We start from the raw sequence: 288,358 nt of genomic DNA, 5'->3' as shown, positions 1-288,358 counted from the left end.
TCGAATGAACTCAGTTATCGGAAAGAATTCTAAAACCTACGACTGAAGGCGTAATTTCTTAGATGAGCTTTTAACTTTCATGGCTTCCACATTTAGAGCATTAGCACTGTTATTAAAAGTTGTGACTAGCTTGCCCATTTATACGAATAGCGATTTGCATCGTTAAGTGATGATGCATCAAGAATCAACGTTGTGAGAACCCAGTTAATTTTCGTAGCGTAGTTATTTGGTGTACCGAGTATTTTTCTGGAATGCAGTATAAAAAATATTTCGAACCTCTTTTGAAGTGGTGCCTCAAAGTGTTAACATAACTGCAGGAATAATGGTCAGTTTTGTTTACTTTTATAAAGAAAATTATTATATGTTAACCAGAAGATAATAGGGAGAGGACTGGAAAATCATAAATAGCTGCGAAGTGATATTAATTTTCTATGAGTACGTATTTAGCATTCAATCCTATTTTTTATGTAGTGGGCCGAGGCTTGGGTGCTTTTAAACTATTTCTTAACTCCAGTTTTTTTGAACCGATGCGTCCACTGCTTCAAGTAATGCTTGACACATTAACATGGACTTCTTCTCGCATGGTTTTTCTCTCCGGCTCACTTTGACCGTCCTTGCTGTACAGTCCGACACGCGGTTATTATCGTTCTGATAGTGTCTGAAGAAGATTTATTGATTGTTACTTCCGGGCAGAGGCGAAATTGCCGCTGGGAGATAGAAATGTACGGCTCTACATATCGCCTTGCTCACATCTCAGCCTTGGAAAGCATTGGAGGGGTTCCTTTTAATCCTACATTTTATATTAATCCCGCTATCTATTTGTTACAACTAGCTGATTTATGACATCAAATGCACTGAGGAAGTGAGGTGGACCCTTCCAGAATTTTTTTATTTGATTTTTGAGATTATCGAATGAAATTTATTGAGATTCGTTATCTTCATGCCACCAGTCTTAATTAGTACCTTTTTTTTTAACCGATGACAATCAATTCTTTTAAATGCTTTATCATTTAGCATGCTGTTTTTTCGCTTACATCCGGTTCTCTCAGCATTTCCTTTTTGCATTTTTTAAAAGGAAGGGATTTCGTTTAATTAATGTCTGTCGAGGAAAATCCATCCTCCGGGACGCTATCCACTATCCATTCTTGATCGTGACACCCTTTTATTGCCGTTTTTATTACCGTACATTAGTTTTCTTCCCTTTCGTGAGCTCTTTTGTAAATTTTTAGTGTTCTTGGAGTGTAGTAATTGATTTTAGATATGCTCCGACGTCTGAGGTTATTCGGCACCGTTCACTTAGCTCAAGAAAAACCATTTCATCATAGCACAACTTCCTTCCCCGATTTTATCGAGATAGGATAGGAGCTAATCGAATCAACTGGTTTGGCCTTCGTGTACTTACATCCGTTGTTGCTTGGTAATCCACGTTTGGTCATGATTAATGCATTCATGGTGATATATTTTTAACAGGCTAATCATTTCTTTCCCCGTTTGGTACTTTGATTGAAAGAGACTGCTTTCTCATCGCCTTGTACTTGAATGTTAAGGGATTCCGACTCGTCGCATTCCGGAAGTTGTTGGCAGGAATCCGAAACGAGCGTTCCAAGACACGGCCGCTTAACTCGGCCGTTGCCCAAACTTTACGTTCGAAGTTTAGGCCATCAATTTACATATGAGGGTCAGCCTCGCTCTTTGTTTTCCTTTCCTTTAATATTCCTTTAGCCGTGGAAACCATATGAGTGATGATCACTCTCGCTTCATTGGAACATGAGTAAGCTCAATGAAGGAGCGGTGCTTTCGCTGACGTCATGGCTGCAAGTGGGTTTCGTTTCTTTAATGTCACGAAGACAGTCATCTCCACAGTAGATTTTTCTTGGAAACTAATATAAGGAGTGGAGTTCCTCATTTGTCCTATGGCCAATTTTAAAAAGGGCTCTCTTCCATCGCGGCGATAGTTTCACGGTGTTTGCGAGATGGTCATAGGCGAGTGGAGATCATCACCGGCCCCTCCTGCAAGATCGTTTCCCAAAGAGTGGAGCGAGACGACACGTGTGCAAATTATTTCATCCTCGAGCAATGACGTTGCGTGTCAAATCAGAAGATAAACATTTTGACGCCTGTTGAATGGCAGTTGACTCGGTTCGGCCTAAATCACCAGCTGCTGTTCCCACCGCTTCCCCAGCGGCAGATGTCGAATCGTGCCCGAATGAATTATAAACTTGCATGAATAGAAGGCATTATGACTCCGGGGAATGGAGATCGTGGCAGTCAGGTGGGGCGCATATGGAAAACTGAAACCCAGAAGAATCTAACGCTACATGTGTTCATGGTACCCTGAAAGACACCTTCAGGGTATGAGACTGGAGGTTATTCCACCCTAGGCTTGCTACATCAAAATTGTTGCTTGAATACCGCCAATAAATGCGTTAAATGGTAGGAATAACTTTTAAATGTTTAGATTTCCTGCGGTATAGAAATTTGAAATAATGTTCTGCGCGGGTCAAGCTTACTTAGCTCCTAATAATTAGAAGAAGATTAAAGACATCATAAATAAAATAATGAAAGCGTACTAGACTACTTGGATCAAATTATTTTTTTCCGCTGTGTTGTTTGGACTTGAATGTTCTGATCCCGTGCCGTTCGCCGAAAATCGCTGGCATCGTCCGGTCTCAGACTCCGGGCTATTCACTCTCCATGAAAGTGACCATGAATGAGGCCCTTAACTCAATTGTAAAGAGTGCTTTGGAGACAATTGGGAAGAACTCAAGTACAGAAGATCCTTGCACTCACCCTACTGAAAGTAAGGTCAGCAGTGATCGAACGTAGTAAAAGTTGAGAGGAAACTAAAAGAAAGGCTTAAGGATAGGATCCTCATTAGCGCTGTTAATCATTAATGAGTGAATCGAGAAAGCAACGAACAAGATCCGGGAAACGATACAAGGCGGTGTGCCGACACTCGGAGAAAAATAAGCTTGGCGCTGACTTAACGGACGGTTTAATTTTGATTGCAGGGGAGGAACACCAGACAAGGATGTTTTCCGGGATGGAGAATAGGATGATGAAGATCAAAGTCAATGTAAAAGAGTGTAAAACTTGAGTTGCATTTGAAACTTTAAAGCATTACTTTAAATTTGCAAAGGAATTTAGGGATAACAAAACTTGAAAAAGTTCAAGATAAATGCTACCCATTAAACACAACCATCCATGTTAGAAGCGAAGGGAAAATATACATATAGTATACGTATATGTATGTATCAGAGTGTCTCATGCGGAAAAGCTTTTAATCTGAAGGAATGATTACTGTTCACATCATAATAACCTGGAAATCAGGTTTAGTAAGTAAACTTGTATATTATTTAATTTTCGGATATTTGGACAATATCAGCACGTGAAAAAGATCATGAGCTGTGGCTTTTCTATTGCTGCAAGCTACAAAAGCGTTAATTTTCGGCCTTATATACTTTCTTCACGAAATATATCAATTAGATTTTTAAAACTTATACCTTCGGGATATTCAAATGACTTTTGAGGCCTAACTCGGGCCTCAAAAATCTTTTGGGTCCTAGGAAATGCCCTCTGGAAGGCCTCAACGGAGGCGACCGTCGAGGAGGGCGACGGGAGGCCGGCGATAACGATTCGAACGCCGCGATTGCCCTCGCAAGTGTTGTAATCGGTTGGTTCGGTGACTCACTCCCGGGGACGTATGCAGTCAGCGACCTTAATGCTAGTTTCCCCGGGTCTGCGTTCGTCACCCTTATCCGCCACAGTTTCGCCACGTAATCCATTGACTTTTTTTCTCCCTCCCCCGTTTCCCCGCGGTCGCGAGCACCACACAATCCTCCCTCCCCCTGGTCCGAAGCATCGCCCTCCCGGTCACTAACCATCGTCGCTCTCGGCGCTTGTCTCGCCGCGGGCTCGTTCACGATGGGAGCCGCGCGATTTTTTTCCCCGCAACTCCTCTCTCCCAAGGACACTTTCTCTTCCTTCCTCTCTCTCCTTCCCTCCCCACTCAAAGAGGCCGAACCTTTAGCCCTTCGGCCGTTCGCTCCTTCGAACACCCGCGACCTTGAGATGGCTGGTAACGTTTCTCATCCCCGGAGTCATCTCACCCACTGGTTGCCAGAGAGGGAGGGAAGATTTTTCTCGAATATTATTAAATTGGTTTGCGTGGGCGGCGGGCGATGAGGTCACCAACACAACCCGCACGCTCTCCGGGCCGGAGGGTCGTCGGGGGCTCTCGCCTTGCCCGGTTCGAAGAGGAGGGAATGTCCGAGTTGCTCTTGAGAACGGAGGGGGTGGGGTAGGGAGAAAGAGGTGACGGGGGCGGGGAGTGGGTTGGCGGGATGCTGGGCCAAGCTGACGCGTTCGTTCAGTCGCGTGACGTCACTCTCGTCCGCCGCCCTCCGCGAGTCCCCTTGAAGTCACACCAGGGCGCAAGTGGTCGGGAGAGTGTAGTGGCGTTCGATGTTTGTCCTTCACGGAGACGGCGTGGTGTTTTCCGAGGTCCTTCGGTGCGGAGCGAGAGAACGCGGGTGGGGGGTAGGGCCTTCCCTCCTCCCATTTGCGGTTCAGAGATGTTTTCGCGGAATTCCTGTGACTAATCGAACGGCTGGATTTCGAACGCTAGTTTCTTAAACACTCAGGTTCGATAACTGCAGTTTACGTCACAGCACTGCGTCAAAACATTTTAAAGGGTCAGTCTTATGCAACTTCATCTAGTGTGTAAAATGTTGTAACTTCTACAGGTATGTTCTGCTGTATGTTCGTGCTGAAATTTAAAGAGTCGAAAAGTAAAAACTGTCCAAATAGAAAAAATCGGGAATTTTCTTCGCTCCTAATTAATTAGTATATATTCGGCTTTAGATTCTCATTTTAATGTGGGAATTGAGCCCACTGTACGAATTTTTGTCAGTCTGTATATCAAGCAAAGCGACAGTCGGTCTCAAGGCAGTGCAGTTAATTGAAGTGTTTTAGTACTCTTCTTGCTGTTGTAACGGAAACGAAATTTATTAAGTTTAATGTTTAATTGATAAAGATTAAATAGTTTAATATTGCCAATACTTCGTTCATAAGGTTTTGTATCTTCAGGCTAGCATCCGCCAGTCTCCGATTTCTAATTCTTAACTTGGACCCGGTGAGCGACTCTGCCAGAATCGACCCCGGAGGACTTTGCCTCTCAAGTCAAAATTTTGGAATGGACCGTGTAAACAGGGTATTCTCTCTGAGCTCATCAGCTCATTTCCTAAAATCGTTGATATGATGATCGTCATTGGGTTGCGTTGTTTAAGTAAGCTTTAGCGTAAGCAGACACATTTTAGCACCCGATATAGCATAGGGTGTGAGGTCGGCACTATGTCAATCGTTCAATTCTGTGTAAAAGTGGTAGTACCGAGCTATCACGTGGAGAAAGTTAGTCATATTTTCACCTGTCTCCCGCCCAGTTTTCGGGAAATCCCCTAAATATGATGCTGAAATGGACTGCACGCATAATCAGCTCAATATTTCACGTTGTGCATTCGTTGTCATTATTTTTCTTAGAGTGCTCAGCGGACGATACTGTTTAGTGTTTGAATTTGTCTCAGTATACACGCTTGTCTGAGTCTGGGTCTTTATATGTTTTCTTGAATCTTAATATTTTTTCACGGTGATTTAAACAAATCATAGACGTTTGTGCTGAATGAAAAATCCAATTTTGCTATTTTTTCATCCAATCGTCACGTTTGCTTCCGCTCCAACCGTTTCGTGTCTGAAAAGAACGGGATATACATTTTTAACTTTTCTTGAAAAAAAAAAAAAAAAATATATATATATATATATATATATATATATATATATATATATATGTGGGTCGTGGTAGTCCAGTGGGTAGAGCGTTGGACTGCTGACCGGAGGGTCCCGGGTTCGATTCCCGGGACAGGCACTCTGGGCACCTGCAGCTCCACCCAAGCTATGTGATTTTTCGGGTACTAGATCTTCCTGGGAAACCATAAGCGGCACAGGGAAAGGAACTGGCCCCCCTACCCTGATGTGTGAATTTTCACACGCCGTATAGGGCTTAGTACTGGGTGATCTCTACCATCACCTACTAAACCGACCTTCGGGTTGATTACTGTGTTTATATATATATATATATATATATATATATATATATATATATATATATATATATATATGGTGAGTTCCAAAAGTAATGCAATTATTTAAAAAATTAATTAATTGAACAGATTTGCACAAACACTCAAAATTATTCAAAGTACTGTCCTGTGGGCCGTGACATATTTTTTCCAGCGACTCTGCCATGACCGGTACGCGCGCTGGAAGGCGTCTTCTGCCACCTCTCGCAAGGTCTTCGTCACGGCTGATTGGATCTCTTCTATGAACGAAAAACGGGTTCCTTTCAGGGCTGCATCAATCAGAGGTAACAAAAAGAAGTCTGCTGGGGTGACGTCAGGACTAGAGTGGGAGGGATGCAGCGTTGGCACCTGGTGTTCGGCCAGGAACTCGCGGACTCGTGGCGCGTTGTGGCTAGGTGCGTTGTCGTGATGGAGTTGCCAGGTAGTGGAGTTGACATATCTCGTTCTGATGACCCTTTTTCGGAGTTTTTCCAGCATATCCACGTAGTAGGCAGCCTTAACTGTCTGTCCTTGAGGAACAAATTCCCTTTGTACCACTCCTTTACTGTCGAAAAAGACAATGAGCATTGTTTTCACTTCTGATTTACGCATTCTTGCATTTTTGGGCTAGGGGGACTGGTCGATGTGCCACTCAGAGCTTTTGCGTTTTGTTTCTGGGTCGTATTCAAAAACCCAGGTTTCATCACCGGTGATGACGTTGTCCAACAATATCAGGTTCATTTTCAATACGTTACAAAAGTTCACTTGAAATTTCCACTTGATTGGTCTTTCGTGACACGGTCGGCGCGCAGAGATTTACAATAACTGACGTCCTGCCGCTTCCACAGCTTGGAGAGCGCTAAGACCGGTTTCGCGGCTATGCTTAGCGTCTCTTTCACCTACCTTAAGTGGCTCCATCCCGCTCCGGCCAATAAGAGCGTCGCGGGAAATTGAATTGCATTACTTTTGGAACGCACCCTGTATTCACAAAACAATTGTCAGGGATTAGGTAAATTAGGCTCAACAGAGGGCATGAGTCAATGGAAATATCAGCCGGGGTAAATGTTGGCAATTAGACATCATTCGTCGTCGGAGAGCACCAATCTTGTAATCTTTATTTTCGCAATACGCCGCTAGGCTTCTCAGGGATGTTGGTGGGGGATGTTAGGGCAGCAGCCATGTATGCAAAATTATTAGTTTATATATTTACTTCGAATATACGTTAGCTTATATACAAACACACTCGTGAGCATGTACGCATATACAAAGCATGCAATAATCGTTCGACTAATTCATTAAATTTTAATATTTTGGTTCGTCTCATTTTTCGGGCTCTTTGGGTTCGATTTTGTCTCGATTGCGTATCGTACGAGAAAATAGCGATTAATGTGTATGATTATTTCCGTCTCTTTTATTTTATCCCGGTGGTCGATTCTACTTCTATAATTTGATATTATTCCTTATGATAATCGACGGATTCGTATCACTGTCACCCCCTGCGATCATCACTGTGTTCATTTGCTCATGCGACAATGGGAGTGACGTGTTTTTCTCATTGAAAATGGAATCCGAGTAACTATTTCTTGTTTGAACTCAAAAATACGTCAGCGTTCGTGAGTAATCGTTACTTTTCGATACGTCAATTACGTCCACCGGACGAAACTTGGCGAGTTTCTTCGGCGCACAGATTTCTGGCGAGACACTTCAGGTGTCCAAAACTTTCCCCCTTGGGATTTGCCTCCGTCGAAGGTGAACGAAGGAAAGAAAGAAACTGAGATCACGCGGTGCGTCGCAGTGACGTGAGCCTGGGGTACGGGAATTCAAAGAACTGCGAGAGACGCTGCGACTGTTACTTTAGCGGATTCATCCGCTCATGTGCAGCGAAATGCAGGAATTTTACGTGTAAAATCCCCTTTCTTCTAGTGTAAAATAACCCTTTAAGTGAGAATCAACTCTCTGAAGGCGGATGATTTTTACGCTGTGAAACTTTTTCATCTCAGGGCACAAAGACTTGAAGTTGCGGCTTAGTTCTCATTCGGCCCAAATCTATCACTCTCTCGCGCGTTGCCTACGTACAAGTACTTGTATTTCCCCATCGCGGTCGAACCCCTGAAGATTTCCTCGGGGCCATGATCGCTCTGCGGGAAGGCGGAGCGACACCCGCGCGCGGAGTTGTCAGTCTTCGAGGCGCTGGCCATTGTTCACCACCTCCACAAGGATAAAGCAAGCGAGTAGGTATTATGGTGGCACACGTGTTATGTGGGACACACACTCCGAAGGGTAATGGGAAGGGGGTGGTGGGTGGGAAGGAGCGGTGACTCGCCGAGGTTTCACTCGCACCAGGCGTGTTTTCGTGGACAGGCTTTTCGAAGTGACATACATACATTTATATACAATCACTCGATCTCCGTCAACTCTCTCTCTCTTTTTCACTCACCTTAGGGTATAGACAAATGTGGAAATGGTCACACGTTCGAATCTTCGTGCTTTGGTAGGATTGGTTGTGAAGACATGGATAATGGCGCAAAAACAAGGAGCATCTGGAAAAAAACTTACGCTAATCTCCATCATACGAACGGGGTTACCAAAAAGTAGTCAGATATGATGACTCTATGTAAACTCTTCATAGTTCATTTTGATCGTGATATGATATCGATTACTCTTCATTGTTAATTCTTCTTCACCAAAAAGAAGTAAGTGGCGGAGTTGAAACACAAAAACTTGACAAAGATCATTCATCCGCCCTCGAGATTTGTTGATCCGCCCATGAAGTCGTTACCCTTAGGTGTTTCAACTTAGTCTAAATTTTTGAATTTGTCTGATTACATTAATATTTTGCCTGAGATTTTATTGCCGTAATGACATAACGATGAACTTCCTTCACATGTAATTTTACCACAAATCCGGTTCAATTAATTTTGTTCAAAATGCTTTCTTGTAAATCTGCACAATGCCTCGCAGTGGCGTATAAAGGGGGTGTTAGAGCATCAGTCATACTCTGATATACTTGGCGATTAACTTACTAAGTCGTCTTCACCAGAAACTGATTATGTAAGTAGACGCATAGGTTTAGGTATAAATAATTTGAGTGTGGAAATTGGTTTTACCTCAACACATCACCGATATTTTATCACCGGGGTTAGAATTGAAAAAATACACTTCCGTAATCGGGTCACAAAAAACAGGTGACCATGGTAGTGCTTTTCAAATAAATGGCCATCCAATTTTAAATATTATTTTATCTATACATATTTGTGGTGTTTTACATTATAATTTGACCGACTTTCGCATCGATACTTCACGTGTGTATTTTGTCGTCAAATGAGGCTACTACATTCTCAAGTCATGACTTAAATAGACACTGGAAAGGCATACTTAACATGTTATTCTGTCTAATATTGCCAAATGTCACTATCAAATAGCATTAATAATATGAATGGAACCTTGCTAAGCCTAAATTCAGTCATTGGCACTGATATTTTCTACCTATTATAGTATTTCGAAGCGCACATTCCCTCTAGGGGAAAAGGGAAAGGATGGGGTTTAGCCGTTTGGAGAAGGGGAGAAATAAAGAGTCGGAGTTGCGATCCAGAGGGGGTTATGTACCAAGCTAGGGGTACGCCACAGGGATCAGGATACGTCTTCCCTTGGCCCAGAGGGTTCGATATGCCAAATAAGGAAAATTAGGGAGGTGCATGAAACATCTTCAATCAAAATCTCCTTTGCCAAGTTTGTGAGTCTCAAATATCTCCAAACAGTTAAGCCTAAACGCCTAAGTCATGTGGGAAGACCAAGTTACAATTCTAATTAATTTCATCCTGCAGCCACGCACATTTCCACAAAGTTTCGCCGATTATAGTTTATCTTTTGCTTGTATAAAATTTGGGGTAATTCTTAGGAATAATCTGTACGAATAGAATAATAATCACACCGCATGGGTCCCCATTTCATTTCCGGCTGGAAGTGGGAAGTTTCCCCGAGCAAAAATTATGAGGGGCGCGGTAGTCGTCCGTCTAGGCCAACAGTTGAGATTTGAGCTTACCCGCCTAGGGAGTGGGGAGACAAGAGACAAGTTTTTTACTGGATGCGAAAATGTGGATTTCCGCCCCTGACTGCGGGTGTTGAGCTTATGATGGATCTTCCGCCCAGGACGCCGCAAGCTCGAGGCTGTAGATTTTGTGGCGAACAACGAGATGTCCATTAGAGTTATTATAATTGTGCCGCCAGGACGTCGCGTTGGTTTTTAGTCAAGTTGAGAAACTTCTCTTGAGCGTGCGCCTGCTGTTTTTTCATCCGACACGAGCCAATAAACACAGTAATAAGCTAATTTGTTTTCATTCATTTAGCCTGTTCTATTTTTTGTACGTATTCTGTAGTGGTTGACCTTCAGCGTATTATTTCGAGTTATTTTTATTTTACTCTTGGGAATCTTTTCTCTGGACAAGAAAAGTGCCCTCCTTTTGTTATGACTTATTTCGCTCGCCTGCGAAAACCGGACTTCCTACAAACAATCTCGCACACCGGGTGTCGAGGGTTATTCCCGTAGGTGGTGGAATTTTTCTGCGGTATTTCGGTCACGAGTAGGAATTTTAGCATCTTTCCTCAAATCGTTCTTCCTCCGTCAGATGTTCGTTCCTCTCCGTTCCCGTTCTACACTGCTCCTGCTGATACCATTCGTTGAGAGAAATTTCATTCCGACGACGGCGGATGTCGACGGCTTCCCTCACGTCATTCAAGGAAAAAACTGATCAACTGGGTATTTACGAGAACGAAATCTTGAGTTGTTTCCATGGATCGTAACCACATTCATTTGCCGGAATTCGTATGATAATAAATCCTGTTCTTATGTTCCACACTTGTGGAATTACCTCGGGATAGTGAAAATAATAGTTTTTTATTTTCATGATAAATAATGAAATTTTGATTCTCTTCTTCAAAGAGGCTTCTAATGCGCGTTGGGTGTGCTGTTTGTGGCTTCTTTTATTTTAAATCGTTTCCGTTTCCCATGGCAGAATGTATTAAGAAAGTAATTGACCCTTTCATTTGTGAGAACGAATCTTAGGTCATCATCTATGTACATGAATTCACGCAAGCCACCGGGAAGGTTGCACGTATGTCGAGGGTGCACTTGCATCAGGAATGTATAGTTGGCGAAGAGTTACCGTCAAGTATGGAATTTAAAGGCTGTTAGTTACAAAAATACACCCCAAGATGAAAATATATATGCATGTATGTCAAGATTTATTCACTGCCTGGTTTATTGAGATCAAGCGAAAGATCTCGAAAGCCGTGTGTGTCAAATAGATTCCTGTACAGCTCATCGATATCTAAACCCTGCCTGAGAGAACGGAGTATTCAAGCAGAGTATCGGCGTCAGTGATTAAGACTACTGTGCTACAATTCCACTGCCTGTCCAGTGATGGGCTTGCTGTATAATTCCCTTTCATCTTGCCACTTGCTCCTCAATGGGAGGAGGGGCATCAGCCTATTGCGTTCGACGACTGACTGTAGGGTCACGGGTATCCCGGGTGATGCTTTTGGTCAATCACATCTAAAAATTCCAAACGTTGCGATTTAATGGTTAGTAGGAATTCGTGGGAAAATGAATGGCGTCACATGGAAAGCTAATGGCCTTGAACGTGTGAATTTCACACGCCTTAAGGCTTAGTTCGGGTTGAGCCCTGCCCTCATCTATCAAAACCAACCTTCGGGTTGATTAATGTGGATGAACGGACCACTTCCTCGTAGATTGCATGACTGTCGATTTCCAAAGCTGCTAGCGAGTTTTTTTTCCAATCTTCGTTTTCACGAGTTATATTTAAAAAAAGAGACATTGGAAAGTTGCCTTTCGTGTCTTTGGCCTAAATATTTTGCTCCCGATAAATTTAATCTATCTAGTAATTAATGCAGAGTGATCAATTCATGGTTTGGTCGCCCTCCAAAATATTCGGAGTTAATTAGAGTGGTTTCTTAGAATTCAATTAGGGCCGACGCAGAATAAATTGAGGTTTTGTTTATGGTCCTGGATCATATTGTCAATGGTATCTTGATTTAACGGAAAACCTTAAAAAATCGTGGGATTTTTCAAACTTCTGTAAACAAAAAATAGCAAGATTCTTATTAAACTGGCTTTTCATTCGTTTATAGTATATTGATGCTCGCGAAGCAACTTAAAAATACATTGTTTATTAATTTGTGTTGAAATTTCGGTTTTTTTTTCTAGATATAAAAAAGTATTTGTAGCTGATTTCCATACTGCTTAGGGAGCTCCCACGTAAGAGACTGTCACGTGTTTTTTTAAATTTAGGTGAAATGAGCAGTTGTGCATTTTTCTGCGTAAATCTCACGAACTCAATTCAGCTCGTCTTGCTCAGCTTGTTTTAAGAAAACATGACAAATTTATATTTTGGCGAGGACAAATTGGCCGACACAATTCAGATTTATCCAGGAAACGGCCTGGGGTTCGGGCATAGAACATGCCTCTCTAACAAATTCATCCTTTCTTCAGTTCAAGGGTAGATATATCGCGTCCGGACTGGGGATTTCTCACATCAAGCTGCTTAAAATGGTCTGGGGGTGATCTCCACTTTATAACTTGCCCTGCACATGAGCGATTACCTGCAATAAAAGTATCATCATTATGTGACTAAAGCGCGAATAGTTAAACGCCAAAGTAACGAAATAAGTTTCGTGTTGTTTTGAGTTAGTCTGAGAGTGTTATTTGTGAGATTCCCTATTCGGATCACATTGTTCGATGTATTTTACGGAATAAAGATGCATTTTTTAACTAATATTGTAATAATTATGGAAATATTGGTCGAATAATCGTTGCGAAAACATCTATCACATGCTTCAACAGATGTATGCGGTTGCGGATGTGAACTTAAGCATCGAAGGTGCTATCTTGGTCATCCAAGACGCATATCTCTACTTATAATCCATCAAACCAACATTCCAGCCCTTCTCAACTCTGGCCATTTTCGTCGATCATGCATAATGCCGTTTTTGATAGATTTTGATAAGTTCTACTGGCATTTTCATTGTGACCTTACGAGATCCTTCTCTTACTTGTCTTAATGAGCAGACACACGTCCTGTAAACGTCGCTTTCTGTTCACTTTCTACCCTTTGGGTTGCGAGTTTATTGAGCGAATTTATGCTTCGCAAACTTTCACGCGAAGGGCTTGCGGCGCATCGCAGAAGGACTACTTATCGTTCCCCGCAGCTCTTCAGGCGGGTGTGAGGAGGTTAAACCGCAGCGTCGACATTAGCCTGATTTCGACGAATACGCGAAGGGGTCAGAATACTTACTAATGTTCCAAGATGCACTGCAGTTGGAATGTTTTCGGTGTCACGTGCTGCGTTTGGAACGAGGCTAAAAAAACAGGTTACCATGCCCTCCGCGAGCTTACCCGAACTGAATATTCAATGAATTCCTATGCGACCCGTTTCTGAGGAAATATTATATTTCCGAGAAGTTGCGCTTCGTTTGGGAAAGTGTGCGATTTCATTTTCTTCGCCGCTGTTCGTCAGTGACAATCCCTCACTTTTTCGGCCATTGCATTTTATGGCAAAACATTCGCTTTCTTCAATTGTAGTAGTTAAAATTGTGTGGGTTGACATTTTCCAGCTTGTCATTCTGTGACACGACTCACTCGTATGAAAACCGCGGTTATTCTTATTGACTGCCCTCGCAGGAGTTACGTTTGAAAGCAAACTTTTGATTTGTGGAATAATAATATGATGTAAAACCTTATCATTTACTAAGTCTGGCGTATGAGTTTTGAAATAAATGTAATGATAGCATATGAACTTTTATAGCTATTCGGAAGAATCCCCTAATAGTCTCCATATTTTTTCACCAAGCATTTCCCTTAAACACTATACTACCAAGAAAAATAAACAAATTGCGTGTAGCATTTGGCGATCACTACAGACGTATGGCTATGGAAGAATTATTTATGCGGCTGTTAGCATTTATTGTTAAGAAACAATTAGAAATGTGATTAACCCGAAAAGTTGGGTCATTTCCACGTGAGATGCAGAGATTCTGTACAGACATACCGTTAATCTCATTTGCGATTATGGAAATACTATTAGTTACTGTCCGTCAAGGAACTTGAAATATGTTGCTGGATACAACCTATTAATGATCATGAGTCCAGATGTTTCTGAGACTGATAGATGGGGAAAAAATGTTCAAGCGTATTCAATTAACGGCATTCTACTTAGCGTAACCTCTATTCTTTTTCAACGATCATACATCTCGTTCGTGGAACAATATGGTACGTACGCTTAAAATACGGCAATATATCACCTTGCGTCAATGTGACGTTTTTTGTCCACGTGAAAGATTGCAACAGTCCAATAGTCGTGATAAATGGAGAAAGGTATTTGATTGGAAAAATTATTGCACCGCTGTTTGATTGACTTGCGATTTACATAAGCACCATAATTATTATTTTTTTCTTATTACAATGCCCGTGATTTGAAAGAATGCTGATGAATTACCTAAAGGATAACTTTTTTCTATTATATCATTAGGTTGACTCGCATTTAATTAATCATTGAATGCCCGGTGTATGTTCCGATGTACATTGGTAGTTCGTGTTTGATATTATTAATTCCTTGCGGACATAAAAAGAGAAATGTCTCGTGGTGACAGTCTATACAAAGCATCGAAAATGAGATGACGACTTGAAGAGAAATCGAGGTGAGGAATGCCGTACGTGGGATGTACATACGTGTGTCGTGCGGAAAAGGTCTGAGAGGGCAAAATACTTGCTACATGTCGCAAAGGGCTGTGTGTTCAAGAGGTGTGTATTGCTACCTTTTTTAAGCTCTTGGATTCCTTCTAAAAATAATGAACGTGATTAAAATCTTGTACGAAGAATCTTGCGATGGCTTTTATATATTAATAGTGGCTATCTTATAATTCATTTTGAATTATATGTAAAATCTTCTTCCACTCGTGTTTTAATGACTTGATGCCTTGAAACTTGACCTTAATCAATTGACAAAAGCAACCGTTTCTCAGTTAAAATTTTCTGACGCATGCGTGTAATGGACAAATAGGAGTATTGTATTGTGCATAGAATTGTGGGCGTTGTTCCATTTCGTGGAATTATTTCAAATTTAAATTAAGAAAACCCGTGGTTTAAGTGGAAGAAAACCTCGCCGAGCGTATTTCGTAGACACTGGTTTCAACATATCCTGTCATTTCCATGGTATGGGTTAATTTCTTTGCCTTCTAATGATGAAAGTACTTAATACCCTATTAACGACTTCGAAACGGGTCGTATAAAGATTCATATTTTCCGTGTGTTACATTTTAGGGTTTTTTCAGAAAGAGGAATATTTAATTTGAATACGAAAATGAGAGTTCATATTCGGTTTCAGTTCAGTTCATTTCAGCTTTCCCTCCCTCACGACCCTCTTCACCTCTTCCCTGGCCCGCACTCCGCGGCCTGGGGTTGAGAGTGGTGGGCGTGCCGTTTCCTTGGCACTGGGGTGGGTTCCCAAGTGTGGGTACTCCGTGGAGCGTGACCCCCACGCCTGCAGGAAGAGTGAGTGCTGGTCGAATGGAGGTAGACCAGCGAATGGCGGTCGGTCGCCTGAAGGAAGTGATCACTCGGCTATCGAGTTAATCTTTTAGCTGGATTCCGGGGCGGATTTGGGGGGTCGAAAGAAAACCTGGCTGATCTCCATCTTTGAACTCCAAACTTATGCAATCGTGTGCATGAGTGGAAATAATGTTGCATGCACTAAAATGTTGAGACATTTAATTACGATAGATTTATCAGCAATGAATTAAATCAAAAAATTGAGTGGGCATTCGGATGATAAATTTCCTTGTCGAGAGCGAATGAGAGCCCTACCATGTTATGCTACAGTGGCCCAATCCCTTCGTCTTGACTTCACTTCTGTAAACCTAATTCTTGGACCGATTTCTCCGAGTTTCAGTTCAGGTCACTAGGCCTCTAAGGGAAACTGTAAGGGTAATGTAAAGGTTTCGAAATCGCAATTAGTAAAATGTACTTTTAAGGTAATAAATTGAGGGATTTTTTTTTTTATTCAGTATAAGTCCGAAAACAGCACATTTAGGCCTTTACATCGAACTATTAACAACGATAACAATGTCACATATACAAACACCCAAGCCCTAGATGGAGGGAAACTCACCCAGGCGGGAATCGAACCCGCGACCCTTGGAATGGCAGACGAGGACGTTACCCCGCCGCCACCGGGGCCGGCATTTAAATTTTATCGCCATTACAAGGTCACGGATGGCATAGAAAGAGGTATTGGTAAAATGACCTCAGCGAGTCTCTCGTAATTAATGTCCATTCGTGGAAGCATTAAGTGGTGTGTCGGGCTTTAGTGCTTCCAGGAAAAGTCATGACACACTGTGATTATTCCTCTTTAAGGGGAACCGAATTAATGAATTCTTTTATGCCGAAGGCTACGTAGCAGTAGAGCAACTGCCCAAAAGCCTATGGGTAGTGTTTGTTTGAAATTTCATCCGCTTTTAGTAACGGTTCTCAAGCTTCAGGAGGTATTCCCAAATCACAATTCATTATCAAGAGGCAAAGTCAACGCGGAAATTCAGCTTATCTCGCTCGTGAATTTGATTCTGTACATTAAATTAAGAATAATGGTGTTTTCGGCGTTGAAACGCGGGATCTTTTTCAGATTTTTTTCTCTCGGCAATTACTGATTTTGGGATTTGAGCCCACCTACCCTTTTGGCCTGTAAACCCTGTGACTCGAAGAAATAAAAAGTATCCGGATAAACTTAAGTAAGTGATCTGAAGCACGAGGCTAAACCTCGTCCTCCCCTGTTGTCCTGCTAACCTCTTCACTTTGGCGGCATGCAGCTGAGGATTTCGATCACTTTAAATTGTAGGAGTGTACCATGGAAAAATGGTAAGCAAAACTCCTAGCAGCTACCGTTCTGGCCGATTTCCTTGTGGAAGACATTCCTCTTTTGTGGGAAGCCTATGAAATGTACATGCACTTTTGTCCACACCCTACTTTCTATCTATACGTATCGGTAAAACAAAAGTAAAAGAGGATTTGACCGTTAAAGATGGCGAAGTTAGTGACTTTGGCACTGAGGACTCGGGTCCAAAATGTTGTATCACTTAGGGAGAATCCAACTGTTGTGCACCGTCAGTCGGATGGTACGACCAGCTGCCTAGCCATTGCATTTCTCGTTATGCGTCTTAACGCCAGGTATCTTTGCACTAATTATCCTGTTCTGTTAGTCATAACCTGTTTTAATGACACCAGCAGTCGCCTATCTCCACAATTTATATTACTCCTACTTTGTGGAATAGACTTTTTTGCCATTCTTGCTTTTTGGGCTTGTCTTTTTCTCTATGCATCCTCGTGAATTTTTGAATGGGTTGAAAAAATGGACTGATAGCTCTCAAGCATACCAGCAAATTTGGCTGAAATTAATAAGAGCGCAGTACTGCTAACTGCTACTCTCCATCGTGCGATATTTTTTCCTACTCAAGCGTGGGAATCGTAATTGAGTGGCTAGCCCCCAAAACCCAACTCGCCCTCTTGGCAAATGCGATTTGTTAACCTCCCCTTTCTGTGATTGTCCTTACTCGTGCTTTCCGAATAAGTGGAGAATCCGTGCGTATACCAGTTTTGGGGAGAAAGGAAATATAAGAGAAGTCATGGTTTTTTGTTTGTAGGTATAAATGAAACTACGGGGCCTCTAAATTCTTCGCAGTTTAATTTAAAATTTCCTGAAGACTTGAAAAGTATGGAGATAGGGTAAGGTAGCTCCAGAACTGTGTATACATGAACTAGAGCACGCTCCAGTTCATGTATGTATAGTTCTGGAATCATGCATTGTTAACTATAGACGTTTCTTGCTAGCATCGGAGAAACCTCACACACCCTGAGTGTGTGTGTGAAGGCGGTTTATGAGAGTCAATGTTATTTCTTAATACACCCTAGTGATCGAGTGGTTTTTAGTGTGTCTCCTTTCATTTATTTTTGCGTTGTTTGTGTGTGATTGTGGTAAACGACGGTCACTGTTACCCAAGCACACCCGAGTAATCCAGTGTGTGATTTTCTATTTTCCTCTAACTAGTCGCGTTGTTTTTACCTACCCCTTTAAACAAACCCAGTGCCAGTCAAGTTAGCGGCTTTGACTATTGCGTTTTTCCATTTTTTTCACGGCTGTAGGTCCGTTCGTTTTACGTTTAAACACTCTCTGTGCCAGATTGTATCGTATGTCATATGATAAATGCACGAATGAAGTATCCACTGTACTGTCGGGGTGTAATTTTCATTTGCCTGGGATATTTCGCGTGAAATAAACCTAGATTCACGGGAAGCTTTGGCATATTTTTGCGTATCAACTTTCCCCACACCAGCATCAGAAGACACGAGACCCACCCGCAGCAAATGCTTGCTCTCCGGGAGTTCTATTTGGTGGCCGTTGGAAGGTAGTTGTAAAGGAGTGACGCCAGCCAGTAGCATGAGCAGGAATGGACTCGTCATCAGGTCGCCCTAGTCATGAAGGACAAGTTTACACCTCGCCATGGTCTACATGCTCCGTGACCTCGCGTAGCTCGGGCCATAGGGCGGAGGAGGGGAAAGGGTTCGTCGGAAGGGCCGGCCCTGACCTATCTCTCAGCTACGAGCCCCACAAAGGGTGCCTGGTACACGCGAGCATCCTTTGACCTCCCCACCTGCTTTTGTTCCTCGGTTCGGTTGCAAACCCCCCATTCCCCCACCCCACTCACTCCCTTCGCGTCCTTCCAACTCGTCTCGCTCGCCCTCGCACCCTCCTCTCTGTTCCCGTAATGTGCCTCCCAATGAAGTCGTCGGGTCGTCTCACCAACGGCCTTGCCTTTCGGGTCGAAAGTAGCGAAAGCGTCAGTTTCCCTCCCCTCTTCCATCCCCCGCCTCGCTCTGTCTCACTAAACTCGCCCGGAGAGGATTCCCCTCCTGCTGCTCCCCGCCCACCTATCAGGCAGTTCCAAGTCAGCGCATTGCGGCTGTTTTTGGTGCAAGCTAGGATAAGTCCTGAACTCTCCAATGCGAAGCTGAACACTCCAACGGAAGCGGTTTTTCCCGCGTCAGATGCGCTTTTTGAAAACTTCGGCCGGTGGATGTCCCCTCCCCCACACGGTTGATCGTTGCCGATCCGCTCCCTTGAATCGGGAATCCGTCCGTTTTTTCCACTCTTGCATTATTTCGGATTCGTTCCCTTCGCTTTCTGATCGCTCTGCATTGAGGCTACTGCCGCCTCTTCCGGCTTAAAGTCAAACCCTATTCGCCTGTCACTCTGTATCTTGCTCGTTTTGAACACACTGCACCTCCTGCAATATTAAACACTTTCGCCTAATTAAGCGACAAGCTTACAGGGTAACTCTGTTATATGATATCTTAAGTGCCTTGACTTATGAGGGCTGCTGCATATGACTCTATCTGGTTATATTGCAAATTAAAAATGTTCAGGATTTCTCGCATGAAACAATAATAGAATGTCTATGCCATTGAGTGGAGGTTATTTGGTTTCTCCACATTTATTCTTTTAAAGTTTCACTTATGTACTCTGCAGTTAACCCAAAGTTTGGACAAAATTCATTTCCCAAAGCTTCAGTGGGTTCAAACCAACCAAGTCTCAAAGAGGTTAATTGTTAAAACATTTCCAAAGAAGTACATGCTGTAATACCTATCATTTTCCATCTTTCTATTGTTATTTCTTATTGCCTGATTTGTTATCAGGCCCTTAACATATTTCTACTGTTAAATATACATATTTAAAGCACATGAAAATCCAAACATTCTTTATTTTTATGTTTGGAAATTCCTTGCTGATAAAATATATATCCAATTGAATATTTTATTTCTTCAATGGTGAAGTCAGGACATTCATTCATACTCCTGTGATTTTAGATAGTCTTTTAGTTATATATTTATATTGTTAATGCAGTATAAAGTAATATTAATACTATTTAGTACTGAAATGTACTTGCACATTTCATTATTAATTAGTAAGATTTCTTTATGTAACTTCATAAAACTTTAATCTCATTTTGGGAAAAAATATAAAGCTGAAGGTAAGTTGGCAACTTCAGTTAAGATAACCATGGTTAACGTGATATATATTGTATTGAACCAGTTGTGATTAATAGTAATTAAAAAAGAACCCAGAGGTTTATATAGTATGATAAATTAGTTATGCTTATTTGCAGCATAATCTTTCTAGTTCATTAATAGGCTCAACTACCAGAAAAAGGAACTGGCTATAGTTAATATTAATGAGCATATTCATTAATTATGTTTGCCATTCATGAGTTAATTAATGAGTTCATATAAATTAATGTAATTGTCAGATGTAATGATGTGAAACTCATTATAATGTGAATCTTAAAATGGCACCAATTTTTGAAAATAATTTGCAAAAGAGTGGTTCTGACAAGGGCTGTCATAAATGGCTGACACCTCTTTGAGCCAAATTTTAAAATGAAAAGATTTTGCACCACTCAAATTCTTAAGTAGTGTAGATATTATCGCAATCATTAGTTATTTTGCCTTGAATATAAGAAAATATTGACTGGTGAAATGTCATCTGAAGTATTTCACTTTTCAGTTTGCAGTGGGGAAGTGAATGTAAGTTATTACATTCTATTGCCTTTAATCATGTTTGTATGTGTAGCTGTTACCTAGGAGGCTTGCATGACCATATATTAGACTGAGTCAACCATTTACCGAAATACATACAGCCTACCTGCACATAGCTGAATATGTTTTCTGTGGTGAGATTTCACTATGAATCAAACATGTCTGCTTTCTGAGTTGTGTTCTTGATTGTGGGTGCACATTTTTGCATGGGTGCATTTTTTTGTATTGTGAAGCAATATGCAGTTAGAAGTGTGCAGCCTTTAGGTGTTTCTCCCCATGCTCTGGCCACATTTGAAACGTGGACCATGTTCACATCCTGAAAATAAATGAATTTATTCATGTGGAAGCATTCTGTGTGCAATATAAACTGTTGCTATGTATATACTTGAATAAACTTATTTATCTGAATAAGTCTAAATCCCCCTAGCATTGGGGGGCTCTTGGTGCATGCTTCCCCTACCTAATGATGGACCCACTGTTTTGCAAACTGTGCTGGAGTTATCCATTAGTTTACTAGATATCTGTTTTGGGACTGTTGCCAGTATTAAGTATCTAATTTCTGTGATTTTTCATTGCAGACATATTCCTAAAGCAAAGGCGACCACAGTGGCTGAAACCCCAGAGTTGAAGAGGATCCAAGAGAACACTAAAATTCAATCAAATGTAAGTTAAATCAGGAGATTTTGCAATGGAAAACATTTTCCTCACTGAAGAAAATTATGATTTCATTGATAACTACAATAAACTTTTTACTGTTGTGGACAGATTTGTTGCTCATTTGAGTATACCTTACGTGTTTAAATTTTGTACCCTGGAACAATCTATTCATAAAAGATTGTTTTAGAGTAAGAGCAATAAAAATTAAAGTGTGAGTTAAAAATTGTCCTCATTTTTTCATTAACTTTCACTATAAGCATTAAATTCTCTTGATTTCGTTTTAGAACATGATTTTTCCCACCTCTGATTTTTTAAATTTAATGCATTAAAAAATTTTAAATGCAAAGCTAAGGTGAGAATTATTCATGCATGCCTTTCAATATTTTTTTTGCAAATGGCTACTCAACTACTTTCATAGAATGGGCATTTGTGATTATTACTCCTTGATCATGCATGCATGTGCAGTAATTTTGGTCAGGAAAGTTTGCATTGGCAAGGATGCTGTGGAACTTCAGATGAGTGGAATTTGAGATCACAGTGTAAATTTAATTTTTTATGTTTTATGAGCGTACTAATCAGTGGACAATTAGTTACAATAATACATTACAGCTTTTGAATCAGGATTTTCTTTTAAGTGAAAGCAATTTTATTCATAGTTGATTTAAAATCCTCTGGAACACATATGATAAACATTTAGCTTTATATTTTATAAGTATTTTTGGATATTATTATTAATTTTAGTTCAAAAATATAGTTATTTCTTTTAAAATGTGTGCCTGCAGCTGCAGAAATGATTTTTTTCATTTTTTTGGTTTATTTTTAGTTAAGACACTAAGGATAATTGCTATATCACTTCTCATTGGGTGCTTTGAAAGGATGGAAGTGGTTTGGCTGTTTCTGGACAGCTGATTGATTTTGAATACCTTGATGTCCCATAATTTTATAGCATACGTAGTAATTATTAATTAAATAACATGTTCATTTTTTTAGGTTATGTATCATGCAGAGTTTGAAAAGGCCAAAGGGAAATTCACTCAAGTTGCAGATGACCCTGAAACACTTAGAATAAAACAGAATTCTAAGATCATAAGGTATCATTTATGATTTTGCCTTTCTTATTTATTTTGTGGCAAATTAGTTTTCTCTATACCCATGAGTGTCTAATCATAATATTTCTTATGTGCTAGCAATGTGGCTTACCATGGAGATCTTGAAAAGAAAGCGGTGATGGAACAGAAGAGGGCTATGACTGGAGAAAATGGAGAGCCAATTGGTGAGCATGTGTCTTTGTTGGTTATGTATTCACTAAAACTTACTTTTGAGATGTAGGGTAAGGGGAATTAATATTTCAATATTTATTAAAGTTTAACTTTCGGTTTTTGCAGTGAACTCATGTGGTTGATATTCCTATTATGTCATGGTGCGTTTGTAATTATGGGTCTATACCATGTAGAAAAGGAAAACTTAGAGGGAATGACTTAATTCACTCTTTGTATTTAATATTTAATTTGAGCACCAGCCCAAAACAGTAAATAAACCTTTTGTTTACAGATGCAATAATAATTGAATTGGGCTAACAATAAATTGGGAACAGATAATTAGAAATTAATTACAGTGGACAGGTGAAAGCAAAGGAGAGCAAACATGCATATTGCTTATAAGAAAAATCAAAATGCAGGTAGAATAAATGAGGTGGCATAGGTGGAGAAATTGAGGAGGTACATCAAATAAAGTTACTGGAATATTAATGTTAATGTATGTTAGGTTGTGTTAGTAATACAGGAGCAGTATGAACGAGAGGGAACAAATATATCAGTGGTGGAAGTATCTAGAAAAATTTTGATATCATTGGGTTATTTAGGGATGTGAAATATCTAGAAATGATTAAAAATCATCAATCTCATCATGCCAGTTGTATGAGGTTAACCAGCCTGTCTCTGGAGGAACTCATCTGGGAAAAGGGAGGTGCAATTGTATGATCTGTAAAGATCATTGAATGCACAAGTTAGACTTTTTTTTTAAAGCAAAAACAAGAATAAGAGTTGCTGTTGTCATTGACTAGGAATTGGAAAGCTTTGATTGGTCCACTGAGGAACATGAAATTAGGTAAGACGAAAACAAAGTTGCAGAAAAAGCTCATGGATTTTAGGGAACTAAGGAAAAAAGATTTTAGTTGAGGTTTTTAGTGAATTATATTTAATGTTTAGTTGACCGTAGCTCCAAAGTGCATATATGCAGGCTAAATAGTCTAATATTTTCTGTCAATTATCCAAACTTGTGTTTGTTAGTGGGAAAAAGTAGGTATTGATACTGCCCTCCGACATACCTCTAACTTTATCTGTATTTACAGTCACTGTAAATTTTAATGCAGTCAGAAATACCATTCAATCTTTTATCTTTAGCATTCATAATTACTTTTCAAGTTGATATTGTCTTCGATATCATCACTTCAAAAGACGTATTTATGGTGTAATGAAACTTTATATATGGTGTAATGGATATATATATATATATATATATATATATATATATATATATATATATATATATATATATATATATATATATATATATATATATATATATATATATGTGTGTGTGTGTGTAATGCGTACACATTGTGACAGTTTAGTTAAGACTCCTGTATTTTTCTCTGTAGGTTAATAGGGGAAGGCCAAGGTTAATCATAGATCTGGAGATAACTTGTTTTGTACATTCATGCTGTGTGTTAATCAAATTTGGTCAAAATGATTCTTATAAGGCTCTTACCTTTAACACAAGTCCAACAGTTTTAATTGACTCTATGGATAAGAAATCTGCCATTGATGTTGAATTGAGGTGTCAATTTGTCTGTTTTGCTTTCATCATCGTTATGGTACTACTAACTGCTTATGGTGTCGTACTTTTTATGTCATACGTTGGTTCAATTTCAATAAATCAAATAAGTATTGATGTGTGTTTGTCTGATGCCATGGTGGCAATGATGTCTGCTGAAGACAAGTTCTTGGTACATGCTGACTGACTGTAATTTTAACATTGAAGTGCTGTAGCAGAAGTCATATGGCATGCAGAGAGATGTCAATGTCCATCTTAATGAGCAGATACCAGTGTTCACTGTGGCATTCAACCATTTAATGCTGGTTTTTATGGTGCTTTATCGGGTTGGTGTTGTTTTATGTTGTGTTGTCTGTCCCTAATTTTTCTGTTACATGCCAAAATTATATCAAGTGGAATTGGTAGGAAATTCAGAGAACCCAGGATAAAGATGCAAACGCATTTTTAAGAAAACACTGTATTTTAGAATTTAATTTGAATTATGAAATTTCCTCTATATTATGAATGTTTGTGATAAATGATTTTCCATAGGCAATATTGACAGAAACCAATTCTTTTTCATTGATACCAAGTCATTTTGATTTTATTGATGAGTTTTTCTCTCTTGTATTTTGATTATAAGTGTAAAGAAAGTTTAAGTAAACTTCGTGTCATCCTACTACGTATTTGCTGTACTGTGGTTGATTTTTGAGGTTTGTAGACTATAATTGCACTCAAAGATTTTATTTAGCAAAATATTATGCTAGTAAATTACATTCATGGAAGAGTAGAACTCTGCTAAGTATGGATAATATTTTATTTCCCTTTGATAATTTTCCCTTTTAAATTCATCCTGTTTTTTGCTTCCTTTGTGTTTCATATTCCTCTTGCTTTGCTATTTGTATTTTGTCTTATGGTAGAATAACTCAATTTAAACCTCCCAAAACAGCTTGAACCTTTTTGTCATAGTGTGTCCTTGTGTGCCCCTAATGGCTAGCCCTTTGACCTGTCACATCCTTGCTTTGTCCCAATGCTCAGAGGAGGAGGTGTTGTCGGGGATGGGTAGCGATGGGGGAGGAGGGGGAGGAATGGCTCCCCCTCCTCATCCTGCCCCTGCAGCCAACCATCAACCCAACCATCAGAACCACAACCATCACCATCCCACCATGCAGCATCAACCTCCACCACCACAGCCCCCCCAGCAGCAACAGCAACAACAACAGCAACAACAACACCATCACCACCACCACCATCATCCGCAGCACTACGAACCACAGAGGACAGGTAACAACAACACTCATTATCGTGGCCAACCTCCAACACACCAGCCGCAGCAGCAACCGCCTACAGTGCAGTATAGCCACCACGGTCACCACCAGCAGCCGGGGAAGATAGCCGACTATGACCCAATGGTGGAGACAAGGAGTTCCCCTTACACAGCTCGTCAAAGTGCTACTGTCATCTACACGTCTGATCATGGGCCAGGTAGCCAAAGGGATTTATTCTTGCGTGGGATTGCAAGCAGTGCATTTTAATTACTTGAGTAGTCAATCAAATGGATGTGTAGGGGGAGGGGTATGTGGAAGGAGCCTGCTCTGGTAGGATCTCTTTTGAGTTTGAAATTTGCATGTGGAATGTAGAAAAGTAAGAAAAGAGAAAAGGTTGGACTCTGGATCCTCAATTTGCTGATTTTTTTCAGAAAATTAGTTTTCATTGGTATTAGCTTGTAGTATATGTGCCATTTTTGCTGATGGATCATATTTTTGATTTATTTAATCTGTTTGTTCGTTCTTTGAATAGAGATGTATCTATTTTATTATGCAAGCCACCTGTATCGTGAAAAGTTCTTGAGACTGTAATACCTTGCATGACGTTTTGTGTAAAAGACAAACTCTTCAATCCCGCTTGATTGTGTTAATAATGTGTGCATGTGCTTTTGCTTTTATGTGTACTGTTTTTTGTTATCTAATTCAATTCAGTGTTACTGTGTATATTTTCTCAAAATTTAGTTCCATTATGTTAGAGTCGTCCCTTGTGTCCACTGGTTCTCTAAATTTTGTGTATACTTCTTTGATGTTGTTGATGACAGTCAAAGAGAGTCTGTAGATTAGCAGATAATCATCCCTTTTGTCTTAAAGTTTACCACTTTTGATATTGCATCCCAATTGCTGTAAGCCAATGCTTCATTAGCTTTACTTTCTCCAGTACTTTAAATATTTGATAGCTTCAAAGTGCTTCACATTTTCCATATTCTAGATTCATCTAGCACTTCATCTAGCTGCTAGATGATGTGCGCTCAATTACATCAACAAATGAATCCTATTTTTATTGTATAGTAGTTCTTGGTTGAGGAGCATGATGGTTGAAGGTAATGCTTTTGTTTAAATTTAATTTTCATTAATCAGGTCTTATATGGGATAGTGTTCTGAATTAATTTGATTCTTAGTCCCAGGAAAGATATAAGGTGACCGAAAGAAGTAAGCAGAAGGGTAACTAATCAGGAGAAAAGAGAAGAAATGCAGTATTTACTGCAAATGCTAACATGGCCTGGTGGAATCCACTGGGCTAATTTAAAGGAGTTGCTTGGAAGGGTTAAATATTAACTCAGGTGGTGGTCATTTTTTAGGCTGGTTTGAAAATTGACGTACTCATTTGGTTTTCTATTTAAATTATGTATTGTGTGATAATTATTAATTATGTGGGCTGCTTGGCCACTTTGCATAAAATATGGCCAAGTCTGTCATTGTTGATTTTGATGTTGGCAACTGGAAGTAGTTTTGGAAAATCATTATGAAAATTTACATTTGGATCTGAATGACTCCCTCCATCAAAGCTGCAGGAGTTGAATCTTTTAAATACAAATATAATTTAAAAAGTAATATATCATATCTTAAGGTATAGTCTCTTTTAGAATATTTTGTTATAGTGCCTATAAATTTCTGCTTTTAAGCAGATTCCAGCTAAGCATCTTCGTTCTAAGGCAAAGTAGCCATGTCACTGTAAAGAGGCATCAGAATAATTCATCCCCAGACACTGTAAATTCAATTGTATATGTGTGTGCAAGTTTCATTTCTATTACCTCACAAATTATAAACGTATTATTTTATATTTTCAAGTGAGGTTCATTGTTTACAAATACATAGATCCACTTTTTATATTCTGCTTTTCTTTCTAGCTTAAATTCTGATTAACAAGGAACTCAAAAAGATACCTCCTATGATTTGAAAAGCTTCAACAGGTCTAATCAACTTTTACATAAGTATAAGTTAGTGAGTTCAAAGCTTTAAATGAAATCACTTTTATACCAGTTTGTTATGAGCACTACCTATGTTCTGCTAAAGTTCCTATCATTCTAAATGGCAGATAATTGACCTTAGCTACCAATGAAATATTAACCATGGTTTATAAATAAATGAAGTCTTCAATGTGTGTAACAAATTCAATGGAATGATACATGGGCGAGAGTTAACAATATATTTTAGGTACATACATCCAACGTACTGGATTCAGTTTCATTCATTGTGATTTCACCTGTCTCCTGTTATATTTTAAAATGTTAGTTCCATTCATGTGTGATATGAAGCATCTCTTCATTGTCTTTGAACAGCTGTTCTTATCCCGAAAATCAGTGTCAATTCCTCTTAACCTTAATGTACATTTGGTGAGGTTTTTTATGAATATCTCAGGAAAGTACGTGTTGTCGTGTACTCTTATTATCAACAAATAGTCATTATTAGTCTTGAATACTCTGGATGAGAATTTTGCCCAAATATTTACCTTGTTTTGTGTTATCAAAACTTTTAAATTATTATTATTATAAAAAAGTTAATACCAGTTGTTTCAATGCATTCCGAGGAAAGCATTTTTGATTTAGATTTCATACTTATCCCATGATTCAATTCATAAGATTAACTCAATATGAAATCCTAAATGCCTAATTTGTGCGCATTCGTGTTAATCACAACTCCTTTTCTTACATTATCAGTCCTATTTATGAAATTATATGGACATTATTATTCTCACATGGCTGATAGTCTCTACAGAAAGCCTTGAGATTGCGAATGGTATGTAGACAAAAAGATAAAGTGACCTATTTTTTCCATGTGGCTGTACGTTTATCTACATACCAGAGGATTTTAGGTTCCTTGGCAATTATTTTGGGCAATCCCATGAAAAATTCAAGAGATATGATTTTATTGAAATCAGAACTTCATGGGAAACCACAAGTAGCTTGTGGAAAGAAATTGCCCCTATCCTGAATATTTGAATTTGACCCATCAGAACCAATAAAAAACCAACCTTTGGAGTTGACTAATTTGATTGTTATCATTTTTATGATGAAAGTTTCTTGCATAGCTTCCAATTACTTGTATGTACCTAAATAATGTTAACTGATTTTACGCCCATGTATTGTGTGCATGTCTTACATCCAACAATCAACATTTTATTTAAAATGTCCTTCAGAATATGATAACTGGAAATCAAAATCATATGCTCTTTTGCATCTTTATTTTATTTCAGTTATCAATAGTTTTTCTTGGGGTGTGTAGGAGTTCCTAATTATAACCAGATCTGTTAATGGAGATACATTAAATAACAAGATTAGGGTTGTTGTGGCATCCTGATGAAATAGGCTGATTTGTGGGTTTCTTTCATGTTATCAACTGGTTGACAAAGAGGAGGATATCCCCAAACCAGCATAATTCATTAAAAAAACAATTATATCAGTCCAGAACAACCTTTTTGGCTTTTTTGTACACTTTCTGTGATTGGGATTGTTTGTTCTTTTCAATTCCTGCTTCTTCCTGGTCTTACTGTTGTCAATTTTTCTTTTCAATTCCTAGTTACAACTCCTCCTAGCCGACGCATAGGCTCTATTGCTGATCTTGACCCAGTAAATGATTTCTATGGCTCTCTGACATCTGAATACAAACAGCCACCAGGTGATGGAAGAAACTCTTATGGGAATCAAATGCAACAGCAGCACATGCATGCACCGCATCCAAGCCAGGTGCCAGTCTCCCAACAACAACAACAACAACAACAGCAGCAGCAGCAGCAGCAGCACCACCATCATCAAGCTCCCTCTCAACCTACTGGGGTAAGTCAGGTCGTGGGTTTTATCTGTGGCATTCATATTTCGAATTAGCCTGTAGAAGTATTGATATCCCCAACACAGTTAAACTTCCAATGTTGAAATTAGGCCCAACCTTCCGATAAAAGAAAAATCACAGATAACTTTGTTAATCAGACTGATTATAATTTTTTAAATAATTTAGTAATTTTTAATTAAATAAAACTTTTAATTAGATCTGGGAAAATTCTGTTGTTTTCTGCATCCATTCTTTGGTGTTTTCTTCTCTGTAATTTTTGGCCTAATTGAATAAAATGAGTGGGTCTTGACTTTCAATAACATCATATTACATAATTATTTAAAGTAATTTTAGTCCGGCATTGTATTTTATTTTTTTAAAATGAAGTCCAGACCAGGTTAGTAAGCAATATATTAATACCTTCCGTTTTACCATACGATAACTAAGTATACCACTGGTACAAACAACCACTGGATTAAAAATTCTCTAATTTTCCACGTAGCTGTTCTCAGATTGGAAATGCTCATTATATGTGTTAATTTACATGTTTTTCCATGTCAATTTCAAATTTTGTTTGCCTTTCTTCACATTATATTGCTGACTGGTCTTGTTTTCTCCTTTTCAGAGGGTATACAGAGCCTTGTATGATTATCAAGCTCAGGACACAGATGAAGTGTCTTTTGCAGATGGAGATATTATTGTTGACTGTACTCCAATTGATGATGGCTGGATGACAGGAGTTGTAAGGCGTACGGGTCAAAGGGGAATGCTTCCTGCTAATTATGTTGAGCCAGCCAACTGAATATCGCCACTTGTGGCAGACTTTGTAATGCAAATTACATGTTTCAATTGCCCTCTCTCTCTCTCTGGGTTAGTACTTTCCCAAATGATTGCCCTGCCATATCCGACTATTTCAAATGCCATCTTCCATATTCTTTTCAATTTGAACATTTGATAATTTATGTGGGACCAAAAGGCATTAAGTCTGCCAAACATTTGATTGGCTTGACTCTTTGAAGTGGTATCATTGCTCATCAGGAATGTAATATGGAAACCAATATTGTTCTTTTCTCAAGTAATGTTTTATTTTCATTCCTGTTTTTTATTTGAAGCACCTCAAACATTCCTCATTTGCATTATAAAGTCATTAATACTACTTGAACTTTCTGGTATTTATTTTTTTATGATGAACCAACTATTTAATGGATGATGATTTTCTTTTATGCAAAAGCTGACATTCCGTTTGCTTGCAAAGTTTAGCAAATTGCAAACTATAAAATGAATTCTATCATTGTTCTTTTTCTTTAATATATAACATATAAAGAAAGCAATTGTATTAAGGCTTCATACTCCAGTAATATTTTTTTTGATGTTTCATTCCATATTACAAATTTTGTAAGAAGATTATTGCAAAAACATCCTGAAAATGTCCATTGAGCCTGTCCCTCTTCATATTCTGTGATAATTATTAGGAACACTGATCATCATAGAGACTGATATGATGATCAGAATTTATTAATTTTTGATTTTTATTTCTGCTTGCTCAGGTTTTGATTTGGTAATGAAAGTAGCATCACGTTTTGGCGTTTAAATTGTTTAAAATAGTTAATTATTTGAACCCTCAAGTTTAAAAAAAGAAATTTGTTGAATATCTGCTGCTATCCGTCCATACTTGAATGTATGCTTGCAACTGTTATTTGTTGTGAATAGGCCTCTGCTCTTGTCACATTTTGTGACTAATTCCAAAATTAAAATGGTGGCAATTTATGCTTAATACACATTATTGCCAAATTATGTAACTAATCTCGAGTATTTGAAATTGTATGTGGTTTTTGGAAAACTTTTATAGATGTCTAATGTATACATTTTCAATATGATGCTGAGGCTTCAAGTGCTTCAAATAATAAAATAATCATAAAATGAGAGCAAAGTAGGTTGCTGTCGATTATATTCGTTTTGCATTTCACAATGGCTTCTTAAAGCTTAATTGCCCATTATGTATTCAATGGCAGCTTTTTTTGGGATAAACTATAAGGGATTGATTCAAGGGATTAACCTCGACTCCTTGAAAAGAACATTTTTGATAAAAACATAGTTAAAATTATTTGCATGTAAAAATATCACATTGTGTTTGTAACTTATGTATTTTATTTTCCATTTTCTTGACTAACATGAAATGTCTTTCCCTGTATACATTCAGTTATATCTATGACCATCAAGTTACCTTGAGTGTAATTCTAAGTATATGTATTTAGCTCAACGTAACTGCATTTTTTAACAGCTGGGCTGATATAGTCAAATTTGTTTTATATTGCATATAGTCTAACAAAGATGTTAAGAAGCTGATACATTGAGTCTTTGTTCATCGAACTTATTATCTTTATGATATTGTTGTCTTGTGAGACTGAGTTTTTAACTTTGAAGAAATCCTAACAAATCAGTTATCATCCAAAAGCAAATATTGGTGTTTCTCATCAGTTTAATGGCATTGAATAAGTTGTTGTTTTCCTACAATGTCAGTTTTAATTTAAGTCGAGGAAGTAATTAATCAATGATGTTAAACTTAATAATTTCATTGGTCATTTAAAATTGTGTAACCATGTGAAATATGACATAAAAATAGTGGTTGACTATTTTCCCTAATCCTTTTTAATTTTAAACAATTATTGTAAATACTTTGAAAAGTTACTTGCATATAAAGAGAATTGTAGTTTTATACAAAGGTTTAATAAACACATTATTTTAAGGGAAATTGTGATTTTTGTAAGGTCAAGTGAGCCATTTACTCTTTATTTAAAATAGCCCTTAATGGGTAACGCAGTACTCTCTCAAAGCATGCGATGCACCTATGATAAAGTCTGGCATTAGTAACTAGTGAATAGCCATATTGCAGAGAAGTCAGAGTCAAATTAGAATATTTGAAAGAAAAAACGAAAAAATGAAAGAAATATTGTCATCTAGGTGGTGTGTCAATACTAATCAAGTACACTCTTCGTATCATTCAACCACGTAACACTATTTAATGTGCTGCTAAAATAAACATTGATACATACCTGTATTCCAGCATTTTTTAGTATTCATTAGCTGTCATGGTGGTTTTGGTGTAATTTTCTGTGTTAACAAATTTGAAAAACAAACCCCTGTGTACAGGCTATTCTTAACACCCTGGAAACTTCAAGATGATGCTGTCAGTTCTTAATGAGTAATTTTCAATTGAAGTTGCCAGAAGAGAATCCAGTCGAGTCAGAGTGAAACATACTCATAAGGGTCCTCCTGTGTGTAAGTTGGTCGGAACTCATCAGTTTTTTCATTAATATTCATTACCAAAATTAACTCAACTTTCTGATAAAAAAATAAAAAATGAAGTTGCAGTCATGCAAGGAAAATTTTTGATCATATAATTGTTTCAGAATTGTGTTGGTGATAATTAATTGAAAAAATAATACCATTACAAATGAATTGAATATTTTATTAGTTATATAAGTTTTTTCCATGATTTACATAAGTGTATGGTTCAGTGTATTCCATTTCTTGTAATTTGGCTTGGAAAAGTTCTTGTGTATCTCGTAGCAACATTGAATAATGCTTGAGGTCTTCTTCCTTTTCTTCCTTTAAACATTCAATCCGAGACTCAAGGACAATTTTTTCTTCTTCCAAGTATTCCAGTCTGAAATGGTATATTTCTTAAATGTACCATATGAAAATATATTTTTGCTCCTATTAATCATAACTTATTTGCTCAATGAAAATATTCAATTATTAGAAAATGATCTTAATTTAATGCACCAATCATAGTTTCAGTGCTCCACAGTATTCCATTTCAAATGAGCCAATTTGAGTCCCATTGGGTGGTTGGTTAATTAAGGTCACTCAGATGCTGCTTTGGAATGGCTTCATATAATTAAGTGAAAATATTCAATGAAAAATTACAATATGGAAAATTTCAGGTGTTTTTTCCAAACACGAAGTGAAGTAGTAGGTGTCATATCTATTAATTTAAAAGCTATCCTTTACTCCATGCAGAAATATTGACTGGTAATGTAATATATATTCTGCCTACTCAGTTGAAATTGGACTGTATCCAGTTTTTCAAGAATAGGGTATATACCTGGTTACTTGCTCACCCACTTTACTCATTCGATGAATTATTTTGTGACAATCTTCATCACATTTAAGAACTTTTGTTTATATATTGAGTAATAATTATTTATATTGACAACATTAATATGGTTGTACAATTTTTCAAAATAATTAAAGTATTACTATTATTGATTGAGCAGTAATATTCCTCAAGGACATTAATGATACTTTTTCAAACAATTACATTTAATATATTCATATTTGAAATTATTTTCATTAATTTAGGAAGAATAAATACTCATTGAAACAGGCCATTTTATACCAACTGTGTAATCAACTCAAAGAGGTTTGTTTGATATGTGTGAGAAGAAGTCCTCTCATACTCAGCTCATTGGCCTTTGAAGTTCATATATTCATGGTTGGGGGGACCAGTTCTGTTCCCTAAAACACCAGTGGTTTTCTGGGAAGGTGGGATAACGAGAAAATCACTAACTAAAGTGCATGCAACTTGGTACCCATCTTTCTCTCCCATCTCACTCTCCCAGTTTTTTGAGTCCCAGTCCGTAGCTAAAAGTCTCCAACTATGTATAGTTACAGGAAATACTTAATATAATCCTATTTCTTTAATATGTCCCATGACTTTACCTGTGTTTAATATCATCAGAAATGACTTGCTTATTGTTGTTACTTGAACTTTTTCTGGAAGAACTTTTGTAGTATGAATTATTTCGTCCAGGGGTAGATTCCAATTCCAAGAAAGCCACTTTGGACTCAAGAATGGCATTCTTCCGTTTTTCTATCTTCAGTTGTCTCATAGCCTGGTCTGTTTGAGATTGCTCTTCTTTAAGGCGTTTATTCAAAACTGCCACTAATTCCAGTAGCCTCTGTCTTTCAGCCTCAGTAGCTTGAGTAATGATTCTCAGCTCCTTTTTAAATTATATGTCATATGAGCCATTGATTGTAATGCATGGAAAATTGTCAATTAATTTCTGAAGTTCAGAAGAGTGGGTGCTAATGGAAGTGAGGTGGTAGGGCTTTACTGTTTGTTATTCTAGTTGAAATATCATGTGGGCTATTTGGTGACTTATACTTTTGACAGTTGCCAACTTGGACTCATTGGATGACATACTGTCAAGGAAAGCTATCTTGTTACTTGATTGAATATCAAGAAGAAAGGGTTAGAATGGCTTTTTCAAAGCTGAATGAATGAAACTAAATATTTTCTTAATTTTTTCAATCAACACATTTTTGTGTGAAATTTTGTTTCTCAATTAAATGTATTTCTTCACTTTTCAGTATGATGGTTATTTATGATAGATTTTTAATTTTTAACTATTTTGATTACTTACATGCTCTGAAGACGTTGAATAGCTTGATGCACCATTTGTCTCTAGTTTATTTTCCCTGGTTGAAACAAAAAAAGATGTTAATCAAGAAAAAAAAAGGTTAAGATCAGCATATTTTACTAAGATTAATGTAACAGTTGATTAAAAATATGAATATGGATCCTGACCAAATTAATTCCATTCTTCTATAAACTATCTTTCTCATACAACTAAAGGACATTTTATTTATAACACTATTCTTAGCTTAATCGCATAGGAGCAGGCCATGGGATCACTGAATTACCCCAACCCTTTCTCAGTTTTATTATGTATACCATAATTTACTTCACAGCATCAATAATATGAATTTAATATATATTTCTATCTCAAAAAACTATCCCTATTTTTTGAGGTTTAAGGGACTGAAACTTCCTCAGCTGAAATATTCAACACAATATTTTATTTCTATCATTCAAAAATTAATTTATCAGAAAACTTATATTAACATAAAGGTCTATATGTGGCAGACTTAAGTTTACTTTCTCTTTTTGAAAGACTATTATCAGCTTTGCATTAAATTCCAAGCATTAAGTAACTATGTCATGCCACTTTCAAATGGTATTTTAGTCACTCTTTCTCATACATAGTAGTTCTATGCATAGAATGGTACATAAAGGTCCACGTTTTGATTATCTCACCTGAAATTTACTAATTACCAAAGTCAATACTTATGATTTTGAAATTTATTCTTAGTTCAAATGTACCTGGAGTCTGCAACAACAGCTTGGTCTCCTCTGGCTTGGTGTAATTTTTCAATCATCAGATTTTTTTTGTGCAGTTCATCTTCCAAATTATTTACTTTTGCTTGTACCTGTTGTGAGCCAAAATATTTTTATCCTTGCTGTAACTAAGTATGCTTAAATGGAATTAGATATTTTATGATCATGAATAATACTTGAAGTCGAGTTAAAAATATGTCCACTTTACATTTGTTTTGGATAACAGCTTCTACGCAGGGCATGTATTATGATGGCAGTCAAAGTTACAGTTATGTTTAGATGAATAGCATATTTATACTTATTTTCGCATCATATTTTAATATGTACATGTATATTTTTCTATGGAGCCTATATACAGGCCTACATACAGCCTGTATGTACATATTTGCATCTTTGGTCAAATAATTTTATCAAATGGAGCTGGGTTGCAAGATCAGCAATCATAAATTGATTCAGGTGAAATTCTATACTTAGTTGTGTAAGCTGTTGCAAATAAGGCCTATGATGGGACTGCAGATGTTTTTTATTGGTACAAAATGATAATAAAAAGACACTTATGCCTTCCCCACATTTTTAGTCCAAGCATTGAAATCTATTTCTCATAATAACTCTATTTCTTCTACCCATGAAATTATCATAATCCGTTAGTTACAAATATGTGCTTAGATTTTTTGTTAGCAACTGCAATATTCAGTCTTAATCAGTGTAAGAAATTTATTCATAGAAAGTGCAATGGTTTCATTGGCCTTTTTAAGATATTAAGATATAATTCCACACAGTTTTCAAACATTGGATAACATAACTCATCGGCCAAGTTGGGTATGCATAATAAGAAATGTGTATGACTGCTTTTAGATAAAAATAATTAGTTCCCGTGCTTAAGAAAGCATTAAAATTTCAGGAAATTCTAAAATCAGCCTATTTCTATCTCTATTTGAGAAAGATTATTTTAGTATCAATGGTCATCAAGACTTAAAAATAATTTGAACAAAAACATTAGCGTATCCTATGTTGATTACTTTTTAAATGACTTACTTTCATCAGCTGCACATTTAAATCTTCTTTTTCTCTTTTCTGTTCTTCTTTTGTTGCCTTAATTTCTGCTTCTTTGTCCCTAATTGTGCATTCTTTGTTTCTTAAGCATTCCTAAGTACAAGAAATGGAAAATATATTCAACTTAAAATTAAGAATAATAGGAAAGAAAATGATTGAGTGAAGTGAATGTTCAGAATAGCTTTAAAGTATTTGCAACTCATTGTTGCATATTTTTTTTCAGCTTTAAATTCCAGGTATTCAATACGTATTTTCCTTAAAAGTATCTTCAGCTCAAGATAAGTGAACCTAAACATGGTGCTCTTGGTTTACGTAGACTGATAGTTGCTTCATGTAAAGAAAAATGCCAAAGTTATCCTGTTGGCTTGCTAAGCATGTATTTCATTTAGGCTTTGATGATTCTATGAAATGAGACTCACGCTAAGAGATTTTATCAGTTGCCCATCTTGCTCTGTTTTAGTCTGGATAATGGACAAACGGCTCTTTAGAGCTTCCATCTCTGCCTGCTTTGCTGCCAATCTTGCTTTGTTCACCTCTGATTTTCTCTTCCACTCATTAGCTTGTCTTCCTACCTCTTCAAGCGATGCCTCCAGCCGTGCCAGTTCAGCTGCCCTCCTCTCTTGCTCTCTCTTGCTGCTTTCCTTCTCACTCATATCTGAAGCAAAATGAAATTGTGTAAATAGACAATTTTTGTCATAACAATAACACGTCAGCTAAGCTGGCCTGTATAGGCAAAAAAATAATACATAGAAATAAAACACATGGTAAGTCATCCATGAAAAGGGGGAAGTTCCTGTGGCAGAGCTGCAAATAAAATTGGAGAACCAAAATTTGCACTGCCTTTTCCAAACAGTTTAGAATCATTGCATTCATTTCTTCGTTGCAGTACTTATTCCATATCTTTGAACAAATCCAAATAGCCTCTAATCTGAATGTTAAACTTTTGCAAAGTTAAGCAAGTAATTGTATTTGTGGCTAATTTTTGCTAAAAATAGGTTCCACACTGATCTTGACCTTATATCTATTCATAGCTGTAAATATATCTTGTGCTCGATTGGCTGAATTCCCAAAGTAATGTTCAACTACCTACAAATAAAGTAAAAAGTCAGTTTTCTGAAGCTTAAGATTATTTGAATACAATCTTAAACTTAATTTGACTGTATTACTCCATTTTTAAAATTTTAAATCATAAGAGCAACAATACTTGAACTCCTCTGTAACTTTCAACTTTTGGCTTGAATGATTGAAATTTCATTCTGAGAGTAGAGATATAGTTAGAGTATAAACTGCAAAGTAGCATGTCGAGGTCAACTGTAAATATAACACAAATAATATACTTTGGAAATTTTTTAAAAATATGTAATGAGGTACCCTCTCAAAATCAACCTCTTGAGTATCATTTTGCATGTGCCAATTAAAAATCAGTGTTAGTTCAACAGAGCAACGAGTATTTATTTGGAAATTTTCCATTCCCAATAACTTAAATGCTGGCCCCAGTGGCGGCGGGGTAATGCCCTTGCCTGCCAACTCGGAGGTCGTGGGTTAGATTTGCACCAAGGTGGGTTTTCTTTCACATAGGGCTTGTGTGTTTCTGATTGTCTGAACTGTATGTGTGTATAGGGGTTAGATGGAAGAAGAGACTATTGTCTCAATCTCACCCCAATGAAAGTCATTAAATAAATAAAATAAAAATAATTTGACATAGTTAATCCATGCAAAGCAGAAAAGGCTGACCAGCATTTCAAGTGCATGTGTGAGTTCATTCCATTTCAATGTTTCTATGCTAGTCTTGCTCACCGCCTTGGCCCTTTAAATCTCCTTGGCTCATTGCTTCTGCCTTCTTCAACTTCTCCTGCAGCTCGGTCACCTTAGCTCTCAGCAAGGCCAACTGTTGTGCCCTTCCTCGCCAGGCTGAACTCCCATTTCTTGCGGGACTCCCTGAACTTATGCTGGCCTTAATAGTCTCTAATGTAGTACCATCTCCAACTTCATTGGCAAGAATCTGTTTGTATTGAAAGGAAAATGATTTTTTTCATTGGATACAGAAGTTATTTGGCTGTTTTAATGATGTGTCAAAATAATTTCATGATATTGAAATCATGGAAGAATAAGTGATTCGTGAAATTATTATGCTTATCGTGACGTATTACTTACCTATGCTCATGAGTTCTGAGCAGTTAGAGGAAAGCCATTAGAATATAAAAGTAGGAACCACTACCTTTAATGATCATGCAATGGATTGTATTAGTCAGAAGAAAAGCATGGATAAATATGTATTTCTCTCTTATGGGACTATATGAAACAACAATACAAAGCAAACATGTATGAAAATGTCAACGTCATAACTGGGATGAGTGGGTGAGGTTCCTACCTTGTTGGAAAGTTTTAGTGGAGTTGTGACTCATATAGATGATAAATTTTAGATTTGCAATGTGTCTTGACTTCTCCTCAATCGTGATATAATCCTGTATTCATATATATGCAAATAAAATTTGTTACTTAACAAATAGGTACATTGAGTATGCAAAAGATGGTTAAAATATTTATATAGAGTGTAGTTTTGATGGTACCAAAAACTGTGAAGCAAATGTCTGGCAGGGATTGAAGGATTTTGAGATGCTGGCGTGAAGAAGAAAAGCAAAAGTAAAGTGATAGAAAAACAAACTACTAGGTAAAGGATACAGAGATGACTGTTGAGAGAAATTGAATGTTGGTTGGAAAAGTGGACCCACAGCATTTTGATTGGCAATGGAATGTTCAAGACTGATATAGAGGAGAATTTAGGTGTAGAAAGGAGTGTTAGGTATGTTAGACCGAATGATGTGAAGTAGCAATTATGCAGAATTGTAGAAGAGTTTACTTTAGTACAGGTGGTTAGATTGTCTTTTTAGGTGAGGTTTAGAAATGTAGCAGTGTTTCCATCTGAAAACTGCCTCACAAAAACATTTTCCAGAGTGAAGGAAGGTCTTGGAAAGGACCTTACAAACAAATCATAAATCATGCCATGTATCAAGCATTTTTTTGGCTCTCATGAATTAGTCTGAAGAGACAAATGAATTAATTTTACCTTATCAGCCAGTTTCAGTTCCTGTTTTAGCACCTGGCATTGGTTACGCCATTCAGACAGTTTTGTGCTTGTGGCTGACAGCTTCTCCTTTAGTGTTTTCACATCTGCATTATCAATTATTTCACTGTCATCATCTTGTTCACCTGAAGTTGGGCCTTGCTTCTTAATTGTAGCTTTCCTATGACCTGCAGAAATAAACAGTCACTTTTTTCTCATAATGTCCACCACTGGAACTCATTTTGTGGTAACAATTCAGCATAAATTTTGTCCAGCATGTGTGTAAGATTTTATTTCTATTGAGAGAAAACTGATTAAGTAGCCCCATAACTAATAGAAGTATGAAATGGCATGTTAATAAAATATTGCTGAAATGGTTATAATACCTTTGCTAAGTTGATGTTGATTGGATCCTGTCAACCTCAACCTTGCATATTGAAATGTAATGAAATAATTGACTTTGTAATTCCACACACTTTATTTTTAATGGTACCTATTTCCAACAACCCAATGGTTTAGCCATGGGCTCGCCCTTGTCCCCACTCCTGGCCGATATGTATATGGACAATTTTGAAAAAGTTTTGTTCTCCTCAGCCTACCCTCTCATTAATAATGTATTTTGTTGGTTAAGATATGTAGACGATGTCTTCTGTGTGTGGACAGGTTCTGATAGGCAACTAGATCAGTTTCTAGCACATCTAAATTCTATCAATTCTAATGTACAATTCACGTGTGAAAAAGAGGAAAAAGGTTCCCTGAATTTCCTCGACCTATCCATTTCTAAAGACAAAGATGGGTTACAGTATTCCATTTTTAGGAAAGAAATGTATACAGACCAATTAATTAATTCCTCTTCAAGGCATTGCTTCACCCAAAAGCTTTCGGCATTTCATGCAATGATCCACCGTTTGACCGCTATCCCTATGTCAAAATTCAATGTAAATAAGGAACTTAATGTAATTAAAACGTTAGCAGTAAACAATGGGTATTCAGAAGATCTAATAAATAAACTTTACCGGAATAAACTTACAAAAATAGCCTTAAGCCACATTTACAACCCCGAACATGTAAAAGATCCCACTGCCAAATGGCGGAGAATACTATATCTTGGGACTATTTCTCAAAAAGTAATTAAAAGTTTACCTAAAGAAAAAATTAAATGTGCCTTTTACAGTCGTTCATGCCTTAAGAACCTGATCTCTCACACTAAAGACAAAGTCCCCGAAAACGAGAGGAGTGGAGTGTATGAGTTAAAGTGCTCGGATTGTAGCACAAAGTATATTGGACAAACAGGACGGAAATTTAAAGAAAGGATTAAAGAACACCAAACATGTGTAAAAAATAAGAACATAACATCCCTCTTTGCAAAACACCTCATCGAAAGTGATCACAAAAGTGACTTTGTGACAAAAATTATTCATTTTGAAGAAAAAGGTCAAAGGCTCGATGCTTTGGAGCAGTTAGAAATTTTGAAATGTGTCCGTTGGAAAGATGATCTTGCCAACGAAATTTTGTATCCCTCCCACTCCCCACTCCTAGACCTACCACTCTTCTAAATCAAAAATGTAATTCTCTTTTCTTCCCAGCTACATTGTAACCTTTTTACCCCTCCGACCTCCCTCTCTGACCAACCCCCCCCTCCTATGATCAGAAGGTATATATAGCCAGCGTGCTTCTATGAGGAGCGCAAAGACACAGACGATTCTTTTTTCACCTGGAGGACTGCGAGAACCAGGAGAAATCCTCGTGGGCACCGAGGAGGCGCCATGGAAGGAAGAGGTGACCTATCTAGGCGTGATACTGGATAAAAGACTGACATTCAAAAGTCACGCCCTCGCTGCCACCAGGAAGGCAAGAGGAAGACGACTACAACTCTCGCCGCTGCTGCGTTCACCGTCCCTCTCTATCAAGACAAAGACGTATCTGTACGTGGCGGCAATTCGCCCAATCTTGATGTACGCTTCACCGGCATGGAGTGGCAGAATGACTCAGACGGCCTTCCACCACTTGGAGGTAACGGAAAGAGGGGCACTCAACAGTGTACTTGGGCTTGGCTGGAACTATGCCGCAGAAATTCTCCACGCCTTAACTGAAACTGCGCCCATTGGAGATGTCATCAAGACTCGCGCGACGGCCTTTTACGAGGAGCTTGAAGGCAAAAAAGAAGAGCACTTGCGGTCGATCGGCGGCTTAAAACCTGTCTCCTGGGAAAGGCACAAACGCCCAAGAGCAGCAACGGGACGGGACGACGACCAACCACCATTGAAAAGGAAAAGGAGTTGATTGGACCTTCCTTCATCGACGGGCTAAGAAGCCGCAAACACAGCAGCTGAATGATTAAATCATCGGGCAGCTGCAAGCCCCAAAAAAAAAAAAAAAAAAAAAAAGACCACCTGATGATGACGTTCAACGTCGAAACCTGGGTCGTGTGTTTTTAAATAAAGTGTGTGGAATTACAAAGTCAATTATTTCATTACATTTCAATATGTTATGCAAATTCCACAAAGTTACGCCTGAGACAACAAATTAACCTTGCATGTTTCAGTCTACTAGGCAGGAGATTGCAAGTGTATTAGTTCCAAATGTATAGTGTTAAATGGGATACCATAACAAAGAGTTGAATATTATTGAAATTGAACTGCCTGTTTGTATACGAGTATAACCCTGTCTATGATTCCTTTATTTTTGATACACTCATGATGGACCCTTGAGAATTATTATGATTTAATACAGATCGATGTACTTGCATTCAATGCAGATCTAATACTTGAAGGCAAAGAGTCAGGGCCAAAATGCTGAATGTTAATGAAATTGTAGCATTTGCAACCTGTTTTCAACTTGAGTAGCTTCAGGCATGATGTGGTTGAAGTCAAACAATGAATAACTGATCGAGGTACTTCCACTTATCAAGTGGAAAAGTGGTTCAATCAGTTATTTATTACTGTTTTCAACTTATTTGGTCTTCAGATTGTCACAGGGATATGTATGGAGCATCATGAGATCTTGAAAATGATAAAATTAGAGTTATTTTACCCCTATAAGAGCAAAAGAATGTAAAAAAATGAAAAAATTTTACAATAAAATACTACTGCTGAGGACCATGATTGATGCCAATATGGGGGTTTTAGACGTAGGAAACTAGTCGGCTTAATTTTTCATGATGGTAAACACCTGATTTATTTTCTGAGTTCACTAGGAAATGGTATGTTCTATTGTGGACATTATATTTATTCAAGTATCTTTTTTGTCAGCAGCATTTTGATGCCTCCACATTGTCTATATTGTTCCACTCTGATTAGGCATAAACACAGAATCAGATTAGAAATATCCATCAGTAAACATTGAATATCTTCTGGTAATATGATTAATTGATTTGGTATTCGATTGTTTTACAAAGTTTAAATGAAATAACCTTTTTTCCCTAATTACTACCATTAATAAATAGTTTCTCATGCAACCAAACCGAATTTCAAGCTCAATGATTGAAAGAAATTGGTATCATAAAAATTATATTCACGCCAAACTGTTCGTAAATGAGATTATTGATGTAAAACGGATAGAATGTGATGGGATAGCTGTGTGTGTAGAGGCGCGCATGACACCTCCGCCCTCCTCACCTTTTTTCGCACCCCCCCACTCCTCTTTCGCGCCTTCCTCCTCTTTCACGCCTCTGCTCCCCCTCCCTCGACTTTTCTCCGCCTCGAGTTCCGCCGTGAGCTCCCGCACCCGCTTGCTCAGTTCCACAATCTTACTAGCCGCCAATTCAGAGGCCAGTCCGACTCCTGAGGCGCTCCAGTGGCGTGAAAGAGGGCTGTTTGCAAGCAAATCGCCCGGGGAGGGAAGAGCCATTTTCTCCAGGGCCGACTCCTTCTCCTGTAGACTGCGCCGCAGTGCACCGTTCTCGGCGGTTAAGTTCTGTTAGCATCGCAGAAAAGATTTGCTTACTATTTTGAGCTTTACAGCAACACAAGAGTTTTGCCAAATGAAAAGGTGCATATTTAATGAAAATATGGAACATTTTTGTGTAGGCAGGAAACAACTGCACTGAGGACCGGATGCCTCCGCCTGAGAGTTTTTGTTTAATAAGATGGAAAGGCGAGAGATTTCTTTAGTAAAACAGCGGAAATGTATCCACATGCATAAGCTTATTTTTAACAAAGTACACAGATGAAGAAAGGGGAAGAAAACTCCAATGGCCGTAAGGAATTCCTTACGGCCATTGGAGTTTTCTTCCCCTTTCTTCTTTATTGAGAGGCCGTAGAGCTCATTATTTCTTGCTAAAGTACACAGATTTTTACATTCTTTTGCTCTTATAGGGGTAAAATAACAAGGGCGTTTACTACGTTATCTTTCAATTACCTGATCGAGGAAAATGTAATTGTAATTATCCTCTACCTAAATGTGTCTATTTAATGAAGAAGGCTTTGAATGTGAAATGATCTCGCTACGGCTGATATTTCCTTGTTCGTCACTTAAATTTTGGGAGTTACAGGACTCGGCAGTACCCTATTGTAGAAATGGAAGTACGTGCCTTCCTATCCATTTTCGTACTGCCACCGCACTTCTTCAGAGAGGAAGGACTCAGGAATTTACTAATATAAATCACATGCATTCAAATACTGTCATACTTACATTGAGTTGGAGGCGTAGGTGGCAGTTAAGCTCATCGGGGAACATGAAATCATCCGTGGGAATTGAGGGTGACAAAGGATTCGACTGTAAATTGAAAATAACATTTAAATCAGGTAAAACGTAGTAATAATATGTTAAGTCTCAATTGAGATTAATGAATCACATTCCAGGAAATAGCAATACCCAGTACATAACTGCGTAAGAGAATTAACCTGATTAATACATCTAAAATTAAATGGAATTCTGAAACAAATGTGCCAAGGAAGTCTCTTCAATTCTAAGAAAGTATTTTTTACCGTAATTTTTTTGGATATACTGTAGGCGTTCCCACGAATGATTTATCAGTGCTTAGCTACCTTATAAATGCAAATTAGACTATGCACTCCTACCATGAACTTTATTTCGCTTCCGTCGGAAGGCTCCGCCTTTTCTTTATTCTGTGATTCTTTGATGGACCCTTCAGTTCGTTTATGGGATACTATCATCTTTTCAATCAGCTAGGGCGTAGTTTTCAAAAGGAACTAACGTAAAATGTTAGGGTATGACAGATGACCCAGATTCCATTGGCTCATGATTGATGACACAGATATGGGATTGCTATGGTTACAGATTAAATAAATTTATATTTCGTGTCCAAGGCGACCACGTAGTTTTTGTGGAATATTTGTTCACAAAGTGACGGTATCTGATCGGTGCAAGGTCGGTAACATGATTGCCGATAGGGACGATACCGTATCATCCTTTGAAATTGTTTCGGCCGCAGAAAATTTATATTTTCTTAGACCTGCCAAGGAGTACTTTATATGATGCTCTTCACAAACGATCAATACCACGGCAGTCTTATATATAACCTTGAGAGGAGGTAGTAGCAACAGCCAGAATAAACATGATAGAACAACTTTGAGCACCAATCACTCCTTTAATATTGTTTCATGAAGAAGGTTTTGTCTTACTTTTTATACTATACTACCTCTATTTTTTCCGAAGCGGCTTTTCGAGACGGAAGCACACATCTCATTCCTGAAACTTTTGTGGATGTAAATTATTGACATGAACCAAAACAAGTGTTAGGGGATTCTGCACACAGCAATAACTTTGGAAACTCTACATTTTTTCAATTTTAAGATATTCAATTCTAGCATCCACACTTGGGCACTAGGCGCCAGGTTTTATTGGATGTACTTGCCCCACACGCGCATTTTGCCTTTCGTCGTCCGGTTTCGACCGCTGATGACGAATCGCTTCTCGGACGGAAACTAAATTCCTTCAAGTAAACGTCGCAAATGTAATTTTTTTATAAAGACCTTGAGAGTTTTGGTCAGTATACTTAATTTATCTTTGAATAGAGTTACCTCATTTACTCAAGTGCTTTTCTCACATTGTAGTTGACAGGAGGAAGGTAGGCAAAGGCGCACGAAGGTAGAATGGTACATACATTGGGGCGGTCACAAAGCTTGCCATGATGGCAAATGAGATAAAAGATATGGAAAGGAAAAAAATAAATTCAGTGCATTCGATGCCCAAATCCGTAGACCACCCCGTGCCAGGACTTCGAGGGGAATTCTATGATCGAAAATGGTCGTAAACTTGGGTTTCGAAGGAAATAAATGAACGCACTCAAAGGTATAACATATCATTGAATGAAAGTCAATATCCCTCGATTATTAAAAAAATATTAACCAAATTAACTAACTTTACAAAATAAGTCCCAACTTTTTGGCTGTTTTTTTCGATTTGATTTTTAAAAGTCAAGAATTAATTTTCCACCTACAATGAAGTGGCAATCGATCATCATGGCGTGAATCTCCTCTACGTTCCCTCTTTTTCAAGCAATAGATACCAAACTTTCAAATATCAACTGTTTCAAGGAGGTACTGAGTTTCAAATGTTGGGAAAATTTTTCGAACAGGAGGCTCTCCTGGTTAGTTGGTGGGGAATACGTATATTTTATGATCCGCTTCCAAATAACATTGCAATTCCAGATTTTGGCAAAAGTTCCAAATCACAATTCGACATTTTCCCGAGCCAAAATTGGTGTTTCTACGATTTTTCATTGCAATAGGCTGCAGTTTACATGAAATGTGTTAATATTATGAATTTATAACAAGAAATTTATATCTCTTAGAGCTAATTGCATTATTTGTTTGTTTATATAGGGAAATAACTTGAGAAAAATGTTTCTCGTACATCGACAGCTGCTGGAGTGGGACTAAAATAAATCAACTCAATTCTTTGTCCACGGAAAATGAGGTACTGCAGTGTACACTTTCCTGAAACCAAAAAAAAGAAGACAGCGAAAGTGAAATAGAAGAAACAATGAATCACAGACGAGATTGGATTGACAGTGGGGTGAGGGAAGGGGTAGCGATCAAATCACTAAAAAGAGTAATTAGACTGAGTTTTATCTTTTTCAATGAAAGTAACAGAAAATGGGAACACTTACACATAAATTGTAAAGAAGAGATCAAAGAGACTAAGTACACCATTTTTCATAGGCAGTCAAGACTGGGGTTTTGGTAGCTCCAAGGCATGCCCATGCAATTTCACATATTTTCCTTCAACAGTATATCTTATACATAATCAGCCCAAAAGTTAGCAAGCAGTGGTGTTAGCACAAAGGGTCGGTTAACTGGCCCCCAATTTTAAAAATCCAATCCCACCTTTATAGCCGGGGACAAACTTCTTTTGTGGAGGGGATTAGATACCTTGGACATTGTTTACTGGCTGACTACAAAGTTCTTTAACCTCACAGTTTTAAATAGAGTTTGAAGGTTCAAGATAAATTAGGAACCAGGAACCATCACAACAATTTTTTTCTTGACCCTCAAGGGGTTTTGTTTTCCAGTCCTTGTCTTATTTTACCCTCTGTTCTCTCCCCAATTCTTTTCCAGTCTTAAACTCCTTCCACAAACCATCTAATTCTCTCTTCCCCATCGGTGACTAAGATTTTAAGATTGGGATTTTTTATGAAATCATTCAGTATAAAAACTCAATGGTATTTGCTCTCCCAAATTTTTGTGAGAACTCAAAATTCTCAAACAGATTTCCAAAGTGCACTCCAGGGACAGAAGTATTCCTCTATCATACAATTTTTTTGTAAAATAAAGAGAAAAAATTGAAAAAGGTCTATTTAAAATGTTTTGGAAGCATTGTAATTCTTTGCACTCATACAATTTTATGCAAGGCACTGATTTATCCTTAGCAAGACAATATCTGGGAACTTTTTCAACCATGCATCCCATATTTACGTTGACTCAGGGAAGGTGATTATGTTTGAGCAAGCAAAAGGGGGAGGTTGCATAGTGTACTTAATTTTAGGAGGTGGATGGGTGCAAACGGAGCCGGGAAAAAGTAGAATTTTATAAGGGCTCTTACTTATATGAATATTCCCTATTTCCATTCACATTATGCTTGAAACCAGAGGTAAAACCACAGAGGGGGAGGAAGTGAGTTGGCAGTTTCAAGCAGGGAGAAATCCCTGCATGAAACTGCCAAATTGAGTTTGTAACTTATTTTATTCCACCCATTTACTCATCAAAGAACTGTGGGGGGGGGGGGGGCATTGAAATAGCTTCAGAATCAAAATTATGTTAAATGTTGTCACCAGTAGCTTTGATTTACCCATTTACAATATAATTTTTGGGATAAATATGCAGCTGCATATAAAGCATAATATTCAAGAAGTTCTCTCGGGTTTCCCACCGGGTCAGGTTGCAGTACACTGACATTTCGAAGGCTGACTCTACCATTGGCTTCCGGGTGAAGTCTGCCATCGTCTTCAGGGTGAAGACGATGGCAGAGTCAGCCTTCGAAACGTCAGTGTACTGCAACCTGACCCGGTGGGAAACCCGAGAGAACTTCTTGAATACCATATGCCGGGAAAACCTTAGATCCTAAAGTATAATACATTGAGATGAAGGGAAGGTAAATTAGATTCAGACATTCTCTGAATGCATGTATGTTTATTCATAATTTTACAAGTTTGCAGGCTAGACACAGTACTTATAGTGATAATGACATTAGTAGTGAAATTGAATGAAGAGGATGACCTAATATGATATAAAATTTTATTAAGCATGATTGAGCACAAATATAACACATAACAACAAAACAGTTCCATCATATGGAACAGTGAAATATCGAGATAAGCCTCTCATAAACCCAACTCCAATTTGTGCTATCACCAGAATAAACAACCTCAAGGTTAGTTTTTAAGTGCAGAGATCAATTTCAACTAATATAAATCCAATGGTATGTGAAATTAACATACTATATCCTGGGGTTGTGAATTCACATGACTTAGGACTTAGTAAATGATGGGGTGCATTCATTCCTTTGGGCCATCAGCTTTTTCACCATTATGTTCTGGCATCAAAGAATTACTCTGATCTGATCAGGTTTCTCGAATGGGATTGTTTTAAGGCATCAACTGGGATTTGAATCCAGGATCCTCTGCCCTGTAGCTTAATGCTTTCATCACTAGGCTACCATGCTGCCAACTTTCTGTCCACCTGCTATATTTATAGATAAGGGCACTTTTCTTTGTGAATTGAATGTCCAAAAATATAATTATGTTCATATTTGCATCAAATCACACAAAAAATCAATTAATATTTCTCCATAGCCAAAATAAGTAACTTTTTCAAAACTTCCAAGTCAACTTCCTCCAGTAAATTCACATTCGGCTTGCCATGTTTGGAGTCAATAACTGACTGGCCCCTAGTTTTCCAACCGCTTAATTCCACTGACATGTGGCAGAGTTTTCCCTTGCCAGCTTGAGGATGCAAAGCAACAGCAGTAAGCAGTGCATCACATGGTAGCCACTCAGAATAATCCTTCCAAATATCGTGCTCCGCTGCATTCATTAGCTCCATTTGGGGACTTTCAATAGCACCAAGAACTTTATTTCTCCACTCCTAAATGTGCGCAAAAATAAGCATGCATTAGGACATAACAACAAAGGGACAATCATTTTGTCCATATCAGAACCTCCTGCAGTATGGCGATGATACAGGTGATTTTAACTTTGTATGTTGTGAAAATTTAATAGTCATTTATTGCGAAAGGGTTCAGTTTTCTCTGAGAAAGAGTAGAAGAAGAGAATAAAAGAACTAGTCGAAATGAGAACTCCATAATTCAATTTTCTTCCATTGATGCAGCAGAAGATTTAGGAGTTGCCAAATAAGATCCAATTCCAATAATCACTCAACCACTCTTAGGCTATTCATCAGCAATAACAAATTATTGACTAATTGCCAACAGAGATTAAAATTATCCAAATTCATTTAATGTAGGTTTGATAGGTATTTTTTCAGCCAAAAACTTGACAGTTTTATCATGCATTAGTTGATTTTTGCTAGAATCAAATGCTGGATCAACCATGAAATTATTGGTTATGAAGCAGTGACTGGTTGTGAAGTGATCAGTAAAATAGCATGTAAGTGTATGATTCCTTTTAGTTCTCGGTGATCTTCCTATCATACTATTTTCACTCTCCCTCCTACCCCCATTTTCAGAATTGATGGCCATTTATTTTCCAAAACCAAAATTTGGAGGTTCAATTTCTAAATGACATATAATGACATCAGCAAAAACGACTTACAAATGATATGCCTCTATTGAGACATGCTTCCCATGGAAGGATGACCAAGGGTTTTTGTGCACATTCTAAAACAATATGTGCAGATTCTGGATCGTGAAAAAAATTGAATTCTGCTGATGGAGTCATATTTCCCAAGCCTAATAGAATTTTAAATAGAAAAAAACACTTCAGTAGATTACACAATAAAGAGCACATTATACAATGATTCACCTATAAAATATGTATCGAATTCTATATCTAATAAAATATGTAATCTATATAAAATGATCATGCTTCTTCAACCCACCAAACATACTCAAGTGGATGGCAGTCATCAGACATTTAAGCCATCCAGGGATTGCTGTATATCACAAACAAGAAAGGCAATAAGGCACTTCATTTTTCCTCTACTTATTGAAAAAAATGGTTTGTACTTACATTTTAAAAGTAAATAAGGCAATATAAATGAAGTTGGAAACTATCCAGATTACAAATTACAATTAAATTGACCATTTTATGACCAATGTAATCAAGGAAGGAATGCAGAGATATAAAGGTGAGCTATTTCACATATTCTGGGGATATTAGAAAGTAGCAACGAAAACTCATCCTGGGATGGACTGTTGGTAACCTCAGGTCACAGAATAGTGCCGAGAGTAATACCCAAACTACACTCATATAGCCATGCATGTGGCTCTAATTTAGTTTAATAATAAAGTGAAAAATCATTTCAGCTGGTGTATGATCTGATCAAGTCTAATAATATTGTCATAGAAAACTCTAAATTTAGAACATTAAGCTTTAAGTTTACCATAATTATTATATCTTAGCATCAAAACACAGCATGCCATAACCATGAATGAAGTATTTTAAACTATTAGAAAAAAGATGCAGGTACACAATAATTATTACCTGATGAGTTTCCCCCCATAATATAGACATCTCTTACTTGGGTTAAAAAATTGGGAAATGTCTTTATGGCTAAAGCAATATTTGTCAGAGGTCCCAGACACACCAGTGTCAACTGTCCTGAAACAAGATTATTCAATGCTTTATTTATAAATTTATTGGAAATCATATTCATATAGTTTGTACTATAAATGTGTGTATGCATGTGAGTAGATTTTAAAGCCACTAAGGAAGTTAAATCAATGCCATCTATGTTAGTTTTTGGATGATCATAGAGTTTTAAATTAAGATAGCCTCGAGATAATCCTGAAGGATAAACATTATAGCAACCATCAGCTAAGATAATTACTTATTCTGGAAAACAGAGTTGGTATATTTTTATGCTTATTCAAATTTGTTCACTGCACAGTAAAAGAATTATACAAGACACTGCACAGTAAAAGAACTATAAAGAACTTCCAGTATTCCTGCTTCCAATTCCTCCCTCATTATTAAAAACAATCATTCCGAAAATGAACAGCAGCAAGGAAGAGATACTGCTTCAGCTAAAAATTACTTATTCCCAGAAAGCATGAGGAAACATTAAAATAATCAGCTACCAAACGAACAAGAAACTCTTAGAATTACATTATGCAGTGTCCCTTTTTAACAAAATACCAAAATACTTATATGCCCAACTAAATACCAGTTGAAATTAACGACCTTTCAGCTACTGAAAATGGGGAAGTGTTGAATGTAGACCACATTTCAAATTATAAGAGCTTACAAACAGTTCAGTACTAGCTCACGCTAAATTTGACATCAGTAAGAACAACTGACCTGGATTCTCTGATACTATTCTATTTAGGGCACAAATGGCATTTTCAGATTTCACCAAATTTATATCTGGTGGATTGGGGAGGTTTGCATCCCCAAAGCCATCTGACCCATGGAAACTGGGAAAGGAAACGATTGGGGCAGCCGGATTCGGTAAAATAAGTGGGTCGACAGCACCACAAAAAACAGGAATCTGCAAAAAATGTAATCTGATGAGATAGCATTGATAATGAACATCATTAGAACTTTTTTTTTTGCTTTAGACTGCAGGGCAAGCATTTTATTAATAATGTTTTGATTAATGATTAAGCACATACTGAATGATCTTGCGATAGATTTTAAATAATACACATTCGCTACTGAAAAGAATTTGCTTAATGGTTCTACTGACATCATCCCTTACATCTAGCCGGTTTACACTCCTTAAAATTCGCAACACATTAAGGCACACATTTTTCATGGATGTGTTGCCATTAACGCAAGTCACTCCCATGAGTTTAATTTCTTGTCGTTTATCTGCTGCCAAGAGCATGAGCAATGCGTGAGCATCATCTGTTCCAGCATCCAAATCTACTATCATCATATTTTGTGGTGACATTTTCTTGATTCCAATACACTTCTGGCTGTTAGTGTGGCATAACAAATGTCAGAAGGAGAATCTTATCCTGCGAATGATTAAATATTTAGGTGACATTTAGAAAATATTTTTATTTGATAAGAATAGCATTACAAAAAATACAAACGGGTAACAAATATTAGGTACATAATAAAACACACTATAAATCCATCAAAAAAAACTAACAAAATAAGCCAGGCAAGGAAATATCAAGGTTTCCAATGAGAAGATTAGAACTTATAGAAATAATGTTATATGCAGTGATTGAAATTTTGATGATGAACCACCTCTGGTCATGAATCTGAAACCGGTTGAGGGTCAGTTTTGCAGAAGAGAAAAATTGAAAGGCGAGAATAATATTGTAAAAAGTAACTCAAAGCAATTTAAGACAACGGGACCTTTGGTAATATACAGTACAAATAACACAAAGAGATAAAATGAAATAAAGTATTCGGGGCTCCCACCCCTATCCATAAATCACCTATGCGTATCTAAAAATGGGGCTCTGCCCTTCAGCAAAATGATATTAATTGTTCCATGCGAATAACCCGAGTGCGATGGCAGATTCTTTGAAGACTAAATTCTAAAATAAATACACCTGGAAAATGTGAAATACTTCGTATTACAGGGAAACATTTTTTATCATAGCTTACCAAGCTCTAGATTTTTTCCTGGCGTTGATTCTTTGCAAACATGAATTTGCGAAGGTCACACGGTTCGGCGAACTATGAATTTCATGCTTAAAATAAAGGGAACTATGACGAAATTGCTCGAATAAGGTATCATTTAAAATTCTAAATGAACTGATTAAAACCCATTTTTGAGCCTCTTTCGCAGAGAATCGACAAAACCTCCTCATTCGTTTTTAAAGGCCACTTACTCGGGCTTCGCACAGCAATATAAATTAATTGAACCAATGAATTTAAGAGGCGCTCTCAGTTTTAGCGTTTACTATTTTCCAAATTTTAAAATTGAGAAGGTGTACAATTAATGTGTTTCAATATCTCGAGAATAATCCCTCAAAATACCTATATATTTCACTTTGTGGTTTAAGATATTTTCATAACGTGTAGCCACGCTTGTCGTGAGTGAATTGTTTGGTCATTTAGTAAAAAATGGCGCGATTTAAAGAGGCCATTAGCAAGGTGCATATGAACTAGAACTTTCTCCTGAAAATACTAAAATTTTCTGAATTACAGATAAAGGATTTAAGTGCATGAAGAATGGATAAAGTATATAGTATTTGTGTACATACAGCTGGCGAGGATTATTTTCAGACCAATGGTCCGTCGTATGGCGATGATGTCATTAACGTGAGTAATGCGTAAACTATAGTTTACGTACTATATGCCGTGCTTAAGAGACACTCAAGTCTAGCTACGGACGCTACTCAAGATAAGTGCCTTGAATTTATCTCGGTCTATATGATCGACTATTTCTGCATTAGCCATTCTCATTGTAAGGTTCTTATAGTCAACCAAGACTATTCCTTTAGTGTTAATCCCTTCTGATTCAATGCTGACGTAAAATTTTCTGCTCCCACATTCTAGTTCCGTAGCATGAGGTAATATCAAGTCAGGGCGAAGAACTGCAGCGGTGGCAAATCCATCAGAAATCAGCCAAAAATCTTTCGTATAGTTTTCCATATGCTCCGTTTTGTTCAGCAATGACACATTCGGATTTTCTATGTTACCTAGAATGTTCTTTCTCCAATCCTGGAAGAGAGAAGAAAACAAGAGAAAAAAGTTTTGGTCGTTATTATGAAATCATTATGGTATGCGGTAATAAATAATGCATCTTTGGCGAATATTAATGTAAAAATTACACATGAACTCATTGAGCATAACGCTGCAGATAATCCTCAGAGTGAATAATGGTGGCCAGTGCTAACGTTAACTTAGAGGATTGAGAGTTATCAAGAAGTGCCAGCACATAAAAGGCGCTTGCATTGACGTGGATAACATCAACATGGTCTCAATTTTGCTATACCGAACCTCGACAATGCACCCAATCTGGGTGCTGTTGCCAAACGTGGAGAGAAAATCTTAACAGATTGTGGTATCACTCAAATCTTAGTGGAATAGTCGATTGAAAGTATATGTAGTGAACCAAATTGTAATCACTTCTGATAGATGATAAGTGTGGGCTATCTCCTACCAAACTTGCCAAGCTGCGAACCTCATCCCGTGCCCATTTACTTTTCTTGTACGTGGTTTATAGATTCATACTGTTGGTTCATACGTCAATTGTCTCTAAACTTACTTCTTATATAATCCGGAAGACATAGCGTATTAATCAAAAAAATCTGTCAAGGTATGTCCCAAAAGTAGTGTGACTTATTTTTTCCCGGATTGACGGACGGAAGGGCGGCGGTTTCTCTGGATGTGCTCGAGGAGGGGAATTTCAGGATAGGCTGGAGGCCGTTGGTAGTTGGCTCCCAGTTTTTGCGGAGTAGGGACCGTTCATTTGCGAAACCTTTATAACATTACGTCGTAACGCTCCGTAACGAACGGGTTATTGTAACAGCGCTATGCCATCAAATTTTGCATGAAACTGGGCGAATCCAGGAAACAGACTCATGACATGCTCAAGGCAGCTTAGGCTGATAACGCCATGGGTAGATCGGGTGTTTTTAGTGACACAAGTTGTTTCGCAAGGGCAGAGAAGGTGTTGAAGATGCCGAACGTTCAGGACGCCCTCGACCTCAAAGTAACGAAAATATTGAAAGAGGCTTTGTTGGACAGGGATCACAGATTATATGTTTGCATAGTTTTTTGATGAGCTTGGCATCCTTATCAGTGATGTGCATCGACTTTTGACCCGAAACATGAGCATTAGAAAGGTGTGTGCGAAGTTGATGCCGCGAGCACTCCCGGATGAACAAAAGGAAACTCGCACGTGGATCTACCAAGAGCTTCTCAATCATGTGGATGAGGATACAAATTTTTTAGACAATACCCCTCCAGACTTCTTCCTCTTTCCCCGCCTCAAATCCGTGCTGAAAGGACGTCACCACGGCTCGGTGGAAGCGTTATATCAGGGAGTGACGAGGGAGCTTAGCAGCATTCCAGGCGTCATCTTCCAGAGGGCGCACGAGGCGTAGAAAACTCGCTGGCAGCAGCGTGTGGAAGTAAAAGGGTGCTAGTCCGAAGACGCTTGAGTGAAGTAATCAATTCCAGCAATAATTTTTTTTAATCGACACAGTTCTACTAATTTGGGACAGACCTTGTAAATTATAAGAAAAAGTCAATCGAAATGGTCCAGCGGTTAATTAGATTTTTTTATATTTACAACGGAATCAAATTATCTTGTTGACATAATGATAATTATATGTACGATAAAGCTTTCGTAGAAGTAGATTATTGGTCGTACCAAAGTAGGGAATCCCAAAATTAAAGGAAAGGATCGTTAGGTAAAAGAAATAGCTATGAGGTAGAAAACATTTATGGAATTAGGTTGCTGAGATACGAGTATATTTTAAAGTGTTCTTAATATATCATCAATTTTTATACTATAATTTTAGATTAATTTTAAATAAATTATTCAGTATTACTATTTTTTTCAAAGCCTCATTATAAATACCTATTCCTTTCACTTGCCACTGCGGTATTACTTCAAAAAATCTACCTTTAGCTTAAATAATGTGTTTAATAACATTCATTTACGAAATAGGGAATACTCTCTGGTGTGCGAAAGAAAAAATATTAATTCGGAAATTCTCCCAATATCCGCTGGAATTCCCTCAGAATTGGCTTGCCCTTCACATTCATCGATATGGTAGTTTATTGGCTAATATTTTACTCTATTCAAAATAATCATTTCAAGGTGCGTTGATTGTAGTTTTTATTGAATGAAAATTTGTCTTTTCGCTTGATTGCTAAAATGCCTCAGTTATGAGATTTTAATCGATTTGGAGTTAAAAGAAATGGAGCGTGTCCAGGCAAGGTAATAGATCCATTTTAAATTTAGTACTTACTGCTGTTAATGTAGAGTCCAGAGCTGCTTCCCATGGAAACAGACAAATGGGCTTGCTGGTAGAATTGAAGACAATTTGAGCTGCATGTGGGTCGTAGTAGAAGTTGAATTCAACTCCAGGAAAGATGTTTCCGATGCCTTCAGGAAATTAAAATAGTAAAGTCATTTGAGAATTGGTTCTAACTACAATGAATTTAAAAGAAAGATATTAAAATATATTTGGCCCATGCTTTAAGCATTGGGATTGATTTTTTTACGTTTTCCCGATAAGGATGACCTTAAGTTCAAGGGTGATATTTTTGGAGACAGATCAAACGGACGGGTTGCGTAATTGTCCCCTTTTAATCACACTTCATTCGCAAGCGCTAATAATCCAATGAGAAACGGATAAAGAGCAAATATCTATGTCGACGAAAATTCTTGATTCTGCTAGAATACCAATCGTGACTTGCAATTATTTCTTCAGTCAGTATCCTGGAATATTTTAATTGTATTCAAAAGAAATTTCTCTTTTTCTTAACTTCTCAGTAATTATACCCACTCTTGGTGCTATTAAAGTCCATTGCATTATGTGAATGTTTTCTCCACTCACAAAACTATCGCGAACAAAGATATTACCAGTGTGGGTAAATCTTCAATCTTAATTTGAATGGTAAGGATGAAAATTGTTCGTGCGCATTTTCTAAAGGAAAAACTGCACACGAGTGTGACTGGCCACTCACTTTTATACAAATTGACGTTTCAGCAAAACTTGAGGCGTGAAGTTCAGTTATCGAATAGAATTCATGCCAATCAGCGGGATATTAACGAAACTCTTTCCTCTTGTATAGAGTGCCCTGGTGTTGATGTAAAATATACGTTAAATAACAGAAACAGAAATGAACTTCGATAAATTCAGGAGAATTTTTTTCCATGGCCACGTTCTGACTACTCTGTTACTTGTCAAACAGGACGTCGTTCGTTCCACCGAGAATGTCGAGATCAATTATATACTTTGGTTAAAATTAAGAAAACAAATGATGGTCCGTGAAATATCCCACTAGGGGCAAGTGAATTTACAGTCATTACGTTCTCAAGCAATTAAGATCATTTTTTTCTGCGGTTAGAGACTTCGGATTCATTGCATCGAGCCAGTAATGAAGGGGTGTTGAAATCTCGAAAAGAGTCCAATGGTAAAATAACGAACAAATAAATCCCCCTGGCACAAATGAGTGGAGACTTAGGATAAAAATCGTATACATTTAGCAGAATTAGAATCTCGGTTCTTCAAATTTTCAGAAGGTTACGTGAGTACGTGACACCCCTGAGACATTTAAGATTTCCAAAATTCCAGAGATTTATATGTGAACTAGATACATTGGTGTTTTATGCGGTTTACACGTAGTGAGATCGCAAGCGAAAACATTTAGTTCGCATTAATGATGAAAGAATTGAAGTTTTGGCTTTATTGAGATGACTGGTGGATGTAAATGTTAAAAACACCCTTCAGGGAATTAAAATATCCAGCATTCGAATCCCGGGTACACTGTTTTCACTCTGCCTCTAGATTAATCGGAGATTGAAGGCAGCAACCAAGGGATACTTGCCTCTCACACTTCCGCCTAACACAACCAGCCGTTTAAGTTTGTTAAGGAATGTTGGATCCATTCTCACCGCCAATGCCACGTTGGTAAGCGGTCCCAATGCCACCAGGGTAATTTCACCTATGAAGAAAGAAGGGATGAGGTTATTGAAGAGTTTATTAATTAGCTACCAGAATAAATAATTGAAAGACTTCTTAATCTGCTATTCCACCGCGAAAACCCTGATATCAATGGTCACGACCTTAGTAATGACACACAAACTTTTTAATATGATATTTGTTCAAGGAAGATGAACGTTGTGGGTTTTTCCTTTTAGGGTTTCCTTTCAGCCATTCCAAAAATTTGAAGTTGCAATTTTCTGTACCTAAATTCTGTAAATTTTTTTAATAGAAATATTTAAATACTTAATAATAATTTAAGTTATCGTAGACTGATTAGGCGATTGCATGGAGTCTAAATCCAAAATCATTCCTTGATAGGTGACAGTTTATTAGTTATAATCTTGAGTGAAGACTTATCGAGTGTTTCACCAGGGTACCGTTCCTCAAAGATAAAAACAGGTTAACAAGTCCTGGTAATGTGCAAGTATATAGTCTGCTGATGATAATAAGTGATATAGCATTCAATAATCGCATATAGTGCACAATATACGATTTTGAAATTTTTATACTACGTAAATTTTAGGCTGCTTTCAGAGGACCTGCGAATCGACTAGTAGTTTTGAGAAACAGACCCATGGTTACTTAATGATTTCCGACGCGTCAACGCCTGACGACTTGACCCCAGTTTGAGGGTATGACAGAAGGTATGAAATGTTGATAGGACAGTCAAATGCCCTGAGGAAGATGGCAGGGTCTATCATCGAAACGTCGTAATCACCTGGTGCAGCGCCCGAAAAGTCTTAATTCACAGAAGACCCTTAAAAACCAAACCCCTCGAGTTGGCTCAATGTTTTAGTAGATAATAAATCTGTTTACGGTACTTTTCTTCATAATTCGTCGAGTGCAATGCGATTTGGAAAATATTCATACCCTCTTTCTCAAATAATGGCGCCTGAATTTGAATGCTGGGATGTATTTTCCACTTTTCTAGCAATCGGGTGGATAAGGGGCATGGGGTGCACCAGAGGGTGAACTCAGTCTCTCTCTCTCTCTCTCTGACTGCCTTGAGATTCACTTCGGTCTCCTCTAATCTGGGTGGCCAAATTGACTGAATTTATCGTGGCTCCCTGCCGCCCAATGCGCTTTTATTCGCTGGATCTGACAGCGTAGTTCGGCTGATGGAAAATTTCGTCGGAGCTAGCTAGTGAGTTTGAAAGGGAAATTCCTATCATCGGATCTCACATTGTGACGTCAATCGGCCAAGGATCGAAAAAATATCTAGAGTACGTTTTTGTTTTAATGAGCTACGGCGTGATCCTTGAATTTAGGCAACCCTATATGGATCCTTGTTTAGCCCTACACCTCCAGTTTCTGGTTCTGTGCAGAGGCGCAAGGATCGTCACGGCGTCGTGGGAGTCTCGTACTCAGTCGACACCAATACGCGCGGGTGGACACACACAAATCCGAAATTATTGCTCTTGGTCCGACTCGGAGATTCTGAAATCACCATTTGCCAAGATGCACTACCTGCGAAATCTATTTGCTTAATATCTTTAAAAAAATGATCACACCGTAGTTGAAACCATCCGTCAAAATTATTGATACTCAAAATCCTGCAAAACTCCAGTAAAATTGGAATCGATCAGATTTTTCCTCTGTTTTTGGTTTCAGGAAAGTGTACACTGTAGTACCTCATTTTCCGTGGACAAAGAATTGAGTTGATTTATTTTAGTCCCACTCCAGCAGCTGTCGATGTACGAGAAACATTTTTCTCAAGTTATTTCCCTATATAAACAAACAAATAATGCAATTAGCTCTAAGAGATATAAATTTCTTGTTATAAATTCATAATATTAACACATTTCATGTAAACTGCAGCCTATTGCAATGAAAAATCGTAGAAACACCAATTTTGGCTCGGGAAAATGTCGAATTGTGATTTGGAACTTTTGCCAAAATCTGGAATTGCAATGTTATTTGGAAGCGGATCATAAAATATACGTATTCCCCACCAACTAACCAGGAGAGCCTCCTGTTCGAAAAATTTTCCCAACATTTGAAACTCAGTACCTCCTTGAAACAGTTGATATTTGAAAGTTTGGTATCTATTGCTTGAAAAAGAGGGAACGTAGAGGAGATTCACGCCATGATGATCGATTGCCACTTCATTGTAGGTGGAAAATTAATTCTTGACTTTTAAAAATCAAATCGAAAAAAACAGCCAAAAAGTTGGGACTTATTTTGTAAATTTAGTTAATTTGGTTAATATTTTTTTAATAATCGAGGGATATTGTCTTTCATTCAATGATATGTTATACCTTTGAGTGCGTTCATTTATTTCCTTCGAAACCCAAGTTTACGACCATTTTCGATCATAGAATTCCCCTCGAAGTCCTGGCACGGGGTGGTCTACGGATTTGGGCATCGAATGCACTGAAAAAATGGAAATTCTACTCCGTTCCGCGAAAATATATGAGTTAAGAGTGGTTTTGTCCAGTGTAGTCTCACTGCGAAAAATATTTATTTCAATGAGCATCATATACGATAGTTGTCTCCGAAATTAATTTGTTGAAAAAATAAGTTAAATCATCCAAAGAAAATTACATTCTTGTCGCCAAACAAGGCGTGACTAAGTTTTAGGATCATTACTTTGTCACCGCAATCACCTGGATTTTCTGTTGCCATCCTGATGAGGGCGTTCACGGCGTGCTCCTTCTTCAGGTAGTCCTCCACCTTTGGCGGGTCATCGTATACCACGTCTCCGAAACCGTCCTTCCCGTAGTAATAATCATTCTCCGGCTGATGTAGCAGGGGGCGAGAGGCACCGCGGTAAACGGGTATCTACCAAATAGAAGGAAATCGGTTTATTGAAGCGACGTCGTTTATATCTCCTCGTATCTCCGTGAGAGATACGCTCCGATGCAGGCAAGGAAATAAGAATCGAATACCCAACAGCAATTCAAAATCGATCCGAAGTCATTCTCGAAGTCTTTAAGGTCGTATCGTCAAACGCCACATGAGTCCGCACTTTTACTAAATACTTTACATTTTGGGGCGAATGCGCCCTGATTGCCTCAGTAAAATCAAATTGTAATATAGCGCACGTCACCCTTGAACGATTCTTGAATTTTTAGATGCGAACAGGAAAGAGTCGCTCGGGTCTAAAAAAGAGTAACTCGGTCATGATTCATTTGTTCTGAGCTGACACGTGGACACAATTACGCTTAGTGATGCTGTCTTTAGGGTCTGATTAGAGAGGTGTGTTACTCCTCAGAACCAATGACATCCTCCCTAATACTGCGCTACGCTCCCGCATTGGAAAACCAATCGCTAATTTACGTTGAGAGAGGGAAGAGTTTTTCGCTGTTCCTGAACTAGTGGCTCGTATATAGTCCCACTATAAAATAAATGATTGAATGATGTAAATCAGGGGAAGGGCTCATATTGTGAACGGCGGAAATACCGCTGCCGCAGCCTTCGATGAGCAGATTAGATAGCTCGATTGGAGAACACACCAATCGTTACGTTCGAGTTTTGCTGCATTGTACTAATTGGCCTTTTTTCTTATGAAACGAAGTCATATTATGGAAAATTGGCTGAACCTTCGCTGAAGTCACTTTATTTTTCAAGGTCAAGTAAAACGAATATTCTGTTTATATTATTTCCTTACGATCAAATTTTAAGGCAAAATTTATTAAAGTTCTTGAATATAACAAGAGTGATGCCAAATCATTTTCAAACAATATCATCCCCGTTTACTTCATATTTAACGATCGTTAAAATGCGAAGGGCTACTTAAAAATGTATTTAAATACAAGGGAGAGACAAATTTAAAAGGCTGAGATTTTTAATACCAATGTGGATGCTAGAATTTATATTTTAAGTCATCATACTCTGCGCGTAAACGCTAGCCTGTGTAATAACAGGTAGAAACGACGACTCATTTACTTTTTGGTGTGGATGGCAATTGCAATGTATTGCATTGCAATGTATTGTAATGTATTGTGATGTAATTGCAATGTATTGTGCAATCCGAATGTATTGCATTCTACATTATAAGTGGTGGCGGGAAAAATAGAAATATTAAAAAATAAGAATTATTCGAATCATTGTGTATTGCTAATATTCCATCATAAAAGCATCCACGAAATTGACGAAACTCTCGTAGAATACTTGGGATAGTACTCCAATTTATTTATTTTTATTTATTTATTCAGTATTAGTCCGAAAACAGCACATTTTGGCCTTTACATCGAACTGTTAATAACGATAACAATGGTCACATTTACAAACACCCAAGCCCTAGATGGAGCGAAACTCAACTAGGTGGGAATCGAACCCGCGACCCTTGGAATGAGACGTTACCCCGCCGAGGCAGACGAGGACGTTACCCCGCCGCCACCGGGGTCGGCAATATCATGCATTCGATTGAAAGTAGTAAAGACTTCGATTGCCCGTATTATTTCTAATTAAATTCGTTGCCTTTTGATCAGTTGACGGCGATACATCAATAGGTATTTGTCATTAACTCTTCCGGCAAATCAAGCGGAATATCGTATGTAAATCGTATCTATAAATAGTTATTGCTATAGTTGGAAATTTGGACGGGAGAGTAAAAATGTGACAAAATAGAACAATTAACTTAGTTGACCAAGCTGCATGCAGAATTAGGGTATTTTCCATCATGTTGAATTAGTGGGTTTGATGGAGAATGAAGTGTGCCACTGAGGTCATATGAAGACCTCATAGCCTGGTTGTACGCTTAAAGGAGGAGGAAAAAATCAAAATTAAATTTTGCATGCTAATTTAAGGTGTAAAAATGAAAATTGGAGACAAATTATTCAATGTTTTTGCAAAAGTGAATTTTCTGCGATAAGAGGAATTGATGTTTTTTTGAATTTCAGGAAATGCTTATATCAAGATGGTCCGACACAAGGGTCATTGTGACTATTAGGCGATGGCGAGCCGAGTTGGCGATGTTAGAGCGTGAAAGCTGTCTCACAGATAATTACTTAATTCATAACTAGTGCTTGGAAAAACGTTGGTATGAAAACTCACTGCTCAAGTGACAGGTAATTGATTTCTCAATACTTTCCCAAACCTTTGCACAAGAGTTAATGACTCGCGTCTATACCACACTGGTGACAGAGCTATCCGCACACTAGGGTAGACAAATAATATTAATCCATCTATTTTTGCGGTACGAAGGCCATTCCACCAATCAGGGGAAAGGATTCTCTCCGGCCTGTTTATCTCTTTCCATTATCGCTGGCATTATCATTAGACCCCGGGCATTCAGGCAAAATGCCATCAATGCCTTTTCATGGCTGATGTTATATTTTTAATTTAGAATTTGAAATTAAATTAATTTTTTAGTTTTAATTCAAAAGAGTCGCTTTGTATCTATAGAGCTACTATTTTATAAGCCTAAGGCTTTATCTACATTAATACTATTTTATAAGTGACTCTAAATTAAAACTAAGAAAGTATTATTGGTATGCTGATATAATAACATTTTTCCGAAGCGGTGTAAGAAACCAGACAGGAAATATATCGCATTCCAGGTGAGAAGGACTTGGCAATAAAAATAGACGTGAGAAGGTTTAATGCAGAGATAAAGAATCTGATAATACTCAAAAGAATATCAATAATACTTGAAAGGGACAGTGGTGACTTTGATATATTGGATTTAACATTGATGATTGATTGAACACGTGTTCCTTACATGCCCTATATAGCCTCTAGGAAGGTGGTCATATTTCTATTTTGCAATGTATACTAAGTGAGAGAAGATAGGTAACATCTGAAAGTTAAAAAAAGAGCAGCTTGCTATAGTAATAAACGAACTGTTATCTTGATTTTCAAACTGCTGAATCAATATTTGTGCGGAAAGTTTATCGTATACTGCTTTCAAGTCTACGTTACTGATAACATAAATGCCTTTCTTACTCATAGTACCCATTTCCCCGTTTTATTGAGTCTATTTTCATGCATATTTTAAATATATATGGAAAGTTACCGATCTCAAATTATCACAATGGCAATAAAGGGCTTAGGCCTGGGCCTTTCGTGCGGTGTCAAAAAAGTTTTCTCCCAATACGGAGCCTATTGTTAACGTGCGACTCCTACACTGAACCGTGACTCGACGCTTGCGCATGAAGGAAGTGGGCGTTGGAAAGAGAGACCAAGAAAGGAGAGGAAGGTAGAAAGGTAAGGTCAATGTAGGCGATCGGTGATGAGTTTATTCTCTGGGGTGGGCGATGGAACGAGAATTACCCTCTCGAATTAGGTCTCATCTATTCTTCTCTCTCCAACGTGATGAAATTCGCAAAAGAAATACTACTTGAGTACTTAAACATCGACCTTAAACAATTCCAATAGGAATGTAGCATAAAAGGGTGAAGTATACTTCTTAGGTTCTTTATTTCGATTAAAAGAATCGACCGGAGAGGGGGCGCTGGGAATTCGGTTGGGGGACACTTATATGAATTAAAATGAAACACATGAAAGGTGGGGGGCTGTTCTGGTCACGCGTCCTGTCAGCTAACCCCCAAAAGAAAAAAAATATATGCCCATAAAACAAATATTGGCCTATTCTTTAACATAAACTTGAAAGACAGCACCTTCCGATGAATCATCGCCATTATTCTGTCTGGTCACATGGGTCTCACCTGTTCACCGGGTGATGACGATAATAAAATAATAGTAAAACCGGTCTTAATGTCTCAGGTGTAAATTTTGGAAATATTCCAAGGTTTTTCTCGAAAAAAACAATTTTTAGATTAATTTTCACGAAAGGGAGTTTCTTTCACACGGTAGATATTTTCCTCTGATAGTGAGTGGGGAACGTTCCTGAGCGATATTTGAATTGCATAAGTTTCTCGGGTGATCGAAATTGAGGCTAAGATTCTCCGATTTGAAGTTTGAATTAACAGACTCGGTATACTGATGAGGATGATTAGAACATGGTAATAGAAGAAAGGAACCATCGGTCTGGCAGCTTGGCTCGTTTACTTCTGCTTATGGGATGGAATACCCAAATACCGTTTTCCTCGCGGGTTCACGTTTGGGAAAATCGGCACTTCTCTCGACGTCCCATTTACAATGCCGCCCTCCCTACTCTCTCAAAGCAACGTAAGAGACTATCCGAATTCAGTAACCACAAATCATTCCCTTCAACCTTCGTGCGAGATGCGAAAAAATCCGAAATTTGTCACTTACGTCGAGCCGGCCCATTGTCTTGAGCAGCTTCAGTACGTTCACGACCACGTTGTCCACCTCCGTGTTCCCGTTGACGCAGGTCAAGGCGATCACCTCGGCCCCGAGCTCGGAGGACGCGTGCTCCGAGGCCGCCATCACGATGGCCCAGGCATCGTCGTTCCCTACGTCGACATCCATGACGAGCTTGCCGACGGGGCGCTGGTCCCAGCACTCCAGCCTTGTAGAGCAAGTGCCGGTATCATCCTGGGCGGATGTACTTACCAAAAAATGAGATCATATTTTACGAGCATCAAAACGGCAGGGCTTGGCGGAACCAACAAGTTTTAGTGAGGTGGTATTCGTAATTCAACGGCATTCATTTCATTTTAAATGAAATTCCATATTTAGACTTGGATATTTTATTTTCTAGGATGAAATTACGAAAGATTTATATTCTACCAGGTAGTGCTGCGGAGTAAAATTAATTTAAATGGTATTGTGCTTTGAACTAGATAGGGAAAAGTGAATTTCGTTAACAATGATAATACTGGAAAATACTGCATTAGTTGCGCTTATTTAAGTCCAACCGATGTGATTAAAGTCAGTGGGAAAGAAAAATGATCCCCCGTATGATGGCACTGATAGTAAATACTGAACATGGAGAAGATTTTCCGACAGCATCACACCCAAATATATATAAATGTATTTTTCAATCGATTTTAAAGGGTACAAGGACCAAGGGTTGACATGGAAGGTTCAGGAACCTTGTTTCACATAAATAGCGGTGTAGGATAAAGTGACATCAAAATAAAAGGGAAGGAATGGGAACAAGAAAATTATTTGCTCTCAAAAGGGAAAGGGAAGTTTTGTAGCGTCGCCTCATATGACGAGCTCATCCTTTTCTGAAGGAATTTCTATCCAGAAAACGAAAAATTCATCCGGAATCGACAGCCTTTTTCTTCTAAACTATCTTGCTTGTAAGCTTTGTTCAACAACCTCTAGGGTTTGATAAGTTGAGCAAGTAGGGCATATCTTGTGGTAAACAGGGCATAATACGAAATCTACCGATGTGATATAAGCATACGAAAAATTTTAGCAATGCGACCTCTATAGATTCCCAGGTAAATTGCTCCAGGTAATCAAACAACTTGGTGCCAGAATGGCTAAGTGAGTGGAAGTTTAGTACTCCCCAGATCATCTCTCAAAAATTAAAGTATTTTCAATACTTTTTTTGCATCGTCAATTTTCTGTCTCGCAGCGCTGATTCAAGAGTCCAGGCCATTAACTTAATCTCCGCGGAGAGGCCCCGCTTTAAACTCAACGTCGAATTTAGAGAGCGAAATTTCTAAACATAAAGCCGCATCTGCTAGTGAGATGAAAATTAATAAATGCCAGTATATTATTTGCTGCGTGGATTAAATGGAGCTCCGCTAAAAATAGAAATACTTATAATGCTGTAAAGGTTGATCCAACCCGACGGCAAAGACAAGTCTTATTTTTGCGTTCACAACGAAAATCTGGAGTTGGAACAATTTTAGTACTTTTAAATTTAGAATTATCGAGTGTTACACTTCAGCCATTTTCATTTATATCAACACAGTAGTCCTCTACCACCACAAGAAGTTGTTAACGGTGTTAACGGTTTCACGGGTGTTAACCCCACCCATGAAATATGGAGGGCGAAATCTGTTTCCTGACCCAGGTATCGTCCTGAGTCTCTGCTTTTGTCCCTGTTGAAGGTATAAATATAAATAAAGTATCAATTAATACTGAAAGCAAGATTGTCGCGGATGAAATTGGAGCACCCTTATTGCCGGTATATTTCTATTGTTTATGGTAGTCAAGCAGACGAATTGCCACGATTTTTTTATTTTGAAATCTGTAAATATATTCATAAAGTACATGATTTTTGTGCTTAAAAAAAGATCACTTATACACCACGCGGACCTTGCCAGAATTAATCCAAGGTCGTTGTCATGGCACCGAACGGGATTTCTCGCAGTCGAGAGCCGGAGCGCGAGACTAGCTGAGAATTCACCTTCAACCCATCCTCAACATACCCAAAAAAACTGCGATTGTATTTCACAGAAACGTTTATTCTTAGAACAAAAGTCTAAGTCTAGACTCTTCTTTCGAAAAACCGTCGTGTGAGCAATCCAAGAATTGAAAACCTATTGGAATCCTAAGCCGCTAACTTTCAGTTACGTAACACGCCGTGAAACAGTGAGAGGAATGACTTATTCACGATGCCAGAAAGCTAACAATTTTTCCCCAAGTATCTACCTTCGGAAAAAACTAATTTCAACATTTCCACGCCTTAATTACTCAGCGTAACGAGGTCTGCTGTCACAATAATGTACTTACGCAACAGGCCCTAATCAAATCCCCACGAAAGAAGGGTCTCCTCCATAAATAACATGCATTTATACAATTCGGCAAATTACAATCTCACCTGAAAATTCCGATGCACAGAAGCGAAATAAGGAGATACATTCTGGAGGGGAACACTCGCAGTCTCCCTACTAGTCCCGATAATCACGACCTATATACTGACGCCGAAGTCGAAACACGTATCTGATAGAGGGAGTGAGGAGCTTTGAATGATTTCAATCATATTTCTTTTCGCAGCACCATTGAGAGGCTATGGCATTGAGATACCGTGAGATGAGTTTGTCAAGTTATCCTCGGCCGCGGTCAGGAACTTCTTTCAAGGTAATATTCCTTGCCCGTCAAAGCCCGCCATCTCTCGTGTAAGTTGTCGGGGACTTGATATTTGGTCCCGTCTTTTAGAGGGAATTCGCGACGGGGGGAATATGCATGACGACAGATGGGGTAGTTGTCGTCGCTGGGGCAGATATGCTGACCTAGACAAGTGACCCGCTCCATCCATCGTGGGGGCGTGCCACATCTATTTACGCGGGTAACCGTCGGCATTAGATTTTGGGGAAGCCCGAGTTGTAGTTGCGGCTTTATTATTCAAGTTGATATATTTTCCAGCAACGCATACCTTCCGTTTGGGGAGAAAATTCGGCACCGCAAACATTACTGCCTTACTGAATTAACTCCCGATGGCTTTGTTGAATGCAATTAGCCAGCAGATGTACTTGTTCAATCCAGAAGTTATATATACAATCGCGGGAAAGGGAGTACTCTTGTAGTATTCTGTGTGTCTGCCGTAGTAATCTTTAGTAGTGCTGCTGCATTGCACCAAGGGTTACCAAATTCCCGATTTTTTTTAACCTCCGGGGATTGAGAACGGGAAATCGTATTTCCCGAGGATCCCCGAAATAATATTTTTTTATTTAATTCCCGTTTATCATCTGTAATAATGATTGCAACAGTGAATGCTCATAAACAGAAAATCCGCAGAGAATGTCACTGGGTTCCCGACCCTGGGCAGTCTTTCAGAGGTTTCTTGACAGTCCTATATGTAATAGGTCAACGCAAAACTTTAGTAGATATAATTCCGAGAATGCACGCCGACCGGAATTTCATGACTAGTGCATCTTTTGCCCTGAGCGCTAATAGGGGTCACTATATTATCATTTTGCCTAAGTGTCTCAAAATATAAATAATGTAATTAATATAAATTTTATTTAACCAAACCTTATAGTAAACAGTAGGTTTTTATTTATATCACACAATATATTAACATTCCCAGTCTCATATAAATATTTTATTTATTAGTCTTAGCATTACTGGAAAACAAATACTGTATAGTATCCGCCGTCACTTTGTGGAAACGATTCATAATGAATAAGAAATACTTAGTTTTTCCACACAAACTTTATTTTTACGACCGGGTTTCGACGAGGATCGTCATCATCAGGTAATTATTTCAGAAATATACACACATATATATACCCTTGCAATGCTGAACATATGAGGTGAAGGAGTAAGGGACAGAGTTATTGGTCAGTATGGCTAGGGGGGGGGAGGGATTACGGGGTGTAATTTGGTCGGAGAGTGGGTGGGGACGGTTAGTCCTTTGGGCAGGCAGGTAGAAAGAGGAAGGAGAACGGGGGGGGGGGTCCCCCTTGTTCTCGGGGCTGTTGGAGGGAAACGGTTGATGTGGGAGTGAAAGGTCGAGGAGAGGAGATCTGAAGGTGTATAATACGTCGTTAACTATTTTGCACTTGGTCCTTTCACTCTTGATGATTTCCATCTGTTCGAGCGCGTCCATCCGGGGTCCTTTTCTTTCCACATGCATAATTTCCAGCTTAAAATCACTGGAATGTCCGTTATCCAAAAGATGTTTTGAAAATTGGGACGCACCATTCTTGTTTCTGAAGGAAGCTTGGTGTTCCTTGAGCCTTTCCTTGAATTTCCTTCCCGTTTGCCCCACGTAAACGGCTGAGCACTCACAGGAGAGTTTGTATACTCCACTCTTCTCTAGATCTGGGATTTTTTCCTTCCCGTTGGTTATTAAGTTTTTTAAATTTGTTTTATTGTAAAAAGCGGGTATGAATCTATCCCTTGGTATCCTACTGGTGTCTTTCAGGGACAGCTTTCCTAAAAAAAGGAATCTTTGCCATTTGGCCGTGTTGTCTCTTTCGGGGGCGGTGCTATAGATTAATTTTGGCAAATTTTTTTGGCAAAAATTTCAAATGGCAAAGATTCCTTTTTTTAGGAAAGCTGTCCCTGAAAGTCACCAGTAGGATACCAAGGGATAGATTCATACCCGCTTTTTACAATAAAACAAATTTAAAAAACTTAATAACCAACGGGAAGGAAAAAATCCCAGATCTAGAGAAGAGTGGAGTATACAAACTCTCCTGTGAGTGCTCAGCCGTTTACGTGGGGCAAACGGGAAGGAAATTCAAGGAAAGGCTCAAGGAACACCAAGCTTCCTTCAGAAACAAGAATGGTGCGTCCCAATTTTCAAAACATCTTTCAGATCTCCTCTCCTCGACCTTTCACTCCCACATCAACCGTTTCCCTCCAACAGCCCCGAGAACAAGGGGGACCCCCCCCCCCCGTTCTCCTTCCTCTTTCTACCTGCCTGCCCAAAGGACTAACCGTCCCCACCCACTCTCCGACCAAATTACACCCCGTAATCCCTCCCCCCCCTAGCCATACTGACCAATAACTCTGTCCCTTACTCCTTCACCTCATATGTTCAGCATTGCAAGGGTATATATATGTGTGTATATTTCTGAAATAATTACCTGATGATGACGATCCTCGTCGAAACCCGGTCGTAAAAATAAAGTTTGTGTGGAAAAACTAAGTATTTCTTATTCAACATGGAAAACAAATGCAAATATTATTCGGTTGAAAATTTAAAATATACTTCAGATAGTTTTTATTTGTCATTTTAAAAATGAAACTTTAAGAAGCATAGAGCATTAATTGCCCGATCAGACAGTCGTGATCTTTGCTTTGCAATAAATATACTTGATGGGGAAAAATGTATTTCATTTTCTGTTGGCTTTGGTCGAATTGTTATCACTGCGTCTAAAAGCATCTTCAAGTCGGGATTGAGAGAATGCGTGGCTTCATACATATATAAGCTTATTTCCAAGCTTCATACAAGTATGAACTTATTTCCTTCCTTAGAGAAACAAATATTTTGTCTACGTGCTTAGGGCTAGGCTTTGATGCAGTAATTGATATTGCTTTAGTCAATTCACACTTCGGATAAGATTCTGATTTTATGTAAGAAATCTCTGTATGGACATCCTTTATTTCTTTTCTTGCAACTTCTGCTGTAAATGTTCCTGTAAAAAGTCTTTCCATTAATGACTTCTCAAATCATGCAAGTTTATTCTTATTTGAAAAGGCAAAATATTCATTACCTTCCATCTCACATAAACAACTAACGTTGCTCAAGTACTTTTTGAGAGACACAAGATCTATATTTCTGCGTTTAATCAATTCAAATTTTATTCCATTTAAAAGTAATTGGCTCATTGAAGAATTCTGTTTTTCTAAATTACTTAACAGGAACTTAAAATTTTCTTCACTTCTGAGAATATTAGCTTATCTATTGCTTAAGGCTTCAACTGCTAATCTAACAAGTTGTAAGCACATGCCTCTCAATATTTCATAATACTCCTCTTTCCATAAGTGATCGAGTTTCAACTCTTATAAAACAGTCTTAATCGGATTTATGATCTTGAAGAACCTCTCTATTATTCTCTCCAGTGTGCCTAGCGTGTTTTACAGTCCAAAACAACTTCTGGTTCCATCTTTTCACTCGTGGTTATTTCTTGCTGCAAATTTCCCCATTTCCGGAAAAACTTTTCTCGGGATTCGAAAAATAAATCCGTGAACGGTGGGAAGGAATTCCCGCCCGGAAACCATACCAATGGTCTCTTCCCATAGGAACCAAACCTCCCGAAATGGATTTCCAGTATTGGGGTAATATGGGAAAAATTGTGTCTTTAAATGGATGGCGCGTATGAATTCGTCACGTTTTTTCATTGAGTCGCTTCAGAAATATCGAATTTCATGGTATATTACGGGGTTTCCGAATCGGAGGATCTACGTTATTCCTCATTTCTGGGGAGGGGGGCGGGGGGAGGTGACTATTTTGAACCTCCGTCCCCGAATGGAATGGTAACACTGATTGTGCGGGCAATAACGACGAATATTCAAACTCTTCGTGGATTAAACTAGAACAATATACTGCCTAACTATTTCCTTTGATATCTGTTTTTTAAATCAAAATTTTAAATCGATGACACATTATTTCAGAGTTGTAGGGACCAATTCGTCTTATCAATTCGCTCATTATAGGTCAGTATCCTCGAGTTATAACAGCCTGCTGCTCAAATCATATGTACAGTGCACTGTACTGCAATGTATTCGCACTGTATTATTGGCCACTGATCTACTTACAGGGCAGGCAATTGTGCATTCACCCCCAAAGTAAATGAGAACGTCGTCGACTAAAATTTATGGATGTGAAATATAGCTTTATGAAAGATTTGACCCAAAAAGGTGCGCAGAAAGTGAAGGATGAGTCACCCTAGGAACAGAATGCAGAGGCCTTAACTAAGGAACCGAATTGGTGCCAATTGATTAAACAGAGGTCAAACTTGGGTTTGATAAAAACTATATAACTGAGCGTAGCTGGGAATAGCCTAAATTTTAAAAAAATGATTTCATTACTTTGTTTTATGTTTTAATGTGTGTTACCAATGCATTCATTCTTGAATTTATCATAGCTCATGCATCCTAAAACTTTAAATTATGTGAGTCCTGCTGTATTGAAGCAGATTAAGTAATGCATGCAAAGTATGCTCTGTTTAAAGGGGCCACAAGATACCTTTGCATTACATACTCGTTACCATTCACGCTAAACCAAGGCGGAGTGTTGAGAAGAGCTGAGTTAAGCTGTTCGGTTCAAATTGCATGGTTTCTTCCCCTGCTTACTTCGTACTTAATCGTAGAAACTTATCCATTGATTCGTTCATTATAGACCACTTTTCTACGATATGAACCGCTTTTTCTGATGATGCTAAAACATTGTATCAAACTAACACAGAAGATCAATCTATAACAAAGAGCCTTTTAAAATATGTCATTTTTATTGTTATTTATGAAAACTTACGCTACTCTTCATAGCAACTATATTGTGATAAGAGTCCACATCCGCTCCCAGGGAGCGGTGTGAATTGATCACACTGTTCCTAAACCTGTGTCTAACCAGGATATAATCTAGTTGATACCTTTCTGAGTCACCTGGCATTTTCCATGTATACCTGCGTCTTTTGTGGTGTCTAAACCAAGTGTTGATGATGACTAGCCCCTGCCTCCTGCAAAACTCAACTGCTTTCTCCTCGCGGTCATTCCTCGTGCCTAAACCGTAGTCCCCGACCTCGTCACCATCTTTTCCTTCGCCTACCGTCGCATTCCAATCCCCCATCACTATCAAATGTTTCCCTGCTGGAACACACGCGATTATGTCCTCTAACTGATTGTATATCCTATTGACTTCTTCCGTCGTATGATTTCTTGGTGGCATGTGTACCTGAACAATGACCAAGTTCGTCGGTTCTGACTTAATCTCTACTAATAATATTCTATCCGTTTTTTGTTCTATGTTGACTATGCTTCTTCCTACCTCTTTATTTAATACTATGGCAACCCCTCGTTGGCTCTCGTCCACTCCGCTTGTATATTACTCTATCACTCCAGTAATCCCCGCTATCCTTCCTTCTCACCTCGCATAGACCTTAAATATCTACATTTCATCTTCCAATCTCCCTCTTTATATTCTCTAATTTTCCTGTCCTCAACAATGCCCTAACATTCTAAGATCCTATTCTAACTAATTCAGTCTTCTTCTCCTGCGTCTTCTGCCCTGCTGCTGTCGGTTTTGCTTTGCAAGATTTTCGTGAGATGATGACCGCGGAAGCCCTGCCTCTCCCGCTGCCGGGCACGACACACGGCCGATAGGGCCGAGTGCCATAATTGCTAGGACTCATATTCTCCATACTGGCCATCATTAAGGTCTTTGGAATAATAATTGAGGTGGTTTCCCGCTGCCATCCTCAGCAGTGTTTTTAACGTGACACCATCACTCAATGGCCACCCAACTGAGGTCAGACGCTTTTGCAGCCGCCTCACTGAGGAACAGACGCTGCGTGGACTACCTTTCGTCTGGCTCCTAACCTTCGACCTTTCTGGTATGGGTGGCCCTACCAGGAGCAATTATCATTGCTCCCGTTAGCACAGCCCTAGGGGTCATCGGGACGTGCAAGCACTCCCACTACAAGGTTGTAGTCCATGGGTGGGCCACGCACGGTTAGGGATGAGAATAACGTTGTCCAACCGCGCCACGGGGGAAAGTACGCATTTTTCTTTTCCATTCTAAATAGCCTACTATGTTGTTAATATGTCATCTAGCGTTATTTATTAGTGATATTTATTGTCCTTGCTACTAACGGAACCTCTCTTATGCGCAGAGAGGTATAGCTCACTTAGGTACTGTAGTGCATGTGCTTGTAGTATTCTATCTACATTATTTGAATAATGTAGAAAATAATTTTCGAATAAAAACTGAGAAATATTTAATTTTTTATGTTCCATGTCTGGTGTCGAATCACCCCCTACCACACACCCTAGCGGTGGCTTACAGGGTACCATGTACAAATAGAAGTTGCACCTTATCTGATCGCTATTCGACCACAATCAATTATTCACTGAGATTGGATCTGGGGAAAGGATGGTTTAAAGATAGGGAAGAAAATAAAACGAAAGTCATTTTGATTCTTTGTAACAGGGGGTCACTCTTTATTGTAATTGGCCAAAAATCCGTTCGCGTGAGAGTCCTCAAAATGCGAGGACTTGCGGAAGGATTTATTTTCATGTCCGCTTCTCTCCGACAAAAAAGGTGCTTCAATGGCTGACGTCTCATCAAGTCACGCGGTAATTAACGATCGATATGAATAACAAAGTTGGGCGTGACTTGGTGTGAGTCTCTTGATGCCCGAAGAACTGTAGTTTTCCACAAATTTCTCCGGTCGCGGCAAGACTTGGCGCACGAGCATGTTGCAGTGTTAGGTAAACGCCTCGTGTCCCAACCGAATACATTTGTGCAAAACTACTAAATTCTATATCGCCTTGGTTGATCGACGGCTGATAGCGAATGATGTCCCGTGAGGAATCTCATGTTCACTCCCAGGGATCGATTCGCCAAGTTGGTGCGAATCGCAGCTTGTGCCGTACCGATACGCCTCCCATTCGGCGCCACGTCGCTAGCGGAGGCACCGGATGACCATGTCTTTGAAGGCCGGGACGTCGATTTCCTCGACGATCTCGATATTTGGTCCCATCCCCGTGTTGTTGGCGTAATCCACTAGGAGGGCGCCGGCGACGTCCCCCCAGCCGGTCACGACGGTCGCATGCATGGGGATCCCGCCGCACGTTGAGCCGTCTCTCTTCATCCAATTCACGTTCAGCGCTTTCCACGCGGCCAGACTGTCGGAGCTTATCCACTGCTCGTCATCGCTCTTGGAAGATATCTTCTCAGCGAGATTCAATAACCTTACCGCGGGCGATTCTACTTTTCCCAGCACATTCTTCCTCCACGCCTGCAATAAGAGGAAGACGATCATTTGTTGAATGTTGTGCGTTTGTGGTCTTGGTGGTGATTTTGAAACGTTGAATACATTTAAACTCCAATTCCGAGTAACAGGAAAGATATTAAAATATTATGTTAAATTTTCAATATTATCGGCGGAAATTCTTAATGCGAATTAGATTTTAACCTCTCCTATGAAATTAAAAGTACATTTTTACCCATGCATAGGTTATGCATATTGTAACTGAAATTGTAACTTTTAATGTTGCATGAATGGTGTGTAATCACTCCCTGCCACACACTCAAGCGTTGGCTTGCAAGGTCCATATAGAAAAATAGGAAACAGACAAAAAAATAACTCTGCGTCCCACGTAATAATTTTCGCAAGCTTTCTCTCTAGCGCCTGTAGAAGAAAGACCCAATTTTTCAAATGAGGAAGTCTTTGGTTTGTGAAGTGAAATACTCCGAGGGTCACGGGTGAACCCGAAACCAATCGCAGCAATTAGCATGATCGGACATCCCTCCATCTTTAACGCTATTTGATCACTTCAATTAGGAATGCGGAAAATATAGACCTCTTCAATTCTTACAATTCTCCTATTCGCTCACTTTGAAAGTTAATGTCAGGAAATAATTGATGAGGTAAGATCTATAGGTATACGAGAGAGAGAGACGATTTAAGGGTACCTACTAGCAACAGAATTTGGAAAATCAAGTGAATCGGCTAGTATCAATACCGAGAAATCAGTAGTTGTTCTAATACCAAAGCAAATACAAATTCAATTGTTCATCCACTACTGAAAAATTAGATGTATTCATAAGGGTAAGATTTAGTTATGAAAGTCTAGGGCCTTGACTTTCGAAAATCATAAATTAGGGATTTAAAGTAAATTTTAGACCATGATCCTGAAAACTTCAATGCCTGAATTGGGGGTAGAGGAGAAAGGAGTGTTCAACCCCTCTCTTTTAAAGTCAGAGGATGTCATTTGAACACCCCACCAATATAGAGTCACTTAATATGCTGCCGTCGCATTAAGCGTTTCTGACGTACAGCTATCAGCCCGATGACGAAGACGATGGGTTAGCTCTAATGAGAACATAGTCGTCTTAAAAGTATCAGAGTTCTCTGGCATGTACACGGCAGTTTTACATTAGTTTATGGTAATTTCAAGTATGCGTTTCAACAGGAAGTATAAATATGTTTATTTTACACCAATGAAGATTTATGGTCATTATACATACCAGCAGTAATTGGTACTCTATCGTTTTAGGTAGTTTTTGTATGAACACAGACCGAACGCGGATATGTTTCTCATCCTCGCCTACAAGTCACAACCTAATAACCCCATACAACAATAAACCCTTCTTCAAGTCCGAATTAATTCTACTTCCCTCATTTCCATCCTGCATGGCTGTCCTTTTCCTTTCCCTACCTCGTATACAAAGTTATTATTCAGTGGCATCTAACGTATGTCCTCGTGTGATGAGAGGGTTGGGGCAAGGATACTGTACGTGGAAGAGTCATTGGGTAAAACGAAGTTCAACTCTCAGGATTCATTTGCCGGTTGGCAGTGGAGTGAGGTCGAGGACAAGGGAATAACTAAGACATCGAAAAGTGGTGAACAAGTTGATGGAAGTTTTTTTTTAATATTGTTATTAAATTATCTAGCATGATTAAAAATCTCCTATGTTTCTGAAAAATCCAATTTGTACCATACTCACATACTTTTACATTTCTCAGTTTTAATTGCATCATAAAGCATTACCTACATCTACATCTACATCTACATAATACCCCGCAAGCCGCCGCAAGGGCGTGTGGCGGGGGGTGTTAGGTCACCAACCGTAAAAAAGAAAAATACCACATGCAAAAAAACAACACGGAAAATTACACCCACAGCAGCGCACACACTCATGCAAAAATCCCTTCATCCAATACTCATGCAAACACATATACCGCAAAACAACTAAAAAACTGCACCCCATGATGCGGCACGAAAGCCGAAACCTATCTCTACCCTCTCCTGTAACTGGTAACAAGGGTGCTTTTTACCATTATTCATGATTTCCATTGATTTATTGATGAATTACAATTTTTATATATGGATTTATTTCGGCCGCACTCCCCATGTAATGATAGGAAGTTAGACGTTAGAAAGTTAGCTTTTTACTTTTGTACAAATATGAAAATGTCGGTTTTTTATCATCATGAGTAAATTCTACCCGGTCAAGCGCCCACTATTGATTTTTAAGCTGAATTTCTTTGGAACTGATTTAATTTTAATTTTTACTGTATTATTTATTTTTTTCTCTCTTCCAGTACTTTCGGATAAAGTGGTTCTCATATCTGTTATCTTGGTTTACCATTCATTAAATATTAAGTTTAGTCTTGAAATAATAAGTAAATATTTCAGAGAAAGAACTTCGGGGAACATGATCAAAATGTATAGTATCTGGTGTGATAAATAAATATGACTCGGTTGAAAGATTGATGGTAGAGTGCCAAAACCATGGCCGGTTAAAAACACGAAGTGTGAACATTTACCGATTGATTTGAATTTAGCATAATTTAATTGATCTTTCAACTATTTCAAAGTTGTTGATTATCTTACAAAATAGACATGACGACGGGAAACATTATAAGGAAGGGAAAATCGTTTTTCATTACTTAAGCTTGCCTATTTCATGTCGTTTTAATGCGCCGTTGTTATCACTCATGTCACATGCATTGCAAGGAATTGTCCACACGAATTGCAACAATTCATATTCATTGAAAATATTCTTTATTGATTGACAAAATTATTTTCTGTTCACTTTGGTGATGAAAGGATATTCCCCTTTTTGAATTAACTATCATAAATTATAATTAGCGACTAATATCCGATGATAAACATTAAACATACATAAATCACCATATTGCCTTGCATATACGCACATAAAGTTAAATTGTTTAATTGAAGTGCTTTTAATTGAAAAATTCGAAATTTCATGAAGATAGATAAATTAGTGACACCATTTTTTCGGCAATTATGGTGAATACATACTTTCAGTTGGCAAATTTACGGAATTCTTGACTACTCTTCACTTAATTATTTAACTTCTTCACTTGAATGTCCGCTGTTACAACCAATTCCAAAATAATATTATATTTTGTTATTTTGACTTACCATGTCGATGTAGGAGTTGATCTTGACCGTTTCCCATGGAATGAGACAAATTGGCTTAACGGTCTCGTTCAAAACAATGTCCACTGCTAAGGGGTCCATGTAGAAGTTGAACTCTACGCCTGGTTTAATATTTCCGACTCCTGAAAAATAGAATATGAACGTAAGGTTTGTCATTTTCACAGTTACGAGGGTCATCCGGAAAGTAGTACCCGTTCGTGAAATAAAGACACAAAAGTAAATATTAACAAACATAAAAAATTTTATTTGAAAGAGGATACTTTAAACTACTTCTCAACATAATCTCCAAGCAAATTAAGGCATTTGTCATAACGTGTGACAAGTTTCTGTATTCCTGCTGCATAGTCCTTCGCCGCCAGCTCATTGAGATACGCGAGGGACCCATCTTGCACAAATTTTTGCATAATGCAGATGGTGTTTAACAATTTCATGAACAATTGTTCGAGAAACATTGGGAAAATGCTCACAGATGTCATCAATTGTGACGCGCCGATCGTTCCTCACGAATTCGTCAACTGAGCTCACCAGTTGGTCTGTAATGACAGACGGTCTCTCCGAACGCTCATCGTCGTGTGTGTTCCCCCTCCCCATGTTGAAGTTGCGACACCACCGCCGAACAGACGACTCGTCCATTACATTGTCTCCATACACCTCCTTTAATTGGCGATGAATATCACATGGGCGAACGTTTCTTGCATTGAGGAATTTAATCACTGCCCTCACTTCACAACTGGCGGCGTTCTCAATTTTTTTAAACATTGTAAACAATCACAGAAACAACACAGGCAATGCTAGCGTCACGCAACTTGGCTCAGAGAAGGCAGACAAGCCACTGAAGCTATCTGACCTCGTCCAGCGGCTACTCGCGTCGTCAGCACTTCATGCGGCACGAACGGGTACTACTTTCCGGATGACCCTCGTACATATCGTCATTTACAGTTACGTGTGCATTACAATAGAATGTAGTTTCAGAAATGTTGAAGGTGGCTTTTGCTTCGGTCTATCATTAGCGAATCCGCTAGTGGTATATGATTTTTGCATATATGCCGTAGTGAAAATAGATATTATATTGTTGCGATAAAATAAAAGATCATTGAAAAAATCTGCGAGTTATGTTATAACGAATGAAACAAATAACTGTTTTATGAATTCATGTATTTTTCTGGTTGAAAATTTGCAAGATTTTATCACATCATAAAGTGCCTATCTCATCTCATTCTTTCTTCTCCTATAACTGTTGGATCTGGTGCATTCTACTACTATTCGTGAATATTTTCTTTTGGGCTTTATTTCATCTAGCTCCACATGTAATTTTAAAAGCTTCAAACGTCTCTCGACCTTTTACAATTCTTACGCGTTAGTATTTGCGATCTCATAAAAAGATGGTCTCAATGGATATGTAATTTCCTTAGTTAACAATCTCTTTGGTTAATTTTTGGGTAATAAGAGGTATTCTATGCATTATTCTCCAACTGCCATGTTCAAAATTTCATTACCTCTAAAAATTCACTTTCACTAATGTAAGGAGATTCCACACATGGAGATTCACTGATATCAGATTATCAAAATGCAAACAATGAATTAATTTGCCCGCATTCGGACACATTTCGACAATTTTATACAGACACATGTATCTCCTGAATTTTCTCGCAATACCTGAAAAGTTAAGTTAGGATCAAATATTTTGAACCATCGGAGTAAAAACCAGAATCGTCCTAGATCAGGGATGGCGAACCTTTGCGAATGAGTCCCGTGGAATTGCCCGTAGCTCCCGCACAGCTTTGGGTGCCAAAATAATTGTTCTGCTTGCCACTTTAGGCACGCCTACCATCAGTTCGTCACCCCCGTTCAGGATAGAAAATTCTTCATTGTGATTTCGCACGGTTTTGATCATGCTTGCCATTTCATTTTAAGACAAGACTTTTTCCAATGGGCTGGATGAAAATACCTCACTTGCAAAATATCGGAGGAATGTGCTGTGCTAGACAGATTTGGCGCGGGGACCAAGAGTGCAACATTGCTACAGTTTGAAAGCTCTTATTCGGGGTTGCAACGAACAGCGACGTGCAAACTCTGCATATTTTGCGGGTATGTGCCGTGCTTCTACTAATAGGGCGTTCTCTGGCGGACCAAAACAAACCTGAAAACTGGCCACCGAGCTAATCCATTGCCCTCCCCCGTATTTTAAATTATTTAGCATAGCCTTGACGATTCACGGAGTGTGCCGGCACATTCACGGGTGTTTCCGGATGCTCCCAGGGTCGCGGTCGTCTCGCGCCGAAAATTCCGAGTGCATAGCGCAAGTCAGCCTGTGACACGGCACCTTTCCCGGAGCGGGGTTTGCACCCGTGTCCTCCACCTTCCCTCAGACTTCGACGGGGGACCCTTTGTCCGTGACGAATTGGCCATGAAGGTTGGTTTGATAGTTGAGGTCAGATCTCACTCGCATTAAAAGCCGTAAGTTGCGTGAAATTCACACAATTAGGGTGGGGAAGGGGCATGTCTCTTGCTAAGTTCCTTCTGCGGTTTCCCAAAAAATCTGGCTCCCGGAAAAAAACGAGACTTGGACGAAACTGCGGGTGTCTAAAGTTACCGAACAGCTGTCGAAATCTGGTCCTCCGGCCAGTAAACATGCGCTCGACCAACTAGTCGACCACGCCGAGAGAAAAACTTAAACTAAGCAAAAACTTTAAAAATTCTCAAGTGTTGACTTTTAGTGATTGATTTCACTCACGCCAATGTGCCAAATCAAAAATTCACAATTCTGTCAATAAAATTTGAAAATGGTTGATTTTGACTCTTTGCTCCTCCTGGCTAATGTGATATGCTCGTATTGTATCCTTCGGACGCATATCGGTCGTGACCTTCACTACTCATAATTCCTCATATATTTATTTCCATTCCTTTCAATGAGATCAAGTAAACTTTGGAGGCGTGTTATAGGAAGCGCGTCTGTGATATGTAAACATTTGTATCGCTATGTGTTTTCTGCGAGTATCGCAGTTGTCTTTCTTTATTTATTGACTGTTTTGTTCACCGGAGGTCTATGTTTAAAAAAAATCTTACAAATCATATCAAAATTAATTTCACTTGCGATTATTTCAGCAAAATCTAAAAATTTAGGTTTTGCGTATTGAAGTTTATAATGGAGACTTTTGCCTTCCTACCAGTCCAAAGGAAGTGCTGATCGCACACTTCCTTTGGCTTCGAATACGGCGACAATGTTCATGATATCCACTGTTTGAAATGTGGACTCAACAGTTTTACAATTGTTGGCTAAACAATGTGAAATTATAGCATCAACTAATTTCCTTCATGGGAACTATTCCGAAATGTGCTGTGTGTTTGACTTTTACAAGTGTTTGGTTGGTTTTCACGGCTCACCTCTCATGATAAATAAAGCAATGATTTATTTTGGAATGGATCAAGAGGGTGGTGGATTCCCGTTTCCCTTCGCGTGACTCAAATGGACACCTGAGAGAGCTCGATTGACATCCGGAAGGAAGATGTTGTGAGTGGGGCGTGATGTTGATCCGAGGGCATCCGCGTGAACTTCCAATACCTATGACGTAAGATTTCCAATTCGGATATCTCTTCGCTAGCCGTTAAAGTTCATTAAACACTCTCTGCCGCGAGTGGGACCGCGCCCTCCGAAAGATGTCGATGCCGACTTCTCGGCACGATTCAAGTGTACGTGCGGCACGATTCAAGTGTAAACACATATCAGTTTTGAAGGACGCTGTTCACGTTGATTTCTTATCTTCGAGGTGGATGAAAAATGTCAAAACGGAAAGAAGACTCCGACAAAAATATTTGGCGAAAATCCTCCACCTTTGACGCTTGGACAGTGGCCGATATTCCGAAGGGAAACTTGTAAGTTTTACTTTGCGTGTGCTCGCAAAGATTTTTTAATGGATTAATAACTAAGCCCTCGTGGTTTTCTAATTGGTAATTTATTTCACGTAATTATTCAAGACTTGGCATTTCACGGCCAGGCAAATACTTAATTATTTTCAGACAGGAAGGATCGAATTATTTGTGTATTTAAAAATCAAAACGGTGATTATTTATAAAGAAAAACGGTATTTTTAGAATTTCGGAAAGTCATTCAATCGCATATTTCTTGAGGATTTGCGGGTAAGGGTGTTCCACTATTCCGCTCAACCATTTGCTTTTACTCATCGATTTGGGCTGGAATCCATAAAATTCATAAATCCGCGGAACGTTATTGGACAACGAACTTAAGCTTGTAAATTTGCGAAAACTCGAACCAGGTCGTGTTTCTCATCAGGGATTCTCTCTTCTCCCAAAAAATCTCCCGCGTTACCTGAAGAATTTCGAGAATCAAAAGGGACGAAAGAATCGCGTGTTTATTTTTTCTCCACATTGGTGAATATCGACTGTAAATCTCAAGGTTACATAGGAAGAGTTTTGGAAAAAAAGCTTGCATATCGTAAAAAATCGATTAGTGAAATTCATAACAGCCATTCTTGCCTTTTCCTTGACAATCATACGCCACTCATGACACAATAATAATTTTCCTATTTTATCATGGCCTGCGTCTGTTGATTTATTTCAAATGGACTTTTTTCTTTTCTAATCACTTTGTCGGAAGCTTAAATAATGCTCATCCGATCAAATCTTTTGTTTTTTAGCTATTTAGTTTCGTTTAATTGTCTTAGTAAGACTTGCCTTGATGACAGCAGGATATAAGTTCACCATTGGGTATACCTGTATGCCGCTTTATGAATTGAATTGAGTAGTCTCGGACGTGATTTGGTGGAATCGGGAATATCAATGGATAATATAGTATATTGAATTGCAATTTTACACTAGTTAACAAATTTACTTTCCTTTTCTCCTGGATCAAAGTGAACGCAAGATTTTGAATCAGAAGATCGAACAGTGCTACTAAACCTGCTCGGAAATAAATTTATTTTATAAATATAATTTGCATAAATAAAAATTGATATATATATGGAAATATATTAGTGATAAATTTGAATTATTTGGTCATTAATATAATCTGCTGCTTTATTGTTGATACTGACCGTTCACAGCACCTCCTAAAACGTAAAGTCGTTTGATCATCTTGAGGAAATCGGGCTGGAGTCTCACAGCTAGGGCTATGTTGGTCAATGGTCCAATCGCCAGTATATTTACTTTCCCTGGAAGAAATGATTTTAAGATTTAATACAAAGAAGAATAATAAGAGCTAATACTCAACGATTGACTTATTCGGGTTAGGCACAGTAATGCTTCACTTCGTTCGATGCGAATGGATTCGGTTGCGAGCCGCCTAGTTAAGAGCACACAGTACGGGTACTATAGATATATTGTCAGCTTCAGCAGATGATGGGGTACACCACTGAATGGAGAATGCAGGATATTGTCAATGACACTCAGGGTGACAGCAGAAATGAGACAGTAAATAGCGGTCATTCACGGGTCAAGGGTGTTACGGGCCTTACCAAACATCAGATGTTTCCCTTCTTCTCTAGAGCATCCTGGAGGTGTGATTCTAATAGTTGTCCGGGCTTTTCCGAGAAATGAAAAATTTTGCGTATGCGTGCGACAGCTCGAGTGCCCTCCGCCCAGTTACGGACACATATAGACATCATTAGCCGTTCTCTTCTCCTACTTTGCAAAATACTACTAGCAAAATAATATCCAATCTCTTCAAATATCACTCCATATTTTTTCCAAACTAGCAAATATCAGAGCCCAGAGATATAATCATATCCTAATAAAGTATTTAATCCAAGTGGCCAAGCTTATTGACGTAGGCTATACAAATTTGTATGGACAGTTGAAGTTAGAAAGGGCGGGCTTCTTATGTGGGGGTTTAGAACCCAGGGCCTTCTATTTACTAGCTAGAACACCGACTCCCGCCCAGACCCTTTTCGTTCTTGGTGGGAGACCGTATTAATTCTGAAATATCTTGACTTTCGCTGTACCAAAATGAGTCCTAACTCGGAGAGCTTTGAAAGACATTATTTCTGATCAGAGTTTGGGGTGACGAAATGAGGAACTTCTGCCCTACCTGGGTTTTCGAGCACCATGCGGATGAGCGCGCTGACAGCGTGTTCCTTCTGCAGGTACTCCCTGGGGTCGGGAGCGTCCTCGAAGAAGAAATCCCCGAAGCCATCTACGCCGAAGAAGTTATCCGTAGGTGGCGTGCGCTGCAGAGATTTCGTCGAACCGCGATACACCGGAATCTGGAAGGTGAACGGCGTTAATTACTTTCTTCATGGGTAGTGTGCCGCAACAACAGTAAATTTCACTTTCGCGCTCTAGCATTAGCCAAGAGCTCCTCAGGACAGAATGAAAAGAATAGTTGAATAATCGGGGAGTCACTTTTTGAATCTAAAAGAACAAATTGCATAAAAACCAATAAATTACTTTTAGCCTTCTTACCTGAATTTATGCACGCATCTCCATCTGAACCGTGTGCTTTTGGTTGCTATCAGCGGTATAGCTGCTGATATCATAGGTTCTAGAAACCCTGTTTATATTTTAGAAAATAATTTACTTTTGAATTGTTAACAAATATGTATCCTCCGTCATTTGTATCACTAGAATTTCTGTTTAAGCAAAACGTCGATTTAAGCAAGGATAAATGATTCTTGTGCAAAAAAATCATAATTAGCTAATATATAGTGTGAGCACATCAAGATAGCCTAATTTTTACTGGAAGTTGGATACCGCTCCGCAAAGTATTACTGAAGTTCAGATGGATCATAGGGCAATACTATTAACCCAAGGGTTTCGTGATGAAAGAAGATACTTTGCTTTTTACATTGAATTTTTTTATCAGGAAAATATCGTTATGAAGAGAAAAGGTGCCCGGCTTCTGAAAAACTATCATAAGAGAATGTAAAATATCACTCGATTAATTGTAAATTTCTATAGGAGGACATGGAGTTTCCTAGACTCGACGCTGATTAAAACTTAATGTTAAGATTTTAATCGTTTTTTTTAACGCACAATATCGATGAAAGTGTCCAAGCCGCCCTCTTAATCCACAGAGTGTAAAATAACGATGAAATTTGACAGGTGCACTATCGAACCGTGAGTTTCAAGGGTTCGCTTTTTCCCTGTTGGACCATGCAGGGCTATGATACACACTGAGGAAGCACTAACAAACTAAAAAATTATCTCCTCACATACAACTTACTCAATTGGCATCCGATCACCTCTCCACATGATGGAGAAATGACAAAAATGGCAGAACACAGGATAACTTGTGCAACTGGTACATACCAATCTCTGGACTGATAGCCCAACATTAATAACCCTAACACCCTCTCCCAAACGCCCCAACGGTGACTCACAAGGGACATTGTGTAGGGGAAGATGCATATAAAAGATAATACGCACATCCAATCGATTTATGACCTTCAGCGTCTTCAACACGTTGACAACCACGTTGTCAATGTGGGTGTTCCCGTTGACGCAGGTGATGGCCATCACTTCTATTCCCGCGTCCAACGCCGCTGTTTTAGACGCCATCATGAGGATGCCTAGGGCATCGTCCGATCCGGTGTCGACGTCCAACACGAACAGCTCCTTCCTGGGCTTCAAAGGTGGTGGCAAGCGGATGGTCATAGATCCCGTCGCCGACATCCAGCATAAGCATTGCCTGTAGGAGCGTGAGAAACAATGATTCACGTGAGGTGAGCAAGATGTGGTCTTGAGGGCAGCTCACGAGCCATATTTGGTTCTTATCAGTAGGAGTACAATGCGTGGATTGAAAAGTATTTTCGAATTTCTAAAAATTAATTGTTGATATGATATTTTTTACCCCTGTGATATGGGTGTCTATCGTTTTACTTCGACAAAAACGTGTAACTGCTAGAACAATGTATTGTGAGTGCGAACATGTTCGCCATTGGTTAAGAATCCCACTTATTTGAGGACGGTCGTTTCAACTGGAATCGTTGTGAAATATTTTTACTGAGAATTTTTTTCACGAAGGATGGATAAAATGTAGAATTTACTGTGCGTTAAGAGATGGACCTTTCGTAATTAAAGTCCCTGCTGACATAGAGTAAAATTGAGATAATCTACTTAGCTTAACTTATGTTCCTTCAAAGGTTCAATGAGAGTACAAGAAATGACATGGTCATGCGAGGAATCGCATTATCAACTTGCTCTTATGCTTGGGGAAAATCTTCCACATCAGTAATTTAATAATTATGATAGTAATTAAGAATTTTATCAGAGCATTGCAGATATTTATAGTTTTACAGCTACTATAAACAATTTAAACCCGCCGCAGATCAAGGTATTTTATAAGGTCGTGTTTCTTCCAAACATTGTGCTCTACGTGGCCTATGTTATAACCTCTGTTTTGAAATATTTGTAAGTTTTCTAATATGGTCAGAAAGTTCATTAATATTTGAACCTCAAAATAGTTGTCATCGCCCTCATGAAATGAGTAAGGAATCTTCGACAGAACTTTAAGTTGATTTTACCATAGAAAGCATATCTGAATATCCATTGTGCTGTACCGATTACCCTAACGCAGTCATGCACGAGCCCGTAAAGAGCTACGAAATATGCAGTTGTCGAGGCCCCTTCTATCTCTATTTTCCAATGAGACCCGCGAGGCTGTCAACTGCGGAATAGGCCCAGGACAAAAATGCTTTATAATCCCATAGTTGTGCGTTTATAGCGGAGGGGAGGGGGTGTTCCACTTGATTCCTCAAAATACTGTGTAATCACGTCCTCCGCGGATGGACTATTTTCATTTAAGAGTAATTTACAGCGAGAAATTTCAAAGGCGGCAAGAAATTGAAAGCGGAAAAGTCAATCTAGAAAAAAGTCAATTGTTCATGGTTTTTCAATTCCACTCAGATGACCACGTCCTGTCACTTTATTTGAAAGAGAACAATAAACAGGAAAAACCACATGTTTATTATCCGGGCAAAAACATTGTAATGTGAATGAACATGATAGCTGTCAAAGTACTCAAGAGGTTGTAAGTTCATGTGGAGATATTACCTCCATACGTAATTGAAATCACTTTTGAGACGGAGCGCAATTATTTGAGCGAAAGCTCTTGATCATCCTCAACCCATGTGATTTAAGTGCTTAAGTGCACGCAGTTAAAAAAATTCATTTTAGTTTTTGCACCAGAAAAATTTCTTGATCGTTTGACTGAAATGGTGTTCTCAGTTCCCTCTACATTCTTGTCATAAGTCACATGAATTGTCAATAACTTTAGATAGCATAAAATAGCATTCCTTACATCGTGGCTTACCAGAATTTCAACACTTCGAACTCTTTACCAGCGCACATGACAAGGCGCAGTCTCCAGTAACCAGCTGGTTACTCTATGATATAGGTTAAGTTTGACATTCACGCGTACCTTCACTGATTTATAGATCCGGAGTGGCGATTACGGGCAAAACTAATCATGGTAAAATTTTGAAAGAGAAATATTTACTACTATATTGGTATAAAAATATGTACATCATACTTTGGCGTTTTCGCCGCTGCAAGACCAAGAGACTATTCGCAATTTGTCACGTAGGAATAGTAATGAACGAAGAAAGATTCCTTTGGGAGACCAATCGTCCTTTAATTCTTTGCGAAAAATTGTCAAATGGCGGGTTTTGAAAATCCTGACTTTCCTGAAAATTCAGATTGATTTTTTTTCCACCGTTAGCTCCACTAAGTTTCTGTGGTATATGTCCAATGCATCCGGAAGAATCCTATCTTTTGTACCATGGTAAAATTATTGGTACCTTAGCGAACCTTCATTTTCGTACTTTCATCATTCAAATATCCTCCTACCGAAGTAATTTTAATAGAGAAAACTTCACTCTAGCTTCATATAACAAAGTGGTAGGTCATTTAGGAAGATGCTTCTCAACCTGCTCACTGCCAAGTACGAGTACTGCCTCGTAAATCTCTCATTCCGGCCCACGATTGAGCGCAGGAGAAAAGTATAGATTCTGTTGAAACAGGTTCGTATTAGAATTAAAAATGAGTAACTACATGTAAATGCTGGTCAACCAACAAGAGAAAATGGAATAGAACAAAATAATAATTGATATCACCAAAAGATAAATATTTTCTTGGTGGTGGTTACTCGATCCGGCCCAACCAGATTTTGAAAACCCCTTTTATGGCCCTTGATAGGGCCCACCAATAGTAATCTCAAGAAACCATTTTTTTCTTATCAGCTCAAACTTGTGTCGGAAAAGAAGAATATTCATCCATGCAATTTATATTTTCCATTAAAAGATAACACAATCCGTCGCTAAACACGTGAATTTCAATTTAAGACTACTGTTCATATCGCTACATAAGGTGAGCAGAGGGTAATGACTCTCTGCTCGATGGGAGCACGAGTGTTACATCTGAAAGATCGGTTTTCTCTGTGGCAGAGTTTGACCGAAATTCACATTAGCGTAAAAGGATGAGGTTTCTGCCCCACATCCGGGAAATATAACGCGGCACGACTATCTGCAACAGTATTCTCTTATCTTCTGACAAGGTATACAATTAATTTGCGCACCATTACAGTATAAATTATCTCGAATTGAATTAATGTTTCGATTATTACCATTGCTTTTTCCGCGGGATAGCTTGCATTGGCAAATCATTACCACTCCTTTGTGAATCAAATTGCAATACTACTACTCGAGTATGTACTCCTATTTCTTTGATATCGTAGATGCCTTACAAACATTGATAAGAAATTCCAAAGAAACTGCGGGAGATGCCGCAACAGTATCTTTTAACGGAGTCATCCGCTAATGTGCATTTCAATGCAACAATTTCAGAGTGTACGAATCATTCACTCCGAAATTGTTGCATTGGTGAGAAAGTTCAATTTTTACAAATTAGCCAATAATTTTACCACCGAAGATATTCGATTTCCGCCGCTATATGCAGGCATAAAAGAACTCGTTGACCTTGGCCGTTGGAAAAAAAAATCATTTAGCGACTTCAAAAAATCGCCAAGCTGAAGAATGTGCCCCCAAATACTTGTAGTTTTGTGCCGATGTGAGTAAAATTCAAGCCTGAGTATCCATATTTTTCCATTAGATAACATAGCGGTAAGTTTGTGTATGGTTTAATATTTTGGTATCATCCCTAATATTTATCCATATGTTCCAATAGAAATACACTGAATTTTTAGCAAGGTTTTCCTCCCAACAATAATTGTTGAGAGAATAAATAACTAAAAGTGGATAATAAACACAAGTGGAACCTTCACATTCCTAATTACCTCTTCTGATGGCTTGAACACTTGGGATATCTTGCGACAGCTTGTTGCGGTTCGTCTTTTCCCTTAAGAGTATAATGTGTTTTCACGATGCTCTTTTTAGAGTTCATGGGCTATGAAGTATTACAGGAACAAACCGCAATCATACGGCTATAACTGAATTTAGTCTGCATATTTGTCTAAGTATAGCGTTAAATAGTATCCATTCTCGTCATTTTTATAAAAGCCATCTAAAGCATTCATTTACAGGAGGATAGAAGGAAGGAAGATAGGAGAATTAACTAGTAGTTATGGTCACTGATAAAACCCATTATCTTTCTAGAAGTGAAATGCATTTCAGTTAATGAAATAATGAGTTTCTACACTAGCTGGGTTCTAAGTGTTTTTTCCATGAATGCATATTAATTCATTACTTTGGCTTAGTTGCTATTATCCTCAGAAAAAGGTGTCTGCGCTGTCACAAACAGATGTGTTAAATCTTTTCCCGTTGCCATACGTATAGCAGAGGCTCAAATAATTCTTCGAAATATTCGATAAAGGGTTTTATGAATGGAGTCGGAATAAATATATAGGGACGTGAAATATCGTAGTAAATATGCTCAGCGACCAACGCTGGGAATGCTGAGGCTAAAAGCAAAAAATATTAACAATTATGCAAGTTAATTATTGATTAATTTATTAAAAATGCCGGTCTCAAGAAATCGGTATCGAGTTGAAAGAAGAAGATAAAGTGGGTAGAGTATTTAAGTGGGTGGCGGTAGTGCAGGGGTTGAGAATTGGACTACTGGACTTGGAGGGCCCGGGTTCGATTCCCGGGCAAACCTCTCTCGACACTTGCGGTTCCACCCAAGCTATGCGATTAATCGGGTACCAGATCTCCCTGAGAACCAAAACCGGCACAGGGTAAGAAACGGGCCCCCAACCCTGATGTGTGAATTTCACATGCCGTCCGGCTTAGTAATGGGTGAACTCTACCATCATCTACCAAGCCGACCTTCAGGTTGATTACTGTGTTTACGGTTTTTATATCGATTTAAAAAGAATAAATTTTGTTTGTTCATTTTTATTTTATTTTTGCAGCGAAAAGTCCTCAGTAAATTTAAACCGTCAATATATTATTTTTAAATTTGGCAGAAATACCAATTATTTCTACTGGCAGAATATGGCATAAACTTAACCTGTTGAGTGTTGATAGATTATATTCTAATCTTTATAGCATTACATGAGATCCATTTTTTGATCCCTGTATCTGAGATGATTGCTTTTGAAAGATCTCGTTTATTAAATTACTAAAGAATAAATACTGTGGATAGTAGAATAAAGCGACTCATAGCATTAAATGCTAGCACCTTAAGTTTATCGAACTAACTAATTAAATACAAAATTTTCCGATTAATATTTGAATTAATAATTAATATTATGAAAAGTCACTGTGGCCATAGACATTCTAATTCTATTTGTTTTACTTAGGTTTTCTGTAATGTCTGTTAGTATTTTAAATGGTATAAAATTAATGATCTTATATTGGTCATATGTTGCCTTGGCATAAAATAATGTAAATATCAATTTGATTTTGCTTTTAAGTTAAAGTAATTACACAATCAAATAGTTATGATCTTATATTGGTCATATGTTGCCTTGGCATAAAATAATGTGAATATCAATTTGATTTTGCTTTTAAGTTAAAGTTATTACAAAATCAAATAGTTCTATAGATATTTCATTGAAATGTAACATTACCATACGATGAAAATGGCAAGCCAGCCTGCTGGATATGTGTATCTCCCCACGGTCATTTCCACCAAGTAATGTTCAGCTAAGCAGGCCTGCTACTCCCGCTATCCGGTGCACTGTCTCACCTTTCTATCAAACCGCTAGTGACAAGTATGGACTCAGAAGTCCAAATATATATATTGGTTTACCTCGCCCTTCAAGCTTAATATATTGGTACACATTAGTTTCCTATTTTGATATGCAGTGTTGTGTAAGATAAATCTCCAATTAAGAAAACAAACACATTCCTATTGAGCCAAAACAATCTCCGTGAGTGACCGTACGAACTGAAAGCGGAAAAGTGGTGGGGTTTGTGTTCGCCGTAAAATACGGTGGACTTCAAGGATATCGCGTTAGCGTTTTTTTATTTCATCAGTGAACAAATGCAAGACTACTATCATTTCGTCACATTTTAGTTGAAATTTTTGAAATAGTAAGTCTATACGTAAATTCCATTGTATGATTGGTTTGTCTTTTCGCGCTTACATCGTAATCATGGAGTTATCTCTAAGCTCGTAAAAAGATCCGCGAAGGTTTCGACCAATCGAAAGGTAGTTTGAAGATATTGATCTGATAATGCTGAAAATATGAGAATAGCTTAAATGTTTAAAAAAATCTTTACTGTTTGTGTCTGTCAGCATAATTTATCGGCCAGAGCTATTTTTGGCTCATGTGTTAGATGCTGGTAAAGAATTCTAAATTCTCATACAAGTAACACTAGTAAATGTAACAAAGTAACCAACATGGAAGCTCTGCGTGGGAAGTTGTTATGAATGCAGGAACTTGACAGATTCTGTGGTGTCGTCTGACATGCAAGGAATTTGATGAAATGCTCGACAGTTTGTATTAAAATTATTAAAAAATGCAGACGGACGAGGCAAAATTTATAAAACGGTAAATTAGTTCATATTGTTGTATGCACATCCGTACTTCACCCTTAGGATTAATCGCTAATGTATTAATTTATATTTGCCTATCAATTCTTTCATAACCCTTATAAACAAACCTATAAATATCTTATTGCTAGCAACAAGTTCTTAGTGTTGGTAGCGGGTGAGCGTTTAGGATGTTGTGTCAAGGTAAGGGCCCGTTAGTGGACGTATGTTATATATTGCACTTGTTCTTTGCAGAAAAATTCAAGGTGGCTCCATAGATGTACATCCATCAGAAAAAACCTTAGTTGTCAATTATCACCTAGAAGCTACAATACTCGGAGAAGCTGGAGATGCCATGCTTGGTGAAAAAAAGGTTAATTTCTCAATGTTAAAACCGATGTAGAGCGATTAACCGGCCTAATGATATGAAATTGAAACATGTACCATACCCAAAAAAACTTTCGTCACTCATTTAATTCCATTCTGAGGATACAATGATATTAAATTTTTGTAATGTCATACTAATTTTTTGCTTTGGCTATTACTTCCTCGCTAGGAATGTCAGAAAGTTATCAGACTTAAAAACATATGCCCTGCGACAGATATTTCCGCTCTTGCAAAAGAAGTAGTTGAACGCTGTCAGTTAATTCATCCAAGTAAATTGGCAGAAGTGGAACAATTGATATACTACTTACAAAATCGAAAAGATTCGTCTCCGTCAAATAAAGGTGAGTTTTAAAAACATATTTACCCTGTCAGATATTTCATAATTTCTTCAGCTGATCTTTCCTGTGAATCGTAAATAAATTCTCAGTGTAGGCACATGCGATGTTGCTTCGTTTCCCAGTAATTCCTAGATTATACTCTTACCATTTTATGAATATAATTTCCGTTCCCGTGCTTACAGTTAACAAGATAAAAGATTTTTATTTTCCGGTAATATTTAAAAATATAACGAACCGTCAAGTGACTGTTGTATATCTTTGCGCCTACCTTTATTTCTGTGGATGCAGTCGTTACTCTCTAACAAGAGTTAATGCAGTCTGTATTTCAACTTTTGGGAAATTACGATTAATCCACCTGTTTCTGTATATATATGGACAGGTGAAGTCTTAAAATTTTTATGGTAAATACTTCCTAACATTTGAGTGATATTCATCCAATCAAATAACTCTAATTCCTATCTAGAACTTTTTTACCCAAATTCATGCAAGGCTGAAACGAGTGGAGGATACATTTTATTCTAACTCTACCTTGAGTCCGGTATTTAAAAGTCAGATGTTATGCATCTGCAATCTGAATGACTACTTGTCATTTTGCTATTCCACATAAGCTTTTTGTTTTTTAAATGTTAATATTTAATATGCTTGCTGAATGAAAACTTCAATAAGACAGGCATTATAACAGGAACATATCGAACTAAATGTGGCTGGGTCATATTTTGGTTAGCTTTAATAAGGTGTGAATGATAATGCCATTACATTTAGTTGAGTGAGCATAATTCAAATGAGGAAGCAAAGTGAAAGTAGGTAGCAAATGAAAATGTCTAATGAAAAGCACCAGGAGTATATTTCTTAATGCTGCCAAACAATTTAAACGTCTTGTAGTGCAATGATTCAGACCCTTCCAATTGAAAAATTTGCAACAACACATTGTCATAATTTTCATAATATGTTTTTTTCATTATTGTACCGTACATTTATCATTATTTTGGGAGGGTTCACGTGAACAGACTTTTTCTTTGAGAAACAGGTTCCTGATTTTACTATCCTATGTCATTACTCATTGATTGATTAGCCTATTTTGTGGCCAATTAAAGCCATAGAAGCATTTTCATATCTAGAGTGGAAAAGTCCAAATGTTGCTCTTCCACATACATCCCTGGCAAACCAAAATGCAGCCATTTTAGATAATACTCTCCCAGCTAACACCTTGCAGATACACTTGTCTCTGATTTGAATTCTCGATTTCTGGGAGGGATAAAATTAAACTTGGTGTTTTGTTTTTTCATGCTCACCATTATAAGGGATATCAGTGGGTCCTGAGTGCTCGAAGGATGTGAGCAACAGCAGCAGACCTGAGAGTGCAATGCCTCGCCCGTATTCAGGCAGTAGCAGTGGAGAAGGTAGCACGCCTACCGAGAGTGGGGGAGGTGGAGACCAGATCAAAACGGTTGCCTCAATGTCCCGATTGGAAGAATACATGGAACTCATGTACGAGGGGCCATCTGACAAAATCCGTGGCTCAGCTCTTATCCTTCAGCTAGCTCGAGTGCCTGAAAACCTACTTGATCTTTCAACTAATGGTTGGTATTCTGTTGAGCCTTAAAAAAAATAAGCATTTTTAAATAAAGAGAAATTAATTTAGGTGTAATAAAAATGGCTGTAGTATTGCTATCAAACTTGAAGCATTAGAAATGAAAAATAGTAACTTTGTGATTCCACTGAAAAATTTTTAATACGACACGACCCTGGTTTCGACGTTCAGGTGAAGATGATGTTGAACGTCGAAACTCAGGTCGTCTTGTATTAAACATTTTTCAGTGGAATCACAAAGTTCTATTTTTCATTTCTAATATGAATTGATTCCATAAAGTTACGCCGGAAACGATCAATTACACTTGAAGTATATTGACTTGATTAACATTTTTACCTGTGGCCAAATATACATGGCAGATGCAACACATACATGTTTTGTATAAAATGTATCAGGAAAAGTTAAGGAGAAAAAGATTTATTTCAGGTAGTGCTGCAATGCCTCAAAATTTTTCAATGTACATCCCTTGAGCTTGGACGCACTTTTGCCCAAAGCTTTTCCACAACTTGAATGCTCCTTGGTTGATGGATTCTGAAAGGTCCTTGAGGATACGGTCGCAAGCTTCTGTGACAGCATTCCTATGATAGGATCCTTTGAGGGAGGATTTCACTTTTAAGAATAGGAAATAGTCTACTGGTGTCAAGTCAGGACTGTAAGGGGGTTGGGGAATCGTGGCAATGCCGTTTTTCGTCCATTAGTTGTTTACCTTGGAGCAGGTGCTTTTGGTCATCTGTGAAAACATTAGGGATGACTAGTGCTAATCTCTTGCATTGGCAAATTTTCTTGATATTGGTGGGCACTGTCATCTTATCAATGCCAACACTATCTGTAGTCAGGTGCACACTTTACCAACGGTTTCAATGTACCACTTAACACACATGTCAGGAAAAAATTGTTACTGATACTTCTTATACAAACTTTGCTTGTATATGGTTAGGATGTCAAAATCAAGCCTTTTCCAAGCCCTAAGGAACAGGTAGGGAAGGTGGAGCATAATGGGATGTATTCACAACCACCACCCAGTTGTGTAAGCAACAAGTTCTTTCTAATTGGCACATATAGGTGATGTAAAACTGGTATTCTGTAAAATCCTGACAACTGATACACATCTTAACACTTATCTTGTCATTGGAAATCTTGGAATGAAAGATTGACAAGGACTTGTAAATTGATATCTATCATTATTAACAAGTTCGAGGGATAGTTTGGGCTGGTTCAGTTTCTACATTTTCACAACACAAGTTGGGGAAAAATCAAATAAAATATCCTTGCACCCTGTGAAGCAGGAAGGTGATAAGGGAAAAGATGACCACCGTCAGGTGGATGGGCTAAGTGTTCAAGGGTGATGACCTCCTGAATATGTCATTGCATCACTTTTACTGTGGTAAGTTCTAGAAGTGAGGAGGTATTGGTGTCCTCACCGCCCATGTTGTTGTTTAGAAATGGGGTGGTTTGAGGTTAATCACCAGCGGTATCAAAAGGGTTTGTGGTGTTTGTAGCATTTTGAATAAAAAGCAGACCATCAAGTATTTATGAGTCTTGTGGAAAAATTATGACTTGTATTTATATTAAACATTTAGAAGCCAATTTTAAACTCTTAAGATGTCCTCTTCAGAAATGAGAACTTCACAATGTGCACATGCATATGCAATTTCAGCCCTTCTTCAGAATGGAATAATGTGTAACCTTAGTAAGTGTAATATAATTAAATTCACAATACTTATCACCAAATTGCCTATCACAGTAATCTGTAAAGAAAGAATAGCTGCTGTTCTGGTAAAATTGAAATCAACCCACTCTGCATTGAAGATTTTTTACCTTCTTTCACAATTTTCACCTGAGAGACTTTGTTTTCTAAAAATGATCATTCATATAATGTAGCAATCTAATTCAGTTAGTTACTCTGTACTATGTGAAGTTGTGTGTTACTGACCATCATCATATAATGCTGCATATCCGAGTCAGCAGAAGTAATATCGCATTATATTTTCACTGCTCTTTTGAGGTAGCAATTCTCTCAATTTGCAATTATGGTTTTTTTAAGCTCTCATAAACAGTATAAATTTTGTGTTAGTGCCTTAAAATACATAGTGTATCTGCCTTTTGCCGTAATTTTACAAATGCATGGGAAAATATGTAAATGTTCTTCATAAATGTGTATTTTAGATTTACGCTAATGTTATAGACTGTGATTACTATAATAAGTATGTTATGATTTACAAATGAATATAATGATATTTGCCTGAAAAAACCATTTCAGAGACGGTGCTTGGAGCTCTTTCAAGGGTGTTACGAGAAGAGTGGCGACGAAGTGTTGAACTGAGCACCAATATTATATATATCTTTTTCTGCTTCTCTTCATTTACTCAATTTCATCGCATTGTCATCCATTACAAAGTAAGTAAACATCTCTCTCTTGTGTTTTAAACTTTTCATTTATTTAAACCATGCTAAGCTTTTTTTTGTTCTAAGAAAAATTAGGAGAATATTTTACTGATCGGAAAAATGCTGGTTTAATGAATTCAGTGTATGCATTCATGTTTGATAGATATGTGGGAAAAAATTGTGATACATGTGTGACCCTAATGTTTAGTAAAAATGTCCTTTTATATGCCTCAACTGTAATGAAAGCTGGAGTGAAACAAATCTCACTCTGCCAAGAACAAAATTTTAGCTGAACGTATTTGCTTGTATACTAAGAAGGTGAATGATAACAATGAAAAATATCTTATTATGTGGGTACATATTAATAAATTTGGCATATTAGGGGTGAAGAAGACATCATACTGAAATAAACTTGTCATAAAAATGAAATTTTAAAGCCCTTTGAATTTTCAATGAAATAGTTAATGTTAGTTAAATTTTTGTAAACTATTGTGGTGATTGCTAGACAAATGGTGCAAAGCATGTTGTAATAAAAAACAACGATGTTATGATAAAGAAACTGGGATATGTAGCTCACACTCTGCGTGGGTATTTGATGGCCTGGTGATGTTAATGAATGATATCATGGCCACCAAAATTGTTAAACAATTGTTGTGTACCAAACAACCAAATGTCATAGTTAAAAACATTGCAACTGAAATAATAGTGCCTGAATGGTAAAGCTAAGGAGAGAATTTATCTAAAATTGTGAAAAAACAGCTACTGAAGGGTCACCTCATTTTAGGCAGAAACAAGGGAAATGTGCAACAAAAGGGTATAGCTTGCATTTGATTACAACAAACAAAGGAACTCCAGAAACCTATTACCTAAATTTGAATGAACATGTCATTTGCTAAACATGTTCCCTGGTTTTAAAAGTAGTAAATCTGCTTGAATTGGATGTAAATTGCCACTTTGCAAAATGACTCATTTTCAGGTTGGATCCCTGTGTATTGAAGTCATTGAACATGAATTGCGCCGATATGAACAGTGGGAGCATGAACTGGAACAGAGGAGGCCAACTAGAAACTCAGATTCTAACCTGTCTGCATCATCCCAAGGCACCACATCCCCCAGGCACCAAGGCCACCAGTCTTCTTCTCTTCCCAAGGTTTGAAAAATTCTCATTTGTGCAGATCAGCTTAGCCACACAACTAAATGACCAAACTTCTCATTGGATGCTATTTATTGTCTAGACATACGATTTTGTCACATCGAGTGAGGATCCCTCTAGGTTATCGGTAGATTTTGGTGGTTGTCATCCTCCAGCCAAGACATTGGTAGGTTTTCATAGTACAGTGAAAGGCCAAATTTGCATTCAAATTGGAAGAGAACAGTGAAAATAATATGTAAAAGTGAGACTTGTGTAAAATTAAGTTTAGGATGAAAATATTTTAGAAGTCTATTTTCATGTTAACTGAGTGCATATTATTTTATAACCAAGGGCAATTTATGCTACATTTTTAATTTCTAAAAACCACAGTTATCAACCTGAAGGTTGGTGTTAGTAGTTACAAGGGAGGTGTCCAACATCTGAAGTCATTTGCGCCATCAGGAATAGGTGGGCTAAATTAGTAGAAGTAGGATGATCTGGGAATATGGAAGTGTGGAGAGAAAACTGATTCTTTGTACCTGGTGTCAAAAACTGATTCCTTCAAATGTTGGTTGAATTCCAGTCCGTTTAGTAGAAATATTGAAATTACATTTTGGCTTATAATCACAATGGTTTCATGCTTGAAAAAAATGCACAACACTGAAAAATTTGAAGTAGAACTTCTCATATAGGAAAGTTTACCATGCATAATAGTTTCCTATATTCACGTAACTTCTTGCAAAGTTTCCGACTTTGCTTGATTTTTACTGTTGTTATTTTCTTTTTACCATTGCATGGCAGTATTAATAATTATTAAAATCAAGTTATGTCACATAAGGTTATTTAACAGCTGCAGTGTTATTTTGTTTACTGAGAAGAAAAGCTGCTCCCACCAGATTTCTACTCGATCAGATAAGTAGTCTAGTGATCAATTTAAAAGTTTATTTCATTGAACCAATGTAAATAATAAAAATAGAGAAATATTCAGTTGTAAATGGAATCTGGGGGAAAAACACAATAAAAACCAAATTCTCATCTCTGAGGGACATTAATTCTAGTTTTCAGGAATGTCAATTTTAGTGTTTGATTACATTGACCTGTATGTTGAGGTTTAAACATAAAAAATTCAGTTAATTTTAGGATTATGTGCATTTGGGGTCCATAGGCCATAGTACCCTTACTCAACGATTTCCACTCTGCACTCCATGATTGCTGATACTTATTTTCTATGGCTGTATATTTAATGAGTACATGCCATTATTTCTCTTGTAACCATTATAAATAGAAGTCAGTCTATCATTCAAAACCCAGTTGATGCACTTAGAGGCCATACTCTCAGCCACTAGGAAATATTGTTGGTTTTCAGTTTTTGTTCATATTTTCTGTTGACTCCATAATCGATCAACATGCACCCTAATATCCACATTCCTTTAAGGGAAATCCCGAGCATTAAAAAAATATAGAATCTTTTTAATAAAAATAAGCAATTTAAAATGGTAGGAATTTAGTTCAAAGTTTTCTCAACTTAACATAAATCTATTATTTATGTCCTAGTTTTCAGATATTGCTCATTCATAGTGTTGTGGAGCATCACTGACTTTGTTGCATGCCCTGTGAATATTGAAAAATCTAATAAGTTAGGGATGGATTTGAAAAATCATAAATAAGATGCTGCTGCTGGAAATATAAGGTATCATATTCTTTTTTCTAATTCTCAATAATATAGTGATAGCCCTCTACTCAATTTGTGGATGGTGAAATCTGAAATTAAATTACAAATTAGTAAATCATAAATAATATTTATTCATAGGAACACAATCAGTTATTAAGAGTTGGTCATCATTCTAAATATTACTAGATACATTGATTATAAAACTCACAACAAATTGCATTAATTGGTATTGAAGAATTATAATCTTACCATAAGTGATTCATACCAAAGCAGTGAATATATTTAAAGCATTAAGTTATCCAATGTGAATGTATGGTCCAGTTTTGACATTATGAGCTTAAACATGAGAGTACAGATGTAAAACAAATATCCATGAACTACCTTGTATATTCAAGTGTAATTGAATACAATGCTTGCTTTAGCATACCCCTAAAATTTGAAATTCTATTGAAATCGAATCACAAAAAATTTGATTTTTTTGTGGTTCAGTTATCCAACTCCTGCAAAGTGAAAATTTAGTGCTTCATTAAGTACTTCATTCATCAGCTTCCAAGAATACTTGTCATGATATGCTTTACATTAATTAAATGGCCATCAAGGCATTTTTATTAATTGACATAAAGTTTCAATCTAACTTCTGCTCTATTTTTCCATCTTCGACTCGTACTCAAGCTGTCTAATACTCAAAGCTGTGTGGTAACTCCTTTTCATTTTTGGACTTGTAAACATAAAGTCATAATCATTAATTTGTGTAAAAATTAATTGCTTGAAATGGCTCAATTTAAAATAAGAAAACACTATGCATGCTTAAAAGAGCAGTTTCTTAAAGTATCCTTAAAAGGGCATTTGTCTGGTAAATAATGTCTTATTATGTGGACCGGTTCATAGAATGCTACTCAATGACCTTTTTTCTGATTAATGTACGTGTTGCTCTTTGCTTTTGTAATGTGCCAATAAAAACTGTTTATATTTATTAATTAGAAACAATTGAGTTTTAAAAGTATGTTTATTATTTCAGCGAGTGATTAGTCCAGATGCTAGTGATAGCACAGAAGATAGCGGGATACCTGCTAAACCAGTTGTTCGGTCACGTCTTGAGTATGAGCGGAGTCTTCGGAAGTTCCATTCTCTTGTTAGGAAACAGGATCAGTTACTGAGGGGTATGTTTAGGTCATGGGTACTTACCCTGTTTAAATGCCTGTGCACAATGATCTATGGTGTTTTCTTATTGCTGTGCATTATCACACCAAAAATTAAAAATTACCTTCCTTATAATTCTGGCTTGTGAACTACAGTATTATTACTTGCACTGAAGACCTATACCTTAAATGGGGAAATCTCTGAATCTGTTGATAAAACTTAATGAATAATATAACTCATTGAACTGAATACTTACATGAATGTAAACGCCTAGGATTGCTAAAATTTTCAAATTTTTGAAGTGTGATTTGCCAAATATTCTTGAAGACAAGTTCAATGTGATTCTTATGATATGCTTTTGAAGCAAGCAAGTCTCTTTTTACAATGAGGTTATGTCCCCTCCATAAAGCAATGCAATAAGTAGCTTTACTGTAAAAAGTGACTGGAATACAGAAAGGGCAAAATATTTTTGCAAACAGATGACTTCAAAAATTTGATAGAAAATACTGATGAATGCAATGGTGACATTAGATGGAGGGATGAGCATCCTAATTTATGAAACATTTGTGTGCTGGGTGAAGTGCTTATTTGATTATTATCCAATGATACTGTTACATTATCGTGAAAGTTATTTTTAAGAAAAGCTTTTATTATAATATCAAACTATTTGAATTGCTTCACTCAGAAATGTTATTTTGTAGTACTTGGCCTTCAGAAACTATTCATTAATATGAAATTCTGAAAGGAAGAAGTAAGTGTGACCAGGTAAGGTTGCATCGATAACATTAGAATTATTACTTAATTGTTAACCAATCATTAATAAAAATGATAAATATGATTGGGCATGTATTCAATTGTTCCAGGCTCAATTTTGTGGATGTTCATGTTCATTTAATGACGGTTGGACATAACTGAGCATAATTTATTGGCATTGAAAGTTAAAATAGCAGAACCTTGCTTAATGACCAACTTGTATAGCAAGTAATTTGCATACCAAGCAAAACATTTTCCCAAAAATGACTCACTTAATGAGTGAATTTTTGCTTTACAAATGACAAGGAGAGGGAAATTCCCAGAATCATAGTGCACCTGCTACTTCAGTTTGTGTTTAGCTCTCATTCCGTTATTGTAGTGTCACTAGCAGTTATACATTTTTCCTAACTGTTGTTTAGATGTATTGTTTGTGATTTTTTGGTGCAAAGTTTAATGATATTTAGTGCATAGTTGTGAAAATGTCCCAAAGAAAAAGCTGCTTCAGTTATTTGAGGACAGAAATAACAGAAATTAAAAGTAAAATCATTGAAAAATGAGAACAAGGTGTGGGCATGGCTGGCCTAGCATGCGCTTACAATTGGTCTACATCAGCGATTTGCACTATCACCAAGTACATGGACAAATTTGAGGAGATGAATGCTTCAAAGGGAGTGAAAAAGAATATATATGCGGCAGTTATTCATTCTCAAGGATATCAACAGGTTGCTTCTACTATTGATAAACAAAAAGCAGGTGCAATGTGACATTATATACAAGGATATGAAAAGGCAAAAGTGATTTCTGCCGACCTCATTAAGAAGATGCCAGGATCATCAACAGGCAAAGCAGTATTTAAGGGGTTTAAGGGGTTTAAGAACAGAAGTGATGTGGTTCAACCACAGCAATGTGTGAGACATGGTGAAGCAGAAAGCTTTGACTCAAAGGCAGCAGAGAACTTAATTGATGACTTCTAGAAACTCATATATTCTGAGGGTTACTTGCAGCAAAAGGTTTTTAATTGTGACAAAACTGGTCTCTTCTGGAAAAAGATGCCAAAGCCTATAACCGCAGAGGAGAATGCATTGCTCATTTAAATGCCAATAAAAGGCCATATGATGCTGCTATTTTGTGCCAATGCAAGCGGCGATTTAAAAATGAAACTTCTGCTTATTTAATATTCAGAAACTCCACAATCCTTCAAGAAGTGTATAATCCAGTAGAGCAAGCTAAATGTGATGTTGAAGTCATGGGAAAGTATGGAAAACTATTGTAACATTTTTAGAAGCATCTCCCTAATAAGGCATTGGCTATATAATTTATTTGATGATAATGCTGAGTCACATTTACAGAAAAATTAGAAGTGTCGACAAAAACAAGTATCTCTCAACGGTTTTACTGTGGAAAAGATCCCAGGATGCATTATACTTGTATGAGGTTCTACTGTTTATGCAATGTTTCATTTGTATTAGTAAAATCAAAACTTATGTTTGTAAGTCACAGTATGTTGCTAATGGACATAACTCACTGTGGAGTTAATTTTATTTTCATAGGAAGAAATGATAATCTTTTTTAGGTTTAGCGTTAAAAGAATTATATATCTATAATTTAATGATTGCCAAGATACTTCTGTGAATGATTGTGATGATAGTTTTATTTTTTGCCTAAGTATGCTCTATTATTAGAAAATCTGGAAATGTGGGAGATCCTTCTGAACTATGCTGATGTGTCAATTGAAGTATGGTTTTTATTAAAAATAAATTTGACTGTATGTAAAAAGAAGGGGATATGTGCAAAAATATTCTCCATATTGCAGTGTCTTTCTACCTCCTGCTGAATTTGGCCGAGTCTTTAAAGTTAGAGGAGAAAATGCGGCGAAGAAATATTGTTGGAATGTTGATTCGGTGTCTTGACCGAGATAATCCAGACCTGCTAGTCCTCGTTTTGACATTTCTTAAAAAATTGTCTATATTTCGAGAAAACAAAAATGACATGGTTTGTAATCCATTAGCACTTGTCGTATTGTCTTATATTGATGTATATTAAGTGTTATATTTATATGTTGCACTCTTTTTCAGGCTGAGCATAATGTTGTTGAAAAATTGCCTCGACTAGTATCATGGCCTAGGTTCGACGTATCCCATCTGTCTCTGAAACTGTTAATGAACCTTTCATTTGATGGTGCTCTCCGTGGCAAGATGATTCGTGTTGGTATGCTACCACGTTTGGTGGCTGTTCTTGCAGCCAGTGATGTGCGGCAACACAACACAGCCATGAGTATCCTGTACCATCTTTCAATGGATGACAGAGTGAAGTCAATGTTCACATACACCAATTGCATTCCTATTGTTAGTATTTGGGTATTAATTTTTGATAAGATATTTTTACTGTCATTTTGCTGTCGAAGTGTATAAATTAAATTATTATTTATCTTCAACTGCTGCGGTATCTATGTATATTAAATAAAAGCCAATATGAAAACGCCGTGAAAAACCAAATCTGGGTCTTCCACCTCTAGCTGAATTTGGCCAAGTCTTTAATGTTAGAGGAGAAAATTTGACATTTGATATTTCATTGATAACTTGAATCATCTAATTTTGTATAGCTTTGAAAGGTTATGTTTCTCTGCAGCGACTTGTTTATATGTTCATAATATCAATACCTGAATTTCGACTTCGTTGGTAGAAATGAAATAAATATAAGGCACCATTCCTGGACTTTCTTAGTGTTCAAATGATGTAATTCTGGAAACCCATGACTGTTTATGGTTAAAACCTAACACATGAATAATAATGCAGACTACTAGAAAACTATTTTGAGAAAGTGAACCTAGTTGCCTCTTTGTTAATTAACTTGCTAGGTTGCCAAACAATTGGAACCTTTTGTATTGATCATTTTGCTATCATATATTTTTCATGCCAATAGAAGCTGTGGTTTGAAATAGAGACTTGGTAATGCCCAACATGCAAATACTCAAGCATTACAGAATTAATGAATTTCTGCTAAAACATATCAGAATGGGAATTCATTTGAAATACTAGTCTATTTCTTTTGCTATTTATGTAAAAAACTTTCTCCTCTGCTGTAAGTAATAAGTCAGTTGTCCTGAACTGTCTTGGTTTTTGCAGTGGCTCTTATATTTTTTCTCATGATATTATAGGGAATAAACATTGATGTCTGTTCAATTTTGTCTCGAACAATCTTGGTAAAAAATATCTGCCATGTGTTAAGTGTCCATCAGCTTGGCTTCATGATTTTGGTGGATAATAAGCATTAAATTTGCCAGAGATTAGTCGTACTATTTTCAGTTTATGTAACAATGAAGATTATTATTCTGGAGGGATGATTTTAACCCAGGATCTGGTAGGTTGACTTACTATGTTGAAACTAATGATTTCTCCCCCTGAAAATATATATATATACTTGTCCTAACTTGATGGAAACAATGTTTCCCCTTTGAATCGATCAGCATCACTCAATCCATAAAATATTAATATTATTGAATGATGAATGAATTTTGAACCAGCTGGAGGAATGTATGGAATCGGTTTGGAATTTTTGTAAGGACTCTTAAGACACCCACATTTCAGTTGTCACTAACACTATCCATGCTGACATTGGTTAGTCTGCATTTATATCCTATGTCCTTTATAGTAACAATGGCTGCTTGATTCCAGGTGATGAAAATGTTGCTTGAGCCTCCTGAAAAGCAAACTGATTCCTTGGCTGCAGCACTGTTGATTAATTTAGCTTTGAATCGTCGAAATGCACAGCTGATGTGCTCAACCAATGTTCACAGTGTACTAGGTGATACTGGTAAGACTGGTGGTGAAGGGAATGAGAATAATGAATTGGATTCAGAAGACAGTGAAGCTGTGGGTTTGAAAGATCTAATGAAGAGGGCCTTTCGACTGCAGGATTCTCTTGTCATGAAAATTGTGAGAAATATATCTCAGCATGATGGTCCAACTAAAGTCCTTTTTGTTGTAAGTATCATAGTCAGATTACCATTTGTATTTATAATACCTATTAATCAATGCAAAGGTAATGGGTTATACGCCATTATTGTTTTTAGGAATTTATTGGTGATCTTGCAAATGCTGTACAAGAGGCAGACTGTGAAGATTTTGTTGTTGAGTGCTTGGCTGTTTTGGGGAACCTAAGTCTGCCTGACTTGGATTATGAAAAGCTTTTACGACAGTACAACCTTATTTCATGGTTTAGAAGCAAACTCATCCCAGGTGAGACTTTTGCATGTGACAACTGTAATATGAATATCTTGTTTTTACTAATATCGTGTCTGCAAGGTGTTATATCCAAGGAAAATTACATTATGCATTAGTATAATTATAATCAGTAATCTATTAGTTAAGGTAAGTTTCAGATGGACGCCAGCTACCAAATGGTGGGACTAGTTTTTCATTTAATAAACCACTGCATGATAAATAGTATATGCACAAGGCACAGTTATTATTCCTAATTATTTAAACAAGGGGTTGGAAATGTGCATGATAATGTTGCTTACACATGATTCTTACTATTTTTTCTAAATTAACAGTACCTGATTTAATGTGGATAATGATTCCCATGTTACACTGCCAATAAAAATAAGGGCGTAAAATTAGCCTTAACATAACATTTCAGGACAGCTTTATTTAATGTGTATTTTAAAACTGATATCTGGTGGTAAACTGTTAATTTTCATACATATCTGGGATATATGTTCATACCCCTTAAGATGAGGGTCATTATGTAGCCTCAGAAATTTCAAGTTTTCTGCCACCATGACATAATTTTACTATGAAAGTCAGTATGGTTAAGTATGCACTATCTTGATGAAAATAACATAATTTGTGTTTTAACGTTGTTAAGGATCATAGCAGTATAGTTATATCAGTTATACATTACTATTATCACTATTTCACCCGAGCCCAATAGGTTATTTAAGGGAGTAAAGGAGTTCAGGGTACTCACATCATCAGCATACAAGATGCTTTTATTGAAGTTAACCATTGAATTCATTGATATAGCATTAATAAATATTTAAAAAGTACTGGGCCGGGTACAGACTCCAGAGTTACTTGTTCGGTCATCAATAGTTGAGATGAGAGAAAAATATTTTCTTCTGTTTGCACAACAACCTATTTTCTGTTATTCAAGTAAGTTCTGAGCCATTTGAAATCAGCTCCTTTCATGCCAAGCATGTCACATTTTGTTGTAAATTTATGATCTAAAATATCAAAAGCCATACGTAAGTCAACATAAATTCCTAGTGCTTTATTTTTTTAAGTTTACCTCGTTAAGTATATTAGTAACTGCATCAAATAGGGCTTGTCCTGTTAACCTTTCTCGGTTAAATCCAAACTGATGAGCTGATAATACTTTGGCTTTCAAGGAAATTAATTAGTCTTACAATAGTCATGCTCCAACACTTTTCCAAACTGAGAAATTATAGATGTAGGCATATAATTGCTGAAGTTGTTTTTGACACCATTGTCCTTGAATACTGGAACAACCTTAGGCACTTATAGGGGACCAACAAATCCTGACAAAGCCCTATTAGAAAGATTTTGACTAGGGGTAGTAAACAAAAGGAAGAAAAAAGAATAGGGATGGTAAAGAGACAGAATGAAATTCTGTGATTTTATGACAATTTTACCAAGTATACCATCTGGTGAGTTTTTACTCCTAATTTCTCAAGAGTAGAGCATAACTCACTATCACTGCAAGGTTTGTCTTGCTTGATGGTGCTGTTTGCTTATATCCACTGATTTCAAGTTTCTGATGAAGGAAAAAGTATTAATTATATGTAAAGATAAAAATTGTGGCAGGTTAAACTTCACCTCCCTCCCGTGACAGAGGTTAGTTCACCTCTAAAATACTTTCAACCTATCCACAAAAATATGAGCTTTTTGGAATTTTTTCAAATTGTTTTGTGAGCAGTAGCTTTAAAGTTTAATTTAAAGCTTGTGTGCTGGTTAGATTGATAGTAATTAAATGTGCTGGAATTTCTTTTCATAGGTGTAGCAGAGGATGATGTGGTGTTAGAAATTGTTAACTTTCTTGGAACTGTTGCTGCTGATGATGCCTGTGCAATGCTCCTTTGCAAAGCTGATGCTATTCTCTCATTAATAGAGCTTCTTAAAGGTAGCTACTTTATCCCTATGCCATGCATATTTTAGAAAATAGATCAATGCTTAAATTATTTATAATGTGAAGTCCTCATAATAATAAAAGTTAATTCTTTAACTTTCATTCACAGCCAAGCAGGAGGATGATGAAATAGTGTTGCAAGTTGTATATGTATTTTTCCAGCTGAGTAAACATGTATCAACCCGGGAGTATCTTCTTCAAGAAACTGGTATCCTTTTAAAAAAAAAATTAAAACTGGAAGGCGGCGTAAAAATTCATGTTTTTATTGCAAAGGCTGTACACATATACATACAAATATAAGCATACATAGATATATTGGGGGTTTAAAGTTATTAAAGTTTGCATCAAAATCCTCAGGTGAGTGTGAAAAAATGCTGGGAAAACAAATAAAAAAGCTAGTAGATATGTATGTTCCTATTATGTTCCTAATTACATAATAAGGTTTTTCCTGCCGTGTTCAGCTCATGCTGTTGTTTCAGGACACCAAGATACATAAGTCATATCCTTTTAATTTTGTCGCTGAGGTATTCGCAAGAAAAATAATGAGCTGGGAAGGACCTGCCTAAGTTAGGAATAGTTTTCAGGAAACACACATGTATCCCTGTATGTCCAAAGCAGTGCTATTGTTTACTTAGGATTCACCTGCATTTTTTTTGATTGTGAAATAAATTTCAAAGGATGGTTTTATGACTGATTTCATACTGTTCTTGTTGATTGTTCTGGAATTGATTGATTCATCAATATGAATTAAAATCCTTAACAGTCTTACTAGATGCTCCTGCATATTTACTTGACTTGATGCATGACAAGAATGTGCAAATAACCAAAGTATGTGATGCAACCCTTGATATAATTGCTGTAAGTATGAATGTCATATGATCCAGCCAAGTGCCCATGTGAATATGTATTAAATATTTCAGTCTGAAGCTTGGAAGTGGCAGCCATTCATTCAGATGTAAACTTGGAGAAATCCTTCTGATTTTTCTACTTCTCTTATTTATCTTGCCTTCGTGTATCTATATGCATAACAATTACACATTCTCCCTGATGTGTACATCATACCATTTTGTTCCATGCATATTTTTATGTTTTTCCCAGTCCATTCTTGCTTCATTTCCATGAGGTAATCTACTGTGCTTTCCACTTTTCAAAATTCCTATTTTAAATTTTACATTGTATTCATGCCTATGTTTTGTAGGTTTATTTTGTATCAAAATTCAAGTAGTGGTTATTTAGAATGTAGTCTTATGTATTTTGCAACTTAGAAAACATCTTTTGTTTCAAATTACCGCTTGTATCATATGAAAAAATGACTGATCAATAGTAGCAAAAGGTACAGATCAAAAGACCTCCATAGATGAAAAGTGCACTTGGAAAATGTTGTGTGATACTGGGAGATGTGAGTTAGATTATGTGATGTTTAAGCATAGAGTTTACTGGTACAAGGCTCTATATGGCGGTGAAGTAACTGTCAAGGTGTGAAGAAGTTTAGGAAATACAGTACACAGTTTAGTAATACAGTTTAGGAAATTCAACAGATAAAATATAAATCAAAGCAGAAGAGTTTCTGACGAGATGGGAAGAGTTTATAGAGGAACTCTGTAGGAAACATATGTCCCGAAGTTTGGTTGTATAAAGGGAACATGGTGTTGGTAATGATGAATTAGGCCCAGGAATACTTGACAGAGAATTTAAGGGGATGGAATCAAAGAAGGCTGTGGCAATGAATAACATCCATACAGAACTTTTTCAAAATTTGGAGAATGGGGAAAGAAGAGTTTTTGTAAACTCATTCATAGTATTTATAAAGGAGGAATTTGGCCAGAAGATTTATTAGATCGGTATTGATACCCATCTGAAAAAAGGGAAAGGGAAGCGGCCATATTTAAGGGCTATTGGACTATAAGTTCAATTTCATATGCTACAAATGTATTATTGAGAATAATCAACCGAAGGATGAAGAAGTGAGCAAATGAGTACTTAGGCAAAGCATTGGTTTTAAAAATGGTAAGGGTACACACGTGATGCCATAGCAACAATGAGGTCGTGAGTAGAAAGGAATAGAGTATAACGAGAATGTATTTGCATGCTTTTTGGATTTTGAGCTGATATTCGACCGAGTAAACTGGGCAAAATTAATGAAGACTTCGCAGAGAATAAGAGAAAACTGGAAGAATAGACAACTAAACCAGAACCTGTTAATCTCTCAGACTTCACCGGCGTGGACAGAAAATGGAGTGTGTGAAGAGACAGTGCTAGGCAGGCAAATAAGAGGGGGATGTCCATTATTACCTGTTCTTTTCTATATATGCATGTATGTGTCTATATGTACCTGTGTGTGTGGGGGAAACGGTAAGTGAGGCATTGGAATGACAAAGGCTGGAAGTGAGAGTAGGTAGGGAATTCCTTTAATCTGTTAGATTTGTGGATGATCAAGTGTTAGTTAGTCAAAGGGTTACAACAATTACCTAGCACATTGCAGAATCGGTGTGATAGATATGGGATGATAATGAATCATGAGAAGAGTATAGGGAGGAAAAGAAAAGGCATTTTGGATGTTATTTAGGGAGATGGAAAGTATGCAGTGCTAAAGAATAAGTAATTGTAATATAGGATGGAGTTTTGGGATATTTGTCTTGCTAGTTAGGGATTAGCTGTGCATTAGTGCTTAGTGCCAGGGTCCATCAAAAATACCCCAAGCTGGTAGATTACCACTAATCCTGATGTATAAGTGGAGCTTTGTTTGGACCCACAAAAAACTACCTTTCACATGAGTAAATGTTGAATGGGAGAACTAAAAATCAGGAGTGTGTGTTATTTGTGATGCCTTTTCTTTTTCTGGACCTTAGAATTGTACTTTGTACTAATTCATTGGGGTTTAAGTTTTTGTTCTAACCCTGAATGAAATTCTGTGTTTCCATTGTCACCAGGAACACAGGGAAGACTGGAAAAAGCGAATCCAGGTTGAGAAGTTTAGGCATCACAACACACAGTGGCTAGATATGGTGAGCAGCCAGGCAGATGGTGCTTCTGACCCATGGGGTGAAGATTATGCAGGTGATATGGAAGATGGTTCCTATATGGATGAAGGTTGTGGAGGCACAGGATTGGCTTCTGGATTTCTTGACCGAAACCTTCTTGTCTCAGAATCGCTTTTCCAATCAGGTGATTATACTAATATGGCATAAAGTTTGATAATTCATTATTCAACTAAGAGAATCTTAGCTTTCTTTAATGTTACACATTAACTTTCGGCCCCGGTGGTGATGGGGTAACGTCCTCACCTGCCAACCAAGTGGTCTCAGGTTTCATTCCTGCCTAGGGTTTTTCTCTATCTAGGGCTTGGGTTTTTTAAAATGATTCTATTGTTTTTTATAAGAGTGGAAAAGAAGATGGAATAAGGGCATAGCGACGAATGGAAAGTACTGTATTTTCCCATTGATAATGCGTGCGTTATCCATGCAAAAATGTTCAGATGATCAAAGAAATGACGATGCGTGATATGTAATTAAAATTGAAAAAATCCAAACAGACATATTTTTACACACACACATCCGATATACTACCTTGAACAAAAAGTTCCCGGAATAACCACCGTGTGGCGCTCCCATCGTTCCGATTTGAGTTCTGTTTTTTTTGTTAAATTGGTACATCTGTTGTTGATATTCCCTTTAAATCTTAGTGTCATAACTTGACATTTGCAAAAGTTACGTAGCCAAGAGTACATCTATCTCTGTGTGTGTTGGCGATTTTTTACAATTTCAGAAATGGATTTAAATTTGCAACAACGAACTTGTATTAAATTTTGCGTAAAAAACGGATTTAGTGGCGCACGGACGTTGGAAATGTTGGAAAAGTGTTTCGGCAACGATTCTCTAAAAAAAACGGTCGTTTACCAGTGGCACGAGCGGTTCAGAAGTGGTCGTGAGTCAATCGAAGATGATGAACGCAGTGGCAGACCATCGACATCGAAAGTCGGTGAAAAAATTGATAAAGTAAAAGAAATGTTGGTCAATAACCGCAAATTAACCATCAGAGAAATAGCGGAGGACTTGAACATTGCCTATGGATCCGCCCAAGACATTGTGGTTAATGATTTGGGTTTCCGTCGAGAAGCAGCAAAGTTGGTGCCAAAAGACCTCAATTTCATGCAAAAAAGAGACCGTGTTGACGTCGCAAAAGACATGATTTGCGAGGCTGAATCCGATCCCACATTCATCAAAAGGATCATTACTGGAGACGAGACGTGGGTTTATGAGTACGACACGCAATCCAGACATCAGGCAAGTGAATGGCGTTCACCAAATGAGCCGAGACCAAAAAAACCACGTCGTTTTCAGTCAAAAAAGAAGGCAATGCTGACGGTTTTCATGGATTACAACGGTGTAGTGCATCATGAATTTTTGCCAGACAGTAAACAAAGAGTATTATTTGGGCGTTATGAGACGTTTGCGTGAAGCAATTCGCCGAAAGAGACCAGAAATGTGGGCAGAAAACTCGTGGATTTTGCACCATGATAACGCACCGTCGCACAGTGCTATCATTATTCGTAATTTTTTGACGAAAAATGCAACAAATACCATCCAACAGCCACCGAATTCACCTGATTTGGCTCCCTGTGACTTCTTTCTGTTCAATCGAGTTAAAAAACCATTTCGGGGAACGTGTTTTAGCAGCCGAGAGGAAGTAATGGAAAAATCGCAGGAAGCACTGATGGACATACCGAAAACCGACCGTAACTTTTGCAAATGTGAAGTTATGACACTAAGATTTAAAGGGAATATCAACAACAGATGTACCAATTTAACAAAAAAAACAGAACTCAAATCGGAACGATGGGAGCGCCACACGGTGGTTATTCCGGGAACTTTTTGATCAAGGTAGTAGACGTATTTTTACGTGCATATATATATATAATATATATATTTATATAATATATATATAATATATATATTTATATTATATATATATATATATATATATATATATATATATATATATATATATATATATATATATATATATATATATATATATATATATTCAAACACGAAATCCCGCCAAACGGCGAATAAATACTCATATATACAGAAACAGATATAAGGAAAAGGGATAGGAACACATATAAAGGACGAACACAATAGAGGTGGGGAAGGCGGAATCGAACGGATCACAAGAGTAAAAATATTTCCTCAACCGGGACTCGAACACCGGATCTTTCCACTTGCCGGGCGGATGCTCTTAACCACTTGAGCTATCGAGGATAGTCAATTTACCCTGAGATCCGTGGGTCTAATATGTCGCCAAGCGCCCCGATTCTTTCAGCCAAGAGATGGCATCAGGGGGCTGTTTCACCCACCAAAGGAGAAATAGACAATACACAAGGAAAGGAAAGGACAGTGGGTTAGAATTCATACAACATCATACAGGAAAGGAACAGTGCGTTTCGTGGCACGCATAGCCAGAAGAAAGAGATGAGCCACATTGGCCAAATACATATTCAAACACGAAATCCCGCCAAACGGCGAATAAATACTCATATATACAGAAACAGATATAAGGAAAAGGGATAGGAACACATATAAAGGACGAACACAATAGAGGTGGGGAAGGCGGAATCGAACGGATCACAAGAGTAAAAATATTTCCTCAACCGGGACTCGAACACCGGATCTTTCCACTTGCCGGGCGGATGCTCTTAACCACTTGAGCTATCGAGGATAGTCAATTTACCCTGAGATCCGTGGGTCTAATATGTCGCCAAGCGCCCCGTATATATATATATATATATATATATATATATATATATATATATATATATATATATGTGTGGGTTGCGGTAGTCCAGTGGGTAGAGCGTTGGGCTGCTGACCGGAGGGTCCCGGGTTTGATTCCCGGGCAAGGCACTCTGGGCACCTGCAGCTCCACCCAAGCTATAGTGATTTTTCGGGTACCAGATCTTCCTGGGAAACCATAACCGGCACAGGGAAAGGAACTGGCCTCCCTACCCTGATGTGTGAATTTTCACACGCCGTATAGGGCTTAGTACTGTGTGATCTCTACCATCACCTACTAAACAGAGCTTCGGGTTGATTACTGTGTTTATATATATATATATATATATATATATATACATATATATATATATATATATATACATATACATATATATATATATATATATATATATATATATATATATATATATATATATATACACACACACACACACATAAACAATACACATATATATATATACATACATACAAAAATATATACTCATTTATATAGAAACAGATATAAGGTAAAGGGATAGGAACACACATAAAGGACGAATACAGGAGAGGTAGGGAAGGCGGAATCAAGCAGATCACGAATGTAAAAATATTTCCTAGACTGGAATTTGAACTCCTGTTCTTTCCACTTGCTGGGCGGAGGCTCTTAACCACTTGTGCTATCCAGGAAATGTAATTTACACTGAGATCTGCGATGCTTTATGCAACCAGGCGCCCTGATTCTTTGTCCAAGAGATGGCATTAGGGAGCTGTTTCACCCACCAAAGGAGAAATAGACAAGACACACAAGAAGAAGGATAGTAGTATAGCATTCATACAACATCATAAAGGATAGGAACAGTGTGTTTCGTGGCACGCATAGCCAGAAGAAGAGACGAGCCTCATTGGCCTAATATACATTCAAACACGAAATCCCGCCAACAAATACTCATTTATATTGGATCAGATATAAGGAAAAGTGATAGGAACACACATAAAGGATGAACACAGGTGAGGTGGGGAAGGCGGAATCAAGCAGATCACGATTGTAAAAATATTTCCTAGACCAGGATTTGAACTCCGGATCTTCCCACTTGCTGGGTGGAGGATAAATATATATTTATAAATACAGATGCATGGCATCTATACACATTCAAGATAACTATGAAGCCCTGGGCGCATGGTGGTTCGTGTTATCGATGGGAAAATACGGTACTTTGAAGGGGACCAAATCAATGTAGGCTAAATTTTGCAAAATAAAGTATTAATGGCCTCTGTTTGTGTATTTATTGAATAGATCTCGTATATGTATGTAAAAAGTCCAATTTAAAGGCCAAAGTGCTGTTTTTGAATTGATATGAAATAAATAAATAAGATGGGACTATCTAGTCTCAATCTCACCCAATTGAGCTGTTAAGTGATTAAATTGAAATCTAATACATCTTTGCTATAATTTTCTAGATTATTCAACTTCCACTCCCTTTGTACATTTCACTGATGATTGTAATTTTGATACAGTGACTGCATGCATACTTGACTTCAAATCAAGTTCTCTTTTATTTTTTTTAAGGGTCTCACATTTCCTTGGAGGCTGTGGATGACATTGACTATGGTTCTGGCACAGGGAACCCCTCCAACAATACTCCTGGAAGACCTAGAAGCAGGTCAGTATGTAATCACAGGAAGCATCCATTTTATCTAATGAGCTTTTTTTACACTCCAGAAATCTCGAATGAACGCCACCATATAAAGCTACTTTTTCATACATATGGGTTACTACTCAAGAGTTTTTTTTTCACTCTCATGTCCCATTTCCATGCCTTCAGCAATGTCAGGCAAAAATGGAAGACCGCGATGTGTATTGATGGGAATGAACAAATGACAGACAGCGAGTATAGATTGTAACTGCCATAGCTCCGGTGCCACAAATGTTGGCAGATGGGTGACATCTGCAGCACTGCAACTTTCTGCTTTTATCATTATCCTGATTGGCTGCTCTTGTCTGTGGCACAACTAAACCAGATACATGTAGCTTTTATCATATAACATCTGGGAGTTTTATCCCATAAATTATAAATTAATATTTTTTACTGCTTGAATCCCATAAATCCATAGTAGATTCATATTCAAGTTAATGGAAAATTCTGTTTTTGTGTACTGATCTCTAACCTATTCTTAAATTTTCATTGGGAAATTTAAATCTGCCTGAAAATCAATGACCAATTGTGTTTATTTAAACTCTAAAACGAATGTGCAGTGAACATTTGGAATTCATATAAAGAGGGATATATTAGTAAATAGGACAAAATACAGAAGAAATACTGCCATGAAAGGACATAAAGCATCATACAGTTACTGTGATATTTTTGCTGGAACCCCCTGGCCCAACACTAAATTAAACCTAACATTAAGGATTTGGCCTGGCTATTCTGAGACATCGAGGAAAATAATTAATATTTGCACCACATGGGCAGGTGGTGAGACTTAATTTAATATTTAAATCTGTCTCTGGTGCATGGATTCACATGGATAGTGCATGACACATTTCACACACAAGATAGAAGAGGAGCATGTACAGTTATTCAGGGAACTTGAACATTTCATTCAAACCAGGCACTACTCTTAATAAACTTATTTAGCTGTCTTATATGATGTTAGTGTTGTCAAGACTTTCAAATGTGATAGAAGAGCATTGTCTGGCTTACTTTTGGACTTGGGGAACAAACTTTTTCTGAAAAAGTGTTGTTTTGCAATATTTAAATCTCTAGTTTTCCTGATATGTTGATTTTTGCATTTTTTAATCTGCAAGAATCATGCCATATTTGCTCCTACATAAACTACATTATTGAAAATATACATGAATGGCACATTAATGGAACCCAGTTTATGGATGGTGCAGGAATGAGGCCCAGTTTTTTAAATAGTGGCCATTTATTTGTGACAGAATTAAATAATGGCCCTTTGAACATACAGATTTGAGAATACCTTTTTCCTTTGGCATAGATGCCAGTTTCATCAATTAGTTTGAGTCTGCTCCAGCTGTGCTGATAAGATATTGTAGTGTACCAAAATGTTGCATTTATAAGTAATCAATATTATAGGTTAACCTTTGTATTGAATATCATTGTGAAATATTAAACATGTTGACTGGATTCATTAGAACTCTTGTGGTGAAAATTCATAAATTGAGGACTGGAGAAATCGAATGGTCATGTCAACACTCTGTTCAACCCGAAGGTTGGTTTTTATTTGTCAGGTTAGTTTATCTCATACTAATCCATGGGTATCGGTAGTTACGGTATTTTGTGGCCCTCAAGGTGCACTGACACATATGATGCACACTGATTTTCTGGTCAAAATTAACAAAAAATACTTGGATCAGACAGAAAAGGTCAAATTATGTTGATGTTATCACTCAATATGAATAAAAACAATTTGTTACTTATGTGATAATAGCAACCATTTTCTATGCCTGATGTGGTAGAAAATATGTAATAGTAAGTATTTTTATGGCCAACTGGCTTGCGCTTATTGGTTGAAATTATACCCATGCACCCCAAGCCCATAAGGCATAGGCTGGTTTTAGAGCACATTTTGAAGTAAAAAAGTGCATCTTATGGGCCGGGAAATAAGGGGAATAGATATAGCCTCTATACACTGAGGATTCTGAGTGTCCTCTACCAGCCGGTCACTACCATCTTCATCAAAATGATTTAGATGTAGACTTTGACACATGGTGGACATAGCAGTGATAAACATGCCAACTAGAAGTAGTACATTGTTGTAAAAAGCATTTATTTTTTATGAACAGTTGTCATATGATGGGTGGTTGCTATTCTAAAGACCAGTAATCACAACTAAATCATCATGGTACTCAATTTTCTTGTTTTTATGCATTTTATGATAACTCAGTACAAGAAAATGCAAAAAAACTTGTGTGTATTAATTTAAAAATAAATAAATTCTCTTTACAACTATGTATGACATTCTAATTTGAATGACCATTGCCATTGTGACCAAAGTATGATAATACTTTATAATAATTCTTACAAAGCTAGGTCTGTAGTCATAGCTTTGTAAGAATTTTTCTGCAAAGACTGATCAAGTTATATTCATCAACTATATTGAGTAAAGGTAAAATAATTAATGCTCATTGTTTTACTGGAAATTAAACATTTTGCTGTTCATAAAAAAACCTTATTTGTTGTACAATGTTTGCATGAAGATGAATTCGCCTTGTTAATTTAGGTACAGCCAGGATATTGAAGACTATGCAGAGGCTCTAGCATTAAATGGATCAGTAGACTTTGCATCAAGGCTGAATCAAATATTTGTGGATCCACCTGGAGAAAATGAAGAGGATGATGGCGACAATAAAGGTCGAGAGTCATTAGATGTTTATACAGGTGGCATCATTGACGGGAGAGAGCCAGTGTCAAAAACACAAATCACATTCCAGTAATATTACACTTCATTTGGCTGCTGTTCTAGTCGTATAAGATCAAGCAGATTTTATATTCATAAAAATTTGATTCACCCCTCATTCATAGTATCTATATTTATATCAGCTTTTATTTGGAATGAAAGCTAAAGAAAGCTGACTCACAATCATTGCTTTAAATGCACTTTCATAAAGTTCCCCCTGCTTTCATTTGTGAAAGGGTGGGATTTCTATCATTTGGTGAGCCTTGAAAAGAGTTGTATTTCAGCTTGTTTTATCATGGTAGTGCACTAGTTTGTGTTTTAAACACAAAGTGAAGTGAAGAGGATTGTCAATCCTTAACATAGAAACAATACCTACTTTTCCAGTATTTGTAAATAACGGTGGAGTATTCGAAGAAATAGGCTGTTTATACATATGAAGATATGTAAACTGAATGGGCCCAAGATAGGGTTACTCTTGAGTGAGTTTTGTTAATTATAATTGTAACCCTTATTTGGTTTGTGTTATTTATGCATAAAATTCATGTAATGGCTTTTTTGCCTAAAGGTAAATTATTTGTTACTCTACATGTTTGAAAAAATGCATGATTTATTTGTTTATATCATGAAAGTTTGACTTTGTTCATATATTTATTTGTATTGTAAATATTTTTGAAATAGCTTTGACTGCTCATTATTGCCAAGTGTTCCGGAATTGAAACTAGTCATGCAAGGCTGTGTTATTAATTTTTGTAAGTGATGCGAATTACATTGTGTTAGTTTTATGCCATATAATTTATTGATAAACTGGATGCATATGTTGTGGATAATAGATATGCATTTCTATTGCTAATATTTTACTCTTTTTGAAATGCCTTTATTTTTGTTAACTTTCAGTCTATTGAATGAAATGGATTGTCATTTTGTTGGAATCTGCTTGAAATGAAGTAAAATACATTTTTATTAAATAAAATCTCATTTTTTAGGAAATTATTTTAAACCTTAATCAGAGAAATGAAGTAATTGTGGAATAATTACAGGTAAGCTTTGGTTTGTATTTTTCAGTGGACCTCACAGGGAACATTCCCATTCACTCCAGTTCAATGAGGGAAATCAGCCTTAAACTGGGGTTGATTTCAATTGAAATAATCTGGTGTTTGATTTTTTAATCATGTATTTCAATAATTTATGATTATCTCTGAAGTGCCCAGGTTGATAGAACCTTCATGCATGTTACATATTTTGCTTTTTTTACTTATTTTTATGAAAATTAGTTTTGATGTTTGTGCTCATGGCTTCAAAATTCTAACCTGGTGAAGGCAGTCGTGGTGAATGGATACCTAGTCCTTTTTCCCCTCACGAATGCATACGTACTTGGGAAAGTTAACTATTTAAGCTTGGTCAGTAAGTACCAAATAATTAGGGTATGGTTAAGCCCATTTGAATAACTTTCAGTTTAAATAAGTATGATCAGTAATAATTTCAGTTAGTTTTCAAGTTAATATAACGTACATTCTAACTCGCATGGTAACTCGTTAAAAAATGTTCCATTCCATAATGAAATAAAATAAAGAAGCTGGCCAACAGCTACATTTCTTTAAACAAGGTTGAGTGCCTTGTTGAATACTTATCGCTCTCTTCTTTTGACTTGAATTGGTGAAAGCTAAAACTATTCTTATGTGGATCCGTTTTTGTTTGTCGAATTAAATTTGAACAAGTTTTTCTAATGAAATGTCTAGATCGGGTTTCTCCAACTTGTATAATACCAAATCATAGATATTAAATTCAGATTAATCAAATACGCAATGCAGATAGAAACCGAATAAGGCTGATTAACTGCATTGATGAAAACAAGGAGAAACTAAAAAAGAGGAAGATAATGCCTTTTAGGACTTGGCTAACAAACGCTGCTCAACATTTTAAACAACATGTATACTGATTCAAAATTTGGGTAGAAAGACTGGCTGAGTATATAAGGTGTATATTAGTCACCGTTTATATTTTTGTAAGAGTATCTACAATGTCCTTGAGGGATTCTGAATAACCCTTAATATCAACAACTAGCGTCTTCTATTTGACGTGGTCAGGCTTGCCTTTCCAATTTTAACCGCCAGAAAACAATAGAAAAATGATATTTTTCAGGCAATGCTGGGAAAAGTTGTTGGTATCATGGTTCAAACGTGGAGTTTTTTCTTGAACAAGCATTTGTAATTGCATTTCCACTCTATGAAACGTTTTCGGGCTTATTTTTCGCGTGTTTCGTTCCAATTAATCGAAAATGCTGTGTCCCGAAGTATGGAACTTCACACCTCCCGAACATAGTTTTACATTTTCTGCGGGAAACTGGAAGACGTCTGATGGTATTAAAAGTATCGCCAAGAAATATTACTTCAATCATTTAGTAGGTTTATCGGCGTTTACATTTCATATCAATTTATTGATGGCAGCTATATTCTTGACAATAATGATGTTTCATTCACAGGTTTCTGTGGTGCTACCCGACACTTTAATTGTCCCACAGAATTTGATTGAATTATTATCCAATGAGTGTGGCTATTACAGAGTTCCTAAATTCCCACTTACGGCTCTTATCGCAAATGAGTTTATAGAGGCGTTCATTAAGTCGGGTAGGACTTTCTAAACGTTCATGTAACTTGAGTTTTGAATAATAACATTTTTAGTGCGGAACTCAATTTATACTTTGATTAGGTTTAACTAATGTCCAAATTTTGGAACACTCAGGACAATTTACTGCTCTGAGTATTGGTACGAGGGTAGATTGCGACAACTGTATTGCTGTGACACCCACTGGAAATCTCATATTTTCTCTACTTAAAGAAGCCTATGAGGAACTGGGTTTAGAAGGAAAGCTGTCAAATTTCTGTCGATTGAAAAAGCGACCCACTAGATATTGTAAGTATTTTCGCCTTTTACTTAATTCCTTCTAAAAGAAATAGACTATGCTTTTGCAAAAGTTTCATTAAATTGTCTGCACATGTTAATATAAAGTAACGAGTAAGAAAATTTTTGAATTATTTATCATAGAATTTGATTTAGGCTTTGGAACAACACGAAAAGCATCTTTAGCGAAAGTGATAGTATATGACCGTATAAAATGCTCAATACCATGTAATTTTATTATTTTATAATTTTAATCCGTTACGATTAAGAGCTAGTAATACTCAAATGATGATGTTATTAGGTTCACCGTAGATAATGGCAAAACTTTGATAAATATTTTTAGAGGCTTGCCAGGGGACTATTTCCGGTTATTTTAATTCATGTAAAAAGATTCCAAAGGTCCAGTAAAAGGTTAAAATTTTGTACATACACAATACCTTACCAGATCTTTTTACTTGGAGGCTCCCTCAACAGAGTGAAAACAAAACAGAAATAACGCTACTACAGAAAATGAAGCACTTTCAAAGGAAACACCTCACTTGGGAACCTATGGTGGTAGACCAGGAGTCTCCAAGCAATTGGAGCATCAGTGGGTGCATCCATCGTCATTGAGTATCCAGTTTCTAAAAATGAATGTGCAAAAGTTTACTCCAAGCTAGAAAAATATAGAAAATCGGAAAAGATCATCATCATCAAACAGTGTAGGCAGTAACTTGTTGCAGTATGCCTGCTTCCCTATTCATTGCTGCTTCCTTTCGGCTAGCATACGATGTCAAGTCCATTTCATGCTCCATGTTCTTGTAGGAAGAAGCTCTGGGAGGTTATCCTGGTTTCTTTCCTACAACGTTTCCTTCAGATATGTTTTTTAGGTATCAATTATGCCTTAGTATATGTCCAAGCAGTTTTGCCTTCTATGCCATATTTTTCTTAACGGTGATCTATTTTCCTTCACTTCTTGTAGAACTAGTTTATTACTTTTTCTTTCTACCAAGCTTGTTTTTTTTAGTTTCTTCTTAATCTACATTTCCAACACGCCCACCTTGTTTATTTTCACTTCCCTGATTGTTCATGTCGTATATCCATGTAACAAACACACTCTAAACAAATATGTCGATGTACTTTTTTCCAGTCTCTATGTTTATATGGCAATCAACTAAGAAGTTCTTCTTGTTTTTCACTAAGTCTATTATTCTCTTAAATCAGTCTCTCATGAATTTTTGTTGCTAATAATACTCCATAGATAGAAAATATTTTCAGCCTGATCCAAGTCAGGATTATAATGAAAATTGTCTCTTGTTATTTGGTTTTGGTATTTTATTTTCTCTATACTATTATCATTGTTTTGGTTGTCTTGTTGATTTTCAATTTAAACTCTTCTAGTTCTTTGGACAGTATATTGTGCATCTTAGTGTAGTCCTTTTCAGAGTCCACGATTATTGTAATAACATGAGCAAAGTGGGTACTCAGAATACTTCTTCCATTCACTTTAATGCATTTAATCTTTTCTTTCATTTTTATTACTGCTTCTTTGATGAAGAAGTTAAAGAGGTAAGGTGATAGGAGATGACTATGGCCATATACATTTCACTGTCCCAGAGCCCCTTGGAAAAGTTAAGGAAATTGAATTCAAAGCAAGTTCCTAATTATTCTTTTTTTTTGTTCCGTCATAATTACATGGGAACTTGTTGGGGTGGTTTTGCCCTGGCTTCATTGGTATTGTTTTTTAACATGATGCCAGGACTTAAATGACTACCCCACTGTGTTCCGATGCCTTTGCAGCCCTATTACTGAGAAGCAAACTCCTTAATGTCTACCCCCTGCATCAAAGAAGCAATCTCATTGTACTTATGCATATTCATAGTAAATCAGTTGACATAATCTACTTTTTAAAATAGTATTTAGCATTCAAATGTAATTATATTTTCATTGAATATATTTGACAATGGGTTAAATGGAAGAAGGGACTGCCACAGTTTCAATCTCGCCCAAATAAAGCAAAACTATTTTTATTTTTGTTACTTTTTCAAAGTTGCTGCTCTATTTTTAAATTTTATGATACGATCATTGCATTGTGTAATAATTTAAGAGGTTAGTGAGACCCTTTTGCTCATTTCTAGTGTCTAGAGTTGATTAATTTTTTGACCTTCTATGTTTAGAGCAGGAACAGATATAATTGCCATAATATCCAGTAATATTAGCAAATTATAACAAAATTATCTTAGATGATAGTTGCTGTTGGGATAAATAATTCAATAAATATTAATTAAGTATTAGATAGAGGTAAATTAAATATTAATGTTTTTGCATACAATGTGAATCGAGCCATTTTATGAAAGCTTTTAAGTTATTACACTGGCATTTTTCCATTTGCAAATAATCATTTGATGAATTTACCCAGAGTTAAATGCTGAAAAATCCAAAACATTGATTATTATGAAGACTGCTCTTATTTTCATCAGCTAGGTGACATCAACATGGAGGAGAATTTGAAAGTATAGTTTGTCTAATGGTGCACAAGAAGACGTCTGTGTTGAATCATACATAGAGATGGAATAAGGTTTGATAGGAGGGTCGAGGAGGGTGATGGATAACTTGAGTGGGTTCATAGGGAGGGAGAAAAAGTTTCAGTTTAGGTGAGAGGGGATTGATACCTTTATACGGTATTGTGATAAATCTATGTATGTATATTTTGGTCTCCTATTTGGCCAAAATAATGGCATGGGAGCATCCTTTGTAAATCCAATTTATTGGTAAACTATTGGGGTGTGTTGTCCAATGGGTGCAGAGCTGGCCAACTGATTGGAGGGTGTGGATTCAAATTCAGTTGATGCCTCTAGGTACCCTTAGCTTCACATTGTTCGGATCTAGATCTTCATGGGAAACTAGAGATTGCACTGTAAATTTGGAGCTGTCCTCCCTTATTTACCAGTTAATGTGCTAATTTCATATGCTGGTGGGCTTACAATTAGTTAGATGAGCTCTAAACTCACCCATCAAACCAACTTTCGAGTTGATAGCCATGGTGGCGGTTAAGTAATGGATTTTTCATCATTAAATTTTATTAGATAATAGGTCACCCATTTCATCACTTAATTGGGCTACTTTGCATACTGACTTTGGTCACTTTTCAGTGGTTTCCATCGATTTGAAAACCCTTAATCCAAAATCCAAGAAGTATGAAAGGATTCAAGTTTGTCTATCAAGGTTCCAGGCCAAACACATTTTTGACTTGATTCTGGCATGGGATCCTCCAATAGGTATGAAAATATTCTATGCATACTCTATAATTTTTCTAAAAATGGTTAAAAATTCAAATTCATGCACTCATTGACTTAAAATTTTAGTATAGTGCAATGGATAAAAATTATTCCATGAAATAAATTCCAATGAAAAATATGAATGAAATTATTTTTATTTCAATGTAGTGTACCAAGGAAATAACATGATCTGATTGAATTAGAAAAATGATTTGAGATTATTTTAGGTTATAAAACTTTTCATATCTTTAAGGTCAATTTTTAGTGTGCTAGCAAATAAAAAATATCCAAAAATGCATACTATATTTCTCAGCATTTCCTGCTTAACAACATGGCGTGCCAATATTTAAGTAGAAAAGCATATTAAATCTTTTAGTGGCATTTCCTAAACAAGGTAAATTGCAGTACTGATCCTACTAACATCCTTTTTCATATACATAAAGTTAATCCTGTAGCTTAATCAAATGTGATATTCAGGCTCTGCAGCATTCATTCCATGTACAAAATAACCATTTGAAAATGGGTCCAATGAAGATGTTTGTAAAACTGAAATCAAAGTGGGCATCATGCCCTTAGGGTCATCTGCAAATCTTGATTAAGGAATATAGTGTACTAAATTACCCCTAATTCATAATGTTTAGGTGAAATGAACATAAATGCCTCCAAAAAGGACATGAACCTATAAGAAGGGGAAGAAATGAAAGTTTGGCAGTATTTTCAGTTTGCAATGCCATACATTGATCCATACTGAGGGAAGATTTCCGGGTATTGTAGCGAACTTCGTCAGGTGAGGATTGATTTCATAGAGTTTTGCTGGCTGAATTGGGTTTACCTATTAATCAAGAGTACACTCACTGATTGTTGAGTCCAACATGCAGTGATTAGCTTGACCCATCCACACATTACCATGTGTTGAGATTGGATGAGTATCAACAACCAAACTATCATCCAGTGGTTTGGATTAATTCATTAGAAACATGGAAATGTTGCCCTAACATTCATGATGAAACTTATTAGCAATTAAACGGCTTGCATTTGTGATCATGGCTTAGTACTGAGTGACATATGGAATTAATGCTGCATAAAAATCATGAGAAATTTTTGTTTTGTAAAACTCTTTTTCATTGAATTCCTGGAGCAGAAATAATAATACTTGGATGCCTTTATTAACCTTCAGGAATGATAACCCACAAATTCTGTAATAATTATAGAGTAAACAATGTTTAAGTTTGCTTTTGAAAGTGAAGAAAAAAATCTAAAACTTTGTTTAAGATACGAGATGCCCACATATGTGGAAATTAATTTTTCAATGTCATAAATTTCTTTAAACATTTACTAAATGCCTAACTCTAATAGAATGGCATACGTTATATAGTCGCTACATTCAATTGTGTCTGGAATAGTGTTTCCATCTTAAAGTTTAATTTTTCTAGAATAATATTTGAGATGTCTTCCAATAAAATATTTAGGAATTTACTTAAGAGTAGTGCAAATATTCTGGTATTGATTTTTATTTCCAAGTTACTAGCTAGTGTTATAACCACTTAAGACCTCTTGACTTATTTCCATTCACTTATTTAGAATTTGGCCATGATGCTAGATAATGGAGAGGTAAAAAGAAAATAATAATGTACCTGCTAAATGATTTAACAACAGTCCTCAATCCCCACATTGATTCTCATTGCTTTTGACAGCTTTCTTTGATTTCCCCTTCCTGCTTACCTTTAGCTCTCAGTTAATTCACTTCTTTCAGCATACACTCACCTTTCATCGTCTTCTTAACCCATAGTGTCCATAGTTTTCAGCAGTACATTGTCATACTTACAGTTTGTGTCCTGAACTCTTCAGAATTGTCTTTCATTCCAATCCTTATAATATTTCATCGTTAACGCATTTGTCTTGTAGTATAATTACTGAATAATTTCTCCACCTTCACTGGAGATTATCCAAGTACAAAAATTGTTACATAAAAATATACCGTCTTTCCCTTTGCTGACAAATGTTGCCTTTACTTTTTTATAATTTTTATGTTTGGTAATGGCATTTTGTGTGTAAAAAATGGATGCATTCCTTCATCTAACTGGATAGGGGGGCCTTATTTTCTCTTATTGGCTTATTTCTTAACTTGCTTTAATTTATAGGAATGAATTGGGTTATTTTTAGAGAAGTAGCATTCTGTATGCCACCTCCCTCAAACAGCATTCATTATATCATCCATCACTGCTCATAATCTCATTTTCATAATTATTATTATGATCTGGTTTTTTTGGTACCTACATTAAATAAGTCGTCATAGTGAAATCCCTTTGTTTATATCATTTAACCTAATACTGTTTGGATTTAAATTGAGTAATACATGATGTTATATACTTTTTTTGCCAGCCATTGAGTCCATTAACTCAATTATTAAGATATTTATTATTATGTACAATTTTTAGAAACAGAAAAGGTTTGCCCATCACCTATTGCTGATTTCTTTGACAAACAAGGCATTCAGATTACTTCGTGCACTCCAAAGTTCACTCAAAGACTGGCATATAATGTAAAAATACCTCTAGTTAAATGGAGGAGTGAGGACATTGGGTGCTCACATATTGAAACCTTGGAATGGCTGGGAGCATTTTCTGTAGGTGCTGATCTGTAAGTAGTCATATTTTATGGTAACTTATGCATTTCTGCTCTTTGTTTGTTTTAAATGTTTTTTAAATGGAGCAATTGAAATTAATATTGGTTTAATTTATTTAATCAAAACAGAATTGTAATTCATATAGTCCATAATAATTTTTGCTTCACTTTTGTTCAGATGATATTTTGCTTGCTCGCCTCCATCTTAATTTTCATTTGTATCTATATTTAAGCGATGACAAAGATGATAGTGGAAGTATTTTTTCAATGGAGCATACAACTACATGCGGACAAACTGCTTATCTACAGTGGAAGGGCTTCTACACTACACAGCAGATAATTACCTTTTTGGAAAATCTACAGTAAGTGAAAATGCAATTTGACTTGGTACAGGGAGGGTAGGGTGGTGCTTTAATGAGTCATCTTATAGATCAAATCTTTATTCCCCGTTGCCATTATTGATTACCCAAGCTTAGTTGAATGTAAAGTGGGTCAGACTGAATTCTCTACGTGGCTATTTACAACACGCCTTTAAGTGATGCACACCTGTGACTAATCTAAGCCTTCCACCCCCTAACTACCAGTTGTAATACTTGTATTTGTGTAGACAAAAAATGAATTGTGTTTAACAACTTTACCACAGTGGGCCTAATCCTTTTTGATTTCTCATTGTATTCATCACTTAAAAGTGTTTTGCCATTACAAGCTTTATCATAGCCATTTTCATAATTTTTCTCATATGGCATACTTAGGCAAATCAAACTAAAAAAGGATGAAACATCCTAAAACACCATATTCCCATTAGAATTCTTTAGTGTATCACATGTGTTCTGGTGGTGTACATATTAGTATGTTACTTCCAGTTGATACTATAAGAATTCAGAGCAATGACAGTTTTTTTTACCTAAAATGATGTTATTGCAGGAAATATATATGTGCAAGGAATTTTCCATGGGCCGCTGTTCATGTTGCTGGATACGAAGATGTTCCTGTTGTTCCTGGATTAAGGGAACACAGGTGGTATGGTGCATTTGGTGACAATTCCTATACACTACTATTTCACCCTAAAGGAAACTATATGGCTTCAACTCTAAGTGCATCACAGAAGCTTCTGAAGCATTGAAATGCCTTGCATCTCAGCTTGAATGTACAATTTTAAAATAAAAATAATTGAAAAGATCCAATGTCAACTTTTATTCTGAAATGAAAACAAAAAGTACTCGGGAATGATCATGAATGCCTTTATGGAGTCCTTTGATGTAGGTAACCATCACTTCCTAGAATATTAACAGCATGCAGAATTATCATAAGATCTCCATGTATGCATTTCAAAGGAATTGTTATATCTTTGAAATAAAACGATTCAAACTAGAATAATTAAGCATGCACATGAATTCCCATACATTACAGCATTTTAGAGCCACTGACATCAACTTATATGAAAAGATATACAATGTCCCATCAGCGGGCTTCTACTGATTAGTCATATCTCCTCTAAAAGTATAAAATTAGAATACTGAACTGATGTTGTGACTCTCAATGATTACGACTATCTAAATTAAATAACGTTATATACATAATGACAATTATAAGGGATGACTTGTAAGAAAAATAAAATGTACAGGGCACATAAATATGTTACCTTACCACTTCTTACAAAGAATCAAGGATTGAATTGCTAAGTGGTAAAGGTGCTGACTTTCTGCATCGAGGAACCTGGATTTGATTCAATTGGCAGTGTGTCAGCTGAATTTTGGCCACCATTTGGCTATCCTGTAGAGTTGACTTCCTGAGTTGGGATGCTACCATATCGGATAATAAACAGTGGAACTCTGACCTCATCGTTGCATGCGCAACAGACTGTTACTAAGATTGCTCTAACCCACTAGCCATCCAACTATCACTTGTCTTTCCCTTGTTACATATTTCCCTCTTTTTTATATATATACACTTTGTGCAAGTTTGATGCTATGCCCTTTAAAATATGTATTTGCCAATATACTGACAAGAATCACTCCTTATGTTTCATATAAAGGCCTAACGTTGGTTTGAAGTCTGTTGTACATTTTGGAAAAACTGCCTTAAGGTCATGAAAAATTTCTTAGACACGAATCTTAATAATTAGTTAATAACCTTGATGTCCTAAGACAATAAACATCAAGTTGTTCGAGTCACTTTAAAAAGGAACATTCTTATCATTGATTACCGATGATTTAAGTGCAAATAATGCAAGTGTGTCAGTTATTTGAGGAAATAAAATACCAGTGTAACCATTTTTAAGGCCAGCCTCAATATTTTAATAGCAGGTAAGCAATAAAAATGTAATATTAACTTCAACCGTACGTTCATTATAGGTCAATGCAGGTTTAATTTTCGTTAAAGGCTTTTAAATATTATTCCATAAAATAGAGTTTGCCTCACTTCTTCCGCAAAATAACTTAAGTTAATGCGGTCTCATATTCCAATATATTCAATAAAGAGTTCTTTAAGTGATAGAAATAATACCATGACCAAACCATAATTATTGGTACATTATTCATATTTTGTAGACGCTTCCACATTATTAAATTCCACACATTGAAATTAAGCAGAGTGGATACTGAGAAAAATCATATTTGGGATACAGTGAAAAAACCCTTCTGTAGCTTTCCCTTACCCTCAAGCAAGATGCATTTTGCTGCACTAACTAAATGACACTTAAGATTTCCAAAAAGGCTGGGAGGTTTTAGAATGGGTTGTCGGGGCGTGATTAAGGACACTGCACATTTCCTCTTTGTGCTAGGCAGGACAAGGCGGCCATGTGAATGAACACAACTCATGTGAGGCTACTAAGAGAAAGTTTCACAGATATGTAGGCACAGTGATTTTGGGTAGAAAAACAAACAAACAGTAAAAACAGGTATGTCAGCCGAGATTTGGGATTATGGATGTTAGAGAGCACAAAAGCAATATACATGAGAATTAATACTGAAGAGTAATCGGGGTTAGAGTCGAGTTTCATAAATGATTACGCTTACAGGTATTAGATGTTGGTGTAATTGAATAGCTGTAATGCCACAAGTGCGCTACTTATTTACACAAACTAATAATTCCTATATACACCTCATAAAATGGTGGCTACTGCGCACTGATTTGGCCACAAAATAGATTACATTAAATAATTCCGTTGACTTACATTTGTCCACAAAAAACATATCATCCATCTGGAATGTATTCCACACTCACAATGCTATAAACATAAAAGTTATCCAAATCTAAACGCCACATAATGGATTATTCTTTACTTTGGTTGATATTTTGCGACGTTCCATCTTGAAACAGCATTTTAACCTGTCGGTTGGCTTCGAGAAGCTCTACCAGTTGAGCATGAATATCATCATTTTTCTTTTCCAAGTTGTCGAGGACAGAATCAAGGTTATCCAAATGCGAGTTCAGCTCCTCGAGTTCTGCAATAAACAAACGTTACGAATACCTGACATTTTAGAGCAGAGTACTGCTGCAATATGAAACATTACCTTGCTCTACCGTATCTGCGGTCTCTTCATCACTCATGCTCTCATTTTCTTCGCTAGTTTGGTCAGAAATGTCGTCAGCGCCTTTCTCTGGAGTTGTCACTTCATACTTCTCAATCATCCTGTCCCACACAGATGTGATTTATATATAAAAATGAAGTTTCAACTTATATTATTTATTTTTCCCGAGTAAAAGTTTTTAGGTGAAGGGTGGCGTGAAATCATATGCTGGTCAGCTGATCTCTATTGGCAACAACGCAACTGCTGCCTACAAACTAAACGTTGTTGCCAAATCAAATTAATGGAACAGCAGGAAATATTTAAGCCGCCAAAACATAAGCAGGCGTGGTAAACAGTTAACGATTGTATAACGTCAATAGTATTTCTTATATATTGTATCCAATATATTGTGTCACTAAAAAATGACGTGCCTCGGGAAAGCACATTTTTTGAAATGAGATGATTTTGATACTATAATACCTACACTAAAGAATGAAAATAATGACAGTACGGCGAGAACGGATATTGACGCAATTAAAGGGATCAAATTTTGCCCATGGCCATACAGTAAGCATATGGGAAAGCTCTGAAACGTTGAATCTACCCTTGCCTTAGTCGGGCTGATGCCAATTCATTTTACCAATATTATATGGTGACTAGATCGATATGCATTGGAAATAACGGCCAATTTTATCTCTCTCTTCGGTCTCTTGCTTGTTTCGTTTCCAGTAGTAAAATACAGCAACAGCTAGTCGAGGAACTGCTCACAATTTTGATTTAAGTTTGAAATTAGTTACGATTTAATGCACTATATGCCTTGGTCAGGGGCTATTCCTGTCACATAGGCGCCGCTTTTATTTTGAAAATTAAATATCTGAAAGGCTGTTGTAAAATCTACTGTTTATCCTATGTCACTATCTAAATACAGGGTATGTCGCAAAATTAGCCCAGGAAAAAACTCATTGCAGGGTTAAAGTGCAATCAACGAAAATTCTTCAAAGTGGCTTCCTTCCGCGTTGGAATACTGGCGCCAGCATTTTTCCCAGTCGCTGCACGCACCCTGGAATGCGTCGACGGGGACCTTCTTCAAGCACCTCGTCGTCGCTTCTTTGACGGCTTCCGAAGTCCCGAAATGGTGGGTGGCCCTTGAGCCCCGTCGTGATCTTCAGGAACAAGAAGTCCGATGGTGCTAAGTCGGGGCTGTACGGCGGCTGGGGCAGTATTGCCACTTCGCGTTTCGCCAAGTACTTCGTGAAAATGAAGTCACAATGTGACGGCGGGCTGTCATGATGAAGACGCCAAGTGTTGGCGATCTCCTTCCTGACGCGTTTCACTCTGCTGTGGAGCCTTTTCAGGACTTCCTGGTAAAAATGACTGCTAACTGATTGTCCTTGTGGCACAAACTCTAAGTGGAAAATGCCTCTTTTGGCGAAAAAAACGACGAGCATGGACTTCAGACGGGACTCGCTCATTCTTGCCTTTTTTGGGGGCGGGGAAGCTGCCGTTTGCCCCTCAGTACTTTGACTTTTCAACTCCAGGTCATACTACAAAACCCATGTTTCGCCACCCGTAATAATATTATCCAAAATATTCGCATTGCTGTGAGAGGTCACTCGAGATCGTTGCACGAGCTACCTTCCATTCATTGGAAAGCACCAAGGGGACCATCTTTGCACAGATCTTCCGCATGCCCAAATCTTCGGTAACAATGCGATGCACAGTACTTTAAGGGATATAACACTAATTCGCACGCATTCTAACGGTCAAGCGTTGATCAGAGTTCAACCTGTCCCTTACCTTCTTCACATTTTGGTCGGAATGTGACTCCGACGGTCGTCCAGACGGTCTTCGTCCTCGATGTCCACTTTTCCCTCCCGGAACATCTTGTGCCAGCGGTAAACCATATTTTGGGGCATGGTATTGTCATCATAAGCTTCCCTTAGCAGAGCAACAGTCTCGGCCCTCGATTTCTTAAGTGCAACAAAAATTTAATCGCGCAACGCTGGTCCTTGAAACGCGGCATAATGAAATTCCGATTTGCCACTAAAACAAGGGGTCGAACTGGCAGGGATTCGCACTGTGGATCAGCCTACAGGTAACTGACGTGGGTATAGTTGGCTTCCCTAACTTCCCATTACCTTTATCGTCACTAGACGCAGCTTGCTAGCTCATTCAACTTACTTTTGGGACACTTCTGAATATTCAAAAAGTCCGCCCAAAAATTTCACAAATAATGCTTTAGTTTAAACCAAAATTCACCATTGCAGTAATTTATAATATATTTAATTCGAATTTTAATAATTTATAATTACAGATTTAGGAAGATTAATCATTTTTTTGTTGTTTATTGAGGCGAAGTATTGAAGAACAGATGGGGGTAATTCTGTCCAATGAACGGAAGTATATAAATATCAAGTCGAAAACTTATCCTACTTCATTAATTTTTAGTGATCTTAAAATCATGAATGAGTTGTTATTTAGTATTAATAAATATAATTATAATTTTTAAAATCCAAGCTACACTTATTTATACGACCTACGTAAAGATATTTATTGCAGATAATTTGACTTCTGCATGAAACAACGCCATTGCTACTTGTTAGCGTCCATTGCCGGTGAACTGTGCTCTTGGTAAGTTGACCGGGTTATTCTCTCCTCGTATTGTTCTATTTGCTTTACTATTCTTGAAGAAATGTTTTTCTTGTACAGAATGAACTTACTCTGAATTTTATTCACTGTATAATTATTATTAATAACTTAAGTTTCACATTGTAGCAGATTGTGACGTAGCTTCAAATGCTATTGATTTTCTTGGGAATCTTCACTTCTCTGTTTATATTACAGTGACTTGGGGTAATCCATAAATAACAACGCAATGGCAGATAATGATGATCTTTTGGACTACGAGGATGAAGAACAAAATGAAACAACCGTCGTCGACGGTTCGGGAGATGTAGCCACCAAAAAAGACGTTAAAGGAACATACGTTTCCATACACAGCTCAGGCTTCAGAGATTTTCTTCTTAAGCCGGAAATATTGAGAGCTATTGCTGATTGTGGTTTTGAACATCCATCTGAAGGTATTTCTTCCCAAAATGGCTAATCAAAATGGCCGTTGCGGTTATATACCACGTGTATTGTGATTCAGTTTTTCTGCTTTCGAATTTCCATGGACCGTTTACTTGTTCGAAATTCAACTCTACTACGTCCTTCACTCTGGAAATTTGTTTGTATATCAAAAGGTTCTGATTAATGCAAGTTATAATAACCGGGTAGCAGTCCGGCGAAATCATTAGTTGGGAAACTGTGCCCCGTTATGTTCTGGTGGGTTTTTCGAGATGAGGATAGTAATTGACGAAGTAGGTTAAAGTATTCATGTCCCGTGCGAAGAACGAGGTGTACTGTTGCTCCCTAAGATTTAAGCGTGTGAAACTTCCATTTTCCAATAGATAAAGGTACCCTGAAGTTTTTCCGGCGTTGTTCAGCCCCATCAATCGTATCATAAATATATATGTATTTTCATGAGGCTTATTTCAACTTATCTCCCTGTCATCTTATTTTGTCGACGTGAATGTGTTTGGAAGGTCATCGAAACGTTTTTCACTAATTAGAATTACAAATCTCTTGACTTTTGATTAAGACTATCATTTGTTACAGTTATTGGACCGGATAATATTTTTCCAGTAATGGTTAAGATATTATTTCTGTTCGTTCACGTTTCACCCGCTGTTCTTACAAGTAACTCGTAATTTATCTTCAGTAACAGCTGATTTTACTCTAAAATTAACTTTAAAATGTTCGAAATTGAGTAAATTAATTCGATTCTCAGGGCATATGAGACCGCAAGATATTCGCGCCTTTTCAGGTTCACGTATTTTTTAAATTCGAAATTTAATATTAGAGTATGAATTTGGCTGATAGGAAATGCATGAATTTGTTGCATCCATTCTAGCATCTCCGGCGTGTCAGGAATGCTAAACAGGATTTCCTCTATTCCCATTTATTTTTAAAGACTGTCCAAATTATTCCCGTGGAGTATTATGCAGCAATTGGCAAATTTACTTGGATTGAGATTATCTAATGCGTAAAACTTGTTTGCTTAATCCGCGCCAATATATTTAATGATTTTTTATTTTCTAAGACTGAACTTTTTGAAAAGGTTATTACTAAATGCATATTTAAATGTAGGATTTTCATATCCTTATATACTTTCCAAATGGATTGCCCTGTGATTTGTTCTTGGATGCCAGCAGTCCATGAGAATATTCCATTAATATTTGCCTGAATCTGTTAATAAAAACAGTTTTCACTGCTTTCATTTGCTGTATTGGTACCAGATTGGGAATGGCTAATAAACGTTAATAGTACTTTTTAATTGCCATATGTTTAGTTGTAGTCATTTAATTGATATAAAGGAATTCTATCCGTTCAGTGTACTCGAGGTATTTTCTCTATTTTCAGTTCAACATGAGTGCATTCCTCAAGCTGTTCTTGGAATGGATATCCTATGCCAGGCTAAGTCTGGTATGGGTAAGACCGCTGTGTTTGTTTTGGCCACTTTGCAGCAACTTGAAATTTTTGATAACCAAGTCCATGTCCTGGTGATGTGTCACACTCGAGAACTTGCATTTCAAATTAGCAAGGAGTATGAGAGATTCTCAAAATACATGCCAACTATTAAGGTGGGTGGTTGCCATTTATTGTTTTAGATACATTGTTTGGGTTAAGCCTTGTTCTTGGGTTATTTTGGAATCATAGCTTATCACCAGTTATTTTTTTAAATTTAGATGGTTGTTCAGGTTGATTAATGGGTCTTCTTTTTGTTGTGTAGGTTGGTGTGTTTTTTGGTGGCCTCCCTATCCAAAAGGATGAGGAAGTTCTTAAAAACAGTTGCCCTCACATTGTAGTTGGAACTCCAGGTCGTATTCTTGCCCTGGTTAGCTCCAAGAAGTTGGTGCTGAAGCACTTGAAGCACTTCATTCTTGACGAATGTGACAAAATGTTGGAGCTATTAGGTATGTATTTTGGTTGTTAAGGCTACATAACTAATTTTAGTTTATCACAGTCCCAGCTCCAGGCTGTTGTAATTTTCAGTCTGGCGTTTTTATACTGTGTACATTAAATACTGGGTGGTTCTATGCTTCCTCCTGATTAGGAAAGAAGTACGCTACCACCAAACATTGTTTTAAAGTGTAAATTATTTCTAGCTATTTAATGAACGAAACATGAGTAATTGTTAATTGCTGTTACTATTTTTCTAGATATGAGGAGAGATGTGCAAGAAATATTCCGCAACACCCCCCATGGAAAGCAGGTCATGATGTTTAGTGCCACTCTGAGCAAGGACGTCAGGCCTGTTTGCAAGAAGTTTATGCAAGATGTAAATTATCCTCCGAATTGTTACATATCCATCACTTAGTTTAAAATATGTTGGGTTAGGTTGATGTCCTATGGGAAGGTGTTGAATTGAGCGTGGGCTCTTCAGTTTGGGGCTGAGCCTGGAGTTTTGTTAGGTTCTCGAATTGCAATAACATTTAGAGCCAGACATCTATCATTCCAAACTTAATTCCGGTTGGTCTTCCAAGTTTTAAGTTCAATTCCTTACCTCATTATCTTGCTATTGAAACTGAATTGGAGTTGAAGCATTTAGCACCTGCTTGAGTTTTGAGTTGTTGTTGGGATGTGGGAATAGGTTAGCTGGGTAGGTGAAGATAAGAAGAACAGAAGATTGCAAGAAATGAAGAGAGAAGAGAAGAAACGAAGATTCTTAGGTCAGGGTTGTCAGGATGTTAGGCTGCAACAGTATTGGCATTAATGTGAATACATGAGATCATGACCGATAGAGGATTCTTAATTGAATTGGGATATAAATATCGGGCTATTGGGCCTGTGATGAGAAAGGGGTTAAGGATTGATGTTAAATGCAACTGCCTGTTTGGATCATCAGCATTATTTCTCCAACGTCTATCACCCCTTTGCATGGAGGTCCAGTGGTGGAGGATTTCCCAGCCTCTACCAACGAAACCGTATGTAGAAACTGGGGCAGGTAACATTGGTGGTGAGAATCGTACATAATTCCATCACTCTGAACGGGCAACATAAAATTCAGATGTTAGGCAGAAACTACCCCAGTCCAGGGTTCTAGGGATTTAATTTGCATGATTTAACAAAGCAGTAAATTTTATTAAGGGTGTTTTCATTTTTATTGCCTACTTTTTTGTGCTTGAAATTAATATTCAGATATTCAATTTTTTAATGTTGACTGGGATGAAAGGCTGGGGTGTTGTTTGTTTAAATGTGCCATGTTTGTTGTTGTTTCTTCCTTTATGTTGGGGAACAGCCTATGGAAGTTTATGTTGATGATGAAGCAAAACTAACTCTTCATGGCCTGCAGCAGCACTATGTAAAATTAAAGGAGAACGAGAAGAACAAAAAACTATTTGAATTATTAGATGTTTTGGAATTCAACCAGGTAAATTTGAAGTCTAAAAATAATTATTTTTGTGCATCTTTCTAGTGGAATTAATGGAGGATTTCAATTCTTGCAGGTGGTTATTTTTGTGAAATCTGTTCAAAGGTGCATGGCATTAGCACAGTTGTTGATCGAACAGAACTTTCCTGCCATTGCTATTCACAGAGGTATGACACAGGAAGAGAGGCTTTCTCGTTATCAGCAGTTTAAGGATTTTCAAAAGGTTTGTTTCATACCTACAATTTATTTATTGATGGCTTGATGATGAAATCATGATAGGGACATATGATTCCAGTGATTTTTTATCTAAATCTGATACATTATTTTATAGTTATACTCGCCATTTGAGATTCCTTTTTTTTTTAATTATTAAAATTTTAATTTTAGAGGATATTGGTGGCAACAAATCTGTTTGGCCGAGGCATGGATATTGAGAGAGTTAACATAGTTTTCAATTATGACATGCCAGAAGACTCTGATACTTACTTGCATAGAGTAGCACGTGCTGGTAGATTTGGAACCAAGGTAATATTTCTTTCTTTTAATGGACTTCCAAAATCTTAATGTTTGTCATTAGTTGGGGTGAATTTCTTAAATTTTAACCCCTCTCATTGCAGGGCTTGGCTATAACTTTCGTCAGTGATGAAGGAGATGCAAAAATATTAAATGATGTACAAGACAGGTTTGATGTTAACATAACCGAATTACCTGATGAAATTGATCTCTCCTCTTACAGTAAGTAATGTTATTTTTCGTAGTGTATTGTTGCAACATGATGATCTTTTATTTCTGTACTTTTTGATGAAAGAATCTTGAACTCTCTCACTGAAATTCAATGATAACTTCAGGTTGAGTGAGTGAGATTTGATTTTTGGTATTCAGTTGTATTTTTATTTTTTCAGTTGAAGGGCGGTAAAGAAATGACAAGTTTATTTGATCCTTCGTCTCCTCGAAGAGGTTATATGGATGTACCAAGACTGTGCAGTTATTGCTTTCACACACCTTCCAACAATACCTGATGGACTTAAAATGTGACGTTTCAGATTTCACAGTGTTGTGGAGCTGTTGCACTTAATTCCTGATAAATGTCATAAGTGTGGCATTTAACAAAGTATTTCACTAATGTGTAGTTAATAAACTACTCAATTTTATTTTTATTACATGTATAGAAATGCAAGTAAAGTTAGCCAGTGATTTTAGTATTTGTCAATCTCATCGTGATGCAGTTTCATGTTAATTTCTGTGAAGCCCATGTGTAGTCATGCTAAATGTCATGTGAAATAGGTCTCTGGTGGCTTATACTTCATGGAATATTATTGTACAATGGTCATTGTGCAGTAGTGGACTTAAATGAATAGTGCATTTTGTCAAATCAATATGTCAATAACAATCTTTCAAAAGCAATATTGGTTTTGTTTGAAATTCTCCCTATTTTCCCAAGAAAATTTTCTTGCTGGTGAATTTTATTACCTACTGATACAACGGTTATTAAGTGGTGAGGAATCAACTTTGAGGAGAGCCACTTCGTAACTGCTCAAGATGCTCACAGAATGATATGTTGCTGGTAAGCTATTCCCAGTCCAGGCGAATGATTTTTACCCCGAAATTATTGCATTGTTGGTGAGTATTTCGGAATTAGTGCATTTTAGTGAACTGTCGCGAACCCAACTCTTGATCAATCTCTGTTAATTCTGGTGTACCATGACTTCACGAAGTAATTGTTGAGCAACGGAAAAAAGAATGCTACCTGACAAGGCTAGAATTGAATGCTACAGATATTCCTTCCTGGGTAACCCAATCGGGCAAGGGCCGATGTGGGAAGGATTGAAAATAATTAAATTCGTTAAATGCGAATTAATGATGTTGCTAAACTTTTAATAGTGGTGTTTTACTCACCTGTAATAGAGAAGAGTTTGCACAAACTTAAATCCCAATGACATCAGTTATTGGAAGCTCGAACGCAAGCTCAATTGCACTTTATAGCGGTTTCGCCACATATATGCAAGTTTGTATTTTTATTAAGAGATAAGCACGGCTAAGAGAGCATTATTCAGTGGAACACGGGACTACACTGTTATTTACGGGATCCTGAATTATGGGGAATATCAAACTGTTTTGAAGTAGTATCTTGACATTAACATTAGTCCTACAAGTACATTGGATTCTAAGATGTGAAGGCAACCTGGTTGAGGCCTTTCACCTATAATCCATCGCTATAGAGCTCTAGTATTTGATAGAATGTGCACGCGGATGATTGCCATCATTTCATTTAGCCGCTCTACCTAATTTTGATGTGCTTCGCTCCAGAATTATTGTTTAAACCGCGGAACGACGGTGAAGTTATTCAAAGAGCTATGGCAGCTTTGTTTATGTCCATCACGCCGCCCACCATATATTTTCCTTGTTTCAACCTTCACTTGTCAAACTGGTCTTACCGCCAACATGGCAGCTGTGGATTGGGATGAGATTAAGAGGCTAGCCGCAGATTTTCAGCGGGCTCAACTTAGTTGCACGGTTCAGAGGTTTGTAGCAAGTTTTGTTTTCGAAGTTTTATATTACTTAATATTCTAACTCCATTTCTCTCGTTAATAATGACATAAAAGTGTGTAATTTCCATAAACCAAAATTTCGTCTGCTAAGCCATGTCAATATGTTTTTGTATTTACATTTAGTTTTGGACGAAATTTGTGTCACTGTACTTCTTAAGGTCAGCAATAATGATTTTTTTCAAATGTGAAATTCTCTGTTATCCCTCAGGCTGTCAGAAAATAACTGTATAGAAATAATCTCCAAACTTCTAGATCTCAAACTTTTAGATGTCCTTTTCACGACCGATGGGAAAGAATACGTTACTCCGCAGCATCTCACCAAAGAGATTTTGGATGAGTTATATGTACATGGAGGTAACACAGTTTATGCAATTACCAGAGTATTCCTTTATTGTGTAAAACGTATAACTACTAAGAAATCTCCAAATTTTATTCTCCAGGCAGGATTAATTTGGTGGAACTTGCTAGATTGCTCTCCGTGGACCTGAGCCAAGTAGAAGCTCGTGTCAGTGAGCTTTCGTCAAAGGATGGGAGAGGTGCATACACTGTAATACTGGGACAATTAATTGACAAAGGCTATCAAAATAGAGTTGCTCAGGAAATCAACGATCGCTTGCAGCGTGAGGGACGAGTTTCTGTTTCCAACCTGACCAGGACTTATGATCTTCCTGGGGATTTTCTGCAAATGGTTAGCCAACTTATTATATTTTCTGTCCAAAGTATTTGTAACTGCACATTTACAGACGCTTTAGGTAACATTGTGTTCTTCATTTAATGAACATGATGGGAGGTATGGTGTGGAGAGAGGGTCTCAACCCCCCTCTCATCTATTCACCACTACCATACCTAGCATCACCATCAAACCCCTACCGATAGCAAACTCAACCCTTCGCGGCTGACGCTCTACACTTCATCTATACCCTCTCCCACTATCCCCCCTTTCATGGTTGGTCACTACTCCTCCCCCCCCCCATCCTTTCTTCCAAGTTCTCCCCACCTCCAAACCACACCTCCCGTCCACCCAAAACCCCATCCCACCACATCCATGCATATATAAATGTCAAATAGTAATGTATATTTTACCTGATGATGTCGACTATTCGGCGAAACTGGTCGTTTTAAATATAAAAATCAGTGGAACAAACAAATTTGTTATCACTTTTGTTCCCCCTTTTTGGCTCTCTCTATTAATTATTTTATCTTTCTCTGTTTATACATGTGGATTCTAAAATTGAACATCAAATTTTTAAAAAATACAATTTTTAAGAGACATTTTGTGGAAACTTATTTTTTTCAATTCTGAAAGTTTGACCAAATAGTCTTCTTAAAGTCCAAAGGAAACTGATGAAACCAGATCAATAGGTTTTTGTCTGAAACCATAAGTAGGGATGTTTAAAAAATCCAATATTTAATGATTTGTCATCTCTGCAGCTCCCAATGAAGATCAAACTGAGAGTGTAACACATTTTGGGTCAAAGTGTATTGATTTATACAGCTAATATCATGTTCTATTCAGCTCTTCCTGTATATTAGTCATGTGTTGTTGTTTGACACTGACTGCTCATCATTTTAATTGATACAATGCATATTGGGGTGATAAAATACCAACAGCACATGCAAGAATATTATTTTGCCTGTGTTACAGTTGTATTAGATTGTATTGTAATTTTAAGACAAAGCAGACACACACAAGTATCATATTGTCATAATTTATCCTTTGCTGCAGTTAGTGGAGAGGGAGCTTGGGAAAACAATTGATGGAAAACAAGATAGGCAAGACCCAAGGTTAATCTTTACTGAAGCATATGTGGCGCGGAATCGTGCTGTGGTCCGTGGTGCTTTGTGTGCTGTTACACGCCCGACAATGGTTGCATCAATTATATCACAGTGCAGCATACCAGAGAGTATATTTTATTGTAAGTATATAAGACTAAGCAAGTCAATGTAGACTTGCGAGGCAGGAGAGTTGTTAGCTATTATTTGAGTGCCTTTGTTGAGTCGTAACGTTGGCCTGTTTACAAAGTGTTTTAAATACCATACTGTATGGGAGTTGTGTGAAGGGTATGTGTTATTTTATGCGATATTTTAGTTGTGTAATAAGTATTGGAAAGTGTGCATCTTATATCTTTTTGAAATGTACCTTAGAAGCAGAAGAACCTACTGAAATTTTTAAACCCACATTTATATGTAAATTTCCTTTTTCATTGATAGCTGTGGTGGAAGGCCTTCTTGAAAAGAAGCAAGTGGCTGGTTCTCTTAGTGGGAAGCAAGGACCCAACAGCCTCTTTGTGCCGTCCGTTTACTCTAAATCCCAGTCAGATTGGGTCAATAGTTTCTTCAGACAAAATGGATATTTAGGTAAAAGGTGTTATTTAGTATTTAAACATGTTGAAAGCTAATTTTGGTGATGATAATGTTCTTTATTTTGGGAGAAATATGGACTAATGTTTGATATAAGCCACTTTATAACTGGTGTCCATCAATGAACAAGCATGTTCCAGAGGCCCATTAAATAATGTTGACTTCAAAGAATTGCAGGAGATACTGCAACAGTTACTTTATCCTATTCGACCTCTGGTGTACATTTGGAATTCCTGCATTTTCATTTTTGATTTCTCTTTGGCTCCACACAATGATTATAAAATTGGTATTCAAAATATTAAAATGACTTTTCAGTACTCAGCTAAAACAATGATTATATATGTATGTAAATAATTAAACTATTGAATGCATACATCAATAAGATCATATTCACTTATCACCCCAACATTGAGGTTTGTTGCTATGATTTTAGGATGTTTGAAATATTTATGATAAGAAAATATACAAACTATGTAGAAATGGGCCATTGTTGAAAAATATTGTTTTATGTTGTAATATAATGTCCTGGGTCCAGTTGTACTTAATGCTATTTCAGAAGTCAAGACCCCTCTGCCATTTCATAAACTTCAATTTATTTTAAATAAGTACTTGAGGTCTCAGTTAAACATGTGCATATAGCATTTTAAAGTCAATCACCTTTCTGAGCCAAAATGAGGCATGACTCATGTCCTCTTTAATCATATTAATACTGGAATAAATTTCTCTGAATCATGTTATTCTGAATAGCCTGTGACCAAGGAAAAACTAACTTTATGGATATGTTAGAGTTTTAGATTTCTATTTACAACTTCTGGTGATGCAAAGGCCAGATAGAGAATGCGTGGTGGATGAAGTGAGACATTATTAGACCACATCTCTTGTACACCTTATTTGGTGTTTTGGTGAGAATTAATGGTGCAGTGCATGCACCTGAGGTAATGCTTCTTTTCTGAGTATGCATCTACAACCATTGCAACATTTGTTCTATGTCTTTTCTTCTGAGAACTCATTGAATGAATTTAGTTTTTAATGTGCTCATTTATACATGCAACTTTTTGCATTTTTTTACTGCATATTCATGTATCCATGTTCCATTTTTTATTAGAGTATGATGCTCTTCGAAGATTGGGCATCTCTGATCCAGCTGGTTTTGTGAAAAAACACAATTTTCCGGGAGAAAATCAGCCTCACTGCTTGGCTACGTGTGCCATTGGGAAATCTATGTTGGAGCATGTGGAAGCGGCTGTTGATGAAGCCATTGCAACTGAAGCATGGGTTGATGTTGAGGTCAGACTCTTAATACCTGCCAATTGGCCATTTTATGGTTACTTTATATTTTTCGAGAAATTCAAGTTCTTCTTTTGACCAATCCCTTACTGATCATGTGTTCTCATCAAGCATGCATAAATTTTACCTGACAGTGCTCCATCTCATTGTATTGCTGTATCTCATGTGTTTAGGATTGCTAAATAATAGAGCATTGCATATGGTTTAACATTCCTAGAAATTTTGAGATAACAATTTTTTCCTTTCTTTAAACCTTGACCCCATAATTGAACGTCATGTTTACCTTTAGGAAATTAAAATATTCATCATTAATGAATAATATATTCTCTTATCTCGAGGAGGTGGTATGCATACTTTTAAGGATGTGTTCAGAATGTTGCCCATTATGATATAAGTGTTATGTAGGTTAAGATTGAAGATAAAGGAAAATTCATTCCCCAACTTGGATTTCAAGCTTTACATTTTAATTACTTTTTCAGTAGAATATACTATGGAAGGGACTATTGTCATATTGTTTTGAAGTTTAGGTATCATTTTGAGTTCAGGAAATTTGTGTTAATATTCACGGTGTGATAAAATATTTTCATTTTTATTCTGCTTATATTTTTGTGAATTCCATAGTCTGCAATTGATAAAGCATCATATTTTTACCCTATTGTGCAGGAATGAGAAATGCATACAAGAGGCAATGTTATCATTGTTAATATTATGGGAATACTTAATTGATATTAATTGAATTAGAGGCAGGCATTGTGGATGAGTCATATTATTAATTATTTCACTTGCAAATATTGATAAGGTTACACCATTTACGTGATGAAGTGGAAACAACTATATTGATAGAATCATTTGCAAATACTTGTCATTCATAAAAATGTTTAAAAAATGGAGAATAAGGTTAATCATTTGTGTCAATATTTGTATCATATATGTAATGGAATTTATTTTAAGATTGATGACCATTTCTTATAAAAGTTATCTTATAAGAAAATGAAATCATCTATTGCTTATCCTTTTGGCTGTAGTGGGTGATTTAGCAATAGCTTGACAGATTTTGTTCATGGTCTGAATTCTCAGAGAATACCAGTAGAAGTAGCATGCTCATGAGGCTGGATGCATGCATGAATACACTCCAATTTCTAATGATTGTGCTTACTTTAGGTGACATGATATTTCTTTCTTCCTTATTTTACAGCAACTCCTTCCATCTGTCTTCACTCCTGATGATGTTGGCCTCCTTTTATCCAAAGCACTCAAGAACCATGACAGTGGGAAATTTCGCATATTTTGTCAGTCCTTTGTGATTACTGAGCCATTTCTAAAGTCTATTGCTGAGCCTCTAGAGGCAATGGCTCTTAAAAGAGCAGAAGAAGTGAGTATTAGTAGTAATGGCGGGTAATTTTTGTTAAATGTTGGACGATGATGTATCTCACTCCTCACTTTTATCATTCTGTTTGGATCAGCTAGATTAAGAATAGTTGGTAACCCTTTCACTGCCACAAAATGATATAGTACTTTTTTGTCATCGTGCTCCAATTGCTGAGAATATCTATCATTGCCTTCCAGTGGGCAGCCAAAACAAGGATTATTTACTTAAATGAGGAAAATATTGTCTATGTGAACAAATAAAACCATTTCACTATTGTCAATTTGGTCTAAAATTTAAATGGATTATCTGAATGCTAGAGGGGTTTGTCAACTAACAACCAATTTACCTAAACTGTATTTTCCAAGTGGTTCTCAGCACATTAGTCAAGAAACCTACACCATACATAAATTTCCTGGCTAATATATCTCTTTTATTTGTTGTCTGTGCTGTTTTGTTTCCAACAACTCTAAGAGTTAAGAAAAATGATATAGTATTTTTGAAGAAAATGAAGAAAATTAGAAATTTTTTTTAGAAAAATGAAGAAAATTACATATGTATATATTGCGGGATAAAGGTGGAGTGCTAATTACAAATGCTTCTGACATATCAATTTGAATATTATATCTTCTCTAATGATGCATGGTTGTGCTGATCCATTGGCTTTAATCAAATCTTAAAGTTTATGATATGAAACGCAGAAGACAAGATATTGTGCATTGGCAATATTATGCCTCCTACAACTAGAATAAACATTAGTCTTATATGGCTCAATTATTAAACCATTGGAGGTACATAACCAGCAAATGAGGGAATTAACCTTTCAGTGCATTGTCTCATTTATGTCATTGTTATCACCATATGAAGTAATATATTTGCCACCTATATAATACCTTTGATTCTGCTAGATTTATTCATTCATATTTAGTCCTAATTTGAGTTTTGATGTTCTAATTTGATGGAGTGACGTTATGGTGCAATAAAACCCATTGGTCTTAAAAATGACTTCAAGTTTAAAAAATGTATTTACATTTTATGATGTTGATGATGGCAAATTACTTGACTCAATAAATTAGTTGGGTGAAGCCATTAGTTGAGTGATCCAATGGTGACTGTTTGGATAGTGATGATAACATCCACTTTATCTGAGGAAGGGGAAATGATTTCTGATTCTAATGAAAGTGAGATATTTCATCATAAAATTAAACTGATGATCATTGATTATAGTTATGGTGGACGTATGTAACTCTGAAGTGCTATTCAGCATTGTCGTTATTCCATTTTGTAAATTCAACCCATAATTCTGTAAATTCTGCTGAATTATTAACCCTCAATTTTGATGTCAAACTTGAGGGCTTTGTATCATCATTAGAACATTTCATGAAAGGTCCTTCAGCTATTCATCAGGCATTGGGATTTGAAGTTATGTGATAAATATCACGCATAACTACTGTAAAGTAAATACTCTGTGCATCCATCCACAGGGTTTAAACAGTACTTAGTTGGAATTGATATGTTTTAGAAAATCCAAGATAGTATTAGGTTTCAATTGATCGAAATTGGGTGCTTACATCACGGGTATTTCAGAGACAGTAGATTTAATGTAAAAAATGATAAACAACTCTTGTTAGCATTTATAGGATAATATTACCTAATCAAAATTCAATTTAATGTTAACATTTGAAAGCACTTTGGATAATCTTCCTAACTAGGAGACATTATTGGAGTTTATTTGTTATCTAGTAACCAATGTTTGGAAATATGTTCACCAAAGTTACACCCTGCATAAATGAATTTTAATGTATTCGGGATGGAGTACAGGAATTCCATGGGATTAAGTTATGTTTCGCTGATATTCAGTGCATGGAATGACATCTAATGTGGAACTCTTTATCTGATAGTTATTGGGTGAACTAGGAGGACCATTGCTATAAAATTTCTGCCATTCACACAGTTTATGAAATTAGGAACCCTGAAGGGCGTAAGGCCAACACCATTTAATACAAATGTATAGTTTGGTGTGCCTTCAGACCTTCATCATCAAAATCATGGTCAAATTACCTGGCCCAGTGTCCTTTTTAATATATTGAAGCTTTTACAAGTGGCAAAAGGTAAATTGTTAGAAGACCGTAATAATTGTTTTTGCTTTCAACTTATTTTCATTTATGCATATAAGCCTAGGACTAGTTGGATTGTGTTATGCAATATGTAACTAACCCCAAAAGCTAGTTGTATAAGATGAGCACTTAAACAAATCACTGCAAAATACATCTCACAGTTTGTTATTCGTTCACATCTCTCTAGAGGCTGACAAAATGTTCACTTTGTTCAATTTTATGAAGCATTATGTATTCTACCAGATGCATTTTGCTGTAAAATTTTCAAAATCAACAAATATGTGGTTGGCTCCATCTTGCATAACTGCATGAAATTTATGAGGTTGTTTTTCAGTCTACTGAATAAAAAACATTTTTTTCTATAGTCTGTAGCCTCTGGTGCTTACTTACAAGCTCAATTAGAGAGTGGGAAGATGACTGGAAAGGCAGGATTTGGAATTTCTGGAGATGGTTTTGGTGAGGAAGCTGGCACAAAGGGTGATCGAAGGGAGGAAAGGAGAAAAAAGGCTGCTGGAGGGAAGGGTGGTGGAGGAACACAGGTTAGTTGAATATTTCACCTGCATCAAAACCTATTGATCTTTTTGCACTAAATCATATTCCATATTTTTTGGTTTACTTGGAATGTTCAGAATTAAATGAAAATATCCTTGTCTACATTCATGAATGTTTTGGTGTATGCAGTTACTGCTGTTATTTCTGGTATGGGTAATGTCCATAAGAAGTGTCCCTTTTATATTAAAAATATTTTCCAAAACCTTGTTATTCAACCCTAAATGTCTGTTATTTATCATGGTCTAAAAAGACCTTTGCAATAACGTATTTGCAAAGGTCACGATTGTTCATAGATGATGATTGCAATAATGGACCCTAAATAAAATATAAACATGAAAATATAAACTTGAATTAACATATTTTTCTTTGTATTTTAATTTTATTGAAGTTTTGAAATATGTTTTTAAACGTGGATTAAGAACAAGACAAATGCATGCCCATTGGTTGGTGGGTTTGTGACATTATCTTCCTTACTTGTATAGTTCCAGAGTATATTTTCATATGCCCTGGAACTATGGTTCATTTTGAGGAGTTACTAATTTTAATTTCGAAGGTGAGCATCTACATTTGTATAAAATTTTAATTAAAGAAAGAGAAAAAGGTTTTCATATGGTCATATATGATGTTTCCAATTTTATCATTGGTGTCTCAGCATGTTAAGACTCAGACTGCAAGCTATAGTAGTCATATGATCAACATATTCAATCAAGATGTGGTCCATGATAGTACCAGACTTCAGACTATTAAAGCTTCTTAGTCACTGTATCTCATGTTCCACATGGAATTGTGTGCTCGCTTTTATCTTTGTCATCCTAACATATGACAGACTTATGCATTTATCAGCTGCATTAAGGGGTCTTACTAATTTCCTACCTTTAGCCATCACAAGTTTTTCAAAATTTGCAAAACCCCTTACCATCTGTGCATCCCCTTGGCATACTTTCAAGAAAACCACTATCAGCTAAGATAGCGTTGTCATTAGCTCTACCGCCGTATCCCTCGGAGACAGAACTAATACATGTACTGGGCACTCATAGAATTGAATATTTTATTGAATTTTTCTATGTAATTTAACTAAGACTGTGCTTGGTAGAGGGAATTACCAGGTTTTTCTAGCTATTTCAAGGCAGTGAACAATGCAAGACACATTTAACTATTGAGTGACAAAAGTTATTGATTATGTTCACATTTGTCTATTTTCTGGTAAAAAAATGGGCCACTCATACATTTTGACATAAAGGATAACACTCCCTTTTAGCATCCTACACACTGAAATAGTGGATACCAAAATCATGCACAAGAATCTGTAGTGGGTCATTTAATTTCATTTTTATAAGTTAGATCGTAAGATGCCAAGTGCTAAAAGAGGGCTGAAAGAATCAGATAACTCCAACAAGAAATATTATTCAACTCATTCTTTCATTATGAGGGTAAAGAGCAACCTAACATTTCCACCAAAGAGATTTAATTAAATATTTTTGGTGGAAATGTTAAGTTTCTTCTTTACCCTCATTATGAAGGAATTCCACAAAGTTAAACCTAAGACTGTTATGTTTATTCTTTCATTTTCGTTATCAGCTGGGTCAATGTAGGTATCATCACTCTCCTCACTGACTAAAAATAATGACCTCAGCGTGACCTAAAAATAAGGATCATCGTCGAGTCGAGAAATTCTCATCACTCTCACTGATTTCGTCTTTTGTCATGTGGAGCAATTTTTCAATGGTGATACACCAGTTGTGCCTACAATTTCACACAGTTGCACATACTTGTTTCTGTTGGGAAAATATGTCTGAATAAATCTGTCAGCCAGACTCTAGACTGAACTGGATTCACACCAAATGCATTTAATTATCCTTGCTCATTGACAAACTTATTGGCTATGGGAAGGTTTCCATTCACTCTAAGTTCATTCTTTGTTTTAGGCCCTTGCAGAAGTTGGATTACTTCCTTTTTTTGGACTGTCCAGTCATTTAGAATAGGATTGGATTTGGCGTTCAAACACATGTGGTAGTACCTTATTCCATCTTTTAAGGGTTTCCCATGATCTTCGAATTATATCAATTTCAGCAGCGTGAGGTTCGAACTGAATGTGGCCGGGATTTGAAAAAATATAGCAACGGCATGGAGGTCATTAAGAATGGAGAATATGTAATGAAATAGCCTAGAAAATTGATACATTGTTCTGATTGCAATGAATAAAATAATCCAGTACATATTATTTGTTCATCTAGTGTAAACCACGATTGTTTTAATTTAATACTTTAAGTCCGTGCAAATACATTAAGAAGTACAAAAACAAAATTGCCTCTTCAATTGCATTTTCAAAGTAATTATGTCAAAACAGCTTTAGCATACATATTAATATATCAGTTGATGAAATTAACATCTTTGCTATGGAATTGATTTATATAGTCGGCTTCATCTATCGTATTGTTTCCATAAAAATGACGTAATTTGTTATAACTTGTAGGAATAATGGTGAACTAAACCATGCATACAAACCACTGTTCTGCACATGTGAAATTCATGATATCTTGCAATGAACATTTTACTTTTATCAACTCATGAAAATAGATATTTTCATTTACTCACATTAAACTGATCTGCCCAGCTGCATAAATGAGTAGACACCAATAAATGCATCTTAAAGTCCTTCTCAGATGAAAGGAGCCACTTCTTCCTCAGCATGGGATCATCTGGGATGTTAATGAACATGTTGTAAGGTGTTAATATCCACTTTTCACAAGGGACCAAAACTTGACTCAATTCAGTATGACAAGAGTTACTCAGTATTTGCTTCATATTTTCTTTTTTATGCCTAAGATTATTAGCTGCAATCTGAACTTAAAAAAAAGTTAATAGTTAATTTTCGGACTAATATGTTGGTCAAAATGTATGCCAGTTTTGGGTGAAAATTACTTTTCTAGGGGCGAGAGACCAAGACCAAGTCAACTAAAAAGAAGCACTATGGTAGCAGACGAGGGGGTGGGGACTCAGATGATGAGGACGACGAGGGAAGAGGGGGAGCTGGGAGCAAGGGAACTGGGGTCAGGTCTAACAAAGCAGCACTCGAGTTCCTCAGTCTATCAGAAGCACAGGAAAAACTGCAAGAGCTTGCAGAGCAAGATAACAAGAATGCATCACAAGTAGAGTTTTTACAGGATGCATCGCCAGAACTTCTGTCTGAGGTTGCCACCTTTCTCCACCCGTGAGTGTGACAAAAATTTATAGCCCAGTATTGGCACAATTATTGCTAGCAACACATTTCTGTAATCGCAGTGTAAAAATACGTCCCATGTATGTTTTCAAACAATTTGAATCGAGGAACTCTTGTTCAATTCCTGTGGAATCTCGAGGGAAGTTATCTGTATGAAACTGATGAGGAATTGACAAGGTGTTCAACACTGTGTTCTGGTTATAATTTAAAAGTTTTTACTCCATGGCTTAATTGTAATCCAAACTGAGCAATTGAAATGGCTATGGGCATAATGGAACACAAAAATTGTTTTTTTTATAAATTTAACCAAAGGTAATCAGTGACCTTACATTTTTCATACTTTTAAGGCAAGAGTACAACTATTGAATACAACTGCGTGAATCTGTGACCAAAAAAATTAGGCTTATAAAACAAGTGCTTACCACAGCTAATGAATGATTTATAAATACACCTGTGATGAACAAAAATTGCTTGTTAAAATTTTAATTGAAAATTAAAACAAATTAAAGTAAAAATCCTTGAAGAAGCATACAGGAGTAAATGAAAATATATGGTTGTTTTTAGGAATACATATGCATGAGTGGTGTCTATCATCTAGTATAGTGTATACATCTTAATGATTGCCTTAATGCATTTACTATACCTCATTTACTTTAGATATATCTATCCATACACACATCCATATCTCAGTTCAGGTTAGAGTAAATTTCTTGTTCTTTAAGGTCCATTCAACAAAAAGCTGAGATTGCTGCTCGCAACTTTTTAGAAACTGCAGTTGCTTCATCAGCTCAGTCTCGCAGAAAGATTCATGCAGAACTTCAAGAGAGGCTGTCTGCATTACTGATAGATGTCCGTCTTTACGAGCGAGGGGCTAAGTTGGTAGATGGCACCTCTGATGGGACAGTAGGACAACTTGGCAAGCACCTTCTACGTACTATGTGTAGTGATATCGCCAATGAAATTTTTGATTATGCCTCTAAAGAGGGATCTGCTAGAACGGGAGGTCCTAAAGAAATAACTACCGAGGTATTTTCAGTTTTCACACTTTTTATAATGTTAAAATTTTGTTTTTTTAATTTTCATATTTGTTCTAATGTATTTGTTTGTTCTAGATAAGGATTAAAATTTTAAATGAGGTGACTCCACAAGTGAGAGATCCATTAATGAAACTACATAAGTCTCTCTCTGGAAATTCAATAGAGGAATACCTTGTGGCTGCTGAAGGAGCTTTGGCTGTATGTGATATTGTTTTGAAGAAGCAGGACAAAAAGAAGGAGAAGTATGTAAAAATGATACTATCATTTATTATGCAATAAAAAACAATGAAGCCAAATTAGTTTTTCTCCCAAAAAATTTTCATAGTTCAACATAACTATCATACTGTGAAAGTTGACTTAATATTGATACATATATGCTTAAGATTGCTACTTACCCGTGCAAAATCTCTAGCATCTGTAGATGAATGTATCAAAAATTTATTCCTAATACTATGTTGCATAATGTTAGACTCTACAAAAAGCATTAAATCAACATCAGTGTTAGCTAATAGGGACAGAAGTATGTGAGAGAGCATGAGGGAGTATATTTGGTCAATTGTTCAAGAGGACTTTTTCTTGCATTGAGTATTTCCATGAATATTGGCTGTTCCAAACAGCCTTCATGAAGACATAAAAGACATTTGGGTGGTAGGCTCTGGTCATACTTTTTCATACATACAGGTTACATTAAAATAGCATTAAAACTGTGCAGGCTGTTTTCAGTTATGTCTCGATATATAGGTATCATTTGAGAGCATAATTAAACGGAGAGGATGCAGTTACCTGAGGATCCAGGTTTAAATTTGGATGATAACTATGGACATTCGCAGTATATATCTTTTCAGGTTTAACTTGGTGGAAATCCATTATCAGTGAATTAAAATATACCAATTTTTGTTTCCACTAAATGTTTTATTTGGTACAACTAGTTTTAACGCATCGGCGTTATCCTCTGGTACTGTAACTGTAGGATGACGCCAATGCATCAAAACTAGTAGTACCGTATAAAAAAATTAGTGGAAAGATTTATTGGTATATTTTACTTAAGTGACAGTCCCAGGTTCACTCTAGCAAAATGATTTCTTGATAATGTGATTTTGTGAATTACGGGCAGCACAGTGAAAGGAACTGGCCCTCCTACCCTGTTGTATAAATTTCACATGCTGTATAAGGCTTATTATTGGGTGAGCCATACCCTCAACAATCCATACAACCTTCTGAACAATTAGTAGTTTGCTTACATATCAAGGATGCCTCTATATTTAGGTCTCAGTATAGAATCTAAAGTTATCTTTTCTGTAATACTAGACATTTACTAAATTTGCATTTTTGAGGGATAGGTGGATGATTTACACGATGAATTATATTATCATTTACCAATGGCTGTGAAGTGGTGTGTTAGCTTGGCAGTTAGTGAGTTTGGCAACTGAATAGAGACTAGTTTCAAGCCTGGGTGATTCCTCTGGAAACTGTCTCTTCACCCAAGCCAGCTCTGTGATTATGTAGGTACCTCATCATCCTAAACTATTGGTAGTACAGGGAAAGGAACTGTTTCTCTACCTTTATATGTGAAGTATATGCAGGCCAGGGACGTAGTAAGCTGTGAGATCTATTCTTGGCTATCATATCAACCTGGTAAATTGCTGTTGGCCCTAGTGATGATCATAAAGTAAAAGTAGTTCATCTTTCAGGATGCAGATGCAGGCTCATCGTATTGCCCTTCTTGAGAAGTTGAATGCAGTGTCAGATGATCCTGCGTTAGCTCTCCATTTAGCCTCCTTGGTGTTATTCCAAGCTGCTACTGGACAAATTCTTCATGCCTCCGGGAAGTTTGTTCCTACTATTCTCTCTTTCTTACGTCCTCACCTTAGAGCAGAAATCAGTGCCAGCCTTCAGTCTTATCATGGTAAGTTAATGGTCTATTACAGCTAGCTCATGGTACCTCATTTTCCAAGATTTCACGTGGATGAAAAATATGGTGTGGCAGAAAAATGGGACTCACATGGTGCTGTGATTAGATAAAGGTATTAGCTGCAGCACCCATAATTTGGGTGTCCTTAAAATGCTCACGAGACTTATTCCCTTATTTGCAACTTCAGCAGTGAAAGTTATAAATTCTCATGTCATACCAAGCGAGTCATCTGGTGATGGAAAAGTTCCAGCTAATTGGTGGGACCCAATTTTGTCACAGACTGGTCAAGGCATTGGAACTCAAATGTATTAATTATTAAACTGGATACAATTAAAAATGTGTGCTTGGTACCGGAAATAAATATCAGTTTGAAGTGAAAAGAGCATGAAATTATCATAAAAATGAAAACAAGGCATTTGGTGCTTTTATATTGAATTAATAGTATCTGTTTTTTATTTTGAACAAGTGACCGCTGTTGTTTTTCCAAATTGACTGAAAAAATATATTGGTTTAGGTGATCAAATATGTTGTACAAGTATGTGTATATTCATTAACATGGCAGGTGAACAATACTCTTTTCAAAGGTAGATTTTGTTTTTATTGATTCATTACTATGCAGGATTGAAATAAGGCATATGTATGCATTGCGTATGCATTGCATATGTTGTAAAAGAGTGGAGTAGATGTGGATTCAAAAAAGAAATTGAAATTTGATGAGTGGATGAAGTCACTAAGGTTTGCAGGTGGTAAAGCTTGAGTTTTCTGTTTTTTGCTTATTTTTTAATTTTCATCATCAAATTGTACTCCCACAAATAATATATCAACAAATGCATAAGAGTTCAAAATCCTGGTGACCCAAAATTAAAATTACTCACTTTGATGAGAAACTTTTTTAGTCAATAGTGCATTGAAATTTAAGAAGTGTTAAACAAAGAAAAGGGATATTGCATGGTAAATGGAGGCAGAGAGAGTGAAATTTTAAAATTAATATTCATGTTCATAATGCATTGATTTTCTACACTTTTCTCTGGAAAAGACTCAGTCTTGGAGCTGCTCACTATGAATTCTTCAACCAATGATGGAGATGACACTGGAAAGCAGAGAGCAGATGTTGTTAGTGCATTGATAAATGGTCTTCCAGGCATTAAAGACATAGCCTGCAGCTTCAAAAAGTCTTCCCAAATGGACAAGCAGCAGCAAATTCTTCAAGATGATGTTCTAAATCCTCATGAAGTCACTGGTGACTGATATCTGCTACTATGTACATGATTGGATTATGTGCTAGTGTGCTTTGTTCAATGATGGATTATTTAAAATTCACATTGAAAAATAAAGGAACCAGTTTGGTTGGATCATTATCTCAAAAGTCTTGAGGAGCTTAAGCACTGTACTGTGGCTGTGGGGCTTGTAATTACCCCGTCACAAAATTTTAACATCGCAATGAAATTCTGCCTTGAAACATTTTTTTAAGTTTATTTACAGTATGGGGAATATTATTGGTGAAAGGATTGATTTTTGTATGTTTTAAGATGAAGGTGATAAGAAATCCGGAATGATGCCGGGTACTAAAAATAAAATATTTCACTGCTCATTTACTTTATTTTTTTCATGAAGATGAATTTAAATAAATGGCAATCAATGTACTCATTCCCTTGCTAGGTAGTACAATTGGGATGTCCTCCTAAAATCGGACTGAAATCATTTCTCCCTGGTTGGTGGTCAACTGCGGACCTCTTAAAGCTGCAAAGCAACCAAATGGCATGTTGATTGGCATATCAGTGTACCATATGCATCAAATTACATTTAATCGTTGAATTTTTGTAAGTAACTTTTGTGCTAGGAAAGATGAATAACCAACTGGAAACATCAGTCTGCACAGAGTAGTCCTCCTATGACACTCTTATTTATTTTAATTTCCAAGATTTATAAAGCATTGAAGACATTTTCAGGTTTCAAATTAAAAAAAACACTAGCAGAATGTCTGACCATATTGAACAGGAAGCAGAGGAAATTATGTGTTGAGGGCTCATGTTCTTTTGGTATAAATATAATGGAAATAATACCATTATCATACATTTATTGAATATTTCTCAAGTTCACTTGTTTAGTCTCTGAATGACTACCTTCTTTCTCTTAGGAATTAAGAAAAGGATTACGGTGAGTGTGTTAGAGTTAGCTAATGGAAGAAATCTTTAATTAATGCCTTCTGATTGACTCAATTTATTCACAGGGCTCTATATTTGCATCTCTTGTCACTATACTGAAAGATTGTGGGAGGAGTTTCTAACATCTAATAATAACAAAAATACATATGGATGACATTAGAATATGTACAATTAATTTATGTTAAGGGATAAAGGAAATAGTTTATGGTGTGTATTCCTCGCAGAAATGATTACCTCGAATTGGGTTGTATTATAACCTGCCCTTTAGTCATCATAGTTAGGAGAAGGATACCCTAAAGAAAAATATTGCTTCGATTAACGAAATAAATGTGGACATTATATATTTAGGATGCGTACTTCATTGATGGCATTTGTAATAATTGAAATCGTAGCAAACAGTGACTTCATATGTTAAACTTGTTGCTTAGTCTCTTCAAATCAAGAAATCTTGCCGTAATACGTACCTTACGCGTTGATCGATAATTCTATGATAAAAAGCATAAATGACTTATTCGGTAATATGGTCAAAAGCACCTCAGAGAGATAATGCACCCAGTTACTTCGGAAATAGATTCAAATACTACCGCAAAAACGAAACAATAAATAAATGAGTAGCTATCACTAGACGCTCTGCGACCAGAAGACGACCACGGACCCGAAACCCGACATTTTCGCTTCCAAAACCCTAGGTAAACTATGCAAAACTAAACAAGAGGAACTTTCGTTCAGTTATCAAATATGTCGTAGTCGCAAAAATAATACGTTATTACTGTCTCCATTGGCGCTTTATACTCATATCCACCGTGCGGAAATAAAAGAAATTATGAATATATGTATGAAAGAAGTAGCAGCCGTTTTCTAAGGTACGTGATAGCTACAGAATTTCGGCGATTACGCAAAATTACACCAACCGCAGATTTACCTACCCCATCTTGAAAATTCCACTAAAATACTTTCGAGGACACCCGCATGACGTCAACGATTTAAAAAATCAAATAAAAGTCTTAGAATCTCATGGCTGCATGAACTTGTGCTGACATGGCCTCGCGACTAAAGATGCGATAGCGTCTTATCCGTCCTGGGCTAGAAGTTAAAGGGTCGCGCGGGTGCCAATCGAGTTCTGGAGGTTGCGGTGATCCAGTTGACGCTCATGAAGCCTGCATGAAACGGTGCAAACCATCTGCTTCCGTTACTTCAGTTAATGTGAAATGCATGATGTCCGAAAAAGACGCGTGGGAAGATGACATGAAAAGGGTAACATATATTCCGGGAGTTGCCTGGCTTTCTGCTCTGATGCTTCTGGTGATCGCAGTGAGAGTAGCAGGATTCCGCGGTAGGCTTTGGAGCCAAGCAGACTTGACTACAGGAACCACATCAAACGCTGTCAGTCGACGAAGAAGATTGACTCGCGATCCTATTAATTTAAAGAGACCTCCTCCGTTACCTCCCCCATCGAGTTCTACGTTTTCTCCCGTAGTTCGTCGCCGTATACATGAGAGGACACGGCTCTCCCAGCCGTCAAAGGTACAATCTATTTACATGCTGATCGAGGTCGAGAACCTTGTGGAATACGATTATGTTATGCTCTATGTTCATAAATTGTGAGGAAAATTACGTGGTGACATCCCATATTCTCTACTAAAACCATCAACGTGTCAAAATTTGACTGATTGCGTTTAGCGCTCTTCGGCTTTCTTGCCCACAAAAAAAGCAGGTGGCGGAACTGGCGCTCAGCTGTTATGGTCTGTCAGACTGCGTATTAATTACAGCCAGTGAAAATAATAATTATTAGCAGCGGTGTGTATTTGATATTCGGAAGTGCATCTCGTTAACGTATAATATTTCATTCATTGAGCCGTAATTTTTTATTTATCCTCTATGGGATGCCTAAATTGAAAAATACCCGGCTTTAACATTTTGTTTCATTTTGGTGGTGTATATTTTCAGAAAACCTCGGGGACGGCTCTTGAGGAGCACATAACAATGCCGGCTGGTCGAAGGAACATCGGAAGAAGTAATCCCGGACGTCCCCCCAGTTTTCCATCCACCGATGATAGCCATAAGTCCAAGTATGTGTATGACAGGCAGCGATATCAGTTTAGTGCAACCTGTCCTTAGAGAATTGGGCTTTATCTGTTTAAAAGATGCCTACTTTAATACGGTGATAATCCACGGAGAGTTAAAGTATTGGAAAAAAATACTATGAACCTTTCAGGCACAAATTAGGAATAATTATAATTTAATTTATATGCATTGCCTAAGTTAGTTTTAAAATCTCATTGGTAACGCAAACGGCCAAAAGTAACAGGGACTATTTGATTTTTTGCAGGACTGCATGTCAAGGGGCAGAAAGTGCACCTACAGGTTGCAGAGCCATTTCTCCGAAGCACATCCCAATACCAAATATTCCACGAGACAGTGATATGATTTTTGAAATATTGATGTTTGCGTACACTGGAATCGCGTCTTTTATTCAGTTTCTTCACCTATACCGTTCAGTTTGGTGGCTTCCGCAGTCCTACAATCGGTATGCGATGGTAAGTTATTTTTTGTATTATATTTATCTATTAACCTTTCAAGATGGAAAGAGTTCACTTGGCTCCAAATTTATGGGTTTTATTTTAAATGCTCAGTTTGCTCACAAAGCAAATGTTAATTTTAGATATCACGTTAGTTTTTGCAGTAATCTTGACCTCTTCAATCAGCAACCTGAAAATGTAAACACACTTTCACCTCTTAAATAGTATTACTAAATATAAACAACATAGTATTACATATCAAACCTCCAAATCATAGGAACATTTATTTCCCATGTATTAATCAACAACACCCCTAAACCATATCTAGGCACAGTTTTCTTGTAAAGCGCATGTTTCAGCACATCGCGAAATGTTAACATGAAATGTACCAGACCAATCTAAGAGTTTTGTCTTAATTGCCATTAGCGTAAGAATAGTTACTGGAGCATTCTGGGCTGTTGTCTTTATAAACCAGATGATCCGTACCACAATCAAGTCCTTGTTTTTTGCCGTATGAAGATGTTTCTACTCTGACCCAAACTTGCTTATCTCGAACACAAGTTAATTTTTCAGATTTTTGATGATTATGTGCTACGTTGAAGTTTGTATTCTGAATTCTTTGCAGATGTCTGTTTTGGAGGTATCACCAGTTTTAAATGCTTTAATGAGATACATTTTCACTTTTAGTGGAATTGCATTTTGCTTGCTTGGTTTATTAGCCATTGTTAGATAGGCTGGCCGTGGTGTCTGTGGGGTAACATTCTCACAGGCAGACCCAGAGGTCATGAGCTCAATTCCTGCCTAGGTGGGTTTTCCGTCACCTTGGGTATGGGTGTTTGTCATTATGAGTAATTCAATGTAATGTTTAGGGGTAAGATAAGAGAAGGGACTACATGGTCTTAATCTCACCCCAATAAAGATGTTAAATAAATAAGGTAATTGCTCTTCCACGAATGAGTTTAGAAATTCATCATCTAGGGGTGAGGAGGACTATTTAGTGAAAGGATGTAAGCTCCCAAAATTTGTTTATGGCAGCAAAGGAAGGTGTTAGTGTAGCCTTCTCTTGCAGGGGTAGGGGGTAAACCAAGTTGGGGGTTCTTACGCTGCAAATGATTGTGCCCACTGAAAGCGGAGGACTAGGGCGAAGTCTTGTTTCAATGGCCATGTTTCTATGCTGCACAAAACCATGCTTCATATCAAAGTTTTAAAAGCCTGTTTTTAGTATCCTTTCTCAATGTTCCTGTCATCAATTCCCTCCTCAGGTTGAAAGTGTATTTGCCATGCTCTGCATCTTCCATCATGCATCTTTCACTCTGATTTTTTCCTGCTTCAGTTTATTTTATTTTAATCCTTATACTTCCACCTATTTTTGTGTTTATGATGGTAGGCTGAAAAGTAATGCACATGCTTGTAGAGCGCAAACAAAAACAAACAGCAAGATCGGGAAAAAAGTACATAAAAGTAAAATTCTTAAGTTTCAAAATCATATATTTATTTTTCAGCATAGTCACCTTTAAGGCTAACACATTTCTCCCAACGTGTAACATGTTTTTTCATTCTGTCACTGAAAAACTCTTCCGACTTTTCTCGAATCCAGGACTTGACATCTGCCTTCACCCCATCGTCCGAGGTGTAATGATTACCCTTGAGATGTCTCTTGAGTTGAAGAAAAAAACAAAAATCGCAAGGCGCAAGATTGGGGGAATAAGGAGGGTGTGGAATCGGTTTGAATTTTCAGGTTTCGCAGAGCCTCTCCAGTTGCGTGCAAGGTGTGTTGACGAGCATTGTCAGGTTGCAAGATTATTGATGCCAGGCTGATTTTAACCTGACAAACTCAATTTTGGAGGTGTTTCAGAGTCTGTATATACTGAGAAGAATTCACTGTTGCCCCTCGTTCCAGAAAATAGGTCACATAAACTCAGTGAGCATCCCAAAACACAGTCAAAAGAAGTTTTTTTGCGGATGGTTGTCTTTTGAAATTTTTCTTGCTCGCAACCATAAAATTTTACCACCCATTGATTTATAGTAGACCTGTAAATGGCATCGTCACCATGAACAGCCTTTAAATGACGATGAATCTCTGTGGGAGTCACTTTTTCAGCAGTTAAAAATTCGACAATAGCACGTTGTTCAACTTGCGTTGACATAGCACAAGAGCATGTCTCCATACTTCCACTTCTCAAAATACACTGGATGAATGAAGCAACCTCAAACTTGCGCATGCATGTTGAGGGGAATGTTACTTCCACATGCCACCAGGAGTGGACTGAAGGTCATTTTGTTTGTGGTCTGCAAGCATGTGTACATTAATTTTCAGCATACCCTTGTACATTTCATTTCCTTTTCTTATATAACTCTCTTATCATCTCATCCATAATCCATGGTTTCCTGATCCTTGCCCTATGGTTTAGTTTGAAGCTTTAGGTATCCAGTATTTTATATATTCCCATTTTTATGCTGTTGTACGCAGCTCCCTTTCCTCACTCATGATTTCCTTTACATCTTGCTGTTACTCTCTTCTGTTTATTCCATTGAATGGGTCTACCTTCCATTTCCTCATACATATTCCCTATTTTATCATTGTAAATCTTATTTTACACTTCATTTGAACCAAATTATGATCCTTATCCAATCCTGGGTAACATCAAATCAATCACATTGTTCCTAAATCTTTGCCTTACCCATACCTGTAATTTCTTTGTATCTTTATGAATCTCTGGCCATTTTCCATGTATACCTATGCCTTCTGTGGTGTTTGAACCAAACGTTCATTATGATTGCTTTGATTTTCTTTCTTTTTAGAGATGCAAATCTATTTCATAGTATGATGTAGACAACTTCCTACTTAATTTTTTAAATTATAAAGAGCATATGTCCAACCCAGAACTTTGTTTTTGTAGCACTCTGACAGAAAGTCTGATGGACGTAGATTAAACCAAAGTAGCTACAAATAAAACACATGCAAAATTGATGTTCATCACAGTTTTAAAGTCCATTATTAAAATAGAAAGAAAGACTCGTACTTTTCCACAGATTTTATTATACGGTACAACGCGTTTCACCGACTTGCGGCATCATCAGGTACCTGATGATGCCGCAAGTCGGTGAAACGCGTTGTACCGTATAATAAAATCTGTGGAAAAGTACGAGTCTTTCTTTCTATTTTAATAATGGATATTAATTACTTCCACGAAGTGAAGCCTGAAACAATAGAACAGTTTTAAAGTTTTATTTTATCCAGTGACACACATGGCTGGGCACTCCACACATACATATTGTTCTTTCTTAATGTGTGTTTCCCCTTGTAGTGTTAGAAGAATAGAGAGATGTCTTCAACATAATTCCTTCCCTGCTGATGTAGCAGTAACTTCTGGCATTACGATTTTCCTTCAATAGTAAATTGAGTACTGTTTTCATGATGAGATTTTATTTTGGTGATTGTCATTTGAAGCAGAGTGTCCTTGAAAAGATAATCACTGATACACCTGTGATGCTGTGGGTTTCTCTTTAATTCCATAGGATTGCCTGTTATATTAGTCCCCAAGTCTCATTGTTAAGGAAGCTGCATTTGGTTTAGTCTTAAAGATTTCTGTAACTCTTAGCAATACGTTTTTTAATGGCTCTATCATTGTGAAGGAGCAATGCTTTAAAGGTCCTTATAATCATGTGTTCATTCCTTAACATTGAGTTTTTATTTCTCATTTTTAATTTTGATGATACTCTTTCTTAATTGCAGAACTTTTATCTAATTGATCCATATCTAGTTGGATTCATTATGACAATTCTGGGAAGGCGTGTTGTGTATTGCATTTTATCAAGAATTTTGGTCAACTTTTGTCCTACTGCTCTGTGGCCTGCCATCCAGCACCTTTTAAAGTGAGTAAAAAATGAAAAAAAACCAAAATGGTTAAAATGTTATCCAACTTAATTTATGTGAAAAAAATTTCCATAATTGTGTCATCTGCTAAATCTGGAATGTTATTCAGATATGTGCCATTTCTAGTTCATGTGACTAAACTTCCTCCATGTGGTGGTGCCCTTAGCAAAAAAATCTCACATACAGATATCCGTACTGTGAATCCTTGCTATATATTCCTAAATATGTCTGACAAATGTCACATGGACTGGAAAACTGTGTTACCAAAGCATGATTTGTCATGGCAATACTATATGGAGATTTAGAAAAAAAAATTGTTTTTCTCATTGATGGGAAAAATATTTTAGGTTAATTTATGTATACTTATTAAATGATGTGTTTATTATATTCTAGGCTGTTCCTCTTGGGTGTGGTCCTGACTTCTCTTATTTGGTGCACATATTTTGTGATGCTAAACCATCCTCTTGTGTATATATTCTATCTCTGCTATCCGTGAGTATACCTCTTGGTGTTCTTTTAATTCAGGGATTTCCAAAAAGATCGCTTTTATTAATGATTGTGTCATTCCAAAATTGTGTGTGTTCTGATCCTGAAATCTAATCTGAACCAAGAAAAGCAGTGAGATAATGAATTTTATTTATTCCATTTGATTGAAATCATATAAATATTAAACATGAAAAAAGTGAGGCTCACTGTTAATGAATTATGGTTTTTCTCATTCAACTTTATTATTACTCTAGTTAACATGCTGCAAAAAATTACCACTGCTGAGACACTAGTATTCTGGTACTTGAGGACATTATAGTGATATCCACATCATAGTGGTCCCAAATATGTTACCGTGAAACCTCATGCCACAAGCATAATCCATTCCGCAGTATTCCTCGTAAAGTGAAACACTCATTTAGAAAAATAATTTTTTCTTGTATAAATTAATGTAAAATATGACAATTCATTCCATGGCAAAAAAATAATTATATGCCAAGTTTATTTAAAGAAAATTATGCATGCAATGTTTAGGAATCATCTTCATCCTTAGTTCTAATGTGGGATTAACTAACCTGGAATGAGTGTTTGATTTTTAGAAAACAGAAAAGAATCGAACTAAGTAGTTTATTATTTATGATATATTTCTAATTCTTTTTTACTGCCAAGCGGTCTAAAGACTTTTGTTTTTGCCAACAGTTCAAGTTTTTTTGAAAATGCAGTACAGCATTATCATTTAATAAATTTGTAGCATGCTTAGCTATTGCGTTATAAGGGTGATATTTCACAATCTACGATGCTACAGTTTCCCGTGCCTTCCACATCACCTTTAGTCTGTTTTCCTGGACTTTGCACTTCTTGAAGGTTCATGGCATTCCTGCATGGTAAACAAGCAGGGGTTTAATTTTTGAATCACTGCTTACATTTACACAAAATAGCAGCTTGAGCCAGGCTTTCCTTGGCCTGTGGTTGGGAAATGCATTCTCCTCTGCTGTTATATACATAGGCTTGCTTTGGCATCATTTACCTGTCTTATCATAATTTAAAACCAGTTGTGGAATGTAATTCTCAGGATCTATGAACTTCCTGAAGTCACCAATGAAGATTGTATGTGCATGCTAGATCAGACATGCTCAGATTTCAATCTAGCTTTTCAATGATTTAAATTTTTAATTATAGGGTTATCATCATTCTCTTATGGCGCTCTTATTGTGGCTGTTTCTTTGGGGACTTTTTAAAACTATGCACGAAATATTATTAAATAATTTGGGATATCACAACAGAATTTTCCTCACACTTTATGATCATGGAGCATGACATAATCACACTCCCTAACGTTTTCAACCTCGACCATCATGCGACTACATTTTACCTTTGACAACTGGGAGAGCCATACCCTCTCATGAAAAATGCGACGAGCTATGGGGGAAAACTTAGAACTTGATGGGGGAGGTCTCTTTAAATTTATAGAATTGCAAGTCAATCTTCTTCATTGACTGACAGCATTTTATGTGGTTCCTCTTGTCAAGTCTGTTTGGCTCCAAAGCCAATGGTGGAATCCTGCTATTCTCATTAAATGGTAGGCCATGAAGGACAAAAGTGAAAATTAAAAATGAGTGGAGTGTATAAATTTAAATGTAATGGCTGCAATGCAATAATCATCGGACACATGGGGAGGTCGTTGTTAACAAGAACAGTGAAACACAAATACTGTTTCGGAAACTGTGATATCAACCTATCCCACTTTGCTGAACATCTGTGGGAGGAGAATCATGTCAGCAATTTGACACGTTCTTTTATATCCTTTGCAAAAAGGGAAGAAGTTGGAAAAGAGAAGCTGGAAATAAGAAAGAATATTAGAACTGGCAATATAGTGAATGACATTTGGTTTGAAAAACTCTCCCCCTTACTAGAAACCTCAATATCTTTGTCCTTCTAATGAACCCCCTCCCTTCCCCAATTGCCACTAATGGATTCAAGTTGGATAATGGGTATGCACCTTCCATTCTCATCCTACTATTGGACAAATGGGGAGGTCATTGTTAGTAAGAGCCGAACAACAAAAATGCTGTTTCCAAAACCTTGCCGTGCTTAAAAAATTTCCATTCAAATCATTTCCTTGGTGGTATTGTATGGCATGGATTTGCTAATGCAAGATAAATAGTCATGTAAGCCTACTGATAATATTGAGAATAAATGCTCATGTAGGGCAGGTGTCTGTATCTTTTGTGTTGATGTGAGGGAAAAATAGTTACCAATTGCAGGAAAAAATAACGGTAGTATTTCAATACCCTATTAATAAGGCAATCACTACCTTGAGTTGTTAGGAAAATGCCACCTCTTGACCAGCAATATTTATATACAACACCGCTGATATTGTCCACAATAAGAGTGTGATGGCATTAATTTTTGAATGGCCTGTGAAAAAACTAAAGTTGTCTACATTCCATGGATGGAAATCTGATGGCAGCAGCAAACACGATCACATTAACTGTGAATTGCCATCACAGTTGGACTGCATGATTTTTTGGAAAGCTATAAATTCAAGTACGAATACAGAACTTAAAAGATGTGATAAAAGGCATTTTTGAAGGAGGAGAGTAATTTTTCATGTCTATGGAAAAATTAAAATTTAAATGGAAAGGAAGAGAATTTTCTTAGTTACTGGCAAATCTGATTGATTTAATTTTTGTTTTGAAATTACTTCTAACAATGCATTGCCAAATGAGATAACAAGAAAGGAAATAATGCCTTAAATATTTAAAAAAATGTAGCAATAAATTGATATTGCTTTTTCTTAGTATGTATTTCCCAATGTGTTCATTTAATTAATTTGACATAAATGGAAAATGCCTAGTGTTATTTCGGAAACTGACCCCAGAACTTAATATGGACATTAGTGCAATGTATTTTAGTAACTGTACAATTAATTTCATTTCCATTTCAGGATTTCAGTATATTTTATCCTTTTTGGTTTGAATGTGAGTCCATTCTTTGATGTAACTGCCCTTCCATCCTCCTCTTCAAAGGAAGAAGTAAGAGGAAAAATTGGAGGTATGATTTGAATTAATTGATCTCTCTTTTGGACTTGTTCATCTGATAATTGAATGTCATTAGTGTGCACAATCTTTGAAGTTCTAACTTCCAGCTATTTCTCATCCATGGATGAGAAATAGCTGGAAGATGATTTGATAGTATTTTCAAAATTATTTTGCTATAGTTCAGCTGGGAATCGAGAAAGACAGTTACCCATGTTAGTGCTGAAATTTTACTTGAAAACATTGTTGAATTGGAAATAATTTTGGGATTTGCAAAATCTGCTAATGCATATGTATTCATTTATTTTGGGAGCATTTAAAGTTGTTTTGTATTTTAGACAGGTTTTTCGAGAAAGAAGAAAGATTCTGGGAAATAAATTTTTAAGCATCAAATGATTCAAGGATTTATGAGTTTTCAATTAAGTGTTGGATCTTTTAATGTAAGAGTGAGTTCCTGAATTAGTGAATGGAAAATATACTGAAAAATTCTAATGCATTGAACTCTGAGACTAGCCTTTGTGCTTTCTAGGGAGCATAGGTGTATTTCTATATCAATTACCTCCAATGACCTAATAACATCACCATTAATAATGCGACACCAGCTGAGATGAGATCTTAAAAGCCATTTTAGATTCTGATTGTGTAAGATATTTTAAGAACTACTAAATTTAATGAGCATTCGTGCATAATAGAATGCCTGACGATATCAAAATGAATTTTATCTTGCATAAGATAACATATAGTATCTTATTTTACACACATTGGTACAGTACACTGGTACTCTAGGAATCAAGAAGAAATGAAATCACATGTCCTGAAACACATGTTCTAACATGTATAAAAGAAATGATTTAGTTGTTTCATATATTTGCGGTGATACAATTCATTCTGATGGAGGAAACCCAAGCATTTGGCAATGATACATTACTTCGCTGTGGGTATGGTCACTGTTATTTTAAGAAAGTTATGTCAATCATGTCTGTTTGAGTTTATGAAGGATTAGATTTGGAAACATAATGGTGCAACGTACTGACTACTGGAATGGAATTCTACCACATTAGGGTCTTGAAATTTCAATATGCTGGTAGAAATCTATTTGGATAATGATTTAGCGAGGAAGTGATTAAAGGTGTACATATCTAATCCACATTTGGTGTTTTCTTTTGTACACCTCAAGATAATTTTGAAAGTTACTTGCTAATGACTTTTGGCAGACATATTTTGTGAATGTGCATAGGCAATAAGTAGAATTTTGACTGATCATTGATCACTCAATTGAATGTATTGAATGCTAAAATTTGAAATGTAATACTTCTATCATCTCATCTTGTTTCATTTTCATTTGTGGTAGCTGGTGAAGATTGGTCACCAGAGCATAGCTGTTCCATGACCCCATCAGTTATTCGTGATGAAGTTGAAGGGCTCAAGATAGACTTCAATAATCGTATGAAGCAAGTCCTGTTCAGCTCAGTACTGAATGCATATTTTGCAGGATTCGTCCCATGTTGCTTTGCTCAGGTAAGGATTTTAAATAAAATGCCTATGTGCAAGTGTTTTGTAAGTATTAAGAAGTATGTTAATTTATATTAATGTGTCATAAAGTATAGTGCAGTTTTGGAGTTACATCAATCCCAGTACTTGGGGAAGAGTAAGGGTCAAGGCAAATCAAATAAGGAAGTTGATTGAGAAGAAGGGTATTAGATTTTTTGATTCTTTTGATGTAGAGTATTAAATGAGAAGGATTGGAATGAGTACACAAATTAATTAATGGAGATATGTTGTCATCTTTGAGTAATTAGAATTTACAGCATCAGGTATGGAAATGGTTTAAGGAGAACTCTTTAAAATTTTTTGTGCAAAATGAGAATTTCCACTGGTTCTAAACACAACGCATGTTTTTTAAGTTTCAGCACTTTGTCATCAGAGTTATTTAAGTCTCATACCTTCATTTGGTCTAGAATACGATTTTGTATTTGTCTTTTTGAAATAATTCAGCTGCTTTGTGTGATGTTCCTCTATTGAAGTTTAATTTACTTCATGTTTGTTTTAGCTCTTTGTGAAGTGCTGGTGACTGCTGCGTAATTATCCTTCGCTTTTTTCTGTGGTGTTGATTTGATCATGATTTTGCTGTTGTCATTGATTCAATTGTGGCAATGGCCTCTAGATATCTGGAGGTTGTTTAGGTATGAGGGAATAATAAGCTGTATTTGCATATGGAGGTGGATGATAATTAGCAGTAAAGGTTAATTTCATGTACATTGCAAAGAGTTCTATAATAGATGGTTGAATGTTGAACAGGTGGGTTATAAGGAGGAAAAGAATGGGCATGTTGGACAAAATGGAGGAAGGTGGAAAGTATGTGAAATTGAAGAAGGGTGTATTTTAGTGTGGGATATCAAGCTGTGTCATCTTAGTTGAGGCTTAGAAGTGTAGTTGTAGCTAGTAGGTGTGTCTATTCAAAACTTGTACTATAATTAAACAAAGTGGTATCAGCCCTATTATAATCTTCATTCTTTTAGTACTTTTCAAAGGAATTCAAAATGCTTGCTGTTGTTTGTTTTATGCAGTCTGTTGTATGATCTTGTTGAACTCAAATTGCTGTTGGACCTCCTCCTACCCATCTTCATGATTCCTGTGGATTCAGGGCAACATGATGCGACTGAGTTGTACTCTAGAGAATGATGGAGCTCTTAAAGAGCTGAATGTCCCTCATGTATTCCTTGTGAGCCTCTTTGATGGAACTCATTGTAATGTTCACATCAAAATGAAGTTGCCCAAATCGTACAAGAATTTTTATAGGATACTCAAACTTTGGCAGCAATGTGAGGAATGGACAAAAAATTCCTGCAAATCTACATTTAAAATGAATTTATATAAACACTGTTTCAGTGCGGTAGAGCATCATCAGGTAAACTTATGTGTTTATATGCATAGGAGGACTATGGAATAAATATGCAAACTAGTGCAATCTGGCAGCCATGAGGCAGACTACAGCCCACCCACTAGCAGCGCTAGTTGCCTGAGACCCAAAGAGCCATCTGCACTTGGGGGATTGTCGATCTGTGCGTATGTTGCCAGTTATGTTAGTTTCTGTTGCCCTTGCTTTTACTGTTTGTTGAAAATGGAAACGAATCAACATCAAGTTTTTGGTGAAGTGCAGTAAAAGTTATCAAGAAATGACTGAAATGTTGACAGTTATTTACTGTGATAATGCTCTGAAGAAAACATCCGTGTTCAAGTTGATTAAATCAAACCAAAAAATCAAGAAAAAGCCATAATGAATAACTGATCGAAGCACATTTCCACTTGATAAAATTTTTTATTTTACGACCAGATTTCGATGTATTACATCATCATCAGTTAAAAAAATGAAGTTGTGTGCCGTCTTTTATACATTCCGGAAGGAGGGGAGAGAACGTGGTAGGAAACAAGGGGGAGGAGGAGAGGATGGGAAGGGGAAGAGGACAAGAGGGACGTATACAAGAAATAGTGGAAACAGCATTTTGACCTTGTTAAAAAACACAGTACCCATAGTCTTAGGGTGTGAAGTGGTCCTCTTGGGTGGATTGCAGCAGTCTCCAATAAACCATCGGTAGCCCATGCACATGCTGTTCACTTCTTCCCCCCTCCTCCTTTCCATCAACTTTCGCTGGTAACTTTGACCACGGGTGAAAGACAACCGCCCCCATCCTTGGGTGCTTTCTCCTCTCCCACCCAGTGTGTGGGTTAAGTTGGGGTATTCCACCACCACCCTTCCAGAAGGGCCTAATCCTTGGCCTCCAAACTCCAGCCTGCCTACTGGTGTCGTCCCGGCTATCGATGGTTTATTGGAGACTGCTGCCATGCACACAAAAGGACCACTTCGCACCCTGAGACTATGTGTACTGTTATTTAACAAGGTCAAAATGCTATTTCTTGTAAACGCCTCCGTTGTGTTTCCCCCCTCCCCTCCTCATTTCCTACCACATCCTCTCCCCTCCTTCCGGAATGTATAAAAGACGGCACACAACTTCAGTTTGTTACCTGATGATGATGTAATACATCGAAACCGGTCGTAAAATAAAAAAATTTTATCAAGTGGAAAAGTGCTTCGATCAGTTATTCATTATGTTAGACTTCCTCCACATCACGCCTGAAGCTACTCAAGAACAAGCCAATCGAAAAAAAAAGTCATGCTCCTGGTTTTCTTTGATGCCGAAGGTGTTGTTCATCATGAATTTCTTCCTGAAGGACAAACAGTAAATGCTGAGTTCTACCTTATGGTTCTCAAGTGTTTGAGAGATCGAGTGCATCATGTGGGACCAAATATGATTCAAGGTGATGGATGGTTTCTTCACCGTGACAATGCACCTGCACATTCAGTATTGATTTTTAGGCAGTTTCTTGCAAAAAAATTCAATCACCATCCTTCTTATTTGTTAGATCTCACCCCCTGCAACTTTTCCCTGTTCCCAAAATGCAAAAATGTGATGAGGGGACATCACTGGGAAGATGTGGACACAATAAAGCAAGAAATGATGAGAAAACTAGAAAGCCTAACTGCCGAGGACTTCCAAGGGTGCTTTGAACAGAGGAAAAAAAGATGGAACAGCATAGCAACAAATGGAGAGTACTTTGAAGGGAACAAAATCGTTGTAGACTAAATTTTGCGAAATAAAGTTTTTATGGCCTCAGTTTGCGTATTTGTTGGACAGGCCTCGTATGTATCAACTCATATCGCAAACTATACTTCGCTGTTTCCAGTTTTACTTTGTGGAATTTTTCCATAATAAGGAACTGAGTACGGAACAATGTGACCATGGTTTTGGAGGGTGTCTCTCTAGAGAAGCTTGCAACTAATATTTTGGCTGGCCCTTCATTGCCCAAGTTTTAGTGGATATTAGCTTGATGTTGATTTATTTAATTATTTGCAATCATTTTAACAAGCTATTTTTATATAATTTTTATGGAATAAATTTGCAATGAAAGTTCAGACTGAATGATGTTGTTTCCTATTATTAGATGATACAGGAGACTAAGGTGCAATTATATCAATGAGATGCATTATAATACTGGACATTATGTTGATAATAAGATTTGAAGAAAATATTTTGTGGAAGATCTCATCTTAATAAATTTTCTGGTTTTGGTGAATATAAGAGGAGATATGAAGAATTAGCTTATGTTTTCACTTTTTACAGAACTGTCTCTATTATGATGTCTATTGGGCTACGCAGCATCTAGCTTTTGTATGGCTGGGATGCTTCACTATGTATGTGGTACACTGTTATCCTCTGAAGTAAGTATAATGCTATCCATTTCCTTAATAATTTTTAAAAGGACAGAATAAATAGTTTGAAGTCTTTTATGACTTATTACCTCTTTTTATAGTCCCTGAACATTCTCCTACTTATAAATTTGGATGAGTTAAAACCCTTGTTCCTTTTGGCTAGATCAACTTTCTATTAGGATAAAGCATTTTACTGTCAAAGTGTAGACTTGAGTAAGGTTTAATGTAATCGAGACCTGCATGTCTGAAAATAATGTATTGGAGGAGGGATGGATGAAGAGGCAACATTTTAGGGAGAGATAACCCCACAATACCTGTGTATATTGAATGCATATTGATAAAAAACTTAATGGTCTGAAAGAAAAAAGAATAAGAACTCTAAATAAGGTAGGAATTTGAAGGTAGAGGGGTGGAAGTTTAGATTGATTCACAAGGGGCAGGGATATCCAAGAGAGGTTTAGGCCGTATCTGCCTTTCCTAATTTATGAGCCAAAATTCTGTGGAAGCCTTAGTTAATAAGAGGAAAATATTCATTTCCAAAATGATTATTAAAATCATAGGTTAAACCTTCCACACTTCATTTATTCAACTGAACTCGGTTGTGGCACTTCTGCCATTATCATGGTGCTATAATGGCACATAGTGTCGAAGTCATGTTCTGTTGGCCAAATGAAGTGTGGAAAAATTCAGATTAAAATGAATTTATTTTAATTAACACTTCCACCAATTTACCCCTAATTCTAATTTTCCAAATCATGAAATAAAACTTGAGCTGGTTAGAAGCCAGCATTTATAAAGTATGAGTGTGAAGGGTTTTTACTGCTAAAGAATAAACATTGTGTTTTTTCCAGATATTGTGATATTTTGCACCAATCAGCCCTACACCTTGGGAGATGGGTCAGGATTGAAGGACGAAGTCACACCCATATTCCTTCCAATATGTAAGTGTATTGACTTTCTCATTAAAATTAATAGATCCTTAATTCATATTAAAATGCATATTCTGCTTGTCTCGTTGAGAGAGAAGGATTTCCTGCTTAGGCATTCTAACTCTATCAGAAAATGTGTATGCTCATTGGTGTTGTGCGGCAATGGAGATGGCACGTAGCCTGAAGTTTTTTCTCTGTAATGGGTTTTTATAGATTTTATTTTATGAATCTGGTTTTTATGGAAGAACACCACTCTTTTCAATTGTCACTGTTCATTTGCTACTTAATATATTGGTAATTGATTGCATTGTGGTATTTATGTTTGGTTTACATTTTTTACAATAATCACAATTTTTACCAATGAATTTGATGGGTATTTCTAAATTAAAAACCTTTTTAAACATAATTGCATTAGTTGTACGAGGGCAATTTGAAAAGTAAGGTCTCCTATTTTTTTTCATGAAAAATCAAATTTATTCTCAACTTGGCATACATCGTTGGAAAGGTTGAGCATTTATCTATTTTTTTACATGGTTGCCTTGACGATCAATCACTTTTTGCATCCTTGTAACCAGCTTTTTAATACTGGCGTGGTACCTTTCTCCCACCGCGTCGCAAAGCCAACTGACGACTGCTTCTCAGATATAAATTCATCGCTATTCAGTGGAAGTGTATGGTGAGAAGTGTATGGACATCATACACGTGCGGAAGTGGTGCAGGGAGTTTTTTGATGGCTAGGAAAATGTCCGCAATGAGCAGTGGTCGGGGCGGCCGAGTTTGCCGGAATCAACGGTGGCTCCAATTGACGAAATGGTGCGCTATAACCGGAGAATTAGCCTTCATAAAGGAAGATAAAGGAAGGCCTTAATGAATAGAGTGGCTACTTCTCCAAGCAGAATATTGTGTTGGAGGTCCTCGGTTACAACAAGGTGTCTCACCAAAGGAGTGTGTTTGCATCATGACAATGCATGCCCACATGTGTCACATCAAACGACCACCCTACCAATGAATTCGGCTGGGATATAATCGACCACCCTGCTTACAGCCCCGACGTTGCCCAAAGCGACTACTACTTGTTTTCCACCCTCCAAAAACACCTTGAAGGACAGAAATTCAAGTCACACAAGGAAGTGCAAGAAGTAGTTGTCAGTTGGCTTTGTGTCGCGGAGGGAGAAAGGTACAACACTGATATTAAATAGCTGGTTACAAGGATGCAAAAAGTGATTGGTCATCAAGAAGACTATGTAGGAAAATAGCTAAATGCTCAACCCTTCCAACGATGTACGCAAAGTTGAGACTAAATTTGATTTTTCATGAAAAAAAAAATAAGAGACCTTACTTTTCGAATGGCCCTCGTAGTTTATTTTCTTTGTGGATGTAAGGTGAAAATTACCCTTTCACTTATTTTTTTCGAAAAATAAGTCTTACATTAAGTACTTGTAAATTCAGTTACACATTTTATATTTTATTTTCAAGTCCAAGTGAAGATTTTAAGAATAAAGTGAATAATTTAAACTCTGTATTGATTGAAATGTTGAATTTTCAGATGGGCGGAAGGTACTCTCTGGCATCAAGGTGCTCTGGTGAAACACATGAAGGAGCTTTATAAAGCGGAGGGGCTCTCTAATGCTGCTGAGCCTGGTAACCCAGCTCATGCAAGATTTTATGTGAGTTTCATCAGTATATTACATAGACACGTATCAGCTATGGGCTTTAATACTTAATAATACTACCGGTTTCAATGCATAGGCAACATCATCAGGTATACCTTGTTTATAAGTTTATTTATTCAGCGATCATGAATTTGCGCAAAGTAGAGCCTCAACCATCAAATTAATTTTATTTTCTTCTCAGAATTATGTAGTTCAACAACTAATTGAACTGGTCCGATGGCAAGGTAGCTCACTTTGTCATTTGTTAAGTTTACCTCAGTTACACAGGAGCGTAAGTTTTTTCCTGCATGGCAATGAAAGGATAGCAAAAATATAACATTTTTGTTTGAGGACAAAAATTCAAATTTTAAAACAAGTTGATTCTCATGGTGGAACCCGTATTGATCTGGCGAAATGTCTAAAACTACTTGTCTCTACACTAAATGCAAGTTAAAAATTGCAATTTGATTCTGAAACATACAAACCAGTGTGGACATCTGTCTAGAAAGAGAAAATATGCCAAGAATTCCAAGTATGAGAAGTTAGGAATACTGAAATAGTGGTTTTTAAGTGATAGATAATCACACTGTATTGTGGTGTCCAAATTTTGTTGGATAACAGAGATGTGAAATTGGATAAACAGGATCAGTATTCATAGCTTGACACATATTATTTATTTGAATGGCCCACAGGTACCTGTGAAGGGCATTTTCATGACATTGTGCATTTAACCTATATTAATTTTTTCTTGATTTTGTGAAATACTGTATGTTCAAGTCTTGACTTATTAGTTGATGTTCCGAAAAGGAAGGAGAAGATTATATAATTTTGCACATTCTATGTATCCAAGATGTTCAATGCATATAGTTCTTTTCATTCATTATATATAAATAAATGAGGAGAGCTATAGTTTGAGTGATAAATAATAATCCATAATTTAATCAATAAAATTTGAAAAATCTTTCATATTCACATATTTATATTGAAAAAGTTGTTTTGGTTTTTTAAGTGACCAGTTTGACAGCTGTCATTTGTGTCATTAGGGATGGATGGGAAAGGAAGGGTGGAGAGGAACCTGGCGTCGGTATTAGCCTACTCTAATCAAAAGGCACCAAGGGGTCCACAGTTTAATATCCAATCCGACGGATGTCGTACCTACTCAAAGTGCTCCACACAAAGCCCCTCAAATAGGGATCGGGATACCTCTGAAAAATACCTGTTGACTCCAAGATTTGAACCCAGACCCTCTCGATGGGAAGTCAGTATGTTAGCCGCAGCACTGTCCCGTTCCCCTCTTTTTGAAAAATATCCACTGTGTGTCCCTTGTACAGATACATGTACACCGTATTACACATTTTGCATGAGTTTATATGCACCCAATTAAGATCGCTTGTCTTGATCATTCGTCAGGCGTTTATGTAGATTGATGGGGATGTAGAATTCTATTTCTAAGTGGTTGAGTAGTTGGTTGGCGAGTTTTTGTGACAAATTTAGAAAAATTGAAAGCATACAACATTTGGAATTCAATGAAGGCTGTGAAGTAAGGGTTGTGTCCTGTGTCATTATGTTCTCTCATTGCCCCAAAGCTTTCCTCTTCCCCTTTTCTAAGAAAGACTATGTACCAGGGTAAGGGTTGGTTCTGGAATTGTTTTTTTCTTTGCATTTTCCCTCTATTTGGCATTGCTGTATGCTCTTGTTAAGCACTACAAGGTGGCTTATGGGAATGACATTTGTTGTTGCTGAAGTGGATTTCTTAACTGGAACTGGAGATGGTTCCTGGCAGAACCACTGATTTTTTGAATAATTTCATCGGAGGTGAAAATAATTCAATTAACTTTAATCATTCTAGTGCCTAAGAATATCCACCAAGTTTTATCTTGATTAGAATGTTGAGTTTTAAGATTCATGTTTCAATTTATAAGCACACTACATATAAATCCTGCTGATATTAACTAACTTATATTACCATTAAATAACGTACATTTTTATGGCTTTTGTGAAAATTTATACTTACAATGTAAAATATTTGAACTTTTTATTGCGAAATTGGATGTACCATATTATTGTAACTATTACTCTTCCCCCAGCATAATTTTCTGATGACAATAAATTTTAGGGTGCAATTATGATCTCTGCCCCCCATTTTTTTTAATTACCTTAATTTTTCATTTGGAAGGTGAGGGACTGTATTCAATTCAATCATTTTCTCAATCTTTAGTGCTTGTTTTTGTGATAATGATTTAACTATGGTAATTTGTTTCATTCCAAAACATGAGGTGAATTTCCAGACTTATTCTGTTCTCTGGTGCATTTTCCAAGGTTTTGATTTTATTGAGAGAATATTCAATTTCTGTAACCAGGCTAGGCTGTTTTAATGATGCCTCAAGAGCATAATTTTATTTTTCTCATTCCGAGTGATATTCTTTCTCCCAGGCTGTCTTCTACAAGCCGCCAACGTTAATGGTGTGTGTACTGGCCTTGCAAGTGTCACTAGTTATAGGCCAAGCTGCTGCATTAGCTCACTCATCAGAGTGGAACCATGTGATGTCGATTGGCTTGCTGCTCGGTGCCAATTACCTCACCCTATTCAGGCTCACAAGAGACTACCTTTTAAGTTGGAGGATTTACAAGGCAGAAAAAATGATGCAGGAAAAGACTTCAGGCTAGAGGGCTGAAAGTCAGTCACTCATTGATTCCCTATACACAGTGAACATGATATACTTATGAAATCATCAAAGGAAGGGATTGGGTCTACTGAGCCCTTATCTTTATTAAGTACACACTGAGTTTTAATGAACTTTTTATTTTGTGGACCAGAGATGATTTGATTTCATAAACTTTCAACTGTTGTGGTAAGTGCCAAACATTTTTAGTTTTGTGCTCAATGGGTAATTGTTGTGATTTGATGTCTTGTATACCTTGAAGTGACCGTGATGTGCCATTATTTATGTTAGTGAAACCATATTTTTTTTAAATAAGCATTACTGTGCATTTCAGTGAGCTTGCTGGTGATAAGTTGTGCGCAAATTGAAATTTTCCACCAAGCATTCATTGCCTGTTGAAAGATTATTTCACACAAAATGAAACTTTATTTATTGAAAACATCATGGAATATTAATATTGATTATATTCAAGTAATTAATTTAGTTCCTTGATAAATTTGTCAAACAATTATTTTAAATATTTCAATAATTTTATTGAAATTTTGTCTAACTAAAATGATTTATTCATTGTTTTGTATATATGCATTAATGCGTGTGCATTATGGTTTTCTTTTACCATGTACATTGTATAGAGGAAGTGTTGCGACTGAGAGGAAAGTGATCTCAATTTTTCATTTAAAACTGTGCTTTAGGCATTTAAATAATCATTAAATTTGTACCTGTTGTTCAGATATTCATCTGGATACTTCCACATTTCTCAAATTGTAATATTTTCTTCATTGTTAGTATTTATGGACCTTTGTATAAGAGAGATGGTAAAAATGAATTTTAAAATTGAATGATAATTTTTATTACATTCCTCGATCCAATTAATATCGAGTATGGTATGCAATACAACAAATTCAAAGTGTGAAAATCATCCTTGAATGGGATTTGAACCTGGTTCCACAACACCCAGCAAGTGCTTTAGTCACTTATGCTAGAGGCATTCTAATACGCTTGGAAATTTTAGGGGCTTCAAAGGAGCAAGATGTTATGATGAAATACTGTACATACATTGTCTTAAGTACATATTTGTACACGTGCACCACAGGCCACCTAGGCTTCAACGTTGTCGACTGTGGCACAACTAAAAATACTTGAATTACAAGACTCGGAAGATAATGTGGGATTGCTTAAAATGGCCATCAGATATGAACACAAACACAATGCGTTCTTTAAAAGGATAAAAAAGGATATGCAGGTGTCAGCAAAATAATTTAAAACTAAGATTCAGCACCACAGCTTTTAATAGCATTAATTTTAATGGCTAACGCAATCTTTAATAGTTTTACCATATGCAATTTCAGAGCTGACCTAAATTGCTTTGTTAATATCTTTGGAAGTAATCCATTGTATTTAAACTATGCTGATGACCCTTACCATGAAGTACACTGCAACAGGCTAAATAAGCCCAGAAATTTGCTGGTGAAGTATGCAGCTCTGGTTAGGCTAGTGACCAATGGAAGGTAGGTGTGACGCAGTAACACTTAGTATTTGTAGTGATTACATTAAATGGTAATGTGGCAGCATACAATGTATGCACAGCATATTTAACAATTGTAATGAGGTGGAAGTTTCATATCTTTTTTTTGTAGCATCAAGTTGGTGCTTGCTGGAGAAGCATTTCTTGGTCCCTGAGCCACAGCCGCTCACAAATTACATTGAGAATAGGTGCTACCTGGTGTACTTCATTTCTGTCATGGGCTAGACTATTATCTATTTTGAGAACTGGTATATTCCACTTGAGTTCAAAGTCTCTCACAGCTGTTGTTGGCATCTCTATTCCAGACATGTTGTTGTACCTGTAAATACCACAGTTGAAAGAAATACAATATAAATTGCTTTCTTAAGTGCAGCCTCAAAATTGCTTCACTGGAAAAAAAAGTGGGTGTAAATTATATTAAATCTTGCAGTTTCAACACATGAAATCATTCATTTAATTCTCTACCTTCTTGGTTTAATTTAGGCTTATAATCTCATGGAATGTAGTAAGTTTGAAAATTTCCTCCCAGCCATGCCTACTCACCCAGAGGCATGTTATGTAAGAGACAATATGATGCACAAAACTCAATCATGGAAATAAAAAATAGAAAGTTTTAGCAGAGGCATTTGCACTGACTGTCTGTGGGATGGAGTTATGAGATCAAATAAAAATCTATGTTTAAAAAATGGAATTACATAAAATATACAATTGACATCACTTAGTTGTGAGAAGACCAATGCAAGATGGAAACTAGTTATTTCTCATCAGGAGAAAATAAAACACTAACTGGAGCCCTAATCTATCAAACCCCTCCTGAAAATAACACTTAACATGCTATTCTTCCAAAAGAAAAATAATGGGGCTGTAATTATTAGATTAATTAATTTAAATTTATGTGCAGCTCAATGATAACACTCTTTCGCAATTAATAATAATTTTTTGCGACTATGGTTCTAATGGTAGGTGTCAATCCTTCCTCTCTTAAGTTACAAATACGAGACCGGGAGGTCTCCATTTTGGTCAGTGAAGGCCCTCAGCCCCCCCCCCCCCCCCCCAACCACTAATGAGAGAACAGATGCCAGACAACTCTTACCAAGCTCCACTACTAACGATCATGTTTGATAGGCAGCCATTGGTGTTGGATCCCTAGCCTGTTTCCACTTCCCAGCTCCCAGATTACTATACACAGTGGGCCCTCAACGTGGACATGATTTCTTGTCTATAGTGATTTCTGCCTTGTTTGTCAACCCTTACCATAATCTTTTCCCTTGCAATTTAACCAGACTCCTCTACTCCATCTCCCTTTCCTACCACTCCAAACAACACCCAACATTTCCCCACTTACTCTCTTTGAGGAAACTATAAGTTTGCACCTATGGACATTATTAACCTGAAAATGAAGAAATAACATGGAAACCATGGTCGCAATAAATTATTATTAATGGTGTAATTGTGTAATCATTTAGCTACTAATATAATAATGAGGCCCTTTGGTTACTCACACAGCCTTCCGCATTTCACTAATTGCATATTTAAACAACATTGCTCATGAAAGTAATGAACCAGTTCAATTAAGAAGCACAATAATAACCATTGCAATAAATGTAACGTATTTTGTTGAAATGTGCAGCAGTGTAGGGGCAGCAATGAAATCTTGAAAAAGTACCACCAATTACATTGCTGACAGTGTAGTAACTACCATGTCAAGCAACAATGTTATGTTTACATCTTAATTCTCATTCTCTGCTGGCTCATTGAACATTTTCAATGACCCATGATGGGGTTAGGCTTCAGAGGTCCAACACTTCTCAATATCCAAACCTTGAAATCTATCCAAATTTTTGAATTCCAAACTGTCAGGGGAGTTATGAAACCAACCAACTGTACTGTACTGGTCAAATAGTAAGTACAAGGTTATTTTAAGGATTAGTTAGAGATGATATGATGAGAAAACAGTAGGTGTATTAACACTAGCTGAGGAATGAATAATTATGCACATAATTAATACATACAAAAGTATGCAATTCTAAGATTTATTTTTCATCAGACACTTATCTGAAATGGACCAAAGAAATGCAAAAAAATAAATGCTATCAAAAGAATATCAAAGATCTGAAATCTGTCAATTTTATCAAGTATCTAAAGCCACCATAAATGATATGGGTCCAAATCTGGGATTATGATAATTTCATGGTCAAATTTGACTTTGATGATAATCCTTTGGCGGAGGTTTTCATTAAAATTAAATAATGCTATGCTTGGATTCAAGTTGGAATGCATATGGAACGTTTTGTGACCCAATGCTTCTCTCACATTACAGTTTTATCATCAGAAATGAAGGGTTTCTGTTGTGTTTCATACCTTTTTCCATCCAGTTTTTTTACCATTTTTTTGGCTTGACTGAGAGGTTCATAAGACAGTGGAATGTCTGGTAACATTTACATGATTCCTAAAGATCCTAGCTACAGAATAAGAGATAAGTAAGCCACTAAATTCCCTATGTGCAGTCAAATAGTATGTCAATTGTGGATCGATCTGATAATTCTTGGAATAATATGGTACTATAAATCCAATGAGGGAATAACTAAAAATGAAGATCATCAAATATTTATGTTGATTTACCTTGTCCCGATGACAAATGGCACAGGAGTTTCTCCAGGTCTAATAAATCTGTTCATCAGCTGGGGAATCTCCTGGAAGCTACTTTCATCAGAGCAGGAGAAAATGAATACTAGTGCATCAGATTTATCCTTACAGACCTAGGCAACAAATAAAAATAATTTTGGACTATTTTGGAAAGATAATATAGGGCATATTTTTTCAAAAAGTTTTATAAAGGGTATTCTCACAGGCAAAATATGGCTGTACTTCTTTATACTGTTTTCTCCAGCATCCCAAAACTGCAACTTGAACAGTATTACTTTATCCCATATTTTGGCAGGCCAATATATGTTTGTTTTTCTAATGCCAATAGTTTCAGTGTAGCCACACAAACTCTTATTCCCAGCAAGTCTGGATACTGTGGCCGTCTTTCCAACAGCAGCTCGACCCACAACAAACAACTTGTAACTTACTTCTTCAATATTTGATGGACAGGATGGCTTTTCCAGGATACCTGTTTCAGCAGACCGTTTAAAAGAAAAAGGTTCAAGTGAATTGCAGGAGTTATATTCGGCGTAAATCTGAGGGAATGGTCAAAACTTTTTCTCTTGGGCAATACAGAGACTATCGAACTTATTAAGTACTTATTAAAGGCAAAGTAACAAGGTTACGTAGTGAAGAGTAGGATTCATGGATATAGTGCTTCTTACGTGGAACAAGCAACATTAGGAAAGGAGACAATAAGTAACCTGTTTTCTGGAAAAAAAAGCCTTTGCCGTTGTGTTTAGGAATTGGGTTGTGAGGATTCAACAAAATTACGCATACTTAGAAAAATCATGAACATTAATTTCTGCAATCATTACTCCCATTATTTTATGAGGTTCAAGCATATCAAAATTCAATTTAATACTGCATCATCTATTGGAAATATTACAAGTGATAAAGCAATGGCAGAAGACACCACCAAAAAGATGGAAAGAGAGCCGGAAATCCACGTTCTTAAGAGCGGGACTAATTTCCACTTGAACAGGCCACTAACCAAGAAGCTATATGTGGAGTGTATAGCGAGACAGAAAAAATAACCATAGGATAGATTAGCATGCCGTTCAAGCTTTTAAAATAATGCAGTTACTAACAACTAAGGAAATTAGTTTTAATTCTATTTTCAGCAATTACTTAAAAACTACGTTCCATGAACCTACATCGGCGCTTTGAAAACCAATTATATCATGCAGCGAAGAAGAGTAAAAATATCTTTTTCGTTTACCAAAGAGCTTTCTCCCGGTTGTCTGGGGATTGTAAAAATGCTGCAACATTGTTTCTCCTTCAGCCGAACTGTGCCAATCCATGGACATCATAGTGGCAAATTCACTGCTCCAATTTTATTGAAAATGGGTGCGACAAGTCTCTTCTTTGGTAGAGCTGAATCAAACACTTAAAAGTGAATACATTTTCAATTTTAACGGATAGCTGACAAGAAATTTCCCTAAAATAGATCAGCAGCGCAACTACATGTATTTGAATTGATGTTTTGTCTCTGAAGGAACGTCCCTTGCTGAATTCAAATAAGCCTCCCTTCCCCTGGACAACCGAATATCCTGATAATTATTTTCATCCTGTTAGAAAATTTGGAGTTATCGCAATGACAACGACCAGCATATGTGGCAGTATTTGCTGATAAACGCGAGTTTAATGTATTTTACCATGAAACACAGGTGGTCGCACAGTATTGCGCAGGCACTAGGCAATTGTTTAAGGTACAGGCGTGATCTTTTGAGTGCCGGAATAAGAACTTGGGAACAAGAAGGTTTTAGTTTCATACTGTTAATGAGATAGCATACGATTAAGATGAGTGCTACACCACCGGGATATGGGTGGAAGGTGAAAATGAATCATATTTTTCCGGAAAGAAGAAATCAAAATTCTAAGCCTCGCATTCGGCAGATAGCTAAACTCTTACCTCTTGGTGTCCGGTAATACTTAAATATTGCTTGCTCTCTTTCTCATAGACTTGATATAATCATGCATTCTCTCTCTCACCTCACATCTTTATCTAATTATCATGTCTTTTACCTTGACTCAAAATTTATTGCAGATATCTTGCTTATTACTGTAAAATTGCTGCCAGTGGGCGTCAACCATTAATGGATTATTGGCATATGCCTACTGGTAAACAGATCTATGGTAAGAGAAAAGTTCAATGAAATGCCTTTTACTGTTCATTTAACATTACTTCATAATGTCATTAGATCTGTAGACTCGATGTCAGTCATATTTTCGAAGTCCCCATAACATTTTGAGGTACATATTCACGCTCGTAGAATGCGGCTTTAGGCTATCGGATAAAAATCAGGTAACATGTGCGTATTTCAATAATATTTCGTAATTTCATATTGCCCTGAGTTCATCGGTAAATCTATTGTACGTTTCTTTTTGGAACTCTTGCCTTCATTTAATTAGGAGCTAGCGCACTCAATGGTCGTCATAGCTTGTGTAATCATATGCTAACAGACTTCAAAATAACTCTCAGTAATTTTTAGTGAGGAAAGTTCATCGTTAAGTTATATTGCGGGAGATTTGACTTAGTTGTCGAGTAAGCGCAAACCTGGGGAGAACTTGGTGGGCACCAATGACTTTAAAATAACTGGGGCATTAGATCACGTCATGATGTTATGTATTCACTCTGAATTATGTGATATGTTGAATTTCCTGTTTTTCTTGGAAAGGTGTGCCCATTGGTGGAATTGGTTGTGGGACAATAGGCCGTGGATATAAAGGAGAATTTTGTCGATATCAACTGCTGCCTGGTTTGTATGAATATCATGTTGTTGATGCGAACCAATTTATAGTGACCATTCAAGATAAGGATGGAAAAACTATATACCAGCAAGTACTTTCACCCAAAAGGTATGTTGTAGGAGTAGATATTTATATTACTCCTCCCTTTTATAGTAAATATGGTAGTTGGATAATTTTAGAATGAATTTTTATGATAGCTTCATCCACCTTAGCATTACTATACTTATCATACAATATGGGATTGTATGAAGCCGTAAATTTTAAAATAACGTAATATTTCCTAGACACTGCAATGGAACTTCTTTCACAGGAAACCAAAGAATTATTTGTCTGCATGGAGTTGGGCATTTCCAGGAGAAAAAGCTCAGTATCATGCTTTATATCCTCGTGCTTGGATGGTTTATGATATCTCTGAACATGATATTCGTTTGATCTGTCGCCAAGTATCTCCAGTTATTCCACATAATTATAAGGTGAATTATTTTATGTTATTCTAGTGTTATATATCACAAAAGCTCATGTGCATGCATGCATTTTTAATTTATCTGGAATCATCTGCAATTATTTTAATGTATGGATCTAACTTTTGTGAGATTAAGTTTCTCATTGAATTAGACAATCGGTGGAATAACAGGCATTTTCTCAACATTATCAAACAAGCAGAACAAACTTTTTTGTTGTACACTTTTCTATTACCTATTCTTTCTATCCACTTACTTTCATGACCAACTCATTCCTTACCCTTTATCCCTCTAGTTTCACTACACACACCATAAATTTCCCCCACCAGTTACTTTTATTTTCATTTATGCTTTTAAAGGGATACCCAATACTCATTTCCATACAGTAGCGTCGGAAATATACAGTAATATAAGCTTATGTTATAAAAGGGAACATAGATACTCTCAATATCTAAGTTGTTCCACATTGCCTTATCCTTACATACTTTGTTAACATCTGATATACAGGGTTCGTCCGGAAAATAAGTGTACTGAGCTCAGGAAAAAAAAATTATTACACTTTTACATATCTTAAGCTAATATTCCTCAAAATAGGACCCTTGTGAGTCGATACACTTGTTCCAGCGGCGTTCCCATTCCTGGAACGCTCCCGCGAAGGCATCATCGGGAACCTCTCGAAGACTCGTCGTCGACCTCTTCTCTGCCCTCCACGAACATCTTGTGCCACCGAAAGATCATGTTTCTGGATATGGCTGACTCCCCGTAAGGCTGGTTAATCATAACGACAGTTTCGGTAGACGATTTCCCAAGCTTTACCGCAAATTTGATGGAATAACGCTGCTCCAAAAACTTCGGCATCGCGTTCCGTGACGTGGGTCGAGCGTGGAGGTTCGCGTTAACAGAGCTCCTCACTACACCACAGCTCAGAGCCGACTGCCTTTTTCAGTGTCGCTTGCCAACATACCCCCCTCCAATCGCAGCCCGTCAGAGCGGTGCTGGGCGCGCCTGGAGCGGCGGGAAAAAATCAGTACACTTATTTTCCGGACGAACCCTGTATTCAAGCATGTTTTCATTCATCTTTTTAATGTTTCTGAAACTTTGAATATTCTTTGCCCCAAGTCTCTTTAGCTACTTCCACCATGATTGTTTTTGGTTTACCCCTTAATCTCATTATATTATTTTACCCTTTCTAGTACACCTGGTTGATGGTTTGACTCGCATCCATTCTATCAACAAGGCCAAATAAGGCCATTTCTGCCATAGTGATTTCATGCTGTTACAGCCCAATCACATTTGTTTGAAACCCACTCATTCCTTACTCTCTCTCTCTATCCTAATACTTCAAACATTTCTCAAGTATGCTCTGTGTTGAATATTTTTCAGAGGTATCTCGATCCCTACTTGAGGTGCTTTGTGGAGGGCACTATGAGTGAGTACGCCGTCCATCGGATGGGACGTTAAACAGCGGACCCCTTGGCGCCTTTCGTAAAGAGTAGGCTAATGCCGACGCCGGGTTTCTCTCCACCCTTCATCCTTTCCTGTCCATCCCCTATGGCGCAAATGACCTCAGCAGGTGGTCGCCTCCCCTAAAAACTACTACTCAAGTATGCAGTGCCCACTGCATTTAGCTGGCATTATGCCTATCCTCTACTCCTAATGTAGGAAGGACTACACCTTTATTTGTTTCTGCCATTTTATTGCCCTTAGATACATTCATTTATTGTCATATGTAGTGCACACACTACTATTGACCATTCTGTTGGCATTTGTGCATGCCTAGTAACTACTTCATTTATCTGAATATATTTTACAAACAGGGCATACAAAATAGTACACTTGTGAAATTATTCACCATTTACCGTACTGTGTGATCATTCTTATTTTCCTTATCAAACACTGCTATCCTTGTTGAAGATGCATTTATCTTTGATTTCATTTTCTCAATATAGCTATCGGTATTACCCTGTAGATCTATTGAAAAAATCTCTTTCAGGCAGCAATACCAGATCATTGGTGGAATGAAATTGAATATAGGTATCTGCCATTACCATTGGTGCATTGACAGTTAACACTAAATTATACCACAGTATTTCATTTACTTATGAAAGTCATATAAGGACTGATATAATTTTATTAGTACATATATGCTCCGGTAGTAGTTGTAGGGAACTTAATTTCAGTTCATAGATGAAAAGTGAAAAGTTTATTTGTAATTTTAATTGAATGGGATCACATTCTGAATTCAAGTAACATGTTTGAAAATATTCATGCTCATGATAATACAAAATGAAATTGAATATGCATTGGTTACATCTTTTACTTTATACTTTTTTGCTGAAGGATTCTAGCCTACCCACTGCAGTTTTCATTTGGACTGTTGAAAATAACAGCAAGGATATTAAAAATGTCAGCATCACATTTACATTCAAAAGTGGTTCTGGAGCCAAGGAGGACAAAACAAGTGAGTTAATATACCAGTTATGCTTATCTCTCTAAATGTTTAGCTTTGACTTTTCTTGGCGAGGCTTTCATGTGTGGCTTAATGAAAAATATTGAAAAAAGTAGGCATCAATTATTATTTTAAATACTGGCAATATTGTTCATTCCGAAGTTTCCTCAGCCAATTGTACTAGCTCTGCATTTTACTTGGGTTATCAACACATTCATTGGCTTGAATCGACAACAGTTGCAACAACAGTTTAACTAATGTTTGCTGGGTAAAGTTAGATTTAGGATACTACAATTTTTGCTGACTTCATATATGCCTCTAATTGATCAATTGCCTAAGGATTATTTGCCATGAAATACAGTGGATGCATATAGTGGATACCAATCTCCTTGGTTGAAGTAGTTAGGTTTTTTTTTACTGTATCAGTTGCCGCCCTTTTAAGTCTCAAATAGTCCTGATTTTCTCAGGCCGTTAATCCCATTTCTTTGCATTTGATGCCATGCCCTGTTTTGCCATATACTTTTTCCAAGACCAAGAATAAACGGAAGTTTGTTCACTGTAGCTCTCAGATGTTCTTCCATGTGGACACCTATTGATCTGATGTTAGATATTCCTCAGGATTAAGAGAAGTGATACTATCCAAAATATTAAAAAGACGTGGAAACTTCAACTAAGAAGATGAATATCCACTGCATAGTGCATGGAAAGAGTTCTCTGGTTGTGACCAATCAGAGGGCAGCATCAGATGGGATGGATGGCATATACATGAATAAAGTTGGCAAAAATTTCAGCGATTTACCCTTGACCTGAATACAAAAAAACCCAAGAATAGTAGAATCCTATCAGTAATATTTTTTTTGTTATGATTCATTTTAAAAACGGCCAGTTTTGAGAATATTTGACTTATATTCAGGTGCAAATGTAAAAGATACTCTAGAATTTAATAGTAAAATGTTCCCTCAATACAGCCATCGATGCCCTTGCTCCAGTGTGTGAGCCGTTGCTCCGTCCTGTTGGAACCAAATGTCCCCTAAATCCAGTTCATCAAGTCGTGAAAAACAATTCCTCCAACATGTTTACACAATGGTCTGAATTCACTGTCACTGTGACCTCATTTTCTTAAAAAAAACTGGGATCAAAGTTGCCAACTGAGGAAATTGCACACCCCACTGTGACTTTAGGTGAATGCAAAGGCATTTGATGCAATTCTCTGAGATTGGTATCAGCCCAGTAGTGCATGTTCTGTTTGTTAACATCCACTCACATGAAAATGGGCCTCATCACTGAAAAACACAATGGCGTCCTTAGGAAAGTTTTTGAGAAGAGCATCACATGCGTTCCTCCTAGAATTGAAGTCACATTCTGAGAGTTCCTGCACAATCACCAACTTGTAAGGATGGTAATGAAGGCCATCATGAAGAATTCACCTCACTGAATGATCAGAAAGTCCAAGGGCTGATGCATGTTTTGCTGAAATTTGTTGTCACCCCCTTAAGTTATATATGCAGTTATTTTTGCTGTAGTTGTCAGTTTTCTCATTCACAATGTCATCTTCACTTCTATCTATCACATTACTAATTCCACAATTTTTAAAAGACTTTATGAGTCTCACTTTTAACTTTCTGCCTAGACTTCACCCGCTCACTAATGCTAAAAATCGACTGCCAATACATTCGTCCCTTTGGTGTGACGTCATGAGCTGGTGCCTCATCCACTTCATCCAAACTTCATGCATAAATCCCTATTGAATTGACTGAAATGTCAAGTGGCTGCAACTGAGAAGTTAATCCACCAGGAATTGCAGCAATATGCATCTTCAGTACATTAGCAAGGCTTTTTTTTGAGTTCTTTCTTTGGGCCTTAAGCTGATTGCCCACGATCAAAGACAATTTATTCAGAAGACCATCTGGAAACATGGTACAGACCTCCCCTAACCACAGCTTTATACCTTCTCTTTATATCCATCTTTTGCAATGAATATGAATATAAATTCCATGTGGAATTGTACATTTAGGCAGCATTTATGTTAAAATATTAAGAAAGAAGGGAGTTGTGAACCATCTGCACAACATGCAAAACAATGGTATATGTAGTGCATCTTCTTGTTAATCTTTATCATTACTGACTTAGCACCTTGAATGCCTTTCAGCTGCCCTGTTTCTGCATTCTGAAGCATGATTCACAGCTTAAAAGTTTAAATGCATTGCTGTATGTCAATATTCTCTCTTTATCTCCCATGATGCTATTCTAATTTTAACACTTTATGCCACACTTGGTTTCTCTGTGTAAAAGCAGATAGGCGCACTAATTAAAAATGACATATTACACATTGAATGACACTGTGTGAACATGACATTACTTATGGTTGAGTGCCTGTAGACTCCGAGTTTACTCTGAGAGAGACAATATTTGAGCAGAGGGGCGACCTCCCCGTTAGCCCAATTCATATAAGTTTCGCAGCAGCACCACATGTGAGATGAAACTAAATGCACTAAACTGTATACATTTAAGGTTTCTTTGGGAATTTTTTAAGGTAGTACAGTCAAAGAAATATGAAAGCTGTACTGCTTACTACTGGCTCAAAGCACCGTTATTATAGAAATTTATGACAAATACAACAATTGTTTCTACCTGATGAGGGAAAAAATTCTTACTAAGTTATACTAAGTATTTTTCCAGGCGAATTGACTTGTAAATTATAGGATGAAATCATACCCATACATCCTCTGCCCATTAGACAACAGGTCGGTTTTAGAGCACTTTTTGGAGTTCACAGTACATTAATCTCCTTCTTATTTCTAAAGCACAATAAAAATATTTATTGATGTTATCTGTGTACAATTATAGACTCAGCTTTTCCTATTTCATCTAATAAATTAACAGCTTGTCAAAACCACTTACGTGTTTCTAATAATATCATGCTTCAACACAATTTTCTCCCAAGGTGTATGCTGCAGTGAGTTTTTTGAAAGAAAGGGAAATGGAATTGATGTTGCTGGAGTTTTAATTCAGCAGCAGTTGAAAGGCATGCCATGCACTTTTGGGATTAGTGCTACTCAAAAGGTAGGCAGTCACTGTTTTGTTTTTAATCATGGATATGATGACTCGTATTGGTCCCATCATCCCTTGATTAGGTAACGATTAAAATTTATGTGACTATTAAAATTATTTCAGCCATGGGTCCTATATTCATAAGGGTTTTGCTCAAAGTGATTTCAAAGTAGCAATTTAAGATATTTATAGGGGCTTACAGTGCAGCCTCTATGGACACAAATAATATGTTTTATACCATGAAGAGTGTTTCAAATTTTCATTTTTCTGTGTGTTTAGGGCATTAAGCCAGTGGTTAAACATAACTGCACGTTTTTAATGCTTTGAAGTAATCCTAGTGAAAAGTCAATTCACTAGCAACCCTGAGATAAATTCTTTCGAGTTGGTTCTAATATATATAATTTAGTATTTAAAATTTAAATTATTCTTGAAGTTACAATCGTTTTGTGTACCAAGCAAACTATAGCTACTGCAACAGAATTAAGATAATGCATTTCTTACTTCTACTGATCACAAAACCTCTAAATTATTGAAGTAATTCAAACACCATTTCTATTGTTTTCTTAAATGGTATCACTACTTCTAGTTAGTATTAAAGTTCAGTCGTTTTTGCTATAATACTTATAGTACCATATGTAGGAAACTTAAAGTCCCATGTGTCATAAACACAAAATGTAGTTGGGAAACAAAATGAAACATGCATTTACAAAATAATAGTTTTAAAGTGTATTGTATGGTAGTATGCTGTGGGCAAAAGTAAAAATAGTTCCTGTGAACATGTTTTTAAATTCATTTCTTGTTGCCTATTCACATTATTTAATTGATCATATGTAATGCATTGTTATTGAAATTTTATAGTTTAAAAAACTGAGACATACACTAATAGGTATAAGGTCTAATAAAGTAGTAGTAGTATTTGGGGGAGGCGACCGACAGCTGAGGTCATTTGTGCGGTCTAATAAAGTACAGGACTAACAGCAAGTACCCCACCTGCCATATCATATGTCCATTACTCTGAAGAGCTGCTTGAGAATTTTGCATGTTTTAAAGAATTTTTCCTCTTTTAACTAGGAAAATACCAATGTGAGTCGATGCTTAAGCTTTGATCCGAATGGCACAGGTGATGGAATGTGGAATGATTTGCTGGAAGATGGCCAATTTACAGAGGGCGAGGAAACCAAGAAAAACAGTGAGATAATGAATTTTATTAATTCCATTTGATAGAGATCTGCTACATATTAACTAAGAAAAAAGTGTTGCTCCCTACTAAAGAATTATGGTTTTTCTCATTTAACCATTTATTATTGCTCCAGTTTACATGCTGCAAAGAATTACCACCACCAAGATACTATTATTTCGGTATTTGCAGATAATGTAGTGATATCCACATCGTAGTGGTTCCAATCATGGAAAATGTTAGTGGTAATATACTGTATTTGCAGGATAGCATTTATCAGAGGTTTCAACTTTGGAAACAATTTTCAGCGTGAACTCTTAAAATTGTCGTAGTTGGTGCATATATCTTTGGTGTTTTGTTCAGTTCTAGTTTATTTTTAAATTGAAAATAGAAATGATTTTTGGAGTTTTGACAACTAAGGACATGCTGCACATTAGCAGTTTCCCATGTGTTGGCAGATGAGCGTTTCAACTAGTGGATTGAGATTTATAATATGTAGTCATACCGATCAAAATTAAATTTCGCCTGCATTTTTCAGTTAATACCTTACCTCTGCAGATGATTCAATGTGTCTATGTATGTGGGATAGGAAACATTTAGAAAATAAGTGAATGCTGATTGAAGGGTGATCCCTGCCAATATTTTCCCTCCCTTCCCTAGAACATCCCTCTATCACCTTAACCTCCTTGTAAGCTATAGAGCAGAAGTTAGTATGCCAAAGTAAGTACAGAGATTTCTCTTTTACCCTCATTTTTCCACAAATTATTATTTCATACCCTGAATGCTTTTTTCCTGGTCTTGTTGGGAGTGACATTATGGTCCGGAAGGAGGTCTTTTGCCATTGAATCTTGACTTTTGGTGTGCCTGTTTATCAGTAACCATGATGACATTCAGACAGTATCCATCACAAGTCAGAGGTTCTGTCTGCACCCTATTGTATGGTGTAACACTTTTATGATTCTCACAATTATTTTACTAAATATTCCATCAGGTTTGTTGTAACCATTACTTTTTGAGGGATGCTCAAATTGAAGAATTGTTATGATTGTGTGGAGCTCTTGATTTTTTCATTTGAAGGTTTGTGAGAACTCTGGCTTTCATATGTATGCCACTCATAAAGTAGATATGGTAGCATGTGAGTGCGTATTGATGGCTAGCAACTCAGGAGCACCAGGTAATATGGATAATAAGCTTTTCTAGGTTTTATCCAATAAAGTGAATGATAAAGAGTGACCGTAAGGCTGTACTTATAATGGAGACAAAGTGATGAAGAAGGTGGAATTTAACAAAAAGATTAAGAAATTGTGATCAAATCAGGAGACTTCAGCTTAAAAAACACTATCCCCCTCCTCGGTGAGACCCATTCTGAGTTGTGTGCACACAGACACTTTATATATACCTTCAATCACACGCAAGTCAAGCAGGAAAAAATCAGTGCGCTAAACTCCAGACACAGTGTTTAGACTGTCATTAAGTATGCCTCTTCAGAGAAGGGATTTAATATCGGAGTTCTCGGTTGGGTTTTTAGGTAACTGTATGGTGGGAGTGGGGGTTTAAGAAAGGTGTTTGATTGTGAAGGGGACAGCCTAGCAATTGTGACTAATTAGGGGACATAGGATAATGTAATAGGTCTGATATTGCACATGTAATTGATTTCTGAGGTCTGTAATATAGTGTTGTCAAATATCCATATAGTAGCATCTTTCTAATGTTTTTTTGCGAGGCTTGTAGCAGGATATTTGAGGACTGGGTCCTTCCAACTTGTGCATTATTGAAAGTATACTTTGAGTGAGTGTGACTTGCAAGTTTCACCGCAGAGTACAAATCTGGATGGGGGAGATTGTCATGAGAGTCTTTTCCATCTTCATAAATTTTTCTTTTATGCCATTTTTTCCCCAAGTTTGACTTCTCAGTCAGGTTGGAGTGACGCTTTATCATAACACGGATGTATTCTGTTTTCAAAGGCTATGAAACTGCATGTGGAGTCTGTGTCAGTTGCCATGCCATTCCTGCCAATGGTGGCCAGGCAGAGGTTGAATTTTCATTAGTATGGGATATGCCAAAAGTGAATTTTACTGGAAAAGGATCCACTTATACCAGGTATGCATTCAAGCATGTCATAGACCTTTGCCTTGCCTATTCATGCCATAGGAAGCAGAAGAGATGAAGTGGTGATGTATGTGATTACCAAGTACTCTTTGCCTGTAAGGGAACCCAATGATATCTGAATTTAAAATTGTCAGAAAAATTTTTCATTGCATCTCTCAAATTGAAGTGATTTTAATTACCTGTAATTTGATAATAAATATCCCAAGAAACTGCTGGAAATTCCAGGAATACTTTTGCAGAGTCATCTGGCGGTATATGCAAAAAAGATATGCAGTAGCAGTTATTCACCCAGAACAAGATTTGAGTCAAGATCCCTCCATTCAAAGGCTGTAGTTAGTTGATGCTAGTGAGGTGTCATTTTTGAGTGCAAAATTCATAAACCCTTCAAGGGACAGATTCAAACCCTTCAGATGATCTGACAAATTGCCATTCCTTCCATTTAACAAAGTAGTTGTAGTTATGTGCATTGCACCATGGTCCGTCCATTAGGTTAAAAGCTGGCATTTTAACTCATCATTACATATTTGCCTTTGGTAAACTCACTGCAAATTATGAAAAAGGCTGCATGAATAACTTAAACGGCTGCCTTCTGGTGTGCACACACGGATGTCAGAAATTTTACAGTGCAAAAGTTAGTTGCTCAAACCTACTGTAGATACCTTGATTACCTGCTGAGTGCTTGGTCATTTAGGCTTTGAAGGCATAATAGGATGCCTTCAAAGGCATCCTATTATGCCTTGAATTTCTAAGGGCTTTATGTAATAAAATTTTATTCATTTGCAAAAATTCTGCTAAAATAAGAATAAGCAATGATATTGGTCAAATATATGTACTTGGAGCAATATTGCTTTCCACATGTCAATTTTTGTATAGTTGCTCTTGTTAATCCATGAAGTGGATCTCTGGCTCAGGAAAAAATAGCAGTTACAGCAAAAATAGCTATTCATAACTACTTTTTAGGAGGATTAAAAATATTAAGAGATTTTGAAACTGAGTTAGTCCAACTTCTTCTTTAAACTTGACATTTAACAAAAATATTAAATCAATTTCACATCTCTGTATTTTTTAAAATTTGTCATGAATTCTTTGCCATCTGTATTCCTTTTCCTTGATTAATGTAAGTAGTGAAAAATCTGAAATTTTGGCAGTGTGATTGATGTGATAAATATGCGTTACGATGAAGCAGAAACTTTAAAAGCACGGTTCAAAATTGAATAGTGAGGGAACATTTAAATTATAGGAGCACACAAAACCAGTTTCACAGTAATTATATATCTGCCACATTTTATAATACAGGATAATATTTAATTGAGCGGATCTTGTTTCAGGTTTTACACAAAATTCTTTGAAAGAGAAAGCAGCCCTGGTGCAGCATTGTCCCACTATGCTCTCACCAACTACAAGAGGTGGGAAGATGAAATAAGGAAATGGCAAGAGCCAATCCTGAATGACAAGTATGTTTACAAAGATTAATATTTGTTATGTGCTAGTGTGATGTATTTGCTTCTGCTTATTGGTATTGAAATATGTTTACGTTGAGGCTAATAGTAAAATTTCAGAAAATCCAAGGAATATACTCCCTGCCAAAATATGTTGATTGTTTATATAGAGAAAATGTAACTGAGCGTCTACCACTAAAATAAAGTGAGAATTTTGTGGTAATCTGAAAGTTGGGGAATAATATGGGTAAAATGGTATTGTTTAGACTGTTAAGAATATTTTACTTGTTGTTCATCTTTTGTTAAATGGACCGGATCCCAAAAAGTGTGTTGATGTTTGCCTGTAGTAGGTCAAATACACTGCTTACGGGCCAGTAAAAGCATTTCCGATTAATATAAAACACTTGCTTTCTAATTTCAATTATTTTTTTGGTGGCTTACATCTGCATCAAAAGTGTGGAATGTGAACCAAACACATGCTGATGGTAACATAAGCAGTAGTTAGTGGGTATATGTTCAATCAACAGTATACATAGTAGAACAGAAATTAACTAGGCCTTGATGAGGCAAGAGGTTGGTTGGAATATGTAAACGTCTAGTTTATAATTTTCTTTTGGGCGATCGAAAAGAGGAAGTAGGTTTTAAAATCTGTTATTGTGCATTATAATTACAAGATATTGTGCCTGGTGGCCTAAATATGGCATAGTCTTTTTTAGATATCATATTATCCTCAAGAAAATATGAGTAGAATTGTTAAGTTGGAGAATAAATAACTACAATAATCACCCCATGTTTGGTTTGTTTTGTGAGAATAGTGCTCACCCTGTATGAAGTCCTATGGAATTTGAAATTCACACATCCAAGTGAGGGGGCAGCTCTTTCTCCTGCACTTGTGGTTTCCCAGGAAGGTCTGGTACCTGAATAATCAAATTGCTTGGGCAAATCTGAGGGTGTTTTGAATCACCTGGATTGGAACTCAGTCACCCAGTCAGCAGCAGAATGCTCTACTCACTAGGCTAACATACCACCCTAAAAAATTGAGTAGCTTCAGGCGTGATGTGGTGGAAGTCAAACATAATGAATAACTGATCGAAGCACTTTACCTCTTGAAATTTTTAAGTAGAAAAGTGCTTCGATCTGTTATTCATGCCACCCTAAGTTGGAGCATTTTTCGGGAGAAATATTTAAAGAGAATGTTATTTACATTTTTAGAGATATAATTCTGGGAAGGGTAGCTTTCAAATCCACTTTTATACTTGCTTTGCTGGCATTTACATTAATTTTGTATCCATGGATCCAAAAATCTTTAACATGTTTGAATTGGATGCATATAAGCTGGGGACTGAGTGTTATTCATCCTCGAAGTTGTTGCATAGTTTGAAAGAAGATAAAATAGTATCAAAAGATGTTTCTGGTAGGCATATACATGCATAGACACTAGCCAACTGTGATAGCTTTTGGCCAGACCACAAGTAGTTCAGTTAATGTAATTGTTGCTTTACAAGTGTAAGGCCAAAAATTCAAACAACTATTAAAATAATCCCATGTTTTTTTTCAGGGAACTTCCTGATTGGTACAAAAGTGCAATATTTAATGAGCTCTATTTTGTGTCAGATGGTGGCACTGTGTGGTTCATTATGCCTGACTGTGATAAACTCTCCCCTCTTGATGTAAGGTAAGAGAAGCCCTTATGATAAACAATTTGAAATAATTTTTGATTCGAGATGACATGTATGTACTATGATTTAGAATAGGGTACCCTTGAATGAGCTATCATCCATTTTGAAATTTCTTTAAAATGTGTTGGGAATTTTTCTTCCGAATGCATGCAAACAAATTTTAACTTAATGTATGTTTAAATCTGTGAATTTTTATTGCTATCATAATGCGTGGTATTTGTTCAATGCTTGTTTAATGATAAAAATCCAATCCTTCCTTGATGTTAATAAGCTTATAATATCTTTAGAAGTATCCTGAAGGTGATCACTGTATGCTATGAAGGTTTTCTTTCGAAGAACCTAGGAGGTGATCATTGTATGATAGTGCATGTTGAGATATATTACATAATACACTTATGGTAGCAAAGAGTCAGCATTGAAAACCACCGAATGTTGTTTCATTTGTATTTTTCAGGATAGAGTATGGGAGATTTGCATATCTTGAGGGGCATGAATATCGTATGTATACATCATATGATGTTCATTTTTATGCTTCATTTGCCCTTGCTCTCCTCTGGCCAAAGCTGCAGATGAGTTTACAGCGTGAGATATGTGATGTTATTCTCTCAGAGAATGATTCAAGATGTAAATATTTATTTGATGGAAAAGTAGCATTTAAAAAGGTGAAAAATACCGTTCCACATGATCTAGGTGATCCAGGTGAGATGTTATGGTTTCTTGTAAATGTAGGAAATACATGAAATCATTTTCATAATTTTACAGTGGACTTCCCATTTATGTTGGCTGATTAAGTTTATGATCCCAATGGAAGCAAAAAGCAAGCACTTGTTTAAGTACCTTGTATGCTTTATCCAAACTTCAAAATTTTGTTTTTGTCAATTTTCTTTTACTTGACCATTTCATTCTTTTGTAATTAATGCATGCCAGAGTGTTTTCTTTTCCTCAAATGAACGACTAATGAATTTCATTGAATTATGACACTGAGCACTGAAACACAAATATTCTGGCTCTAATATTGTTTTTTCACCTTTAAAGCCGAAGATTTTTGGTTATTGTAGATGAAATGAATGGAACTCATATGGCCATAACAATATGGAAAACCAGATGTTGAGATTTAAGAGGAGTTTTGGCATATGCCCAAGATCCCATAAATAAGAAAATCATGCACTGAACTCGCATACAAACTATGAAAAATCAGATATGTGATTTGAAGTTCTCGCCTAGGATCAGTGCACAGACCAGCACACAATCAGAGACAAGCGCCTTTTAATTGTTTACTAAAACATAAAATCTTTGCCATGAACAATTACACATACTCCCCTGGTAGTGCCATCAGCTGACACGCCCCTGGTCGTGTTTTCCTCATGAGGTAGATGGCATTGTCACATAAATATATTCACCTAAAATTTGATCTTATAGGAAGGTACAGGAAAAATTGTATCCCTACACTATTTTATATTGATATTCAAGGCAATATTTGATACTAAAGTTCAACATTCAAAATTGAAAAATACATGTTTGCCTTGTCTCCTGTATATTAGTTGTATAAAATTACTGTGTTAGTGGTTTTTGCCATCCTTATCATTATTGTATTTTTTTTAAAATTTTAAATGACTATTGCAGAGTGTGAGCCATTTCTGTCACCCAATGCTTATCCGATTCATGATGTCTCGGAATGGAGAGACCTCTGCTCAAAGTTTGTGCTGCAAGTATATAGAGATTATGCTGTTGGTGAAAAAGATGCGCAGGATTTGGATCACTTGAAGGAATTATGGCCAGTTACAAAGTTGGTCATGGAAAGGGCCCTCTCACACTTTGATTTGGATGGGGATGGCCTCATTGAGAATGGTGGATTTCCTGACCAAACCTATGATTCATGGACAATGGAAGGCCCAAGGTTTGCTATATTTCGATTCTGGTTAATCTTGCAAGTCTGCTTCGTGCTGAATTTCCTTGGTGTTAGAAAGTTAGACATTGTATTACGATCATAAAATGTTCTTTAATACTCAATTTGCCTTGGAACTTAACTAATTTGAGGGAAAAAATTAATATTTTACCGGTCCAGTATTTCATACTAATGCTGTAAAACATTACCCTTAAGTCTGCATTGATCTTTTGCTCTCTTTTTGATGTTATTGAAGCTCTACAAATTTTTTTGGTGGGCTACCTGGAAACAATGGTCTTAGAGTTTGTCACCATTTATGAAGTTAATTTGAACATGTGACTTTAGTCAGGATCAAGAAATGCTATGATAAAAACTATGCATACACTAAGTTGTCTGTCATAGTGTTAGTAAAATCTTATCAACTGGCTGCACTTTGTTCAGTTTTTGGTATATTTCCCAGTGCCTTGTAATGATTTGTGATGCAAAGAATTTTTCAAAGTCTGAGGTAATATTTTTCCATATATTTAGGCTTGTAATTACTTGTACATGGGTTAATGATACCTATAGGATTAACAGAATAAGATACCAATTGTAAAATCTAATACTAGCGCATAGGTTAGTGAGGCTATGGAGTATTGAGCAATGCATTGCAATTGCAATTTCATTGAAAACCTTCCCTTTGCTGGTGGACTGCTGGTAATAATATTAGGACAAAATGAATGTAAATCACGTTTGGACAAAGTATAATATAACATTTTTCAGAAATTATGGAAATGACTTTGGGGTATGCAAAAAAATCTTAACATGTACACACACACACACATTATTTCATCATAGCATAGCACATCCTTCACAAAAAAATTGAGTTTGGTTTGTCATAATTTTCAGGAATTCTATCCAAATCTAATTTGAGTCAATCTACACAATTTTCATCATCTCATCATTTTTTGGACACACTCAGGTTTTGAATCTATCATCATTGTCATGTGTAGCTACCTCTCAAGGTAGGTTGTGAATGGTCCCTAATGGCTATTATGTTTACAAGTCATATTTACTTCTCCTATCCTTCCAAAGTATTTCCTTCTTTATTTATTCCCTCTTTCTATCAGCATTCACTACATTCAAAAAGCCTATTATCCCTCTTTCCATCATTTTTGCCTGTCATTGTTCTTGTATTGCAGTCTTCAGTGTGTCATAATCTTACAGTATCTTCGCCACCCACAGTTTTTACCTTCTTCGAATTTCCCTTAGCAACCTGTGTAAAGATTATTTGTCCTCTTTACCCAAATTATATTCTCCTTAATTCATCCACGTATCAAATATGTCTAATCTGTGCACTAGGATTACACGTGAAAGCCTACTCATCTGTTATTTAGGTGTTTTCGTACTTGTAAATACCTAAACAGTAACATTGTAACTTGTAAATACCTAAACAAGTCTTTAATCATCTTTTGTGTAGGTATTTACATACTTGTCGTTAATTCTTTTCTCTTTGCAAATATTCTTTTGCCAATACTTCCAATTACAGTACTCTATTTTAATATATTTGCTCTTCTTCCATTCATTTACATTAATAAAGAAAATTTTGAATTATGCTTTATTGAAAAGGGAGTGGATATAATATGTACTTATGAATGCTATGGAATTCTTAGGATTGTTCTTGACTTCCTTGTTTACTACCTGTTTAATTGTATTTCATGACCATTTATTTGAGTTATTGTATCAAAATCCATCTTTGGTGAATACTTGCATGCCATTGAATGATAACCTTAATGGTAGACCTGTCTGATACTGACCTTAGGGGTTTCTGTATCAATTGCAGTTGGTGTCACAGTAAAAGGTCAATGAAAAGTAAACGTCATTTTGTTACATTGCATAATTTTAGTTGCAATGCCATGGTGAAATAATCTTTACTTTAAATGCATCATTCTATTTTTCTGCATGGCATGAATGGTACAAGGTGGTCTCTACTTCCTTCACTACTGAACCAATTCTGGATTGCTTATTCTTTTCACTGGAGATATACTCACTTTAGCTTGTAATTTCATTCCTGGGTAATGTACTTCATGGTGGCAGTTATTTTTATTGGAAATCAATCAAACTCAGTCAGATTGAGCTATAATTAATCTAATATTTTTTATCAACTGACTCAACAAAAATTTTAAATGAAATTCTTGAAAAAACTCAGTCTAAAGATTTTCCTTATTTTCTCTATTTTAATGTGTTAGAAGGATGCAATTAAGTAAACAAGCAAAATTATTGTTGGGTACTATTGTGTGCACTTTGTACAAGGATACTAACTCATTGTGAATATGGACACTTTTAATTTTTTTGATGAAAATAGCAAATTTATTAGAAGTACAATTTCATCTGTTCAATCCTCTCACCTTTCCATGTTCTAGTCTAGTCATATTTTGCTTTCAAATTGAATATCAGATTATCTGAGCTTACCCATTGACTTTTCTTCGTACAAATCAATTTTTCTCATTTTGAAATCAGGTAACTGTATCTCTTGGTCATGATTTGTCTCATGCTAAGGATTTACTGTTATGATTTATTACAGTGCTTATTGTGGGAGCCTTTGGTTGGCTGCTCTCCAATGCATGGTTGAGATGTCAAAATTAATGAGTGAATTAAGTGAAGGAGAAAAGTACTCATCTACTTTAGAGAGGGCACAGCAGGCATTTGAGAGTAAACTATGGAATGGTAAATCAAGACTGGGAATTTCTTTTTTTGAGGAAATTTTCATCTTTTTCTCATATATTTATTCATGTTCATTAACAATGTTTAAACTAAAAGTATATTAAGGTGCAAATATTAATTATTGCTCTGCTGTGCGGTTGCATGTTATAGTTACATGCTATCATTGTTTGGTACATTGGTTAAAAAGCATAAAATAGTTTTCTAAGCATATGGCATAACCTTTTTGTGATTGGACAGAGGGAGCCCCGTAGTGAGGTTCTGTGAGAACATTCATTTAATAATGACTTCATTTTCAGACTTACACTTCATATGGTTACTGCGTATAATGAGGAAAATTAATTTGTTTCCATTAATCACACTGATAATTATTTAAGGGGATCTCCAAAATAAGGAACTTTAAAAACTGAAATAAGCTTTCATAATAGTATAATTCAATTGATTGCATGTTTTAGCTTTCATTTGACTAAGGCATGGCAAGGCATATACCATCTTGTGTCTTAAGTTTCCAGATAGTAACGGGAGATAGCTCAAGAACTCTTTGGATCACAAGACACACTTTTCTTGTGATGCAAATTTAAATTGATGGAGAAATTCACCTCGCTCTCCTCCCTGGAGGAGAGTGAGGTGAGTTTCTCCATCAACAGATAAATGAGTGGATCATGACGAATATAGATTTGTATCTTTGTACTCCCAAAAAACTGTAATCTATGCTTTTAAATATTTTATATATATTGAATCTATTTTGAAATTTGTTGAATAATTTTTTGTTATATTGATGTGAGATTTTTGTTGTAAAACTTGGATGTAACTTGAGTCTTGGGGTACTAGTTTGAATAAGACTTGTCTGTGAGGACATTTAATTTTTGCTACTTAGGAGCTCTGTTGATTATTACCCACATTGTATGTTTAAGTGTTGCAATGAAAATTCTTGTATAAAGTGACTCCTGAGTAATTCATATTGAGATACTTGGCTATGAATAATAGACAGAAGATGGGAGCTGTATGCTTTCCCTTTAAATTATTCTTCATTACAACATTGTGCACATCATGGTGACATGATCACTATCTTTGCAAAGCAGAGCAGAAAGGAATTATTATTTCAATGAAGTAACACAAGTCATGAGACCCTGTTGCATGAAAAAGATGACATGCAAACTGCATTATGAGGACATTTTGTACCAGTCTCTCTTCTTCCCTTTTCCATGTGTTGTGAGTCATCTATGTCCTAGACATACAGCTAGCTACACCATCTTCCCAATCATAGAGCATAGAAATTTTTCTTTGGTTTGCAATAAATAAACCAGTAATTATATGCAAAATTGATTATTTAATTATTATTGAGTTTTAAGTGATGTTTTGAGTTGACTTTTTGATAGTAAAGTTGTATAATTTGTTTTTTATTAAAGGAAAGTATTACAATTTTGACTCATCTAAATCACCCCATTCAACCACCATAATGTCTGACCAACTATGTGGGCAGTGGTACCTGAAAGCAAGTGAAATCACCAAAGAAGTATGTTGATCAGCACGTTGGTAATATTGAACCAAGATCACATTCAATCATGTCATTAATCTGCATCACATGGCCTGTTTCTAGTATTTGCTACATTAATGCTTATTTTTCTCTTGGTGAAAAAACTAGTATACTTGAAGGCACATAGATTATGACAATATGACATGAATCAATATGGTAGTTTGACAAATATATATTGTTAACTACCCTATTAATAAGTTCATGTTTGTTCCAGGCTATTTCTCTCTGAAAATGCACCTTGTTTGCTTATTTCCTCCTGGAATCTTTATGCCTCAGGAGGAGGAGAGGAAAATGGGAATGGGGGACTGAGATATGCCCCTATCAAAGTTCTCTCAGTGTAATACGAGGGGGAATATTTGTATAGGGTATATTTGAAAATACAGGGACATATTTCTAGTTCTGCCACCAAGGGTGTTGGTTTACTTTCCTCTCATAGTTGCTCACATTCATATGCATAATAAGGAGGGAGCACTGGATTGCTCTCCTCTCATAGTTGCACACATTGAAATGAATAATAAGGGTGTAAAAGTAGTAATTGTTATCATAAGTGGGCATTTCAAAAGGATCAGGTGATCTTAGAGAATATTTTGTCTAACTAAAGGCAAGCCTTTTGAATAAAGCTCAGGGAAAGTTGTACTTTTGTTTCCCTTTAGTGTTTGTAATGAAATAAAATAAGAGCTTTCATCCAGTCAGTATTAATAATATCTCTTATTCACTGTGAAATCCATGCACATAAAGTTCTCTATCAATATTCGTTTAGAGATATCCATCAGTAACTAGCTAAATGGTTGCACCTCCATATTTCTTCATAATCAATTTGTCACCTTCGCCTTTAGTGTGAATCTTTAGAGTTTCCTTGACAGATTGTACAGACTTTCTTATTTTCCCATCATACACGCCCATGATACAACAAGCAAGGTAGGGCTTGAGCGTGAACTCATTATGAAATCTTGTGTGTAGAATGATTGAACAAGTTGTAATTGAACCTCTAATGTATATCACATGGTTTTTATCCTCTCCAAATGTTTTGCTGGTTCTGGTTCATTCCATGGCAATATTTATCTATATCTATATCTATCTATATCTATATAATACCCCGCAAGCCGCCGCAAGGGCGTGTGGCGGGGGGTGTTAGGTCACCAACCGTAAAAAAGAAAAATACCACATGCAAAAAAACAACACGGAAAATTACACCCACAGCAGCACACACACTCATGCAAAAATCCCTTCATCCAATACTCATGCAAACACATACCGCAAAACAACTAAAAAACTGCACCCCATGATGCAGCACGAAAGACATCCTACAACACGGAAGCCAGGACACAACAAGCAAGAAATTGAAACATCACTACCACATGAAAATGCACCACGAAACACTCTACCCCCAAAGAGTCTGTAAAAGGCGACCCAACGTTGCAGGTAGCAGGAATTTCCCCCCGCGGAGAGGGACGAGGGATTGAAAGGAAAGAGACTTAAAAACAGATGAATGGAACACGAATGAGGTCATTCGGAAAGAATGGGTTGTGATAACAAAACACATAAGGTTAGTGGAAGAGCATGCATTTAAATACAACTAATTATTTTTTAGACGCTGAGGGTGGCAATTGGAATTTTTGCTATCTATAACCCTGCAGTTGCTATCCCGTATTGTCCGTGGGAAGAAGGAGTCCTTGAGTCGGCTAGTTCTGGCATCTATTTCCCGAATTTTATATGCCTGATCCAAGCGACCAATGTATGTAGGAGTACGAATAATTTGCGAGACCTCGGTGCTGAAACATGCGGATCTAAATTTATTTAATAATTTCAATCTTGCATTGAATCGTCTTTCAGCCAATGATTCCCACCCCAAATCCATGAGGATTTCGGTGACGCTTTGCGTTTTATCGTAGGAATTTTTTACAAAACGGGCTGCCCGGCGTTGAACCTTCTCAATTTCCCGAATGAGACCTTTTTCACTCGGATCCCACACGCTGCATGCGTATTCTAAATGAGGCCTTACAAGAGCGTGGTAACAATGTTCCTTGACCTTCGAGTCACTTTTGCCGACAATGCGTCTAATGAATCCCAATTTTTTATATGCTTGACCGCAGACTTTACGTATGTGAGTCCCCCAAGTTAAGTCTTTTGTGAATGTGACACCTAGGTATTTTACCGTATCAACTACTGCTAGGTCACCTCCAGCTAATTTGTAAGCAAATCTTTTAATTGACCGTTGATCTTTTAAAGAAATTTACCACTGAACATTTATTATAATTTAGAGTCAATCCCCAGTTAGAACACCATTTAGTAATGCAATCTAAATCCTGCTCTAGAATAAAATGATCCTCATCCCCAGATATCTCCCGATAGATCACCGTGTCATCCGCGAACATCCTAATTTTACTTTTCACTTCGCGGTTCAAATCGTTAACAAAAATCAAGAAAAGCAACGGCCCGATCACACTTCCCTGAGGTACCCCCGACGTGACTCGAACGCTGTCGGAACTAGCGCCATCAAGGACTACCCTCTGTTCCCGCTCCGAAAGAAAATCTTTAACCCAACTTATGGCGCCCTTGTTTATACCCGCGACCTTTAATTTATGAATGAGTTTACCATGTGGGACCTTATCAAATGCCTTTTGAAAATCTAAGAAGATGGCATCCACTTGCCTACCTCTCTCACCCGATAAAAGTAAATCATGTGTAAATAATCCTAATTGAGTCTCGCAGGAGCGGGTTTTCCTGAATCCGTGTTGATTGTCACTTAAAAAGTTAATATTGTCTAGGTGTCTCATTATTGAACTGACAATTATGTGCCCTAAGATTTTGCAACAGATAGAAGTGAGAGATATAGGTCTGTAATTACTGGGATCCTCCCTGTCACCACCTTTAAAAATAGGCGTTATTTGCGCGGTTTTCCAAATCTTAGGTACTTTGCACTCTGTGAGGGATTTGATAAATATAAATTCAAGGTACGGGGCAATGTTTGGAGCTAAATGTTTTATCACCCTAGCTGGTATATTTTCGGGACCCGGGGATTTGTTGGGTTTAATCTCGTTAAGCAATTTTAGAATTCCTTGTTGGTCCACTGTTATTTTTTCCATGGGTGGAGTATGTATTGTTTCTTGGAGATATGCGGTGGCAACATCATTCGAGAAAACGCTTTGGAAGAATGAATTTAAGATGTTAGCTTTCCCTTACTGTCTGTATGAATTATATTGCTACAATCCCTTAAGCAAGCCACGGTTTGTTTACTCCCATTTACTTCCCTAACATATGACCAGAAAGCTTTGGGGTCAGTGTCCAAGTGCTCGCAAAGTACTTTGCGTTTAAAGTCCAGTAAAGCGCTACGTAATTGTGTTTTGGTTTCAATTTTGGAGGATCTATATGTGTCCCATAATTGTTTATTCTCAGGGGATGATGTGTTCACGCCTGCCCTCTTTACCCTAGAGTGTAGCATTCTCTGCTTTCGAAGGGCTTTTCTAACGTCTTTATTGTACCACCTGGGGTCGCGATTTGCTTTAACGTATTTTATAGGTATGAAATCTACGATTCCTTTTTGCATGATATTGACAAATTCTGTCCAAGTTTCTTCCACGTTGATATGACTTAAGCGGGTTTTGAACTCGGGTTGTGAAGAGTTTAATTGATTGGCAAAGGATTCAAAGTCTGCTTTATGGTAATTATAAATTTTTCTTTTTGGTTTAATGATCTTTTTTATTTCTATGTCCAAGTTGACATTAATTGCTTTATGGTCACTCAAGCCCTCATCAGTTGATACACTAATAATACGCTCAGGCGTGTTTGTAAGCAATAGATCCAATATGTTCTTTCCACGGGTGGGCATGCGTACTGCTTGATGGAGGGAGTTTCTTTGAACCAATTTTATCATGGAATTGCAAGATTCGCGATCGCGGGTCCCAGATTTAACGATATTGTTGTCCCAATCTATACCAGGGAGATTAAAGTCGCCACCAATTATGTTTATGCTGTTATTATATTTACGTGTAAAATTGTAAATTTGATCGTTGAGGGTGTGAAGTGTTTTCAAATCTGAGTCTGGAGGTCTGTAGAAAGAGCATAAATTTATGTTGGGTTGATTGGTCCGTATTAAGGTGCACCAAACACTTTCTATGTTATTATTCTCAAATGAAACTTGCCTGCTTTCAAAATGACTTTTAACTGCCACGAAAACCCCTCCTCCGGGTCTTGTATCTCTATCGAGTCGGTAAACTTTGAAATCTATTGGGAAAATTTCTTGGTCATTTATGTCATTGCACAGCCAACTCTCTGTGCCTAATACTATATCAGCGGAATGAGTTTGGATTATGTGTTCTAGATCCGCTGATTTGTTCTTGAGGCTTCTGCAATTTATAACAAGTATAGTTAAATTATTTTGATGTTGAATAACGTCCTTATTTGTGCCTGACTGTAATTTAGGACGCCTTTGTGGGGAAGTGCGTGTCACATGTCTTTCTAAATCAATGCCAGTTTTGTCGGTGACTTTTATATTTTTATTAATAATATTATACGCGCTATCCCCAGATGTTACTGACCCACTAAGTGACCTGCCCTCTATCCTAAAAAAGGCCTACAGTGGTCGAGTATCCTATCCGCTACCTTACTCGCCGCTTCCGCCGTGTAATGGACCCCAGATCGGTTAAGGGGAGTCCTGCAAGATCGGAGGGTTGGTCTCAGGTCGACGAAGGAGGCTCCTATGTCCGAGCAGAATCTCGATAGTCTCTGGTTTATGCCTTCCACTCGGCTCCAAACCAGAGACCCGCGATCCTCCCTCGGAACGATGCTGCAGACCGTTAGTCCCAGCCGAACCCCCTCGACGCCCTGGACGCGCTTCACCTCGGAGCTCAGTTCCCTAAGGGAACGGAGGACCTCCTCGGATCCACGGTCCGTGACGTCGTTGGTGCCCACATGGGCCACGACCTGCAGCCTAGAGCACTTCGTGCCTTGAAATAGTAGTCAGAGATTTCCTAGAATATGTTGTGTTTCAATGCAACAATTTCAGAGTGTAAAAATCATTCGCCTTGACTGGGATTCGAACCCAGACCCATCAATATCCGGTCGAGTGCTTTAGCCACTTAAGCTACCGAGGCATCCTATTATTATATTTTGGGCAGTATGGACTGTAGTCCAGTGAAAAATAATGAAATTATAAATTTCTGAAAATTATCACTACTGTTAGCATGGAATGTTGAAAGTGAGCCATCATATGTGTGCACCATTAAAAAATTGTCAAAAGTATTTCTGCATTTCTGTTAAGTTTGATCAGCTGTCCCCTTGGCTTTTCTGAGATAAAATGGCATAGGGGAGAGTCAAACCTGTTTCATTTCTTGGGACTAAACTTGATTAGTACATTTTCATTGTTATTATTCTTGGAATAATAAGCTAAAATATTTCCAAGAGAAAGGATACATATGCAGTAAAGTAAAAAAAGGGTACATTACATACCTGGGGGATGTGGTAGTCCAGGGGTCAAGGACGACTTTGGTTCAATTCATGAGCATGCCTCAGGGCACCTGAGGCTTCACCGAAGCTGTGCAATTTTTTTTGGGTATCGAAACTTTCTGGGAAACCATAGGCGGCACAGGGAAAGGAACTGACCCCCCTCCCAGAAGTGTGAATTTCACAAACCATTGGGTGAGCTCTACCCTCACCTATCGAACCAACCTTTGGGTTGATAACTGTGTTTATTGTCTGAGTGTTGTAGTCTCTATCAATTTCTTGAGTAAGATTAACTCTTAGTACAATGAAGAAGTATTAATGTTTTTCATATTCAAATGTTAATTGGCTCTGATCTTCTATGCTAGCATTCATTTGAATGTTGCCTTAGCCATTGATACCAAAGGTATGTGTTTCCTCGACAGGTATTTCCTCATGACCATGTCATAAGTGCCTTAAGGACCATATATGAATTCAACGTTCTTAAATTTGCAAATGGAAGTATGGGAGCTGTAAATGGGATGACTGCTGAGGGCACTGTGGATATTAATGCCATTCAAAGTGAGGAGGTTTGGACAGGAGTTGTGTATGGACTAGCATCCCTCATGGTACACGAGGTAAGGTTTTGGTCTTTGACATGAGTGTAGAAGAAGTTTCAGTGGAGGAAAACCAGTACATAAGAATAATGAAAGAAATCAAGAGAGAGGAACCTTCATGTAATGAAAATCATAATTATGTCATTCATATTTGGTAGTTTTTTCATATCGCTCACTTCTGTGCAATGTGCATGCTGCTGCTTCCTATAAGTCATATAGGAGGAAGATACTGCATCAAAAGAAAACATGTTAGGTCCTTTGAGTGGCCAGTGATGTGATTACGTAATTGTCATCACTTACTAGCCTTATGAAAAGTAATTCAAAATGCAGTACTCCATACATTGGACTGAATGATGAAATGTGAATCTCAATTTTTGTTGTGATTAGTTCAATGCAAATGCCAAATTTCGTGTCCTCATTTACTCCCTAAATCTCTCCCTCCCTTAATTACTTATATGTTGATAATTTTCCCAAAATCCCTCCCTCGTTCAATAATTAGTTGATAATTATTGCTGAAAATGATATTGCAATCATTTGCTTCCTCTAATACAATCACAGCAACTTCCAAGGTTCTCTGCTTGTTTTCATAAAGTCACATGTGTGTTCACTCACATATCATGTATTGGTGGTGATTATGATGCAGTAAACCTCCTCTTATTGGACACGTAATAGTGGAGATGTCACAATAAATGACATTTTATGATATTTCAGAGGCATAGCATGGATGATTATGAAACTAATACCTCTGAATAGTGGATGCACTAAATGATTGACATTGTTCATGACTCACATGACTCAGTGCTTCTTTTCAATTGGGGAGTATACCTCTCCAAATGGATATCCTTAAAAATGTAGCCAGTTCATATAAAGTACTTAGAATTGTAGTTTCTTGAGAAAATGTCTCAAATGTTTGCTCAAGGGGTTAAGTGACCTCCCTTTTTTGAAAATATATTTTCTTTAGACTTTTATGTTAATAATTACAAATAAAGTACAAAGATAAATCATTCATTTCATTTTCATTGAAATGAAAATTTGTGGCTTTAGCAGAAGTCTCACTTTTATTGATAAACACTTCCAAAATTTGATATCTGTGACACCTGTGTAGTGGACAATTTCTGTGTAAACCATTGTGCTTTCACTGTATATATTTTTCTTTCTTGCAGGGCATGATAGAAGAAGCATTCAAAACTGCCGAGGGCATTTATCGCACAGTTTATGAACAAATTGGAATGGGCTTTGAGACACCAGAAGCATTATATGAAAAGAAGTATTATCGTGCCATTGGATATATGAGGCCTCTCAGTATTTGGTCCATTCAGCATGCGTGGGAGAAGTGGAAGTGCTTTAGGAATGCAGAGTGATGCTTGGTCTGGCCTATTTAATTTTGGTGATAATAGTGAGTAGCATTCTGGTGTGGGTGTATGCCCATGGCACGATATCTAGCACACCACTGGCCATTTTTTAAGTGGAAGGTGAATTCACATAATATTCACTTGTATTTTCCATGAAAATATTTCTTATTGCAATATTTTTGTAAGCAATACCCACACATTTATGTTACCTGGTCTGTAAATTTCAAAGTTTTCACTACAGCTGTTATTTTTAGGTTGTATTTTGGATGGTTTAATTCCAATGGGATTATGCCATTCAAAATCTTGGCTGGGTGAAATTGTGAAGTTTAGAAGGATAGGTTTGCACATATGACATGACTTATTGTAACAGAACGTGCAATGGAACTGAATAAGTAAGTGGTCTACTTTCCTCAGGTTTTAGGTAGGTTTCTTTGCCAGCACGCCTAAAATTTTCAAATCGTGGCATTTTAATATGGGTGTTCTGTGTCTCTTCTTTTCTTGGTATCATCTCCTCTGGTATTATGTTTTCTTCTAAAGCAGGCGTTATACAAAAAAATACAGGTGCTATAATTTCTCCAGTGTTTATTGTGTGATAGTTTTGTGGTATGTTTATAATTGCATGAGGGAGCATTACACTGCCAGCAAAGGTAAACATATGGTCGGCATATAAAATTAATGACTATTTATGTTAAAATTGAAGAGCACTAATTATCATTCTTGTTGAGTTAGGAAGCATTTTCGTTCATTTCCTGTTCAGTGTCGTGTGAAAAATGAGAGCGAGATGATCATGTACATGAAGATTGTTGTCATCTCAGAGTTATCATCAATGGTTGCTACTGTGTGCTGCTATAGTTGTGATTAATATTTGCCAAAGATTTTTTTGTCAGGAAAGGCAAGAGGTTTTTCAAATTGTTTCATCCAATGAAATGAGAAGGGGTATAGTTGTGAAAACGATTTTGAGTTTAATATTATGATTGTTCCGAGCATTTGTATGATGAAATCATCAAGAAATTTTTAAAAGAGAGTTAATAAAATATTTATACAGTGAAAATGAATATCTCATTAATTTATTATTCTTGTTACAGTCTTTACTTATATGAAATTAGACAAGTATTTCGAAAATACTTTCTGTATGATTTTCGTAATCAAGGTGATAAAGCACGTAAAATCAGGGTGTTAAAAACCATATTTTTGTGAAGGTCTCTGTTATTTCATTTGGAGGAAATTCAGGTTAATTTTATTTCATATATTTATTTCTGTAAAGAAAAAGAACATGAAAACTGTGAGATCTCATACATATTTGTAATTTCATTTGTGAAATATGTGATTCATTCTTAAGTCAATGGCTTATCGATGTGACACATTTCAATCTCATTTTTTCATTTTTGTCAGTATTTGCAGTTACAAGTAATAGGTGTAGCTAAGACTTGGCCATAGTTTCTGGGATTTATCCCAGAAACTATAGATTAGTCTTATATTTATTACATTTTATTTATAATTATATATTATTTATTAATGTAAATATACATTTATTAATATAAATATATATTTAAATCAAATATTTATATTTATATCTTCATACATAGTTCATATAAAAATAATTGGGAAAATTTTCAATAAAATAGATTTCTTTTAGATATTCCTGCAATGCCTCAAAATTCTTCGCAGTACATCCCTTGAGCTTCGACACAATTGTTCCAGTAGCTTTTCCACGACTCGAAGGCTTCCTGGTAGGTGGATTCTGGAATGTCCTTAAGGGTATGCGTGTGTGGGGGCAATCCTTGACCATACATTCATAAATTCAAAAATTAATAAATGGATTGGTGGGCTCTGGCTGTAGTCTAGGTACTACTTATGTGGATAGTGGGTCTATAGCTGACTCAACTTTTCTGAATAGGAATCTCAATAGTGGCATTTGTTGACTGACGATCAACAAATACATCCTTTAATATCATTAATTATGTGATGCTCTTTCAGGATAGTATTTAAGGAAATTTTTCAAGGTGACTAGTTTGCCCGAATGATTATTGGCATATTATTGGGGGAGTAATATCGATTATTATTACATTCATTAATTTAATGAAGTTCTGTTTATGTTGATTTTAATAAATTTCTACTTCAGCCCTATATCAACTATGTTGTTTCTACAACTTTTTTTGTAGAGTCAGAAATCTTAGAAATTTAACTAATGCAGTAACTATTTAATAAATAGATGACAAATGCTCGCTCGGGATGCTTTTTCTAATTATAACTGCATTTTTTTTTTCAAAAGAACAACATAAGATCCATCCATGTGTCTGGAAGCATGTACAAACCCTTTATTTATGGAAATTTGAATATTGCTGTTGTTTTGATGAATTCATCGCTCGTTTTCTCTGATGAGAATTACCATGCAGGCATACAGAGATCATTTTTGAAAGTTTAACTTTTTGAGAAGAAGCCATGTCGAATTAGTTTACCCGTTTTAAGGCACGCATCATGGCATTCAAGTTTCTGTTTTATTGTCTCTTTAAAATTGTTATTATCTGAAAGTTGAATGAGATGTATGCAAAAATTATTATATTTTATGCCATCCAATTGGGATGTAGAAACTGTCAAGTCAGCCTTCAGGTACACAGAGCTTAGTTCACCAGCAGAGATATATCATAGTTCAACAATTAAAGAATCAATGCCATAGCTGTACTATTAGATAAGTATTTTTTATAGTGAATTAAGTTTGAATTTTTTAAATTTAATTTTTTTATTTTGCAAATGTAGTGTTAATTTAGAGTTTAAAAATATCTGTGGTATTTGGCAGGCGTGCTGTCTGGATCGTATAACAGTTCTAAACGGAGCACTTTGCCGAATTACAAATATATCTCTGTACTGCTTATTGTGTTGTATATAATCAGTTTCAATTGAATTATTCTTATTCCATGGTGGATTTTCAATATTATTTAATTTGAAGAAATCTGTGAACTTTACCAAATTCATTAGATTACTGTAAAATTTAAGCTAAAAAGCTAGGAAGTCATGCTTCGTCCTCTCAAAGTGGCTGGCATATATTTTCAGTGCATGCAAGGAAGTCCATCGGCATGAATACAACCGATAGGTCCTTCAGTCCAACCCACGAAATGTTGGAAATACTTATTCCTAGTATGAAACCATAAGCACAGTAATCAACCTGAAGGCCAGTTTGGTAGGTGATGGTCGAGTTCACCCAGTAGCTTGATGTGTGAAATTCATGAATGAGGTTAGGGGGGCCAGTTCCTTTCCTTTTGACGGTTATGGTTTCCCCGGAAGATCTGGTACTCGAAAAATTACTCAGCTTGGGTGGAGCAAAGGGTGCCAAGAGAGCCCAGGAATCTAACCCGGGGCCTGCAGTCTGTAGTCCAACGCTCTACCCATGGACTACTGTACCCTCCTTATTAATGGTAAAAAGAATTATATTACAGGGAGCTTAAAATTAAGCAGATTAAAACTCTGTTATTGTAAAAAACCAATGCATGCCAATTTAATGCGTTTTTAATTGGAAATTCAAAAAGAGGTGTCTCGATACCTTATATGCAAGTCCGAGTGAAGTCTTGATCTAGTCCGTCTCTCTAATTTTGAAAGCACCTGGGTGGGTAACATCTTATAATGGTTGGGCATCACAGAGCCATTATCTTTGAAATTTCAAAATGATCTCTACGAAATAATTGAAGAAATAATTATACTATTTGACATTAATTCGAAAATTTGCATGCATGCATTTATAAATTTGGTTAACTGACATCAACTTGATGTGATAGTTTGTCTCATTTTTCTCGGTTGAATAAAATATTACGTAATATACACATTCTTCATAAACGTTTTCTACACATATAGTATATTATCTAGCTTGTCAAATATGAAAACTATTTACTTTTTTATGTTTCAGTTTCAATCTTTTCTTCGTTTTTGATTGCTGAATTTATCAGTCTGTTTGTTAACTTAACATTCTTCACTTCCCTTTCTATATCCCACCTTCCAATTTTGGAGGATCATCTAATGTCGTAATTATCTCTTTATTATTGCTAATCTTGTCCTGCCTGTTTGATTTAGCTTCTGCTTCTGTTTCCTTTCTTCAGTGCCCTTCTGTTTCTGAATCGCCAATACGTTCCAATTTTCAACGAAATTAGGATTCTTCGTAACTTTATGGCAACATCCGCATCCACAGTAATTCCTTTGAAACTATTATAGCAATTTTCATTATATAATTATTAATGAAGAGCATTAGTATCCACGCTTTCACTAGCGAAAACAATGGCAAGAATCCGCATCCAATCGCGTAAATTGCGGCGATTGTCCCTGGATATGAAACCGTGGCCAATGTTAAGCGGGTGATAAGGTTGAGCTAATCGTCCTTCGTATTTCAGTGGTAAGGTCAATCATTGAAGCCTGGCCTCATGAAACACTCGAGAAGACTAGAGTCATACTTCCGGAAAACGCCGAATTATTTTTATGATAGTTGTATGGCAAGGACTGGGTGTAGGAATGAAGGTAGGAAGGGAGCTGATAAGAGATGTGGGTTATCCAGATTCCGCTTTCTGGTCCGTTGAAGGTTGCAGTAAACGTTGGGCGCACACAAATACAGTTACAATAAGAGGAATGGCGTGTAGTTAAGTAAAAATAAGTTGAGAGGATCGTGTAATGACCATCGTCGTCGTCGAGGCACCCAATAACCCAAATACTTTTCTAATTAAGATTGAAACTCTGAAGACGAAGTAAATAAAAATTGAGCATCAAGTTAGGAAGGGGCGTGGAACAGTTCACATTTTTGAGCAGTGTTTAGGACGAAAATGATACAAGCCTTCGGGAACTCAGGAGACTTGCGTTTGTAAAAGCAGCATGTGCAGAAAGAAAGAAACTACAGAGTGCGACTGGGGAGTAAAGAAAAATGGTTTAGAAATTTGCTCTTTGAGAAAGGAGGCCGATGGCTCATTCATCTACATCTACATAATACCCCGCAAGCCGTCACAAGGACGTGTGGCAGGGGGTGGTAGATCACCAGTCATTCTACTTATATTCCCTCTATTTCCTCATGCACTAGGCAGTATTGCATTAGGAGCCATTCCCATGCCAACAAAAAGGGGACGTGAAAAAACATTAAAAGATAGCAGGCACACATGCAATTCAGACACTTATTACCAGTTAGTATTCTACACATTCCGGAATTGGGGAACTAATAAGGCCGTGAGGGTAGACAACAGTCGCACGGAATTACTCAAAGGTTTAGGAAAAGGTGGGAGGAGGAGTTATTCCTAGAGTTTATTAGGGATGAATGTGGCCGGAAGACTTCGTCAGATTTGAGTTACTTCCTATTCCAAAAAGGAAAGGTGACCATATGTGAGGGCTACAGAACAATAAGTTTGATTTCCCTAGCAGCTAATTGGTTCTCAGGGTCAACAATAAACATTGAGCGTAGACAGGAGACTCTTGATATGAAGGTGTATAGAAATATGGGAAAATTATCGCCAAAGAAGTAGCCAAATGAACTACAGTGATAGACATAGAAGCAAATGGAAGAAATGCAAAGGAGGCAGAAGAAGTCGAATATATTGAAGGCTGGGAGAGGCCATGATGGAGAATATATTGAAGGTCGTTATGGAAAGTATAATTTTGAGGAGGTGAGAATGGTTGTGCGTCACGGTTGGGGTAGAAATCATTAATCACTGTAGAAGGATATAGCATAGTGAAAAATGTTTTGCGCTACGTGGAAGAAGTACTTTTGGAACTTGAATAGTGACACACTTGGTGCTTTTAATTTCTTTTTAAATTATTTATCAATGGCGCTGCTAGAAATTCAAAATGTCAACGTTGAAACCACTTACAATTAAATTTATATTAGGTGTGCGTTGACTAGGATTAAAAATAGACTAGGCAATTGGGTACTTCCACACCAAACTGTCATTTTTCTTCGGTTCTCTTTAGTGATTGTGACCATATCTTCTCCGTTTGTTGACTTCAATAACCCGGCGACTTTACGGGCCCCAGAAATGAGACTAATTGCCATAGTTACTATCTGTTCAATGGGACCTACGTCTCATATTATTGCATTATTCACTTCAGGAAACAATCTAAATATTTCATCCTGTAAATGTGTTCCTTTCTTCGCGTTGCGTGTATTAAACTGTATGCAATCATTCGCCCCGAAACACGAACTAGATTAATTTTACTTTGATTCTTCGTAAAACTTTGTCTCTCTCACAAAAATTGCCTCCAAAATGAAACCAGGTATCTGTGGTAAACTTCCTCGAGAGGTAATTCAGGCAATGCGAATGCGCTGGGTATAGCGACTTCTCAAAGGCAGTTGTTCAGCGTGGGTGATAAAGGGGATTCACCCCGCTCTGAGCTTCCGGGCCCCATTTGAGCTCAAAAGAGGTCGAAAGTAACGTCTTGCCATTTCACTCAGTGATCAGGAATTAAGTCAGTTAGCTCTATACACTTTTACCAGTGATGTTCACTAAGTTCGATACCCTTTTTATAATGAGAACTGTCTTTCTCCTCAAAATAGCCATTAACTGCCGGCGTCACTTCTTCACGGTTGGAAAATCTTCGACCACCATATCTTCTTCATATCACCAAATCTTCGCCATTTTTTCAAGTTTGCGGAAAGAAAATAAATCGAGGGGGCTAAATCTGGCGAATAGGTTGCATGAGGTAGCAATTGAAACTTTGATTCATAAATTTTGACCATTGCAATAACGGATTTGTGAGCTGTTGCATTGCCTTGATGAAACAACACCGTTTTCTTAGCCAAATGCGGCCGCTTTTGCTTGATTTCTTCGCTCAAACGTTGCTATGAGTTCGTGTAAAATTCGCCGTTGACAGTTTTTCCTTTTTCAAGATAGTAAATGAAATTATTCCACGAGTATCCGAAAAAACCGACGCCATGACCTTGTCTTTGCGTTCTTGGGACGCGGTTCTCCCTTTTGAATCCATTGTTTTCATTGCTCATTTGTCTCGGGTGTGAAGTAATGGACCCATGTTTCATCCATGGTTATGAAACGGCGCAAAAAATCTGCTCTGTTGCTGTAAAGCTTTGCTTGAAACTTGAAACTGTATATGCGCCAGACATGGCCCCGTATGATTTTTTTCTGTTCCCAAAAATAAGAGAACCTTAAAGGGCTTTCGTTTTACAAGCAAAGATGAGATTAAAAACGCATCGTTGAGAGAGCTAAAAGCTATACGAAAGGTCGAGTTATGGAAGTGTGTCGAGGATCGAAAACCCCGCTGGTATAAGTGTATAATATCTGATGACTTTGAAGGGGATAACATTGATATAAACGAATAAATAATTTAATAAATTCAATAAATAAGAGGAATTTAACTCAAATTCCTCTTATTTATTGAACAAAATTTATGCATTTAAAAATTACTACAGGAACAAATATTGCATTTAAATGTTTTAAGGACTTTATTTCGGACTTACTTTGGACCTTCCGCACCACATTAAAATTACATCTTTCCAGTGAGGTAAGGACAATGGGAGAACTTGACTGGCTGACAGAGGGCTGATCAAAACAACAGCAGGCGTCGAACTTTCCGTAAGCCCAATCGAATCTTCCGATTTTTTAGCCTCAGTGGAGGAGACCCTTTTCGGGTGCAGCGGAGAAAACTCAAAACTAGTTAAAAATAAAGTAGCCGGAATACTTTTATTTTTGCTTCCATTATTAAAAAATATATTTACACCAACATGCAAAGTTTCACGACAAAAATTAATTTACTCATTGCTGTGATACAGATGTTGGGACCGCATCGATTCCTCTTGAAGAAATTGTTATTAGTGCACATTTTGTGTATAAGAAGTATTTTAATGGCTTCCGTTGTTTCAGATAGAATGTTTGTTAGTCTGAGTACCACCTTTGAACCTAAATGGTTGCCGAAAGACGAACAAATAAGCAATTCTCCTTGACTTTGAAACTCTTTGCGTGGTTTTCTCTTGTTGAAAGCCATTGAATAAAACGATGCGTTCTTTGTTATACGCCAAAATCGATCATGATGACTCACTTTCAAATTCCATGTTTTTGTATGTACGAGTCTCGTATATGATTTTGGGTCCGGTAGCAATTTAATCTGCATCTAAACCAACCAACCTGTAAGAAATTGGTGGGTATCCTCAAAAGCTTACTTCGCTGCATAACATATTAATATCCCCCATTGCATAACCTTACAGGGGCAGAGCTATCCTCTTCATTAGGCCGAGGCACTCACTGGTGGAGTTGTACGTGGATTCCATATAAATGTATGTACACATTTAATATATTATTATTAGGTAATCTATCGGTTAAGGTAGGTTTTTGGATGGGCACACGTACTAAATAAATATTTTGTGACTCCTAACCCAACACAAAATCCAGTATCCTCCTCTACCTCAGGTCCCTCTTCATCTCTGAGTACTTTCTTCCTCCCCAACGTTCATCCCGTCCAACATCCCTATCCTGTTCCTGCCCTTTCCTCGTTTGCCTAACATTCTCCCCTCTATTACAGTCTTCAACATCCTACTGCTGGTCAATACCCCCTTCATCCACTTTTCCTGCCTCCATAGGATTTCTCCCAACGAACTCCTCTCGTTGCCCACCATACCAAGTACTTCCTCATTCGTTTTCTTCTCGGTCCATTTCAACTTCTCCATGTACAGGGTTCGTCCGGAAAATAAGTGTACTGACTCCTGGGCTGGGCGCGCCGCTCCAGGCGCGCCCAGCACCGCTCTGACGGGCTGCGATTGGAGGAGGGTATGTTGGCAAGCGACGCTGAAAAAGGCAGTGGGCTCTGAGCTGTGGTGTAGTGAGGAGCTCTGTTAACGCGAACCTCCACGCTCGACCCACGTCACGGAACGCGATGCCGAAGTTTTTGGAGCAGCGTTATTCCATCAAATTTGCGGTAAAGCTTGGGAAATCGTCTACCGAAACTGTCGGTATGATTAACCAGGCTTACGGGGAGTCAGCCATGTCCAGAAACATGATCTTTCGGTGGCACAAGATGTTCGTGGAGGGCAGAGAAGAGGTCGACGACGAACCCCGGCCTGGACGCCCATCAACGACACTCACCGACGAAAATGTGCGAAAAGTTCGCGATGTACTGAACTCTGATCGTCGTCTTAGTGTTCGGATGATAGCAGAGCAGTGTGATGTGCCAAAAACAATAGTGAACGAGATTATTAGGGAGCAATTACAGATGCGAAAAATTTGTGCAAAGTTGGTGCCGAAAGTGCTCAGTGATGATCAAAGACTCAATCGTTTGGAAATCGCGACACAACTTGCGGATCACTGCAAAAATGATCCACATTTTTTAGAGAACGTTGTTTCGGGTGACGAGACGTGGATCTTTGAGTACGACCCGGAGTCGAAGAGACAAAGTGCAGAGTGGCACATCCCATCATCACCCCGTCAAAAGAAAGCTCGCATGAGCAAATCTCGGATCAAGGCGATGCTGATTGTCTTTTTTGACAAAAGGGGAGTCGTCCACTACGAATTTGTACCTGAACGACAAACTGTAAATGCTGCATTTTACGTCCAAGTGCTCGACAGGCTTCGAAAACGAGTCGCCCGCGTCCGGCCAGCGATCAAAAACATCTGGCGGCTGCATCACGACAATGCGCCGTCTCACACCGCGCTTGTCGTGTCGGACTTCTTGGCCAAGCACGGCGTGGCAACGCTGCCGCACCCGCCCTACAGCCCGGACTTGGCACCACCGGACTTCTTTCTGTTCCCGAAGATAAAGAGGAGTTTGAAAGGAACGCGATACGGGACTTTGGACGCCGTCAAAGAGGCCGTGACGACGTGTCTTCGAGAGGTTCCCGATGATGCCTTCGCGGGAGCGTTCCAGGAATGGGAACGCCGCTGGAACAAGTGTATCGACTCACAAGGGTCCTATTTTGAGGAATATAAGCTTAAGATATGTAAAAGTGTAATACATTTTTTTTCCTGAGCTCAGTACACTTATTTTCCGGACGAACCCTGTATATATATATATATATATATATTTATAAAAAAATATATATATATATTTATTTATAAATATAAATATATATATATATATACTATATATATATTTATATTTATAACTATATATATATATTTATATTTATAAATATATATATCAAGCTAGCACTAACGAACAAATCAAAAATACAAAAACACACAAAAAAGAAACACGTATTTAGAATTTACGGTGGCTTTGCTCCTTTCTCAAGAGAGGGAAGTAAGAAGAAACTGAAAGCAGAAGGGATCAGGAACGCTTGATGGAAGGGGAAAGTGGGGAAAGGTTTGTGAGGGGAAGAGTTGGGAGGGGAACTTTTAGAAGTGTGGGAATGATATGAAAGGAGCGGAGAGGAGATCGAAATATCCGAAGATTGGGGTCGTTATGGTAATTGGGGTAATATATAATATTTAGACCTGTTTCGACCCAGGAATCAAGGAGCCAGATAAACGCCTGCTCCATTGGTTTGAGTTTGAGTTGAGGGTCAGAGTGTGGGAGGCGATGCTAGAATGGAGACACTATAGCATTTATTAAATGGAGTGTTTTGTTCGGTGGCGTTTTTTGGGATTGGTAGCATCCCAATCAGGGAAGAATTCTTGCATGATACCCGGTGGAAATGGATTCTCATATTTAGGGGTGTGGTATACTGTGCAATATAATAGGCAGGGCATAGTTGGCACTTCAGAAGGTAAACTGCATTGTTGGAAGTAGATGAGGAGGAGGGAATTGGTGGGAGAGAGTTTAAAAGCGTGTGGGAGAGATACGGAGTTCCAACCGACAACAATGTGGCTCGCGTTCGACATTTGTTTGGACTTTGACCGTCGACTGAGTATTTAGATGGTTGCCAATGAACTGAACTTGTCTTGTTCTGTTGTGTTTCGTATTGTTACTGAAGATTAAGCGATGGGGAAAGTGTGCGCCAAGCTCGTGCCTTTGGTATTTGCCACAACGCGCTACGAGACCGCGAGTTCCTGGCCAAGCACCAGTTGCTAACGCTGCCCCCCCACCCCCCCTATAGTCCTGGCATCGTCCCAGCAGACTTCTTTTTGTTCCCTCGGATCGAGGCAGCCCTGAAAGGTATCCGTTTTTCGTCCATAGAAGAGATCCAATGCACAAAGCAGTGACGAAGACCTTGCGAGAGGACCCCGAAGACGCCTTCCAGGGCGCGTACCGGTCATTGCAGAGAAAATGGATAGCTGGAATATATGTGTAAAGGCCCAAGGACAGTACTTTGAAGAATTTTAAGTGTTTTTACAAATCATAAATTACTCAAAAGAAAAATAATTGCATTACCTTTGGAACGCACCCTGTAAGGAGTGCGAGTGGATTGGTTGATTTGAGAAGATCTGTATCTAGGTTTATTGCAGGGTATGGGTGTGGCTTTGGTACGGGGCGTGAATTTAAGGATTGGATTGGTTGATTTGAGAAGATCTGGTAAGTTGGCGGGGCGTTTGAAAGTGACAGAGGGACATTAAGGAAAAAGGTTGGTGGTGGAATTATGGTTTTTGAGGAAAGGGTACATGTTTTTTAGGATTGATCTCAGAGACTCTAAGCCAGGGAAGTATGTGATACAAATTGAAAGAGGGTGGGTATCTGCGCTAGCGGAAGGTTTGGGAGTGCAAAAAAAAAGAGTTCCTTCTTTCCACAGAAGAAGACGGTGTGGTTACCAAAAATTGTATTTGTTTTTGTTGGCTAGCGCTATCTCGCTTATTAATATATATATATGTATATATATGTATATATATATGTATATATATATGTATATATATGTATATATATATGTATATATATATGTATATATATATATATATATATACATACACACACACACACACACACACACACATGTATTTGCATATATGTGTATGTGCCAGTACCTTTTGTGGCTTTGTTGAAACTTCATTTATGTTACTCTGACTGCCATGTTTTTGTAACAAAAAATATCTGAAATGGAAAGGCTCTATGCGCAAAAACGTACGAATTACTGTCGACGGGATAAATTCATTCTTTAAAGTCACCTTTAACGTACGTTTTAGTGTTTGTAGATGCTCGGTTTTTCTTCACAGTCCTCCCTAAATATGAGATTTGATGATGCTCAGTTCGTCTGGCGGTTATGGGATATGTTTTGTAATAGTGAAATTGTATTGCTTCTTTTCATGCATAGTTTTTCACGAATCTCTTTTCTGTGCGACAGGGATGTATTTACTTTTGTCTGTAGTTTGGAAGCCATGATTCCTGAAATCAATCTCTCATCTCCTTTCCAGAGCGGCGCAATGGACACTCTATATGCACTGCCAAACGAAATCTCTTTCTAATTGCTCACGCTATTATCCGTATTGATCAAATAGGGATTACTTCTCGGAAATTTATGAACATACGATACGATATATGAACACGTATAACAGTGTTCTAATTATTCCTACATTTAAATCTACTTTTATTTCTGCGACTCATCACAGGGGTATATAGCAGAAAGTATTGGGTACCTATCTTTAATATGTAAATTCAGGAAGTGCTATGTGTTCCTAATAGGAAGTTCAAGAAAAAATAGATTTATTTATAGTTGTAGTGGAGGTACTTATCAGTGTTATTATTGTATTCACGAATTGAGAAAGACAAAAAACTGAAGAATAGCTAAGGTTATAGGTATTCTTGTTTGTTTCTTTCGTGTGTGGAGGAACTCATTCGTAATTATGAAAGTAGTGCCGTCATATTTACGTTTTTTCAAATACTTTTTGACCAATAACGCCGACCTCCTTTGGAGCTTATGTAATCCCTAAGTTAACACTGAAGAAATATCTTTCTAATGTGTGGAATCCGAAGATAGATTTGAGGCGAGAGTAACACACAAGTAGTTTACATGTTTGAAGTTACTATTTTATATTTAGATTACTCTTTTCCCTTTCTTTTTCTCCATGTTATCTTTGCTGTATATTTGTTAACCTTGGATTATAATATCACTCCTAGGCCAAGAGGAAGCATCATTTATAAGTCACGAGGTACTGACTTGCGGGTGTTGATGTTGTATGGTGAAGTAAATAATTAGTTTTAACATACGTTTCGTCACCAGACTGTTTCTCTATACGAATCATTTTGATACATCATTATGTTCTTGGATAATTTTATAAGATTTTATACAGATGAGTGAGGATGGATGCAGAATTTTGAAAATAGAATCTATTCTTTCTCCTGACTCCGCCTGATTGGATACTTGTGGAGTGGGAAACATTCGAATGATAGAGGGCAAGCAAAGTCGAAAAAGGGACAATTAAAATTGTAGGTGGAAGATGCGTGTCCTCCTGTCCTCCACAAGCTTCTCTATTCACCCGATCTTCTAATTATTTCATTTGTTTTTTGGTCTATCTATTTTATATTCATTATCTTTATATAGCACAGCATATTTATTGCCTCTAGTCTTCTTTTGTTTGCTGTCCAAGACTCTATCTCTCACATTTGTAGAAAATTAGGTTTTGCATATAAGATTTAATGAATCGCTTCCCTTTGTTCACGATAATACTAGTTGCCATTGCTAGTTGTTTCTTCTAAAAGAAAACAATTCTTATTCTCCTTATTATGCCTCTTGATTCTTTCACCGCTAGTTATCGTGGCAAAGCTTTAAGTCATTGAGTTCTTTCACCAGGTTGCGAATGCTGCGATGAACGTTAGATTTGGAGAATAGCTGCGAAATAAGCGAGTGTGTTCGACGAATAATCAGATGTGGACAATTACCGGGGTACTTGGAGGACGTAGAACATAGACGTTTGGTAATATGGCATAAAAATTCTATGAAAGCCTTAAATGGTGCCATGAATTGGCGAGTAGTTGGCGCCAAACAGTAGGCTGCCAATTACCCGGAGGAGGCTGCAGAAATCCTTCACCTTTGTAAAAGTGAAGGTGGTTGGCACAGAAACGCTAATCTCACTGCAAGTGGGGTAACAAGTATTTTAACGGCTGCAGCAGTGCAATTAGGAAGAAAATAGAAAACAACCGTGTTACCATCCCAAAGAGCAGTCATCAATTCTTCTTTGCGTAGATATCGTCTCTTGAAAATCTCAATTGGGATTGAAATAACTTTCGCGGGTGTCTATCTCTTGGCCAAAGAATCGGGGCACTTGGTGACATATTACAACAGCAGATCTGTGTACATTAATTTTCCTCGATAGCTCAAATGGTTAGAGCATCCACCTGGCAGGTGGAAAGATTCGGTGTTCAAGCCAAGGAAATATTTTTACACTTGCAATCTGCTTACACCTCTCCTGTGTTAGTCCTTTATATGTGTTCCTTTTCTTTATATCTATTTCCATGTGAATGAATATTTGTTCGCCGTATGGCGGGATTTTGTGTTTGAATGTGTATTTGGCCAATGTGGCTCATCTATTTCTTCTGGCTATGCGTGCCATGAAAACGCACTGTTCCTATTCTCTATGATGTTGTATGATTGCTTACCCACTGTCCTTTCCTCTTGCTTGCTGTCTATTTCTCCTTAGGTGGGCGAAACAGCCCCCTGGTGCCATTTTTGGGCCAAAGAATCGGGGCACTTGGTCACATATTAGACCAGCAGATCTCAGTGTACATTACGTTTCCTCAATAGCAGGACGTGCTTGTGTTCACCGAGTGTCTGATTTCGCCGGCGTCCAAGGCTTCGGCCGCCGGGATTTGGAGAGCGGCACTGCCGGACTCTCGGAAATCGAGGATCCGATCGTGTTTTGTTTCGAGCGGCGGTTGACCACCTAGATCTTCCAGAAGTGTGGAGTTTGACTCTCAACTTTCTGCCGCTGGGAAGGCCATGCTTCAGTTTTGTTTACTGGTTCATGACTGACCTTGACTCCTGGTGTTTCCCTTTGGAGTGCTCGTTCTTTTGGTGCGCTTTCCTTCTTCGTTCAACTGTGCTGAATTTGATTTCTTTAAATGGCTGTGCACCGTTTAAACACGCTCGCCTTGCAAGTTGACGAGAAGGAGAAGCCCCCTACCCCGTTGGAAGTCCACCTCTTCACGTTAGAGTCGCTGGGCCTCACACCCGAAGAGATAGTGGCGACTCAATTTGGATACAATCGCCATTTGATATTCCTGAAATTGGCAACCGAAGCTGCAATGACTAGAATTTTAGACAATACTTGGCGGAAACTACCGTTTCCGTCTTTAAGTGACCAGAGGACGAAAATAACTATTGACGAGACTTCCGGCAGCCCGTGTAATGTCAGGGTTCTTTGTCTTCCCGTGGAAACCCCGTTGGAAGACATAAAAGGCGAGCTCCAACGTTTAGGTAAAACCCATCGCTCGTAGGAGAACAGGTGGGAGGGTGACAGGATGGCGCGTGTTCTGACAGGTACGAGGGTGGTGCGGATGACGGTGGAAAGAAATATCCCCTCGAACCCCCACATCGGCGGCAACCGGGCCATCATCATCTACGACGGTCAGTGCCGCACTTGCGCCTGCTGCAACGCACGAGCGCAAGACCCGCCCTCGGAACCAGGGAGGGAAGAGCTATGCGGAGGCAATGACGATGGCCTCCAACCTTAACGGCCCCTGGAGATGGACGAGCCCGAAGTGGAGGAGATAGCGCGGTCGCTGCTACTCATCGAGGGTGCGGCTCTGGCTGCTCCCGTTGGTCCCCCGCAACTTCCTCCAATTGGAGGGAAATATCAGCGGGAGCGAAAATCGTCAACGGAAGAAAGCTATCCGAAAAAGAAGAGAACAGACGACCCCAAGCTCCTGGTCTCGAATACCAATCTACAAGTAGCTCACGTACCTACTACCTTGCCTAGTCTCACTCGACTTTCAGCCCCCGTCTCCGTGACCTCGTCAAATGAGGAGGAATCGTCATTCGCCCCCCTTCCCCCGCTCACGCCATCGATGCCCTCGCCTCGCAATCCTTACATCACGGGGTTAAAACACCTCGAGAACCTCCGGTGAAAGGCGAGGAGGATGCATCTGATTGCGATTGTTTCCCTTCCCCAGCAGCTTGCTCCTCGACCCCTCTTTCATTGACTATAAAGGGAGTGTTGCTGACCCCGGAAGTCGACACACATACAAGTTTCCCTATGTCAAAAATCCCAGGTACCCCATCGTCTTTCCCCATTGAGGACAGCCAAGGCGTCGACGATCTTCCCAGCACTCCTCTAGAGATGGACCACATTCGAATATCTCCTTTGATTTTTCCCGACCACACCCCTTCGGTAGATGACCCCGAGTTCACCTCTCCGACCCTCCCCGAGGCCATCTCTAGCCCCGTGGCGGCCCCCATCGGCGCTTTTTCAAATAACTAGCCGCTCTTCGTGGCGACTACGGCTGGCTCTTCCTCTTCGGACGAGGTCGGGGGGGGGGGGTGCGGAGAAATTCCGCGCCCTCGCTCGACGACCCGTCGGGCGAGGCGTCCCGGGAAGCGGCGAAGCACTCGTCGCCCGGATCGAGTCGCGACCTGAGCGACGTTAGCCACGATCAGAACTCGGGTAAGTGATGCCCGGTACCCACCCAGTGCCGAACACACTTCGTCCATCGCTGAAGAGTTTTTTTTCAGAATGACTGGGTTATTATCAATAATTTAAACCCTACCATTGATAATTTCTTACAATTCATAATTTTCCATTGCTAGTTAAAATATCCCTCCTAATATCTGTGGAACTTGCCTTCCTTTCAGTTTTCCGAGTTTTAATGGTCCTCTTGAATCTTCCTTGGTTGAAATAATCCGACTATTTTTCCTGAGATATCTTTCATTGTTTGCAACGGTTTTTCCTTCTTTCCTCCTGACAGTGCTTTCACCTTCCTGTGCAGTGCACCAATTTCTCCCTTTCTCCGTAAACTTTCCATGTCCTAGCACTGTCTTCCACCACACTCCTTTTGCCCTATTTGCTTGCGTCTCAGTTTATTATTGGACTATTTATACTTCCTTTTCCCTAAATCTGTATGCATATTCTTCCATTTCCTACTCTTGTCTATCTTTCTGATCATCTCACCCGTAATTCATGGCTTCCTTGTCCTTCTCCGGTTTAGTTTGCCTAAAACTTCGTTTGCGGATATCGTCATTCCTTTTTTGATATGTTCCCATTTTGCATTTATAGTATCCAGATCCCTTTCCTCACTGATGATTGTACCTACTGCTTGCTGATATCCCTTTCTTAACATTTACTCAACCATCTTTCCTGTTTTATCTTTTTGAATCGGACGCTACACTTCATAATCACTAAACTGTTATTCGAGTCCGAATCTACTCTCGGGAAACTGCGATTGATCACGTTGTTCCTAAATATGTAACTAACCATAATAAAATCTAACTAATACCTCTTTGAATAACCTGGCATTTTTCATATATACCTACGCCCTTTTTGGTATTTAAACCAAAGCATTGGTGATGATTAACCCCTGCCTCCTGTAGATATGTATTCCTTTTTCCCCGCGTTTATTCCTTGTTCCTTAACCATAGTACCCTACAAAACTCGCTGCCATCTCTTCCCTCGTCTATCGTCGTGTTCCAATCTCCCATTACTATCAGAAATTTTCCTCCAAGAACGCCCAAGATTATGTCCTATAACTGATCGTATGCCCTATCGACTTCTCTCTGCCTATGGCAGCTAGTTGGCATGTACGTATAGACCTGGACAATAACGAAGTTTGTTGGTTTAGTTCTTACTTCTGCTAATTATATTCTATTGATCGCTTGCTCAAAGTTTACCATAGGGAGTATAAATCTGGAAATTAATCAGAAATGCGAGAACGGTAAGGCCTTGGTTCTCTTTACTTATGCTTTGGCCATTCCACCCCGTCTAAACCTTGAGAACTGGATTAAAAGGTCACATCATAACTCGAAGAGCCTCGGAGCCACTTTGGAGTATTACCAAACTTAATATTTTCTATTGAAGCGAAGGCCGGGAGGTTTTTTAGAGATATGGACCAACGCCCGTTACTATCTTCCATCTAAGTAAATGTTTTACGTCAACTGCAAACCCATACGTGCAAATTTACACGGCGTAAAAAGTAGTCTTTTATTTTGAGATTTGAAATTTTACCACTCCTCTACTTGTTTTTTTTTTCATTCGAGACTATACTCATTAACGTTTTTGAAAATTTTTTTACTTATTTAATTTTTATGTAGTGGCGTTTTTATTCTTCTTTAGTTGAGTTTCAAGCCTCCAAATATCGAGGAAAGGCCGTGCGAAGTAGAAACCAGCGGAGAAGTGGTTTACATGGAATAGAATGGCTGCATTTCAAAGGCGTGCGTATTTTTTAATTTAATTTTGTGGTTAAGGTCTGCATCTTCTATATCACGTTTTAAGTTGTTTAAATTGCAATTGTCAATTCTAGAGAGCTTAGGAGCTTGGCGCTAAAAATTTTGCCCGTTAAGGTTAACTCTTTTTCGGAGATTTACCCAAATTTCTGTGGGAAAAATTTCTGAAATCAATTTTCATTTGCAAATTTGTCATGATCGCAATTAAATACTAATTAATTGCGCCATGAAACTCATACATGCTTTTTATTTATTTCCTACGTAATATGGAACAATCACCACATGGAACGATCGCCACAGATTTTCACTGCATAAAAATGAGGGATCGAATCAAGGATGACAACTGGTGCCAATCGAGAGCATAGTGTTACTCACTACTTGGACATCAGCACTCATATATAATTCCACTGAAGTGTTAATTTTTGGTTTTATTATCAAATGATGCCAAAATGTATCGAAAATTCATGTCTGTTATGGGCATCATTACAATACAATTGTCATTTTTTTACAGCTTGCTCGTGATAAATTTATAATTATAAACTTTTGTATGAAATATATTTGACAATTTTTTAAACGATTTCAAAATTTGTGATTGTGATTAATGCCTATTAATCAAATCTGGAGTAATAAGGTTTACTCTATGAGGTTATCTCATGCGTTTATCTAATCCCTCCATATTGCTTTCTATTTTGTCCTTGCGCACAGATAAAAACTACAGAAAGTAATTAAAAAGACTCATTAAAAAGTAGCCTGTACAACCGGAAAATATCAATACAAATTCATGTAGCTATATTTTATGATATTTTAAAACTACTCCGACAGCGTCTCTGTGCGGGTAGTTTAAAAATGATTTTGAAGGAATCTTATTTAATGCTCAACACCTTTAGGTAATGACCGGCTTCATCAGCTTATCTTAGTTATTGTGAAATACAACGGAATATTATACGCAAATCCATAAAAGTGGTTATTGAGTTAGGGTACTGCGGCGAATGAGGTCATACTTCAACGATGACGGAACTCAGAAAAATCCATCCCATGACAGCAAAGCATAAATACTTGAGACGAGATTTGAACCTAGTTTAGGAGAGTTTATAACGTTAGTTTTTGGATTTTAATCACACTCTCTATCACTTTTGGATTTTAAATGAGTGGAAGAGTATTTGTGCTCACAAATTCACAGTCGTTTCTTTCAGCACCAAAAGCATTTCAATCGAGATTTAATTTCTGTCACTGCGCCGGTGCCTGCCTCATCTTTTTAATCTCATGATCCAAGTGTTTCGGAATATACCTATTCCTCCAGGATTTTCCGTACACGTCCACCATATATGACTGGTCGTCGGAAAATGTTTAAACGCTTGGCCATTACCCTTGGGTAAATACGCCATTCTTACTCACTTTACCTTTGGTTTTAGCGGCCGCCATGGCGAGCCATTCCCGCTGCGGCCCCGAGGACCCCTTAACGCATTCATTGCACGGGGTCGATCCGGAGCCATAGCGCCGTTCATAAGTGGCTCAATAAACCCTGGCGGTCGTCCGCGGGGTGCAAACAGAGCCGGATAGCAGTTTTACATTTTCGAACGGAAATGGAGGCATTAGTCACCACCGATGTACCCCTATACCTCTCCCGCTCCTCGCCCTCCCTCCCAGATCCACATTCGATATTTGATTTAACTTCGCTCGAAACCCAACTCGATGCAATTTCAGTGGAAAACACACCGTCCGTATTCTAACAAACCTCCCTCCCTCTATTTTCGTTTCCATTTCCCTTCCACTCACCCTTACTCTCCATCCTCTCTCATTTCTGGCTTCACCGTCCATCCCTCTGACCACGCTCGCTTCGACCATCTTCCCCTCGTCTTTCTGGCCTCGCACACTGGTCACCGAACCCCATCTCTCGTTCCGTCGCCCTCATTCATCGTGACCGTTCACATTCCCGCATACGAATCGCCGCTAATTGGGTCAGGGAAGGGAGCCTGTGTCTTGTCGGTGTCGTCACCGTGGAAACGATAGCGTTTTCGACTCGCACTCAATGTTAGTTCGTAACTTTTTTGTCGATTGGGTCACGGTGGAAATCGGCTCTTTCTCCAATTATATTTACACTTCCGTGCGAAATGCCTGCTGTTTCCATGGAAGCACTTTCGTTCAAACTTTGAGATTGAAATACTCAGTGTTTTCAATGGGTTTCTCTCGTATGTATATCGTCATTCGGTAAGTCATTTGACTAATTAACAGGAGGTGTGAAATGGTCACGAACACAATTATTGTAACCGAAAGCAATACTGAAAATGTATACCTCTCCAGACCTATGCCTGTAATATTTTATCTTCAGAAAAAATCATATTCTTTCCCGGTTATTTCTTTCCTTCTTTCACATAACCTTCAGCATCTGTTCTTCTCGTTGTCAGCATTTTGTCTGGAATGATATTTTACATAAGTAAATTTGTGCATGTACACTCGTGAAGAGTATGAATTCGTTCACTTCATGCATACGCTTCACGCCGGTTCCACTTGCAGAAAATCAGGTGAAAAATCCTGATTTTTGATTACAGGAAATTTACTTCATTTTACCAGAAAAGCTAATTTATTTGACCAATTATTGCCTACTATTCTGCATTTAGATATTACTTTGGCCTTCGGAACTTTCGCACCTCTTACACGTATGATCCTGAGATTCCTGATATTTCTTGTCCTTGGAGATTTAAATCACATTCATCCGTGAAAGTTTCGGTCTAATCCTTCTTCTAAGTCATTATACACATATCTGTGTGTATATACTTGTATATGCTTCCAGTCGAAACGTCAAACTTATTGGTATTTTTTCTTTTTAAGGGAGTGTGTTTTGTTTATTCCATATTTCTATTATTTTTTCTAAAATTGCATGTGTATTTTACCACGTTGAACGTCACAATGGTATAGTTTCTTCGAACTATACCATTATTGACGTTCAACGTTGTAAAATACACATGCAATTGTAGAACACGTATATATATATATATATATATATATATATATATATATATATATATATATATATATATATAAAATATCTTCGAAATGGAACGCTCTTCGGCGACACACAAATATATGAAAACACAGATGTAGATTTTTAGAATATAGAGACACAAAGAAAGGACACTCACAATTTGTTATTTTACGTTTCGACAGCACGGCTGTCGTCTTCAGAATGGCGTTCTCGGGGAAGAGCGGAGAGGATGTGCGGGGGAGAGGTGGGGGAAGGAGAGGTAAAGGGACCAATAGGAAATGAACAAGGGGGTGGGGGGATATGTAGGCAGCCAATTGATGCATTCAGTGGGCTTGGTTCAGCCCGGGCGGTTTGAATGATTGGGCCACCCAGATATGCGCCATCTCGCGGGTTCTCACCTCTATTATACTCGCAGATTTGGGAAGGATTTCAATCACCGAACCAGAGAAGCAGTCGTCAAAAGATTGGTTGTGGGAAGCGGTGTGAGTAGGGATGGGATAATTAAGAAAGGTGGGAGATTTGGTGGAGTATCGGTGGTTATTCATGCGGAGGGAAAGTGCGGTCGTGCATTCGCCCACGTAGAAGGCAGGGCAGAACGTAAAATAACAAATTTTGAGTGTCCTTTCTTTGTGTCTCTATATTCTAAAAATCTACATCTGTGTTTATATATATATATAAATATATATAAAATATATATATATATATATATATATATATATATATATATATATATATATATATATATATATATATAAATATAAACACAGATGTAGATTTTTAGAATATAGAGACACAAAGAAAGGACACTCCCAATTTGTTATTTTACGTTCTGCCCTGCCTTCTACGTGGGCGAATGCACGACCGCACTTTCCCTCCGCATGAATATATATATATATATATATATATATATATATATATATATATATATATATATCTATCTATCTCCCTGGGTCGGTTAAGGTTTCCCAGGACGATCTGGTACCCGAAAAATCGCATAGCTTGGGTGGAGCTGCATGTGCCTAGAGAGGTTTGCCCGGTAATCGAACCCGGGACCCTCCGATCAGCAGTCCAACACTCTACCCACTGGACTACCGCGACCCCTATATGTGTGTTTGTGTGTGTGTATATATATATATATATATATATATATATATATATATATATATATTATTAGGTAATCTACCGGTTAAGGTAGGTTTTTGGATGGACTACTAATTAAATAATTTGTGGCCCCTAGCAAAACACAACATCCTACTCTACATCAGGTATATATATATATATATATATATATATATACACACACACATATATACATATATATATATATATATATATATATATACACACACACACACACATATATACATATATATATATATATATATATATATATATATATATATATATATATACACACACACACACACATATATACACTCACGTTAAAATACGTAAACCTGCCATGCGGAGAAAACATTCATACGGATATAGGCATATATAAAAAGGATAGAAACACTTAAAAAGGGCGAACTCAAGGCTAGTGGGTAGGGCCGAAGTTTGGGAATTCCAAGCAGGATAAGTTTCCTAGACCGGGATTTGAACTGCAGATCTTTGACTTGCCGCACCGATGCTCTATCAAATAAAGTATCAAATATATACCATGGAAATCCACGAGGATTTGATACAACCAAGTGACCCAATTCTTCGGCTTGGCCAAAGAAATGGAGAGACACACAAAAGGGAAGGATAACAGGGAAAGCAGTCGTACTATATAGAGTCATAAATAAGCTGGCTTCATGTATTTTTTTAAATTGTCATTTGCCATAATTTTCATATTTAATGAAGGCAGCAAACACGGTAGTGTATCAAACTGTAGTCCTGACATTACGGTATTGATTCAAAAATTCGGAATGCCGGAAGAAAATGAAAGTGCGGTGGGTGTGAGGCAACCGAGTGTTTGTGGTGGAAAAAGGTGAGGTAGAGCGAGAAACGGGTGAATTGTGAAGGTATTTCGTTACTATTGATTGATTTAATACAAAAATAACCGTAAGTATCCATGAAAGTAACTGCGTCTTCGAAATCGAGGATGCTGAGCAAACCTACCCAATAACCTTCATTCTTTTGTCTATCAGGCTTTTAAGTTTGCCTACAATTTTGAGTTTTCTGATAAGAATGACATATTTGAAGTACCTAGTTTTCAAACTTGGGCTTAGACTATGGCATTAAACTTAACGAGTTCAAACCTGTGACCATTGTAATGACCAATTAGTACCTACGTAATGACACTGGAAATGTCACAGTTGGCGGCATGTTTACCATCTTTTTTTCATGATTCTCATTGCGTGCGTATACGCTGTGCGGTCAATTTCTGGATTTATATTACGATGTTTTTCCCGACCATCACCTCCGGCTTATTGGAGCGAGGAACTTTAGGGTGCCACAAACACGCTTCCCTCTCCCATTCCCCTCCTCCCGTTTTCGATCCCCTCCTTCTCCCGCCTCTCTCCCTTCCTCCCTTCTCCCCTCCGGGGCCACAGAATCCCACGCTTTTGCCTCCACACGTGATGCGACTATATATGGGATTTTCGGCATTAAGTGCTCTCCAAACATGCTCGTTGATGAGACAAGAAACGGTGCAATTTAGTGTCATATGGCGGTGCTCGGAGACCGACCGTAGTCGAGTGGTGGGAACGATGGGCGAATTTCAAAATAATGATCTTCTCCCTCATTGATTATGCTCCGCAAACTACTGCCAATTGCTATCGTCAAATGAGAACATTAATATATTATGCACGGGAAAAAAAACCTTCCCCACTCTATTGCCGTTCGGCGGCTCATCCAGTTTGTGAACGTCATTCAGTCACGGGGCTGCATCTCTGTGCAAACCACGTGACATAATCAGGCCGCGTGAGCTAAAAGCTTTGGCGAAAAATGGAAATTAGGAGATACCCGGCTAAATACATGCTGTTAAATTCTGTCAAAAATTCTTACGTAAGCTAAGATATTAGGCTCTCACAAGAACTTTTTTTAACACAAGTACGGGAATGAATAATCTCGAGCGGTTGGCCGAATGCAGCGTTTCCGGTATATTATTATGTGAACGGGCATTGCCGGGAGATAATCATCAAAAGATTGCAGCAGCGCTTCATGGATTAGATGATGTGTATAATTATATTTCCTTGGGGTTCTTTATATATACCTATATATGCACTAATATATTCTCTATAAATATACTATATATATAAATATATAATATATACATATCTCTCTATATATCTCTAGTATATATATTCTCTCTCTCTCGCTCTCTCTCTCTCTATGTATATATATATATATATATATATATATATATATATATATATATATATATATATATATAGTTGTTTTTACGAGCAAATTCCAGTTTCGTTCAGATTGAGAATCCAAATATTCTTTTCGGTAACCGCATGACTCGGAATTCTTGAGGCTATCAATACTTTTCAGTATGAAAGTATTGCAAAGTAAAAATTGTGTGTTCCCTTTCCTCATACCACCACCCCCTGCTTCCTTGCGAAGGAAGAGACAAGAAAAAACCAGCTCCAAATTGCCACTAGACCATACCCGAAAATTCGAACTAGAGACCTTTGAATACAGCAATTGATATCGGTCAATTCCTCACCCCTCGACTCAATACCGTAATCCTTCCGTGGGCAGCAATGACCCGAGGTCGCCCCGATAGCGACAGAATCGGAACGGGCAGCAACCGTATGGAAGGCCGGAGAGGGCAAACCCACGCCCTCCCTGTGGCGCTGACTTTCAGGATCCGGAAGGGAAAGAAGGACGGGCGTGCGGAGAGAGTGAGCGGGGAGGGGTGGGAGTGGGATTTTGGAGTACGATGAAATGAATGGCAACAAGATGGAAGTGGGAAAAGGATTAATGGGAACACGCGAGGACGATGGAGAGGGGGAGAGAAGGCAAGCAAGAGGGTTTAGGAGGGGGGAGGACGAGCGAGATGGTAGATCGGGAAAGAGTGGAGCGATGGCGGGGGGGGGGAGAGGATCGGAAGAGGAGGGGGGGTACTCTCTGCAATATTTGATCGCGCCGCCATGCCGCCGTAGCTTTGAGCGGGGAGGAAGAGGAGGGGAGGGAGAGGTTCGGCAGGAGGATCGGATTGTTCTAATGGATCTCCGCCCTCCCTCATCGCCCTTCAAATGTTTCTATTTTTTTATTCGCAAACCCATTAACACGCTCAGAGGCCGCATTAATTCGAGCCTCTCTCCCCTGTCCCCTCGCTCTGGGTTTCGCCACCCCGCCGCAGCGCTTCGGGTATGGGAGGGAGAGAGTGGAGGGCAGTGGCGAGCGGCACTTTATTTCCCGCTTCACACTTTATCCCGCGTGGCGTCCGCCGTGCAAATAAGGCGTGCGAGGCATGTGTGTGTGTGTTTGCGTGAATGTGTATTATGCATGAACCGGGCAAGGGGAGGGGGTTGCAAGTGTGAATGTGTGTGTGTGTGAGAGAGAGAGGGAGAGGGGGGAGGATCAAGTGGGGAGGACAGGAGGGGGAGGGCTTCGGTGTTTCCAACCCATCGCCGCCGCGTATGACGGAGAACTTCCGCCCCTCTTCCACGGGAGCGAAATTGGAAAATCTCGGCTGAGAGCCAACAGCATACCGGTTAACATCAAGTTCGCGAGCGTCGAACGGATCCAGGAGTATTTGATTGACCGGTAATGCACGTGTGTAAGTGCCTTGGTACTTAACGTACGTATGCATGTGACTGTGGAGACAGCCATGAGGTCATGGGATCGAGTCCCGCTGGTATGCGGGATTGGATTTTGTGGTTGCGGTGGCCAATATCGCTTCGTCGTCATCGGATAACGATACTCAGATTGGCTCTATGCTCTTCTCAGCTTTATTATTCGTATTTCATTTTATTCAAGTCTTTCAATTACCTCTTCCACGAGTTTCATTTCTACTTTGTCCTTTTTCCTCGTGTTTATCTTCCGTTGCTATCTTCTGCCGCAAAACATTTCGACAGATTTAATCAGTGGCTTCTTTCGTATTACAATCTTTGAGCTGAGATTCGTCATCATTCATTAATACCTCATAGAACTTTGTTATTGCTAATTACGTTGTTAAGGTTTGACTGATCTGATATGCACTTTAAGTACGAAATGGATTCAACTGACGTGCACTTTTCATTGATAATTATTATTTTGATGAATAATGAACTCCTAAATACACTCTATCTATTAAACAATGCAGATTATTTAACACAAGCCTCCATGGCTAATATATGAATATATTATTTAATAATCTTTCATTGTCAGCAAGACTGGCTAGCTTCACTTAATTTAACACTGTTAAATATTCTTTGCTAAAATCATCTGAATTGTTCTAAGTGGCCGAATGTTTTTCTCTTGCGGCTTCTGCTCTTATTTTTTGATATGTTTTTTACCTTTGTTTGTATTGTCTTTGCTCCGTGACGAGATCTATCATATCTTGAATATTTGCGGCCAATACATTATAACGACAGTGGTCCAGAAAGTAACCTCCATTCCAGTGTATAAAAAATACACTGGAATAGGAATCGGAATACAGAAAATGTATTATTTTAATCTAAAAACTACATATCTTTAATATTTTTACACATATTTTCCGAACCGACAAAAAAATGTCATATCTCTGAACTAGTTTTCAAATTCCGCCAGAATAAAATTCTGCCGCCTTAGATCGGAGCTAACCTTTGACGGCATCTTGAAGTTCCTCGTCGAGACGAGGACGAAACATGTAGTAACCTTACTTTTTAATAGTGTTCCCATGTAACAGAGTCGTAGAAATCTATGTTAAACTTTTCAAACTCAAATATCGTGAAACACCGGGTTTTACGAACTTATTCATCAATTTTCTGGTGCCTTCCATTGTTCCCCACCGACGGGCGGCCACTTCTGTCATCATCATAAACATTTTTTGACTTTTGTCGTGTTTCCATACAACAGAGAAAATCTATGCAAATCTTGCTAAAGATTTCAGAATTCGTAAATCGCCGGTTTTCACGAAGTCAGTAAAATCCCCCTATGTTTGACTTGCTGTCGGCTTGCATCTCGTGGACTGGGGCGTATCGTGCACGACTACTAATGCCTGTGACATTGTATGTACGGTATTTCGTCACAACATCTTGTTCCTTTAAAGCCCACACAATTTCGGAGTGTAGGAGCTTAATTGGCTAAAGCACTCGGCCGGACATCGAGAGATCCTGGTTCGAATCCCGCTCAAGGCGAATGATTTTTACACTATGAAATTGTAGCGTTGTAATGCACATTTAGCGGTCAGTTACTGTAGCGGTATCTTTCGGTATCCCTTCTGGGAAATTATATAAAGGACTAGCATCTGATCCAAATGCTCACGAATTAATTCTACCAGCTTAAGTATTCAGCTGCCGATGTAGCACTGATTGACTCTACCATTGAAGCTTTGGGAATATCTAACAGGGTGAAAGATCTGAAAACACTACAATCATATCATATGCCAAGAAAGGACCAAATTTTATATTATTTTGCCAGTGATCTTCATTTAATGTCATATAAACATATTCATTAAACTAATTAAAATCTTCCCCTGATATGTATCGTCAACTAACTGGACAAGGTTTATACTTTTGTACCCATTCCAATGTTAATCAGCCCACAATATCGTAGATATCATGCATATTAGCCCTTGAAATTTAACTCACGTTATGGTTCGAGTTTCAGATTGATCAACTCTAAAATGGATTCAATTATAGTAACTTTCAATTCTCTTGTCTATAAAATTGATACCTTATCTCATTTATTCGGTAATAATATATATATATATATATATATATATATATATATATATATATATATATTAATATTTCCCTCCCATGGACTACAACCTTAACGTGGTGGAAGGGATTGTGCGTTCCGATGACCCCTAGAGCTGTGCTGGCGGGAGTAATAATAATTGCTCCTGGTAGGGTCACCCATGCCAGATAGGTCGAAGGTTAGGAGCCAGCGAAAGGTAGTCCACGCAGCGTCTGTTCCTCAGTGAGGCGGCTGCAAAGGCGTCTCACCCCAGTGGGGAGGCCATTGAGTGATGGTGTCACGTTAAAAACACTATTGAGGAAGGCAACGGGAAACCACCTCAATTATCATTCCCAAGAAAAATATGATGGACAATACAGAGACGTTGAGTCCTGGCAACCACGGGGCTCGGCCCATTCGGCCGTGTGTCGTGCCCGGCAGCGGGGGAGGCAAGGCTTCCGCGGTCGTCATAACACGAAACCCTTGCAGGAGAAAACCGGCAGCAGCAGGACAGAAGACGCAGAAGAAGAAGACCAATTTAGTTAGAATAGGAACTTAGAATGTTAGGAAAATGTTGAGAACAGGAAAATTAGAGAATATTAAGTGAGAGATGGAAAGAGGAAGCATAGATATTTTAGGTCTATGCGAGGTAAGATGGAAGGATAGCGGGGATTACTGGAGTGGTAATTATAGAATAATATGCAGCGGCGGGGACGAGAGCCAACGAGGGGTTGCTATATTATTAAATAAAGAGGTAGACAGAAGCGTAGTCAACATAGAACAGGCAACGGAAAGAATATTACTAGTAGAGATAAAAGTAGAGGCGGGCAACAAATTAAGCAAAAGAAGCATGGTGGAAAACGCAGTGTGAGGATTTGGAAAGTTTGCAGAGGAAGGGCGAAATTGGTGCCCTCTACAGCAAGGTTAAATCACTATTGGGAAGTAAGAAGGAAAGACCTAGGCTAACAGTTAGAGATAAGGCGGGTAACATAATAGTTGACACAGGAAATATCCAAGAGAGATGGAAGGAAGATATAGAAGAACTGTATAGTAAAGAACTTATCCCAACAATATTAGACATAGAAGAGGAACATGACGTTGAGGAAGATAGCTTAGGCCCAGGCATACTCGACGATGAGATAGAAAGGGCATTAAGGTAGATGAAACTAAATAACGCCTTCGGGATGCATAACATTCCAGCGGAACTACTGAAAGGTTTAGGAAAAATGGGAAGGAAGAGGCTGTATGGACTGATTCGTAGTATCTATGAGGAAGGAATCTGGCCGGAAGACTTAGTGAGATCAGTGTTAGTTCCTATCCCGAAAAAGTTAAAGGCTAAATTATGTGAGGACTAGAGGACAATAAGTTCGATATCCCAGGCAGCTAAAGATTTTCTAAGGATCATCAACAAAAGGATAGAGAGTAGGGCAAATGATTACTTGGGGGATGATCAGTTTGGGTTTAGGAAGGAGAGAGGTACGCGTGACGCCATTGCAGTAATGAGATTATTAATCGAGAGGAATATAGAACACAACCAGTAGGTATTTGCCTGTTTCGTAGATTTCGAAAAAGCGTTTGATAGAGTGAATTGGGAAAAACTAATGAGTATATTGCAGAAAATAGGAATAGATTGGAGGGAAAGGAGGCTAATCCGCAAGCTGTATATATCTCAGACTGCTCAGGTGCGAGTTGGGAATGGGGAGTCCGGATGGGCAGTGTTAGGAAGAGGTGTAAGGCAGGGTTGCCCATTATCACCGTTGCTGTTCAACCTATATGTGGAGGAAATGATTAACGAGGCATGGGAAGACCTGGTGGTAGGAATGAAAGTGGGCGGGGAATTCGTAAAATCAGTTAGGTTTGCTGATGACCAAGCTTTAGTTTGTCAGTTAGCCAAGGGGTTGCGAGCATTGCTGATTGAATTGGAAATTCAGTGTGACAGGTATGGGATGAGAATAAATATAAATGAAACAAAGGTTATGCGATATTCTAGAAAGAAAAAGGCTAAGCTAAACATTAGAATAGGAGGGCAAAAACTAGAGCGGGTAGAACAGTTTACGTATCTCGGAAGTGTTTTGGACCAACACGGTCAAAGTAGTAGGGACATAAGGAGAATTGCTCTAGGCAAAGAAGCTTTTACGAGGAGGAGGGAGTTGATGACAGGGACGTTGAGCAAGGATATTAAGAAAAGACTTGTAAAAAATTTGATATAGAGCGTAGCTATGTACGGCATGGAAACGTGGTCATTGAAGCAGGAGGATAGACGTAGATTGGAGGCTTTTGAAATGTGGGTGTGGAGAAGAATGAAGAAGGTGGAATGAACAGAGAAGAAAACAAATGAAGAAGTACTTGTTATGGTGGGCGAAGAGAGGTGTTTGATGGGCGAAATCCTATGGAGGCAGGAAAAGTGGATGAAGGGCGTATTGATCGGTAGTAGGATGTTTAAGACTGTAATAGAGGGGAGAATGTTAGGCAAACGAGGAAAGGGAAGGAACAGGATAGGGATGTTGGAAGGGATGAAGGGAGAAAGAAAGTACTCGGAGATGAAGAGGGTTCTGATGTAGAGTGGGATGCTTGATTTTGTTTTTGTTAGGAGTCACAAAATATTTATTTTGTAGTTGAGTCCATCCATAATCCTACCTTAACCGGTATTTTACCTTATAATAATAAATATATATAGATTTAACATCTCCTAATAACTTGAATGTTTATTAAAAAAATAGTCTCATCATTAGTTAATTCAGTGTGCATGGAAACTCAAAGAAAGGGAAATTTCTGGCTGTCTAAAACTCTCAGAAAATATGTTTATGAAAAATTAAATAAAATGTACTGAACAGGGCCTCGTCCCTTTTACCAGAAATTTGGAACATTCCTTGTGCTAGAGTCGCGTGCTTATTTTGTGGACAGGCATACTAGTTTTTAGTAAAAATATTACCCATCGTGTTAGAAAATGCAATACGCTTGGTCCCACCTTCCAATACCTGGCACTCCGATGCGAGATAGAGCACTGATAATTCATAGGTCGGACCTCATTGTAAATTTGTAAACCGAGGAATTCAATAGTTGTAAGTTCCCAGATGAAACTCAAACTTAGTTTTCTACCGCGCTAAATTCAAAAAGTGGGAATGATTATAGACAGTCGAATAGTTGAAATTTCAACTAATTTTAGAAAATCCTTTTAATTACAAAGTTTGTTCCCTTACGACCTTATTTACATTCGATCTATCGGTACGGTAGACACACTTTCTCTGGTGGAAATTAGTACTCTAATATGTTATAAAGTGATTGACATCACTTGAAAGCAGATTTAATAATTTCACCTCGGCTAGAATAATTAATTTTACGATTTCAATAATTTTAGTGATAGCCGACGTTGCTACCTGTGGTTTGTAACGGTTACCAATAGCGATTATTGAAGATTGATTATTCACAGACATTTAGTATGTGAATCACATAATCCGGGTATCCTCCGGGTAAATTAGTATACCTATCCACTATATGATATCTGTCATCAGAAATCCACTAAGGTCTGAAATCTTTAGATACGAAGGTGACTGAACAGGTCCTACTACATTTAAATCTATTTTTTTTAAATTTCTAACTTGGTCTTTAGGAGTTAGGTTAGGTTAACACAGTAGTAAATAAATATTGTCTCAGCTATTAAAATTTTTCAAAAAATCATTTTACAAAACTTGACGGGTACACTTGTTTGAATTGCTACTGGAAATAAAACAAAATTTTAAACATATTTCATAATGCATTTACAGTGTATTAAAACTTGTGAAGAATTTGCTGTGGTAGTCCAATGGGCAAAGGTAGAGCTAAATGAAACCCTACGGTGTGTGAAATGAACGCATTCAGGGTTAGGGCTAGTTCCTTCCTCTATGCCACCAGAGGATTCCCAGAAATTTCTGGTATATATCAAAAGAATCACACAACATCCGGAGGCGTCTGGGTTTGAACCCTGAATCCTCAGATTCTGAACTCTCAACCTACTGTATTTACCAGGCATTCACTGTTTGCACAAAAATTCAATGCGAACATACTAATACAGGACGTCTTCTCTCGCTTACAGTTCCAATAACTGTGGCTATATGCAGTCCATAATTATATAATAAAATAAATAGAAATCCTAACTTTAAAGCTAAAAACCGATATATTTATGTGATACGTAAATTAGTTGCAACTTCTACCTTGCAGTTTTTAATAGGGATACAGGATAGTAATTTACGATATGTATTTAGTAATCACTTATATAGGAGGGTTCTGTAAGCTTCCTTTCCTTTCCAATGAGTAGGGAAATGGATAACAAAATATTTAGCTTCTCTATTTTCTCCCTTTTTTCATAAATGGTCAGTAAAAAATACTCGACCAACTTTGAGCACTAATTAGGGAACGAAGAAGATAAAGATCAATTATGAATTCTCGCAGTCATAGAACGATTCACGTGATACTTAAATTTCAACCGAAAAAAAACAGGACTCAGGTTTCTTTTGATCTTGAATAACGGCATTTAAGGTGACCTAATTTTACGGCTTGCCGCACAGTAAATGGAGGATCAAAGCCCGACTAATGCGTCGCCAAAGACCGAGTCATTAGATCTTTGATGATGTTCGTTTTACGAGCCAACTTCAAAGATTATCCCTGCAGCATGCATCCAATTAACATCCTATTTTGAGGGAATTTTCCTGTAAAATTTTTGATACACCAGATGGGTAATTTTCAAAATTGTCTGTTGCAAGAGGTGACCAATCTTTTTACTCAGACTCAGGGCTAGTTTCAGCTATGTGGTTAGTCTTTCTAGTGTGTGAAAAATTCAAATGGTATTCTTATCGACAAAATGATTCCTTTGTTTTACATTCAGAGTACCTAAATCCTGTGTACGACAACAGTCCAAGAAAAATAAATAGTGTATTTTTATTGGTATAATTTACTGCGCAAAAATTTAATTTGATGTTACATTATTAATTTATTGCACGTGTATATGGTATTTATTATCGAATTTGTGGTCAAACGTCCTCTCGAGCAGCGTGCAAATGGAGACTGTGGTATAAATAATTTTTCAATTTGGATACTTGTTCGAGACCCTAATTAGGAGAGCTGGCATAATAAAAAATAATGCAATAGGCAAATAAAGAACTGGCATCCTTTGGCATCCCTACCAACTAGAATAAGTCAGAACAGAACTTGATACCACGGATCGCCTGAAAAGATAAAATGAGGCATAAAACATTCCTTTGTTCCTATAGTTAACTGCAAGTATTTTCTGTATACGATAGCGTACTAACTGTAGTACATTTTTCGACTAATATTTCAAGCAAATATTATTAATGGCTTTATTAGTTGAATGCGTACATGGTAGCTGCTAGAGGAAACCGTGCTCACATTCAAATGGGCACAGGAAAAACAAAAGATGGCTTATGGCTTGTCGGGTGCCATATATTTCGAAGAGCTTTAGCTGGCGCAAGGAAGTAAACAGCCAACTAATCCAAAATACTTTTTTTGTACGTATTTTGGGGATTAAAGATAGGTATTTTCTCTCCTGTGATCTTATATAAAGGACTGATGATAATAGTTTTTTTAATGGACCACATCACGATATTAGATGTGTATTGAGCAAGGCTAGGGATAGATTGCTATGGAATGATGAAGAGTCATTGCATCAAAAAACACTAATGAAAACGTCGGGAGCTACCCATCGTATTAAGGGGGACATGTAAAAGCGATTGTCTTATTAGCTTCTTAATTATTCTTCTACTTCAGAAAAAGGTGCAATTTTGTCCTTTTTTTGAGATTCTTTGATCGTTGGTCTGACGACCTTTTCCAGTTAATCCCAAGACGTCTTTCAGATCAACTTGAACGCTATTCCCTAGAAAAGTTATCTTCCAGAGACAGGCGACCCACAAACATTATGAAGGGGTGTGAAACTGCGCATTAGCAACCGGAGGGCTTACGATCATGAGCCGAGGTCCTTCATCGGAGGCGGGTAGGAAGAGGGGGGAAGAGAGAAGACCGTTCCTTTATATTACGTGCTGATCGGTAGACGTGCTCCCTCCATTCCCTACCGCGCGCATTCTGTTGCCCTGAGCGGCTTTTCCCCTCGACCCTCCCCGGGAAATCCTCCCTCCCAGTCAGGCACTACCCCCTCCGCCCTCACTCGTCCACCTTTTCTTCTTCCCCCTCCCCCCACAGCGCCCTCTGGGGACGCCGAATGATAGACTCGCACCGGTCGAAGAGGGGGAGGGGGAAGGGCGGGAGATTGGGTGTGAGGCATAGGCAAACAAGGAAGAGGTCGACGCCGACCGTGGGCAGTAAATCATTTCTAAAGCCCTTGATGAAGTTCCGGAATCGACAAATTGGCGCGTCTCGCGTCCGATTGGGGGGGGGAGGGGAAAGGAAAGGTGTGCATGCGTGCGGGTGAGAGGGCAAAGGAGAGGGTTTATATATATATATATATATATATATATATATATATATATATATATATATATATATATGCTGGGTGCGCTGCCACCCCACGCAGACCTATTGTGTGCACGCTGGTGGGGGCGAGTGGGGGGGGGGGGTCGTTCACTCCACATCGGCGTGGTCAATATTTCGAGTTATCTCGCGCATGGGAAAAGAATTAACCCGCAATAATGGAGACGTTTTCGATAACGTGGGAGTGTGGAGGGGTTTTTGGGGCGTGGAGAAGGGGTACGAGGGCAACAAATCAAACTAGCACCCGGGGCCGCGGGTTTGGGGCGACCCCCTTTGTTTGCTCCTGCCTGAGGGGAAGGGAGGCGTCGTGGGGGTCGGGAGGGGAAGAGTGGGGGGGGTGAGCGTGGTCTGGAGGGTCGAGGTTGGGCGCCCTACCCTCCTCACTTCCCCCTCGGTGGTGTCATTTGGGTGCCGGGCGAGTGGATTGTCCACTTCACACCGCCCCCGATCGGATCGCCTCCCGTGAGATTTTATTTCCACATTCTCTTCTGTTTCGGAAACGTCGCGGGCGGGTGTGTGTCTGTCTATGATAGGGGGAGATTTTGGTCGCGTCGGCGACTGTCTGAGTCCAGGGTGCGGATGTCGAATCGATGGCCATCTAGGCGTGCCGGGGTCATTCGTTACTTTCCGAAAAAAAACCAGTCAGAGTGGCCCTCGGAAGGTGTAGTTGCGGTCTTAATGCCTGCGATTTTGGCGATATGACGGTGGATGCCCTTCTGCACCGTTGGTAGCATTCGATTGTCATTGAATTACAATAGCATCTAAACCTTGGCGGATTATTTGCCCTAAAATTTCATTTCGAGTGCGATACTCACTACTAGACTTAACGAATGATCTTGTAGTTAATATCAAATTATTACATAGTCGACCCTTAATCATTTCGTTCAAAACCTTATTCAGTCTTTCCTCCTTCCAACCCTTCATCCACAATGTTCCATGGTCGACTTCCCTTGCATCTGCACCATTAATTCTCAGTAGTCTCTTGGATATTCTCTTCGCCCTTGCAAAATCATAACGTGAACCATTTGGAAAAGGAATTAAAAATTGGAAATTTTCCACAAAATATTTTGTGTAAAATTGCCAATTTTTAAGTTTTAATTAAATATGATATTCCACCATATCACGCCTGAAACGTCTCTTTTTAACAGTAACTGTCCTATTTCTTTACGTACTTAGAAGTATTTATTGGCAATGCAGGATAAAAGGCCATTTTTTTAGTTTAAAACATTGGACTCCTTAAAATAAAATTCACTGAGGTGAAATGTAATATATTTATAAGATTGAAATTTCAAGAACTTTAATGACTAAGGTTTAATTTAGTCCAATCAACTTACTCTTACAAAAATGGCAACAATTACACGGGCGGAATTCGAATCCACTACCTAGAGGCTGTCAAGAAAGTGTCTTATTAACCCGAATACCTTGAACGTTAGGACTCTCATTCAATTTACAAATCATAGTGGCATTCTATTGAAGTTTCTTGGGAAATTAGAGATTGAGAGATAACCCAAATGGCTTCGATTTAAATAATGGACATACTAAACCTGTTCACCGTCAATGGTAAGTAATACTAAGCGGAATGTGCGATAAAGGTTCGCTTCACATCCGTCGGAAGCTGTGATGCTCTTTGAAAAAAGGTGAATCAGAAACGAGGGGTGACTACAGGATAAAAGTCTGATTACTGGACTCAATTCCACCTTTTGATTCGAATTTGACGCTAATGGATGCCGCGCAGTTGTTCCGGCATTCGCTCGCATCCTGTTCTTTTGTTTGAGACCCTGGGGATCCCGAGAGGGGAGCGGGGAGGAGGGCTTTGGGGAGGAGTGTGTCCGTGGGGGGGAGTTAGGGTTGGGTGGGAAGGAGGAGTGTGGAAAGGGTTCGTTTCTCTCGACATGCGGAATCCCCGCGCCGAACAAAAGCCTTTTTCGGAGTCTTCATCCGCTCAAGATCGACAGTGCCGCCGCCAAATTGGCCGCGCACACTCGAGGATTTAACGTGGTTACGTCTCGATGGCGCTTTGTCGCCAGCACTTGTTTTTGCCAAACGGCTGGTGATATCGCGTACGGCCATTTTGCGCTTAACCGCTCAAGTCGTTTAAGAAAAGTGTTTTTCGCATCAAACGGGACGGAATGAGGAAGAGCGTTGCGGGGAGCCCGTGCTTGCTTTCTTGTTCTCTCGCTGGCTCCCACTCTTTTGTCTCCCGCTCTCCCTCCCTCCTACCCGTATCCTTTCATGACGGGGGAGGATGATGATGAAAAAAAGAAGGGTGCTAAAAGTGGGAGCCATTAAGTCGCATCCGATATTAGCCGCCGTTTACGGAGGATGGTGATGGTGGATGGGTGGAAAAGGAGAGGCGACGATTTGTAAGGAGGGGTGGTGGCAGGACGAAAGGGCGACGGTGGGGGACGAGAGGAGGGAAGAGGAAAATTGAATACAAAGCAGTTGAAGATGTCAAATTCGGATGAAAACATGGAATTGGGCGCAGAGCGAATCTGAGAGAAGATTTTGATCCGAAAGTTGGTACTTTGCTCCGAAGAGCATATGCGTATGTGTGTGTGTATGTATATGTATGTATGTATATATATATATATATATATATATATATATATATATATATATATACACACACACACATACGCATATATACACACACACACATGCACACACATATTTTTTTATATATTGTATTGTATTTATTCAGTTATATTGGAAGCAGCTAATCTGGGGCTAGCATTTTAGAGACCATGCGCAGTGAAAATCTAATGGAAAATGAATGTTTAACTTTTTAATTCCAAACATTCCAAAAGCCCACAATGGCCGTTAAGAGAAATTTTAAGACGGCAAGACAAGTAGAAAGGAGATAATCAGAGGCAGCAGGATGCTAAAGATGGTGATAGAGAGAAGAATGCGGGGAAAGCGAGGTAGAGAGAGAAAAAGAATAGGCGTTTTGGATGGATTTAGGAGAGAAAGAACATATGCCGAGTTAAAGAATGTGATCGCAATGACAAGTATGGAATTTAAGAATATTTTTTGTGCCATACTATTTAGAATTTAAGAGAAGAGTAGTGTGTAGTGTCATGGTTCATCAAAAACCTACCATAAGCCGGCGGATTAATGCTGATGACTTTTTTCTATGGGCTGGAGGAAACGTCGGATACTCAATATTCCTTAGGGATTGAGTTAGATCGCAAAAGGGTGGCCTTACTATGCCGAGGAAATATTTTGCCGTAGTGGAGAAGTCACCAGCAGTGACTCGAGCTAGGGTTTGCCGGTGCGTGTCGACCGAGAGATCAAACGACGCGGAGTCTCGTTCAGGAGTGTGTGCACGCTTGTGGGAGCGAGGGTGTGTGCTGAGCTGGGATCAATGGCGATTACGGGGGACTGCGGAAAAGGTAAAATGAAAGCGTGAAAAGCGAGCAATTAGAGAAGGAGTTACCCACGAAGAACCTTCGCTCTCTTGGACGGGTGATCGCTTTCCAACCAAAGACGATTGGAAGAGAGTGTTGCCGCTCTACCGCGGTAGATTTCAGGTGAACCGGGTATACGTCCGTGTGATTCATTGTGTGCGCAAATCACCGCGCAAAGTATAGTGACCAAGCGAAATTATTTTATCTTTGGGCGAGGCCGTGTGACTGCGAGGAGAAATAAGCTCGATTAATGCTTTTGAATTCCAGCACTTGGTCCGCCTTTGCGCCTCAAAAATGATTATACGGAGAATGCAAAGAACGTGTAATTCTGGCGCGTAATTGGCACTTTGCGTTTTCATTTTTCATCCCTTGATGAAGTTTGGGTGTAGTCAATTTTCCGTGACTTAGATTCACAACTTTTATCCGTCGAAAATTTTATAATCGAAGATACACCGTAGAAGTTCATGTATATGGTTTCTAAAGAAGTTTAGTTCAGTGCTACGCATGGAAAACCCTAGAATTTTTCAATAATTCTCGGGAGAAGAATAGAGAACTTCTTTCTCGGCTGAACGGTGGAATTTGAAGATAGGTGATGAAATAAGAGTAATGACAACACTGTTTTTATTTATAAGATATTATTTCGTCATTACAAGCATAATTTATTCTTGAATTCATTTCATTTAACTTTTTGATAGTAATTTAAACTGGAAAAAATTCAACTGGGGTCATTACTTTAGAAGGACAGCGCATTAACGAAGTTTTTTTGAAACTTATTTAAAAATCTTAAACTCTAAAGTCTCTGGGTAAAAATATACGATTAATTTTTCCTTATGGATACTTCCGAATAGCTTTATCTGTAATAAATTTTCTCTCTAACATCTAACGGCATTCACAGACACTCTCAGGAAAAGGAATTTTTTAAAAACCTACATTTTTAAAGAAGGTCAATTTCCAGCTGAATAGAAAAAACACTTAAAGCAATTTTATAATATACGCATGTAACTCTTAATGAATGGTATGCATTCATTGATTAATTGAAATTCTGTACCTGCTTGTGGCAAGCTACTCAAAAGTAATTATTTTTTCGTGAAAAACACGATTAGTGTCCATGTATAAGCTAATAATACTTATTTATTGCACACAAAATTTTTATAAATGAGTCGATACCATTTTCAGTTCATGCGTGAATTTAACTCGATCATATTTGTAGTTTGTCATGAATCCTTCCTTTTTTTCAACATCAGCAAAAATTATTGCTCAAATATCTTGTGTTTTGTCGTGTTTTGTCGTGTTTTGTCAGTAGTATTGGTATGTAGAGAACTCGGCTGCCAATCGGTTAGTGCTGTTTTACAGCCGAATGTTTCCTAAGGACGCCCCTCACATTATCTGCGTAATTATCCAGGTTCCGTATTAATCTGGGAACAATCTGAATAGGAAATAATTATTGTATCCTTACTCGAAATATGCGATGTAACGCTCCAATGGTCTTAAAATAGACTCATACATATCAGGCTTATGGTTTAATTGGTTCTTTAATTTTACTTACCCATATATTTTGAGTTATTGATGAAATTTGTTTTAATTAATATTTGCGACGGGTTATTTTATAATAGTATTCTTGATAGGAATTTATTTATTTTTTTTTCTTTTCAACAAGCCTAATCTTTGACCTTTGATATTATAGATAGTTTGATGCCAAGTTGTCGGGTATTTGCTTTCTAAATTTTTTTAAAAATCGAACGAGTGTTAACTTACATCTCAATTTCCAAGTTGGCATAGAGTTCATCCGCATACCGGGTGGCCATTGGTTTGAGTCCGGATGGGCTCTCTGAATAACCCAATTGAATCACCGTGTGACACAACAACTTCATCGGAAATTGCAGGCGTCGGACGGAAGGAACTTTCTCGTGTAAAAAATAAGAATTTACCACGCCGTAGTATTTATTAAACTCATCTGTTAACTTATGTTTAATGCATATAATATATTGCGTAATACTGAATATGAAACTTTGACATTTTGAGACAGTGTATATCCACCTAAATATGATTTTTTTCACAACTTCGGGATAGTTATAATTAATTAAATAAAGTGAATTACCACATATCAAATGCAAAAAATGTGTGTTACAATATTTCAGGCAGCGTGAGTTGTTTATTAAGTAATAGTTGGAGCGGAAGAAAAATTGGTTCGATGAAATGTTTTATCTCCATAAAATATGGAAAAACTAACGAGGAGAACTTAGGCACACCTCCCTTTCAATTTTCTTCATTACCTTTAAGCAACCCCGATTGATGAGACAAACAATGAGAGTATAGTCTCTCATCAGCATAATTACTTGCTTTCCATTCCCCGGTCATTTTTGATCACTCGCGACGCGACAAAATTGCCGAGGACTGATTGAGTTTCCTCCTCTAATCCCTCCTCCGGATAGAGAGTCTGATATTTTTAGCATAGCGGAATAATTTACTAATAAGCGAGTGTATTAGGCCTCGCTTTATAGCGGAGTGACTACTTCATTGGCCTTTCGTGGATCGACGCTTCAGCGTTGGCGAAAACAATAGCGAATCGATTTAGGTCCTTTGTCGAGGAAATCCCCTTTTGTTTGAAGTATGGGCGTGTTCTTGACGCGTAAGGGTTGCACGGAGCGATGACGGGAGAGGACGGAGAGAGGGCGGGGAACGGGGGAATGGGAGGGAAACAAGGGGGGAAGGGTAGAAGTGGGTTGTCACGGGGGAGTGGGTAGCACGGGGAGGATGGGAGCGGGGGATCTCGACACCCTGCCGTCAATCCTTTGGGGGCATGCAGTCTGTGAGGAGGGGGGCGCGGCCAATCGGGCCGGGGGACCGAGGGTGTGGGTGGGGGCAGGTAGGGGACGGAGGAGGGGTTCCCGATGGTAGGATAAGGGTGGGCCGTGAGGGGATGTAGCGGGAGGGAGGACGTTGTGCCGGGGAAGAGGAGGATGGGGCGGGGTGCGTTGAAGCGATGAGCGTTTGAAGGTGGTTGGATGGGAGAGAGAGGGAGTAGCTGTCAGAGGCACCTGGGCCGAGAGCAATAATCACAGGAAATTGCTCCTCCCAGCTCCGAGGGGACTAATTTATTAGGGCAACGTTTGAGCCGAAGGGAGCGTGGGAGGAGGGGAGGGTTTAAGGGTGGGCGGACCTCCCGCCCTCTTCCCGAGGGGGGTGGGGCTGGAGTTACGGGGGCGTGGAGGGAGGGAAAAACGGGGATGAGGTTGGAGGAGAGGAGGTCTCGGTGGTGGGATAGACCACGGTGTAATTAATCGTCGAGCTTATGCGGCGTTTATTTAGAGACACGCACCCCGTGATCCGGCGATCGAGGAGGGGAGGTTAAGGGGAGGGAGATCCGCGAAGAGGGATGGCCGGGGGGGGGAGTGAGGGCGGGTTTACGCGGAGAGAAAGGACGGTGAACCACACACGGCCCCCTGAGCGCACACACACACGCACACAAACAGACAGCGCACAAACAAGCCTCCTCTCTTGCCTCTTTCGAAGCGGAGCTCGCTTCCTTTTGCATCCTGGGAATCGAAGAGTGTTCGGGGGGTCCGCCGGCTGACGGTGATTCCGTGCGGCGCTAGGATGGTGTCCGTCACCCGCTCGCCCACCTTCCCCGGGGTCCAGGCGATTGGGGGAGGGATGAGGGGTGAGGACCTGCAGTGATGGAAGGGGGCAAGGCACAGCTCGGGTTCCACGTTCGAGGCGTTCGATTTTCCTTTTACGGAATCCGGGGGGATATATGTTTTCGTCGAGTCCGTTGGGTCCAGTCGTGCGTTCCGATCCCCTGGCGGACAGGATCGTTGGCCGGGGTAATTAAACTTCGGTAGGACCCAGCGTGGAGGATCAAAAGGGTACGCCGACGCCCCTTGCTATATATTACGCAATTTGAGAAAAATAATGCCCGTGCACACGGACCCGGGAGACTTTGCATGCGATAATTATTCCCCTCTGAGGATCCATGTCCGCTCTACCCAATAAATTAGCCTTTCTGAACGTGTTTGTTTTTGGTCAAATTTCGCTATGCCTAAACCCTGCAACTTTGAGGAATGTTTCTTCCGTTCCCTCTTGGATCGGGCAAATATTGTGGCCATAGTCTTATACCAATTAAGAAACTGGTTTTGTAGGGAATAAAGTTCCACTTCACTTGCTCGAGAGGAAGAATGAATATTTTATATCTACTATCCTGGAAGAAATATCAATTGGGGAGGTATACCCTATAGGTTTTATGGGGAAAAAATAAACTTTCAAGAGTTAGATATGGAAGCGGAATTGGAAGGTTCAGGTTATATTGTCTGCATGGTCCGAATTCGCTTTATGGAGAAAGGTTGCACCTGCGACTGGTCATTTGATTTAATTTGTTGTGAGAGATCAGAATTATTTTCACGTGCCCTATATCTTATTCAAACTTGCTGAAGCATTCACCATTACCTCTCTTAATATGTTGCTACATTTTTGAGACATGTTGTGGATCATTATAACGCCAGCACGCCGGTTTGGTTGACGTTCCAATAATGCGCGAGAGATGAGCGGGCGTTGGAATCACCGCAGAATACTCAAAGCATTTGATTCCGGCTTGTGGCGAAGGACAAACTCGGAACCGAATGGGGATACGGTTTTGCGGTTAGAATGGCTTTATCGGTAGATGGCCCCATTTAAAGGCAATTTGAATCTTGCAAATGGAAATTGTGAAATCGTAACGCTAAAGCTTCTCTGTATAAGCTTACGTTCCTCTGAGTAATCCCATCTCAGAAATATGAGTTGCCGCCGAAATTCCTGGTCTGACGCAAATCGATGGCTTGTATGCACTGACAGAGCTCCTTTCTAAATTATATTTTAGGGATATATTGTTTCTGCAGTTCAAATGATACAACAAATAGATATTGAACGCATAATATATTGGATATTTATACATAAAGAATTTTTGATTATTAAACCAAGCGTACAAGATAAACGGCTTTAAAGAGCACCTAAAACGACGCTAAATTTCAAGGCTAAATGATAGACCTAAGAATTTAATTACAACATCGCATGAAGTAGTTTCATACTTCTCAGATTTCATGATGGGCATTTTAGATTTTTTTATCACATTTATTATGCTGTCATAATTTTTTGGAATTGCACAACTCATTATCGTGTTCATATGTGTAAAATATTTTCATTGTTTAGTCGACAATTCTCTCGATCTATATCCTCGCTTAAAGGTTTTAAAAATTTTATTGAATATATTTTTACGCACTCTACTTCCTTGATCGAAAGTCTGTGTTTTTCTGGAGAAAATATCATTATTACTACCATCTCGGAGGATTCAAAGTAAAAAATATCATCGGCCGTTGGATAAAAGATTTATGATATTTACTTCCGGATTTAACTCATTCCATTTCAAAATACTTTCGGCCATTAGCTTTGAAATCTTTGGATAATTAGGGAAGTAATAATGAGGGAGAATTTTCTTTAGTTTCTTTCCTTTCCTTTGTTACTTCATCATAAATAAATCATTATGAAATCCAGTTCAAACAGAAACTTTTATCTGTGATTTTAACCGAAGAATAATTACGGCTGATTCCACGATCGCTGGGGAAAGGAAAAGCCGGAATGAAGAAATGAAGGGGTTTTATAAAGGAAAAACTAATTAGTGTGAATCGATAAGGATGGATGATTGATGCCGAGTAAACTCCTCTCTAGAAGTAAAGGGAGCGAGCAGAAGTTTCCCCGTGACCTAGATCCAGCGGTATATTCAACAGTATCCGATCGTTATCCGATTAGCGAATGATTTGCTTGAATTATATAATGCCATTCCAGCCCCGGGAGAAGTAATATTATTTTTGTGTTCCTTTGGCTTAATTTGTTTGTTGAACTTCCTCCGCGTTCCTTTTCTACCGCTGGAGCGGATCCGGCTTGCTTTCGCAGAATAGATAACTTGATGAGGGACGGGAAGAGGGAGGAGTTGGTTGCCAGGCATCAGGTGGCGCCGCGCCGTCTCTGAAGCCAGCTTTGTTTCATTAGCGGGAATTGCCATTCCATACTTTGTACTCCATACCTCGGGATTCGGGGATGGGTATGTGGAAGGGGATGTCAGCTGGCTCCCTCTCCCCTCAGCCCACCATCGCTAATCGATTCGCCGTTCCCGTTTCGTCTCGGAAGTGCTAGTTCCCGTAGATTAATAAGGAAGGCACACCCTCTCTGCTCGGATAACCAACTCTCCGACGATACTCATCCCTCCTCCGACCTATTGACGTCTCCTCTCCCGTCCCTCATTCGTCCTCTACACCTCCCCGTTTCCTCCCTTCCTCCTTCTCACAACCCATCGCTGGCGCTCGGCGAGGACTTCGTCCCAGAAATTTTCGTTACGCGGGAGAATTGATGCCAAAGCTCTCTCTCCTTCCCTCTCTGTCTGTCTATCCCTTTCTTGTATCCATTCATCATGCGATGGGAGGGGGAGAGGATGGGGTGTTGGTGGGGTGCCCTGTCAAAGGCGGGGTGGATCAAAGCGGATCCATCCTACCTTGGAATATGACGAAACGGGGAGTGCGCCCCCAAACCCTCGATCTGTGTGGGGGGAGGAGGGCGAGCGTGGAGAGGAGAGGACGTCGGAAATGTGCGGGGGAGGGGGGGGAGGAGGAGAGATGCAGGACGGACGAGATTGGTTGAGGGGAAGGGAATTAATACGAGCGCGGGGGTTGTTAAGAAGACGGGGGTGGTGCAAGGAAGATTGAGGAAGGGGAATAGCGCGGGATGGGATGGGTTGGTGTGCGCGCTCGTGTGTGTGCCGCGTGTGCCATTATGTGGGTGAGACGGGAGAGCCCAATCAGGAGCAGCAGGACCCCCCGAGTGGCGTCGTAATTGGCTTGAAACTCCACTCTGGGGCTCGGGCGTGCTCTGGTGGCGCCACCACCTCCCCTCGAAGGCGGGAGATGGAGAGAGGGAGTGAGACGGAGGGCGGCGGCGATGTGTCTGCTTCGTCTGTCCGTCCATCTCTCTCTCTCCCTGCGACGTCTGCCACGGACACTGGCCGTTGTTCGCCCCCGGGAGGAAGGGCGGAGAGATCCGCCCCCGGGGAATGGAGAGGGAAGGAGGGAATTGAAAGGATGGTGTGTAACGGTGTGAGGCCGCGCGCTGTAACCGCGACAGTGATCGTCATTGCACCGATAAAGCTCATTAATTCCTCGTGTGGGATAGAGCGTGGGCGTGGTGGAGGGAGAGTGGATATCTAGAGGGGAGCTCGGAGATAAAGAATATTCCAAAAGGGAGGGGAGTGCGGGGGGAAATAATTGGCGTATTTCGGGGGATGGGAGGAGAGGGGGAGTGAGCGGGCGCCGAGGGAGAATATGTGACTAACCGGCGTTTGGCAGAATGTATTTTCCTCAAATTTACTCCCACGCCAGTGCCTACCAGTGGCTCAGGTCATTTTCCCGAGATCCACATCCCAGGTGTGTGGGCGCAGTGCTATTTCGGTTTAGAGAGACAAAAAAATGGTACAACATGAGTTCATAGGAGAAATAAATGTATGCAATATTGGAAGATGATGGATCGATTCTGGTCCTTGGGAGCAAGTCTCATAATATGGTAAACGACCAGTGGTCGTCGGCCACATTAGGATAAGCATTCAATAATCTTACAGGAAATTCCTCAACTGTAGCTCTGGAGGAGACTCTCGCAGATGCGCACACATGCTGGTATGGGAAAATGATTCTTAGTGCGACATTTTTCTCAGCATTATGAAAAGATTTTTATCGGAGAAATAGATGGCAAACACTTTTTTCCCACCACGATGCTCCATGAAAGGGATAGATAGATAAACGTCTTTATTCGGGCGAAGTTGAGACCATTATTAATTAAAGCCCCCTTCTTGGGGAAAGGGGAGAGAAAAAGAAAAAAATATGAAATATTGAAGAGCATATGAAATACTAGCTGCCATTCTGCTTGCATTTGACTTTCCTCTCCGATAATAATTTCAGTAGAACCTCGACTTGAGAACCGCTCAGTATCCGGTATATTCGAGATGGGAACCTTTTCCATATTCTAATTTGGCCTCTAGATACGAATTTATTTACAGGATAGCAACTTTGAGGCTTATATATATATATATATATATATATATATATATATATATATATATATATATATATATATATATAAGACACTACTTGTTGCAAATAGCAATGCAGTAAAATCTGTTCCAATGCCTTTGTCGAATTCTTGTTTTGTAGCAATAATGCATGTTCAGCGTCAAACCAACTTTCACGTAACTATGTATCTTAATTTGTATTTATCTATTTTGCGACGAACGTATAACGTGTTTCCGGTTTTGATTCTTTTATATTTGTTACAAAAAAGTTGTATTTTCGAGGGTTTTCAAATCTTTTTTAGGGAAACCATTCACAGAATCTGTCTACAATGTCCAACTGAATACTTTTTCTTTAGAAGTTTCGGTGTTCTTTTAGAAAATGCATCTCTTTGTGGCTAGCAAAATTTTCATTGCAAATCAAACATATTCATGTACCATCTTCATTTTTTATTTTTATTCAATGCGTCTACGTAGATTTGGTAACGGATTAACTGATTTTCCATTCTTTAAAATGGAAAACTTTAATTCATAAAGATGAGGCGCGGACAAGATGAACTTTGTTAATTAGACAAGGTACCACTGTAGTCATAATTTCTCCAAAATCCTATCGGGTCCATTTTACCAATTTCAAACGATGTCCGGATTAAATTAGAACCCTTAAACACAATGTCCATTGGGCGCCTTTCAGGGTAATATGTATGAATAAGCCTCGGGTGAAGGGGAATTGTATTGGTATGGTGGGTAGTGTATCAACCTATTCCCTCTTTATGTCCGACTTTTGATTTGCCAGATTGACAGGATTTTCCGTTTATATTTTCGTCCCGCTTTGGTCTAGGGTGGGGATCACTACAAGCGCAGTCAGTTTGAATGGAACGTTAAACTTTGCATTCCACTGGAGCCTTTAGTTCATTTCGAGTTTGATGGATTCCGGAGCTAGGGTTTCTCTCCAACGCTTCTCCTCTTTGCCATGACTGACCAATTATCCTTTGGCGATGTAAATAACCCCAAAATGCTTGTTTACCATTGACTCTTTTTAGAGAGAATATTGGAAGGTGAATTTTGTGCGTAATGTATGGCATTTAATCATGTGGTAAAATATCCACAAGTCCCCATTTCAATGGGACTTGTGGATATTAGTCAAAATAAGATGCTTATATTTTAAGCATACAAAAATGGATTTTTAGCCTTATTATCTCCGTAACAAATTGCATTGGTGAAGCTCTTCTGGTATATTTCACCCTAGCATTTAATTCTCCAAAGCTATTGAACTGTGAAACCAGCACCTGCTAAATAAATTTGATTTATTTCGTTACGAATATACATGTTAAGGAGATTTAGGGGTTTCACCGGCGTCATTATTTGTCTTCGATGTTCATAAATACATGGGTAATCTAGAGAAACGTTTTTACGAATCATGGATACGGCCTAATATTTTCACAATATGATTTAAGAGTGTATATTTTTCCTCCTTATTGCTGATTCTTGTTCTATTGAAGGGTGAATTTTGTTTTTTTAATCGAACCTTGAAAAAATGGATATAATGGTTAATGCAAGAGTATAATTATTGAATAATTACCGTATCAATATGAATTTTTATCCAATTTTTGAAAATAAATGAAAATCAAGGGGAATTGTGTGCAAAATATGATTCAGCATATCTTGATTATGAAATTAGAGTTTCTAATCTTCACGATAAAACATGCGTCCACATTTACGCACAGCAACAAACTTTCATTTCAGGAGATAATCCCTCAATATGTAAAACCTAATGGAAGTCGTACCATTTTGAGTGAAACCCAGTGGTAAAACTCACTGATACCCAGTGACCTGATTGATCTGAAGGTCGGGTTACTGACAAACTAATTGGCCTTTATTTCGAGTAATGGTGTACATTTTCCTTATGAGATGAAAGCGGTCCGACGCTTGGGATTGGTCTTCTTTATAACGAGTAATCCTTGGGGTGACAGGACAACCGACCCCCCACCATCCTCCACAGGAAAAGAAGGGGAGAGCGTGTGGGAAAAAAATAGGGGCTCAAGGAGATAAGAAAGTGTGTAGTGAGACCCTGTCTTCTTTTCTTTGATGCTTTCTTCTTTGTTTTTTTTATGGGTAGTTTTTTGAAATTATTATCCTCCACTTAAAAGGAAGGGTCCCAGCAAAACTTTTAATAATTCATAGTTGATATATGAAGTAATTTTAAGATCTTTGCTAATAAAAACCTACTTTGGCTTAGAAAAACAAATCAAACGGCTTACTATATGGAAAGATAATGAATCCTTTAGCTTAAAAGGATGAAGATTACACTGACTTTAGGAGGAGGGGGGGGGGTTTAAGGGATAGACGGAGGGGCAGACCTGAGTTTTCGAGGAGAGAAGAGAGATCTTTTGTGATTTACTAATAAGGAATGTTTTCGGAGGAACTAATTGGGACGAAAATTTTAAAGATTAAAAATTCCGTTGGCGTGCCCTCGTTCGTTTCAGTCTTTCAGTAGTTGGTTTCTTGGCCTTGTCTTTTGCACTCGACGGTGCCATTGTGTCGACGTCTTCTTGTAGGTCTCGAATTGGACGAAGATTGTCATGGAGATCGGGCTTTTCATTAATTATTCGTCGCGTAATTGGAAGCTCACAATCGGATAAGCAGAAGTCGAGGCGGCAGCAAGTCTTTGATTTCAATCCCAAGCTAATGACGAAATTAACGCAACTGGGAATAACCTGAAATCGTAAGAAAACAAAATTGTGTCGAATTTTCAGCCTTATTACAATTTGCTTCTGAATAATTGAGTGAGAGGGAGTCGGGAAATGAAGTGACCAGAGTGAGTGCCGTCTAAATAACTTATCCTCTTACTCTCGCAGACATCAGCTGTCCAGATTATTATATTCGCGATCTATTTCTGGGTAAATCATTAATAAAAAATTGTAAGAGTAGAGATAGAGGTAACAGCTTAAGGAATCGTAATCAGTAAAATTAATTCGCGGACGCTGACGGCGTACCAACGACGTTTAGGTGCATCAGTTGTTACTTAGCATTTTGTCATTTCGATTTTAGGCTCCAAGTATATTCTTTTAAAATCACCTCATGCCATTTTTTTTTGTGACATCTGACCATATAAATGATACTACTACATTAATATGCACGAAGCAGGATTTTATTTATGTCGAATAGGCTATGCATCATTCGTATTTATTCACTATTACGTTAGGATTTTGAGAGAGGATGTTTCGAGAACTGTCTCTTGTACGCATCCCTCAATTTGTTGAGATAAATATTGCTAATGTACAGCAGAGCAAGTTTCAGCCATGGGGCACTATGTGTCAGCTACGTGTCACTCTTTTTCAGGACTGAGCTCTCCGCCAGTTGATCCATAGGAAGTATATTTATGGTAACTTTGCTACTAATCCTTGAATGCAATTCTGACCTTCTTGGACTTCGAACCTCTGGCCTGTCTGTGCATATAGAATTCGTAAGAAAGCTTAGGCCTATCAGTCATCATATTCCAGATTCTAGGTACAAATGTTGTTGATGTCGTTCTTGAGGTTTCGCGGCAGTTCGTTGTTTTTTATTTTTATTAATGGGTTCATAATTTTTTACTTTTATGTATCCCTGCTGCCCTTGACGGAGCCCTTTGCTCAGTTTACTCTTTGTCCGTGGAGAGAGCTCATTAAAGGTGAATCACGTCACGGGAATCGCAGCTCGATTGAAATTGTTTTTTTAACGACGTTTTCGGAATGTCTATTAATACAGAGAAAAATATTTCCACATGCAATTATGCTCGACAAGGTGTGTTCCGAAGTTCCCCGATCAACCTTGTTTGTAATTTGTATCCCTCTTGTGATTCTCAACTCAGACTTCTTCTAATCTGCTGGTACGGCACTCATAGCTCATAGAGCATCATGTGCTCATTTATTCGTTGTGGGAAACTCGATTTACATCATTCGTGTAGTGTTACTGCTGGGAGTGACATTTTCCTACCAAACGAAAAGATCAAATCGGTCAATGCGAGCAATCGTTCCTTTCTAAACGGAGTCACTTCGCTCCTGAAGGAGTTCACTTGTGATACATTGCAGTTTGCCAGCTTCTTTTTCCTGAGGTTCTATTTCTCGCAACGGCCATCACACTACATGGAATTTTGAATGAGATCATCCGGGACCAATTCACAGATAGCCTCATCGGCTGGTTTTTCGCTTGTGCCAGCAAATCTCCAATGGACTGATGGCGTCGCGGACTGACTTATCACCTCCTCGATCAGTGACGAACGGCTTCCACTTGGAAGAGTGCCCTATTATCTAGGCAAGAGTATCTATGAAGTCCGTCCAAGCAAAGATCGAAATTCCTACTACGCGAAGTTCATTAATCCACTTCACAAAGAGAAAACACAGCTGCGCTCAATTCTAGTCCAGGTACGATACTTGTACGATTCCACTTTTGTTTTTGGTTCTCACAAAATTAGTGTAATTCTCTGGATTTGATCCGAAGAATGCAGCAAATGCACGTTCTGAAGCATCAAAAAGTTCATAAAAATAAAGGTTTTATGTGTCATTGAAAAAATGAATCCAATAAGAAATTCTATTTGAATCTTTCTTCAATTCTAAGGAGCATGAACTATGGTGTTAATGCCAAAAAGAGCTTTAGCACATTTTCAATTCCAAAAAACTGGCTAAACCTCGGATTAAATTACATCATGGGAAAAGTTTTATCTCTACAGACACTTATAAGTGATGACATAATGAATTCAATCTTCAGTTCTCGTATTCACAGTCTGCAGTAACAGAATGATTGAATTTGGTTAAGACGAGTGGTTAAGATACGGTATTTAGTAAAGAAACGCCTTTGAATTAACTACCAACACTGCTTGAAGAAAAGGATTTATGACCAGTTTAAGTTTATGTGATAAAATTTGGCTGAGACAGCTTAGTCTGTAAAGACACGTCAAAAATGAATCAACTTTTTAAATATTTTACTCACAATATTTATTTAGAATCTGAAAATTACATGCAAGTTCCGCATATTTCCCAAATTGTTACACATCCTGTCATATTTTTCAAGTAGTAAATGATGCAACGGTGAATGAAAAATGTCATAGGAGACATTTCTTGGAGAAGTAGCAGGCACAATGATTCAGGAAAACCTGTTGTTCCGGTGGAGTTACGTTTTCTTCAACTGGGTAGCAGTTTGAGGCGGGAGGAGGAGCATTCAGGTAACAAGTAGGAAGCAACACCGCGATTGGGAGGGATTTTGTAGTGAAGAATAATTGTGCATGCGATATGACAATGACTACACTTGCGAGACAGTTGAAGGAATAGGGAAGGTAATCTTTCCCTTCTTGCTGTGGTCTTGCCTACCGACGTCATATGGAGGTCAAATTATTCCCTTGTGCCCCCGTTGAACTCGAATGAATTATAATTATCTAGTAATTTAAGTCACGTATGCGATTTACCGTTCACGGATTTACAACAATCGTGTGGCGAGCTCTGTTCCTTCATCCCATATTTTTCGCAAAACGGACTTCTTGCTTTTTCGTCCATCCCATTAAAATCGCAAAATGAGATCTTTCTGCACGGGGTTTCAAATGTTAGACACGTCATTAGAGATGAGATCTGACCAACTCCTCACTTGAACCTTTTCGTTTGAATACTTCCCCATTATTAGTTTGCCCATGAGTTCTGTTTCTTCACAGTACGATAACAGCCACGCGGCCGCATTGATATCTAAGCCATTCTGCGACGTGAACGGCTACGAAGCAACCCATTACCGTTGCGATGATCGCTACGTATCGATGGTGGACTTCAAAATCAAATTTGCGGGACCATTGAAAAACCTTTAAAGATAGTAGGAGGGAATGACGGTGGGGTCAATGGACGACGCCATGGCGATGCCACACCACGGAGAGACCGAATCCCGTCCCTCGCTAACACCGCGAGGGACAGGGAATCTGATCGCGTCGAAATGAGGAATAAAATGGAGAGAAGAGAGGAGTGTGGGCGGGGGGAGATAGAACATTCTGCACGCTCGCCAGCTCGCCCAGTCGTTTTCGGCGAGTGGGAACACAAAAACCAGCGAGAAAAATTAGAGTTAATTTCAATAGCAAGAGCGAGCGTTTTTATCAGTCTCACTCCACCACCGTCCCTTCCCTTTCTCCGTCTTTTTTTTTTAATTCCATACCCTCCTCCGATTATTAAATTTTTTTCCGTAATTTCTCTCCTTTCCCGCTGAATACTGCCGGAGGAATGATGCTGACGCTCGAATCCCATCCGGAGAATTGGTTGCGCTTTTGAGACGGCGACGGCGCCAGATTAGCCTCGGTGCGAATCCGTTACGGGGGGCGAGAGAGAAGAACGGGGGGGAAAAGGACGGGAAGGGAGGGGGGAAGGGTGCGAGGCGGAGGTAAAGAAGGGGACGAAATCCCTAAACTCCTTCCGATAATGTCTTCCCCTCAACCACCCTCTCCCCCCACTCATTCCTCCACGCGTCCTGGAAGCGGCGGCGAGAGAATCCGGCGTTTTCAGCCATTCATCTGGAGTACACGGAGGAGGAGGACGGGGGGGGGGTTCTCGTCCGTTCCCTCTCTCTCTCTCTTCTAGCCCTCCCCCTCCATTGTCTCTCCTCGCTCATTCAACGTTCCCTTTCCTCTCTCCGAGAGACCATCACCGAGGGGACCATCAAAACCTCCCCCATCACCCATGAAACGCCTCACCCATCCCCTTCTTCCCTTGCCCGTTAGGAGAGGCTCCCGTCCCCGCGGTGCCCCTCCGATTTTTAATAACTCTTTACCTCCCGCCGCCCCACTCCCCGGCTTCGACACAGGGGCCCCCGTTGAAAGCGCTCATTTCCCCGCACTTCCTCCGACTCTCCCTCTCTCCCTCCCTTCCTCCTTCCTTCCCCAGCATTCCATCCTCCACCTCCGGGCCCCCCTCGAGTCCCTCACGAATCCAAATTCTCGATTCTGCTTGTCGTCTCTCTCCATCTCCCGGCGCGAGATCTTCAAATCCTACCGGCTACTTCCTTCACCCCCCACTCACCGCTCGCATATCCTCCATCGCATATCATTCCCTTCTCCTTCGCGGTAATCTCTCTCGTTTCATCGTTCCCGGGGGATATCAATAGCGGAGTCAATAGCACCCACATTGAAAACTCGTCTTCCGATCCTGTTTGGAGATCTATGATTTTTCATCTTGCTCCCATGCACTCCTCGTTAATTGGGATGGATGGCTTCGGTAGCCTTCCGCCGAATTAGGCTGCCATTTACGTGGTGATCTCTTGACTTGAATTTGCGAGTTAAAGCTCCGTTTGAACTCGGAAGATAATTGATAGAGAGTATATAGTAAAATTGGATCATGATTAATAAAAGATTTTTGTTGTGGTTTATCCGTGGATGAGCGAGTCAGTTCGCAGAAATGGCAAACTAACCTCTCCCTCCATTTGATCAATGACATATCGACTGCTTGCCATACCTTATTGACTTCCCTTGAAATTCGACTTGGTTTACCCCCAAAAGGTGCAAAAAAGAGGCAGTGCCTTTCGTTGCACCCTCATCTATCGTTTTTGTGAATGTGGGGACTTTATTGAGGGGGTAAACTATGATCACGCACGTCAAACGCGTCCACAGAATCGGATCCATACTGAAACTTGCCATTTTGCTATTACGGAAATATATTTAAGGCATACCATTCGAATTTTCACATATTAAGGGAATGCCGAATACAAATGGGTGGGCGGTTTTTCACAAAATTGTAAAACATGGCTGTTTGTGTTTTCTCCACATCCTGAATAAAATCAATGGGATCGGTTATTTTTTCGCTACAGATTAAAATAAATGTTTTACTTGGTTTAGAAATGGGTAAAAAATATTCATAGTTAAATACAAACACAACTTAGGAAAAAACGTTCACATTTAGTAGTCAATATATTTTGCTAAACAGAGTCAATCGATGCGATTGATAAATGTGTCATCTGAAGGAATACCTGCTTTCTTGATCGACGTAAATTTTGCCTTGAAAAAGCTATTCTAAATTTCCTGCGGCCATCCATAATCGTTTTCTCGATTCGATTTTCGATTCAAATGGAATAACGTGCATCAATCAAAATTGTCATGCAGTACGCTCAATCCGGTGAGCATTTTGTGACTGAACTGTTGAATCTCTATGTATTCTTATTGTTGGAATCTCCTGCTGATCGTTGAACATAATTATGATTTCAAGTTTCGTTCTTTCTACTGAGGTCGTCGTCAGAATCGAAAAGAAAGTATAGAGCTAAAGATTAGCTAAAGCTTAACATACGCAATAACTCTTAACTGACACATATGTGGCATAGAAATAGAAGACATGAATGGCTACAAGGTACAATTTCAAGAGTTTGTACAGCTACCACTGAAGTGATAAGCTATTTCAAAATTAAAATTACATCTTGGTTTGCAACAACTGCGCGTTCATTCATTTTCCTCACCTGAATGGCTTAACACCCGTCGAAATACATCTTAAACTGAGTGAGGCATACGGCAATGGTATTATGGATGGAAAAAATGTGCGTTTATACGTGCGATAGCTCAATATAGACTGAACTTTGTGTTTCAGCGAACCCAACTTCAGCCACGGACCATCAGAATCTTCTAGTGTTCTAAAGGGGACACTTCAGAAGCTTTCTCAGCGGTTATGAAACCATGGCTTCGACACTGTAAACAAGTGCTCGTCCAGGGGGAAATTATGTGGAGAAGTAACGTAAGTTTCAACTTTCGGGTGAGAGTAGTTGGTCAAAAAAATTTAGGACACCTTTGAATACGAAGGAACCTCTTAGTTCGAGGTTGAATGAGTGAATTATGCTAAGCACGGTCTTCACGCAATGTGCGCCTAATATTAACCTGCTTCATTTACTTTCTTCACTTGACTAGTTAGCTTTAAATACTAAATTTATTTTCAATCTCTGATTTAAAACGATCGCTTTAAGTTATCGGCGTTTTCTGTCCCGTTACGAAAGCTCTCCCTCACTCCTTCATTCCTGCGAGAGAGGTAGAGAGAGAGAGAGAGAGAGTGAGTTCGGGGGAGACGACCTGCCATGACCAACGACAACATTCGGTTCGGGTGAGTGGGGATCGGGAGGCGATCGCCATCCCCGCGCCCCTCCCGAAAGGGGAAAGACACCTTCGCAACCCCTTCTGCCCCTCCCTACCCCGCACCTAAGGTATCACCCCATCGACTCTCATCTTACCCCCTTGTAAACCCTCGCCGTCGACGGCATCCACCCCTCAGCCGTCACACAAGAAAATTGCGTAATACGTTGGCCGCTGGAAGGAATGGAGTCATCCCCTATAAGTAATCCCGGATCCCCTATAAGTAATCACGGTATACAGAGGAGAGCTCCCCTAACGGGGAGCTCTCCTCTGTATACCGTGATTATTATTTTATTACCCCACTGCCGTCGTCAGAGAGTGAGCGAATGAGAGAGCGGGAAAGAGAATGAAGGAAGGAGACCGAGAGAGCGGAGGGGAGGCAGAGTGACGGGAGGGAGTGGCAAAGGGAAGCGGTAGGATAGGAAGGGGTGCTGGGAGATGATGCTGAACGATGGCTATGCATCGGAATTACTCAGCCGCGATGATTAAAGGAGCCGTGTCCCTCTTTATGGCCCCACTCGTGTCTCGGGACCCTTTCTTCTCTCTCACTCCTCCCCCGCACCCTTGAAATCCTTCTTCCCACTCTCCCCTTGGCTCCTTCTCCAACATCAATCCCCCCTCTGCCCTCCGTCCTCACCCCAAGTCTTCCCTTCTACTCCAGAATCCTCCGGTCTTGAATCCCTGCAAATTCCCTACCCGCTTCCTCTCCTCTCAAACAGCCTTTCCTTTCCCTTTTCTCCCCATTCCCCACTCCTTGCTGATTCGTCACTTAAACGCTCAACTCCCTTCTCTCTTCTTTCTCTCAAATGCCTGCCTATTCCGGATTTGGCATCCTTTTTCAACTCTGCAGGTCGGCTTCCATCTTGCGGTGAAAGTAATAAGTTTGCAAATCCGTGACTATATGCGCCTGCTATTTTCGCTTTTACGCAAGTGGTAATAGCGGTGCTTTGCAGGGTACTAAAATAAAAAAAAATAAAAAATAGTAAAAAATGTTCGCAAGGCTAAATATAACAGGGAGAATTGTATCTGAAGACATTTAATGAATTTTACCCCTTGCTCCAGGTAGGTCACCGGCCCTTTTAGCGCAAAGGACTTGAAATATGTTTTTTGGAAACTGCTAAAAAGTATTAGTGATTAATGGTGAATGTTGCCGTCTCGTAGTCGTTTTCATTGGTTACAGTTTCGCTCTCTCTCTCTCCTAGAAGCGTCTTCAGGCCGAGGTGATTTCCAGGGTTCAGGTCAGTTCAAAAGTGTCTTTGTTCCACTTTACATTTTACGATAGACTTGCTGGAAAAATTATAAATGTAACAGAAATCGTAGCCATGAATCATCATCATGGGTTATTATTTTCTTCGAGGTGCGTTTATAACAATTATAAAATGAACACTAGCATGTAAGTGGTTGGGAAACTTAATAAAACAAAATATGACATTGTGCGGTGAAAGTAGAAACATGAGAAAAAATGGTTTTATTGGTAAGTAGTGGATGAAATAGGAGCATACAAGGTACATTCTCCCTCAATTCCCTTCATGGCTGGCGTCCTAACGCCACTCATGGGTATCGTTTAGGTAAAGATGTAGAGCCAATATATTTGTGAATGCATATTAGCTGGTAATTAGTGACTGCGTTGCATGTGAGTTTGCTCTAATTTCTTTGTGCATTCAGTGGGAGTTATTATTAACCGTATTATACCCGTCATATACGTGACGAATGTCCGGCCGCTCACCTTACTCGCGTCCTTTTGGTGGATTGCCAGATTCCACGTGCATGTTATGGATATATAGGAGTAGAAGTAGAATGGCTGGTGGCCTAATACCACCTGCCACACGCCCTTGGGACGGCTTGTAGGGTACCTAAATCTACAAAAATATCGTACGATCCAACAAAAAGTTGTGTGGCATGGGGTTCAAGCACCAAATGGTGCGGATAAGGTATTAGGGAGAAAAAGGGTGTTTTGAGGATTAGAAAAGGGATATGCATTTAAAAAAATCCCCGAAAAGACGTACAAATCCGTATTTATGCTAGCGAAAAACTTAGTTCCAAACAAGTGTTAACAATGTTGTACCCTACTGTTGGCAGTGGGTACAACATCATGTAAATCTTGGGAATGATAATTGAGGTGGTTTCCCGTTGCCTTCCTCAATAGTGTTTTTAACGTGACACCATCACTTACTGGCCGCCCCACTGGGGTCAGACGCCATTGCAGCCGCCTCACTGAGGAACAGACGCTGCGTGGACTACCTTTCGTCTGGCTCCTAACCTTCGACCTATCTGGCATGGGTGACCCTACCAGGAGCAATAATTATTACTCCCGCCAGCACAGCTCTAGGGGTCATCGGAACGCACAAGCCCTTCCACCACGTCAAGGTTGTAGTCCGAGGAGGGTAAGGGCTCTATATATGTGTGTATATATATATATATATATATATATATATATAATACATTGGACAGCAACAAACAATATAGAAACACATAAATAGATCACTCACACGTTATTTCTTGATAATATCGACGGAATTCTGCACCGTCTTCATCGGAAGATAGAGAAGTAATGACATTACTTCTCTATATATTTTATGGTTTGTTGCTGTCCAATGTATTATTTGGCACTTCCGTGTTACGTCGACGAAATCATCTATACATATATATATTTATATATATAAATATAAATAATTAATTAAATATATATATATATATATATATATATATATATATATATATATATATATATATATATAGTGTTGGAACGATGGCGTTTTGACTGGTATCCACAGTGGCTACTCGGTAACTGGGTGATCCGATTGGCTGTTCGATTAATTGTTCCTTTCCGGGTGTTCCAATTCATTAACGTATATATGACCCTTTTTCAGGGTTAGGATAGTCGGTGTTGTCTTCTCTTTTGAAGTTGTGCTGAAAACTGAGACAGCGTAAAATAAACCTGAAACAGCGTACAAAACAATAGTCCCGGGAAAATTATGAATCCAGCCGTGTAAGACGTCTTGGAAGACTGCAGATCCACTTTAACGGTAGGTGTGTTGAAAAGTAAACTAGTTATGCAGTAATATGCAAATTAATCTGACAAGTTTCTTCCTAGGAATTAATTTTGTCATGACCAACTGCATAAAGCTGCTCTATTTTTACCGACCGGAGCGCCACGATTTGAAACTATTTCGTCATCTTTGGACCCCATCACACTCTCCTTTTGGTGCCTATGTCTGACTCTAGGTTTGACAAAGGGGACAGTTAACGGTTTAGAAAAATAATCTGAACCCTTACACCTTTAAAGTACCATTTCCCACACAATAGATTTACTAAAAATGTTGAAGAGTTTCGTCTGTCGGGCCTAAAGCTACTAGCTAAGCCTGGAAAATTTTGAAAAAAAAAACTTTTATTTGTAACTGATTAGTTTCATATGTCAAATATGTAGGCGGTACTGCTAACAGAGCCCCTAAATCTGAAGGTTAGTTCGACAGGTGAGGATAGAGTCACTTCGTATATCACAAGTCGGCGGTGGTTCAATTCGTTTCCTTGTGACGCCTGTTATTTTACAGGGATGCCTGCAGCCAAGAAATCACATAACTCGTTGAAAGGTTTCCAGAGGGGTAATCTGGATTTGAACTTGGGAGCCTGATAATATTTTTCTCCTGATAAAATTATTGTTATAATTGGATCGCTAGAAGTCCATCAGCTTAGGGTAGGTTTTGGATAACCTTGGGACTACACGATTCTGTACTCCGAAGTCCTAACTAACATGACAAAAATATCCTGAATCCCTGATGACATTCTCATTATATAGTCCTGCATATTTGTATACCTCCCTTAATTTAATTCAAAATGTATATTCTTTTCCTCCTTTTATCTCACTTGGGCAGCATTATTCCCTCAATGATCGTCTTCAGCATCCTATTACCTTCGATTTTCGTCTTGATCCACTTGCCCTACCTTCTTCAAACTCAAAATAATATTCTCTCTTCCTCTTTTATAACTAGAATGTCATCGTTTGTTTTCCTTTCCATCCATTTTTATTTTGTATTTTTCTCCATATTCATTCTTCTAAGTCCATCAATCTACGTTAACCCTCTTGCCTCAACGACCAAGTTTCTGAAACATAAAACTTCGATCCTCATTGAAGTTTTACTGGTATTTTCCCTCCATATTTATTTAAACGCCTAAAATCAACTACCACCTCTTTATTAATACTTCTTTACCTAAGGTAATTCTTCTACCCGCTGTTGTGCTCACCCTCATCCAGACGATTCCCAGTTAGACGAATTATTTACCTGTCCTGTAATTTACGTCCCCAAATGTTAACATTTATCTTAGCATTCCTATTTATTAAGACTCCCTAAAAATTCTTTTTTAAATGTATAATCCTCATCCTATATCTACAATGATTCTGCCAAGCGACAAGTAATTATTATACCTGATAATACGAGTATAAAAATTCATTTAATGATTTCATCATACAAAATCCATTTAGCAAAATCACAAAGACACGTTTATTTTTTTGCAGCAATCACATTCCTCTGAATAAATTTGAATTGATCAATTTAATAAATGAGATGGTTGGAAGATAATTGCTTTATTGCATTTTTCTGGAGGGGAAGAGTCGAGATTTAATTAAACTGACGGGAATTTATGAATCCCATATGACACCAATATTGCAGTAGTTCCAATATTGTGAAATTGGTTGGGTTTTGGAAGCGACAGTATTTAATGTGAAAAGACATTATGCATTAATGAAAATGACAAATAAGTTTGCCTCCGTGACAGTAAATTTAGTATTTTTTAAATGTGAAATTTCACGATATTTCTACATTCCAGGTTTATAGTATGTTTGAATTTGAAGAGAGAGGGAGAGAAACTTTGTAAGATCGTGGTTGATGGTAAACTCTTCGTAAAGGCACTGTAATTTCTGCAGATTCAACATAATCTTCCTCTACAAATTTATTCGGGGTTTCTGCATCTCACGAACTGTGCTAATTTTTACCATATCTGTTTGTCGTCAGTTTCCATTTCCTGATACCTGCTGTGGAATATTGTATCTATTTTCCAAGAAGGTGTTCTCAAGATATTTTCCGCCAGGAAGATCTAATTGAATTTTTTAGGTTTGAATGGTTCGTCTTTAATTCATTAATCATTATTTTCCTAAGACTAGAACCTCTAATACCTGCTGAACAGTGGCCGCTCTCGACATTTGGCCCCGGATAGCTTTTGGAGTCCTTTATTTGACTCTAAATCTCCAATTTCCAAGGACATAGTGAATTTCCTATCTCTGTTTCCGTTTTGTCCTCTTCCACTTGTATCACAGTCGCGACTGCGTTTGCTACAACTAATTTATACGATTCAAAGAACTTCGAAATCCTTTCTCTCCTTTCATTTCGTTTTCCTTGTCATAATGTTTTTCCTTCTTAATCTTTCCGATGATTGAATCCCACTCTTCAAGCATATCAATTACATTTTATTCTTCCTTCTCATATTTCATTACTTCGGCGATATTATCATATTATCTTCCATCTCGTTATCATCGTAATCTGTCGTCAGCATGAGCACCTGCGCTACTACAGTATTTATAGATTTCGTTGCTATCTTCACCATAACGATTCTATCACTGTAACACAGGAAACTATTTACTCTCATTTCCGCACTCTTCCTCAGCGCTACACCCACTTACTCATTTCCATCCACGCACTCTTAAGTGGATGTTTTCGTAGACTGCTGCTGTAAAAGACTACTTCTTCGGGGAATTTCATTTTACGGACATCTGAGACGTTTAATCCCATTCCAAGCGTCTCTGCCTTTACGTTCTCTAACCCACATCGTGCCCAGAATGACTGCATATTGTGAATCCTGATCCCAGAATGGCTGACATATTTGACTTATGTACTCTATTAGGTAGTCCCTGCCTTGAGATTCGAATAGGGGACTGGTTTACCTCCTGGATATTTTACTCGAGAGACTTCCATCCCATCTGTGATTAAAATCAACGGGAGAATAAAGAGCGTATTGGTGAGCTTCAAATGTTCCAAGTACAAATTCGGTGATTTCCATCGCAAAATCCCGTTGCAGCCCAACTACGATGCTGCAGCCGTTTAAGAAGTTATCACCATGCTTACAGTGAAATGAGTGCTGTTGTACCGACTACTTGGTGTCCCGTTTTACTCCTAACGGCGGGCTGCTGCTCCTTCTTCCTCTGGGTGATTGGCGGCATGCTATACGGCGGCTGTTACTAACCAAGTGAACTACGTAGGATTTAGTGGAACGCCTAGACCGTCATATACAAGGACGGTTGCCTACGACCTTGAGTGCTACCGCTTATTGTTCATTGGTCGAGTGAAGTTGCTTATTTTGCAACTGACATCTATTAGAACTAAAGGTCGGCTCACCGTCAGCAACCCCGTGGACCACTTGAAGGTTGAAAGCTAAATTACGTGATTTGGTGATTGATATCTTAGTACGCGCTGTCGATTTCAGTGATGAATGAGTAGTGCTGTCATTTATATAGAGGGGTATTAGCAATTGTTCAGTGCCCTTGATTAACGAGCCATCGACGTGATGTACCAAGGCTGAACTGACCAACAACGTGCTCATTTGTGAGCATTCTTTGTCATTTATTGTTATCGAAGTGTCACTTCATTAAGCGTCGTGATGCCACATCTCGACGCCGTATTACATCGAAGAGTTTTCGATTCTTGGGAGTCATCGCACTGGATATGAAGTGAGCATCGAAGAGTCCCTGTACCCCTTTGTCCCCACAGCGGTTCCCTTTTCCTATCCCAACCCCTCCGCCTCCCCGCCGCCACCTCTTCCACACCCGTCCCTAGCATCCCACCCCCCCTAGCGTCATCCCTTTAGAAATCTCCTTCTCCTCCCAACCCCTCCTCTCCCACTCCTTCCTCCGCCCACGCTTCCTTCCTTCGGCCCCCAACCCGCTCCCTTCCCGCCCCTCACCTCTCCTCCCCCATCCCATCCCATTCCTCCTCCCTCCTTTCATGTGTCGACAGACAAGCTTAATGCCCGCGAATACGCCTAATTTGATCTAAAGTGTTGTCAATAGTGCATATGAAAGGCACTTTACGGGTCGGGCAAATTGCTCGGAACGTGCGCCGGAAGGGGACGATGAAAAGGAATGGAGGCGCGGAGGAGGAGGAAGGGATTCGCCGGGTGAAGGGGTGTGGGAGGGGGGGTGGAGACAAAAGAGCGGGGAAGGAGTGGAAGGAGGAGGAGGTGGAAAGGGAGGGGCGAGGCAGGATCTGGTAATGGACGGGTAGTGGGGGGATGAGTCTGCTTGGAAGAGGAAGGAGAGGGGAGAAGGCGGATCGGGACGTCTATATATGTATGTATATAGATGTATGTGCGTCTGTGTGCGCCTTTTTGAGTGTGTGTGTCTTGGGATGGGTTTGATATCGGAGAAATTTTGATTAAAGAGTCGGGTCTGGAGGGGGGGAAATGGAAAGGGGAGGCAGGACCGGTTGATGTCGGCCGAGCCATCCGTGAGTGCGTGCGTGCGCGCGCGCGCGTGTGTGTGTCGCCATCTGGTGTCTGGAGGCCGTGGGAAAGAGGGAACGCTCTCTTGAAAGAGGGTGGCTATGAATGGACTTTCGGGGGGAAGGAAGGGGGGGAAGAGGGGTCGTGGGTGGTAACGTTCGAAAGGGGAGTTCGCTGGTGGATGGGGAAGGGGAGGTTAGGGCGTTTAAGAAGGAGAGAGACGTAGAGGAGGAGGCAGGAAGTCAGGAAATTGGTGGGATCGGTTGATCGATTGATTGGTTAATGTCCCTCAATAGTTCGGGGCGAGATGGAGAGAGCCTCCCCCTTTTCTCGGTTCCGTCAATTTAGATTCATTTTCCAATGGAAGCAAGAGTTGGGCACTTACATATAAATTAAGCCATGCAGCGAAACACTAAATCCGTGAAGATGGAGATATTGGAGATGAATTTATTACCCTCGGGATTCAGTAATGATTATTGAATGTAATATAAGGCTCGCATAACAGTCTACGTCTTCATCAATGCTATATTGAAATTTTAACGCGGAGTGTGATAGAGAAGCGGAGGAATGCTAGTATTAATTGTGAATGGGAGTTAATTAGGGAGTGGATGTTGATTGATTTTATGCATATTTAAAAAGTTATGTTATTTTAAAGAAATTTAACTGGAGCAAAATATGTTGTTAGCAAGCAGTTTCATACCAAAATAAATGCTTGGTTTGATGCGATTAAACCTGAGTTGTTTCGTTATGATCCCAATTATTCTAAAATGAGAAGAGAATTAGGGAATGTTAAAATCTTTTTTTGCATTCAACTGGGGGGGGGGGGGTACACATTTATAAATGAATGACTTCTTAACGCGAGTAAAGTATTTCTCTTCACCACAGAGAATGCAAAATAAAACTTCTGCTTTTCTCAACACATCTTCCTTAAATCATTTTTAATGAATAAAACTCGAATTGAGGTGGATTCCTGTGGAACATATGTGTTCCCGATGGCAGTCCAGTTTTACCCGCAGGTTATGTATTGATAGTTGTTTCTTTCTGATCCGATTAGTTTATATGCACAAGCTCATAACTTTTTTCTTCTAAAATCATATTACTGTGGATTTATGAAACTGGTGTCCTCAAACGCTTACCCAGTTCGATGCTTCCCTTAATTATATTTGTGCTATGTTTAATTAATAACCGTTATTACTTTATTTCAATTAATAAAAGTTTTGGGGTATTTATTTAACATCTCATTTTGAATTTTAATAAATATCCATGTCCGCTAAATTATTTTTACATATAAAACAAAGAGACAATAAAAAAAATTTTACTGTAATTTCATTTTTGCACTTCTGTTCGGAACCAGATAACATCAGTTACAAGTGCCGATGAATAAATTGTTGTGAAAAGTATGTAAGATCTTAATGCCAATTGTCATCTACGGTAAAATGGATTGCTCTACTTTTGCACAATAAATATATATTGCTTGTACAAATGTGTAATTAAGAGTTAAAAGTATCTCATCATATACTTTGTTAAATATGAGGCCAAAATTACTCTTGATATCCAAAATTTTCAATTAAGATCCTTGGATTACAGAGAAAGAGTGGTAGAATAATTCATTCAGCATATTTTTTATCCCCAATGTGTGTGCCTGAATTCGCGAGTGTAACCGAAAGGCGAGAAAAATTCGCCTGGTTATCCTGAAACTTCGAGTTTGAACACGCCGATAGATCTCACCCTTGCAGACTCCCTATGATTCGAAGTTGTTCATATATTTCCTAAGATAATATAGATCTCCTCAAGAAAAAACTAGTAAAATATCTCGGACGAAATATCGCCGATAGATCTCTAATATGGAAAAAATTGGCTTACTTGACTTACTTAACTCTAACTGCTTCGCGATTGATTACATATGTAAGCATACCTTATTGCCGGGACCTCTTTGCCGTTAATAATATTTGATATAATAAGTAATAATGAAATTTCTTCATTGATTGTTAATAGCATACTTCATTCAAATAAATGCAACCCCCTTAGCATCCGAGAAAATATTATCGTCATCGAAATCTCGCTGGAGGAGAGAATTTTTCATCATTCGTCGAAACTGCGGCATAACATTCAATTTTTTTTCTCTCAACACTTGAAACTCTTTTCCCTAATTTGACTCTATTACTTGGAAAACGCTAAACGCTATGAAAAGGTACTCAGACGATAATTTGAAGCAATTTTAACGTCTTCCATGGTGAAGAACTACAAAAGCTCTAAGCTGCATCACAGTAACCAAGGAACACGGAAAGCCAAAGACAAATGTAATTAGAATTTGGGAGTTGGTGGCATCTGAAATGCTCGAGACATGTCACTGCTAAGTTGGGGGCGGTACACTAACATTATCTCAAAAGTGGGCGAAATTGTTCGCCTACAAAAGTTCAAAGGGCTCAGTGTGGCACTCAATAATGCCGTCAGATTGTACGTCATTCGTGGCATTTTAAGGAAATTCCAGTGGAAAACGGACTCTCTCGAACGAGAGAAAAACTTTATCATTTCATTGCAAAAGACTCTCAGTTTTGATAGATCTCCTCCCATCACAATCGTTAAGCTAAGCGTACAGAATTTAAAAATACCCCCGATCTCCTCTGACTTACCTCCCTCTCTCCTTCCGCGAGATATCATAGTATCCGAGAGACAAGCTCACGGATATATTCGCTGCAGAAAATGAACGAAACCAATGCGTTCGCCCCATTGACGCGTCGCGCCGGTTTACAATGCAACCGGGCGGAGTGAGTGGAGCGATCGAGGCGCTCCGCTTCGAATGGGCCCTTTTTTCCGATGGGGCGAAGTGGACGGAGACCGGCAGATGCAAGAAGTTGCTGGTCTTGAAGGGTGAAACTCACTCCAAATGGATTCGATCTGAAATCACGACCTTGGGGCGGTCGGGTAGATAGCTTGGTGGATGAAGAAAAGTGGAAAAAGATAAAAAAAGGAAGAAATATGGAGAGAGAAAGGAAGAGAAAGGGGGAGAGAAAGAAAGAGAGAGGTAGGAAGTGTAAGAAATAAAGAGAGAGGGGAGATACGACTTTATCCATCGTAATTAAGTAAACCGAGTCAAGTTTCAAGCCAGGTCCAGTTTCGACTTCGCAAGTGAGATTGGGCGGGGGTGAGGGAGGAGGAGGGAGAGGTTTAAAAAATCGAGGGTAAAGAAGGGGTCGAGGACGATAGCGGCAGGGAAAGTGGAGGTTGTGGAGTGAGGGGGGAGGGTGGGAGAGGAACACGCGAGCGTGGGGTGCGTGGTGGGGGGGAAGGGGACGGCGCGCTTAATAACCATCGTCGGTGACAACCGTATTCCAATCACACGTGCTATTCAGAGGCCAGAGGATGGTCATACCAGTTGAATTGCGGGTCGGGGGAGAGGGAGGGGAAGAAGCGGGAGGGGGGGCTGGCGAGGAGGATGGCGTTGGTGGTGTGAGGGTTTGGGAGAAAGGGGAGGAAGTAGAGACAGAGCGGGAGAGCCCCCCCCCCGCCATCCCCAGTAGGAGCGACGGTGAGAGGGAAGGCGGGAGGGGAAGGAGAATGGTACATGGGGCGGGGGGAGAAGAGCGATAGGAAGTGTGGTTGGAGAGGTACGTAAAGCAGGAGTGGCATTTGGTAGAAGGGGGGGGGAAGAGGGGATGGGAGCGTGGGGGCTGGTTGGGGGGGGGGTTGCGAGGGTGAGAGAGTCGGACAATTGCAACTTTGCTCCATAAAATCCCGAAAATAACCAGGCATCTTGAATGGGTTCATTTCCTGAGGCATTATTCCCCGCGCTGCCCAAGCCATTGGCTCGGATCAAAAAGGGGTCACGTGACCAAATCAAACCCCCTCCCCACCCAACCTCCAGCCTCTCCCCTTCCCGCTACACCCTCATCCGATCCCGTCCCCCCATCCCCACTCCCCCCTTCCCGCATTCCTTCCCCCGTTCCATTACTCTGCCACTCACTCCTCTCTTCCTCCCCCACATCTCTCTCCCCCATCACCCTTCACCCCACACCTCTCCTCCTACACCTTACTCCTTTCGCTCGCCTCGCCCTCCGACCACCTCGCTCCACCATTATCCAAAGTAACGAGGTGAAATTATCGCCGCAAAAGGCAGATGCTCCCTAGTTAGCCGCGTGGCACGCTTTCTACAGATAGATTCCACCTCCCCCTCGTCTCCTCATTCCCTTCCGATCGGATAACCTTCTCAATCTATTCGATTAGCTTATCAAATATGATGCTCACGTGCGAGGACTGGGGCCCTGTAATTCAATGCATGGAAGGAATTGAGCCAGATTAGCAGAAGAATAAAGTCGCCTTAAACTGAGTTGGTGTTGCGGTGTTGGTTACTGATTAAGATTACCGGCTGGCAATTTGGAGACCATGGTTCGTATACCGATCGGCCAATCGACATAATTTATTAAGCGGCAATATACTGCTCATTTTGTGTTTTGGGCTGCACGGGTTAGGAGACTGTGGGCATGTTCTGTCGTGACATTTCTATTCACTATTCCAGAAAGAAAAGTCATTGTTCTCTATGAATTATTTAATCCGGTATAGGTCTCCTCACTGGCTTTTAGCCTGTGTTTATTCATCATCCTCTGCCTCTTTACTAGGAGCCGGCGGATTTTGCCCTAAATTCCGATATTTTCCCGTACTCAGAAGTTTAAGAAAACAAGGTTCATTTTAGGTGTCTAAAATTACACACGTGCTGATTTTATTTAGCCAGAAAGTCCCAATAGTACATTTGTAGTATTTTTATTTGAAGGTGTTACTGAACAATTATTATGTGTTTTACCATGCTGAGTCCGCACTCATCTTTGAAAATGTAACTCACAGGATATAGCGCTCCTCCTCTGCCTTCGACATTCAGTTAATAATTTTGGAAGATATTATTACAGTTGAAAAATATTGATTTCAACTTTGAATTAAACGATTAAACTGGGTTATAAATTTTGAGTCTGTTATACATTTATTACTTTCGCTAGGTCGGCAAGTCGAGGATATTTGTGAACGTACGGCTCGGACAGAATGGTGTTTCGTGCTAGCCAGCGAGTACAAATCCTCTCACTTTACCCATTCAATCACACTGATCGTAAATCCCCAGAGAAAGCACCAAGTTTAATTTATCTTGTGTGCCCGTATGTATACGTGGGGTCAGGAATAAAAGAGTTAAATCCAATTTTAATGCGCAAAAATGCATTTTATGACCTTTTCGTTGCAAACCACTAATTTAAAGAGCTCCTTTTCTTTATAACTTTTTTTTCCAAAACTTGGAGGGAAGAAACTTCTAAGTTGGATTTAAATTTTTCGCTTCTCGTGGAATTGGGCGTGGAAGAGCTAAACTTCAGCCTTTTTTGTCCGTTCATTTTTTAGTGGTAAATTTATAGAAAAATTCAACAAAAGAAACTTAAGCACGAAAATTTACCGTATTAGTTGATTAAAATGCTTTTAGATCCTCGGATAATTTTTATGAGCAGGAAAATCGATGCCGCCGTAATGGCTGATCATACGCTCTAAGAAGATGACGCGTCTTCTTCGTTGTTTCAAATGGGATTATGATGCTTGTATCTGACCTTATTTTTCTATCATCAAATCTGATAACTCAAGAAGTTGATTTAACGGTTCTAAATACATGAATAATTATATTCCAAGGCAAGATAAAAGTTTCTTGTTTTTGAAAAATGCTACTTCCACCTAAATTTTTAAAGGTAAAAAACGGATTGATGACTCGCTCACAAAAATTTCATAGTTAAAATTTAAAATCCTGAAAAAGCTTATTTAGGTTTAAAAGTACTTTGTGATGAAGGTTGAAGATGCACATTTATTATACCTTACAGCAGGGTGTAGCAATTATTTTCATCGTTTATCAGGCACTTCAAATAATTAACCATTCATTTGAGACGAGAAAAAGATCCCAGTTGGAGAACCTAAGAAAATCGTGATGATATATAGTACGGAAACCTTATGCCTCTACAATGCAACAATAAGTGTAGAAATCATTCACCTTAGCAGGGTTTCGAACACGGAACCTTCAATGTCTAGCCGAGTGCTTTAGCCAGTTAAGTAACCTCTTTCACTCTGAGATTTAGGGGTCTTTAAAGAAGCAAGATGTTGGGGTGTAATATCGTACATACAATGTTACAGGCATTCGTAGTCGTGCGCGATGCGCCAGAGTCTACGAGGTTAAAGCCAACTTTAAACACTAGGGGCTTTCTACCTTTGACAAATTTCAAGAAACTGCGGAAGATGCCGTGACAGTAACTTGTCGCGAAGACATCCGCTAAATGTGCATTACAATGCAACAATTTTGGAGTGTAACAGGACGCCTTACAGAGCTTAGTAATAATTACAATTTGGTCGTCTACCGTTTAAGGTAGGTTTGATGGACACAGAATGAACGCATCTTAATTTTTTAGCCTCACCTAACAAGACACAATATCCATCCACTCTAAAATTCCAAATTCATCCTATTCTCATTCATCCCGTCCAAAATGCCCATCCTTTCCCTCCTCATACCTCGCTTGCTTAACGTTCTCCCCTCTATCACAGTCTTTAACATTTCATCGCCAATCACAACCTTTGCATCAATCTTTCCTACCTTCTTTGGATCTCTTCCAAAAATCCTCTCACATCCCTCAATATTCTAGTGCTTCTTCGTTTGTTTTATTTCCCACATATTTTACGTTTTCCATCCTGCATACCCACACTTCAAAAGCCTATGAATTTGTGCCTGTCGTCTTGCTTCAACGGTCACGTTTTCGCACCGTACAAAACCACGCTCCATTCAAAGGTTTTCACGAACCTTATCTAAACATCCTTACGTATCTGTTTAAATTTCACCTGACCTAGTTTACAAACCCCCTTCTAATAATTAACTTAGATTTTCTCTTTCGTGTAAACCCTATAACCGTTTATTTTACATGTTCATTGGTTCTCATCTCATAACTATAACAAGAAATTTTCTAATACGCTCAGAAATTATTGTAATCCATTGAGTGACTGGGTAACTAAAACTTGATCACACCTTAATGGATTTTATGAATTTACCACTAATTTTCATTCCAATCTTTAGTTATTCCCATGCTTATTTTACCATTTCCTCTACATTTACATGCATATTGAAAAGGACGGCTGAAAGCGGACATCCCCGAATTACTTCTCTTCCTACAACTGCCCATCCAGATTCTCCATTAGCCACATGCTCTTGAGAAATCTGATACATGCACACAGACTACGGATAATTCGCCTATCTCTGAGGTTCAATGTTTTCTCCAATATGTTCATCCATTCTACATACCAATTTACTCCCTCAAACACCTTTTTGAAATCTACAAAACAACTTAATACATCCTAATTGCACTCTTATATTTCTATCTATTAGAAATGTCATCACTGCTATGGCATCGCGCGCACCTCATCCCGGAACGTAAACTGATAATCTCTTTAGTAATGATTAGCCATTCCCTCCATCATTTTATTAATAATCCAAAGTACCACATCTTTGCATGTGAAATCAAACGCATTGCTCTATATTTCTCACACACGTCTTCCTTCCATTTTCTTGGATGAAAACTAACTTTGATCTAACAAAATCTTTCGTCCAAATTCCTCCCTCATTAATGCTGCCAATCATCCCATAAAACTAGTAACACTTAACCGAAGTGAGTCGGATCCTCATTTTAAAAAACGTCCCTTTGGATTGATTTCTGTGGTGGAACGAAGGAATCCTCCTCGCCTCTGCGGGCCACTTAGGTCACGGATTCACGAGGGCGCTCAATTTCACGGCCATGCGCTCCTCTGGCAACTCCCCGCGAGAAGTTGGGCACACCTCGTAGGTGCCGCCGCTCCGTCTCGGCTGGCAACGTGGGAGAGAGGCGTAAGGGGCTGAGGAGGAGGTGTGCCTTGAATGCAGCAATGCCCTCCTTCCTTCCTTCCCTCCCTCTCGCGAAACCCTCTCCAATGAAGCCGGACAGGAAGGCAAACGAGCAACTTCTCCGCGGCCAAAATTGGGACCGAAATAGATCTTGTACTCTCCTTTCTCCCATATAATCCACTTCGAGACTCGGCCCCGCACCCACCTCTTCCAGACCACAGCGCGCCCCCCCCGTCCCCCGCCTCACGTCGCGTTTGAAGAAAGGCGCGCTCGAAACACCACCAATATCCTCAACAAAAATAAGAGCAGATCCGACCGAGGAAGCCAGGGAGCACAAAGTTGGGTTATTAGAAAGAGCCAATAGGGAGAGGTGGGTGGGAATACGGGAAGAAGCGGGGAGGGGGGGGACGCCCAGATTGCGGGGTAATATCTAAGTACGGCCGGGCTTGACCAACTTAACGAAGCCCCGCGGCGGTTAAGGGGAGGAAATAAGCAAAAAAAGGAGAAATCCCGGCGAACGAAGAAAGAAAAGGAGTAAAAATGAGCTGCGATAAATGACGGTGGTTGAAAAAAGGGCAGCACGTGGATATTAGATCGGAATAAAGAAAAGGGGAGGGGGTTGGAGGGCATAGCTATATCCATGTGCAAAAGTTTTCGCACAAGAAGTCACATAATATTGCCCATACGGCTAAAAATAAGGATAGGGTTTGGGGTTTGGCGTGAGACGAGAGGCTATTTAAGTGTGATATTACAACCATTTAACTTTAAAATAGGCGAGTGCATCCATGTACAAAGAGTTTTTGGCTAACGACGCTCATATTTCAAATTGAAGACTTAGAAAATTATTTACAACAAAACATTGTTAAATTTAACAGAAAGGATAACTTCGTCGTACTGATTATAATTAGTTGTTTCCGAAAATCATTGGCGTTTGCATTTTGTAGGATAGTCAGTTCAAAAAAAAGACTTAAAATGGAAATTCATTACAAACTGAATATTTCGCACCAATGTGTCAAGTGACAATAACTCAATAAATAATTGCCACTTAAAATTACAAGGGTGGGTGTTAAGAAACCCGAAATATGTAAAACCAGTCTCACAAGCCTTATGGGCACACATCCAAATGGCATTCTCCAATCTAATCCATGGAATCCTTCAAAAAAACTTTGTCTCTCCTTCAATATTTAAATTTCATTCGGTCTTTGGATCATTATTTTTTTAAAAATAATATGGTGCGTTGTCATAAAAAATCCCGCGAGTTGTGAAGCCCGAATTGTGATTAGCTCTTTACCGGTAAAAAACGCGAGCCAGTTGAAATCCATAGACAAATTTGTGAAGTGTACGGAGACGGAATAATGAATGAAGGCGGAGTGAGGTGGTGGTGCATTTAGTTCAAAAATGGCCGCACAAATGTTCACGACGAGGTCCGCAGTGGCCGGCCTAGCCTTGTAACAGATGAACTGTCGGTGAAAATCGCCGATTTACGATTACGAATCTCTCGCTAGATGTGGCTTGCAACACAACGCTTTAAAAGTGACGCAGAATTGCATACTAGTGTAAACAAGTGGTTAAAATGTAAGGAGCTAGATTTATTTAAGGACGGAATTGAAAATCTTTCATATCGTTGGGATAAATGCCTCAATTTTAATTGCAACCATGTAGAAAATATTTTAAAAATGTGCCTTTATAATGTAAATAGTACATTTTAGTCTTGTTCCTAGGTATATATTTTATCTCAAAACTTAAGTTACTTTCTACCCTGCCCTCGCCGGCAACTTACGGGATTTTCTATCTCAGCGTACATTTAAAAATTGGCAATGAGCAAAGTAGAAGAACCATGCATAGCATAGCAATTTACCATTATAGAATGCGCACTGAGAGTACGGATATTTAGGCCCCATGATGGTGGCTGTAGACCTACCCACCCTAGGGTAATCCCAGAAGTACCCGACCCAATGAAGAAAATACTCAAATTTTGGGAAAAAAACATTTTTCAACATAATGTCCTTTCAGCTCTATACACTTTTACCAGCGATGTTCAATAAGTTCTATACCCTTTTTATAATAAGAACGGTCTTGCTTCTTCAAATAGCTATTAACAGCCGACATCACTTCTTCACGATTGGAAAATGTTTAACCACCGAGCCATTTTTGCAAGTTTGCGAACAGAAAATAATCCGAGGGGGCTAAATCTGGCGAATAGGTTGCATGAGGTAGCAATTTAAACTTTAATTCATGAATTTTGGCCATTGCAATAAAGGATTAGTGAGCTGGTGCATTGTCTTGACGAAACAACACTTTCGTCTTAGCCAAATGCGGCCGCTTTTGCTTGATTTCTTCGCTCAAACGTTGCTATAAGTTCGTGTAAAACTCGCCGTTGACAGTTTTTCCTTTTTCAAGATAGTCAATAAAATTATCACACACGTATCCGAAAAAACCGACGCCATGACCTTGTCTGCAGATGAAACGATCTTCGCCTTCTTTGGAGGCGGTTCTCCCTTTTGAATCCATTATTTTGATAGTTCTTATGCCTTGGGTGTGAAGTAATGGACCCATGTTTCATCCATGGTTATGAAACGGCGCAAGAAATCTGCTCTGTTGCTGTAAACATTTACTAAACACTCATTTTAAACATTTTCACGATACTGGTTTTGCTCGACTGTGAGCAAACGCGGCACCCATCTTGCACACAGCATTCTCATGTCGAAATTTACAGTTAATATGTGATGTACCGCACTTTTTGAAATTCCTACTATGTCTGCTAGCTCGCACATTTTCAGTCGACGAGCATCCAATATCACTTTGTGAATTTTCTTCACCGGTTCTGGTGTCGTCACCTCATTTGGTCGACCAATGCGATGCTCGTCTTGAAAGCTCGTGCAGCCTCGTTTAAACTCTGCTGCCCAATGAGCAGACTCACCCAGGGTAGAATCCAGTTGAGCTTTATTATTGGTCGGGCTGAGGCCTTTCAAATAAAAGCATTGGTTCACATAATGATGACGAATTTACCCCATTTTCATAAATTCACTGAAAACGTTCGCTATTGATGGCTGGCAAGCAAATACTAAACAACGTGGAGTCTTCAAACTTGAAACATATGCTTTATAAATTACAGGCTTTCTAATACAGTGATATTTTTTAAACAACTATCGCTATCTTAAGGTCAGGCTGGGTACTTCTGGGCCTTCCCATGCAGGCCTAAACGTAAATTACTTTCTTGACAGCCCTCGCATGTACATATAAGATTTCAGTTCCAATATACATACCTGCAATTTCTGAAATAACAGCGAAACAAATTAAGGCGTCCAAATATAATTGCATTTATTTAAAATGAATAACTTTTTCCGTTAATGGCCTTTGGAAACCCAACTAATGCTCCCTACAAACGCCGCTAGCATTATTAGTAAAATATGCATTTTTTACGAACAGCCGACAGGCAACAGAAATTTGGACTCCGTTCCATCATTATTTTATTGAGTAGCTATATTAATAGTCACATTTTGAAATATATCAAAGTAATATTGGTGTATTTTAATAATAATGTCAGAATATCTCAATTTTTAGTTTTTTTTACCTATGAAAAATACATCAAATAAGTTTTTAACACATTATTTTACGAATAATAATAGGCTGAACGCAATTACTAATTATTTTAGCACATTGAGTGAAACTTTCACTAGTTCTTTAAATAGCATTTTCGTAGCATGATACTCGTCTATCTACTGACAATACATGAAATCCCACATCCCACTGCGTCTGACATTTTGTGAGTTTACAAAGCATTTCATCACTGCTGCGAAAGGAGTGTACTGGATCCCCACGCCGAGGAATACGGATAGTCTCCCGAAAAAGATTTGTTCCGATGTCAATGCAATTTTCTCTCGATGATATGACTGCATCAATAGTAAGCTGATGAATACTCAGAAATTTTACCCATCTGTAATTACTGGTACATCTGGAATGGTTGCAATTAACTCAGCAATAGGATTTAAGGCAAAAGCTGTATATATTATATTTCAAGCGATAGAAATACTTTTTCTCATAACATTCGAGATCAGTCGAGAAGGAGGAGAAAAGCAAACGGGATTTATAGTCGTATTTTACGACCATGAACCTTTACAAGAAAGGGAATACACATATAAATATGAGGGAGCAAATGTGATGCGCAGTTGATATTAACAAAAAGAAGATTAGTAACAGGCTAAGAGATAAAAGCAGTAGATGATATCATACTACTATGCTACAGCAAAAATAATTCCCAGAAATTTTCAATTATGCCAAAAGGCAAAATACACTTATTGAGGTATTCAAATGTTCATTGCTGACAAAGATTACATTACGAGCACGTATCCGAGAATAAGTAAAGCGATCGTGAACCAATATACGTATATTTTCAACAATCACAGGCACTGATACTATTTTACACGATGGGTAAATATGATGGCTCACGCTTTTCTCATGACGCTGAAGATAAATCGAACGCTGGGTATTTAAGCAGAAAGAAAGGCGGAGAAAGGAGATAGATGGAGTGCGTCGGGGAGATCAGGAGAAGGTGGAGGGGTGGGAGGAGGACGAGGAAAAGAGGGAGAAAGTGGATGCAAAAGACGAGAGGCAGAGGAGCAAGTATTGAGCAGAGTGTAAGTGGATGGTGGGGAGATGAGAGAGAAATAGAGGGAGAGGCTTGTGAGCGTGTGGGGGGGGGGGGGCAGGAGGTGGGTACGGAGGAAGGACGCACGGAGCCGAGAGTGAGAAGAAGGCCCTCAAGGGATAGGGGGCGCATCGTCAAACTTCCGTGTTATTAACTCCATCTCTCTCCCTCTCCCTCCATCTTCATCCTTCTTCTTCCTCCGGCTCTATCTCTCTCTCTCTCTCTCTCTCTTCCCCCTTCACTCACCCCTTCTCTTACGCCGCCGGCCGCATTTGAGGTTGCCAATGGCGCGCTCGGAAACGAACCAACCACCTTCTCTCCCTCCTCCTACTCTCTTCCCCCCCAACAATCCTTCTCCCCCACCCCCAAAAGGCTTCCTGTGGAAATAATAAATCGTGGCTTCGGGAAGATGGGGCGTGTGGAGGTGGGGAGAGGAGGCAGCGGGGACGTCGGAGGGGAGAAGAATGGTGGAGGTGCAAATGCGGGAGTGGCTTTGGGGGTGGGGGAGGTGGCGAAGGAACAGGGATAAATGAATATAAGAGGGTGAACCTAACCGTTATAGCAGTTTGATGGAAGATGAAGCACTAACAGAATCGGTATGGGTACATTTGGCATTAATTTCCGATTTGAAGTTCGGATAACATGTCGCCATCTTCTCTTCTTACCAAAGTTTTTGGCTGAATTCATTGCAATAAGAATTTATCCACGCTGTTGCATTAAAAGCTAGATCCTCAAGGTCCAACTTCTAAAAATTTACAACTAAAATCAAAGGCGGATGAATTTAGATGAAGTAGTGTAGTGGAATGACAGAGAACTACCATAGATATTTTCCGGAGTCAAGGTGGAACCGGGGATTTTAAGTCGCAGCGAACTATTGAAAACAAGTGAAACGTACCGAAGGAGCATTGAATACAAATCTCTCTTAAACTTAGAGCTTGAATAAATACTTATCGTATTCATTTTGTTTCTAGCATATCACCAAAATGGATGAAGAATGGTGGGTTTATAAATTCTGTTCCCATTACCCCGTCTTTAGATGCACCTGATCACAGTTAACCTTTGTTCACATTCGTTGGAAAGAATTCTGTTTCAGCACAGTGACCCAGGACAGAGGTATATAATAAAATACCTTGATAAGTGTATGGATATATGACGTGAATTATAAGATTTGTAAGTATTGTTTTGAAAAGACTAATCGCGGCAAATTATTTAAATGCATTAACTTAATATTACCAGTTTCTGCATCGTATGTATGTTTTGGGAGGACAATGAAAAATATACCACACTGCCACGGGCCTTTATATTTAATGCACAAAACATGTATTCATAGTAAATTATAATGTTCTCTCTTAATTTCATTCCTCTTCACACTATCCAAAATGTTCAAACTTTTCCATCCGCATTCGTGCTTCCCCGGCGTTTTTTCTCACAGGTATCGCGGCCTCAAAACGACCGATCACCTCTTGATATTTCCACCTCAATCATTTTCTGCCTTCCTCAACTTTCCTCTGGAACTTACCCTTCTGCCATACCAATCTCCAGCTCTTCATTTCCTTTCCTCTCTGCCCAGTCTATTTCCCCTATTCTCCACCGCGCGCACATATCGAAAGCTTGAAATCGATCATCAACCCTTTCCCTCAAGAGATGGTTTCCGGATTCATACAACGAACGCTACACTCCATTTCGAAGTCTTCATTTGTCTATCCACCCAAAATACCCACCCGCTACCAATTCCTTAGTATCTGAGATTTCTTCCATCGCCACTTCACCCTGCCTCTTAATGTCTTGCCCATTGCTATATCCGCTTTCGTAACGAATATAGCTTAAAAATATGTGACCGCATGCTCGAGTCGATATCATTAAACTTGTCCTCCTTCATTTATTACACTTTAATATTGTTTTCTTGTGAATTTATGACTCACTTTCACGCAATACCCCGCACCTTGAACTGGAAATTCGCCAAACACGGATATTGACCTTGCTTTGATAATTTATTGTTTACTTTTTTAGCTTTGAATCTGACTTCACCGGTATTCTGTCTACTGTCATCCTACTCCAAGGCTTCTTGATTCCTTTCATATTCTATACTGTCGGCGACAAACCCAGAGATAATGGCGGATAACCGGCTGACCTTACTCTCATGCCCACCTCTGCACATCTCGACTCTCAATTTACCATCTTTATTTGTGCAGTCTATTCCGTGTTCGAGTTTCCCAGTGGGAAACTTATCTACCCAATACTCATACCCTGCTATACTTTAATGAACATCGTCCTCCCAACTATGTCATAGTATTTTTTTTATATTTATGAAATAAAATATTCCGACGCACTCTGTATTTTTTTTTCTATTTTAATTTTCTAATTTCCTATTACTGGCATACTATGACGCGATCCCATCCCACAACCGAAACTGATATTGCACTGAATGGTTGAGGCCTTAACTTTGTAGAATTCCATTTTTTAACTTAGGAAAAATAATATTTATTTATTTATTCAGTATAAGTCCGAAAACAGCACATTTTGGCCTTTACATCGAACTATTAACAACGATAACAATGGTCACATTTACAAACACCCAAGCCCTAGATGGAGGGAAACTCCCCCAGGCGGGAATCGAACCCGCGACCCTTGGAATGGCAGACGAGGACGTTACCCCGCCGCCACCGGGGCCGGCAATTATCTTTGCTTTCTACAAAATAAACTTTATTCGTCGACTAGTTTCGTTTACACTGTAACATCATCAGGACTAGTCATGATGGTGTTTTTTTTTACCAAAGTCACACAACAGCACCTAATTTTTGTTTCCCCTCTCTCCCAACCTTTTTCTCTGAAATATTTACTTTTGTAACTAAACTATGATCTTCTAGGTCTGACATACTGCTGCTTTTCTATTACCCTGTGTGGGAGATGATTACTCAACAGTCTAGTGGCCGGATTCTTCCCCTGTAAAGTCTATAATTAACCCCATAAAAAAACTTTTCCTTCTTTTTTTTCCTAAACTCTTTAGTGAACGTATTGGACTATTTTCTCCCTAAACTGCCTCGCGCGTTCTCATTAGCCATCATATTTTTTCCAGCATTTCTGCTTATCCTCATTCAACTGATCCTATCCCATTCCTGTGTCTAAGCATACCGCTCCTTTATATTTAATATGAAGTCTTTCCGCGTCGTTTCTTAACCTTTGTTAAATGTCCTCCTGTTCGATTAACATTTGTCTTATGTCTTCCTCTCTCATTCTCAACATTCTTTTATATTCCCTACAAATAGTATCCATTTCGCTTTCTTCCCACAATTTATTCATGTCATCTCACGGCTCTTTCTACTATCTCTCCTTCGATCACTTTCATTTTCATTTCAATTTTTTTTATTCAATCCTCTAAGAATTGTTCTACGCAATTTAATGCTCGAATTCTCTTATATTCGACGTCTATTTTATAAAATGTCCTACATTTTCATCGTACACACTATTTCATCATTCTTACGGCTACTTATCAGCAAGTATGTCTCAATTACAACTAATGCTTGATTTGCTTTTATATCTCATAATAGTATTGTATCCTTCAACTGATCCTAATTCAATTCAGTTATTTGTAATTTTTTATTACTATGGCCAGCGTGTTTTGACCATCTGGGTCATTAATTATTCTTCATTACTACTAACTTCAGTAGTCTCCGCCATCCTTCCATCTCCCACCTCAGGGCCTTCAAATGATATTTTCCTTCACTATCTATTTTCGTGGCTACTAAATTTACTGCTCTATAATAATACCTGGGAGGGAAAAATATTTTTTTCTTCACGGCACACAACAGCAACTTTATACCCTCCCATTGAAATACCCACACAGGTTTTTCACCGACATCCATATATGGATTATATGAAAGAATTTCAACGAAATTCATACTAGTCATTCAGTTATTATCATCAAAAAATAGCAATTAACCTCTTACCCCACTCTCACATGAGAATTCAAACTCCTTACTGACTGAACTAAATTTCCAGGACTTTCCGACGCGGGGGGAAATCCAAGAAGCAATGACATAAAGCGGGGTGAGTCTTCATCATATGTATAGTCTTTCTAAGATCTAAAATCCATTACATCTTCTTCAGCATCGTCAATGTACAGAGGAAAGAAAGTAAATATTCTGAATATTTACTTTTTCTCATCCAGTCAGCTGTGAATATGTGTAGTTGCCTAAGCTACCAATCCACTCTCTCTTTTTTTCGCTCTCCATTGCAATGTTCCGCAAACGACTGAGACACTACCTCCCCCAGTTCATCATTTCCAGATTCCTAAAATAGATTTCCAGTTCTTCTCAATAATGGCCCTAGCCAAACCCATTTTTCGTAACCTATATCCCGCCGGCACATCCTTGAGCTCATTCAATGATTCTATCTAGTCATCTTATATTTTTTCTATTATCTTTTCATCTACTGGACATATTAAAAGGGAAATAAAGAAATCGTACTTGTTAGTAATCAGTTCAATCAGAGAAATCAGCTTTTGAAGGTGCATCCATATAAGTTATTGAGCTATACATACATTTAACGACCTGCAATAATTCAACTATAACTTTTAGCTAACGCAAATGAAAAGCTATTTAAGAGGTAGTCTTATGAGTTTGATTTCTGGCTGTGATAATTTGGGTAATATTTTTGGAAAACCCTTGATGAAATCCAAGTGTGGTTATTTTCACATTTGAAAGCCTAGAGGGTACTTGAAATTTACAAAGCGAAGCTTCATATCTCTTTCCAAGACTTTCTGCCAATAAATGGGTCATTAATCTTATAAATATCAATTCAAAATAAAATCACATAGTTTAGGCAAAAATACT

The 288,358-nt window shown here is 38.1% G+C and overlaps 11 protein-coding genes across 13 annotated transcripts in view; 7 read left to right on the top strand and 4 right to left on the bottom strand.

The window, feature by feature from the left end:
* The window catches only part of Lasp (LIM and SH3 domain protein Lasp), a 104,015-nt gene extending 71,945 nt beyond the window's left edge, over positions 1–32,070 (top strand). The window contains exons 3-8 of one of the 2 annotated variants that reach the window (XM_071588050.1): positions 21,348–21,432; positions 22,417–22,517; positions 22,614–22,699; positions 25,279–25,725; positions 29,085–29,341; positions 29,959–32,070. In XM_071588050.1, the coding sequence (XP_071444151.1) occupies positions 21,348–21,432; positions 22,417–22,517; positions 22,614–22,699; positions 25,279–25,725; positions 29,085–29,341; positions 29,959–30,135 (1,153 nt within the window). In that variant the 3' untranslated portion in view covers positions 30,136–32,070. The remainder of the gene's footprint in view (positions 1–21,347; positions 21,433–22,416; positions 22,518–22,613; positions 22,700–25,278; positions 25,726–29,084; positions 29,342–29,958) is intronic. The other variant, XM_071588059.1, reaches the window with a different exon arrangement.
* A 506-nt stretch (positions 32,071–32,576) lies between these two features.
* LOC139697379 (coiled-coil domain-containing protein 13-like) lies at positions 32,577–38,398 on the bottom strand. The gene is made up of 8 exons (XM_071596062.1): positions 38,368–38,398; positions 36,990–37,225; positions 36,553–36,663; positions 35,503–35,609; positions 34,763–34,817; positions 34,059–34,339; positions 32,835–33,000; positions 32,577–32,675 (listed from the first exon to the last, which is right to left on the bottom strand). The coding sequence occupies exons 1-8, from the start codon at positions 38,396–38,398 to the stop codon at positions 32,577–32,579; spliced, it is 1,086 nt and encodes a 361-aa protein (XP_071452163.1).
* A 9,820-nt stretch (positions 38,399–48,218) lies between these two features.
* LOC139690564 (uncharacterized) lies at positions 48,219–53,486 on the bottom strand. The gene is made up of 6 exons (XM_071588040.1): positions 52,842–53,486; positions 51,976–52,237; positions 51,576–51,765; positions 50,760–50,876; positions 49,869–50,005; positions 48,219–49,182 (listed from the first exon to the last, which is right to left on the bottom strand). Exons 2-6 carry the CDS (start codon positions 52,168–52,170, stop codon positions 48,874–48,876), a joined length of 948 nt encoding a protein of 315 aa, XP_071444141.1. The 5' UTR covers positions 52,171–52,237; positions 52,842–53,486; the 3' UTR covers positions 48,219–48,873.
* Positions 53,487–53,560: 74 nt separating this feature from the next.
* LOC139697370 (uncharacterized) lies at positions 53,561–91,297 on the bottom strand. The gene is made up of 11 exons (XM_071596050.1): positions 91,248–91,297; positions 85,646–85,907; positions 84,309–84,483; positions 83,317–83,433; positions 78,248–78,387; positions 74,768–75,090; positions 65,069–65,324; positions 60,514–60,688; positions 57,750–57,866; positions 56,165–56,301; positions 53,561–53,903 (listed from the first exon to the last, which is right to left on the bottom strand). The coding sequence occupies exons 2-11, from the start codon at positions 85,889–85,891 to the stop codon at positions 53,562–53,564; spliced, it is 2,028 nt and encodes a 675-aa protein (XP_071452151.1). The 5' UTR covers positions 85,892–85,907; positions 91,248–91,297; the 3' UTR covers position 53,561.
* Positions 91,298–91,848: 551 nt separating this feature from the next.
* Positions 91,849–118,824, top strand: Kap3 (kinesin associated protein 3). Its single transcript, XM_071588027.1, has 17 exons — positions 91,849–92,174; positions 92,411–92,528; positions 92,712–92,883; positions 94,182–94,460; positions 96,732–96,868; positions 97,833–98,006; positions 100,679–100,820; positions 103,367–103,545; positions 103,629–103,898; positions 105,228–105,536; positions 105,626–105,791; positions 107,572–107,697; positions 107,813–107,911; positions 108,476–108,561; positions 110,634–110,868; positions 115,048–115,141; positions 117,726–118,824. Exons 1-17 carry the CDS (start codon positions 92,143–92,145, stop codon positions 117,937–117,939), a joined length of 2,832 nt encoding a protein of 943 aa, XP_071444128.1. The 5' UTR covers positions 91,849–92,142; the 3' UTR covers positions 117,940–118,824.
* A 1,231-nt stretch (positions 118,825–120,055) lies between these two features.
* On the top strand, positions 120,056–127,861 carry LOC139690545 (ribonuclease P protein subunit p40-like). The gene is made up of 7 exons (XM_071588016.1): positions 120,056–120,300; positions 120,382–120,526; positions 120,642–120,812; positions 123,932–124,057; positions 126,496–126,697; positions 126,916–127,044; positions 127,607–127,861. The coding sequence occupies exons 1-7, from the start codon at positions 120,178–120,180 to the stop codon at positions 127,803–127,805; spliced, it is 1,095 nt and encodes a 364-aa protein (XP_071444117.1). The 5' UTR covers positions 120,056–120,177; the 3' UTR covers positions 127,806–127,861.
* A 4,907-nt stretch (positions 127,862–132,768) lies between these two features.
* Hel25E (ATP-dependent RNA helicase 25E) lies at positions 132,769–138,070 on the top strand. The gene is made up of 10 exons (XM_071588004.1): positions 132,769–132,825; positions 133,039–133,274; positions 134,656–134,876; positions 135,026–135,209; positions 135,456–135,574; positions 136,535–136,666; positions 136,743–136,889; positions 137,054–137,191; positions 137,284–137,401; positions 137,569–138,070. The coding sequence occupies exons 2-10, from the start codon at positions 133,070–133,072 to the stop codon at positions 137,580–137,582; spliced, it is 1,278 nt and encodes a 425-aa protein (XP_071444105.1). The 5' UTR covers positions 132,769–132,825; positions 133,039–133,069; the 3' UTR covers positions 137,583–138,070.
* Positions 138,071–139,107: 1,037 nt separating this feature from the next.
* Positions 139,108–154,644, top strand: Ufl1 (UFM1 specific ligase 1). The gene is made up of 13 exons (XM_071599500.1): positions 139,108–139,188; positions 139,424–139,569; positions 139,656–139,903; positions 140,942–141,131; positions 141,427–141,573; positions 142,682–142,863; positions 144,059–144,235; positions 146,712–146,885; positions 149,829–150,109; positions 150,841–151,144; positions 151,231–151,397; positions 152,847–153,061; positions 154,104–154,644. The coding sequence occupies exons 1-13, from the start codon at positions 139,109–139,111 to the stop codon at positions 154,313–154,315; spliced, it is 2,523 nt and encodes an 840-aa protein (XP_071455601.1). The 5' UTR covers position 139,108; the 3' UTR covers positions 154,316–154,644.
* A 1,650-nt stretch (positions 154,645–156,294) lies between these two features.
* Positions 156,295–176,030, top strand: LOC139690510 (transmembrane protein 39A). 2 transcript variants are annotated; one of them, XM_071587973.1, is made up of 11 exons: positions 156,295–156,756; positions 157,180–157,301; positions 157,562–157,769; positions 161,488–161,627; positions 162,022–162,120; positions 165,062–165,168; positions 166,504–166,670; positions 170,333–170,430; positions 171,273–171,362; positions 172,897–173,017; positions 175,436–176,030. In XM_071587973.1, exons 1-11 carry the CDS (start codon positions 156,394–156,396, stop codon positions 175,667–175,669), a joined length of 1,749 nt encoding a protein of 582 aa, XP_071444074.1. In that variant the 5' UTR covers positions 156,295–156,393; the 3' UTR covers positions 175,670–176,030. The 2 variants fall into 2 exon arrangements, with proteins under 2 accessions (XP_071444074.1, XP_071444082.1); XM_071587981.1 differs by lacking the exon at positions 156,295–156,756 and adding an exon at positions 156,919–157,029.
* A 408-nt stretch (positions 176,031–176,438) lies between these two features.
* LOC139690527 (ciliogenesis and planar polarity effector 2-like) lies at positions 176,439–181,519 on the bottom strand. Its single transcript, XM_071587993.1, has 4 exons — positions 181,059–181,519; positions 180,040–180,305; positions 179,813–179,949; positions 176,439–177,509 (listed from the first exon to the last, which is right to left on the bottom strand). The coding sequence occupies exons 1-4, from the start codon at positions 181,147–181,149 to the stop codon at positions 177,305–177,307; spliced, it is 699 nt and encodes a 232-aa protein (XP_071444094.1). The 5' UTR covers positions 181,150–181,519; the 3' UTR covers positions 176,439–177,304.
* A 70-nt stretch (positions 181,520–181,589) lies between these two features.
* LOC139700964 (non-lysosomal glucosylceramidase) lies at positions 181,590–209,498 on the top strand. The gene is made up of 16 exons (XM_071599487.1): positions 181,590–181,764; positions 181,887–181,975; positions 182,518–182,698; positions 182,901–183,063; positions 185,392–185,512; positions 188,445–188,563; positions 189,623–189,740; positions 191,693–191,828; positions 193,166–193,291; positions 194,835–194,951; positions 195,410–195,654; positions 196,579–196,852; positions 199,404–199,546; positions 200,950–201,056; positions 206,942–207,133; positions 208,276–209,498. Exons 1-16 carry the CDS (start codon positions 181,640–181,642, stop codon positions 208,471–208,473), a joined length of 2,454 nt encoding a protein of 817 aa, XP_071455588.1. The 5' UTR covers positions 181,590–181,639; the 3' UTR covers positions 208,474–209,498.
* The last annotated feature ends 78,860 nt before the right edge of the window (positions 209,499–288,358 follow it).

The sequence above is a fragment of the Hetaerina americana genome, unplaced genomic scaffold, assembly GCF_022747635.1.
Source record: "Hetaerina americana unplaced genomic scaffold, ioHetAmer1.1.p SCAF_1, whole genome shotgun sequence".
NCBI classification, from domain to species: domain Eukaryota; kingdom Metazoa; phylum Arthropoda; class Insecta; order Odonata; family Calopterygidae; genus Hetaerina; species Hetaerina americana.
Note: the sequence above shows the minus strand (reverse complement) of the source record. Positions and strands in the feature narration are given on the sequence as shown.

Bases quoted from the DNA above. Each gene is read 5' to 3' on its own strand.
- LOC139697370 (XM_071596050.1), bottom strand. From the start codon at position 85,891: ATGTCGGCGACGGGATCTATGACCATCCGCTTGCCACCACCTTTGAAG. The intron at 83,434-84,308 runs GTAGGGCAGAAG...CATTTCTTCCAG, and splicing joins CATGGTGCTCGAAAACCCAG to GGAAAGTAAATATACTGGCG. The intron at 65,325-74,767 runs GTGCCTCCGCTA...TTTTTTGGTAAG, and splicing joins TTCAAAGACATGGTCATCCG to TACATCCGCCCAGGATGATA.
- LOC139697379 (XM_071596062.1), bottom strand. From the start codon at position 38,398: ATGAGCCAAGGAGATTTAAAGGGCCAAGGCG. The intron at 37,226-38,367 runs GTGAGCAAGACT...ATTTTGCTTCAG, and splicing joins AGATTTAAAGGGCCAAGGCG to ATATGAGTGAGAAGGAAAGC. The intron at 32,676-32,834 runs GTAAATCATGGA...TTTTTTTATCAG, and splicing joins ACACTGAACCATACACTTAT to AAAGTTGAGTTAATTTTGGT.
- Ufl1 (XM_071599500.1), top strand. From the start codon at position 139,109: ATGGCAGCTGTGGATTGGGATGAGATTAAGAGGCTAGCCGCAGATTTT. The intron at 146,886-149,828 runs GTTAGTTGAATA...TTACTTTTCTAG, and splicing joins AGGGTGGTGGAGGAACACAG to GGGCGAGAGACCAAGACCAA. The intron at 151,145-151,230 runs GTATTTTCAGTT...TGTTTGTTCTAG, and splicing joins CTAAAGAAATAACTACCGAG to ATAAGGATTAAAATTTTAAA.
- Hel25E (XM_071588004.1), top strand. From the start codon at position 133,070: ATGGCAGATAATGATGATCTTTTGGACTACGAGGATGAAGAACAAAAT. The intron at 133,275-134,655 runs GTATTTCTTCCC...CTCTATTTTCAG, and splicing joins TTTTGAACATCCATCTGAAG to TTCAACATGAGTGCATTCCT. The intron at 135,575-136,534 runs GTAAATTATCCT...GTTGGGGAACAG, and splicing joins GCAAGAAGTTTATGCAAGAT to CCTATGGAAGTTTATGTTGA.
- LOC139690527 (XM_071587993.1), bottom strand. From the start codon at position 181,149: ATGATGTCCATGGATTGGCACAGTTCGGCTGAAGGAGAAACAATGTTG. The intron at 180,306-181,058 runs GTAAACGAAAAA...CTGCTGAAACAG, and splicing joins AACCGGGAGAAAGCTCTTTG to GTATCCTGGAAAAGCCATCC. The intron at 179,950-180,039 runs GTGAGAATACCC...TTTGTTGCCTAG, and splicing joins AGTACAGCCATATTTTGCCT to GTCTGTAAGGATAAATCTGA.
- LOC139700964 (XM_071599487.1), top strand. From the start codon at position 181,640: ATGAGTGCTACACCACCGGGATATGGGTGGAAGGTGAAAATGAATCAT. The intron at 183,064-185,391 runs GTGAATTATTTT...TTTTTGCTGAAG, and splicing joins TTATTCCACATAATTATAAG to GATTCTAGCCTACCCACTGC. The intron at 185,513-188,444 runs GTGAGTTAATAT...TTTTCTCCCAAG, and splicing joins AGCCAAGGAGGACAAAACAA to GTGTATGCTGCAGTGAGTTT.
- LOC139690564 (XM_071588040.1), bottom strand. From the start codon at position 52,170: ATGTCACCACAAAATATGATGATAGTAGATTTGGATGCTGGAACAGAT. The intron at 51,766-51,975 runs GTAAGGGATGAT...CATTTTTTGCAG, and splicing joins GGAGTGTAAACCGGCTAGAT to ATTCCTGTTTTTTGTGGTGC. The intron at 49,183-49,868 runs GTAAGTCGTTTT...GCGCACATTTAG, and splicing joins TCAATAGAGGCATATCATTT to GAGTGGAGAAATAAAGTTCT.
- LOC139690510 (XM_071587973.1), top strand. From the start codon at position 156,394: ATGAAACGGTGCAAACCATCTGCTTCCGTTACTTCAGTTAATGTGAAA. The intron at 161,628-162,021 runs GTGAGTAAAAAA...ATTATATTCTAG, and splicing joins GCCATCCAGCACCTTTTAAA to GCTGTTCCTCTTGGGTGTGG. The intron at 165,169-166,503 runs GTATGATTTGAA...CATTTGTGGTAG, and splicing joins AGTAAGAGGAAAAATTGGAG to CTGGTGAAGATTGGTCACCA.
- Kap3 (XM_071588027.1), top strand. From the start codon at position 92,143: ATGCAGACGGACGAGGCAAAATTTATAAAACG. The intron at 94,461-96,731 runs GTTGGTATTCTG...AAACCATTTCAG, and splicing joins ACTTGATCTTTCAACTAATG to AGACGGTGCTTGGAGCTCTT. The intron at 96,869-97,832 runs GTAAGTAAACAT...ACTCATTTTCAG, and splicing joins GCATTGTCATCCATTACAAA to GTTGGATCCCTGTGTATTGA.
- LOC139690545 (XM_071588016.1), top strand. From the start codon at position 120,178: ATGCTGTGTCCCGAAGTATGGAACTTCACACCTCCCGAACATAGTTTT. The intron at 120,527-120,641 runs GTAGGACTTTCT...TGGAACACTCAG, and splicing joins AGAGGCGTTCATTAAGTCGG to GACAATTTACTGCTCTGAGT. The intron at 120,813-123,931 runs GTAAGTATTTTC...GTCACTTTTCAG, and splicing joins AAAGCGACCCACTAGATATT to TGGTTTCCATCGATTTGAAA.